The sequence below is a fragment of the Paroedura picta genome, chromosome 6 (assembly GCF_049243985.1).
Source record: "Paroedura picta isolate Pp20150507F chromosome 6, Ppicta_v3.0, whole genome shotgun sequence".
Lineage (NCBI taxonomy): Eukaryota > Metazoa > Chordata > Lepidosauria > Squamata > Gekkonidae > Paroedura > Paroedura picta.
Window position 1 is genome coordinate 91,139,417 of NC_135374.1, and position 229,534 is coordinate 91,368,950.

General features: G+C 41.9%; 4 protein-coding genes across 9 annotated transcripts; 3 read left to right on the forward strand and 1 right to left on the reverse strand.

Moving 5' to 3' along the window:
• Positions 1-1,159: 1,159 nt before the first annotated feature.
• On the forward strand, positions 1,160-38,699 carry LOC143840831 (E3 SUMO-protein ligase RanBP2-like). Its single transcript, XM_077344302.1, has 26 exons — positions 1,160-1,234; positions 2,926-2,993; positions 3,349-3,460; positions 5,868-6,020; positions 7,400-7,630; positions 8,435-8,580; positions 9,473-9,665; positions 10,685-10,775; positions 11,968-12,177; positions 12,647-12,792; positions 13,430-13,611; positions 13,995-14,118; positions 15,499-15,660; positions 16,459-16,596; positions 16,675-16,821; positions 17,262-17,444; positions 17,625-17,708; positions 19,105-19,240; positions 19,996-20,093; positions 20,527-25,273; positions 30,608-30,760; positions 30,938-30,998; positions 36,006-36,151; positions 36,289-36,456; positions 37,636-37,728; positions 38,593-38,699. The coding sequence occupies exons 1-26, from the start codon at positions 1,160-1,162 to the stop codon at positions 38,697-38,699; spliced, it is 8,154 nt and encodes a 2,717-aa protein (XP_077200417.1).
• LOC143840296 (E3 SUMO-protein ligase RanBP2-like) lies at positions 36,333-44,427 on the forward strand. The gene is made up of 9 exons (XM_077343632.1): positions 36,333-36,456; positions 37,636-37,728; positions 39,201-39,400; positions 40,347-40,557; positions 41,417-41,515; positions 41,686-41,831; positions 42,695-42,968; positions 43,087-43,421; positions 43,929-44,427. Exons 3-9 carry the CDS (start codon positions 39,296-39,298, stop codon positions 44,232-44,234), a joined length of 1,476 nt encoding a protein of 491 aa, XP_077199747.1. The 5' UTR covers positions 36,333-36,456; positions 37,636-37,728; positions 39,201-39,295; the 3' UTR covers positions 44,235-44,427.
• Positions 44,428-47,052: 2,625 nt separating this feature from the next.
• CCDC138 (coiled-coil domain containing 138) lies at positions 47,053-100,097 on the forward strand. Of its 3 annotated transcripts, XR_013232112.1 has the most exons (18): positions 47,053-47,201; positions 48,016-48,076; positions 48,457-48,595; positions 49,100-49,212; positions 51,981-52,144; positions 53,127-53,285; positions 53,900-54,019; positions 54,697-54,774; positions 54,862-54,972; positions 55,621-55,785; positions 57,083-57,199; positions 58,855-59,047; positions 64,442-64,618; positions 76,109-76,247; positions 87,830-88,019; positions 89,243-89,338; positions 95,664-95,905; positions 99,969-100,097. XR_013232112.1 is itself a non-coding variant. In XM_077343630.1 (15 exons), the coding sequence occupies exons 1-15, from the start codon at positions 47,136-47,138 to the stop codon at positions 78,514-78,516; spliced, it is 1,974 nt and encodes a 657-aa protein (XP_077199745.1). In that variant the 5' UTR covers positions 47,053-47,135; the 3' UTR covers positions 78,517-80,124. The 3 variants fall into 3 exon arrangements, 2 of the variants coding, with proteins under 2 accessions (XP_077199745.1, XP_077199746.1); XM_077343630.1 differs by lacking the exons at positions 87,830-88,019; positions 89,243-89,338; positions 95,664-95,905; positions 99,969-100,097 and adding an exon at positions 78,345-80,124; XM_077343631.1 differs by lacking the exons at positions 87,830-88,019; positions 89,243-89,338; positions 95,664-95,905; positions 99,969-100,097 and adding an exon at positions 78,345-80,124 and having other exon boundaries at positions 47,098-47,119.
• EDAR (ectodysplasin A receptor) lies at positions 96,173-193,682 on the reverse strand. Of its 4 annotated transcripts, none has more exons than XM_077343634.1 (12): positions 193,400-193,682; positions 119,560-119,628; positions 119,003-119,125; positions 117,467-117,648; positions 112,033-112,118; positions 107,626-107,712; positions 106,412-106,540; positions 106,176-106,250; positions 105,812-105,884; positions 104,923-105,082; positions 101,251-101,311; positions 96,173-100,517 (listed from the first exon to the last, which is right to left on the reverse strand). In XM_077343634.1, exons 2-12 carry the CDS (start codon positions 119,608-119,610, stop codon positions 100,198-100,200), a joined length of 1,347 nt encoding a protein of 448 aa, XP_077199749.1. In that variant the 5' UTR covers positions 119,611-119,628; positions 193,400-193,682; the 3' UTR covers positions 96,173-100,197. The 4 variants fall into 4 exon arrangements, with proteins under 4 accessions (XP_077199749.1, XP_077199748.1, XP_077199750.1 ...); XM_077343633.1 differs by lacking the exon at positions 193,400-193,682 and adding an exon at positions 164,844-165,069; XM_077343635.1 differs by lacking the exon at positions 193,400-193,682 and adding an exon at positions 127,745-127,912.
• Between the last annotated feature and the right edge of the window lie 35,852 nt (positions 193,683-229,534).

Genomic DNA, 229,534 nt, shown 5'->3' on the forward strand with positions numbered 1-229,534 from the left:
GGTCTGTCCTATATGTGCTTAGAAATACGCAGCTAATGCTATTACTGAATAAAATTTGAGTCCAGTGGAAACTTTAAGACCAACAAAGTTTCATTCAAGGTGTGATGTCAGGATTTACAATATTGAATCTAACATCTTAAAGTTCCTATGATGTCAGACCTTTAAAATTTTTTATAGTATTACTAATGTTTTCTCTCTTTTAAATTGTTTTAGTTTTCAATTGCATGCATTTGAATGTTGGTCTGAATGACCGTAAATAAATATTGATTGATTCAAGGTGTGAGCTCTTGCATGCTTGCACACTTCCTGAGACAATGTAATAGGAGTCCTCAGAATAACTATATAAGGAGTAAATTATCAGTAAATTAGGAAACAGCATCATGAAGATATTCAACAAATACGGAGCATAAAATGAAAAACAAATAGCGCCTTGGTAGAATAACAAACTGAGTTCATCTTTGGGCTCAGTTGCCGTTCACAAAAACATAAGGGGAATAAAAATGTCAGGGTTAGTGATTAGTGGCAGACACTTTCCCAATTGTGAGCAGAAGTAATTAAAAGAGCAGAAGTAATTAAGAGACATATTTCCACCCAATTAAAAGAGACGTGTTTCCATCCGTCTCCACCCAATCTAAGGCTATTACCGTTCGATTCCCAGCCACTGCGTTTACAAATAAAGCCAAATTGCTGAATCTATATATCTATAAGCTAACGGTGGCAAAACTGTGACTTTCCAGATATCCGTAGACCACAATTCCCATGAAACCCTGCCAATTGAGCATGTTGGCAGGGGCTCCTGGGAGTTGTAGTCCATCGACATCTCGAGGGCCACAGCTTCACCACCCCTGGAGGCCCCAGGGAGCGGGACTCCCAAGGAAGTACGCAGAAGAATTTCTGACGCGAGGTTTCCATGGCGCGCGTGTGTGGGGATAGGCCTCCTTCCTCGGACACACCTCACTTCCGCCTTCTGCGCACCACTTCCGGCGCGTAGACGCTTACGTCACCGTCACCTTTTTAGCCGCGCCATCTGTCGCGCGCGGGGTGGCGTCACGGCTCTCCCCAACGGCGCGTTTCGACGGCCCGGCTGCAGCGCTTCTCTGTGACGACGCTCGCTCGGGAGGCAGCGGCGGGCCAGGCTCGGCCTTCCTCGGCCGCCACCATGATGAGGCGCAGCAAGGCGGAGGTGGATCGCTACGTCGCTTCCTTGCTGGCCTCGGCCCCGTCGCCCAGAGAGGTGAGCGCCCGCGCCCTCCCGTCCCACTGGCGCCTTCGCCGGGCAGCAGCGGCCGCGCGCCCCTCCTCTCCCGCCCTCTCCCCACGCCTCCCGGGGTGCCGAGCCCGGCGGTGGAGGGAGCCCCTTAAGAGGCTGAGCAGTGCCCAGCGGGCCAAAGGAACACTTCCCGGCTGGGACCACTGTGGCTGGCGACAGCTGATGCTGAGCTGGTGGGTGGGTGGGGTGGGCGCTTGTTTCATTTCGGCTGCTGCAGGCTCACGCGACTCTTCCTCCGGGGGGGGGGAGGGTTGCTGGTCGCTTCGCGCCGTGGCTGCCGAGGAGGGGAGCGATTGATGCAGATGTGCCGGCTGGGGCTGGCGGAACCCGACAGAGCGTGTTTAAAATGTCCCGGTGTTTTTGCTGCACCCCAGTCTTCTCCCACACCTGGGGAGTCAGAATGCAAATAATTCCTAAGTTAGCTCAAGGGTATGTCGCGAGCGCTGAATGAGAGTCGCTGCTGATAGTGGGAGATGGTTTGGTGATGCGTGTGTGTGTGAGCAAGCCAGAACTGTTTGCAGCTATTTAATAATAGAATAAAGAGCACTGCCCAAGAATGCAGATGAGTGACAGTCAGCCCCACCGTAAGCTAGTTTACTTCCTGATCAGCAGCTCCCTTGTTTGAATTCCATGGAATAGTTGCCCTGTCCGTGTGAACGTTTTTGGACATAGGCAAAAAGAAGAACCTATTGGTACAGAAGGAAAAGAATCTGTAGCAATGCATTTTGCATGTATCTTCATTGGGGGAGATTTACTTTCAGATTGGTTTTTGTTTCATTCCCATTCATATACTTAAATAGATTCTAGACTCGATTTAAGTGTAGATATGGGAGCAATACCAAAAATAATCTAAAAGTAACCCCACCCCCGACCAGGCTGCGCATGAAACACATGGTAGTGGTTCAATTATTAAAGTTTTTTTTTCCCTTCTGCACCTGTTGTTCCCCCTTCAAATATGGCTGAATGCCAGAAAGCAAGAACAGTGGTCTGGATTTGTTATTGTTTGTAATATTTCTGGTAGAGAAAAGCAGCATATAAGAACCAACTCTTCTTTTTCTTCAAATGTTAGAGATTTTTTAAAAAAAAGCTACTCTGACTTCCAGTATATTTCAGTGTGCTAGTTTTACTCTTAAAGTGCTAAGTCCTGAGCCTTCGGGGAGGGCGGTATATAAATTAAAAACTAAATAAATAAAATAAGTAAGTAATCTGAGGCCAGCATTTTCAAGTTACGCCTCTTTGTATAACTCATATACTTGGGTCTTTTTTTCTTTTTCTTTATTTTTTTTTTGTTGATAGCCAGATTTGATTGTGGGCTCCCCCACATGCAGCCAGCTGGGTGACCTTGGGCTCGCCATGGCACTGATAAAACTTCTGACCGAGCAGTGATATCAGGGCTCTCTCAGCCTCACCTACCTCACAGGGTGTCTGTTGTGGGGGGAGGAAAGGGAAGGTGACTGTAAGCCGCTTTGAGCCTCCTTCGGATAGAGAAAAGCGGCATATAAGAACCAACTCTTCTTCTTCTAACTGCTGTAGCAGTACTGCACAGGCAACTGTAAATTTGCATTGCTGGTCCTTTTAGGTTAGGGGTATTTTGATGGAATTTCAGCTATTCATTGATCTGTTCGTTAACTTTAAAAATGTCTCTTTTCCCATAGAAATCCATGAAGGGATTCTTTTTTGCTAAGCTATACTATGAAGCAAAGGAATATGACACTGCTAAAAGGTAACTTCTGTTATTAACTGTCTTTTATCCTTCTAAAACCCTAACTGCTGCAGCAGCCAGTATTTTGCGAAGTTTTTGGGTCATTTCTTGTTCTTTGAAATGCTAAAGGGAAGAAAAAGACTATAGTTAAAATATTTCTGAAACTTCGGTCTCTAGTAAGTTTTCTGGATATGTATCAGGGTTTATATATAATACCTAAGACTAATATTGCTTAATTATGGAGAAAATATAGAATTTATTAACAATACACAGAAGTTGTACCTTGAATTAATCTTTGTTGGTATTAAAGGTGCTACCAGACTCAGTGCTTCATTACAGATTAATTGTAATAACTTATTGTGCTATTTTTATGAAGGTACATATCTTCATATCTCAGTGTCCAAGAAAGAGACCCCAAGGCACATAGATTCTTGGGCCAACTCTGTGAAGCTGAAGATAATATAGAAAAAGCTGTTGGGTGTTACAAGGTAAGAATTGAGTGACCCTGAATTTTGCCTAAAGCATGACTGTTCCTAAAGGAACTTCTTCAGAAAGGACTAGTAAGCTTGTTTAAGACACTTTAACTGGCCTTTGACAATGTACTATAATAGTCAATCTAGTTGAACCAGAGTATCTCTGTGATGAGTTTCCAAGCATGAACTGGTGATATAATTGAATATAATACTGAACTTTTTGTTTAGAAACATAACTGCAGCCATTTAGAAATCTGTTGTGCTGTATCTTGTGGCCCACCAAGCTCCATTCAGCCAACCACCAATATATAAGTGCTGCCGTGATGTTTGTAATTTTGACCAGAAACAAAGTGCTATTGTGCAGGATACGGCTTGATGGGTCACAAGTTGTGTGAGCCTGCCCCAGTCCTGGGCAATGACATGCTTATCTAAAGATGTCAGGGCTGTTATGCTACAGATGGATCTCCTCAGATGGGCTAAATGTGGGATAAGATGCAGTGGACAGACCCCAGTGTTTGTATATGATGTCTTTGGCTTTTTTGTTAGAGTTTTTTCCCCCTAATATAAATTATGCATTTAAATTTTATTCTGAAATTTTTCATATTCATTTTTTTCTGTAAAGGCCGCTTCACTGGGAGTAGCAACTCTTTTCATAGTCTCAGTTCCGCCTAGCTTTCTGTGGGTATCTCTCTTTCCACTGCCGGCAAGCATCAAGGCAGTCTCAGAAAAAAGAGAAAATACTTAGAAATACTGAGTCAAAGAACCAAAAAGGTTAAATAAGTATTTTACATGTGAGGCTAATATTGAGGCTTTTTAGTGTTTTTAAAGGTAAAGGTATCCCCTGGGCAAGCATGGGGTCATGTCTGACCCTTGGGATGACGCCCTCTAGCGTTTTCATGGCAGACTCAATATGGGGTGATTTGCCAGTGCCTTCCCCAGTCATTACCGTTAGTGTTTTTAACCATCAATAATAAATACATGTAATTTCATATATTCCTAATCCTTCTATGTAGTATACTATTAATGTCAAGCCAGTCAACACTATTATCAACTACCAAGGCAATCTAATTCAGTTGGATGTAGCATTGTTCCTGTTATTCAAGCTTTAATTTGGATACATAGTTTTACATTTATTGTGCTTCTCCCCCCCCCCAGTTCCTAATACACAGTCATGAAGTGCAAGAATGCATGCCCCTTAATTTTGCTGTGATATTATTACCCTCTGCGCCAATTTCCTTAAGATTTTGGGTTTATATTTTTGAAAAACTAGATTTCTTTGCATTTTCTTTCCGCTCCCCCCCTGCAAAAAAAACTCCCTCATATAGACGCGTGGAAAAAATATTCTGTGCTGTCAGATAATTACTTGAAAATAAAACAAAATTACTGTGCAAGTTTTCCTGGCACTTGCTAAAAGATTACTGTTGACTTTCTGAAAAAGTGATTATTTGATTCTGGTGTTTAATATATATATATTAACTGTAAGCTGCCTGGAATGCCCTTGGTTTGGAGAGAGCATTAAAAAATGGTACAAAATTTTAAGGGACGAACTGGCATAGTCTTCTGGAGAGAGGTTGAGGAATAGCGGCATGCCTAAAACCAGGGGTAGTCAAATTGCGGCCCTCCAGATGTCCATGGACTACAATTCCCAGAAGCCCCTGCCAGCATTCGCTGGCAGGGGCTCTTGGGAATTGTAGTCCATGGACATCTGGAGGGCCGCAGTTTGACTACCCCTGCCTAAAACCATCCAAGGAACTTCATTTAAGCTAGACTGTAATCCCAAACCTGAGGCAGTACATCAGGTGCATCAAAGAAGACTTCAGTATATCTATCTTTAGCTGCTAATATCTGTTCTGCCATAAATTGGTAATTGCAACTGGTTGAACCATGTTCAATTTTTATATAATGTTGAGAATTATGACTAGGTTTTAGGTAAAATAAAATAGATGAAGAGATTTGTTCTTTTCAGTCTAATTGATGGGGTGGCAGTAACATAATAATTATGGCCTAATTATGTTAAGGTGTAGGCTACCTTTTGTATGCATACATAACTTCCCTGTGAACTCTGCAAAGTCCTGTGCATTTTGGGTCAGTTGTTACGCATAAAAATGCAGTCACTGCCAACTTTGTATTTATTTGTTTTATAGAGTTTATAGTTTAATCATGACTCCCATGTAGTAGACTGTTCTTGGCTCTTTAAAATTCCTGGTGAAGCCTGAATGAATTAGTGTAAACATTACCACAAAATCGCCACCTGTTGTTTATGCACCTTGTCCACTATTTACATGCATCTGTTGCAAATAAAGCAATGGAATATTTTTCTTAAACTCTTAGTGCTTTTTAGTTTGTACTGATTTGTTTTAATAATTCTGCTTATTTATACATTGTAAAGACTTGATTTTGTGTTTCTTCCTTGGGACTGTAGCGCTCAGTGGAACTGAATCCAACACAGAAAGATCTCGTATTGAAGATTGCAGAGCTGTTATGCAGTACTGATGTTGTTGATGGAAGAGGAAAATACTGGGTTGAGAGAGCAGCTAAATTGTTTCCTGGAAGCCCTTCGGTTTTCCGATTGAAGGTAAAACAATATATATTTTTTTACTTGTAACTTCAGCGAGGCATCCTGGTTGTTGGCAAATTTGCTGTTTTCTCTGAGCCAGCAATGTGTAATTTTGGCTCTCGGCTCCAAACCAAAACTGCAAATAGCAGTTTGAAAATAGTTTGTAATTCTGGTTGTTAAGGCAACCATAAATCACAGTTTGCCAGTTCAGATGAAATGATAAACTGAGATTTATTTATTTATATTTGGAATTATCCCCGCTATTCCCAAAGTCAGTCTGGCTTGTGGTGGCTTACAGTAAAAGAATAAAAATACAATAGAATATGATAAAAATACAATATAACCCCCTAGACAAAATGGCAATAAACCACAGTGGCAGGAAAACCGCCTAAGAACCCAACCCCTCCCCTGACCAATCCCCAATAGCCACCATCATCCTTGAGAGAGAAACTATGCCCAGATATGAAAGGCAGGGCTTCCACAGGGTCTAGATAGGGAGGGGCCCAATCTTCCTGACCCTGCCTCAACCAAATGCCTACTGGAAGAGTTCCATCTTGCAGACCCTTTAGAATGTTGACACCCTTGTCAGGGTCCCTCAGCTCTTCTGGGAGCTCATTCTACCAGGTTGGGGCCAGGACTGAAAAGGTCCCGGCCCTGGTCAAGGCCAGTCGAGCCTCCTGGGGCCGGGGACCACCAGAAAATTCATACCCACAGAGTGGAGAGCACTGTGGGGGCATAAGGAGCCAAGCGGACCCTCAGATAAGCAGAGACCAGGCTGTGGGTGGCCTTGAAGGTAAGAACCAGAACCTTGAACCTGATCGAGAAGCCAATTGGTAGCCAATGCAGCTGCCTCAGCGTACGCTGGACATGCACCCCCCAAGATGATCTCGTGAGGAACCTAGCGGCTGCAGTTTGTACCAACTGTAATTTCAAGGACAAGGGAAAATCTGCCTAGAGTGAGTTACCGAAGTCTAATCTGGAAGTGACTGTTGCATGGATCACTGTGGCCCAATGTTCAGGGGGCAGGTAGGGCACTAGTACCCTGGCCTGGTGAAGATGGTGAAACGCCGTTTGGGATCTGAGCCTCCATAGATCAAAGATCACCCTCAAATTCCTGGCCGCAGGTTGAGCCATAATCTGCACCCCATCCAGGCAGGAGAGGCACACTTCCTGATCCTGATTCCTGGCAATTTTTTAAAAAATGTCCTTGTGTGTGTGTTAACTTTTTAAAAATCGTTTTAATTGTGTGTATTTCGGGCAAGTTTGATTTTAATGGCTTTAAAATGTGATTTTATCATGTATTGTTTATTGTTAGCTGCCCTTGTAAGGACAGAAAGGCAGGATACAATTGTTATGTAGATAAAATAAAAGGTAATTGTTTTACTGTTTTATTTCAGGAGCGCCTGTTGGATTGCGGAGGTGAAGATGGCTGGAATCAACTTTTTGATTTGATTCAGTCTGAATTGTATGCCAGACCAGATGATGTATATGTTAACATCAGATTAGTAAAGCTGTATATGTCAAACAAAAGACTAAGAGATGCTGTGATACATTGTCGAGAAGCAGAGAGAAATATCTCTTTACAGTCAAGCTTGGAATGGTGCTTGTGTGTTGTACAGACTCTTAAGGTTTGTTCAGTTATTCAGAGGGATTTTACTTTGTATTTCTTCGATGCTGGCATATTTCTTTAGGGCAGGTGTTCTGAAGTATTGTAGCAAGCCTTCCGTGAAGATTAAACAAGTTTCCCAGCCTCTTTATCCATGGTTTGGGCCTAGCTGTTTGTAAAGAAGAGATCATGTTCATGTGTGCTTACATCGTGTCATGCCTTCATGACGTTGGCTCCAAAAGCTGCCTTTCTGTATGCGGAAGGCTGCTCTACACTTCAGTAGTAGCTTAATGCAAGAGAGGTAAGCTGTATACAGTTTTTCTGTATGCATAAGTGGAGACGTAAGAGCCACTATAGAACTTGTCTACTGTAGGGCAAACTTTATGAAACAGCATTCGTATCTATTTTATAATCATGCTACTTTGTGTCCAACCCAAGCTGCCAGCCTAAAACAATTTGGTTAGAGAGCATGTACCAAGATTGCGCTTGTTAACAGCATCTTGGGATTTGTTAGGAAAGCAGTTGTCTCGCCTTCATATGATTTTACCTTTCAAATATTAGCTTATATAAACTCACAGACTAAAATATATTCAGCCTCGTAATATTTTCAAGTCCCTTAATTTGCATGTACAGCAAGCTTTATACTTGGTTGCATACGCTGGCAGGGGCTCATGGGAATTGTAGTCCATGGGCATCTGGAGGACCACAGGTTGACTACCCCTGCCTTAGAGAATGAATGTATTTGTATTTGACTATCTGCTATGCAGAAAAGTATAGTGGGAGTTTAATAGCTTAGCTAACATAGTCTTTGAATTATGTCTTCTAGGAATATCTGAAATCCATACAGGATTCTGAGTCTGGAAAAGCTAATTGGAAAAGAACTCACCGGGACCTATTGTTGGCTTACTCTAATCTCGTCGTAATGATGCTTTCAAACAGAGATGTAAAAGAGAGTAGAGAATCCCTTGAAAGGTGTTTAAATCTTATTGTCACTTCTTTTAATAGTGAACTTGACATCCCCCTGCCTGTCACTAAAATGGGACCATTCATAAAGTGCCGTTTTCCACATAATATAGAAAAATCGGTTGTAGATAGATTTATAATAAAACAATGGCCCAGCAAGCACAGGGTATGATTCTTGCCTTCCAGGAGCCATAAAGTGTTGAAACAGTCTAGTTTATGGAGAAGAGAAATTGATCTGCTCAAGCTTTATAATATGCCAGAGAAAAAAATAGAGTTGTAATTACTTTGTCTGCCTTGAAGTTCAAAGATCTCTGGGAGTGGAATTGATGAGGATTGAAGATCATATACCCAGGAATGCATGTGGGATAGAAAAAATAGAGCCCATAACTATTTCTGTCATCCTGCAATGAAGTATGATCTATGATTGGGGAATATGTGTAACGAGTCATGCATTACCCAAAGTCTAGCATTATATCACTCAAGTGCCTACACACCTAGGCTTGAATCTCTGCAATCAGAATGATTTTTCTCTAGTACTAGTCTGGAACTAGGTGAATAAAAGCGGCTCATCTAGCCATGGAGCTTTTGGGGAGGGGGGAAAGAAATGACAGAATTTCCTCTTTGTCAAGGCAGAACTCTTCTAATGATGCCTGTATGGGCAAGAAAATGTGCACATGTTTCCATCAAAGCCTCTGCATTCCTTTGATGCCTTAGGTCTGCCCACCCCCACCCCCTTTTTCTCCTCTTCTATCCCTGGAAATCATGGCAAAGGAGTGCCAAAAAGCAAAGTAAACAAAATATAAGCATTAACTTTAATATATGTACCAGCATGCTGTGTTTTTAGTAATGAGTACTGATCCTCAAATCTGGTATTGATGCTAATCAACACCTTGTCTTGTAGCTTTGATCATGCACTTTATTCAGTGAAGCAGCATGTAACTAGAGATGATGAGTTGTCTATAACCTTCCTGGAAATGAGAGGCCACTTCTACATGCATGCTGGAACTCTGCTTTTAAAAATGGCCCAGCAAAGTGAGGTGCAGTGGAGAGCTGTTTATGAATTGGCAGCGTTGTGTTACCTTATAGCTTTCCAGGTAAGCTACTTTAACAGCATGCCGTGCTTTTAACATGCTGCTCTGTTTGGTTGACACCAACTGTGTTGTGGTTTTGTGCTAAATACAAATGGGGTGCTCCCAGAGGGTGCGATGTATCCCTACACTCCTGAAAGGTCTTCAAGTTGTAACCACACTTTTGAATATTAAAATCCTTATAAACTGGAAGTCTGATCTGGTGGGGAATGCAAACTTCACAAATGTAGCCAAGATTCAATTGCCTGTGGATAAATAATAATTTCACCTATGAAATTTGCCACTCACCTTAGCAGACAGTCCTTGCACAGAATGGCATTCCGGCAGTACTGTTCCCTCCTGGGGGCCATACTGATGCTTTATGGCTGCTGCCTTTGTGTGCTGTTGCTCACAGGCATGGGTTTCCTTGCCTTCTGTCAGCTCTCCCGTTGAAGCTAGGAGAATCCTGGTCATTTATTTGTGTCAGTTTTCTTTTTAGGCCAACGGATTTGTGCTAACGGATTAGACAAGTTGAAACACTCAGCTTGCTTCTTTTGACCATGCAACCAATTTGCCCATGCCTAGGTTTTCAAATTTCTTATTATTATCCTCATGATTGCTCTTGGAAAGACTGAAAGCTCCAATGCTAGTCCGTCCGTCCGTCCGTCCGTCCTTCCTTCCTTCCTTCCTTCCTTCCTTCCTTCCTTCCTTCCTTCCTTCCTTCCTTCCTTCCTTCCTTCCTTCCTTCCTTCCTTCCTTCCTTCCTTCCTTCCTTCCTTCCTTCCTTCCTTCCTTCCTTCAAGATTGTTTATCCATTACAATCCTTTTGCATCATGCCCACGTTAAATAAACATCCAGGTTTTTAATTTAGCATTGCCGGTGTTTAGTGTTGTATGAAGCCGTAATGGATGCAGTTATTTTGCATAACCTTTTCACAACATGTAACGCCACCAGCAGAAAAATTAATTTCGTTCTTAGTAAGCGCGGTAATATTGGAGTATCTTTCAGTGAGAAGAGACTTCTTTATTTTTGTATATGTTTGCCAGGTTCCTAGACCAAAGTCAAAACTAATAAAAGGAGATCAAGCTGAGCAAGAGAAGCTGGAAATGTTAGCCTGTGACCGACAGAGCCAATCTGGTAATAAGAATAACGATGTTTTTTAAAAAATTAAAACTTGTCTGGCATTAAGTAGATATGCCCTAAACAGTTTTATAGTAGCTCAGTGAATTGAAATTGCACATCCTGAACTACATCCACACAGATAGTTCCCTTTGTAGTTCTTATTGCTTGAATGGAGCACCGCATGGTAGTTTTGTCTGCACCTATCCTTGCCTCAGCCCTTCATGGCTGCTGTTTGGCCCCAAACCCTAGGGAGTTTTTCCCAGGCATTTTTTAAAAGAATGGTAATATCTGTATCATTGTAACACTGTTATATGTTACAACAATACACTAGTTTTAAGATTCTAGCCCTTTTGCTTTTAAAGGTATTATATGCAACCAATACCTGTCCTTTTAGGGCTCTGTAACCTAATCGGCTAGGTATTTCATTTAAAGTTGGGAACTAGTGCATTGTAATAAATCATAATGTGTTAACGCTATAGCTTTTACTGTTTTTTTAAATTAAAAAGTCTTTTAAAACATCTCCAATGCAGGGGGCAAATGGCTGCCACAGCAGTATGGAAAATGTGAGCAGGATCTGAAAAAATGTGTACTTTACTTATCAACACAATGTCCAAGATTCTTTGATAGTTATCTGTCTCCCCCCCCCCCCCCAATTGTATCATAGCAGGTTTGGGTATTTTGAGCATGAGAAATATTGGTGTTTGATGATATTCTTGAATCCTAATGCTAGTATCCAGGACTGGGGGGGTGGGGTGTTTTTTGAGCTAAAAGGTACCAAATGTGTAGTATAGCTGCTGGTTCTTCTCAACCCAACTCCCAAGTTTTTTAAAAATAGGAGCAGGGTGTCCAATTCTACGGACCTCCAGAGGAAGTGCCCCCATCCTCCATTGTTTCAAATGGAGGGAGGGAAGCATTTAAAGTGATTTTTCTCCATTCCAAGCTGTGACTTTGATTTTGAATAAACTTGCGTCTGAAGGCATTTAAGGGGACTGCAATCTCTCTAAATGCCTTTTAATTCTGGCTGTCCAGCGATTCTGAAAAGGCTAATTTGGTAGCCAGAAAAAGTAATCAAAATTGGTATCTAGTTGAATTAATACCAGAATAATACTGATAAGATTTGGAAGGGGGGCTCAGATTATCTTGTATCTACAGTTCAAACAGTAACTTTGTCCTGTTACCTCTGTTAATATTGCATTTTCTGTTTCAGGCCACATGCTGCTAAACCTTAGTCACAGCAAGCATGACTTCTTCAAGGAGATTGTTGAATCGTTTGCAAACAAGAGTGGGCAATCTGCTTTATTTGATGCACTATTTGGGACTGATTCTTGTAGAAAGAGTTCCTTCCTTGGCACTGATGATATCCGAAATGTTGGTGTACAGGCACCAGAAACCATGGAGCTAACTAGATATGATATTGGTAAGAGGTTTGAGAATCCTAAATTCCTGCACATATATTGTGAGTACATTGTATATTACATGAGACATTCATAGAATTCAAGACTACTCAGGTCCTCAGAGCTACAAACAAAACTGGATGAACAGGCAGAGAAGACATGAATTAAATCACCTTTTATTAGAATGAAACACAGGGAGGGCTTGAACAGATTAACATGATCAATATATTCTTTCCGGCTGACACTCTTCAACACTGGGAAATACTGACTGACACGAGGCATAGAGCATGCATAAGCAAGAAGGAATCCTCTTGCTGTTGGTGCCTGTTGCTCTAGGAACTTCTTCCTATCGTTTCTGTCTTGGGCAGAGATTCCAGGCATAAATTCAGAATTATCTGAGCATCCTAAAAATGTGTCTGATGCCAGCTGGTAAAGGGTTTCATATTGAAATGTAAATTATTTTGTTGGACAATTTGACATGTACTCTGATAGCAGATGATGACTGTGTGCGAGTCATCACCTATGGGTTACATCCAAAGCCCCACCAAGAGAGGGAAGCTGAATATCGTGGTCTGATACACCCAGGCTTTAAGAACCTGCAACAGGAAGGAGAGAACAACATAGACTGGATCTTAAGCGTCAGACAGCCATCTTCCCACAGTGTCCTTTCCTGTGTTTGGAGTACCTGCAGATTCTGCTCTTGAGTGTCAGGGAACTCGGGGATTACAGGGCAAAGGGGGATTGTCAACAACCTCCTTCTGTATTGTCCACAGAAGTGCCATTGTGCCAGTGCAGCTGCTGCTTAGCCAGAGGAATGGCACCTTTGGGTCCCGCTCAGTGTTTCAACTTGGCTTGTTTTGCTTTCACTTACATGATTTGTGGATGACAGCTTTTGTGGGCAAAAATTTGGTAACCAAAATCCAAATTTGGCCACTGCCTCTTAATACAGTATTTAGGGACTTTATATTTTTGGAAGTGAATCAGTTTGTGCTTGCGTTTAGGTGCCATTAAATTGCACAGCGGCAGTCTCCAGCACCTTACGTGGCTCGGTCTACAGTGGAGGTCTGCATCAGCTCTACAAGCCATTCGCAAGTGGCTAAAGCAGATTTTCCATTTGCCTCAGGAAACATCAAGGCTTGAAACCAATGCCCCCGAGTCAATTTGCATATTGGACCTTGAAGTAAGGAAACAATTCAAATGGAACTTTCAAGCACTGAGGTTTTGCTTTGATGTAGTTCAGCAGGACTTAACATATTTCTATTTTGTGTAAAACAGGTATTTCTACTCGGAGTGATCTTTACCAGTCACTTGCAGTCCCAGGAAACAGAGAAGTTTCATACTCTGTACACTGTCCATCAGCCTCGGTTTCTGCCATTGCCAATATGCAAGCAGCTTTGTACTGAAAGGCAAAGAGAGTGGTGGGATGCCGCTTATAATCTTGTTCACAAACGGGCCGTGTAAGTGTGACTGTTACTCTTGTTGCATGCTTTGTGGGAGGTGTGTGATTACAAACTCTGTCTTAACCACTTGCCATCTTTTAGTCTTATTCCCTGAACATTTTCCGTGTTAAAGGATCAGATAAAGGAAATCTTTAGCATTGTTCTTTACATTTTACTGGGCTGGGTTTGAAAAGTAGGTAGGGCTATCAGAGCTTTCTTTATGTGCATATTCTGCGTGCTTGGTAGAACTTCTCTGGGCAACATTTTTCACCTGCTGTGGGTGTTTTCTTTATAGTATAATTTTCTCAAACTCTTTGTATTACTTTTCAGGTGATGATTAGTCAGAAGCACTGAATACTGTTGTACAGCTGACCTTTTCCTACATAAATGTTCTCTTTCAGACCGGGGACAGCAGCAAAAGTGAGACTTCGAGTTCAGCATGAAATAAACAGCTTAAGAGCCTTGGGAAACCATGGGCTTCAACCAGCTCTAATTATACACTGGGCAAAAAGTCTTCTTAAAACAGTATGTGATGCTTCTTTATCAACTTTACATGTGTTTATTAAAACATCTGATCATAAGCCTCTAATGCTGGCTGCGGGAGAGAGAGTTATTGAATGTTGATTGGCAAAATATTTAAATGAAATCCACAGTAGTAAAACTTGAGTTTGTAACAGTTATTCTAAGTGGTTTATGTTTTGTCTTAATTTTGTTTTGTTTTGAGAGCCAGTTTGGTGTAGCGGTTAGGAGTGTGGACTTCTAATCTGGCATGCCAGGTTCGATACTGTCAAGTGCTGACAAAACTCACAACCAAAACTTCTATAAGAAAAAAGCTTTAATTGGCAGTAGATCAGATCACTATAACGTTCGAAGTCAAATCTGTTCGATACAAGAACAGCAGGCACTTATCAATACTTTTCTCCCGCCCAAAACTTGAGCGTTCCCAAGGGAGGGGGAACCCCTCACCCAGGTGCCATCCCAGGCTTCCTGCCAAGGTGTTGAAGTTAGCACGGCCGTGGTCAGGCCGGCACCTCAGGCTAGCTGATAAGCTGTTCACAGGAACTGGGCAACATTGTTTCACAGTAGAGGGAATATGCAGTGTAAAAATGCAAGGATCAAAGCAATGGGGAATCAAAGGAAAACTACAAGCAGGGGTTTTACATGGGAACATTTTGGTTACATGGGAACGTCCCAGCAAAGGCACAGCACAGACACAGCATACAAGATGGAGTCAGACAGGTTCACTGAACAGTAATCATGGCAGAGAGCAGGGACTGATCCTGACAGATTCTGCGCTCCCCCACATGCAACCAGCTGGGAGACCTTGGGCTCCCCACGGCACTGAGAAAGCTGTTCTGACCAAGCAGTGATATCAGGGCTCTCTCAGCCTCACCCACCCCACAGGGTGTCTGTTGTGGGGAGAGGAATGGGAAGGTGACTGTAAGCCGTTTTGAGCCTCCTTTGGGTAGGGGAAAGTGGGGGGTTTCTGTAATGTATGGTTGTATATTGTGTAAGTTGGCAAATGCCTCTACTACATAGAAGGCCGAGTTTGACCATTTGGCTGTAAGAATTTATAGCTTGTGGGGAGACTCAGCTGATATCTAGGGAGACTATGTGGAAGCTCATTTGGCTTATATACAGTAACAATGAACCATGTCTGACTTTCAGTTAGATTCTGAATGTTTAAATCTCTTTGTTCACTTAAAAATGAGTATGTTAGCTTTCTGTGAGATGGCTTACTTTAATTAAATACTTACAGCTGTTAAAATATTATTAAAACATCAATATGCACAAAAATCTCAAGATTGGAGTACAACTAGTAACAGTGGCATAATGATAAAAAGAAAAATGTGAAATGATACCAGACTAACATAAAAAGTTAATCCCCACTGTGTAACTTTGCAGGGCTGTGGCCTTAATTCTTTCTATGACCAAAGGGAATACATTGGACGCAGTGTTTATTATTGGAAAAAAGTTTTGCCAATGCTTGAGACAATCAAGAAAAAGAAAAGTATTCCTGAGCCAATTAATCCTTTGTTCAAGCATTTTCACATTGAAGATATTCAGGTAATAAAGATGATGACGATTAATAATAATCAGAGCTTGAGAAATATTGAACTGCCAAAGGAAAATTTTGTTTCTCTATACATTGAATCTTCTTACCAACAGCTTTTCATAGAATCATAGAGTTGGAAGGGGCCATACAGACCATCTAGTCCAACCCCCTGCTCAATGCAGGATCAGCCCAAAGCATCCTAAAGCATGCTTTGTTTTGTTGTGATTATTTTCTCTTATCCATAAAGTTAGCTCATTCCTAGTAAGGGGGACAGGCAAGGAGCTCCCAAAAGGTGTATGTGGTGGAGGAACAGCTAGGTGGGGTAGGTAGGTGCAGATGAAGGAACACAGAAGTACCTGGCAGATGAGTAAAGGAGAGGGGAAATCAGAAGAAAAGAAAGGTGGGAGGTCCCCTTCCCTACATATCTCTCATCTACTAAGTGGAGCATGTAAGCCCATTATATTTTTAATAAGCAATTTTATGTTAAACCATCTGTTAATTGTTGGTTTCACTAGCAATGAGTGAAAACATTCACAAACTTAAGGAATAAACGTTTAAAAAGGAGCCTTATAAATGGAGTAGGAATAACATATGTAGACAATGGGCAGAAAGTGAAGAGATACTCTGTTCATTGGTGATGGCTACTTTTTGCCATGTTGAAGCTAACTTCCCCAACGTCAGCAACAAGTCTCCTTTAATAAAGGACATTTTACTTGCTAGGACTTGTAAAATATTCTGTATTAAGAAATATCCTGTATTAACAAAATATCCTGTATTCACAAAAATGAGCACTATTTGTGTTTTCTTAGGCTTCCCAGGTTGAAGGATATCGAGAGGAAGCACACATAGCATTTGCTATATTGGATGCTGTTGATGGGAAGACAGATGATGCTATGCAAGCATTTGAAGCTATTAAAAACGTTGTCTCATACTGGAATCTTGCTCTGGTAAGTACTGGGTTTCTTCAGATGTCTGTCCGTATAATTTGAAAGTTGCCTTCTGAAGCCTTTTGTTCTTTTTGCTAGATTTTCCAGAGGAAGGCAGAAGAGATGGAGAATGATGCTCTGTCACCAGAAGAACAAGAAGAATGCAGGAATTATCTAAAGAAAAGCAGAGACTGTCTCATCAAGATAATTGATGAAAGTTGCACAGATGCGACAATAATAGAAAAGGTTCATAATTTGGATTCTATTTTTCCAAGTAAACCCTAGATAACAAAGTGCACTTTACTCTGTGGTTGATCACTAAAGTTAAAACAGATCAGGGTATATGATTAAACATTTTAGAAAATCCATATAATTTAGTTATTCTAAACTGCCTGTGTTTGTTCTAAAGCCTTCACTTGTGAACCAATTCAAATTTCATTCCCAAGAAACTCAGACTTTAATATTGAGTGCGTTGGGACAAACTTGAATCCGTCCACATACAACTTTTTTTTTTTTAACTTTCTGGTTTAACCATCACTTCAATTTAATTTTTTAATGAAACAAAGTAGTTGATGAAATTCCAGCAGCTGAAACATATAGTTGCCCAGTTTAGGAATTCAGAACGTGTTGTTGTTCAGTATAAACTGATTCTCTAAAATCCCATATACTTTGTAATTTTCTTCCAGCTGCCTGTATCTGTAGAAACGGTTAAGGAGATGTTGGAAGGTGTATTGCAAGAACTTGGAGACAACGGTGAAGAAAGGAGTTGTGCTTTGAACAATGACATGAGCCAACCAGCTGACATGGAAAATAAGCATTCTACTCCATCACCCACAAAATTCTCACTGTCTCCAAGTAAAAGCTACAAGGTAAATTGCCACCTTGGTCTTCTTTTCTGACAGATTATGGAAAGAGCATTGTTACAAATACTGGCAGCCCACTAATTAAGCACTGCATGAGAATTGATAATACAAAACAAGAAATTATAAGAATCACCAAAGGTAGCACCTTCCATTACATGGTCTAAACCTCTAACAATTTTTTTTCAGTTCTCTCCCAAAACTCCTCCTCGCTGGGCAGAGGATCAAAAATCTCTCCTTCAGATGCTGTGCCAGCAAGTAGAATCTATCAAGGTAAATATAATGGAATCTCACATTGCTGTGTATTTTGTGAGCCCATACTTTGCAAGCCAGAGGTTTAGTGCTGTTTTATGCTTATCAGATGGTCAAGAAGTTTATACTCAGCTGATTATTCCAGAGTAGAGATTGGAGCATTGCTGCTACCAGCCTGGTTAAATTATATGAAATGGCTTTTTTTTAAATGTGGTTCCAAATTTTCCCAATCTTCATCCTCTAATAGTTCTAGAGCATTTAGATAAGGTCTGAAATGTTTTATATAAACATTTAGGTAGGGCAAGATTTTTTAGTGCTGAAAATATTGCTGCTTCATTAATACCCCAAATATATATTAACTGCTTAACTTCAGTTTTATAGATTCTCTTCATAATAATATTACATACAGTGCTGGAATCTTATTGATGGATTGATTGATTTAATTAATGACTTATTTGCATTAATTAATTAGATGTTTAGCCCACCTCTCTCCAAGGTCTCGAGGTGGTTATATCAGACATTAAAACCCACTAAAACCCCAGCTCATAAAACCAAGCATAACCCAACACAAAAGATGGCTAAATCCGTCTTCCCACTCACAGCCATCAACCAAAGACCTGGTGGAAGAGCTTTTGTAGCAAGGCAATCCTGTCTCAGAGAAGGGAATACAAGTTCATAATGCCTCTTTTTTTTCTGTTGAGAGTAGAAGATTTGTACAGAATCTAAAGCACAAATTAGATGTGAAACATCAAACTTCTGCTAGTCTTTTAAAGGGAAATTACCACACTGATAGAGTGGCTGTTATAGAGACAATTTGATTATTCCAACACCTACAACAGTTTAAAGCCCCTCAAAAGAGAAATATTTAACGTGCCAATTGCCAGTCCTTTTTCTCTACCGGGCTAAAACAGGAGGGATTCAGATGGCAATGTGGGGTTTAAACTGCTTCCCTCTCACGTTGTCTCAGTCCAAATTGGGCTTCCCTTGTTGCTTTAATTAAGCTTTAAATAAGATCAGTCATCAGATTTCTCATCTGTGTTGACCTTATAAAACACAATCTAACATTGTTATGTTCTAAAATATTTTTTTAAGTTTATAATATATAAGTTTTCTCATTCTATTAAAGGATGAAAAGAAAATGTAGAATCTGGCTTACATAGAAAAGTGATCTGAGTGTTTTTATTATTAAAGGCGATTCAAGCTCCATCTGAGGGTGTTATAGTTTTGTAATGATCCAGAGCATATACCTAGCAGTAGCAGAGATTTAGAAACTTTTCAGAGTAGTTAAGGTTCCTGTAGTCATAAAATCTTAGTGTAAATTGCCTTTTTTGGCTTCCATTTCTCTTTAGTGCTGTTGAGGAGAGAGTGATTTATGCCAGTGGCTTCCAGTTTTCCTTATTGACACTCTCTTTGACAGCATGAGATGCAAGAGTTGAAACTTAACAGTTCAAACACAAACATATCTCAGCGGTGGCCTTCTGAAAGTTATGCAACGGAAGCAATGCCAGATGGCTATCAAGGAGCACAGAACTTTCATGGAGCACCACTAACAGGTAACTAGGTTGTGGAATGTAAAGTTATAGATGTTGGTAAACTTTTATCAAAAAATACTAAAGCTTGAAGGGAGGTTTGGTATATAAATACCATTCAAAATATAAGAATTGTTTGCCTTAGGTGTTGAGGATGAGACCACCAGCACGTTTGTGCAAGACATGATTGCACAGTAGAATTGACAGGTGTCAAGTGCTAGAAGAACTCACAACGTACTTCTGTAATAAGAAAGCTTTATTGGAAAGTTACTTCAGTCACCATAACTAGCAAAGTCAAATCTGCCAAACCTTACAATTGCAAATCCTTTTCAAGAGAATTCTCCCGCCCAAAACTTGAAGGTTCCGAAGGGGAGGGGGGAAGAGCTCCAGGTGCCCGGCTGGGCAATTAACCAAGGAGTGTTACTTCTAGCACGTCCTTGGACCACTTGGTGCCCACTGACAAGATAACTGCTTTTGTTACAAAGAGCAGGCCTCGCCGGCCGGTTCAAAAAACAAATAGTTCACAGCAAATCATGATAACGAAGGCATAGCAGACAAGTTTCGTTTTCAGGCAGACAGCTAAATATATTGGGTCGAGGTTACATAGAGACCCAAAAAGCAAAAGGTAACACTAAGGCTAAACAAACATGGAGATGCTCAGGTTAACATAAAAATCATGGCAGAGAACAGGCACTGATCCTGACAACAGGAAGCAGGGTAGCACAAATAATTAGGTTTGGGGTAGCAGTCAATTTACCCTTGATTTCTTGTGTGTTCAGTTGCTACAACAGGTCCCTCTGTCTACTACAACCCATCTCCAGCTTATAATTCTCAATATCTTCTACGAACAGCTGCTACCAACGTGACTCCCACAAAGGTACCCTCTAAATATTATTTATGATGATAACATAGTATTTTTGTACACAAAGACAGGAAAATGCAACTTGCAATAGCAAAGTTATTTTGTTAACGTTTTCAAACCCTTTCTTACCATGGGAAGAAGGATAGAAAAAAACAAAAGCTGCTGGAAATGGGCTAGAATTACACTTTTTTGTGGGAGGGGCGGGCATCCCCACCATGTTTCTAGATGCAGCTAGTGGCACAACATTTTTGCTAGTTCCTGCTGAAAATCCCTCCCATCCCACTTTTAGCACAGCGTGGCGGGGAGGGGGGGAGACAGAGGTACCCATAACTTAATGTAATGTGGTGTTCCATCCTAAAATGTAAACTGAAAACTATATTGGTTACTGAGGCTTTATAGCTAAAACTAAATATCTTGGCTTCTGTGTTTTTTGTTTGCTTGTTCTTAGGCTCCTGTCTACGCTGTGAATAGACTTACCCCTCAGCAACATATATATACTTATCAACAGCCGATGCATACTCCTCCACTACCAAATACCTCTTGTATGTTTCCACAAGAAATGTATAATACTCCGCTGCGTTTTGACTCTCCTGCAGCTGGAATTCTGTCACCTCGTGGTAGTGAAGACTATTACAATTACAGTGTTCCACCCACAAACACAAATCCGCCACTCCCTGAGCCAGGCTATTTCACCAAACCTTCAGCCACACCTCCTGTTCCAAGATCCACAGAGCCAGAGGTGACAGAACTTGGGAAGCCTAATTTTGGACAGCCTAGGCCAGCAGAGGGAGCCAAGCCGCCTTCATTGATGACCCCTGCTCATTCTAGTCAATCGACTACATTCAAATTCAATTCTAATTTCAAATCTAACGATGGGGATTTTACTTTTTCGTCACCTCAAGTTGTAACGCAACCCCACAGTGCAGCTTATAGTAACAGCGAAAGCCTTTTGGGCCTTCTGACATCAGATAAACCTATAAAAGATGATCGCTATATAGGGAAAAAGTTTGCCGATGAACCTACCACTGGGCCGCGCAGCACCTTCAGCTTCAGCATCAAGAATGCTTCAGTCGTTTCATTCACAGAAAAAATGGGCCAGAACCAACCCAAGCACTGTAGTTTCACTAAGGGGGATGGATTCAGCTTCCAGGATCTAGGCAAGCCTATGTTCAGTACTCCAAATTCAGACATAGCGAACAGAAGTCATGAAACAGATGGCAGCAGTCCCCGTGGTGGTGATGAAGATGATGATGGGCCACATTTTGAACCTGTCGTCCCACTGCCTGACAAGATCGAGGTAAAAACGGGTGAGGAGGATGAAGAAGAAATCTTTTGCAACAGGGCAAAGCTCTTCCGTTTTGATGCTGAATGCAGAGAGTGGAAAGAAAGGGGTGTTGGTAATGTGAAAATTCTAAGGCATAAGATAACTGGCAAAATCAGACTACTGATGAGGCGAGAGCAGGTATTGAAAATCTGTGCAAATCATTATATAAGTCCTGAAATGACTTTGATGCCAAATGCTGGGTCAGACAAATCATTCGTTTGGCATGCCTTAGACTATGCAGATGAATTGCCAAAACCTGAACAACTGGCCATCAGATTTAAAACACCAGAAGAAGCGATGCTGTTCAAGAGCAAATTTCAAGAGGCTCAGAAAAGCTTGAAAGACTCTGGACCAAATGTTAGTGAACAGACCACTCAAAATAGTGGTTCCTCAAGAGAAATAACTCGAGGTGCAAAGGATTCCAATAAGCCTGAGCCTGGATTCCATTTCAAGAGTAGTACATCTTCTGTCAGTGGTGGCAGCCAAGGTTCAGACTCGAACATGAACAGTACAGCAAAAAATGCTAATACCAAAAGTACATTTACAGTTACATCAACAGGGTCTATACCTGCATCTTTTTCCTTTGATAAGGGCGCTCTGGCAACACATGCTGGGCATGGATTTGGCGAGCAGTTTACGTTGAAGAAAGATCAGTGGTACTGTAATGTATGCCTGGTTAGAAATAAAGAAGGTGCACAGAAATGCATAGCATGCCAGAGCCCAAAGCCACTTCAAACAGCAGCAGTGGCTGTGACTTCTCAGACAGAACCTGGGCATGGATTTGGCGAGCAGTTCACATTGAATAAAGATCAGTGGTACTGTAATGTATGCCTGGTTAGAAATAAAGAAAGTGCACAGAAATGCATAGCATGCCAGAGCCCAAAGCCACTTCAAACAGCAGCAGTGGCTGTGACTTCTCAGACAGAACCTGGGCATGGATTTGGCGAGCAGTTCACATTGAAGAAAGATCAGTGGTACTGTAATGTATGCCTGGTTAGAAATAAAGAAAGTGCACAGAAATGCATAGCATGCCAGAGCCCAAAGCCACTTCAAACAGCAGCAGTGGCTGTGAATTCTCAGACAGAACCTGTCGCTTTCAAACCAAACAGTGAAAGCGCACAGAATACCTTTGGACCCATTTCTGCTCAAACAGAAAACCAGTGGGAATGCAGGTTCTGTTCTGTAAGAAACGAAGCCGATGTGTCTCATTGTACTAGCTGCAAGAATCCCAAGGGAACTAGTGCACCAGTATTTAGTCCTGAAGCCCCATTCAAATTTGGCCAAACAGATAAACCAAAGGTCCAACAAGGTGACTTTGGGGCTGCTTTTTTGAAAAAGGAAGGTGAATGGGACTGCAATACATGCTTAGTACGAAATAAAGCTTCTTTGGCAACTTGTGCAGCGTGTCAGACTCCAAATCCATGTAGTAGTGCTCTGTGCCTACCTGATAATAGTGTGCCTCCTCCGGTTGGCTTCAAGAGCAAGTTATCAGAACCCACCAAAGGACCTCTGGGGACAGGTTTTAAGAGTAACATTTCAGAACAAAGTTTTAAATTTGGCCACCCTGCAGATACAGAGAAGTCTTCTTCCTTCATGTTTCAGATTCCTTCTGGTACAGAAGCTAAGCCTATAAAGAGTGGATTTAGTTTTTCAATGCCTGTCCCCCCAGGTGGATTTAAATTTGGTATACAGGAGCCTAGCAAAAGTGTTGCAAAAGATGAACACAATAAAGAAGGTAGCCTTGTTGAAAAGAAGGACTCCGAGGGAGAAGGTGGAGAGAAACCTCAGGATCCATCCAGCAAACCGAGCAGCAGTTTAGTTTTTGGTCAGCAAAGTAGCACTTTCACTTTTGCAGATCTTGCGAAAACAACAGATGGCGAAGGATTTAAGTTTGGTAAAAAGGATCCCAATTTTAAGGGATTTACAGGTGCCGGTGAAAAGCTCTTTTCTTCTCAAGGTAAAACTCCAGCCAAAGCAAATACTTCTGCTGATCTTGACAAGGATGATGATTCCTATAGAACGGAAGACAATGACGACATTCACTTTGAACCTGTCGTCCAGATGCCCGAGAAAGTGGAGCTTGTCACCGGTGAAGAGGACGAGACAGTGTTGTACTCACAAAGGGTAAAATTGTTCCGGTTTGATGCAGAGACTAGCCAGTGGAAAGAACGGGGTGTGGGCAACTTAAAAATTCTCAAGAATGAAGTTAACGGCAAGTTGCGGATGCTGATGCGACGTGAGCAGGTACTAAAAGTGTGTGCAAACCACTGGATCACAACCACCATGAACCTGAAGCCCCTGTCTGGCTCAGACAAAGCATGGATGTGGCTGGCCAGTGACTTTTCTGATGGTGATGCAAAGCTGGAGCAGTTGGCAGCTAAATTCAAAACCCCAGAGCAGGCTGGGGATTTCAAGCAGAAATTTGAAGAATGTCAAAGGCTGCTGCTGGACATACCACTCCAAACGCCACACAAACTTGTGGATACGGGGAAAACGGCTGAGCTCATACAGAAAGCAGAAGAAATGAAAAGTGGGTTGAAAGATCTCAAAACCTTCCTGACGGACGATAAAACTAAGCTTGCCGATGAAGAACATAGAAGCTCTGTCTCTGCTGCTGGCACTTCTGATTTGATTATAAAACCACATGCTGAGAGCACTGGACCTACATTAGAATGGGACAACTATGACTTGCAGGGGGAAGCACTGGAAGGTGGTTCCAATAGTTCTGCTGCGTATGCATTCCCTCGGGCCAGTAGCCCTGTGAGGAAAAACCTGTTCCGGTTTGGAGAATCTACAGCAGGGTTTAATTTTAGTTTCAAATCTGCCCTGAGTCCCTCAAAGTCTCCTTCCAAGCTCAACCAGAGCAGGACTTCCGTAGGCACAGATGAGGAGTCAGACGTCACCCAAGAAGATGAAAGAGATGCTCAGTACTTTGAGCCAGTGGTGCCTTTACCGGATCTTGTAGAGGTAACAAGTGGTGAAGAAAATGAGCAAGTGGTCTTCAGCCACCGAGCCAAGCTCTACAGATACGATAAAGATGCCAATCAGTGGAAGGAAAGAGGTATTGGGGATATCAAGATCTTGCAGAATTATGACACTAAGCAAGTTCGTATAGTCATGAGAAGGGATCAGGTGCTAAAGCTCTGTGCCAATCACAGAATAACCCACGATATGAACATCCAGCAGATGAAGGGATCGGAGAGGGCATGGGTGTGGACTGCATGCGACTTTGCTGACGGGGAAAGAAAAGTAGAGCTCTTGGCTGTGCGATTTAAGTTGCAAGATGTTGCTGACTCCTTTAAGCAAATTTTTGAGGAAGCAAGATGCGCTCAAGAAAAAGATGCCTTAATCACGCCACTCTGCTCACGGGCTAGTACTCCAAAAGAATCTCTGTGTGGAAAAATTGCTGTTGCCGTCCTGGAAGAAACCACCAGGGAGAGAACTGATCTAAAGCAAAAAGAAGAACAAAACGAAACGGTTGACGAAACAGTAGAAACTTCAGCAGTGCTAAGTACATCTGAGACACCGACAAAAGCAGTGGTTTCACCACCTAAATTTGTGTTTGGCTCAGAATCTGTCAAAAGTATCTTCAGCAATGAGAAATCAAAGCCTTTCACATTTGGAAACACATCGGCAACAGGAACTTTGTTTGGTTTCAGTTTTTATGCTCCTCCCAAGAGCCAGAATGATAGTTCAGTATGTCAAACCGTGGCACAGAAAGAAGCAGGGGACGTGTTTGGCACCGTAAACTGCAAAGCTGCTGGACATGAGGACGCTGGGGGCTGGAAATCCTCTGATGGCAAGGAAGCTCAAGTGGCTACCTCCAAAGTGGAAGGACCTTCGAACTTTTCATTCAAAATACCAGAAAAAGGTGAGCATTCCTTGAAGATTCAACTTGTAAGCTATAATTGTTTGCAGTGTATCTGTGCTTCCACCCACACCCATTTTGGTAGGTTAAAATAAAGTCTTGTATTTCAGTTATATCAGCAAATATATCGGCAAATTTCTGAATCTATAAAGCTGCAAACTCAAGAGTAGTTCCCAGGAAAAGATGGGGGGAGAAATTCATTAAAACCCTCCTCAGGCTCAGCTGTATTATATCTACACCTCCATGGAGGTCTGCTTGGGGAGGGGGATTTTTTAGGCTGCCAATCTTTTGTGGTCATAGGGGGCTTAGAGCCCTGGGTATAATGGGTTTTATATAAGGATTTTTTTGGGAGAGGGGCTATGTTGTAAGCCACCACGAATCTTTGGAAAGCGGTGGGATATAAGACTAATAAATAATAATATCCCTATGTAAACTTAATTATTGGAGGATGAAGCAAGGTGCAATCCTTACCCTATGTTGTTCCTCTATATATTTGTGAAACAGCCTAGGGCGTGGGGCGTATTTGGCTGTTCAAGTTAGAATAGGGCCAATCGGTGCAGCCAGCTTTGCCCTGATTGGCCCTGTTCCAGTAGCTCCCGCCCTCTGTCCCTGGACTCTAGCCTCTTTGCTCTCAGACACCTCAATGCCTGGAGCCAGTAGCAGGTAACGGGAGAGGGCCCTGGGCAAAGGGTTGTGGTGAAGGGTTTGCTAATGAGGGCCTCTTGGCCTGCTGACGAGGGCCACCCGGCCTGCTGACTGCCTGCTAAGGAGCTCTGTCCCGGTCTTCATTTCTCTGGCAGCATGGACTACAGCGTTAGCTGAAACTTCTGAATGTTCATTACCAGCAACATGGACTAGGCCTCATTGATAAAATCAACCCTTGAGGTTAAAAAGTCTCAATCTGAATCTTACAGGTGCTTGATCAATAGAAATATTGAACCAGTAAACTGGTCAAATAAGGCTTTAAAGTTTGGTTGCTGTTTTGTTCCTTGTTTCTTAATGAACATGGCTTCTGATGTTAAACATTCCTAATTGGGATGTTTTCCTTAATGAAGAGGCAAATCTGGTAAGCTCCAGTAAATTATTATTTTTATTTTTATTTTTTGACTAAAGCACGTATTCTTGGCATGAGGGAATAGCTCTGTAGTTCAAATAATATTCCAATTATCACAGTGCTTTGCTTGTTAGATTTTGGGGGATTAGATATTTTAACAGGTATCTAGGTTGCATTGATCAATGTAAGAACAAAAGCTATGTAATTGTTTTTATGAAGACCAAGCAAAATGGCATGAAATAACATGCAAAATTCAGTTGGGCTGAAAGACAAAAGGAAGGGGCAAGAAAAAAAAATATGGCTTCAGGTCATAAAGTTAAGGCATGTTTTACGGAATCTGCTGCAGCCTTGATTGAATTTTGTTGAATTTATCAAGCTGCAGTTTAACCTTCAAGAATAAAGGAAAAGTCAGCTGCATTTGAATAGAGGAAAACTGGTACTTGGTCACATGTCTGTCCTGCCATTAAAAAATGCAACTTTCTTAAAAAGCTGAGGGCAAAGAAATAACTCTGGTAGAGGAATTTATCATCTTACTTATTAATGTCAATAACACCGCTAATATGACAAATAAGTAAGATGATATGAATATATTGTTTCAGTGAAAGGCAGCATTAATCCTAATAGAATCTTTAATCTTGTCCTCAATGTTTTGACTCAATTTAGGTTAAACTGTAGGATTTTGCTTTGTGTACTGCTAGCATTTTAAAAGCTGTACGATAGTTATGCTTTAAGTGCTTTTTTGGCTATACCCCTTGCCCTCTAAGGAGTGTCAATTGAATATTTAAATCGCACCATTTATTTTCTAGGATTAAATTTTAGCCTTTTTAAATCTAACCCAAGGGCCTTTTGGACCAGCACATCTTCCTCTCCACCTCGTAGTAAAGGTATTTACACACTGCACTGAATGTGGTGTTACATCACTTATTGGAAGCTCCTCAACTTGGGCAAAGTAACTGGCTGCTTAATGGGATGAAAGTGTAGACTAATTAACAAGCATGCTTTAGAGGAGTAGTAGTGACATTATAGTTGTTTTGGTGATAAACTGGGTCTTGAGTCCCTTTAAACTTGTGGATTGCTAAATTCTTTGTTGCAGTGCTTAGCCATTGACTTTGAAGCTTAGCTTGATTCAATGTTCAGAGGAGCTGAAGATCTTAACTTCCGTAAGCTGCCCCTTAGATCCCTTTTATAGAAAGGCAGGGTCAAAATAACTTGAATAAGTAATAGTTCTGCTTGCTGGATTCAGTGAGGGCAGGATAGTGTCAGAGACTTTTAGGTGTTTGTGAAACCAGTATAGATGCTGGGTTTGTTCTTCATGCTGTATGAGGTCCAAACTAGATACTATATCTGACACAAGTTGAGCTGTTGCAACCCGACTCTGTGTGGTCTTTTTTTATTGTCAGATGTCATGTCAAGGAACTAATGTTCCCAAGCAGCCAGGGTCAGGAAGAATGAAAGCTGTTCCCTTCTTCCTAAGCTGAAACTGCTCTGTGTATGTCGGGGGTGTTATGTCCCCTTCTGTGAGGCTGCAGTGGTGGTGATATGTCCTCCTCTGTGAGGCTGAACAAGTTTCAGCAAGTGCATGTACAGCCCCACAGCAGGGAAAGTAGGCTCACAGATAGGGTTGGGTGCCTTGGCGCCCAAAGTGGCCGGTCTCTCCCGGCGCAGCCAGCGCTGCGGGGGTGAGGGGAGGCGCGGGTGTCAGTGTGCTGGTGGGTGCACACACGCAGGCATGGAGGGCGTGTGCGCTTGCCGGCACACTGACCCCCGCACCTCCCCCCCCGTGGCGTGGCACTGGCTGCGCCAGGAGAGACTGCCCGCTTCGGGCGCCAAAGCACCCAACCCTACTCACAGCAGCGTTTTCAGCAGGGAAATGGCACTGGATCAAAAGCTGAAGCTACTCCTCTTTTCATGAGTGAAATCACACTTGTGAATGTTTGACCCTGACATCATATCTGACTCTTAAAAGAGCAGAGTTGTGTCAGTGAAATCCCGATCAGACGCATGTCAAAAGTAACACCTAGTTTAGGCCTCACGATACAAGGAAAACGGTTCTTTGAAATCGCCCATAATCCTAGTTCATAGTTCCTTAGTAGCTTTTTTGGAGTGTTATGCTAACTTCTGGATCTTTCCGGAACTGGTGCTTTCGTGTCTTTGCTAACAGTTGTCTTCATAATTGGTTTCTTTGTATGCATCAGACTCTTAAAAATTCCCTTGTAAATTATTTTTCTGCACCTCAGGGATAATTATAGATGTTACTGTCAGACTGAGTGATCCAAATATAACTGGAAATGTGGCAAGACTAGTGTCCTCTAGTGCAGAGGAAGGTTTCCTACATCTTGACTCGGCTTCTACTAACTTTTTTACAAGTGTTCATTTTCAGTTGTTCAGAAATCGACCCCCCCCCCCCGCATATTAGCAAAGATGCCCCAAAAAGCTGGCTTAAATTGGAAACTACCCTCCCCTTTCCCCAAGCTTAATAGTAGGGCTGTGGGGAGCCCAACCAACCCCCACCCCATTCACACATTGCACAGCTGCAGTCTATAAGAAGCCAAAACGCCCTGCTGCTGTTTATATCTGCAGCACTTTCATCTGCATGTATAGTTGTGGGGAGATTTGCCACTGTTGTCTGGGTTTACGTGAGGAAGGCCACTTTGATAATGACAAGTGTCAGAGATGCTGCTTCTCCCAGCTTCCCTACTGTGAACCCCTTGGCAATCTTGGATTCATCTTGGAGTCTAAACTCACATTTTCAAGTTGGAATCTGCATTTCAAGATTTCCTCAAAATAAACTTTATAAGTATCTCTGCTTGTTTTCATTACAGTTATAAAGCAGTCTGGGAGCTGGAATGGGGGGTTTGTTTGTTTTTTTGCTCGTTCCTGTTCAGTTTTCTTCCATTTTTTAAAGTCAGTTGTACATATATCATAGTGCTTTATGTTTTTTGAGAACTTATCACATACCTCTAATAAGTTCTGACTACCCTTTCAAGATCGTATAAGAAAAAACCTTACAAAATTGGAAATCTTCATCTTATGTCCCGCCTAAAGGCTTAATTTAAGGTCCTTCATGAAATTAGTGGTTCTGTGAAATCTGTCATGGTTTCAATTTTTTAAGATGGAAAGCATAGCAACCAAGGCAAGTTTCATTCCCATTTCAGGCATGGTTGAGCAGGTTTATGTAAAATGCTCACTGAGTCCTCTTCTCCTTAATTTCACCTGAAGCCTATATTCTAAAGAGATAGTAAGTATATAAGTTCACAGGAGTTCATTTCTGACCGCTACTCACTCCGAGTCAAGGAAATCTGAATTGATTCATCATTGGGGATTGATCTTTTAGATCAATATAGATGTGCTTATAAGCAACAGCAGTAGTTCTGAAGCACACTTGTAGATAATAATGCATGGATGTTAGCAGGCAGCAACTCAAGAAGAAGAGTTGGTTCTTATATGCCGCTTTTCTCTACCCACATTCGGCTTACATTCGCCTCCCCTTTCCTCTCCCCACAACAGACACCCTGTGAGGTGGGTGAGGCTGAGAGCCCTGATATCACTGCTCGGTCAGAACAGCTTTATCAGTGCTGTGGCGACTCGTAGGGTTGTGTGCGGCTGTGTGCAAAGGCAGTGTGGGAAGCAGCTACTTGCGCTTCAGTTTCATATTACCATAATATACCAGGATTTAACAAGTGGAACTGAGTATGATGTCTTAATATACGATGTGACATTTGCAGCATGATCTTAAGCATGTTTGTTGAGAAGTTTCACTGAGCAAAGTGGGGCTTGCTCCTAATTTGGTGTATGGCAGGTTGGCAGCCTTAAAACCAGAGTGCCATGCTTTTGGTCTGGGAAAATATGCTGTTGTCATTGCATAGCTGACCTCCAGGACAGTGCTTTAGGCATAACTTAGAACAGCAAAATCTGGTTTGGGCTAGTTGGATTTTTCATATTATGGCTTATGAAATGTGCTTACTTTTGTTAGTTGCTTTTGTTAGTGTTTGCTTTTGTTAAACTAACTTTCTGGTTTTGTTCTCAGAACAGTGCAATTTGTGGAATACTAGAACACATAAATTCTAACACTCCTTTAGTAAATTGTCGTTGGTTCTTACGTGAAACAAGTGCATATAATACAGTTAAATGCGCATGAAAACATGTTATGCACTTTGCATGCTTAAATGGTAACTTCATGCTCTAAAGCGCATGGCATTGATTAATTCCGAGCATTACCTAATTACTGCCAACTGACCTGAAAAGTCAATCATTTGAATTCAACAAAGTGGCGTATTTTCCAGGAACACTGGAATTTCGTGGCTTTGTTCTGAAGTTAAAAGTATTTAATGCTGAAGGGTTTGGAGGAAGCACTGTAAAAATTTTGAAAACAATTTCACCCAAGAATATGCTTATGCTTAGCGGTGTTTGTATTGTCTTGGTAGAATATACTTGCAGTAAAATTTAAAACTCAAAAATATCACATCACAGCAGTAATATTCTGAATTTTCAGCATAGGGTTTTGAAGGTGACTGGAAAAAATGTACAGTGATTCAGTTCTTCAGCCTACTGTTTCTGGTAAAACTTAATGAGCCTTATGCAAATATAGTTAAAGTAGCTAATTTGTTTTTCAGAATTAGTAGGCTTGATGAAGACTTCTGATACAGGAAATCAGTGTATACGAAGTGGCAATGTGTATGTTCAGGAGATCTTGTATTTTCAAACTTCAAATGGGGATTCAAAGTGGCTTGCATTTTTTTCCCCTTAATTTTATCGTCACAACGATCCTGTGAGGTAGATTTGGCTGAGACTGTGTGATTGGCCCAAGGTCAACCAGGGAGCTTCCATGGCAGAGCAGGGATTCAAACCTGGGTCTCCCAGATCCTAGTCCCCCCAACACCACATAGCCACTACACCCCACTGGCTCTCAAAACAGTTAAGAAGTTGTGCAGGTGTGGTTGTTCTCTGAGTAGCATAAATGGGGATTTTAATGTCTCTATAAAAACTGAACATTTGGAAAAGTAAGAACATTTGGTGACTGGTATCAATAGAGAATACTAATTATCTATCTTCATCAAGCCTACTAGTACGTATATTAATAACAAATCAAATAAATCTTGTAGTTTAGGATAGTGTGGTCCCCAACCACCGGGCAGCGGTCCCCTCTCCCCGCCCCCCTGCAGTAAGAAACTTCCCAGGCCGCAAGCTTGCAGCCCGGCAAGCTTCTTACTGTGGGAGGGGGGGGAGAGGGAAACAGGGCCACGCAATGCGCATGCACAATGTGCGGTCAAAAACGTGCATGCACGGCACTTTCGCGCATGTGCATTGCAAGTGCACGGCCAGGCAATCGCCCTCCCTGCTGCTGCCGGTCCGCAGCCGGTAAAAGGTTGCGGACCACTAGTTTAGGATTGTTGTTGTTATGTGCGAAGTCGTGTCCGACCCATCGCGACCCCATGGACAATGATCCTCCAGGCCTTCCTGTCCTCTACCATTCCCTGGAGTCCTTTTAAGTTTGCACCTACTGCTTCAGTGACTCCATCCATCCACCTCATTCTCTGTCGTCCCCTTCTTCTTTTGCCCTCGATCACTCCCAGCATTAGGCTCTTCTCCAGGGAGTCCTTCCTTCTCATGAGGTGGCCAAAGTATTTGAGTTTCATCTTCAGGATCTGGCCTTCTAAAGAGCAGTCAGGGCTGATTTCCTCTAGGACTGACCGGTTTGTTCGCCTTGCAGTCCAAGGGACTCGCAAGAGTCTTCTCCAGCACCAGAGTTCAAAAGCCTCAATTCTTTGACGCTCGGCCTTCCTTATGGTCCAACTTTCGCAGCCATACATTGCAACTGGGAATACCATAGCCTTGACTAAACGCACTTTTGTTGGTAGGGTGATGTCTCTGCTTTTTAGGATGCTGTCTAGATTTGCCATAGCTTTCCTCCCTAGGAGCAAGCGTCTTTTAATTTCTTTGCTGCAGTCCCCATCTGCAGTGATCTTGGAACCGAGGAAAATAAAATCTGTCACTATCTCCATTTCTTCCCCATCTATTTGCCAGGAATTGAGAGGGCCGGATGCCATGATCTTTGTTTTCTTGATGTTGAGTTTCAAGCCAACTTTTGCACTCTCCTCCTTCACCCGCATCAACAGGCTCTTTAGTTCCTCTTCACTTTCTGCCATTAGAGTGGTATCATCTGCATATCTGAGGTTGTTGATATTTCTCCCTGCAATCTTGATCCCAATTTGTGACTCCTCTAATCCCGCCTTTCTCATGATGTGCTCCGCATACAAGTTAAATAGGCAAGGCGACAGTATACAGCCTTGCCGAACTCCTTTCTCAATTTTGAACCAATCCGTGATTCCATGTTCAGTTCTCACTGTTGCTTCTTGACCTGCATATAAATTTCTCAAGAGACAAATAAGATGCTCTGGTATTCCCATCTCTTTAAGAACTTGCCACAATTTGTTGTGCTCCACACAATCAAAGGCTTTAGCATAGTCAATGAAGCAGAAGTAGATGTTCTTCTGGAACTCCCTAGCTTTTTCCATGATCCAGCGTATGTTGGCAATTTGATCTCTAGTTCCTCTGCCTCTTCGAAATCCTGCCTGTACTTCTGGAAGTTCTCGGTCCACATATTGCTGGAGCCTAGCTTGTAGGATTTTGAGCATAACTTTGCTAGCATGAGAAATGAGTGCAATGGTGCGGTAGTTTGAACATTCTTTGGCATTGCCCTTCTTTGGGATTGGAATGTAAACTGACCTTTTCCAATCCTGTGGCCATTGCTGAGTTTTCCAAATTTGCTGGCATATTGAGTGTAGCACTTTTACTGCATCGTCCTTTAAGATTTTGAATAGTTCAACTGGAATGCTGTCACCACCACTAGCTTTATTGTTGCTCAGACTTCCTAAGGCCCATTTGACTTCACATTCCAGGATGTCTGGCTCCAGGTCAGTAACTACCCCACTGTGGTCATCAGGGATGTTAAGCTCGCTCTTGTATAGTTCTTCTGTATAATTTTGCCACCTTTGCTTAATCTCTTCTGCTTCTGTGAGGTCCCTACCATTTTGGTCCCTTATCATACCCATCTTTGCATGAAACGTTCTCTTCATATCTCCAATTTTCTTGAAAAGATCTCTGGTCCTCCCCATTCTATTGTTTTCTTCTATTTGTTTGCACTGTTCATTTAAGAAGGCATTCTTATCTCTTCTAGCTTTTCTCTGGAATCCTGCATTCAATTGGGTGTATCTTTCTCTTTCTCCCTTGCCTTTCACTTCCCTTCTCTTCTTAGCTATTTGTAAAGCTTCCTCAGACAGCCATTTTGATTTCTTGCATTTCTTTTTCTTTGGGATGGTTTTAGTTGCTACCTCTTGTACAATGTCGCGAACCTCCGTCCATAGTTCTTCAGGCACTCTGTCTATCAGATCTAATTCCTTAAATCTATTTGTCACCTCTACTGTATATTCGTCGGGGATATGATTTAGTTCGTACCTGAGTGGCCTAGTGCTTTTCCCTACTTTCTTCAATTTAAGCCTAAATTTTGCAACAAGAAGCTCATGATCTGAACCACAATCAGCTCCTGGTCTTGTTTTTATTGCCTGTATAGAACTTTTCCATCTTTGGCTGCAGAGTACATAGTCAATCTGATTTCTGTGTTGACCGTCTGGTGATGTCCATGTGTAGAGTCGTCTCTTGGGTTGTTGGAAAAGAGTGTTTGCTATGACCATTGTATTCTCTTGACAAAATTCTACCAGCCTGTGCCCTGCTTCATTTTGTACTCCAAGGCCAAACTTGCCTGTTATCCCAGTTATCTTTTGGCTTCCTACTTTAGCATTCCAATCCCCCATGATGATAAGCACATCATTTTTTGGCGTTGCTTCTATAAGGTGTTGTAGGGCTTCATAGAACTGATCAACTTCATCCTCTTCAGCAGCAGTGGTTGGGGCATAGACCTGGATCACTGTGATGTTGAATGGTTTGCCTTGGATTCGAACTGAGATCATTCTGTCATTTTGGGGATTGTATCCCAAGACTGCTTTTCCTACTCTCTTATTGATTATGAAGGCTACTCCATTTCTTCTGCGAGATTCTTGTCCACAGTAGTATACCTGATGGTCATCTGAATTAAATTCACCCATTCCTGTCCATTTTAGTTCACTGATTCCTAAAATATCGATGTTCAGTCTTGTCATTTCTTGTTTAACCACGTCCAGCTTGCCTTGATTCATGGATCTGACGTTCCAGGTTCCTATGGAATAAAAATCTTTACAGCATCGGACTGTCTTTTCGCCACCAGTTACTTCCACAACTGAGCGTCCTTTCGGCTTTGGCCCAGCCGCTTCATTCATTCTGGCGCTACTCGTACTAGCCGTCTGCTCATCCCCAGTAGCATATTGGACACCTTCCGACCTGAGGGGCTCATCTTCCAGCGTCATATCGTTATGCCTATTGGAACTGTCCATAGAGTTTTCATGGCAAAGATACTGGAGTGGTTTGCCATTTCCTTCTCCAGTGGATCACCTTTTGTCAGAGCTCTCAGCTATGACCTGTCCGTCTTGGGTGGCCCTGCACGGCATAGCTCATAGCTTCACTGAGCTACGCAAGCCCCCTTGCCACAACAAGGCAGCGATCCTTGAAGGGGGCTAGTTTAGGATACCATTCTGCAAAAGGTCAATGAGTAAAATAGCTGGTTATAGGGACCATTGTCACTTCAGTTTTGTATAATTTATACTGGCTCTGATGTTGCTTCTGGGCTCAATTAAGGGTGATGGGATTGATCTTCAGAGCCTTATATAGCTTGGGTTTCCCATAGATTAAGGACTGTCAGATCCCACACGGTCCTGCCTGACCATTGCAGACATTTTTGCGGGCCCTGGATCAGGAGTCCCTGTCACTTAGGCAAGAAGGGTGGTAACCTAAGAAAGGGCATTTTGGGTCATTGTCCAGCATTGTCTTCTACCACCAGGTGAAGGCTTGTTTCTTTCATTTGATATTAGCTTTACTGTCTGTCCTTCCTGCTGACATTTTAATTGCTGATTTATATGTGTGTATTGTTTTAAAAGTTCACTTTCAATGTCTTTTCAAAAGTTTACCACCCTGAGGATAAAAGGCAGTATAAAAATGTTTTAAAGGAACAACTAGGGCTTACAAAAATTAGCTGAATTTTTACCTCTGATTTTTTGTTCTCTTTGATCATCAGTATATAACAGTTAATATAAATATTAGTGCCATAACTTTCCTCTTGATTCATGTGGTTTACACATGATAATTAAAGCACTGCAGGTTAAAATAAAATCTCCCAAATAACTCCCTCTCCCCCAAAAGATACCTGGCATGCTTGTCAAAAGCTCAGGTAAACAAATAAGCCTTCTAAAATGCTGCTTAATTAATATAACTGATTTTGAAAGTTAGAATGTAAGCCTTCCTGGGAAGTTTTTATTATAACAGAAATATATCCAGATTCTGGGGTTTCAGTTTACATCTGATGAGTAAAATCTGATTTATAATACTAAAGGAAGAGTAGCAGATGAGTTTCAAAACTTACTACCTCTTTTCATATTTGTATCCAACTCCTAATTGTTAAATCGCTGTTTCAGTCAAGTTATACTTCAGAACATTAAGAGGGGAGCGGGTTGCAATTCTTGGAAGAAATGATCAGAGGTAAAATAATGGGTGTGTTGTGTAAATCAGTCTTCAGCTTTTGATTTCTGCTTATAGCCATTGTGTTGGATCCCAAGGTGCTCTTCAGTGGAACGAAATGTGCTGTGACAACAAGCTGCTGTCTAACAAAGCATGGTGTGACTTTGGTCAATTGGCCTTTGTTGGAAGTATACTCACTTCAACCTATGTTGTCCATCTTACTGGTTTGATTTAAATGTTACTGCTTTATGTCTTCTACTTGAATATACTTACAACATGACTGTTTTCTAAATACTTGTGTGTCAAAAGTAAACTGAGGTTTTAAATTTGCTTAGACAATTGGTGTTTTTTTTTTCAATAGCTGAAGTTAAGAAGGAGCCAGAGACTGTTACTTCAGATGATGTATTAATTGTCTATGAATTAACACCCACTCCTGAACAAAGAGTTCTTGCAGACTCCCTGAGATTGCCACCAACATTCTTCTGCTACAAAAACAGACCGGGTTATCTGAGTAGTGATGACGATGATGGTAAGAAAATCTGTCCCTGTAAATTCAAATGGCTCTTTCTTCTTTTACTTCCACTGTGTAATAATTCCGTCCTGGGCGATCACAAGGTCTTCTGTTTCTGACCCCCAGCTTGGTCTTGGAAAGCAGCATAAAACATGGTAAAAGAAGCTTGAATGGTTGCTGATGTTGATTTGAATTACTGTTCCCTAACCATGCCCCTGTTCTAGGCTGGGCCAGTATTCTTTCCTTCCTCAGTTAAGGAAGATAGCAGTATTCCATGTCCCTACCTTTGCTTAATGTCATTACTGTTCGATAGCTTTGTCTCCTGGTCTGTGTAAATGTAACAGGCTAGCTCTTCTAGCTAGTGGAATGACCATCAGATTTGAAGAATAGCTTTGTATATACAAGTTAAAGCTATGCTATTTGCTAAATCCCTTTACTGTTACTTCTTTTGCATTGATCCTGAAATAATAATCTTTTCAGAAATTGATAATACTATCTGTCTTACCATTCTGTATATGAAATATGAGACCTCTCCTTCATCCTTCCCTTTTCCTGCAGCACCTTCCAATTCCTAGAAAGATCATTGCCACAATCACAGAACTCATGTAGAAAAATAGCTACCTGGGGGAGGAGGCAGGGAGGCTGGAGTGAGGTATTTTTCTTCATTCCTATTCCAAAAGTGCAGCTCTACTGAGGAAAGGGGCTGATTTAATCCCATTACCTATCTTCATTACAGCCTGTCAACCCACGTGGCTTGTTCCCTTGCACGAATCCCTCAGCCCTAAAAATTATCTTTCTGAAGGTCAGAAGGAAGTTGCAGGAACAGAGAGGAACTCTAAATGCCTTCTGTTCATGGGTGGTTGAATATATCCCATTGTCTGCTTCTGAAAAAGATTTTTAAAATATGAATCCATTGATTTTACATTAAGCCTGACTGGGAGCCCCCTGTCCTCAGTTCTGTCAGCTGGTCTACTACATAACAAGCTCTGAGTTGGAACTGGCATTCACAGTGATTATTGCTGTGTCTTAAGTTTTGAAGCCTTGGGACATAAGTGGAGCGGGAGAGTCCCCAGTATTGCTAGTGGATTCTTGAAATGCATTTGGCTGTAGCTCTTCCTTTAATTCGTAGCAATAAGCTTGAATTTGTGCAGGTCACTCAGTAGTAATGCCACAGTATACACTTTTGTCATATTTCAGATGAGGACTATGAAACAGCAGTGAAGAACCTTAATGGAAAGTTGTATCCTGATGAGCCTAAAGAACCAGCAACGTCAAAGGAAACTGATGGAGGTACAACACATTGAATGGGAAGAGTTTTGTAACATCAGGCAGCGTCGTTCTGGATTCCAAATTTACAGTCATTTACAATAATGTGCATATTGTATTTACTTTATAATATGCAGTGTATAATCTGTTCCATTTAATATTTTTGGTAAGGCCTAGGAGGAGGAGCTGGTCTCATGGCTTTAAGTGCCACTCAGCGCTGAACACCCACTCAGGGTGGCTGTCCCTCCCCTGAGTGTCTCCTCCTCCAACCAGCTTGCCTGTCTGTCAGTGGCCAACCAATTACCTTCCATCCCCCACCCCTGACCACCCCCTCTAAAGCTCAGAGGTTGCTCAGAGGTCCCTGCTGCATGAAACCTGCCCCTCCGTGAGTTCCCTGTCCAGGGACCTCCAGCCTGCATCCTTTACAGATCCTGGGAGGAGAGAGAGGCCATCTGCAGAGTTCTTTCACATACACCCCCAGATCTAGCACCTGTTGTATTCCTGAATGTAGTGGGCTTTGTCCCTAGTTAAATAATAAGAAACCAAATAATTAGTGAAAGAAGATCCAAGTTTGTTATAACTTTTGTTACAGAAGTGTGCAGAAAGCTAACAGCATTACAGTCTTAAGCATTTATTAGGAAAAAAATTATCCACAATTTGCAGTTATCTATTACATGTTTATCCCACACTTCAGTGAGCTTGGGGGTGGGACACAGGGTTCTCCTTTTATCTTTACAAAGTATATTAGGCTTAGAGGCAGTGACTAGCTCAAAATGGGCAAGTGAGCTTGATGGCAGAATGGGGATTTGAACCTGACTCTCCTAGTTTGCAGTTTGACAATGACAACTATACCATATTGTCACTGAAGGTGCTGGTTAACAACTAAAGACGAAGATGGTGCAATAGAACAATTGGGTGCAATAGAACACAGTGAGATCTTAACGATTTTGAAATATCTTCAATCCATTTTCAAGTTCCTGATTCATTCGACTTAATGATCTGGCAAACTTTTTTTTCTCTGTCGTGCTTTATCACAGTCCCTATCCCACATGACTTGGGTAGTCACAGAAATCTCCCTTTTTTTCAGTGGAAAACTGATTGAATCCAACCCACTATCTCTGGGTATGCTAATGCTTACATTCTCTATATTGTGGCCATTTCTGCTGAGCTTTTTCCTGCTTGCAGAGTTCCTGTGTAGGTATTTCTCCCAGCTTATTAAAGCCCTTTAACTTCTGACGGCAGACAACTGAATCAAATGTTGACATTTCACATCTGTGAAAGAAAATGTGTTAATGTTCTGTAACATTACAGCAACTCAAGCCACTGAGTTAGGAACGTCAGTAAATTTCATCCAAATTAAGCCTGCAATTGTTACAGGAACAGTTTTTAAGTAAAAGAGCTGCCTATCCTTTTCATAAACAATATAGAAGATGCTTCCCTGCAGTCTACTTTACTGTTCATGCATTTTGGTAAAATCCAAGGTGTTCTATGTTTAGGTATCGCCGAAAATGAGGCAGAAAGTGGAAGTGAGTGTGTTCTAGTCTGGGAAAAGAAACCGACTCCTGAAGAAAAGGCTAAAGCAGAGACGCTGATGCTTCCTCCAACATTTCTTTGTGGTATAGGCAGTGATACTGAAGAAGACAATGATAATGCGGAAGACTTTCAAACAGAGCTTCGAAAAATTCAAGAAACTAAGGTTGGTACCAAGGTCTGATCTTAACTATCCCTGCAAATTAATTTACTTACAAGGTTAGATCCCACCACAGTTTTCCATTAATGGAAAGCAGGGCAATTTTTTAATAATTAATTCCCTCCTGCTGAACACCTCCAATTCCTGCTTATGCTGTTCCTTAGAACTCCCTGTATATTTTGGGCAGCAGCAGGAGGGTAAGGAGGTCAGCGGCACCGATAAATCTCTCCTGTCAGCAGAAATGTTCTGCAGGGTCCAGTAAACTTGGCAAATAATCCTTTTTTGTCCCTGGTCTTCCCTCTTCATCCTTTATCTCTGGGTTTGGTTTGTAAGCTACAAAATACAGGGCTTATATACATCTGTATAAAATGCTACATAGAAAGGTGCAAATGATCTTGAATTTCCCCCCTCTTTTCTGACTCATCAGGAATTGTCACAGCTGGTAATGGGCTGTTGAATAAATAGAGAGGCACAGAATAACATTTCTCTTGATGAGACTTTCATATGTAACCTCAGGAAGGTATGTTGGTTCAGACCATACTGGCAGTGATCCTGGAATCTTTTGTCTACACATATGCCTAGGGTTCATTTGCATGGGCTATGTTATTTCAAACTATTTGGCCTGTGGGTTTGTTTTTTTGTCTGGCACTGCATTTACTGCCATGTCTGGCACACTATAATTGTTCATGAAATAGTTTGAAAGGGAAGTTGGACCACAAGGTTTTGTTTCCATTGAACTGTGATTCTAGTATTAGTATATGCTAATGTGATACGAAACCGTCTTGATAATTAATTCCTGTAGTTCTTTTAACTTCTACTGCCTGGAATGTATCTGGCTACATAACCTGTGTTTTTTAGCACTATCTAATACTTTTCATGTGAATTCACCTGAGATCTCTGGATTCTTGGATCTAGAAGAACAAAAAGGTTTTACAGTGAACTCCTCTTTCAGGAACTTCAAACAGGTGAAGTCACAAGTTCAGTTGATGTGAGGACCATAGTGGAAGATGCACCTGTTGCAGCAGCCAGTAGAAATGAAGAATTGCACTCTGCTACAGAATCTATAGAAACGACACAGACTTTACTGGGAACAGATGATAAACCTGTTGATTTGTCAACTAAAAAAGAAAATGATTCAGATTCTACAGCATCTACCATCAAGGGTACACTCTCCTGCTTGGAATAGATTTAAAAGTCATGTACTAGTTCCAGGAGGGAACCAACTAGTTTTTCTGCTAGTGTCCTGGGGGGGGGGGGGGAGGCTTTCCAGAATTCCTTCGGCCACAAAGGCAGCAACAGGGCTTTCCGGCCAAAGGGACGCTGCTGCTGGGTAGGAGTCAGGGGGAGGGAGGCTTTCCAGTGTCCCTTCGGCCACAAAGCCCTGTGGCTGCCTCGCAGAAGCGGCGACAGGGCTTTGCGCCCTGAACGGACGCTGGTTCTGAGACGGAGCGGGGGGGGGGGGTCAGGTGTCCATTCGGGCCGCAAACCCGTTGCCAGCTCTGCAAGGCAGCGACAGGGCATTGCGACCCAAAGGGACGCCTGAACCCCCCCCCCCCCCCGGCTCCCTCTCAGTGGCAGTATCCCTTCGGGGTGCAAAGCCCTGTTGCCACCTCACGGAGCCAGCAAGAGGGCTTTGCACCCCAAAACGAAGCTGCCGCTGGGAGGGCACCGGGAGGGGGGTGCTTTCCAGCATCCCTTCCGCCCACTAAGCTGGCTTTGCAGGCAGATGGGACGCTGCCACTGGGAGGGAGCAGCCGGGAGGGGCCTTCCCCTGCCACTTTCAAAGCCCATTTTTAAAATGGGTTTTGCTACTAGTTGAGCTAATAAAAGCTTTATTATGGTGTGTGTAAATGCCTTAGCGTGCCTGGGTCAACACATTGGATATGTTTGGGTACAGAGTTTTAAAAATGACCCTCATGTCCTCTGTAGAAAAGGGGACAGATCTTTAGAGCTTGTACTGGTGGAAAGGGAGGGGGAGAGTAGTACCAGTGAAATGATATTTTTCATTGTTTCTGCATACAGAAAACCAACCTTTCTCATTTGACCTTGGCAACATACATGGCTTGTCTTTTGCTGATCTGGCTTCAAATAATTCTGGGGATTTTGCTTTTGGTTCTAAAGGTAAGGCACTCCTTTAAAAGCTGCATGGACAGAATACACTGAGGGGTTTTGACTTTGGAGGGCCTTGGTGTTGGAATGAAGTTCTTTATTGAGGCAGGATATTCTGCTGTGTACAGGATACTTTTTCTTCAATGCTAAGATTCTTTCTACACCTTCCCTTATTTAAACAGACAAAAACTTCAAGTGGGCAGATACAGGCGCAACTGTATTTGGAGCCCAACCAGCTTCCAAAGGAGAGAATGAAGATGATGGGAGTGATGAAGAAGTCATACATAATGATGATATTCATTTTGAGCCAATAGTATCTCTGCCAGAGGTAAGACCTTGCTCAGAGATGAAAAGGGAGGAAAAGGTTATTTGTAAGGTTCCTGCAGCAGCTCCTGCACCACATGACTGTTGTGTGGCAAATCTTTACGGTATAACAAGTTGCATTGTGGAAACCCCATGGAAGATTCAGAGTTTAAGAGAAGTATTAACAATAAAGATGTTTGGATAAGGTGTACATTCATGCCTTTATTCCAGGCTGTCAGTCTTGGCTTCTCCTCTTCATCAGTTGATGATGACAGCTTGCTACTTCACCTTAGGTTTCAGAGTAATAGATAGCTGTTGCTATCGATAATGAGAAATAGGGCTACAGGTAAAAAGAAATGTAAGAGGAACACCCTGGGAAAAAGAATACCTGCTCACATGCATGGAGGCGGTAATATATTATGGGGATACCACTCCATTATAATGGGAGCTCAGGCAAAGACTCCTGATAAAGTTTTAGAAATTTACCTTTTAGGACAGGTGAGAATATCTTAAATGATGTGGATAAAAGAAGGAACTGTGTCCTGCAATTTGAGGGTTTCCAAGAGGCAGTGGTGCATAGTGCTTTATACCTGAGAAAGCAATCAGATTTTGTTTTGGGGGCTGTATATCTCCCCTCCATACATGTGCATATGCAGTACATCTCCCCTCCATACATGTGCATATGCAGGGTGGGAACCAATGAACAGAATTTTCCTACTCTTGTGTCTTTCTAAAACAAAAGTAGTACACAAAATAACATTCAGTGGAATAGTTTGTCCAAACTGTTAGTTTGTCCAAACTATTCATGCCTTTAATGCATGAATGAACTATGTTAAGTTATAATGGTAATAATGGTTTGAATAAGACGATGACTTCTGTATCTGCCAGGTTGAGGTGAAGTCAGGAGAAGAAGATGAAGAAATTATTTTCAAAGAAAGGTCCAAACTCTACAGATGGGACAGAGAAGTCAATCAGTGGAAGGAACGTGGTGTGGGAGAAATAAAAATCCTGTTCCATACACAGAAGAAATGCTATAGAGTTTTAATGAGAAGGGACCAAGTTCTTAAAGTATGTGCAAACCATATAATCACAAAAGCGATGGAATTAAAACCCTTGAATACCTCAAACAATGCTATGGTGTGGACTGCTACAGATTACACGGGTGAGTACGCGTGTGTGTGTGTGTGTGTGTGTGTGTGGGGGGGTATTTCATAATTCCCTTAATGTCATAGCTAATCTAATCACGACACCTGGAATAACGTTTGGGATTTTAATTTCAGATGGTGAAGCTAAAGTAGAACAACTTGCAGTCCGATTTAAAAACCAAGAACTGGCTGATTCCTTCAAGAGGAGATTTGAAGAGTGTCAACAAAGCTTATCAGAGCTACAGAAAGGCCATGTATCTCTAGCAGCAGAACTATCAAAGGAAACTAACCCTGTGGTATATCTTGACATTTCTGCTGACAATGAACTTCTAGGTCGCATAACCTTGGAATTGTTTTCAAATATTGTTCCTCGAACAGCAGAGAACTTCAGAGCACTGTGCACAGGGGAAAAAGGATTTGGTTTCAGAAACTCTATATTTCACAGAGTAATTCCAGGTTTTATGTGCCAGGTAAGTGTAAACATTAATGTTGTATATACATACAGAGGGGTTTGCATTTTAGACCAGGGATTTATTATAAGGATTAATTTTAAACAGTCTTTAAAATTAAAAAAAAGCCCCACAAAACCCAGTCCCTTTTCAGTTTCTATTCAGTAGGAAGGTAGAAAAAGAGAAAAAGAAATATCACTTCTCTGAATTAGAACCCCTATATGTGTTCCTTCACCTAAGTATATCTCTAGAAACAGCCATTCAGTGCATTGAATATAAGCCCAAATAAAAAGAGAATCCTTAAATAAAGAGAGTGTATTTTGAGCTCCTTGATTCACCTTTTTCTTTCATTGGTTAGATTAAATATTTCTGACAGTATTATATAGGAATGTGGTGATATACAGATATAAATAAATAAAATGTCTGAGTCTGCTGGCACTTAACATCCAGGTAAGGAACCTGTGAAAATAAGTGATCATATTTCAAACTGTGTTTAAGGCTTCACTTAATTTTCTTGGGTTGTTCTAGGGAGGCGACATCACTAAACAGGATGGTACCGGGGGACGATCTATTTATGGAGATACGTTTGAGGATGAAAACTTCGAAGTAAAACACACTGGCCCTGGCTTACTGTCCATGGCAAATCGTGGCAGAGACACCAACAATTCCCAGTTTTTTATTACTCTAAAAAAGGCAGAACATTTGGACTTTAAACATGTTGTCTTTGGGTTTGTGAGGGATGGCATGGATATTGTGAAGCAAATCGAATCTTTTGGAAGTCCTAAAGGAACAGTGTCCAAAGGAATTGTGATTTCAGACTGTGGACAAATATAAAAATCATCATGACATGTATGTTGATGGAAAGAAATCAGCATTCAACAGATCTAGACAAAATTATGTTCAGTTTTTGAAAAATTGAACCCTTTAGATGTATAAATGTAAAGTTACAGCTTATAGCTGAGTACTTTTTTAAAGTGTTCTAATGGAGTTTGCATGTTATTAAATAAAAATTTAAACTCTTATTTCAGATGTGATGTTTCTTTGTTTTCATTGGACAGTTTAAACTTAAATTCCAAGAGCTCCTTTGTTCAAGGGAGTCAAATAAGGTTACAACCTACTGGTACTTTATTCATAGGCAATGTGAACCAAGTCCTTGCCCATGTTTTGTTTGCAGGACTAAGCTGGGTAAGACTCTTTTAAGTTCGTATTCAAGAGACGTATTTTGTTTTTATCAGCAAACTGCAGCCATAGTGTTGACCACAGTAATGATGAGTCCCCTTATAGATGGAAAGAAGGAATTCCGCCTCTTCTGATCTTTAGAGATTGATTGCAAGAGATCGTGCAGTCTTATTGGATGATGCTGTTGAGAAAAAGATCAGTGCTTTACTCTGCTTTAAGGTCATTCATATCTGAACATGCCCAAAGAGTTCTTGTAGAGCTGAATCAGACCACAATGTGGCATCTTTTCTGCAGGCCCCACAAAGAGTCTCGCTGTAGAGTTGCACTTACTAGACCATGAAATGATGAGCAAAAATATTTTAATTTAATGTTATCAAATATAAAAACATATATAGAAGCAGCTTTCTGTGCACTTGGAAGGTACTAGTAGCTGTGGTCAAATAGCTGAGGGAAAACAATAAAATTGAATAAGGTACTGTTGAATAAGGTACTTTCTGCTGTGGGGGATACTTAGAGCCCTCTAAGGAGTATTTTAGTTTGTGCTGGGGCTATATGTACTTGTTTCTTATGCTAGGGTTCTTTGATATTATAACAAATATTAAACAGGAATTTTGGCAGTCTTCAGAGGGGAAAATATGGGCCAGGAAAATATGTGTATTCAGCACCATGTTTAAAACACTGACTTGGTGATACATTATAGGTACCTTTTCATAGAATAATAGAGTTGGAAGGGACCTCATAGGTCATCTAGTCTAACCCCCTGCACTATGCAGGACACTCACATCCCAATCGCTCATCTACTGTAACCTGCCACCCCTTTGCCTTCACAGAATCAGCCTCTCCATCAGATGGCTATCTAGCCTCTGATTAAAATTTTCCAAAGATTGGAGAACCCACCACCTCCCGAGGAAGCCTTTTAAGGAATTGGAGTTCTTGGCTAGGTCAGGAATAATAACAGCCAGTCTGAAACCAATATAATAACTAAAACCTTTTTTTTGTATTCTGCTTTTACTGGATAGCTCAGGGCAGCTAACATGGTTTAAGATATCAAATTCATAATAAAACATAACATTAAAGCATTAAAATTTGCAGGAGCTTGCTGCCTAAAGGGTACTTTATGTATGTCCTACGCTGGTTGGAGGGTGATACATGTTATATTTGGCTGGGAGAAGCAGTCTAGCCTCATATTGTTTTAAAATGAGTTCTCAAACCTGCAAGTAAAATATAAAACTGACATGGAAATCTGAAAGCACTTTCCTAGGAGTAATCCCCATTCTATGTCAAACTGGGCTCTTCTTAGCAATGCTTATTAAAATAATTGAGCTCTTAGTAAGTACAATAAAGAATGGTAGTGTGCTCAAGAACCATGGCCTACGGAGCTGCTCCATAGATGGCCATGTTGCACATTTCAGAGGGAAGCTGCGTTGGTTTGCAGTTGAAAAGTTGGGTTGGAGTCCATCTTCACCTTCGAGGTGATCAAGATTTTGGGGGGAAGGGGGATTAAACTTTCCACATTCCCATTGTCATGGATAGACAGTAGTCTGCTTTGAATGAGAAGCTGGTGGTGAAATATTCTGGGGATTTTCATACCTTTCAGTATGTATCAGGCTGTAGAGCAAACTTGTGCCATCTACTTTTGCTGTATATTTAAACTGTCCATCTATCCTAGAACTAGGAGCTTGTGTCACAGAGGTAGGCTGAGCCAGAGGAGTTCTGGGTTTACATTTCTGCCTGCAGAGGACCACTTGTGTTCCTTTCTGTAAAAAGAGAACTCTCTGGAAACACAACACAGCCGGCCTCCACTGCCATCAAGATAGGTGAGGCTGTAAGCCATGGCAACTTGAAGAGACCCCAAAACATTCACCCCTCCTTTCTTTTTTGTTAATTTACAGCCCCAACCTGCTGATAAATCGAGTTCTTGCTAGATTGGAACTTTGCTCTTTGGCGTGTATGAATGTACAGGTTAGTGCTATTTCGACAGATAATTCTTTGCACAGTAACTCAATGGGGACCTCACCCCCCTCTTATCTGGACCAGCACGCTCTATGGGGCTGCAGGGGGAATACCACCTGAAAAAGTTATGCTGTGATTATTGTTCAAATCGATGTTGAAACTGTTGACAATTGCCGAACTTACTTGTACTTCGTTACCCAGCTAAAGTTCTCTGTAAACCGCCCTCAGCCGTAAGGCAGGGCGGTATATAAATGCAAATAAATATAATAATGCCTATTCACGCTTCCTCATATATACAAAGGACATTCCCCACCACACCCCACGCAGTGGGTAAGTCCATTCTGTTCCGTCCTACAGCTGCCTGCGTGAACCCGGCTCGCAACCGGGCAGTAATAGACTTGGGCGGCCGCCCAGACGCCGCGGGGATTTTTAAACACCCACCCGCATGCGTAGCCTTGGCAACAGCGCTGAAGCCGGAGAGGAGCGGCTGAGCATCCTCGCGCAAGCGCCTTGAGGCCTCGCCATTTCCGCCTGTTTGGCCGTTGCGAGTGGAGGGGTCGTGCGCACGCGCCAGTCCGCTTCCATCGGTCCGTTTTTCCTCTCATGGCGACCCCCACGGAGCTGAGTCGTTCGGTCGAGCGTTGGAGACGGCGCTACTTGGCTGGGGAGGTGGGGCCTTCCGGGGGGGGGGCGTTACTTTACGCGCTTGGTGGCCCCTTCGCACGAGACCGACTGTCGGGTGCCCTGTGATTTTCCCGCTCATCGAGTAGTTCGGTTGCGGGGCTCAGGGGCTAAGTTCCGAAACAGAACAAAATGCTTTTTCCTGACACCTTTCATTGTGCTCTCCGGCACCCAACCCCTTGGGGAAGGCAGGCATTCTGCACGTGCTCAGATGCCCATTGACCCTTTGTTATTAATTCCTTTGTACTACGAACCAAATTCAGGACTCAACTAAACCCCTATTCTGTAGTGAGGAAGTGCATCAGTTTAATGCACATCTTCTAGGATTAATGGCTAAAGATAGGGGATTTCATAATAGCTTTAATTTGGCCATTTTGTTGCTGACATTGGGGAAGCCACTGTTCCTATCACCCCCCACTGTAAAAACTCAACTGAAGCAGTTTTCCCATTGTGGAGAGATGAGGGAAACAACTGCATCTGTTGAACGTTCGCATTGTGTACAATTGTTAACAAAGTACAAAAACTCCCTGACCCGCGCTGCCAACCCCTGTGTGCAAGTGGATGAATTACTTGTCCTTTTTATTGAGAACAGCATTTGAAGCATCATTTCTTGTTCCTGCTGTGGTGTCTTCTACTTATTTTTTTCTAACACTGTTTATCTAATAATATCTCCAGGACAACGGCTTTGATTAATTTTAGTCAGAGAGCCCACTTAAAATCCTGTTAAAGAAGAAAATATAGTAATTTGTATACAAGTGAGACATGTGATATTAATAACAGCAAAGCAAATTTCCTCTTTTAGGATTGTTCTTTGGACACAATACAAACCAAATCTAAAAGTAGAAGAGAACTCTTTTCTCCAGGTAATCCCTTTATGAAGGGCTTCATTTGTTTTCAGTTGGATTTAAAAATTAGGATGATAATGCTAGCCTTTTTGTTGTTTTTTTAAAGCAGTTTATTATTATTATTATTATTATTATTATATTTATATTTATACCCCGCCTCCCCCCGAAGGCTCGAGGGAGAGAGAGAGTGGTTGGCCAGAAGCTTCTGGTATATTTGGCTATTGTTTATATTTTGTATTTCATGTGCCAGTCTTTCAAAATTCATTTTAAGCTCAGTTGAGTTTAGAGAAGCTCCTTCTGCATGGCGTGTGTTTGCTTTTCTATCTTTGGCCTCACCTGTTATGCTTTAACTTGATTGTTGGCCTTCCTCAACACAATGAAATTTGATTTTCTTATAGGTAAAATGGACAGCTCATTGGATGACACAATTTCATCTTTACTCATAAATTCCTCATGCTCAAAGAATACCTTCAGTGGTAGAAAGCATAATAGAAAACATTTTTCTGACTCATCAAAGAATTTTATAAACGTGGGTTGGTAAGAAACACTGCTTTTTATGCCATTTTATACAAATTTTAATTTCTCCCCCTCCCCAATACAAGATTATGCTTCAAACTATTTTTGGATTAGAAAATAGTATTGAACATTGTTCTCGCTATATACATTTGTAAAATGCCTGGTGGGTGGAGCGGCCCGCTGAGACTGTCCAGACTCAAATTGCTGGCTGCACTCTGATTGGGCTGGCCCCTCCTACAGTGACCGCCCTCCCTAGGTGGCCGCTCACCTCTCCGGCAGCCTGGCTGCAGACGAGCCTTGCAGCCAGGGCTGACGCATGTGCGGTGCTCTGCCACTTCACCCGAACATCAGGGGGAGGTGGGCGGGGAGATGCCAGCCCTCTCCACCCCTCGACATCGCTGCCTCCCCCCAGCCTCTGTCCCACTAGTGCCCGCTGCATTTCAGCCTGCAGCAGGCTTTCTACTAGTTGTATGTATTCTACATTGTATGTTGCTTAATGCAGTCCTTTATTTTTGTTATGCTCAGTGAAGAGTTGGGTTCCCAGTATGATTCAAACCAATCTAACATACAGCCAGAGTTTGACAGAGATTCTCTTGACAATAATGAAGTTCAAAGGACAGGTATATATACTGAAACAGGTAACTGAATGTTTACTACTCAAATATAACTAAGGAAATTAGACTTTTTTTCAAAAATAAAACAAAATAACTCAATTTTACTAACCAGGTCAGAGTCTGCACTTACTTTGTTTATTCCATTGTCAATCCTGTTTAATTCAGATCAATTTGAACACAGGTCTTCCTCTCCCCCCACCCCCACTGAAACAGAAAAGTCTTCTGCATGTGGTTAGGGAGGCTCGTAAGGGGGGGAGGCAAACGGAGCCTCTTTCCTTGTTTTCTTGAAGGGGGGGGGAGAAGATCAAAGAATGCAGAGGAGGGAGAAAAAAATCCAAGACCGACAGAAGTTGAGAGAAATTAGGGGTTTCTCCTTTAAGGCAAGCTTCATGTTTCATATTCATATAAATATGAATAAATAAATTAAATAAATAAATAAAGCTTGTCACATGGGTACCTTTGGCCAATCAGGCCAACGGAGGAGATTCAAAACAGCCTGCTTTCTCAATCCAAATCTTAAAATATTGAGGTTTAATCTTAAAATATTGAGGTTTAATCTTAAAATATTGAGGTTTAATCTTAAAATATTGAGGTTTAATCTTAAAATATTGAGGTTTAAAAGCACTTTAAGATATTGCACAATAAAGGTAGGGTCACTCCAGATCAATCCTTCTTGCTGCAGAAGGAAAATTTAAATCGCCCCAAATCAAAACAGAAATTGCATTCAGCAGGGACTGGATCGACCTGGGATTGGAATAAAAGCTCCATGCAGTTTACACCCAACTCTTCAGTGCTTAGATCAGCATTTCTCAACTTTTTTATTGTTGAGAAACACTCCCACCTCTTCTAGGCCCGTCATTAAACATTGGAAGGAGGTCAACATGACCAGACCTTTAAGGCCATTCACAGTCTGGGCCCCACATATCTGCAGGACCATCTATTTCCCTGTGCCCCTCACAGGGCTCTTCAATCTGCAGGCATGAACTTGTTGGTGATCCCCGGCCAACGAGAAGCAAGCCTGGTCTTGGCCAGGGCCAGGGCCTTTTCAGTCCTGGCCGAGACCTGGTGGAGAGAGCTCCTTGGAGAGCTGACGGTCCTGTCAGAACTTTCCCAGTTCTGTAGCACCTGCAAGACTCAGTTCTTCCTCCAGGTCTTTGATTGAGGCCAGGGTGATTAAGATCGAGGGCCCCTCCCCTGAAATGGCCAAGACAGCAGCCTACTCTCCTGCCATATCTACCCCAAGGCACATGCAGTTGGAATTTGTTGAGCGGGGAGGAGGGGGTATTAGTTATTCAATTCCGGGGAAGGATAAGTTTCTTACTGTGTTTTATTGATGGTTCTATTGTGGGAATTTTTATGATGTTACCAGCTTGTCTGGGAGTGGCAGGCTATAAATTGAATAAATAAATAAAATAATATATGGTCATATCACCCAATAAATATTTGACACGTTTTAAAAATATATTAAAACTTAATTAGCTCCCATCCATTTGAGAAACCCTTCCAGGGCTGTCAAGAAATCCCAGAGTTTAAACTCTGATGAACATAGTTTTAAAATTCCAGAGGTAAATAGGAAAACCCAGCAATTTGGATTTGTTTGCATTTACTTGAGATTGAATTGCTTGGGGAATATTTTGGATTAAATAGAAGTATGTACATAGGAGAATAATGAACAAATCAGTTGCTGACAGCAGTTAGCTGAGACCTTGCCCTTGTGTCCCCTTCTTCTCCTCTCAAACATGGAAGCATCTTAGGGTATTATCTTCTTTGAAGTATAGCATTTGGCTGTTTCCTCTGTTCACAAACCAGAGAAAAATAGACAGAATTACTCAAATACTCATTTGCCTTTCATGCCTCCAAATTTGTACAATTATGAACAAGTCATAGAAAATCTTGTCCTCCATCTTCATCTGCTCTCACTAACCATAGTTTTCTGATTCCCAGTTGAAGCTAACTATGGTTACTGCTACGTGGAAAACTGATAAAACTACATACAAGGAGGGAGTTCTTGAACTCACAGCTCATTTTTTATCTTCTTGCACCATTTGTCTCCTGCAGCTTTTGCTTCCTGCTCTGTGTGCTAGATCTCTCTTCTGTCAAAATGCTCAGGATAGATGCAGTGGAACTTGCATCAGAGAGAGAATAAAATTGCATCTCAGTGGATGCTCACATAGAACTTTTCAGCCATGATCTTTCTTTTATCCTGTGTAGGTCAACACACCATGACTTTTCTGTGGCATTTCAAGTGTGCAACATAGTTAGGATCAATATGGCCTCTCTTGTCAATTCAGCTCATCTATCTATTAAAGCTTCATTGGCTGTTTTGGACTCTTGGATGTTGCTGTCCTTGTAATTGAATCATATGTTCAGTCATCCTGCTTCCTGTCTATTTTGGTTTCACTACTTAAGGTGTTATGCTTGCCTATTATGAGACAATGGCTTAAAATTCCAAGATTCGGAATAACATTTCGCGAAGCTTAACAGCAGTGCTAATTTATTCCATGTGTTTTCAGGTGACTTTCTGCAGACATAATTCAGTTTCTTAGCCTCTCACCCCAGATTTTTGCTAGTAACTGACTATGCTATCCCTGTGAGATGTTACAGTCATTAGCATCCTAACTACTGCAGAACTGTACACTGCCTCTAGATTGTTTTAATGTCTAGCTGTACAATCTTTTGGCAACTTTTAACTTTTATGAGTTAACAAAATGTATTTTATGTTGACCTTTCTAAAAATATATACATATAGGGGTAGTATATTCAAAATGTGTGATTAACTTCTTGCCTACTAGACGTTACTCTGCCATCTGGCTTGACAGTGGCCACATGCACTGAGTGTGGGGGTAGTGGAGTGGTAAGAGAGACTGGAAACCAAGCACTGAATAGACAAAGCCCAATGCCATCTCACTTCAGTCAAATTTATCACGAATTGTCTGTCATATATCAGAAACTACAGGTAAATTTACATTTATTTGAATATGGTAGAACACTGTGTGTGATGTTCTTTCTTTGCTATAGATTCTGGTGGGTAGATGTATTGGTCTGGAACAGCAGAACAACATTTGAGATCAGTGGCTCCTTTAAGACCAACAGTTTTATTCAAGGTATATTCAAGGTATGTGCAAAAAACCTAATTGGTCTTAAAAGTGCCACTGAACTCAAACTTTGTCTTCCTTGCTATAGAAATTGTTATTTTGGATGTAACTCTTAGGACTGTTTTGACCTCCATTCGTGAAAGGTGCATCTGTATTGTTAATATTTCACACGTGTTTTCTGAGTGGCATGGGGAGGTGGAAATACAAAGGAAAATGATTTTTTACAGAGACATCCTCTGTTGATTTAGAAGTATTATACCTTTTGAATTACACTGAACTTTTCATTATGTTCCATTAATACTGGATGTGGATGTCATGAACAAACTAAAAATGCACCATGAATTCCTCAGGGTTGGGCATTCTTTCCCTCCTTTTGTGTAAAGAATGGAGATTAAAGACTTCCTGATTTGGAACAGTATGCTTTGTTTTGATGTCTGAGTTTGGCATAATGTCAAGCCTGGATTGTCCGAAAAAGATGGTTCAAAATCCATAACTGTTGGCAAAAGAACAAGCTGCTGTTTGTCATTTTGCACATAATGCACGTGTTTTAAGTTGGGTTTCTATTCGAATTTAAAGAATTGCTGTTAAGTCATAATAAGAATGATTGTAGAGAAAACAATGTTGATAAATAATCTTGATTCCCTGTGGATAGTAAAATGCATTCCTCAATTTCATTCTACCTTGTAATTTACCTAACATAGGTATATGAGGAAAAGAAATATTTTGCAGGCTCTTCATATTTTAGAGCTTATTTACAAAGGTTGGCTTACATTCAAAATACTGTATTTCATACAAGGATGTTATCGCAAGTACAATTTTTTTGTTTTGTCTGCTCCAATTCAGCAAGAAAATCTAACTCAGCAAGAATATTCTTTAAAACTTGAACAACGAGAACGCTTCTTAGCTGAACGAGAAGCCTTGCTTTGGAAACATGAAGCTGCTTTGACTAAAATACGAGGAGTTGAGGAGGAAGTCCATGCAAAACTTCAAATTATAAAGGAGGTATCATGGTTGTAAAAAAAAAATTTCTTGGGCAAATATTTTTGGCCTAAGAAGAAACATTCCAAATCCAAACTCAAAGAGAAACAGCATTCTTGGCAATAGCGATTGATTGCTTAAAGGGCACCCATCTGGTATTGCTCTGTGTTACTGAAGTGAACCAAAGCTGCATGGAAGGTGAGGATGAAGGATAGACAGAATGAGTGCCTGGCCTGCAGTCACTTAGCAAGCTTTATCACTGAGAGGGGCCTGAACTTGGATATATTTAGTTATAGTACCACACTCTTAAGTAGAGAATGGAGCTTTTGCTTTACTTTGCTCTCATTAAGTCTGAGTGAGTTCAGCTATCTAGGCAACTAATTGTTCAGGATAGCAGTGTACTTGTGTGAGCAGGATGAAGAATCACACTCCAGGACATGCTGCTGGCATGTCGCTTTAGAAAATCTTTCACCTCACATATCTTAAATGTCAGACATGCATTATTTAATGGTTACAATAGAACAGCATGCAAGCACTTGGTCAGAGAACCTGAAATTTAAATGAAAAACTTTTGAGTGTTCTTGAAATGTAGAGCTCACAGTTTACATTAATCCTATTTTTTTACTTTAATTTTGCAGCAACATGAAGCAGCAATTCAACAGTTGTCTGAAGCCTTGAAGGAAAAAACAAAGGAAAACAAGAGGCTCAAATCATCATTTGACACTTTAAAGGAATTGAATGACTCTTTAAAAAAACAGGCAAGTACAGTTGTTTTGCACTGCAACTTGAGCATACATATGCTGTGGGTATGGTATTCCACCCATATGTTTCAAAAGAATTTAGCATTGGTCTATGAAAGATCCCCAAGACACCTCATCATTAGTGTTACTGCTAGCTCCACAACAGATTGATGCTTACAGTCTCCTTTCCACAACGTGGAAGGAGACATGAGAATAAGAACTTTAGCTTTGATTTCAATTTGGCCTGCTCAGCCAGTTGAGTGAAACTGTAAGTTAATTTTTCATCTACATTGTTATATGTGTTTGTGGTTTTATTACCCCATTCCTGCCCTTGTTTACAAATCCATAAAATGGGCATGAACTATTAAAGTTCCTAGGAATATTCTCTTGAAAAACAATAATTGCTGCATTGCATCCACCAAGCTTTCCTCATATGATACTGGCAATGGTGGCATCTTTTGGTTGTATACATTTTATGAAAAAGTGAATCTTTAAAACTTGAAAGAAACTTTCCCACAGAAAAATAGTAAGCATTGGAAGAGCTTCTGTCCCACCTTTCTGATTAGGTTCTGATTCTCGACATGTTTAAAGAAATGCATAATAATACACATGGCATTAATTGATGTTCACATCAAGGAAAGGTCACCATTAATTTTATCTTGGGCTGCTTGTTGAAAATGTTTTCTGTTCTTTAGTTAAGTGATGTAAGTGACCAAAATAAGAAGATAGAAGCCCAGTCTCGCAAAGTTCAAGCTCGTTTGGAGAATATGCAGGTAGGATCTAATGATTTTCCTTGCTGTTAGTCATATTGATCAGTAAAAGGGTCTCATGCAAATTGTTCATCATTTATACTTTTACAGAGAAAGCATGAATTTTTAATAATACAGAAGTCTAAAGAAACTTCTCATGCAGCCCAGGAACATAAACCTACCAGGCCAGAAAAAGTGACAGCAATGTCAAAAAATTGTAAGGTAAGGCACATGATGAGCAGAAATGGTAAACCTGAGAATGATCTTCAGAGAATTTACTATTTACAGCATCTGGGCTGGCTTCCTCACTTTTGAAGTCAGCCTCATGTTAAGTGAATGGAATACTCCCTTTGCCCTTATTGACTATTGAAGCCCTTGTATGCACAACACTAAGCTGGTGGTTTAGAGACTTTTATTTTGAGTTGGATGAATAAGAATAAGCATCACCAATCTTAAGTAATGTTCTCAAAGATTGATGCTGAAAGAAGAGAGAGGAAAAGCTCAGAAACCTGGAATACAAATCTTTAGGTTCTTCCAGAAAACATTTCAGATGTGGTTGCAAAAGAAAATCCAAGATTATGCTTATAACAAAGAAAAGTAAAAACATCATCGAAGTCCAGCTTTTAGGTTAGAAGAAACGGACGGCCACTGGAGCTAGATTCTGGGTGTCAACTGTGTAGGACTTTCATCTGTGAAGAAATAGAGAAAGTTTTCTCTTTCTCTTCAGCACCACCTCTTCCTCTGCAGGCAGATTTCCATATGCGGTCAGTGTAGCTGATCTAAACCAGATACGACTGCAAAAGTTAGTGCATGTTATATCTTGACGTAAATAACAAATATGCTCTGAGAGATGCCATTGTATGTTTGCAGGTGCCACTTAATGTACACATCTACGATCTTTTGAGTGTGTTAATGGACTGGATCTCAGATCAACACCTCAGTAAGCTGATCTATGAAGATGAGAAAGAAAACATTTGTAAGCCAGCAGGCACACTTCCTTCCAACAGAAGCTACACACAGGAAAAATGCATCAAGGTAGTTCTATGATAAAGCTATTTATCATATCTGTATCCTTATTTACATATTCAACCTAATTAATTGTTGTTAAAATGACAAATAATTCCAGGACTCCCAATTACCGAAAACACCTTGTTATCCAAATACACCATGTATTTCCAGTGTAATATTTGGTATGGGGGTATATTTAATTAGTATTTCCATTTATATGCTTATATCCTGGAAATTTTTGGTGGTGTTCTATGGCAACAGACTAACATGGCTGATTGCCCACCTGAAACTGAATTCATATTTTATATAGACTTCACTCCATATTTTACTGCTCTTATTCTTTTAATTGAACACTGTGAAATAACGTTTTCTAAAATACTTGATCTAGTTTCTGTTCTTCCAGATCTTCTTAGGAAAATCTTATGCCTTACTTTAAGCATTGATAATAGTTCTAAAATGTTTTAAAATTAGACAACATAAGATAATGGGGGGCACCTTGCTCATAATATGTGTAATCATCTATATTACGGTTCTCAAATAAATGTATACTCTTCTACGGAGCAGAATGTATACTCATCCACAACATTGACTTAAAGTCACAATCACAGAAATGACAATAAAAATAAAAACAATTGCAGACAGGACACTAAGAGTTGATAGCACATACTGAATCTGCTAGTGATTCTTCATCTCTTAATATGGTTTAAAAACTTCACTCAAGAGAGCCACAGTTGGCTGATTATTACCTTTGATGATGGCACATAAGAATATTGCATGTGACCCATATATAGGATTGCTTGTGAAGAAATTCTGAGTCTTGTTGCTGTTTTTTGGATCCAGCAGCAATAATAAGAATAGCCAGTGCTATAGTGGGAACAATAACCAGTGCCTATAACCAGTGTTTCTGTTCACAAAGTCTCACATGCTTTGTTGAGGGAGGGGAGCATGTTGTATGTTAGAATTTCATTAATAGAATTTCCTAAAAACAATGCATGTAGGTTATGTAACCTTCCATTTTGTGGCATTGATAACAAGCATAATGTAGTGGTTAGAGTGACTGGGTCAGAGCTGGCAGACCTGGTTAAAATCCCCATTGAGCCACGAAGCTCTTTGAGTGACTGTTCCCACTATCTCAGCCTAAGCTACTCTACAGGATTGTTGTGAGGACAGAATGGGGAAAGGGGAAGAACTTCAGCTTCTTGGAGAAAAAGGGACGGAAATATGAATGGAGATGAAAGATATCCACAAGAATGAACTTGTGCACATCTGTTGGCTGGATCCAGTTCGTTCCAAATTAATGACCATGATTTCTCGTGTGTTACAGATCTTACCTCTAGTTGCTGAGCAGCTTCAGTGGATGCCCTTTGTGAATCCTAACTTGCACATGCATGTAGTTAAATTTATTTATTGGGCTATCAGGCAATTAGATGGTGGGACACAGGTGAGAAATATTTATGTAAAGTGGTTCATTAGCATTTAGATAAGATTGTTTTTCTTCCAGAGGGTTTCAGTTATTATACTGTAAGCTGGATGTGCATTTGAAGCTGAGTTTTTATTCATTATTCTTTCTGTAATAGCTAAATCATTTCCATGATTAATATAGTTATCATACAAAGAGTATTGTGAAAGGGAATTGTGACTGTTTTCATGTGAATAGAGGACTGAGATCAAGAACTTGATTTAGCCAAGAAGGCTAGAATCCTAATTCCAAAGACATTATTAGAAAGGAAGCATCATTGTTTCCAAATCTACCATTTAATGCATTCCAGGTCAAGCTGCACTCTATTGAAGTCATTTACAAAATGTAATTAATTCTTGATACATTGTGGAACAGACACCTAGCTTCCTTCTGACTGGAATTCCATAAGAGCTGTAAAAATGAACTCAGTTGATAAGGTGGGTAGCCAGGTCATCGGGTCACAAAGCTCATACCCTGCCACAAATGTTAATCTTTTCCGCTGACAAGGGACTGTGATGTCATCCCTCCTTTAGGGGACTCTAAATATTCTTTTCAAGCTTCTTTCCAGTTGAATACAATATAAATATTTAACACAATTCCATTTGTTAATAGAATATGTCCCTATAAAAACCGTAATTCACACTGTGCCTGTAGGTTACATTGCGATGCAATCTTATCAGCACTTCATTAACAAACCCTTTGTTAGGATTCTAGCAGAATATCTTGACTTAGAGGAAATCAGGTTTAAATATGGTAGTTATCTCAACACAAGCCTCTCCCATGAAGAAATTTTCTGCTGATGCATATGCACATATAATTAGGAATGGGACAGTCATGTGCAGGTCAATTTAGAATCATAGAGTTGGAAGGGGCCATACAGGCCATCTAGTCCAACCCCCTGTTCAACGCAGGATCAGCCCAAAGCATCCTAAAGCAAGAAAAGTGTATATCCAACCTTTGCTTGAAGACTGCTAGTAAAGGTTGGATACACACTTTTCTAGTTTTAAAGCTGTTAACTGGAGGAAAAATTATAAAGTGTATTTACTGTTTTATTATTGTGAACCATACTGAGCCCATATGGGAAGGAGTGGTATAGAAATTAAATATTATTATTATTATTAGATTATTCATGATGTGTTTTCACTTGTTGACTGTTACTATGATTGATTATTAAGTTTCAACATCTTTAGCTTCTTTTACTTTAATACAAGTTTGTATAATGTGTGAAAATGTCTAAATTCATAAATTCAAAAAAGGTTCATGAATATAGATAGTATTTGTTTAGGGCAGCAGGATTTAGCAGGATCATTCCTCAATATTTTCATCTGAAATGCCTGCTTATTGCATCAGAAGAGCAGCATCAACCCAGACATCTGAATTTGCATCAGCATATGAGCAAATAAATACACTTTAGTGCAGGGGAAGTCAAACTGCGGCCTTCCAGATGTCCATGGACTACAATTCCCATGAGCCCCTGCCAACATTTGCTGGCAGGGGCTCATGGGAATTGTAGTCCATGGACATCTAGAGGGTCGCAGTTTGACTACCTCTGCTTTAGTGTGTTGTAAGGTAAATTACTAAAACCAATAGTACTTTGCTCATTAAAATCCTGTTGTCTTCATGTACTTGCATAACAGTATACAACAATGATATCAACAATGAGAAGATTGGGTGAGGACTTGTTCAAAGGCATTTCACCAAAAGGAAGTCAATATGTTTCTTCTGAACATGCTGCTGATCTTAAACTTAAAACAGCAACTTTCTTTAAGAGTGGAAGTTTACCATTAAGAGTTGTGTCAACTTTTATTATAATCAAAACAGTGACGCAGGGTAAGTTCAGCAAATATTTTGAATTTAAGTATCTTGTTTGTAGTATCTTCAAATGTGTTTAAAAATAATGGAAGTACAAGAATGTACTTTACCTCAACTGAATTATTGTCATGGTGAAGAAGAAAGGGGTGTGCTGAAGTATATTAAGATTCATTCTAAAGAATAAATAATAAACATCTGCTTTACAGTGCTATCATGCACAGAATAGGCATAACTATTTATGGATTGACTCCAAGATGCTATTCTGCCAGAATAACAGTGCTTAGGCTGGCACAGCTGTGGTGCTATTGGTGGGGGAGGTGGATGGCTTTTACCAGTTCCCCACTCGCACTGCTCTCCCTTGCTTTGCTCTCCCCATTGCTCTTCACAGATCCTGGGAGCAGAATTTTGTGGAGCTTAGTGGGAAGGGGGAGACAGAAAAATATGCCATGCCATGAGTTTTGCTCTGTTTCTGGTCCTTGGATGCAGTCCTAGTGTTAACTGTAATTGGGAGTTTTGAATGGCTGTAATTTGGAAGACATAGAGTGAAAGGTGAGAGAGAGAAAAAGAAAGACTGGGTAAGTGGCAAGCAGTATGGTAGCTGAGGCAAGAGACTTTGAATAGTGTGTAAATGTGCAGAAAATGATACATTACTAGAGGCAAAGCCCATTGCACACAGGAAGGCTATGGGTGTTAGCATGCATGCCTGCACTGTGGCCTTCCTGAGTGCTGGTCCACTTTTCCTTGCTCGATTTTGAGATCCAGCATGGTGTAGTGACTAAAGAGTGGCAAACTAATCTTAAGAACCAGTTTTCAATCCCCATTCCTCCATGTGCAGCCAGCTGGGTTGCCAACTTCCAGGTGAGGGCCTGGGAATCTTGAGGAATTTCAGTTGATCTCCAGGCATCAGTTCCCTGGAGAAAACAGCTGCTATGGAGGGCAACCGGCCTCCCCTCCCGACTGCTGTCTGGAGGCAGGGAGGGTGAGCAAAAGCAGTTGCCCAGCCGCAGAAAGCAGGAGGAGGACAGAGAAGCCCCATGATGGGCTTTCAGTGGAGGAGTGCCCTCACCCTATTGACAGCATAATCCCCTCTGAGGGCCAATCAGAGTGAGTCTTAGTTTGTGTGTCATCCACACACAACCACAGCATTATTAGAGCTAAAGATAATTGTAGACATTTAAGAAGCACATATGAGCCTCTTGTGGCGCAGAGTGGTAAGGCAGCCGTCTGAAAGCTTTGCCCATGAGGCTGGGAGTTCAATCCCAGCAGCCGGCTCAAGGTTGACTCAGCCTTCCATCCTTCCGAGGTCGGTAAAATGAGTACCCAGCTTGCTGGGGGATAAACGGTCATGACTGGGGAAGGCACTGGCAAACCACCCTGTATTGAGTCTGCCATGAAAACGCTAGAGGGCGTCACCCCAAGGGTCAGACATGACTCGGTGCTTGCACAGGGGATACCTTTACCTTTAAGAAGCACATGAAAATCTGTAGATTGCTAGCCAAACCTGTGTTCATCAGACCATTTCTGTGTATTTATTTTTCAAACAGCCTCCTACATCTATACTAAAATCAGCAGTATTAGTCTACAGAAGGCCTAAAATCTCTATTTTCAGGGATGCATTTAAAAGGCTTACAACAGCAATACTTTGCTTAAGTAACTCCCCTGCCTCAAAATGATACATTTTAATACATGTAATAGGTTCAAGTCAAATCTAACTATACAAAAAGCCAATTCAAAAGAATCAGCCAAAGAAGTCTGTTGGCTCTGCGGTATGAAATGCAAAATAACATCAGCTGTTACTGAAATAATGAAACAATTTTCTGTAAATTTTCAGAGGTGCCTCTGAAACCCAATTCTTAATCTTACTTTGATGTACAGAAATCCTTGTTTTAAAAAGATGCGTGGTTTTGACCACATACAAAAACTGATATGGACATATCAGAACATAAATGACCTATGTGGAGCTGCATTTGGGGAAAATTGCCCCAGTTTAAAAGATCTGCCAGTTACAGGGTGCATAGCAGTGTGGAACTGAACTGTTTGAGAGCCACACCTAAAATGTACAAATGCCCCAGAATTTGGGAAAAGATGTTTCAGGGCTCTTGACCTTGAAACTCTTGTCTGTTTCCTATATATAAACTGTCTTCAAGAAATTCTGTAAATTTTAAGAAGAAAGAATATAATGGGACCATGAAATATAAAAAAATATGCCAGATAGTCCAGATTGATACGTAATTTCAAATAACATGAAGGCAGTGTTCTGCTATAAAGTTACGGTACAGTAGGGGGCACTCTAACTAAGACTTTGCAACTTCAAAATTCAGTATTCAGTACAGTTTATATAATACTTGAACTAAGCTATTTGACAATGCTCATCTCCCGTTCTGCTTGTTGAAAGATATTCATAATAAGGGGTAAAGTATTTGAGAATTTTGTTAAAACAAGCATTTTCCTGAGAATACTGTTGAGCAATAGGCACACACAAAAATATTGAAGGAAATTTTAATATAAGGTCATATGAAGTTAAATGTGGATTGAAGAACTAGAAATGTATCTCTAGTTAAAAAAAATTTCTGCAGTGCACACATTGATTGTCAAAGATAGATGATTGACTTGAGACATTAGGGCAATCTTATGCAAAGTTACTCCAATCTAAACCTATTTGTGGCAGTGGTCTTAGGCTGGATTAACTCTGCACAAGTTTGTAGTAATTAGTCTGCTTGTGGGGGTACCTTTGGTTTTGTTTCATTGATATGTAAAGCTGTTGTAGGGTATACAAACAACACTTCTCAAAATAAATATAATTCTCAACATATCCAAATCTGTGGATACTTAAATCTAGAGACGGGAGCCATAGACAGACAAGGCAGTTCTACAAACCTGAGGAAAATTTTAGATTCTGTCAGTAAAACATGAGTGGAGGTGGAAGGTCCTTTTCTAGGATTGTTTTGGTTTTAGAGGGAGGACTCTCTGGGGCCAAGCCTGGCAGCAGCTATAGAACAACCTAATAGAATGCAATTTAAACAGCTTGCCCAGGAGCAACTGCTTGCTACTGTTCAATAGCAGCCATCCCATGAAAGCCAGTGTGATACAGCAGTTAGAGGTTTAGACTGGGAAACTCAGGGTCAAATCACCATTCTGTCATGGAGCCTCTCTGGGTGACATTGGACCAGTTACACTTTCTTAGCCTAAAACCCACAACTTTGTTGTAAGGACAAAATAGGGGAGAGGAGAATGATGTAATGTTTTGGGTCCCCATTGTGGAGAAAGGCAGGGTAGAGATGAAGTTAAAATTACAGCTGAAAATGGAGAAGCCAATACGAGGTGGGTAGGAAGGAGAGAATGAAGCTTGGAAGGGTGAGGATATGGGAGTTGCTAGGATGAGGGCAAAAGGAATGTAGGGATGTGGAGATAGAGGAAAGTGAGGTTCCCCACGACACAACTGGGCCTAGTGTAGCCCAGTCGCTGGGATCATGCACGGGGGGGGGGGGGGGTTGCCAGGGAAAGGGATTGAGGAAAAAACTGAATGTATGGGGGTGGCTGATAAAGGTAGGTTGACTTGATGAGTGGGAAGGAGATACATGAGAAGGGAATGGGGAGATACTACAGGGGGTTTCAGGGAAGGGTAAGAAGAAATAGAAGAGAAGGGGGAGATGAGATGCTCCCCACAAATCCTCTGGGACCTCGCTCATAAATATATCTTAATTCTGAACCTGGCTCATCTGTGAATACTTAAGTTTGGAAATTGGGACCATGAGCAGACAAGCTAGATCTTTCTACAACCCATAGAAAGCCCCAGGTTGCAGAAAATATTGAAATCTTCTCTTGAAGGCAACTTGCTTATCGTGCAGTTTACTACACCCAGCTGACACAGTGACTACCAGATCCAACTTGCCTTGAGCCAGTGGCATACAACTTGTGTGACTGGGCTGGACCTAGCATTGGCCACCACACATCTTACCTGGGCAACTTGTCACCTCGTGACATTTGTAATCTGACCAGACCTTTCCCAGGGAGAGACTGCCAGGAAGAAGAAAGGAGGGAAAACTGATAGCCAGTATGATTTAATGGTTAAAATGTCAGGTTAGAATCAGGGTGACCCAGATTCAAATTCCCACTCTTGCTTGGTGACCTTGGGCCAGTCACTTTCTGTCTAAATTTGTTGTGAAAATAAACTGGAGGAGAATGATGCAAGCTGCTTATGGTCCCCATTTGGGAGAAAGACAGGCTATAAATGGAGTAAATAAATCTGAATACGGGAAGGAGAGCAGATAAAAGAATGGTTGGTTAATGAGTGGGAAGGAGAGAAGGAAGCAGAGAAAGGGGGAGAAAATATGGGAGGCTGTCAGTAGGAAAGAGAGGAAATGGCATAGGGGAAAGCAATAACAAGGGGAATTGAAGTGACCTTCTGAAGTCCTTTCAGGTTCTCCTGAATAAACAAATGGTAGCACCTTATTTATTACTTTAATAAGATGTCCCAAGTATTAGCATTTAGACTTTTATAACTGCAGAGATTAAGAGTATCTTGCGGTGCAGAGTGGTAAGGCAGCAGACATGCAGTCTGAAAGCTCTACCCATGAGGTAGGGAGTTCAATCCCAGCAGCCGGCTCAAGGTTGAGGTCGGTAAAATGAGTACCCAGCTTGCTGGGGGGTAAACGGTAATGACTGGGGGAAGGCACTGGCAAACCACCCCGTATTGAGTCTGCCATGAAAACGCTAGAGGGCGTCACCCCAAGGGTCAGACATGACCCGGTGCTTGCACAGGGGATACCTTTACCTTTACCTTTTAACTGCAGAGATTAAAGGTTAGACTGATCTTAAACCACCCAGAGCTGCAAAGAAATGGGTGATATAGAAATCTAAATAAATAAATAAACTCCACACTTAGGAGGAGTCTTTGATTGTGAGCCGTGACTTCTTCGGGGAGGAGTCTTTCAAGTCTGGGGCACAACAAAAATGCCAAGAATGTTCTAGATTTTAATTTACCTTCGTACAAAATGGATGAGTTCTATTTAATAATCCTGAGTATGAGTCTAATGTTTCAAATGCTTTTTGGCAAACTGACAATTGGAAAATAGTTTTAAACAATTTATACTTAATTTCTCAAACTCATTTTAAACATCAGTTCTGCAGTTATACTTTGTAGAAGCAAACACAACGGATGCCTTATAATGCCTTAAGGACAAGCACATATTGTGGTTTTTATGGAGTGAAGAAAAAAATGTAAACAGCAAAAGTAGTCAATGGCTGCCACTGGATCGCTTGCATTTTAATAGCCTTTATGTTTGACTGCCCCCCCCACTGCGCAAGTGCCATGAATATGCCATAAATAGCTCTCGTTTTGTTGCTTGTTTGATATGTGATTACAAACAGCATTGTGCATTTTTAATATCTACATTATAATATACTTTCTAGCTGATTACTTGGCTCAAGCCTTTGACACACTTTGCATGGATCTGAAGACAGATGAAGGAAAGGCCTTGTTTCTGGACTATCAAGCAGTACCTATTATACTGAGCCACATAAAAATATCAAGTAAAGGTCTGCTCTCCAATGCCATTGACAGTTTACTGCAGATGACAACAGAATCCAGTAAGTGTATTAAATTGCAATCAGAATTGTATTACATTGTTAGATTCTGGTTCCTTGTGATTATGAAACTTGAGGGATCGCCTGACGCCTTATGCCCCCTTTTCGGTCCTGGCCCCCACCTGGTAGAATAAGCTCCCGAAGGAGCTGCGGGCCCTGCGGGATTTGCCATCCTTCCTCAGGGCCTGCAAAACGGAGCTCTTCCGCCAGGCCTGTGGTTGAAGCCGGTGCCCCCCCTCCCTTTTAGATCAGGCCTCCCTTTACATCTACATCAGCAGTGACCCCTGGTTTTTCGGATAGTTCCGCCGCCATCAGGTAAGGTGGGTCGGCTGGGTTGGGGATTGTTTTAGGTGTTTTATGTACTAGGGGTTTTATGGGGGTTTTACATGTGGTTACCTGCCGCGAGCCTCAGGGGAGCGGCGGGCTAGAGAGCTAATAATAATAATAATAATTTGTAAAATAGAGACTCGCTTGGTCACCTGTTACAAGTTTCACTTCCATAAAACAAGCTGGAACTGTATACTAAAACCTCTTTGTTATTTTTTAGTTTAACATGCTTATTTTACAGAAGGCATGTCGGAGGGAGGAAGTACCTGTAACCTTTTTAGACTTTCAAAACTTGTTTCGAAAAGGCTGAATGCTCTTTAATTCTATAATATTCTTGGTGAGGAAGGAGACAAAGTGGGGAAGAAATAGCATGCCCACACCTCTTTAAACTAAAAGTAATATCCTGATTATTGCATTGGTGTATTGGGCTAAATGTAACATGAGTGGAATATGGCCCATAATCCCCTTCTTTAAGTCCAGAATTAGAGTTAATTCAAACTTGCACTCTAAGAAACAGAAATAAGACCTGCTGCTTCTAGATATTCTCACATGATTCCATGAATGTGATTTGGGAAGGATGGGGTCAGGGAACCAGAATATTTCCATAGGAGCCTTAAGTATATAGGATCCAGTTCCTAGAACTGCAAAACTGAAGTACCTGATATCATACTAATGGGAGACTTCTCCCACATCCACCCCCAATATAATTAGAATGTCTGCATTGCTTTTGTTAATTTAACCTGCGGACATTTGGATGTCAATCACTGATCCTTGTGTGTGATCTCCCTATTATTAACATATTAACAGTAAACTTGCTGGCATACATAAACCTACAAGGAGAAGTGCTTTTGCACAGAAAATATCACAGTGCGCTGCATCTTGCACAGCAGTTAAACTGGTGAGATAATTATTTTGTTAATTTATCTGGAATAATCAGTGTTATTTTTCCTTAGTTTTAGAGACTGTGTGTTTTTGGCTGCCATCTATTAGAAGAAAATTTCTTCTGACTCTAAGCTACCGTCTTTTGCTTGTAAAGTTGCGCAGAACTTAGCAACATCTTCAGATATGCCTCCAGCCAGATATAATAATCATTCTGCATTAAAGGCTTGCAGTTAGTCAAACTAAAAGAACGGCACACATTCCTATGCAAACCATCCAGCTTGATCTTCCACTGAGATAAAGCAGTACTAAGCACTCATCCCACGCTTTGTGCCTAAGGTGATTATGCTATTTCATCTTAACAAGGAAATATGGCTCCCTTTTATCTTAAGCCCCCTACACACCAGTGTCAGGAGAACAGTTTTGCGCACATCATACGTTGTTGGGAATGTTTTTTTTTTTAATCATATAAAATGTCCAGAAGACGAGGCAGTTGCTTTAGAACCTTTAGCCAAAAAGCTCATTAACAAGGATACCTGCAAGCAACCGGACATTACATGTTTTTTTGCTTCACATATTACCTGGGTTGGCTGGTGAATGTAAAAAACAGAAGCCAATTGCAGATTTCTGATAATATATTCATGGCATGATTTTGAGAGCCATCTTGGTGTAGTGGTTAGGAGTGCAGACTTCTAATCTGGCATGCCGGGTTCGATTCTGCACTCCCCCACATGCAGCCAACTGGGTGACCTTGGGCTCGCCACAGCACTGATAAACCTGTTCTGACCAAGCAATAATATCAAGGCTTTCTCAGCCTCACCCACCTCACAGGGTGTCTGTTGTGGGGAGAGGAAAGGGAAGGCGACTGTAAGCCACTTTGAGCCTCCTTTGGGTAGAGAAAAGCGGCATATAAGAACCAACTCCTCTTCTTCTTCTTATTCTGAACCATAGACAAGAGACATTCAGAAATAGATGCCATTACCTGCATGTGCATATCACCCGTGGTGATTGCTTGGTAGTTTCCCATCCAAATATTAACCGAGTTTGTATTGTCAATGGATAGATAGTACAGGACGGGCTTAAGAAGGAATGTTACATGGTATGAATGCCCAGGTCTGTTGAATGATCTTTATAGAAAGCTCTAGAAGAAGTGAGAGGGAAGAATCAATAGAAGAAGAAAGAAAAGACCACACTGTTGAAGTGGAAACAAAAGACCAGAGAGATGGCAGCAATCAAGGGAGAATGAAATAGAATGCTTATGGGATGGACAGAGATGAATGACTGGTTTGTTTATTTTTTATAACATTTACATAAAATTAAAATGACATGACTTGGCAACTGATGAATGTGAACACCAAAGCAAAGGGAGGATCATCAGCATATGACCACAGGACTGGATCGAGTCAAAAGGTTGGGTGGACAGAGAGAAACCAGTTGTCCCTGTGGAAATAGTACATGAGACAGAGGAAAAACAGCCTGAGGATAAAACCCAGGACATAGAGATAGTTGTGAGCTGTATTCAATGTAGAAGCTAGGGCTAGTAGGACAAAGATTTGAATATACACTTGAATAGACATTGCAAGACAGAAGCCTGGGTCCAGGTGAGGACGGTTGGTGGTTTGATGACAGCATTTCTTTGGAGAGCAGAGGACAAAAGCCAGCTTGTTGGGGGTTCAAGAGGAGGTCGTATAAAAGTTGAAAGTGAATGTAACCAGCACCCTGAAGGACTTTGAAGACAAGGCTAGAAGGGGAATTGGATAGTAGTAGTAGGGGCACTTTGTAGACAGGTGAAGAAATTACACAGTGCAGGTTTATATACTTTTTGTAAAGCAGACTGAGAACTGGAGGAGGAGGAGGAGAATACATTTGTAATGAGCAAGGTCAGCTAGTTTTCATCAGAGCAAGAGCATGAAAAGAAATGTTAATGAAAGTGGGCAAGTCATGGCTCAGATATTATAAACAGTGCTGCAAGGGTTCATCCATCATATCCTGTAAGACAGCTGTAAGGATGCCCTGTCCCAGTACCTCCTTTCTCATGTTATAGGCCTGTGTGATCTATTAGGTTCTGTGTCTTCCATTTAGACTGAAGGGGTTAGTGGAAAGAGCAGAGCAGAGCTGCCTTGTGTTAACAGAGAGCAGAACTGGCATAGCACTATCTGTGGCTTGACTTCTCACACCCTCCTGGGTTAGTGTGGCTTTAATTTACAAACTTTTGTCCAGCATAGTGGCAGAGGCTGGCTGGGGGGGGGGGGATAAGCCTTTACATGTGTTTAAAAGGTAAAGGTATCCCCTGTGCAAGCACCGAGTCATGTCTGACCCTTGGGGTGACGCCCTCCAGCGTTTTCATGGCAGACTCAATACGGGGTGGTTTGCCAGTGCCTTCCCCAGTCATGACCGTTTACCCCCCAGCAAGCTGGGTACTCATTTTACCGACCTCGGAAGGATGGAAGGCTGAGTCAACCTTGAGCCGGCTGCTGGGATTGAACTCCCAGCCTTATGGGCAAAGCTTTCAGACGGCTGCCTTACCACTCTGCGCCACAAGAGGCTCTTACATGTGTTTAGTCTTGTCCAATAGTGATGGAGCAACATGACAAGATTGATATCTTGTAGTGATGGAGCAATCTATTCTTTTTTTTAATAATTTTATTATTTATTATTATATGAAGCATTTACAGAAAAATTAAGAAAAAAGTGACCAGCTGATATGGTTTGCCATCCTCTTTTAACATACATATTCAGTTCCCATCACATATTATTCCTAATCTAGAAGTTTTTACCATTTTTCTTAGCAAAGTGATTGTTAATACATATGAGAATATGATCTATTATAAGAATATATTCTGTTATTATCTTAAATGATATAAGGTCAGTCCCCTTCATAAATTGGCCCTGACCTAAGAGTTACTGCTGCCGTCTTGTTAATACCTATGAAGTATAGTTTGTCATCCTCTTTTAGCATACATATTGGCATACATATTCAGTTCCCATCACATATTGATCCTGATCTAGAAGTTATTACCATCTTTCTTAGCAGAGTAGTTGTTGATACATATGAGAGTATAATCTATTATAAGGATATATTCTATTATTGCCTTAGATGATATAAAGTCAGTTCCCTTCATATATTGGTCCTGTCCTAAAAGTTACTGCTGCTGTCTTCCCCACAGGAAATCAGGAGAATACTCCACTGTTGTACTCATCCTTCAGGTGGTCGCATAAAATGAAATTGTGTTTTTTTCCATAGTAGAGTGTTTCTGATTGTCCTTCTGTCAGGGCCAAAGAAGTTTCTTACTTGATTCTTGCTTGCAGTCGCCTTTGAGTAGGCTCTGTATACTTTATCTATCTGGATCTCTTCCTCTGGTCGCTCAGAAATATCTCCTGATAGCTTCCTGGGTGCTGTCGCTTTTGAATAGACTCTTTTTATTTTGCTGATCCAAATCACTTCCTGCTCTAAATAGACTTCCAGGTTTTCGGTGCTTTCCTTCCTTAAATCTGTTTTCCCAAGTTCTTCAAAGGTACTTTGAGTTTTTACATCTCTAGCTCTCTCCCCCTCCTGTTGATTAACTTCCAAACATTGAAGTTTCATTTGATTTATTGTTGGCTGAGCTGCGTCATCAGCTGGTCTCTCCAGACCATGGGCTCCGTCCAAAAGCTCCCCCTTAATCCCACGGATTTCCTTTTCCAGCTTATTGACTGCTTTCAGTATCTTTGAGTTTCCTTCGCATAACAAATGGAAAAGCTGTGCTTTAGTTAATTCTTCCATAGTTCTAGGCAGTCACAAACTATAAACAGAAAGTCTCGTGAGGTCTCGCGGGAGCACGAGCGATCCCAAATTATCAGTTTGTCGATCTACGTATCAAGTCAGCTTCCCCCACTGAACTTTCACCAACAAATCTTCAAAGCTCTCTCTTTGTTTGGTTAGTGGGTATAATTAGCTGGGAGTCTCTCACTCGACAAAAGAGGGAATTCACTTGTAAATTGGTTGAGGAGGGGGGGGGAGAGCTTGTGGGAAAAGAAAAGGATAAGCCAGAAAGCTTTCAATCCTTACTGTTGTAAACTTCAGCTCCTGTCAGTCTGGTAAAAGATGGTCTGGGAAGAATGTAGGGTCAGCTGGTCGTTTCAAGCTTAGAGAGTTGTTTGCGACAAGGGCGCCATCGTGACCTTGAGCACACGCCGCTGTTGATCTGGAGTTCGGTCTCCCTACCTCCCCACGGATCTGTAGGACCCTCAGGATGCCGTTCCCGGTTCCTGGGGCGACCGGCGAGCAGATTTGCGTATCTGCTCAGGTCTGCCAGGTGCAGATGCTCCTGACCCTCGGCATGGCTTAAGAGCTGGATAGAAGTCCAGCAATTACGGCGCCATCTTCAGTCGACTCCTGCCAAGCAATCTATTCTTAAGATGGAGAACCCGTGTTTTGTTTTGTTTTTTAACCAGTGATTTGGGTTTTCTGGAAGAATTTGGATCAGCCTCTTGTTAAAATTAAGACATCTATGATTTGTGAAATTATCTAGAACAAAAATCAGTTTCACTGTTTCTACCCTTAAGGTGGAGGCAGTGGGGAGAGGGCCGGCTGGGGTCCTCCCAGTTTGTGTGCCAGGATTAATGACATCAGTGGGAGCCTTGTGTCACTACGTCACCAGACTTTCTTAAGTGTGCCCCGAGCTGGCCCTCAGCCTCTTTGTTCGGACACTTGAATCCCTTCGCGGATTATTTTTAGGATTAATGGGTTTTGTGCTCCGTTGTGTTTCCTACTGCCACAGCTAGGCATTTGGGGAATTGGGATGGATCCCCCTTTGGAGGCAGGCGGTGCATGTATGCATGCCTCCCCCGATTCAGAGGCTCCAGGACCATGGGGGTGCAGAGACACAGAGGCGCACACCTGGGGGAGTGGGGGCTGCCAGCTAATTTACACCACCAGGTGGCAAGGAGACCATGGAGAGTCTAGCACCCACTTGCCACTCCACAGCTATCCCAGCAGGTGGGCTGGGAAGGAATTCATTAGGTGGCAGGTGGGACTCCTGAGGCAGGAATCCTCATGCTGTACCATCACTCCTTCATTCTGTATTAATAAATGAGCCGTGGCCTTCTTGTTGCCCTCCCCCCCCCCCAAATGGTTGTGTGTGTCATTACTCCTTGTTGCCTCACCCTTATACTCCTTGGCCCGCAAACAGAAAAATATGAGTGTAGCTGTACTGGAGATCAGTAGAGAAGGAAGGACAAGCAAGGCCTGGTCTTTGGAACACTTCTAGTATTGGGTATAGTAGTTGCCTTGATCTTTTTTTCCCTTCATGAATATATAATTTTTCAAAATTCTAATAATAAAATTTTCCTAGTATCTGATTAATTCAAACCTGTGAAAGTTTAAAGTAAAAATGTAATTAAGCTTCTGTTACAAGCGAACAGGGTAAAACTACTGAGTAGAATTCAGATGGATCCTGTGGATCCCTTTCTCTGGGAACCGGCATGGTGGAGTAGTTAAGAGCAGCGGCTTCTAATCTAGCAAGACGGGTTTGATTCCCTGTTCCTCCACATGCAGCCAGCTGGGCTCGTCACAGCCATGATAGTGCTGTTCTGACCATGCAGTCCTATCAGGGCTCTTCAGGCCCACCTACCTCACAGGGTGTCTGTTGTGGAGAGAGGAAGGCAAGGTGATTGTCACCCGCTTTGGGATGCCTTTAGGTAGCAAAAAGCAGCGTATGAAAACTGACTCTTCTGATTTCTCAGCAGCATCTCTTGCAGTATTGTCATCTACCCATGTATAAATTCTGCTCTTCAAAGGAGATTCCCATTTTAATTACTTTGTTCTTTCTATTGCAACTTTGATTAAAACAACTACTTTGGAGTATGGCATTTCTTACAATGCCATGTAACTTGTGGGAACTATGGGTTCTCTCCAGTCTCTTCTCTCATAGCTTCTTGCTCAATGACTCCAAAGACTGAGTGAAGGTGGTTAAGGAGGATACCAGTTGGGTTTTCCACTTTCTGCATGTGGCATGTTTGCCCCCCCCCCCCAGGTCCAAAGCCAGGCATTTGCTTCTGTGGAGCGATGCTTCTGCATCATAAATGTACTTATTTGGAGGACTAGTAGAGTTCAGCAGATACTGAATCTTAAGCTGGATGTCCTAGTAAAATAAGAGATAGAGGGACAATCTTATCTTATACCTGATATTATCTGAGCAAAGTTGCAGGCAAGTCAGTTGTTCCCCAAAAAATGCAAAGTATGGAAATTCCGACCAAGGAGGAGCAAGTATACCCAGTCTTAACTGCTATTATGAAGACTATCAGCTGGAACAGTTTATACTTATAGGAAAGAGCACTGGTTATCAATCTAGGGCTTGTATTGAGTTATTACTCTCCAGTAAAGGTTGTACCTTCCTGCCACACATCACTAAAAAACAAAAACCCTTCCATCTGATCCAGTGTCTCTTTATGAAAGACGTGCTCTAGGTTTGGAGAGCATAGATGAACAAATTGGTTCCTACATAACCCCTTTAATCTTCTTCTTAGGCCACCCACATAGACCACCCCTTGTTTTTATAAGTACCAGCAATTCCGGAATGGAGAGACAAGGTGGTCTTTTTTATTTTTTATCAAAGACAAAGTAATAACAGGGGAGCTTATTATGACCTAACTCCACAATATAGAAACTGACTGGTTCCAGATTCACCTAGTTAGCCATTTCCTTTCAAACTCTGTGGTTGCCCAGCAAGTTCCAAGGCCTCTAAACAACTTTGAAGTATTGATTTGTCCAAGATCCTGCAAACTCAATACAAGTGTTATAGTTTCTCTCCCTCATCTATGATGTACTTAACATATGAGTTCTGAGGCAGATATTGGCAATATTCTCCAACTTGAAACTTAGTCTTCTGCTAGGTCTAAGCAACCATTTCAAGCAGATTCTTCCACTTTTACAAGCTATGAAATTTGTATATGGGTGATTGCCCCCCACATCAAAGTTTCATCATATTTACCAGACAACTTTCCTTTTATTCTGATGGGTCTGTAAAATCTTTCATAATATAATAACATTCCCAAGCCTCTTAACCTTTCCTCATAGGGTTTGGTCTCCAGGCCCCTGATCATCCTCTTTACTCTCTTCTGCACCCATTCCAGTCTGTCCACATCCTTCTTGAACCAAAGCTTCCAGCACTGCACACTACTCCAGGTGTGCCCTGACCAATGCAGTATACAGCAGAACTGTGATAATCTTGTGATTTGGATTTGGTCTCTGTTGATACACCTCAAGTCTGCATTAGCCGTTTTTGCCACTGCATCACATTGACTGCTCATATTTGACTTACAGTCCACCCATACCCCAAGATCTCATTCACACACGCTACTGCTCAGATGTGTATCCCCTATCCAGTATGCATGCTTATCATTTTTGTTATCCAGAAGTGGAATTTTGCACTTATCCTTGTTGAATTGCATCTTGTTCATATCCATCAACTTTTCCAGTGTGTTTCATAGAATCATAGAGTTGGAAGGGACCTCCTGGGTCATCTAGTCCAACCCCCTGCACTTTGCGGGACACTCACAACCCTATCGCTCATCCACTGTAAGATGCCACCCCCTTGAGCTTTTGTTTCAATCTCGTTTAATTCTGTCTACATATTCTGGGCTGTTCACTACTTTTCCCAGTTTGATCTTGCAGCTTGCCTGGCCACAGCACACTTCCAAAGATCCATTCTTGCACCTACCTGTAATCCATCTGTGGTGTTAGAAGGCCACATACCCCAAGAGCCTATTTACCACATGTTTAGAGAGCATATAGTCCTCATGATGCACTGATGTATGTTCAGTAGGGTCCCAATTCAAATGGATGTAGTGTCTGAAAAGGGCTATAGTGTATGGTGAATTTGATTGCCTTACTAACAGACCTTAATACACCAAGATCCTCAGGTGTGTTGCAGTCCCCTATAGAGTTACTATTTGATTGTTCTTTGGAAGGTTCTAGACAAATACATAGAAAGCAAGGATGTTGCACCCTCCAGTTGAGGTTACACAATGTTGTAGAAGATTCTTTCATATTACAGGAAGTGGTCTGCCCCCTCTTGTGTGACTGTCACATAACTAATACATTAATTCCTGTCTCGTGTTTGCAACTCAATAGAGAGCCAGCTTGGTGTAGTGGTTTAGTTTGATTACTCACTCCTCCACATGCAGCCAGCTGGATGACCTTGGGCTACTCACAGTCCTGTTAGAGCTGTTCTCACAGCATTTCTGTCAGAGCTCTCTCAACCCCACCTACCTCACATTCTGTATGTTGTGGGGAGAAGAAGGGAAAGTAGGCAGCTTTGAGACTTCTTTGGGTAATGAAAAGTGGGGTATAAAAACCAATTCTCCTATAACCCATTCTTTTGTATGGAGACTCTAAATAAGTCCCAGGCTGAAATCAACTGCCTTAGGGGCCAAACAATCTCAAGAACACTTCATACAGTTTGGTACCCTTTCATTTCTTGTTAAATCAGCCAAGGTGCTTTAATGTCTGTGAAATATTTTAGCAATTAAAGCTATCCGCAAGCTTACCATTATTATCCACCCACTTGATCATAGTCTACTTATGTTGTGTGAAAGAACATTTTTCAGAAGTTTGCAAAAAAAAAAAAGAATCCTTAAGTTCCATTGAGGGTAAGCTTTCGAATCCCAGTTTGTATTGCGACTTCTGCCTACGAGAGCAATACTCTTTGGAACAACAACTACTGTTAACTTGATGAGAGTGTGTGCTGGTCTAATCTCCAGATTAATACCTAGATTTTTTTTTGTTAACTTTGAAGTGTAGAGTTTCAGCATTTTTAAAATCTTTGTTCCCCAACTCATAATTTATAGTATTTTTTAAAATCAAACTTGTAGTTGCAAAGTTCTGAATGTTTTGTCACACGATAGAAACAGAGCAATGGCTTTGATATACCTGACATGGTTGGGAAATTACAGGATATGGTGGAGCGGCAGAATGAGCCCCAATTTGCCCTTAAACTGTTGTGCTCCAGAATTCTGTAATCAAAATAGAAACCAGATCTATGTTTTACATTGAGGGTTGGGTATGGGAGCAGGCATTGAGATAATTAAGGCATAAGACCACCTAGAAACCAAGAGTTTTTTGTCAAGGCATTCCGTTGCTTCCCTATCACTAGAAAAGCAAAGTAATTGAAAGTCATAATTCTTAACATGCATAGGTTCTTATTATACCATGTCAAATGTTTCATTTAATATTTGTTTTAGATTCTAGTGGTTGCATTTAAGCATGACTTAGAAGTGGATCTGCTGCCAATTAGGGAAGTGCATTTTTTTTTCTTTTCAGAAAGCTTAATTTATTTTCCATTGGTTTCAGTGTAAGCAAATTTCTGCCACCTTCCACCACTACTCCTTAATTTGGGATAAGGGTCTATGAATTGTACTCTCTTCCCCAAGGAATTGAATATATGACAGATAAGAAAAAAAATGGACTCATTTTATGGACAGAGGAAAAGTCGTTAGCAGATCGTATGGCAGAATGGGCATAATTGAAAATTAGAAATAATCATAGGTGGTCATGTTTTGCGGGCATCTTTGTACTGGATGTGTAGAAATTTGGTAATGTTGCAGCTGGTGGAATCACTACCCAGCCCTTCTGTCTACTGGATAACATTGTTGTACAAATTTCTCTACCTTTTCCATAGTGTCTAGTTTATTAAATAGTAGAACTATGTATTTCATGTTGTTCCACATTGCCATTAACTGACATTTTGTTAAAAGCAGCTGCTGAGACTACTGTTCCAAATAGTGAGATCGTACAGGGAAACCCCGCCCCCTTTTTCTGCTGCATTGTGGTTGGTGTAAACACATTAGTTAAGACAGACCAATTTTTGCACTTAGAAATTATACTTCTTTAAAAACAAAAACTTGATGAGTTAGTAACCTACTGCATATGCCTAAGGCTAACAGAGTGGGACACCTGGCTAGGGCACTCTTGCTCGCTGCAGCTGATCCAGTTCTCTAAACCCAACCCTAGCACTTTGAGCAATTCAAAAGGGAAGGGGGTGTCTGTTGACCCTCTCTCCTACTATAAAATCATACTCAAATTTGTGCCAAATGCACAGGACAGCTAAAAACACAGGGATACAAAAACACAGGCAAGTAGTCTTGGACAGGTTAATATGGCAGCAGAGCATACCTCTAAATGCGGAGGCAGGCAGCCACTGAAGAAGAGAAAGGCTTGTGACTATTCTGTTTGTTTTTAAATTTGACTTGAAGACTGGGATTATCACATATAATTTGTTAATCATAATCAATTACTTCTTTTTACAGGGTTTCTGCACCTGTTCCTAGAAGCGTGCAGCAATGAGTCCTTTTTCCGTACTTGTTCAGTGCTACTTCGAAACTCTAAATTAGATATACAGGTTCTGGAAAAACTCAGCATTCTCCTGCAAAAGCTCTCAAAAATTAAGTAAGTCTTATATTCTTCAATGAAATGTAGGCTTTTTCTTTTAATGTCTAAAGTTGTTCTTCTGTCATTGTTTTAGACCTCCAGTCAATATGTAGAAAAAATAGGAGTAGGCAAATTCAGGGAAGGCGCAGGCAAGCAGAGGCCAGTGTTGCAGCTGGAAGGAGCCAACAACAACCCCCCTTTACACTCTGATACACAGATATGCTGTCCCTTTGTGAGGATAGTTATTAGTTTCCCAGGGAATCTCAAGTTAGATTTTATTCCAGGACAGGGTATGGATGAGGAGATGCAGCTTTTATCCAACCACAGAGTACTGGGAGCATTTTTGTTTTCAAATCAGGGAGCTTCTATTTCTGCCAGTTCTCTTGACCCACTGCAGGTCCCTGCCTTGCTCTGTGGTACCGTTCTTAAGAGTTCACAGGAATACAATGAGTGGTGGTGGGGCTTAGTTGTGCTGAAGTGATGGAATCCTGCTCTGCAAGGTCCAGTTCTTTAGCAGGTCTCTCATAATTCAAGCCAATATTGGACAAAGGAGTGCAGTTTCCTGAAAGCTTCAGTTAAATCCTAAGCACTTCTGTTGAAATGAGGTAATTTTTTTAAAAGTCAAGCCAGACAGCACTGCCTTTAGTGTTTTCTTTATTAAATAAATAAATAAAATCAAAGAAATAGAAGCTCCCTGATTTGATAAGGTTTCCCATGATGTTCTGATGGATAAATTGAAGGACTGCAATCTGGATTTTCAGATAGTTAGGTGGATAGGGAATTGGTTAGAGAACCGCACTCAAAGAGTTGTTGTCAATGGTGTTTCATCAGACTGGAGGTGAGTAATGGGGTACTTCAGGGCTCGGTGCTCGGTCCGGTACTTTTTAACATATTTATTAATGATCTAGATGAGGGGGTGGAGGGACTAATCAAGTTTGCAGATGACACCAAATTGGGAGGACTGGCAAATACTCCAGAAGATAGACATAGAGTTCAACGAGATCTGAACACAATGGAAAAATGGGCAAATGAGAACAAGATGCAATTTAATAAAGATAAGTGTAAAGTTCTGCATCTGGGTCAAAAAAATAAAAAGCATACCTACTGGATGGGGAATACACTTCTAGGTAACACGGTGTGTGAACGAGACCTTGGGGTACTTAAGGATTGTAAACTAAACATGAGCAGGCAGTGTGATACAGCGGTAAAAAGGCAAATGCCACTTTGGGCTGTATCAACAGGGGCATCATATCAAAATCACAAGATGTCATAGTCCCATTGTATACGGCACTGGTCAGACCACACCTGGAGTACTGTGTGCAGTTCTGGAGGCCTCACTTCAAGAAGGACGTAGATAAAATTGAAAGGGTACAGAGGAGAGCAATGAGGATGATCTGGGGCCAAGGGACCAAGCCCTATGAAGATAGGTTGAGGGACTTGGGAATGTTCAGCCTGGAGAAACGAAGGTTGAGAGGGGACATGATAGCCCTCTTTAAGTGTTTGAAAGGTTATCATTTGGAGGAGGGCAGGATGCTGTTCCCATTGGCTGCAGAGGAAAGGACACGCAGTAATGGGTTTAAACTACAAGTACAACAATATAGGCTAGATATCAGAAAAAAATTCCGCAGTCAGAGTAGTTCAGCAGTGGAATAGGCTGCCTAGGGAGATGGTGAGCTCCCCCTCACTGGCAGTCTTCAAGCAAAGGTTGGATACACACTTTTCTTGGATGCTTTAGGATGCTTTGGGCTGATCCTGCATTGAGCAGGGGGTTGGACTAGATGGCCTGTATGGCCCCTTCCAACTCTATGATTCTATGAAAGTCTTTACCTGTTACTAGCCTACTGAACATACAACATTGTCTCCTTAAGGGCTTCATTGTTCTTTTGTTGATATCCAGCCTGGTTTTTTCCCTACTCTGTTGCCTCTCTTGTTCGTCATCCATTCATTTATATTTCAACCATATCTTTTACATGAATTTTTAAAATGAAAAAGACAAATATTTTAATTTCAAGCAGTTGTTCACCTCTCCCGTCCCACAGAAATTCTTGCTGTTCTTTACTGTACTCCAATTGATATTCTTAACTTTACAAATATTTCTTGGGAAATATTTTACAGGAGGAATAAGAAGATGTTTGAACTGTTTACTATTCACCTGATGATTCAAGAACTACAGAGGACAGCCCATCCCAAGCATGCTTTTTTATGCATTAACCTCAACTCTATTCTCTTTAATTTGGGTTTGACAAAAGGCAACCCTCTTGCCAACAGTCTAAATACAAGTCAGTAACAAGCAGTGTGTTATTTGAGGTTTTTTAAAAAACAATTTCCTGTAGGTTGCATGTAGTTCATGAATTGATGATATGGACAAAACATTTGTCACATTGGGTGCTCCAATAGATTTGGAGTGTTCAGGAGGGGAAAGCTCGCCATTGAATTAAACTGACTAATGGATTTCTCCCCCCTTTTGTAAACATTTTATAAGTGTAAGTTGTCTTGATCCAGAGGAATGAACACTCAGCAGTATCCAAAAGTGGCTGCTGTCAGCAGCTACTGTACAGGTGACTGCTTAGAGCTAATTCATATTCCCATTCTTGCCTTGTAAAAATTGATCAGTGCTTCCAAATCTGACTGGGAAACTTATCTGCGACTCTGAGCTCAACAGCATGTAATTTCCTTTTATGGAACGAATTTCTGATTCAGTATGGCAAGATTTTTGAGCCCCCTTGTGCACAATCGCGTCACTTGCAGGGTAATTAATGCATTTGTACATGTGCCCATGTGGGTGCACATGTTGGCTGGAAGAGTTCTTTCACCCCAGCCTGATGAATAGTCATGCCTCTCTCTACAGCATAATCCAGTCAGTACTGCAGAAGCACCCTCTAATTTAGAGCTCCAAGGAGTGCTGGGCAGCTATGAGGCAGCCTAAAAGTGCTTCTGTATTCTGTCTAGTCGGCATGGCTCTCCAGCTCCCCCACCCAGCTTAGCAGCGCCTGTTTCTGCAGTGGGAAGACTTTCCAGACAGCAACCCTCCATTGTATGGCCAAGTGGGTTATTGGCAAGCTGGGGGGAAACCCGGAAGATTCTAAAAGGCAGCATTGCTTTCCTGGTCCTTTTTTCAAATGTGGAGAGGAGTACAAAAATCCTGGGTATGTGTTTCTAGCTGGCTAGTACTGTAGTGAGGGATGCATACTCAGAAGCCTGGTTTCTGCAGTTCAAACGGCAAGGCCTTAAGCCCCCTGTTCTTTAGAGAGTAAGATCATCAAAGCTGTATAAGCAGGGTGGATTTTTACTCGTCACATTTATACTTACATTTCTTAGTGTTTGTTATGCCTTTTAGAAATAACTCCAATTAGTGAAGCCAAACAAGAAAGATTGGTTGCCGTTTCCTCCTGTCAAGTGGATGTGTATGCTGGGTTTTATTGATTCATGGTGATTTACGGAATGTCTTGGTTCTCGTGTTGGATGCATTTGAGCATGCAAGTTGTTCAAATAGGACTGGGATGGCCAGATTCTTTAGCCTGGAGAGTTGGATTCTCCTAGGTCATAACACTCCATGCATACATGCCTTGTCTAGAAAGTGTCCATCTCCTGTTCCCCCAAGCCATTTTTATGTAAAGCTAAAACAAAATTAAAACTTCTTAATTATATGATGAATATAATCATTTGTCAATTTCCCCTACTGTTATTCTGTGTTAACTGAATCTTTAAAAAGCCCTTATTCTTGTTAGATTCACAACTTTTGGTGTGTGTTGCTTTTTCACATAACCAGTTGTTATGTACAGTTGTGGTACTTCAGCGACTCATTTTTGAAACAGCTATATTTATTGCTTATTATAAACTCTTATTGCCAGATTATATATTTTAAAATGTAATAAGCCATATGAGTAAGCTTAGCCCAGTCCTACTTGACAGCAGATTAGTGAATCAATCTGAAAAAAAGATTTTGGGATGATTCCCCCCTCCCATAATGCTTAAATGAGGTGAACTGTGAAAATTTAGATGTTTCCACTACCAACTATTCTGTACGTGGGTGTTGGAGAGTCTGTGTTTGGTACAGTCTTGTTGCCTCACAGAAAGTGGCATGTAAACTTGTCAGTGGTTATGAACTCAGGTGCCATTTGTATTAGTTAGCATGGCTGCTTACCTTTTTGAACCCCACAGTGTGCTCCCCCCCCCCCCCCCGCCTTCCCCTGGGAACGCCAAGAAAAATATGAAGGCAAGGCCTAATTTGTTCCTGTAATTTTATAAACAGGCTTCTGCAGAACAGACACACCGGTTCACCTTGTTCCTAGAAAACATTTGCCACTTGTAACTCGGAGATGCTAACAAAGGGTTGGAGGACTGTGGTAATTGCCGGACTTGCCTTTTGGCAAGAGAAGAGGCAGATAGAGAGCTGATGTAGTAATAAGAATGTTGGACTAGGAGGCAAGAGACCCAGGTTTGAATCCCCACTCTGCCATAGGTGACCCTCATCCAGTTAGCCTCAGCTACCTCACAGGGTGGTTGTGAGGATGAAGTGGAGGAGTGGAGAGAACGATCGGGGCTATACATGGAGTAAGTGAAGAAAGATGCTTGCCTTTATACAGTGTTGTTTTTCACCTCTGGGGCCCGTCCTGCAGTGTCCCTGTCCAGCAAAGCGGTCTGGGATCATTAGTTTCCTTCAGACCCTTCTGACAAAAAGCAAAAGATGACATCCTAAGTTTTTCATCCGTGTGTGTCGTTATGACAAGGCTGGATGACTGCCATTTTTCCACTGAAAAGTTAGCAGCCCTTCTCCACAAACTTGGCTCATCAGCCTACCACACATAGGTCCTGGATTCACATCATTAAACCAAACCTGCTTGAGGCTGGGACTTACAATGCAAGCCTGTGGGTGGGAAACTATGGGTGCATACTTCAGTGGTTTATTTTTTCCATTTTGTGAGCTTGCGGGTAACTTTTTCTGGGGTAACTTTTTATTTTAGCCACACAGTTACATTTTTTCCAAAGCCTTAAATGTTATGAGACCGATGGACCTAATTACAAGCACAAGTTAATCATGCCACCCAGCCTGTGGAAAAGAGATGCACTTCTGTATTGTAGACATACTATTTCGGACAAAGAACAATAGCACACTTAAAACTGTAAACAAATTCTGAATACATTTGAAATGTAGTGTTTAATTTCCAAAGTGGTGACAGTATATTAGAATGCCAGTTTAACAGCTTGTCAACCTTTTGTGTTTATTGTATATGGAATTGAAGTCTCATCAGGGTTGAGAAGCTTCTTCCATGTACTATTCTGTGGAAGTAGATAAATAGTTTCCTGTTCATTAAGGCAGTTTTTCTGTAGCATTGACAGATACGATGTGAAGGCAAGTAGGCAGACTACCATTCTAGGCTCAAGCCTGAGCAATACAGAACAAGAAGAGCGGTCATGTGACCACTGAATCAGACTATTGGTCCATCAAGGTCAGTATTGTCCCCTCAGACTGACAGTGACTTTCCAGTAGAGAGAAGTCATTTCACTTACTGCAAGATCCTTTTAAATGGAGATGTCAGGAATTGAACCTGAGAACTTCTGCACACCATTCCAAGCAGACATTTTACCACTGAGCCTTGCCCCCTTCCTGATATTTTATCCTAAATCCTTCTTGCTGTGGAAGAGCACACCTTATGTTGCTTTTTTTTCCCTTTTTTTCCCCTACCCATTCCAGGTCCACTTTAAGGTAAGCAAAGGCTTTGTAATATCCACAAATGAAAGAACTCTTGGCAGCAGTATTTAGAATGTGTTCTCCTCTGATCCTAAGGAACATTTCCACCACCACCAGCAGCACACTTAATTTCAGGGTCACCAGAGGCCTTAAAAGTTTGTGCTTTAAACAGGAGGGAGATGAGAGTTGGGCATCCCCAACTGTGTTTCCTCCCTCTGGGGTACCAGCAAGTTAAGCACCCCCATGTGCTCAATTTTTTCTTCTCCCCCCCCCCCAAACTGATGTTTGACTGCCCTCAACATTCTGTGCCTTCTAGAAGGAGTTAAGCATCTTAGTTCTGATCAGGGAGAACTAGAGGATTATAATTACAGTAATTTCTGTTCAGTTGGGCAGTTGTCTGAACACGCAATATTTTTTTTACTGGCTGTGGTTAAACCTATTTCACTGCTCTACCCATAAGCCTGAGGCTTCCGAGCTCACTGTGAGATCCTGTAAATCCTTATTTGCCTGTGCATAAATTAAAAATTTTGTTTCAGGGAAGAGGCCCCTCTGCCACCAATATTTAGTGAAAAATAATCAGTGTGAGTAAAAACTTACGGCTAAAATGTCCCTGTATGTCTTCAGTGTTTGTCCATGAGTAACCAATGTTGCCATTCGATCTCAGTTATATGATGCTTAGTGCACAGGTACTAAAAGCAGGTAATACAGCATATTTAATAGAAAGGCCGGTAGTATACTCCAGTTGTGGTTTGGCTTCTCCAAGTTGGAGGCTATGTTTGATAGCCAGTCATAAGAGCATAATACACCAGTATATGAATGCTGAGGTGGGAAGTGGGCCATTCGTATGACAGAACCAGGGGAGAAGACTTTTACAATACTTTTTTAAAAGTCTGCCATGTGTGCTCCTGTTATGTCTCAGTGTTTTATTGTGTGTCTCTATACACACACACACACATACACAGACTATAATACTATTTCTCAAAAGGATGCAGCCAATGTGTTCTTCATATTAAGAGGCTGTGGTTTAGGAAGGAACTGCTGTATTGTTCAGTACAAATCAGTCACCTTGTGGCCATTTGTGAACCCGTAACAATTTCAGAAAGGATGGGAAAATGCTTTTTAAAATGTTCATTAATGGTATTTCTAAATCTATAGAGCATATAATCTTGAATGTTGATATGGCTTACTGAGAGGGAAGTGTGCTCTGCAGGACTGTTGCTTTTTGCAGTGAGGTTTTAAAGTATCACCTATAGTTTTAAACTACTTGCAAATAGAATTTGAAACAACTTCTTTTCACTGAGTTGGATCCAGCATGACAGTTTCACTAGCACTAGAGCTCTAGCACAAATAGATATATTATAGTCTTTTTTTGTAATTGTTTGTGCTAAGCCAAACTTCCTGTATCCCAACTTGCATTATTGCTTGTGCAAGTATTGTGCAACCAAAGCCCAACAAATCCTCCAGGTTTTCAGTGCTAGAGACCAAGGTAGAAGTTTATGGAGAGGAAACAAAAGAGTCAGTTTGTATACCCTGCTTTTTACCACCCAAAGGAGACTCAAAGTGGCTTACAATTGCCTACCCTTCATTTCCAAAGATTACCCTGCGAGGTAGGTAGAAAAAAAGCCCGAAAAAGCTCTGACAGGACAACTCTAACAGGATTGTTATTGGCCCAAGGTCACCCAGCTGGCTGCACGTGGAGGAGCAGGAAATCAAACCCGCCTTACCAGATTGGAATCTGCTGCACTACACCAAGAGAGTGGCATAGGGGCAGCTCTGTGAAGGAGATGGAAGAGCAACTAATGACTCTTCACCCCGTCTTAAACCCTGAATCATTGTTATGCCATTGGCACTAGTTTCATAGCCGGCATCCTATATATTCCTAACAGAGAAGACCCAATACAAAGGAACTGAAAGCATAGCTACAGCTCTGGAGTGCATAGTTGACCTTGTTATTAATATATTTATATTTCACCTGCGCATGTGATTCAGGATGGCTCTTACAATTCTAAATGAAAAGGTTTTTTCGCTCAATAAAGGCTGCAGTTGGCTGAAGAGTCAAAACTGGTAAAAGTTATTCCTGGTCAAATTTGCCACTTGCTAATCCAGTAGTAGTCCTGGAACATCCTAAACAACAGATGTGTTCTTTCAAGAGAAGGGCAGTCTCATTCAGAATGGGTGACCCCTTATGTTCTGCATCAGACTTTCTGCTCACTAGTAGCACTTCTGATTCATAAGGATTAAGCTTCAACTCCAACAACTCCAAAATTGCCTCCAGGCACCAATTCAGTCTCTACAGCCTTCCTGGGATCAGCTAGAAGTGCAAAATGGAGCTGAGTGGCCAAGTGCCATCTACATATTGGTGATAACTCAGCCCAAATTTCTGGATTATCTTATACAGTGGTTTCATGTAGACTTTGAAAAGTATAAGAGACAAGACGAAGCTTGACAGGACCCAAAGACATAAAGGGCTGAGCAGCAGCTCTTCAGCTCCACTTTCTGAAACCCATCTTCCTGAGAGAACTGGAACCATCTGAACCAGTGCCTCCCAGTCCCAGCACATCCAGGCAGTCCAGAAGAATGCCGTAATCAATGGTATAGAAATCTGCTAAGAGGTGCTCTCTTGGTGCAGGTCATCCACCAGGCCAATCAAGGCTGTTTTAATCCAACAGCAAAGCTTGAAAGGATCCAAACAATTAACTTCATTCAGGAATGCTTGAAGTTATCCTACCACCTGTTCAATAACTTAAGAATGGAACATTTAAGAATGGTCTTTAGTAGCAGATAAACTACAGTTTCTTTTAAGCCTGGAGGGACCACCCCCTTGCTGAAGGAGGCATTAACTACTTAGACTCAGCCAGTTCTTTGCCTACGGCAGATTTAACTAGCAGGAAGGGCAAGGGTCATATAAGACTTCCAAGGATCCTATCCACATGCTCAGACTGAATGAACTGAAAATCAACCCTGTGCAGAAATGCATTTTATTTCATAGCTTGGACTCTGGTACAAATCCCATACTTGATTTTGAAGGGTTTTTCTGTCAAAGGAAGACAGGCATGAGGGGAGAAGTTAATTTCTCCATATTGTCACATTCTAGCACAGCCTTTTTCAACTTTTTTGACCATGAAAGAACCCCTAAAATAATTTCTCAGACTTCAAGGAGTCCTAGTGTCAGCTGGCCACGTCCCCGTGTCATGCCCCCAGAAGTGACATCACTACCCATACCCTTAGCCCTCCTTTGCTTCCTCCCCACACCCTTACTACTACTATGCCTGTTCTGCCTCATGTAGGCTGGAAAGAAGGCCACCTGTTATTTCTGGAAAGGAGACTGTACTGGGAATGGGGCTGAGAGCTACACCCGGTACTGCCTCTCAATTCCAACATTAGTTGGACAACCTCAAATTCTTTCACTTTGGCTGAGCAGACTTAAAACACTGTGTTGGTGTTAATAGAGGTTATGTCTGAATTTCTCTTGGCTATAAGATGTGGTGATTCCATTCACCACAAATTAGATAGCCCAGGGAAACTTGATCCCATTAGATCTTGGATGCCAAGCAGGGCCAGCCATGGCTTGTATTTGGATGGAATTCCTCCAAGAAACACATGATGCGGTCATGATGCAAAGGCAAGCAATGGTGAATCACCTCTGAACATCCCTTGCATGGCTGACACACAATCCTTGGATCTCCTGGCTAACACTACACTTCCCGTATGATAAATAAATATCACTAGTTGTGGTTCTGAACTGTGCAAGTTATTGTTTATGAAGAAATTACCTTTGATGGCCATTAAATCTTTTCATGAGATTTGGAGAGGGAAAATCTGCATTCTCTTCCAACTCATTTTTTTTTTGCATTCTTTATTATGTCCTTATTTTTAAAATTATTTTATTTTACTGGCAAGCTTTACATTTTACACCATTTCTTCCTAGGTGAAATACTCATCCTTTCATCCCTTTTTCTTGGACTTTTCTATACCATCCTGACCACCATTTTGTGACCTTAACACAAAGAATAATCATTAAAAAATAAGCTAGCACATAATTGTGTGTGTGTGTTTGTTTGTTTGATCAATCGATTGATTGATTTTTAGCCCCACCACTCTCCGGAGACTTGTGGTGGAGTAAAATATTTTAAAAATCTATAAAACATGATAAAACCCCATCCCATAATAACAGAACAATAAGACACAGTTAAAAGGATAAAACAAGATTGGCAGTATAATCCCTCTCCCTATACCTGCAGCTGTGTACCCCCCCCCTGCCAGTAGGGTACGCTGGATGTTACTGCAAAGCCTGAGGAGGGTCCCCTGTTGTTCCTGGCTCAGACCCTAGCAGCTGCATTCTGAACCAGCTGGGGATTCCAGGACAAGGACAAGGGTAAGCCTGCATAGAGTGAGTTGCAGAAATCCAGCCTAGACGTAATTGTTGCCTGGATCACTGTGGCTAGACAGTCTGGGGGAAGTTAAGGTGCTAGTAGCTTTGCCTGGTGAAGGTGGTAAAATGCCATGCAGGCTACCTTTGTGACCTGGGCCTCCATACAGAGGGAGGTATCCAGAATCACCCTCAGATTCCTGACTAAGAATGAGATGTTGAGTTGCACCCCAGCCAGAGTGGGTAGGTGTGCTTCCTGCTCTGTCGCCTTTTTGCCCAGTCACAAGATCTCCGTCGTGGAGAGGTTGAGTTTCAGGTGACCCTGCTCTAACCATCCAGCAATGGCTTCCAAACAACTGGCAAATGTATCTGGGGGGAAGTCCGGGCAGCCGTCCATGAGGAGATAGAGCTGGGTGTTATCTGCATACTCGTGACACTCCAGCCTATAACACCAGTCCAGCTATGCCAGAGGGCACATAAAGATGTTAACTAATGCAGGGGAGAGTACTGCCCTCTGTGGGACCCCGCAAGGGAGTTGGTAAGGGCACAATAATTCCTCCCCCACTGCCACTCTCTGTATCCAGTTTCAGAGAAAGGAACACAGCCATTGAAGAGCCATCCCCCAAATCCCTGCCCCAGCAAGGTTGTGGATCAACAACTCATGGTCGACCACATCAAACGCGGCTGACAGATCAAGCATCACAAGGATGGCCGAAGCACCCCAATTCAGCTGGTGCCGGAGCTCATCCACCAAGGCAACGGACACCATCTCCCACCCCATGGCGAGGACAGAAGCCTGACTGGCATGGCCAGATCCTGGTATGGCAGGTTCAGCGATGGATTTTTCAGTAAGAGATGAACCACCGCCTCCTCCAGCACCTCTGGGAACTGCCCTGTTTAGAGTTCGCTCTAAATCACATTGACAATCCTATATTCTCATTAGTAGGAACTAAAAACCATATGATGAAAACTTTCTTTTGCTGTTCGTTCCAGTACATACTTTCCTTTCTGGTGTATTTTTTAAAAGACTTATCTCTAATACATGGCTGTTCTGTTTAAAGCATTTACCAAAGTTTAATTTTGTTCTTATTGTCACCTTAGCAGAAATATAGGTCAATAAATTTCTTGTTGGGATTGAAAGAGTTTATTCAAGAGCACAGTTCGTTCTGGAACCTACATCCTCAATATATTCACCAGCTATTCAACTGCATCCTTTCATAATTCATAGTTGCTTAGCAATTCCACTTTTAGGTACGATTTAGTTTCATATTTAAATTTTTTTATAGAATGCGTTTAACAATAAATTAATGGAAAAAGTTTAAGCAGGTACATTTAACTGAAAGTTAAGAAATATCCCCTTGGCAATGTTTCCCTTCCCGCTCTGGTCTTTTAGAACTTTCATTCACAATGTGTGTCAGTGTTCCGGTATGGTTGAATTTATCAGATCAAATTAAAGAAGACTGTGAACAAAACTTGTAATTTATTTCTGTCACACTGGAGCCTTTATAAGCCAAGTTGTGTTTTTTTTCCACCCTTAAGATTTGATTTGTTCAGGAAACTGACAGTCTAATGTGGAGCCTTTCATCTTGAGCCTTCTGCGGAAGAGTTTGCCTGGGCAGGTTGATTCCAGCATTTTTGGTGTGTTTGTGGACCCTCTTGATGATTTCATGTCCTTTGTCTGTGGCCCTGAAGAAAACAAAATATTTGGAATTCTCAACTGATGATGGTGGTAAGGAACCATTAAGCTGATGCTTAAAACTTGTACATCCAAACACTAAAAAATCTTGGAGCGACCACATTTCCCCCACTTTTATTTATTAAAACTTTTAAATCTCACCTTTCCTCTTGTCTTAAGGTGAGTTAGAAATAATATTTAAAATGCTACAGATGAACACCAAATAGACTCCCCAATATCTTAGAAGACACTTGTCCTTACCTCCTCAAAAACCCCAGCAAATAAGGAAGACTTATTGGACTTCCTAAAGATCTCCAGCAAAGGGGCTGCCCCTAGTGTCTTTGAGCAGACCCTCCCACAGTGTGGGAGCCATAATGGAGAAGGCCCTAGTCTATGGCAAGAGGGCCACCCTGAGTCAAGGGATAACCAGCAAGTGATAGCCTGATGACCATAGTTAGCTCACAGGAAAATATATGGGTAGAGGAAATCCTTCAAATTACTTGAGTCCCGTGCCTTAAAGGGCTTTAAATGTTAAAGTCAGCACCTGTTTCAGAAGTAGCAGATATGCTGTCACTCACTGGACCCTAACAGCAATCAGGCAGCCACATTCTAGCCCAACAGTAGTTCATTCGTGAGGTTGCAAAAGCATGGAACATTGTCACCAGATCAACTGAGTCTAGGAAAATAAAGAATCGGTGAACCAGATGTGGGTGCTATAAGATGCTCCTGACAGCTCTGCTAACCTGCTTTTCAAACAGGTTAGGTGCATGAACACTCCCAGGCTTTTACCTGCTCTGGAAAAGTCAAATCCACTCCATCCAGAACAAGTAGCTCCAATCCCTACAGAACTTCAACCTTTCAGAATTATGACCAGCATTATCTCTTGTATTGTCTGGATTCTGCCTTAGGCACCCGGACATTGCCATAAAGCACTGGTTCAGACTCAGACTGACATCTGCAGACTTCAATAAGAAAATATAGAGCTGGGTATCATCTGCATATTGATGTTACCTAACCTCTGGGTGATCTCATTCAGTTACCTATTATAGAATAGATCCCTGTGACATTCCATAGGACAAGTTCCATGAGTTGATTCTGCTCCTATAGGAGAAAATTTGCATCTGATTAGACAGAAAGAAATGAAATGAAGGGCTGATTCTGTAGCAATTACTCCATATTCCAACCAATGAATAAGAATGGAACAAATAGTGTCAGGGATCACATAAAGATCTAATGGCATCAACATTATTTACTGATACTTTTTCTTATTTTGGAAGGAAAGAAATTCCAGAAAAAAAGAAGTAGTACTATTTCTCAGCAATTGTAGATATCTTCTGAAATGGCTGTGCATAAGCAGCTGATCCAGAAATGTGGTAAGTGCTGCTTGTCTGAAGGCAGTGGGAATATGGTGTTTTTGTGAAAGAAACTGAAAACTGAAGCAACTGGGCTGGGAGAAAGAACCCAGACAAGAGCTGATGGGAAGATTTTTTTTTTGTCTTTCCTAAAACACGAAACTACTGGGGAGCTTTAATTGAGGTTGCTTTGTGAGAGGACAGAGTTTGAATGTGAGTGGGTGCTTGTAACCTGCTAGCATTTGTCTCGATCTGTTTGGTTCTTTTGTCTAGTCTGTTGCTAACTAAGCAAGGTCACTTTAACTGGGGCTGATGGTAGGCCCCACGTTCTGCTATTGCTGCTAGGAGGCAGGGCCGTGGAACTCTGAACTACAAGTCTCCTCCTATACAGAGGCACAAGCCAAAAGACATGATCAGGCGTGGGGATCCAACATTGCTCTTGATACCTTTAACCGCTAACCACTTATGCAGGTAGACATCCAGCGGGAGAGCAGAGGCTATCCAGTGTTTTCCAGAGAGTGCCACATGTACACTTATCTATCCACCGGTGGAAACTGTGGGCATGTGCTCATGGTTCTCAGGGAGCAGGTTTGTTCTCTTGAGGCTAGAATTAAGTCTGTGGGTTCAGCAAGACACAGTCACAGTTGCTTCAGAAACAACAGCTCTTTATTAAACACCAAATCCAACTAGGAACACCAAACAGCCAACACAAGGACCCAACAACTTATATACATTTCAGGCTGCCCGCTAAGTTATCTGATTGGTTCTTAATGGGGCCTTGTGACTGGTCCATCACTGAGGTACATGATTGGATGCAGCAGACCGCAGTACAGGTTTTTCATTAGTTACTCTATCATCCCTGCATTTGAGTAGAGACTATTGTTGATTACACAACAGCTAGGGTTGCTGACTTGGAGAAGCTGAGGCAAAGAGAGAGCATCAGGGACTAACCAGAACAGTCCCTCTCCAGTGCTGACAGCTCTTCTGTTGTTGTGGAGACTCAGAGCATCAAGGGAGGAGGGATGTGATCCCTTAGAAGGGACCTCTTCTTTGGGTGACATATTGATATCCACTCACACTGATAGCTCTGGGGCTGGGGGAGAGGTAGAATTTTGGTAATGGGTGATTTGATCATTAGGAATATGGGAGGGGGGTGTAACAGGCATTTTGACCTCACAGTGACTCGCCTGCCTGTTGCAAAGGTTGCAGGCATCATACCCTGTCTAGGAAGGTTGACAGCTAGTGCTGGGGAGGAACCATGGTGCAGTTTTCTCCCATGACATTGGGAAATATAGGACCTGGAGGAAAAATTTATGTTATTAGGTAAAAAGTTAAAGGCGAGCTGGCAGCCAGCCAGATGTGCAGCCTAGCGGTGGCGGCCTAACCAATGTTGGTGGCAGGCAGCCAGGCCATTGCATGAGCTGCCGTGTGGCCAGCTGGCTGGATCAGCGCCCTAACCAGGGTGCATTGACCAGGGCGGCATGGGAGCACTCTCCCCCACAGCCAAGGAGTGACTGGCAGCAAGGCTGCGAGCGTGCCTTGCGGCTGGCTCCTTGGGGTGGGCGCTCCATGGGCCGGCCCAATCCGAGTGAGCTGGGCGCACCCGGATTAGCCTGTGCAGCTGGAAGCGTGTCCAGACACCTGGACATGTCCCAGACACCTGGACATGTCCAAGACACCACTCAGCCCATAGTGATTAACAAAATATTAAAGCCACTAATGGTTAAGATTAGGAAATGCCCATGTAAGTTTAAAGGTTAAGTGTTAATAAATCCAACAGTAGCAAGCAGTTGGGTCTGAGTGAATCATGGAACTTTATAAAGAAACTTGCACAGGTACAATCTGATATTTATTTTATTACCAAATGCAAATACCTGGACATTATACCAGCATACTGTCACTGCTGAGAAAAACCTGGAAGTAGTATCTCACCCTTCTAGGAATCGCCTAGGCTTTCCCTGGAAGAGACGTCAGTCTGACAGTGGTATCATGTAGCTGTTGCTCCGAGCAGCAATGACGGGAAGGCTGCCAGGAAGAAGTTTCCCACCGTGAAGGCCTAGCAACCCTATCCAGTGATGGTATGGGGTAGGACCTTGTGATCATATTGAAGAACAATATTAATTATACTACTTTCACGCACCAGCAAGAATGTACCACATGGTATCCCTTTATATAATCATAGCCATGTAGCTTGGAAGATACATTAAGCAGACCAATGTGATTTGCTTATGATCATAGGAGTCCTTGGTTGATTTAATAAGAGTGCCTATATTTTTATCTCGAGATTCTTCAAGGCCTAGGTCAGGGGACAGAGCTCAGAATTGCTGAGAAAGCTGCAGGGGAGGTGAGGGTGATGGCAATTAATAATGGGGACATTTGGTTAATAAACCAGAATGTTGCCCAGTGATAGAAGCATGATACTGAGTGCGGTAAATAAACCTCCCGAGAAGAGTACATTTTCATTTATTGAAGTAAATCCAGTTCTACTCCTGTGAAGTTTGTCCAAACAGAGGAAACAGCTTTTAAAATAGCATAAATCTCACACCAGTTTTCTTGACTGTTTTCACTTGTTCCTGTGGATATTCAAGAGGTGAAAAATAAACACTTAAGGTAAAGGGACCAGAGAGATAAAGTTATGGGACAGAGCAGAAGAGAATTAATTTGATTAGAAGAGCTTAATCAATTCAGTTCCATCCACCTCAGAGCTTCTCCACCTCGCTCCTTCGCAGACAAAATAATATATTAATTTCTCCTTATCACCACAATAAAAAGAGACTTCCTCTTTTTTAAAAAGCTGGGAATTCAGTCAGAGGACACGGTATATTATGGACTGGACATTGCATCTGTGTTGTTCCTGAGGCCTGAAAATGCTTTTAGCTCATAGCCAGCATGTTTTCTTGTATCCAAAAGATAAAAAGAAGTCCATTGCATTACATGCTTGGGTGTTTCTCCTTCCCAGCAGGTGAACTGTGGTATTCAGCCCCAGTTAAGGTTATTAAGGGCCACCTCCTGGAGAAAGCATTTATTTTATGTATTCTCTCTGCAAGATGCCTTAATTACATTTCCGTAGAAAAGAGAAGTATACTTTTTCAATGCAAATGAATGAAAGAGCAGTGACCATAGCCTAGCCATAAGGCTTCAGAGGCCATCTCGTTTTTAGAACTATTGTCTTTTCAAAGGCTCAGGTATATCTGGCTAACACATGACTTGGATCACAGGAGGGCAGATTTATCTTGGGAGAAAACATTAACTTGTCAGTTTAAAGGTTCGGGGGGGGGGGCGTTTCTTTAAAAAAGGTAAGCCTGATAAATGTTTCAGTGGGGGAGCAAAAAAACCACACATAAGACACAAAGCTTATGAATAATATTCAACGTTGCCTTGGGATGAAGTTTAATCTAGTAAGAGCAGATGTGCCTGAATCAAGGATGTTATGTCTACCAATATATGTATTCCCACATTGTGTGTGGGCTCCGATTTTGGGGGCAGGGGGAGGGAACCCAGTCAGAGGCATGGGAAACAAAAGCCATTTTGCTGGATGGAATTCATTCAAAGAAAACTGTGTTTGTTTCAAGCCAATGAAAGCTAATTATGCTTCCTCCTTGTATCACAAGAGTTTTGTGATTAGAGATAAGTACTTAATGGGACATACCACCGCTCAGGTAGAGGCAGCCGCAGAGGATGTGGGCACAGCTCCCGCAAGTTATTTCCTCAGTCAGATAACAAGGTCTCTTTAATGATGCCAGCATGGCAACTTATTGACGGGCAAAAGAGCAGTTTGATTTAATTGGTACGCTCTCTCTCTTTTCAGTCACCCCCTAGGAATAGAACAATGGCAATGAATTACATTAAACTGTTGAAAACCTTTGGTGCCTGACAGGGTGCTTATCCATTTCTCATTATATCAGGAAACCACACACATCTAGGATGGCACCGCAAGTGAGCATTTCCACTCTTGAGACAAAGGGAGTCTGTTAGGGGATGCCAGAGGAACTAGGGAGGCAAAGCTTGCACATAGCTTTGGTTTCGGTTAATACACGAGGGAGGAAGTAATCTCCTAGACTGTCAAAAACTAACTTCCTTGACAGAATAGGATGGGAATGTGCAGGAAAGGAAAGACCTCTGCAGCTAGCCTATGCGTTCTTTTGATTATGTGACATCTTCGATGTATGCAGTGTTTTTTAAAGCAGACTTTTCCCCTTAGAAATCAAGCCTTTGCCCTAAATAAATAAATATAAAATGATCAGGCATGATCTGTCTCCCTCAAATTTTTATCTGACACTCTGTGCAGGCGAGACTTGAGACAGCAGCATGCCTTGAATGCCACAAATAAGGGACACAAATCAAAGAAAATAGAGTGTGAGTGTGTGTGTGGCGGGGGGGATCTCTCAATAAAACAGGAAGGGCTGTCACCATCTGTCTCTGCACCATGCCCTGTGTAGCCACCCAATTTGTACTGCTGGGGAACAGAAAGTTGGAGGAACATCCCCGCTCTGATTGCTGGCCTGCCAGATGCACAGAGAAATGAGCACAGCCTGTCCTCTCACATTCTGTGTTGCAGACACAAGGCTGGCTTCCTTTGGACTATCTCAGATAGAGGAGGTGGCAGACTGGATGTTACGGTTCCCATACTCTTAATTCTGGGAGACTTTAATGTCCATGCTGAGCTACCACCCTCTAGAAATGTACTCTAGAAATGACACTAGAGCTCTCACAATTAGTTATTGGCTTGACCAATCAAGAAGGCCACACCCTGGACCACATTTTCAGCATGGGGTTGGACGTGGATCTAGTCTTGGCTAATGCTGTGTCATGATCAGACCACTATGACCTGAAGGCCTGGCTAAGGCTGCCACCCCTTCCTCAGTTGGGCGCCAAAAAGATTTTAGCTCGCCTGCGGAGACTTATGGATCTGATTGGATTCCTGAATGCACCACAGGACCCAGTTCCTCCTGGCATTTCTGTAAGTGGTCTGGTCGGTGACTGGCATGACAGAATGCTGGCTGCCACTGAGGAGATAGCTCCCCGATGTCCTCTCCGCCCCTATCTCAAGCGGTCCCCTTGGTACACTGAGGAGTTCCGTGAGAAGAAACGGGAACTGAGATGACTAGAGTGAGTCTGGAGGAAGACTCATGACAAAGATTCGCGAACATTATAGAGTGCAGTTGAGAGCCAATGAGATGGTGGTAAAGTCAGTAAAACACAATTTTTACTTGACCACCATTGTTTCTGCTAACTCATGCCCAGTGCAATTATTTAGGATATATTTCATACTCTCAGTGCTCTGGAGGAAGGGCGCCAAAATAATAACCAACTGGATATCAGCTGTGAGGCATTTGTGAGTCATTTAGCAGACAAAATCTTGACACACCACCACAACCTCCCTCCAACCTTGGATACAGAAGGAGCCATAGTGCATGCGTAGCAATAGGAGAGAGTTCATCAAGCCACTACCAGCTTGCATGTGGAGTCCCTCAGGGAGCAGTTCTCTCTTCTATCCTATTTAACATCTTTATGCGCCCTCTTGCTCAAGTGGTGCAGAAGTTTGGGCTGGGTTGTCACCAATATGCTGATGACACTGATATGGATCAAGTGCTGAAGTTTCATCCAGGAACACCAGGAGCTGGTCTGCTGCAGCCCTTTCCACCACTTTCCCCAGAAATACTAAATGCGCAACTGGTCGGTAGGTAGCAGGGTTTCATGGGTCCAATTATGGTTTCTTAAGGAGAGGAGAAACCACTGCCTTCTTGAGCAGCTCAGGGAACTCCCCAGTTTTCAGGGAGCAGTTGATAATATCCCTGAGCTGATCACCTATCCAGCCACCGCCCCCCTTGAGGAGCCAAGATGGACAGGGATCAAGAGGGCAAGTGGTCGCCCTAACCTTCCCCAGCAGCCTGTTCACTTTGCGCAAAGAGAGCCATCTGAAGCCATCAAATGTCACCTCCAAATATGGCCAATTGGCCTCCAATCATTTACTGTATCAACTGTAGCAGGAAGCTTGTGGCAGAGCAACCAGAGGGGGGACATTTAAAGAGAGTGCCACATTTTTTCTGCCTATGAACAAGTCATTTGAGATACTCAGGAGAAAGGGTGGACATATAAATATTTAAAATAAAAGTTTCCAGGGTAGGATGCAATATGAGTGGAATAGGTGGAATATTTCTTTTAATGTGTTCAGGTTTCTTCCCGAGAAGTAAGAATGTAGGAGGTATCATGTGCTGCCTAAGTGTCAACTACATTCAGTGATTTCTGGAAAAGTTCCTTAAGCACCCATGGAGAGTAAGAGGCTGGCACTTATATGTGTGCCCTTAAGCATATTGCTTGACTTGCTCGTTTTTGTTTTCCTCAGGTTCATTTGAGAATGTGTTAACATACAATGAAGCATATCCTGATGGTGACATATATAGTTTCTCAGCATGTCATTATTGTTGGAGGCCAGGACGACTTTAGCAAGAAGCAGAACCTTTTCAGTGGTAGCACCAAAGGAGTGGCATTATCATTTGGAGGAAATCTTTCAGATTACATCTCTGATTGCTTGTTGCAGGACTTATCTCTTTCGAAGGAAATTTGAGTGGTGTCCAGAGAAACTAGGTAGGAATGTGTTACTGGTTAGGAATGTGTTGATATTTGTTGTGAGCTCAGAGAAGAATGGATTTAAACTTAAATAAATAAAATAATAAAACAAGGTAGAAAACTACCCCCCCCCCGAGTTTGTGAAAGAGCTTTAGTTTCTAGAAAATGCAGTGAAGAATTTGAGCTCAACTTATGATATGGAGAAGAGATGGAGTTAGTGCCAGGAGATTAATATACAAAATGAGTCTAAACTTTAGAATGAAATTAACACCGTGCGTATTGTATTGCTGTATCTTATTAGCTTATTTATTCATAATGTACAATAATAATAAGTTATATATACAAAATTACACAAAATTGTTACAATAAAAGCATTTTAACAAGAGATTTAGAATTAGCTTGTTTTCCTACTCTTTGTGGATGCTTTTGTTTGTTTGACAACACAATGAAAGCCTCATTAAATGCTAAATGAAACAGAATTTATAGTCCTCTGTTCACAGTAGTAACAGTGATTTCAATGTCCTGATATTTTTTTTCAGGGCTCAATAAACACATTTTGTGTTTTGTTTGTTTGTTTTAGTAAAGTGGGTAGTTAATGTTGTTACAAAAACAAAAACAAGTAGGCAAGCACTCTTTTAATTGCAAAATAACACTGTCAATACATACAAACTAGAATAAAGGATTTCTGTTTGGGGATGCAAAATGGGGAAACCCAAACTGTTTTCTATTTACCACAATTCAGTAATACTGCTCTGCAAGCAGAAACAAATTTGTGATTGCGAATTTTTCCCTATCGGTAGCACCAAACAAGGGAAAGGATAGAGCCCAGCCTGCAGGAAGGGGCATTGAGTGTCTCCAACAGCTGTTTCCTTCCTCTGCATAATTATAAATTTAGGATTAAGGGAAGGCTCTACCATGAATACAGCAATAGGAACACAAGGGTTCTGCTACATGAACCATGTCTTTAATTGAAAATCCTACATTGGATCCAAAATAAGAAAAGGCTGACACTATTCACCCTAATGCTGAGGAGAGGATTACCAATTTTCAGGTGGGAGCTGGAGATCTCCTGCTATTACAACTGATCTCCAGGTGACAGAGCTCAGGTCCCCGGGAGAAAAATGGCTGGTTTGGAGGGGGGGAATCTATGGCCTTATACTCCACTGAGGCCATTCCCCTCTCCCAAACCCTCACACCCCAGGCCCCATCCCCAAAAGGTCCAGATATTTCCCAAACGAGCTGAGAACTGCCTCATCTAGACAACAGAACACAAGCCACTGGATAATAACTTTAGAGTGTGTCCCTCCCCCCCTCCCGTGTCCTGTGGCTTGGGTTACTCTCAGAAATAGTGTACAATAAGGTGCAATGAAGTGGGAGAAATGGAAGGAAATCACTTGCTCCTGTTATATGAGCAGTAGATTATTTTTGCTGGTACAGTGCAGACTAGGATCCAGCCCAGTGACCTACTGTGGAATCTTCCTATGGAACAGGGGGAGTCAACCTGTGGTCCTCCAGATGTTCATGGACTTCAATTCCCATGAGCCCCTGTAACATGCTAATTAATGACGTGAAGTTCTTCATAATTATTCAGAGGGAAGAGGACACTTAGAGATATTAAGAGCTATAGAACTCATTGGCTATGCAAACTGTGTACCGAAAGCAGAGATGCTAACTGGCAATATTAAATATTCATCACATTGACCCTATTAGAAAAGAATGTTTGCTGTTGTCTTTCTTTTATTATTTGGGGCCAAGGAGGTAAGGGGGGTGGGTAGGACTTGCTTATATTTTCGAAGAACATGAGTTACAGTTTTATATCACGTTTGCTCAGTTGTGCAACTTGTAATTAAAAATATATTGCTTTTGAAGTTATGGCATTTCTTTTAATTTAATAATAACTTACCGAGATCTGTCATCACAGCATTTTTGTGATGAACTGAACTGTAAATTAAGTAACATGCTCATTAAAACTACTGCTGACTCCTGGGTCTCTGCAATTAAAAGCTTACAAGAACTTCCTGCCAATAAAATGAAATAAGGATTTCTTTTTTAAACCGAGGGCACGAGACATCCTACCACAGGCACAGGGCAAGAGCTTTCCCAAGTCTCAGTGGAGGGTCTCCTTTTACTCCTATTATCATAGTGCACCAGGCCTTTATGAGCTTCTGGGTACATTCTGTTTTCTTTCAACCAATACATGATGTAAGCTCTGCTGCTGGAGAGAGCACTATGTCAGTTCCCTTGCTCATAGGCTATCAGTAGTCTGGTGGTCCTAAAATAAAGCTTTGATAGTATGACGCATAGAAGCAACTGCTTTATATTAGTTATGAAGAACTGAAATGTTGCATTAACATACTTCTTTTAAATATAGAAATACAATCAATAGTTTTCATAGGCCAGGATGCTAGAACTTTAAACCAATGAGATATTTGTGAATGCCATCATTGAATCAAGGTTACTTATAAAGCAATTTTCCAGCTTTCTGCTCTAGAGAACATTTAGGGTTACCAGGCCCAGTTAGAAACCAGTTGAAAACCAGCAGGGGGATGAGGGGTGGCTGTAGGCAATATCACACCTCTCTGGGAACTGCTGGGAACTGTGGTAAAATCACAGATTTTTGGTGATTCTTAGAGAAGACGGACCACTTCTAGAGAAAACCATGGCCATTTCTGGTCCCAATGGCCATTTCTGTTTAATTTTTTCCCCATTGCCAAATAGAGTGGTAGTGGGAAATGGGGGAATTCCCTGCCCCAACTGGTAACCCTAGGAACACTTGCCACAGTAATGGAACTTCTAATTATCTGCCATTAAACATTTTTACTGAAATTATGGTATGTTTTTGGACATACCTTCAGGTGGAATGTTTTCCAACTTCTGAGTCTTATTCTTTCTGCATGTAAAATGTGAATGCATTCAAGAACATTCTCAAAATTCATGTTTGTTTTTACACTGTGGAGAAGAGTTATAATGGTGAACAAGCTGTTTTTCAATTATGTGTGTCAGCTATTATTTATCTTCTCAGTAACTACTGCCTGAGAAATTCTTATAGCAGTTATTTATGAAAAAAAAGCTTTTTTGGCTAAATTAAATCAGAAATGCAAGGAACGAAATTCATATGTGCCTTTGGCTTCTCTTTCAGTTGGTATCTTTAGGTAGAAGAAGAGAAGAGTTGGTTCTTATATGCCGCTTTTCCCTACCCGAAGGAGGCTCAAAGCGGCTTACCATTCCTCTCCCCACAACAGACACCCTGTGAGGTGGGTGAGGCTGAGAGAGCGCTGATATCACTACTCAGTCAGAACAGTTTTATCAGTGCTGTGGCGAGCCCAAGGTCACCCAGCTGGTTGCATGTGGGGGAGCGCAGAATCGAACCTGGCATGCCAGATTAGAAGTCCGCACTCCTAACCACTACACCAAAACTGGCTCTCCAGGTAACTACCAAATGTTGAAATACTGTCCATAAAAAGAGCTCTGATTCTTTTTAAAAAATTTAAATGTAATAAACTTAACTGTACAAACTTATGAACAGCACCGCATCTCCTTCCTGTGTCCTGTGTGACCTTTCCACCTTTAAGACTGAGTTATTCTCTTCTGAAGCATCAAAGATGGCCACATAATTATTTTTACTTAATGAAGCACCATATCCATAAATAATGTCTGCTAACTTTATGATTAGCATATATTTTCATTAGTAAGTATTAATTCTGTGCAGACCACACATGCCCAAGACATGTTTGTTGAAATCGGAAGACTTGGACTCAAATGTGATAACATTGAAATTCAACTAATCTAAGTCAAATACAACTTCATTCTCATACTTGCTGACTTTTAAAAAGCCTGTGGGTTACACAGAAAAAGAAAGTGATAATCAGGTAGATGCTAGGTATAGGAAAACTGGCAAGCTTCTTATCTTCCATACCCTGCAGTACAAGATCTGATGTTGGTAGCAACTGTTGTAGATTGAAGCAAATCAAGTCACAGCAATTAAATTGGATTTCTTCAAAGCCAGCACTGACATTGGCAGCCGATCAGTATCAGTGCTTGTGAGTTGTGCTGGAAATTAATATAAATCTCTCTTTTTCAGGCCAAGTGATTCCAATTCAAGAAGTCTTCAAGCTGAGGTCCTTCAGTGTGGTTGACAGCAACCCAGTAACAAGCCTTGGCTCACTTTGTTCTCAGAGCAACAGAAAAGCTCCCGAAACCTGAAAGCCATCTATGCTGTCACGAGTCTGTCCCCTCTGGGGACCCGGGGCTCCAAGTTTCTGTATTTTCCACAAGTCCTTTTGGAAATGAAGATCGCCAATATGCGCCCGTCAAGAGGCTACAACCGGATCAGGCTTGGGCATCACTTGTGCCCACTCCAAGATATCTGCACAGAGAGACTCTACAGCATCTAACCGCTCGATCTGCACGAGTTTTGTCAGCAGTTCTGGAATACTGTAGCCGGCTGTACTAATGCGGTCAAAGAGTTGCATGCCATCCGTCATGCCTCCTATTTCATCGCGCTTCAGTCCAAAGCTCTCGGCAAGGTGGCGCCATGTCTTCACAATGGCCTTCTCCGTATTATATGTAGAGCTTAGCATCCTGCTGGTCTTCTCTAGGCAATCAAACGGAAGCTCTGTGGGACTGAGACCTGGAAAGATAATTCAGTATCAGATTCAGTACCTGTTCTTCCAACCTGAACCTTATATACAGGTGTGTTCAGTTGTGTCCATGCAGTACTTTAGTTAGCAACTTGCCTGGCCCAGACTAGCCTGAGCTTTTCAGAGCTTGGAAGCCAAGGAGAGTTGGCCATCATTAGCACTTAGACTACCAAGGAAAACCAGGGCTGCTATGCAGAAGCAAGCAGTCATAGACCATCTCTTGCCCTGAAAACCCTATAAGGTTTCCATGTTGGTTACAGCTTGATGACACTTCTTTTTATTAGTAGTGTTCTAGTTATCTTTACAATAACCCCATAATATTCAACATCAGCATTTTTCCAGTAGTGATTATTTTTCTGGTGTAGTTTAACAAACATTTGTTCATGACTGGGTTTTCCCCCCTTTCTATTTCACCTTTCAATGGTACAATCTTATAGAAGTCAGTAAACAATTTTGACACAGCTACAGGACTGTGCAAGATTTCAGAAAACTCTAGGCCAGTCATGGCTCTAGAATATATTTTATTTCCTTAGTAATTCAGCCAAATTGCTCCCAAAATTAACTTTAAAAATCTCCCCTCAGAGTGGAATGTATCTAAATATATTGCTTGTGACATATTAGCTGTTTTGAAACGACAGCCTTTTGCATAAGAATGCAAATGACAGAGAAATGACAGAGTTATAAATTAATATTTTTGCTTTATGCTCTCTTTCTTTCACCCACCTTCTGCAACACTGCATACGTTAGCATACAGATCCAGAATCTTTTTCCTCCGGCTTTGAATCTAAGGAAAATAAAACACACAAAAAAGTTTATTTTAAAAGTGGACTTAGTTATTTCCTCAGAGATGTGTAAAGAGATAAGCAGAGACATGTCAAGTCAGTTAAATGTATTCTTCAAATATAGAAAAAGGGCAGAGATTTGATGTTAGAAGCAGAATCCAGCTCCCTGGGCATCTCAGGGTTTGTTTGTATGTTTTCAAAGGAATTGTCTGGCATTTGCAGCTCTAAATGTAATAGCAATGCTTGTGACGTCTGAGGAGTGGCTTCACGTAATTTCTAGTGGCAAGGGAGCACAAGAAACTTCAGTGACCTGAGGTATTCCCTGCATTTTCACATTACTAGTAGAACCAGAGCAACATAAACAAAATAAATAAATACAAGGCCTTTGTTCAGATGGTTGCAGGAATCCAGTTGCCTTGAGAACATTGTATTTATTCTTTTTTAATTGAATATAATCCTGGATTAATTAATTAATAGAAAAGTTCAAGAGAGGAGTGAATTAACTGAAAGAGTAGCATTAGGCTACATAAATGTACTTGTATTCAGTCATATTTGTGGGGATTTCACATGAAGTTAGTTATACCAAAAGAACAAGAATTTCTGTTCTGGAAGCCTCCCTCCATGTTGTAGACTTTGGAGGCCCAGAAAAGTCAACATGGTGGCCTTGGGACCATTAGACATTCTAGGAAAAGTTCCCATTTCTCTCCCACAAGATTATCTTCTAACTTGGCTCAGTGGCACTGCTGGTTATATATTACAGTATTTAATTGTTCCTTGAGTAGCCCCTGCTCCCAAATGCTAGCAGAAAAAATACACAAAACAATATTAGTGCAGAAAATCTCTGGGTTGCAACAGGGCTGAAGCAGCTGTGGCAAATCAAACAGTTCTACTTACACCTTCTAAAAGAGGGTTCTCATCTAAGCTATTGGCCTTACTGAGAATCTACTTTGCCAATAAACACTTTAGAAGAACTTCTGGCTGCAGTAAGATCAAGCTTTAATGAAGCTGTTTTTGACTAAGTGCATTTAAAAATTAGTATTGTGGACTGATGCCAACCCCTGGCCTTTACCTAAATCTTCAGCTTCATTCTCACAAATAATGCAATGATTCCAACCTGGGCTCTGTAGTCTCCTGTGTTGCAATCACCTGCTGCTAACCACTTATTGACTGATAAGTTGAGGATTTAGAAGTTTTTATTGGAGGGGTTGGGGTTTTAGAAGTTTTTATTGTTTTACTCTAAACTATCTGTTGTAAGCCACCATGAGCTGGAGGGGCCGGGAGCACCGGCCTAGAAATGGAACAATAAATAAATACATAAGTACCACTGTCCCAGTTGCTTTACCAGGGAAGGGCATCTGTTTGATGTCTACCTGTCATGCAGTGGCTTAAAGACAGAGCACAGCTGCAAGAAACAGACCAGGCTAAGAATAGGTGTAGGAAAGAAGGATGGATGCTGAAGCGTAGTGGAACAAATGTCTGTTGTTGTTAGCATAAAATCTATTTGGGGTCAGTCCTCTCATATTAACTTTTAAAAATTAATTTGCAGTTGGGGTGAATGGGGAGGTTTCTGTTATTGAAAAGAGTGAATTGAATGAAAATAAGATGAATTTCTAGAACTTTCAGATTGGAGATCCAAACTTCCGTTTTATTTTTGTGGTGGCACATATTGAAAATGTCTTTAATCTCACTCATTTTATAGGCTAATAGGCGGCTATAATTTGCAATTCAGCTTCTCCTCCAAAGAGTAGCTGAGATGTTCCTCTAGATCTCACTGAATATTCACAATGAAAGGAAGGGTTGGAGATGGGGTGGGGGGGGGGAACTGATGAACACTATGAGGTTTGATGAGGAACACATAAAGACACTCTCATCCATATAACACCTTGGAATTTTGACAGGAAGTAAGGAACAAAAACTGATAATTGGAAAACAGAGTCTTGAGGGTTAAGAAGCTGAGAGGAGTCTCCAGATTTTCAACTGGCCCTTGTGAACAACTAGAGAGACAAAAGGTAAGATTTTTCCTTCATGCTGGAGAAAGCTTTGCTTTCAATTTCTAACAATTAAAACTGCTCTTAAATATACAGAACTAGAACTGGTCTTCAGTTATCAATGCAGGAACTTAATAATAATAATATTTTTTTATATCCAGTCTTTTCCGGTTGGCTCAGGGCATTATGGATCAAAAGGATTGACAGGATAAGGAACAAGCTCAACAGTAGGAACCAGTGGGATGGATGTGAATGTAGCAAAACACTGAAGGAAGGAATATGCCAATAAGAATAATGGCCTAGGAAGAGCTATTATGGAGGTATTTGGAAGATTTGAAGTCAGGACTAGGCAGAGCAGAATTAGAGCCATGGAAGTTCTGATGGAAAAAACTAGATAGTTAAGGAGATGAGAAATTAGGACTTGAGGGGAAGAAAACAGTATACAAAGCTCCTGGGAATGGCCTAGCAACATGTGGGAAATAGGGGAAGTAGGAAGAGACATGGGGGGATGATTTACACCTTCTGGCATGATGATGCTACTTCCAGCATGATCTGGAAGGGACATCATCATATGCTATAGCATCAACCCCAAACTCTATGGTATAACCATAGCACTGGGCAATGCTCTAGCATTTACCCACAACTCACTGATGTCACAGGTCACACCATTCTGGAATTGATTGCCTGCCACCTATGTTTTCTACCCTTTTCTGCCTGCTGCTCAGCAGAGCAGTGGGGCAGGATGTCTCCTTTCACCAGCAGACAACTGGCAACCCTACTGGTATAAGAGACTGCTTAGGCTATTTGTGCCCAAGCCTTTCTCTTACATGTTCTCCCATCCTCTTTCCCCTTGGACTATTGGATTCCTTTCTACTTTTTCAATAAAGCCTAGCTGACCATGCCGTGTAAAAAAGGAAAACCACGAGTTGTAATGAAAACAGGATTACAAATGACAGCTTGGCGTTCTAGTTTCCAGGCCAAACTATACTTTGTACAAACAATCATTTGGCCATGGTTTAGAGGACTGCGAATGCTCCATCTGGGTTGACCCCTAGGCCTGTTCACTTTACAATGAACATCTACATGTGCATCTATTTGAAAGAAAGAGCCAATGTGCATTCATTTTAAAAAATGGGGACCAGTTCCTAGATAAACACATGGTTTCCATCACATGTTTACCTCTACATGCACTGAATGTGAAATGAGATACACTCAGTGCATGTAAAAAAGAAAAATCAAGTGTACACTGTACACTGGTTGTACATGTGTTTACCGTAACTTGTGAACACAGCTCCCAAGTGTGCTGAAAGGACAGAACAAGCAGGGAATTTTGGTAAGAGGAGCCAGTGCAAAAAGAGGATTGGGTAGAAGTTTGCTAGTGGTGCTGAGTGCTGTTGAAAGGTAAGGCAGGCGGCACAGCATGAAAATGGTAGGACTTTGGCCAAATACATTTTTTAATACTTTTATCCATCACTCTTCAAGTGCCTCTGAGCTGAAATTATATTCTCAAAATCATCTAATGTGTCGACTGATAGAACTGAGCTTTACACTTGTCGTACAAAGTCAGAAGTTCCCCAAAGGGGCTTGTAATGTCAAGTTGCATTGTAAATTGAGATGGGACTTACGCCGGTTGATTTGTTGCTTGCGTAAGATTTATCTCTAGCCAAATGCACGAGAGACAACAAGCACAGCTCTGGAGTCCCTTGCTTGTCAATCGCAGCTTCTTCGTCACTATCCATGCTACGACTTAATAGCCGCTCGTTTTCTGAAGATGCATCATTTTCACTGAGAAGGAAAACATAAGGAAGAATTGCTTTTCTAAATGATCACATACTGATCTCCAGATATGCCTTTGTCTGAAAGCTTATTCTACTGTGATATATGCAAGAGTTCTACTGAGCCCTTAGTAAACAAAAAACAACAGCAACGTTACAAGGCAATAACTGTGTCACAACAGTGCTTTTTTGCAAGAAAGATAACTCTGCAGTAACTGGAAAAAAGAAGTAGTACAAGCTTTCCACTTCAACAATCACGCCTTGTATCATGTCCCACTTTGGAAATTGAAGACAAACAAGAATAACATTTGGTACTATTCTAGTGACCTGCCTTTATCCTGGAATCTATTCTAGGTATAGTCTGCAGTTGGAACGTTTTTCCTATTTGCGTGCTGTGCCCATTAATTCCCTTTCAAATCAAGTTTCTGTTCCTTGGCAGATATAGATTGTTTCCTTCTGCTTAATTTAATAGAGCTTCAGAGATTCTTCTCTGTATCTAGTCTATATCTAGTCATGTACAAATCTGTACCGAAAGCTGGTTTTAAAGCACGCAAGCAATGGAATTTAACTTCTTTTTAAGAATGATACGATGTTCACATCTATAGATTCTGATTAGATACAGTAAGCTTATTTCTCTTACTGTGTCAACCACTTAACCCAAGAAAATATTTCTTTCAGATCCCAGAAGACAATTATGTTTTCCCCCTGTTTTCGACACGTTTGCTCGAATATTGCATACCTTTTGACAACCTTAGCTGGTGTTGCTGTCAACTTTCCAAACTCATCTTTCTCAGAGAAAATCACAACGTTTTCTGCAAATGTTAAAAAAAAGGAGAGTTAGAACTGGCAAAAACATTTTTTAATACCGCGGCTTCTCTTGCTCCTCAGTACAAAGCATTTCACTACAAATTCATCAGTACATTGGGCTGTTTTAATTATTCTGAGGGAATTGAGTTAAATTCTGGCCTTTCAAGTTATTCTTCCACTAAATGGAATTTGTGTTCAAGCAATTAAAATAATAGATTTGTGCAGAGCATTGCATTTGAACAATTTAAGCCTCGTGGGATCTGGTGTGTAAAAAAGAATGAGAAAACAGCTCAAACCTTGCACTTCTTTCGTTTCTTCCTGCATATTGGCCTGGGCTTCGACCGTCTTCACTGAATGGCTGGTGCAGCAGGCTGGAAGGCAAAGATGTGTCCCAGTTTAATGCCCATTCTCGGCAGCAGGATAACAGTGCGACCCTCAACAAAGTAACCCTCTTTTTAAATCCTCCGCAGTTAGGATTGTGCTGTAAATATAGCATCTCAAAACCAGAATTCAATTCTTGATGGGAAGTTACCTTGAGCTGAAGTTCTGGTTTTCACAATGTAAAACATGATGATCAGGACAATTGCAATTGCCATGATGAAAATTGTAGACATGGCTATGATAAGCGCAGTAGCAAGATGGCCTTGTCCAGAAAGATCTCCTGGAGTCACAGAAAAGGAGGAATCATTAATACACACACACACACGAGAAATCTGGAATGGATTGTATAAAATGAAGCCAGCACTAAAGTAACTGCCCTGTCTCATTCACACCTCATTGGAAGAATAAACTCTCCTGGACTCAGTGTAGCTTACTTCCAAGCAGGGTTGTAGTTTAAGGCTTTAATCTGTTGAATGCTGGGCAGCACAGCTCCCAACTAAATGCCTGTAGAATTTATAACTTTATATATCTCCGTCTCCAACACATGCATATACCTTCCCTAGACCACACTCCCATGGGTAAATTGCTCATTCAGAAAATGATCTCCCCAGTTTGGTATAGTGATTAGGAATGTGGACTTCTAATCTTGCGAGCCAGGTTTGATTCTGCCCTCCCCCACATGCAGCCAGCTGGGTGACCTTGGGCTTCCCATAGCACTGATAAAACTGTTCTGACCGAGTAGTAATATCAGGGCTCTCTCAGCCTCACCCACCCCACAGGGTGTCTGTTGTGGGAAGAGGAAAAGAAAAGAGACATGCCATGTGCAGTAAGAATGTGTCATGCATCTTGGAGGGTATCTGCAGCTTTAACCTGGGGACAGGGACTGTTGCTAAGTTAGGTCCTCAGATGGTGGTGGGATGATTTTCAGCCATTTGTTCTTATGATAGCATGTTCTAGCGCACTCATGCAAAAGCTAGCTCCCATGGTTACAATACATTTCTACCTTCCAAATAAATCCCACTGGATGCAAGAGATAAAGGAAGCAAAATTAACTTCCAGTCTGAAGATATTCATCTCATTTGCAAAGTTCATCCCAAATTCACCCCCGCTGAAGCACCAGCGCTCATGGCTAAAGAAATCATTTGCATCCTCATCTAAATGCTCACATCCAGTTACAGGGCCGATGTTAAGCCTGCTAGTGGCAGACACAGAGATCAAAGCAGTCTTCTGAGGCTGCCTTGAACTGTGCTTCCCCCCACAGATTTCCAAGTCAGCACCCCCCCACACTATATGTTAAAATTCCTTCCACTAGCCAGGATATGGAGATTTGCTAAAGGTAAAGGTGAGACAGACAGGTTTTCTTACCTTTGTGCACATGTTGGAAAGGCGAACGAGTGCTTGTTCCAGAAGTGCTTGGAAAACTGACTGACACCCCAGAAGTAAGTCCTGTACCTGCAACAATACATTTTCCTAGTTAACTTTGTAAAATCTCAGACACTTATTGACATATAGATAAAGTAGCAAGAACTTCCTTGAATGTCCTCATTTTTTTAAAGGTAATCTTACAACTGAAACCTCACCAACTTCTGTGCAGATCTATGGTGCTGTATAGCGAAACAAGCATTTGACCTACATTTCTTTCTGCCCACTGAATGCTGGATTGGGAGAACAACAGTGCGGTTCTAAGCATGCCTGATTTAAATGAGACAGTTCTAGAAAGTGCACATTGGATTCTAAGAAGTGTGTAGGGCTGCCAGGTATCTCCTGCCCACCAGCAGGGGATGGGAGGAAGGTTTGCCAGATCCTGGCTGGGAAACTCCTGGAGATTTAGGAATGGAGCATGGGAGGGCAGGGACTTCAGTGGGGTATAATGCCATATATCTTTGCATATGTTATGGTTCTATTTAATAGGCTTAATGATTTGAGCAAAAGACACGGCTGTCCTCCTGGCACAGTTAGCTTTAGAGAGGGATTGAGAGATATTCATGGATGACTATGTCCATCTAAGGTTATTAGCCATTTAATGTAAAGCTACCTTCCAAGTCAAGAGGCAGGAAACCTCTAGCTATCAGTGCTGGGATAAGGCCTTGGCTTTTATGTCCAATGTGCTGGCCCTGAAAGGCAACTGCTTGACATCTGTGTGTCCTTAAATAGTTACAAAACTGACTTGTCTTTAGAGCCACTGCGCTTAGCTCTTGTGTTTCTTACATATGCCAGTGTGAATAGGAGAAGCAAATAGGATAATAGGAGATGTACATTTCCAAGCACTTGGAAATACAGACTGCTAGTGCCCCAAGGAACTGATGGCTGGCAAGATCTCAGAGGAGTCTGTTGTTGTTTTTGGTAGAAGCACATGAACTTTCACACTTGATTTGTTTACTGTGGCAAGGACAGGTATGCTACTTTTGTAGTGGAACGCTGTCTTCAGTGCCTGTGGCAAAAGAGTTGTGGCACATGAATACTCCAGTCCAGAAATGAACATGGAGCTGTTTGTTGAATTCACAACAAGATTTATCTTGATTTCCCCAGCCTTGCAGCCTGAAGTGGGGGTGAACAAACCCACATAAACCCTCTTGGGACTCTCTTTCTCTATGACTTCCTTCAACAGAAAAAGGCTTCCTCCAACAGAGAATGATTTATTGTAATGGAGAAAAGCTTCCTCTGCTGAAGGGAAGCCAGTCTTTATTGAAGGAAAAGTGGGTAGAAAGAAGTCATGGGATTGAACATAGTACATTTTTGGATTGGGATCTAAAAGTATGGAGTTGTACGTAGTTAAATGGGTGCCATTCTCATTGGGAGCACAGCATATTTTTAAAAAAACCTAACAGATTGTTTGATATTGTATAAAATAGGTAAATTATTAGTTATTTTAACATCATTTATGACTTTGAATCCTTGGCAAAGATAGAACAATAGTTGGAGGTGTTTAGGATTGAAGAATTTATTTGGATAAATTTGTGCCATATTTTCTTAAAGACAAAACTGTTTTATAGTTCTGGAAAGTGTAGAATTTTCTTGGCCCAGCTCCATCTGACAAATTTGACAGGAAATTAAGTTCTCTGGTAGTGCGTGAAAAAATGTCTCATGAGTTATGAAGCAGAGAAATGTGCTTGTTCTGAATAAAATGTGTTTTTTTTTTAACAAAATGAAAAACTATTACACAATATATAATATCCCCAGACAATGACAGAAACAAATACACATTTTTAAACCTGGCCAACAAAGTACATAGCTCATTGACTTTGAATGATTTTCCCCCTATAACTTTGGTAAGAGTTCCATCTGAGCACTGCTAGTTCTTTAGTACAGGAAAAAGTGTATGTTTTTTTAAATTACACACACTTTTCATTTAAAACTCAAATTGTTCCTGTTTTTATGAAATGTTTTTCCAAGTGGTTTATTTAGCTATCCCTTTTCAATATATACATAACTGACTTTGGTCTTTAAATTATATAATTTTGGAAGAATGGCATGTCTGATATCTCCAGGTTCCTGCAATCTTTCATCATCCTCTATGGATTATGGGTTATAAAGAGATGGCATTTAAAGAGATGGCTGTCTTATGTTTTTGACGGCAGAAGATACACATTGCTGTAGTACTTCCTCTTGCAAAATAATATCTTACATCTCACTGTGCTACCTTTGTCTCTTATTCTCATCCAACTACCCTAGATTAGATTCGAATGAGTAGCCGTGTTGGTCTAAAGTAGCACAATAAAATCAGAGTCTAGTAGCACTTTTAAGACCAACAAAGATTTATTCAAGGCATGAGTTTTCGAGTGCAAGCACCCTTCGTCAGACACTCTGACAAAGGGTGCTTGCACTCGAAAGCTTACACCTTGAATAAATCTTTGTTGGTCTTAAAGGTGCTACTGGACTCTGATTTTATTGTACCCTAGATTAGTTCCTGCTTTTTGGCTTTGGGTCATTCCTTGTGGCATGCTTAACTGTACAAGAAATCGGTGATGCTCTGAGTTATTAGTGTGTGATGTAAAATGTCATACAATTATCTGATCTTTTCAACATACCAGCAAGCAAGGCCAAGCTGTTTATTGATGCTTATGCTCCTGTACTTGTCATGAGCATTTCACCCACTGAGGTTTTGATCTTCATTGTTCCTATCCATTGGGTTTTTTAGCCTCATTTCTTTGACAGGCAACCAGGTTTGTGAAATTCCCTAAAGTGCACTGGCAATGTGACTCACGATAGTGGGGGAATCACACAGTTGTTACAAGTCGTAACAGATCAACAACAGTCCCTGTCCTTGTTCCATTGCGTTTCAGTTAGCGCAGGCCAATCATGTGCTACCTTGTCTCCTTCTAGAATATCCAACAGGCTGCAGCTTGTATCGTTTTCAAGCAAGCTACACTATACTTTTGTTTTTTAATTCAAGCATCTGAGTTCAAGCATATATTAATGGAACCACCTTCAGCTTTGCTCAGGTTAACATTCACTGATGCATCAATACACACATCTGGGAAATCCAGTAATGCAGCAAAACTGAAATAGGGATCTAATCCAGGGAGAAATACTTTTAATACAACCTTGAGTAGCAGTTAACCCTTCAGAGCAGGCTTTCTCAACAAGGGCTTTGTCAAACTCTGGAGTTTCTTGATGGCCCCAGAAGAGTTTCCTAAGGAGTGGGAAAGGGAAGGACCCTAAGTGGACATGTACCCAGCTATGCTTTCTAACCACATTCTACATGATTGCGCCACTCTTGGGGTTTCCCAAAGCCTGAAGAATATTTCATGGGTTTCTCAACAGTAAAAAAGTTTGAGAAAGGCTGCTCTAGAGTCTCAAGAAATCTATACTTTTGTTTCTTTAATTGGGAATGTAAAAGACTGAACATGGGACTTGTGCCCCATTACTAATCCATGGCTCCTCTTAGCAGCCCTAATATCACTCATTCCTACATCAGGGTCTTTTTTGTGGAGTATTTCCAATTTTCTTCATATATTCAAATTGGTGCAAATTTGTGTGCTGGGATGTCACAGGAGTTGGTGAGACCCTATATATATATTGCCCTGGAATACACATATCCCCTGAATTTCCATAATGTTCTTCCAAAATAAATTCAAATCAGCACAACAAATGCATGCAAACATTTCCCCCCTTGCACATTAAAAAAAATAACCCTCAAAGACCGATTATGCACGGGCCGGAATGCCCGCACTGGTGGTGGCAGGGCATCGGGGAAAATCCCTGATTATGCCTGCCGCCGCCACCAGCGTGGGCGTGTCCCAGCCCAGGCCCTTGGAAGACCCATGTTAATCGAACGTGGGTTCTTCCGGAGTCCTGGGACTCGCGAGTGCCAGCCCAATGAAGCCCTGGGCATAATCTTCCCCTCGACCTATGGAGCCAACAGGGGTGACCCCCCACCCCCGCCATGGTGGGAGAGCAGCATGCTGCTCCCCACCATCCTGCAGTGAGGGCTCCCTACCCTCAATCCCCCCCCAGCTGCTGCCACTGCTTACCTGTGCAACCGGTGTTTCCGGCCCCGCATTGTGTGCGTGGGGCTGTTGTACCGGCACAGTTGGCGGAGCTCCGCCCCATGTGTACATGGGGAGTGCGTGGCTTTTGGCCCCGACGCAATGGCATGGCAGCAGTGCGGTGTAGCTGCCGCCATGCACATTCAGTCAAAGTGACTAAATTTTAACTAAGTTTTAGTGCCTAAACCTTCCACTTTCATCTGGTTTATCACTTACGGGAGCTTTCAGCAGTATTTTAGAATTTTCTAACCCTTTGAATAGAAATAAAGTCAAGTGCACTTACATTCTTTTGTTTTGGCAGGCGCCAGCGAGCATGAGTAGCAAACCATGCCATAGATATTCCTTGGCCTGTTCTCCAGCATATAGTAACTATAATGCAAGAACAAGACGAGACAAAGCAATATAATTGAGTTCCTTACTTTTAAGCATGGTTGAGAAGTAATCAATTACTCTGCAAGGTGAAATCACTACTTTAAATTTTGTATACTTCATTTAATGTCATTATCTACTTTTCTCTTGCTTGGATAGAAACAAGCCTCTTTCTTATCCTTCACCGCCATCATAAATGAGGTCAACCAAACATTAAAGATGCATGACATGAAGCGATATTACTGCCTGAAACAACATACTAATTTGTCCGCTGAATTTGCAACTCAGCTCCCTGAATGCCCCTGCAGTGAGTCTTTCCGTACAAGGATAAAGCTCGAACCTACCTAACTAATGGAAAGGGGGCGATTTCCCCAGTTTTCCCCAGGGCAACCCTCTGAATCACTTTAAACAATTTTAATATGAACAGCCTTGTGACCTGAGGGGCATGATTTGGGGTTGGGGTGGCTAAGTTTGCAGATGATGCTGTTGTTCAGGGTGGTGAGAAGCAGGGAGGACTGTGAGTAGCTTCAGGGGGATCTCTTGGCTGGGTGACCTTCCTGATGCCATTTGGGTTTTGGCCACTGTATGACATAGAGAGTTGGCCTTATCCAACACGCCTTTTGTACTATTTTCCTAACACTTACATATAAGGGAATGGATTAAAATTATAAATTATATCACTACACATGTGAAAGCACCTTACTATGACATTTCCCATGCTTCTGATAATGCAAAAGGAAGAACCTCTTTGGATTTTGCTTTCCGTTCTTGCCCTTCTATATGGAAAAGATATCTTCTCCAGGCAAAAGAACAAATTAGAACCAATACTCTAGAGTTAGTTCTAAGAATCCATATTGTTGTTAAGTATTTGCTTCAAAAGTATGGCAGCAACCAGGCTAAACATGAAGAATAATAAATATAAAATAAACCCCAAAGTCACTATATTCTTCACAGGGCAAACATGGCCATCTCACAGTCAAAAGTCAATAGTTTAGCATGTATCCATCTTTCCCATTCCAAGATAATGCACAAAGGAATGTCAAAATAGTATTTTGTAGTAGTGTGATCCCAAATTCCTGACAATGTTGAGTCTTCAGCTGCTGGATAGCCCTGCAAAACCCAGATGGCCTTTACAATGCTTTCTCTCTTATACTTTGTAATCCTGGCTTCATTCAGTCACACCTTCCTACCTTCCATATTGGCCCTAGAACCCGAGGCTTTATGCAAGTAACCAATATTCTGCTACTGGAAAGTGGCTGATAAAACCAGGTATCAAGGGTTACCTGGAAGTAGGGCAGTTGACTTCCAAGTGGTATCTGGAGATCTTCTGCTCTTAAAATTGATCTACAGATAACCTTGGCTGCTCTGTGGCACTATACCTGGCTTAGGTCCCTCCCATCCTCAAACCCGCTGCATCTCAGGCTCCACCCCCCAAATCTTCAGGCATTTCTCAACCCACAGCTGACAGACTTACAAGGAAGGGTTAACTAGCCAGTGTGCCGTGAAATAACAGCTGATTACTTGATTAAGGTTGTGTTTGTTTTTACTACTAGACAGGTAACAAGGTAGTTTCTTGGAATATCATGCTGTTGGCATTTCATAATTATTTGCAATTATGCAACATGAAGAAGTGAGTTATCACTAGTCCTGGTTGGCCAATTATATATATAATAATAATATGTGTGTGTGTATATACATACATACATACATACATACATACATACATACATACATACATACATACATACATAAATGAAAATGTGGGTAGTTTTAAGCCACAGGTTTTTAATCTATTCAAACAGTCACACCAAGCAGAAGAAATATTTGATTTGTCATCATAATACAGTGTGACAAATTGTTCTTTTGTTCGTACAAAAGAGATTCAGGACAGCGCTAGAGGCCATGCCACTGTGCTTTCTGTTTTTCAATAGACCTCTTCAATACACATTTAATTCAGATGAACTTTAAAACCTAGCTTTCAACATGTTACCTGAGGCGGCACCTGACATGGAAAAATGTTGAGATATGGTTTAAGAAATCAAAGTATGAATTTAAGAGAAGAAACTATGAAATAAAAGTTGGGATGCATGACATTTTTATCAGGCACTCTTCCTAACATCTGCCTTTTCTTTGAGACAATACTAGAAGATAGTGATTAGAACAAAGATTCTCAGCCTTGAGTATCTTGTGTCCTACCTAGGATTGTCAAACTCCAGGTAGGGCCTGGAGAATTCTAGAAAGGACCTCTAGAAGACAGGAGATGAGTTCCCCTGGAAAAATGGCTGTTTTGAAGCACAGACTTAATGGTATCATAAAGGCCAAAGCTGAGAGTGAGCTAAGATTGGCCAGGGAAGTCCACTGTAACAAAAAATAGTTTTCAGTTATGTGAGGAGCAAACGTAAAGTAAAGGAGGCAATAGGCCCACTGTTGGGTGCAGATGGACAAACTCTAATGGAGGATGCAAAGAAAGCAGAAAGGCTCAGCACCTATTTTACACCTATTTTACATCTGTTCCCATAGGTCATCTAGAGATGGCAGTAGCCAAGAGATATTCTCTGGGTGGCAAGTTGACATGGACAGAGAGGTTGTTGAGAGGCATTTAGCTGCACTGGATGAATTCAAATCCCCTGGGCCTTTCTCCCCAGCTCCTCTCCCAAAACCTCCAGATATTTCCCCAACCCAGAGCTGGCAATCCTGCATCCCAATCACAATACAGTAACAAAAAACATATGTTTTTTACAGGCATTCTGATACTAAATATATAATTGCAGGTAGCATGGGGATTGAGGGTGAATGAGTTCTTAGCAATTATTATGAAAATCCTGTGTCCCAGAGGTGGTAGACTTATCACAAGTTGAGAAGCGCTGCTTTCATGGGTGTACATTGAAGATATTATATCATAGTGATTTTACAGGACAGTTTTGCAACTTTAATGCTGTGAGCAAAGTCATTCTGAAATGGCTAGCCTTAAGAAGGTGAGATAAAAACAATGGGACAGGACTTCTATTTCTAATGATGGAATGACATACTATGAAGCAAATGTATGATGGAGGTCAACACAATGTTTGTTTTGTTATCTTACTGTACGTGTAGAAAGTATCAGTGAATAGGAGAGATATATGCTTATTTCTTCCTGAGCTTCCAACTCATATCATCCCTGCTTTTTTATTGTAAAGGTTGACTAATGCTTGGCTGGCATTTGGCAAATCACCTAGCACAAGAATCTCATTCATACCCCTGAGTATCGAATGTATACACCATACCTATAAAAAATAAAGTTGTCTGGAAGGTCATTTATAATTTCCTAATTTTTAACTTCTGGCTTGGGGGGGTCTTCAGTGGTTGTGGATTAAAGGTTAAGAACTACAGAATTAAATGGAACAAATTGTTCAGTGGTCAAAATGTTTCTTACAACTAAAGTTGGAGATACATGGAATAGATATCATGCTGCAGAAGCAAATTAATGTTTTGTTTTAAAAGCCCCATGCTTTTAAAGTTTGTGAAGGATTATTTTGGGCAATGTTCAGAGGCATCTGGTTGACTCTTGCTGGAAACAAAATACTTGATTCGATGGACTACAGACTTGTCCAGCGGTCTAACTCATGTCCAAATTTCCTCTTCATATCAGATTGGCTAGTGGCCTATGGAATTTTTATTGCCTTTCTTGATGGCTGATCTGTGCCATCTGGTTATCTTTGTCCTTCTAGCAGCAAAGCTGACAGTGATTATCATTAGGCTAGGAAAACAGGACCAATCTCAAAGCCAGGTAAGGGTCTATGTGCTAAGGAGATTCTTCAGAAAACTAGTACTCTGTAATTAAAAAGAAAAAACTAAAATGTGCTGTGGAATGCACACTGTGGGGTCTCACACTTCCCCTCCCCAGGCTCCTGGAAGCTCTTTGTCTCCTTTGAAGCAGGCTTGGGTAATATTACCATATGCCTTTGACTGCCTTGAGACTCATTTCTTCTGCTACTAGTACTTATGTTTGAACAAGGCTATATGAAAACTATCAGTCTTGGGCAAATGGAAGCAACAGTGGCTGAGGAAGTGTTGTAGCCAGAACAAAGTACATGCAGAACACGATCATGGTATCTAAGCCTAGGGGCAAGAAGGGTATAACATCTTCCCTGACTCCAATTTTCTCCATCCCAAACTTTTTCATGATGCATAGGGAAGGGGGGAGGGAAAACATGCCTCATTGTGTACCATATGCCCAGGTTTGGAGTAAATGCACTACTCATTGTTGTAGGCCAGTTAGCTAGGTAAGCTCAAAAACATCCCTTGGATTCTTCAGCATTGTGTTTATGAGCTACCAATGTTTGTATTTATGGCTGTTCTTTATCCTGCCTTATGGAATGTCAAACTGTAGAATGCCAATGATATATATGTGCATGAGTTTCCCATATACTGTAGGCAAGAAGATGATGTTTGGTTTTCTTCCAAGACTATAATTCTGTGATGCTGTTTTGGAATGAAAAAAGTATATGAAATGAAAAAACACCACAGAACTGTGCTCTCAAACCATTTTTTTCTGTTCTTCCTTCCTCACCTATTGGTCTCTGTCACCGAAAAGCAAAATCAGTACTAATGTCAAACCCTTTATATAACCTTCTCAAAGAGTAGTTTTTGTTAATCTAGTGGACAAATAGTGCTATTAAAATGTGTTTCTTGTACAGAAAGGTCACGGTTCTTTGGAGCTCCAGAATTCTCCAATACAAAAATAAAAAGCCAACCTTGTTAAACAAAAAAATAGAGACGTGTTTTGTCTCTGCTTGGTCATATTTATTTATTTGAAACATTTCTATCCTGTTGTGTCTCCACAGACTCAAGGCAGTAAACAGCAGTACTCTGAAATGATGCCGTGCATTTCTTCAAATGCCATTGATGTGTGTAATGCCCCTGCTGAAACAGACCAGGTAGTACTATAGAGTTTTGTACAAAAAAAGAAGTGAAAATCATACTGTGGACATGTTGATTTCTTTTGTCAGTCATTTAAGTCTCCTCTGTTAGCCCAGAAACAATGTTGATTTCATTTGGTGATTTTTATTACCAATATATACAGTATTTCTGCAATGTGTTCTAATACTGTGCACAGCTACCCTTTCTATTCGTGGCTAAAGTTTCACCCCCTCTGTTTCCTTCCATAAGATGCTGGTTTTATATTTAATTCACTTTAATAGCATCTGTTATTTTCTTTGCTTTAAAACATTGTTTGTACAGAGTTTTTATTATGTACCGAGAGTGATTATCATGTACTGAATCAGATGCAGATGGTAGCATGGCTAAGAGCATGAACAAATATGCTTATTACTGAGAGAGAGACCAAAGGCTTGTAATTCAGTCCTTACCCAGGCAGACAAGGTCCACATTCTGCATCGTTCTCTTGATCTCCAGGGGTCATTACTGTTGCCCTAAAGAACCCCTCGCAGTCCTTGTAACGCCTGCATATCTGGTACCCGCCTTTGGAAAATTTTTCAGATGGGCAAGGAACACAACCGTAATCTTCATCTCTGGTTCCATATCCACATGTCTGTAGGAATAGGAAAGTCACCACATTAAAATGCCTCTTATACGTTTTTAAAGAAAATAATATACTAGCCACTTCCTTCCTTCCCTACCCCCCCCATTGCTGTAGTTTCTTAATTTGATGGCTAATTTTGTGATTCATTCTCTGTTTTAATGATTATTTTAAAGGTAAAGGTATCCCCTGTGCAAGCACCGAGTCATGTCAGACCCTTGGGGTGACGCCCTCCAGCATTTTCATGGCAGACTCAATAAAGGGTGACCTTGCCAGCGCCTTCCCCAGTCATTACCGTTTTACATCTCAGTAAGCTGGGTACTCATTTTACCGACCTCGGAAGGATGGAAAGTTGAGTCAATCTTGAGCCGGCTGCTGGGATCGAACTGTCAACTAATGGGCAGACAACTTCAGACAGCATTTCTGCCGCTTACCACTCTGCGCCACAAGAGGCTCTAATGCTTATTTTAATAAGATTAAATAAATGGGAACACCATGTTGGGGTAAGGGGAGAAAGAGAATGCCTTGCATTTCTAAGGCCTCCCTCAGACCTTTCTGCTGTATTGTTTCCAAACTCAGTAGTGAACAAAATGTGAAACTGAGGCTCTGTCAAAAGTTTTCCCCTTAAATACTTAGCTGCTGCTTCTCATATGCAAACCAAGACAAAGACAAACAGGAGTGAACAACTGAGATATGTAAAGCAAAAAAAAAAAAAAGGGGCAGAGTGTCTGCATCCAATAAGACTGGGAAGAAAATGTTAAGAAGCCTCCATCTTGGCTTCCGTAGATATCGGTGGACCTGAATTGTTGTTGGCCTTTCAACTTTGCTCAATACAAAATATGGCTCCTCTTAAAATAGAAGGGTAGCCCTAGGTTACAGAGAATAGGCCAAATGATAGTTCTGATGCAATATGATTATCTGAAAGTCCCTCAGAGGGAATCACGGCTTGCTTGGCTGCTTCTGCCAGCTGGCTTAAAGATTTCACTTGGAACACAATGGCATTTTTAAATCTTGTGACTGGAATACAGCAGCCATTTTCCTAAGGACTTGGAGGCTTAGAAGCCTGAGAAATGAAATAATTTTCTTCACTGACATTGTAGAGCTGGAATGTATGTGCACGTGTGTGTCGGCCTGATCTATGAATCATGTTTAAACAAATGTGATTCACATTTGTGTGGCATAGTACCCAAATTTGCCCCACTCAAATTTGGTATATAGGAAAGGGAAAGGGAAACAGTAGTTTTTAAACTAAATTTCAATAAGCAAATGCCATACTGTTTGGAATTTAGTTAATAATGTCTTGGGCAGCATGAATTTTCAGATTAGCATCCTTAGAATAAGGTGTCCTAAGAATATTTTACTTTACCATGTACGGTTCTTCTCCAGGTTCACATTGTGGACATTCATGACATGTTCCAGTTGTCTGGTTGTAGTATTCATTTTCACCACAGTTTGAATACTCAGCATGAGCAGAATACACAAGTGACACCTGTTACCAGAGGTAAATATTGGTTATTTTCACAATGCAGTTATGCCATGATGCATATAACATATCTGCAAAATCAAGATATCCTGGAAAGTAGAATCACTCGTTTTTATTGGACAGATGCTCATGGGAAGAATTATACACAAAACTGCATGTACATTTCAATAATACAAGACTGCAGTAAAAGTAGAAAATATGTTACTGGACACACAAATTGGCTTAAAGGAATAGGAAGAATAACAGGCAAATTAGTTTCCAGAGACTCTCCACTTCTTCAAAATGGTAAGTGGATGGATGCAAATATTTTTATAAAAGTGTGTGAATCTCAATCAGGCTTACTCTGAAACAGTTGGGTAACGAATTTTAGCACAGGTTAAGTAGATTATGAATTTTATTTTTAAAAATAACAGCCCTATTTAATTTAGGTAAATACCTACCATGAGAAAAGGGAACATTTGAGTCCATTTACATTCTCCCAGGCGTACCATATTATCCTGGTGATTTATCTGAAACGGAAAGATGAGTTAGTACAAGAAAAATACCACATTCAGCCACCTTACTAAACTTTGATACTTTGATTCCTGTTTGTCTGCCACTTCAGATTTCACAGGCATGCACTGCCCAAGCACATATCCCTGTTCAATTATCCACCTCCATTTCTTAATCCAATGGGATTTTCATTCATTAATTTCCGTGCTCACTTTTAGCTGCTCTGTGCACAGCTTCCAGTTCTAAGAGTCTTACTCCCTCTTTGTTTTGGTTTTTCTTGCATACTCCTTATGTAAAATTATGTCAAATTATGTCTCTAACATCTCTCCTCTAGCTTGCCACAGTTGTGTTATGCCTGTGGAGTTCTTAGCCGATCGCTGTTTCTTTTTCTAAAGCCTTAAACGTATTTGGGAGGAACATGAGAAGGTGTACCAACATTGTTTTGGAGTTTGTAGGAGCTATGCATACCTGGTTGCAAATCCTTTTACATTTTTAATCTGCATTCAAATCAATTTGGGATTTTGTGTGTGTGGCAATGAGTCTATTAATTTCCGGTTAAAAACTTATAGTCTCAAGGTTCTTTATTGGTTGCTGAAAGGATTGGCAAGGAGAAGAAAATGAATTAATGTATATTACTGTTAATTATTTGTATTTAATTTTGTCTGAAGGAGAGCTAGCAATTGCAGAAGGGGTGGTGAGTCACCAGCAAAGAAAAGAAAATGATAACCAGTGGTTGGGCAGATAACTCTGAAACAAAAAAATAGGGAACAAAGTAACCCAAACTGTATACACAAGCTAGGAACCTGAAAGGTTGAGCAGCAGCAGAATATATATTCAATATTAAAATGCAAATATTTATTTCAATATATGTGCACTTTTAAAACTTAAAAACATCAACATATACCACGCACCATTGCACAAATCCAAAACATTTTGACACATGGATAAATTACAAGAAACCACAAAACCAAACACATTTCAACCCCCCTTGGTGCCTTCTTCAGTGGTCTAATATTTGAATCCACTCATGTGATGTAACAATGGGGACTATAAGGTGGTAAACAATATGAATGAAGAGACTCCCACACTAATAAAATGTATCCAAATATATCTCTTTGAGCCCCCCCAACTAGAATATTCTCCAAAGTGCCACCCTTACTGAAGCCCTCTCTCAGCCTGTATATATTCTCATGCATCTCACAGAATGTAGTGAGATCCTCACATCTCTTGTATGAACTATGATTCAGTAATAAAGTGCAATTAAGAGTGAGATAAGCATTTCTGAAGTATCCCTTTAGTTTACAAACAACTATCTGATGCTATGGAAAAGTGAAGAGAATACACCTCTGCTGTTCTGTGTGGTGTCCAGAAGATAATATACACACTTACCATATATACTCGCATATAAGCCAAGGCACCCAATTACACCACAAAATGCTGGAAAAACTTTTTGACTCACATATAAGCTGTGGGTAGTGTTTGGATAGTGGTTTTTTCTCCTTTCTTCCCCTCCCCCCTGTTTTGGGCAGGATTTCCACCCCCCCTTTTCTTCCGATCCTCCTCCTCCCTCCTCTTTCCCTCTGACCCCTCTTGCCTTTATTCCTTCCTCTAGGAGCGTTTCCTCCTTCTGCTTTCTGTTCTCCATCTGAGACAGAGGCTGCAGAGCTTCCTGCAATACGTGTTAGCCTTGTGCTGACCTCGTTAAGGCAGTGAGGGGGGGGGAAGGTGGAGATTGCTCTTTCCCTCCCAGGCTTGCTGTGTCTCTGCTGTTCCTGCCTCTGCTTCTTCAGGCAATTATACTTGTCTCCCACCCCCACCCTCCAGTCTTGTCTGGAAGATGTTTTTTAATACCCGCATATAAGCCCCGGCGGGGGGGGGGGCTATTTCAGCTTTAAAAAAGGGCTGAAAAACTCGGCTTATATGCGAATATATATGGTAAATTGTATCTGAAGATGCATGGAACTGAACAAAACTACTCAATGTAGAAAAATACTCATCTACTTTGTGATACAATTTGATTTGCTTAGTCTCATACTTTAGCCAGGCTTAATAGCCATAAGAGATACATCAAGGAGCAATTAAGGATTGGAAATAACGACAAAGCTGAATTTAGCTACGTCAGTTGTGCAAGTTTTGCTGTAATTACTTAAATAATCTTAATTTATGAACATCTGAAGGGTTCAAATATATTCTGTTACCAGAAACACATATACATGTCCCAAGACATGTGTATATTGAGCAGTGGGGAATTGCTTTGCGAGAGGTTTGGTAACATAGCATTAAGGATCATTTGCTAATGTTTACGAGGTAATTACACCCTTTAAAACTCAAGGCAGACAACAGATAGTTATAGTAAAATAATAACAATCTTTATTGGAAGGATAATAACAAAAAGGAATAGGCAACAATGTATCTAGCATGCTGACATTCGAGCAGATAGGAAAATAAAGGGGGAAGAGAGTTGCAGTAGGTATATTTACCAGTCCTGGATAGCAGAGAGGTCAGAGAGCAACATCACCAGCTAGCAACATGTCAGGTGTTCTGAATGGATCCGAATCAGAAGACACTTTGGCTTGACATAGTTATATAGGTTTTTGGGGGGGGGGGGGTTGTGTTGAGCTTGTGGTGGAGGCATGATAGGGGCATGGTAGATGCATAATGGAATTTTCCATGGGTTGGAAGTTGTGAAATGGTCTAGCCAGGTCCAGAGATGGGCATTAATGGGTCTATACAAAAGGAACCATCATGTTAATGGGTCTATCTATGGAGGTGGGGGAAGCGATTTTCCCTGGCCTAGGGTGAGTCATAGGTGTAAGACAAAGGAGATTACCTAGAGTGGGAACATCTTCTTCTAGCATCTTAACATAAAACGTCCCAGTCCTTTTTGAGAAGTTTTTCTGAAAGTAATGATCTTTTCTTCTCTGTTAAGTGATTCATAGGCCTCTGTGACCTCAACAGAGTGTTTTTGTAATCCACAACTCTGTTCCACAAAGACCAGCAAGGAAACGTGTAACGTAAAGCTTGTTCCATAAATGAGCCTGGGACACAGAATAAAAAACAGTTCTTAAATCAATAAATCCTGAATCCAAAAGTCCATGGGTAGTGAACGAGTATTTTTTTATCGAAGAGGCCAATGGTTTATATAAGTATGGCCTCTTTTAAAACCCACTTGCTCATAATCTTTGTCTTTCTCTTGATCCATTCAGCTAAACAGTTTCCTTTGTAGAAAGGTTGCATAAGGATTGCTGACCACTGCCAGACACTAATTGTTCAGTGATTTTTTTAATCCATCTTATCACCTTTTTAATATATAGGTGTGATCAGCACTATTTTCCATAAATCTGTATGATCCCTTCATGATTTATGCTAGTACTTTCAAAAGATCAGAAAGGAAAGCATCAAGTCCAAGGGGATTTTCCAGGTTTTAGTGCATCGATTAGTTCAAGTACCTCCTGACAGGTTACAGGTTCCCAGTGTGAGAGCTGTTGACAGTTGATCACCTAAGTTGGATTCAACATCCTGTTTCTCGTAGAGATTTCCAAAGTAGTTTTACCAGATAACTGCTGGAATAGGGGTTATGATAGCACCTCTGGGCTTTAGTAAGGGAGTGATAAGATGCCAAAGAGATATATCTAATTTTTCTTCAGCAGCTGCAATTATTTTCCCCTGTAAGGATGTCATAGCCTGATCCTTCTTTTTAAACATATTTTTATTTTCCTTTTAGATTGAGGAAGCAAGCATCTCACCGTAAGGCTTTTTTTTCTTTTTCTAAAAAGCCTATATCTGAACTTAACTTGGATTTTGGCCTTTCTGCAGTCTTAATCAAACCAGTCCTTATGACGATGGAGAGTATAAGATATTTTTACAGGTCTGATGTTTTTACAGGTCCTCCCCCCCGATTGTTTGAAGAAAGAGTTAAAAATCTTGCCCTGTAGCATAACGGAAAAACTTGTGTTTCTGCTGCAACACGGAACACGCTGCAGGGATTGAGAAAATTAAATATCTCAGATGAATGAGGCGTGGCTGTAACCGTGTGGTTCCTGTAGAACACATTAAGTACCTTCCTTTAAAAAATCAGTTTTCAAGTCCGTGTAACACTAAGAGCTTTTCCTGAATCTCCAGTTCAAATGCCGTCATTGTGTACATGTAATACAATGCTCAACCAAATAAAGCCTCTCTCGTTTCTCCCTCACCAATTTTAAAGTTCTAAATTGTTTAGGCAATGATTATGCTTTACTATCAAGCAGTGAACTAATATATTCCTTCTAGCAAGAAGGCTAGCTCAGACAAGTTGCTATATGGAAAGTGGAAAGGCAAGAAAGCAACTTTGTTTCTTTAGAACACAGGCCAACTGATGTTTCAGCCCCATTCATTTGGGAGGGGGGGGTGGATTTACAATATTTGTGGTGTTTCCCTTTGGCTGGACTGGACCTTAGAGGATCGTGCCTCCAAAGACTGGGTCTTGCAGAAATAAAAATGGGAAATAAATTGCCCAGACCTATTAAGGTTGCCAGCACTCAGATGGGGCCTGGGGAATGTCCCAGAATTACAATTAACCTCCAGCTGAGAGGGACCAGTTCCCTTGGAAGAAATGTTTGCTTTGGGAGATGGACTTTCTGCATTATACCAACCTGAGTTTCCTCCCCAGCCCACCCTCAAAATGTCCAGGACTTTCCCAACCTAGAGCTGGCAGCCGTCCCACAAACAGAGAGGAGAAATGGGAGCCCTTTCCACAATTATCTGAAAGCAGAATTCTTATTCTGGTTCCACATCACATTTAATATAATGCCGTATTCTCATTACAATCTGTCCATACTCTGGCAATTCTAAGCAAAAGTGTATCTTATTTAATTTCTTTTAAAAGTTTTATTCCCCCCCCCCGAATGTCTCTGACACATTTGCATGTAAAAATAAAATGAAAACAAGCTCCCTTTCTTTCCCTGCAGGCAAGTGGAAGAGCAGCAGCTATGTGGTGTCTCGGGTGTTTCCCGCAGGCATTCCTGAGCTGCTTCTACTCACCCTGCAGATCCTCCACAGCCAGACTCTCTCCCTTCTTGGCAGTGCCAGACATACTTTGCTGCAGCTGTGCTCCAAGCCTGTTCCTCAAGGGCTCCTGCCTCCTTCTCTACTGCTCAGGGCTCTGCATTTCTTCAGTTAATATGCAGGCAGAACTTCTCATGTAGGAGGTTCTTGTTTGTTGAAGAACCATCACACACCCACTTGTAGTGTTTAGTCCTGATTATTAATCTCCATGTAATCAGCTGGAGTAGGCTTGAGGCTACTCTTCTGTGCATCCCTCCTGTTGGTTTCAGGGAGGGGCCCATGGATTTCCATGACACTTGCCATCCGTGAAGAACAAATAGGGCCACAGCTGTCAACTCTAACCCAGATCTTGTGCAATAGGGCTAACGTCCAAACATTTCTGCCTAGCATTGCAGCCTTACCTATGTCAAATATCTCCCGACAACAGACAATAATATTGATCTTGGAACTTAACACGACAAAGTTACTCATTCTGATTTTGTTTTAAACATGCATCCGGAACAGCGAGCACCACAATGATTTTCTGCTTATGGAAAGAACCAAGGAAGACACTGATAAATACGGCCCATCTATATTTCTAACATGCAAAAGCTACATTAATTTGAAAATAATAATTAAGTATATTTTTCCTTAAAATTATTAGTAATTTAAGTGGTAGAGTTGCCAGGTCTCTGGCTGCAGTGGGTGGCCACCCACTGGCATCTTTTGTTGCCTACTGCCACAGCATCACCCGTGGCATGATGTCATTTTTGAAGAAAATCTGGACGTGTCATCACATAGCCCTTTTGCTATAGAGTTTTTGGCAATTCCTAAAGTGGCATGATGTCAGTTCCAGTTTGTGCGTTCTCCCAGAAGTGATGCCATGGCACACATAATACCATGCACTCTCTTGGCCCCACCCCTAAGCTGCCTCCAGGCAGTCAGGCAGCCCTATTTAGTAGCCAATTAAAGCCTAAGAAGCTGAAAACATAAATGAATCTATTAACAGCTGGCGATCCTTAACTCAGGCAAGATCAGGTGGTGGCCTATATGTCAATCAAAGCTAATATTTCCCTCACCTTGAGTAGAATATGAATGCACAATTGCCTAGTTTCCTCTGTATACGTTAGGCAGAACATACTGCCTATACAATTTGCCTTTTGCAGCCAGCCCTAAGGTCTGTATATATTATTATTATTTTTTAAGGAAGCTGAGAATCTAGACCAGCTAATGGGCTAAATGGTCTGGGGTGTTGTGAAAATTTTGTATGAAGTCCAATTGACCAGGTAACATGGCAATCCTATGTGTAAAGCATCTTTCTAGTAGTAGCTTGGTATATTTATCTAGGAGAGTTAGCACATAGAGCAGACTTTATGTTAATAAAAACTCTGATAGTGATAGATCTACTTCAAAGATAAATTCTTTTTGGCCAAACACAGTCATTAATTATTTGAAAATATCAATTGCTTTGAAGATTTTTTTCTTCTTGTAAATTTAGATTATGGTTTTATGCTTAATGCATTCTGTGTGATTTACTTAGCAATGCTTTAAAGCTTTTGTTGGCTTAACATGCATAACTTTCTTTGTGAAAAACTGTATTAATTATTAAGATTTTTTTCTTTTTAAAACATTGTTGAAATACTGCCGTTATAGTGTCTAGAAGAAGAGCAGGGTTTTATGTCCTGCTTTTCTCTACCCTAAGGGGTCTCAAGAGCAGTTTACAGTAGTCTTTCTTTCCTCTCCCCACAACAGGCCCTTTGTGAGGTAGGTGGGGCTGAGAGAGCTCTGAGAGAGCTGTGATTGGCCCAAGGTCACCCAGCAGGCTTCATGTGGAGGGGTGGAGAATCAGTCTTGGCTCTCTAGATTAGCTTTGGCTGCTGTTAACCACTATTACACCACACTGGTCTATTCTTCATTCATATAATCAGTAGGAAAAATTAGTTGTGAATAGCAAAACCCAGTGGTTTAAATGAAATTTCAGAATACATACATACATATGCATGGTTCTTTGAGCATAAGGCCAGGCTCTGTTTGGAGGCATAAGAGGTTTCTGGAATAAGGAGAATAACTCTCCTCCTTCTATCTCACTCTCTCAATTAGCTTGTGATGAGTTGTTGGTTGGTTCCCTCAATATGACCATTTACGCACTGGAGGCTTCATGACGGGCTGCAGGCTGGAATTTTAGTCATAGCAGGTTGCCCCACCTCTTCCTGCACCCACATGGGGGAGCATTTGGCCCGGTGCACCTCATCCGCCCCGTTTTTTGCTCCTGCACGAGAGCTGGGGCAGTAAAGTTCCCAGTGCAAAAACGGTCAATGGCAAGCAGCTAGAGCACAAATTCATTTGCTCTTAATTTTCATTTCCTATTCCATTATGACCAGAATTACAGCACACTTTGCTCTTTCTCTGGTCTTTGTTTAGCTCTTATCTTATCCTTCTCTTGCTTTTTCTCTCCCCTACTCCTCTGTGTTGTCAGAAAATCAGTACGAAGGGAAAGACTTCTTGTTTCTATTATATGTATGTGCTTTTGTTGTTCAAATGATTTATGACCTCTCTCTCTCTCTCTTTTGCCCCCACAAAACCTCTGTTGAATAATATTAGGTCTATTTTTCATTCTAGGGAGCCAAGGCTGTCTGGTAGGTATGTTAAAGCTATGCACAAAAGTGATATGTTTGGTGCCTGAATTTCATTGCCACCTTTGTCAAGATTTGAATGGGTGACTATTTACAAGTTTCAGATTGCTAATTCTCTCCAAAGGGTGTCTTCTTCTCTCTGCAAGCCTGGTGCACCTTTCCAAAAGAGCTGATAGGCAGTGCATTTCTCAACAACTGAATAAACCTATATTTACAAGACAAGCTATCTACAGCTAATTGTAGTTTCAGAAATTAAAGAAAATGTTTTTGGAGTAGCATCAGATGAAGCTGTCTAGAAGCAGAGCCATGCCAAACCCCCAATCCCCCAAGAGGAAGACCTGCTTTGTATTCAGAAGCCTTCCTTTCCACTACTTCTATTAAATGGTTTTGTATTGTAAGCTACTTTGGGCCCTACACTGGGGGGAAAATGCCTGCCTACCTACCTACCTACCTACCTAAATGCAATGTATAAACTTACCTTCTATAGAGAAGGCTGCTTTGCAGATATGGAAGTCTGGTGCTGAATGTAGAGGGGAGGAAATGCACTGTGTGCTGTGAAATTGCTCCAAGTGCTTATTTTGCACATATCAGCTTCCCATATGGTGGAGAGACTTATCACAGTTCAAGGAGTACACTCAGCCCTTGCCTGGTGCTCTGATAAACAAGAAACCTCACCAAATCATCTGAGAGTCTGCAAAAGCCTTCTTCTCACTGAACACATGTCCCAGCTAGCATACTCAGCACTTGCCCTTCCAGGCTACTGGGAGGAAGTGGGTCTGGCGCTACGGATGTCTGCAGTTGTGAATATTCCAGGAGAGTTGACACAGCTCTCTTCAAGAAGCTTAATCGGACAGTGCTAGGCGGAAGCTGCAGCTGTATCCAGAAAAGAAGGAAGGTGCTATTGGATAGAGCAATGTTTCTCAACTTTTTTGTACCCCTGAAGTCCCTGAAACATTCTTCAGGGTACAAAATCCCCCAGAAGTGGCATGATCATACAGAATATGTTTGGGAAGCATAGCAGTGTACATGTCCACTTGGGGACCCTCCCTTTCCAGGCACATCATTGGCCATTGAGGGGGAGTAGGCCAACATGACCGTATATGGTCAAATCACCCAATAAAGAAGAAGAAGAAGAAGAGTTGGTTCTTATATGCCGCTTTTCCCTACCCGAAGAAGGCTCAAAGCGGCTTACAGTTGCCTTCCCATTCCTCTCCCCACAACAGACACCCTGTGGGGTGGGTAAGGCTGAGAGAGCGCTGATATCACTGCCCGGTCAGAACAGTTTTTATCAGTGCCATGACGAGCCCAAGGTCACCCAGCTGGTTGCATGTGGGGGAGCGCAGAATCGAACCCGGCATGCCAGATTAGAAGTCCGCGCTCCTAACCACTACACCAAACTGGCTCTCAGGTTTAACAATTTTTAAAAAATAATGTAAAAAATGAATTAACTCCTACCCATTCAGGCACCCTTTCCAGGGCTATCAAGAAACCCTAGAGCCATCACGAAAGTCTGAGTTAGAGGGTCAGCTGTCATGGCTTGGGGTCATGGAGAGGCTGGTACTCCTTGACAGAATTAGGTTCACAACTTGTGGCCTTTGATCCTGAATGGAAAAATGGCTGCTGAGACTAGGAGTGTCTTTTGTCATTTTAGGATACACCAGTTGTAACCTTCCTTGGAGGGCTGCTCCAACCATTGTTACACATGTTGTGGTGATGTTCAGATCTGTCTAATAGAATAGGCCAGGGGTAGTCAACCTGTGGTCCTCCAGATGTACATGGACTACAATTCCCATGAGCCCCTGCCAGCAATTGCTGGCAGGGGCTCATGGGAATTGTAGTCCATGGACATCTGGAGGACCACAGGTTGACTACCCCTGGAATAGGCCATACATGAGGCTGACTTAGAAATGTTATTGGAAACTCCAATTGGTTCAAAATTCTGCTGCCCAGTTATTGTTCGGGATGAGACACTTTCACCACAATACACCATTCCTGGTTAAAATCCATTGGCTGTCAATTTGTTTCTGGGCATAGCTTGAAGTAATATTTTTGATCTTGTAAAACCCTGAGCCCGCTTGTCAGGAGGGTAGTCTAAAAATCTAATAAAAATCAACGCCCTTCTCCGTACAAGCCTCATTGTACACTTAGGTATTCTGTGCACTGCACAGGCTTTGCCATACAGGACATTTTTATGATGGCATCGAAGGGATATAATTCCATCTCCTGTCCCTTTTGGCCTCTAGGAGAGAGGGGATTATCAAGCATTTCTTGAAATGATGGTTTGGGGGTTTTTTGTCCTGTAACTTGAGTTGTATATTTGATACTTCATTATCCTATTCTAGTTTACATTATTCTTGCACTGTCCCTGGTTGCTCAACTACATTGCTCTTGTTTTCTAATTGTTCTAATATTCATTTTGGAGAAGAACAGATTTTGTTCTTACTGTAAAATGCTTTGGTGGCTCGTTATTGTCTTTTCCCACGAGCCCTACAATGCTATGCTGTTCTCTAGGCGGAAGCTCTATTCTTTTCCATCCTGAAGATAACTCTGACTGTGGACAATGCTACCATGTGCTGGATGTGCCCACATGAAACACCCCTATAATAATAGAAAAAATATGGTAAATTAACTGAAAGGCTGCACCACAATGCCAAGAGCTTCAAAGCTGAGTCATTATCAGATTCCAGAAATGCAAGGTTTTCTCATCATAAGAGCCATTATGATTCATATACTTCCAGCTGAAACACTGCTTTTTACAACTATTACTTTTTCCCCGTTTTTGGCAGGGACGTTTTGAATGAAGGCAGTACTGACATTGCCAAGATTCTATCCATGCTGTATTGTTTTATTCAGAAGTACCAGTGAGGGATTTCTATATACAGGTGTAGCTTGAAAAGCATTGGCACTTTCTATACCCAGCGGACTGGTTTTCTGTATTTCATTCCTAGGTATGAAACATTCTGTATCATTTCTGAATCAGATGAACTCATCTATCTGATCCAGTTGGTTGGAATTCTGCTTCCAATGAAAAATCTGGTGATTTTCATTCTGGAGAGAACCACCATGAGAAACAGATGTGGAAAAAATACTTTCTCACTAAATCATAAATATTATGAAATATTTTGACTACAGTCTCTTAAAATGAGCTGACAAATCTTACAGCAACTTAGCAACTTTGCGTCTTGAGATGGAAAATATTTGGCTTGTATGTGTTTGTGTGTGTGTGTGTGTGTTTTCTTCTTCTTCTTTTTTTTTTTTTGAGAATGCAGAATATGCAGGCTTTCATCTTCATCACTTAATTCCTTAGGGAGACCTAACATTTTTATTATCAGTATACCATGTATACATGAGTACAAGACATAAGACACCTCTTGTTTCTTTCTGAGTATTCTTTACCTGCTGTCTATTTTCAAACTACCTTGGAAGTCTTTTACTTGTTCTTCCAGGCCTATGGGAGCCACTTACCCTTCAGTAACTCCTGAGTCACGGAGAGAACCTTGGAGTGACTCACAGGAATGGGCAGCAGTGATTGGGTTGGGTTTCTATGGAAGTTGCTCCAGCTGTGCAGGAGCTGCTCAGGTGTGATTAGTAGGCAAATATTCTTTTACTGATGAAGCAACCAGTGCTTCACAGAGTCCCAGATGATGCAGATATGTTGATGATATGATTCAGTGTCAAAAAGCAACACTATTGCTTGAGGGGAAGTTTGAAAAAAGTCTAGGAGCTTCCTTTGAAAGATGTGATGAAGAGGGCTCTGGATTTTTTTTTAAATTAGATTTAAGGTGTTCAGAGCAATGTTTCCCAACCTGTGAGTCCAGACCTAAAAGTGGGTCAAGGGCTATCTCTCTGTAATGCCTGGCTCTCCCCTTTCCATGGCAGTCTTTTGTATTTTGGAAACCAAGATCTGATCCTGGAAATAGTATCATATATCATATCTGTATCATATATTATTCGTGTTTTTTCTTCACTGAATATACATGTTGATCAAGTGCCAGGTGATTTGATGACCAGCAGAGGCTGTATTGTCTACTCTAGACAGTTGAGAGCCTTCTGTGCATATAAGTTGACTTGTCCAACTTGCTGCATTTGAGCCCTTGTGAAGAATCATAGCTGCATGGATGTGTCCTTTGACTTAAAAGTATTCACAGCTTTGGACTGTTTTTGTTGACATTTGTGGGACATGTTGATTGGAAAATGTGGCTAGTATCTCCATTTAAATCGGAATGTTTCAGTTTAACAAGTTTGAATTGTTCCAGATTTACACACAATATAGTACTTTTTAAAATTTATTTATTCCCTGCTTTCTTCTCTAATAGGCAAATCCTCTCCTCTCCTAAATTTTTATCCTCCCAACAGCAACCATTTGAATTAGACTGGGCTGGGAGGGAGGGGGAGAGAGAGAGAGAGAGAGAGAGAGAGACAGAGGTGTCTCTCTGATCTTAATCTGATAATCTAACCACTGCACCGTACTTAAATCTATTGCATAAAACTAGAATTCTACAGTCAGAAGGTACAAGGACATGCTCGTTCATGTTGTGGCCAGTGGATGGTGCACCAAAGAGATCACTTTTTAACAAGCTGCACTTGCAAGAGATGCAAAAAAAGATAGCATAGGCTTGCAGTGGTAGTGAAAGCACTTAATCCCGTTCCTGTGCCAGCTCACAGGCCTGAGCAGGATCTTGAGGAATCCGAAGCCACACAGACTGCAGGCAGAATCCACGTAGGAGCTCTGCAAGCAATTGGCTGTGCTAAGAAGAGTCACGTGCCCCCCTAATTGCACAAGTCAGGCAATACCCTCTCAGGCAATACTAGGCTGCTGTTAAACAGGTAGTAAATCACGGCTGGTAAAGACTGGAGACACAGACCCGCAGAAGGGAAAACTCAAGCCATAGCGGCAAACAAGGAATGTAGAGAGCAGGCACACCTGGCTGCTCATCAATCATGTTTTTAAAAAGCCAACAACTAATGCAAGGATCCTGAATGCCACTTTTATGGGTAGATATATAACCTTTAAAGACTAACTCCAGGGCAGCTTAATAAATTTCTCCCAGATACTCAGAACATAATTATTCCCAGGTAGTACGGCAAAGCTAGAGCTGATTTCACTGCTAGGTGTCTGTAGGCAGCCTCCTAGCATGGCAGGGGATAGTGGGGGGTCTCCAGATGGAGGAACTGGATTGGAGAGAGGCCACTGCACCTGAGCCATATTTGCATTTATATCACTCCCAAGCAAATGATCTAAAACGAAGTGGTTGGATCCATGGGGAGAATTAGTCCAGAGATTAAAATAATTTCAGCTCCCTTCAAGGCCCAGGAAATATGTTAGTGTCATATACAATCTCCCACAATGAACAACCACAAGTCTCTAAATGCAGTTTGTAGGTGCAGTTGTGATAACCAGTTTTGCTAGCCAAACAAGAGATGCTAATTTGATAGCAAAAACATCCCCCCCCCCCAAGTAGGGCTGATGCATTGGCACAAGGATCAATAGATTCTAAATTAGCTACAAAGCTGAAAGGAGTAATGAAGCTGGGAGGGTATTTCCCCCCTTCTTAATATTAAATTTGTTGAGGGTCTCCTCCCCCCCCCCCCATCCTGAGCCCTGGAGGAACTGTGAGAAGGTTTGATGTTCATCTGGAGAGCTGTCAAGATTGCTATAGCAATTTAATAGGCTGCCAACATGGGTGGTTGTTGCTTGGAGGCATTGTGATGTGGCGCGGTATCTTTTTTTCTCTTTCTTTTTTGTCTGCAAACCAAAGATGTCTGTCAATCAAATTTGGTGTAGGACTAAATAAAAAGTGGAAATGCATACTTGTCAGTACAACAAATGTTTAGAAAATCCAATACATGCTCCTTTTGCTAAATATTAAAATGCTTGGCATGTTCTGACTGGTGAATCTATTTACGGTAATGTGACTTGTAAGAATGGGATTCATTTGTAAGAAATTGTGCATTGCTTAAAATTGTGCATTCCTCGGTAGAAAGGGGACCATTTTTCGGGGCCTTGGGGCTCAACTAAATGTGGAGGTGGTAGGACTCAGCCCAGTTGAAAATGATTCCCTGTAGTCACCACAATCCTTAGTAGAGCTACACCATTTTAACTGAGTAGCCTTTAATGGATTTAGAAGGGCATAACTCTGTTTAGGATTGTGCTGAAAGTGTGGCATAGCAGCAGTAACAGTAAGGAGCTAAATTCTCACCTGTATATATGTACCCAAAGATTCTGTCTATTCAAGTTTTTTTTTCCTTCCAGCAAAGTAGGGTTACCAGCAAATAGCTGTCAATCAGCAAGAGTTTGGGAGGCATCAGTTAATAGCATTATGCCACTTTCAGGGAAAACACAGAAGAGATGTCAGTCCATTCTAGGAATTTGGAGCATTTCAGAGATTTCTAGAGAGGACTGATTCACTAGGTTTTTCCAAGAAGTGAAAAAATACCATTAGTCAATGGCTATTTTAAAAGCTAACTGGAGCTAAAGCTAAATGGCTATTTTAAAAGCTAACCCTTCCAGCTGTTGTAGTGGCTGTGGAAACTGGGAAACAGGGTTGGGGCATCCATTCCCAGCTGGAAACTGGCAGCCCTACAACAAAGGATTACTTTTGATCTTACAGCCTCACTTTGTGAAGGGGGGCAGAGTGGCTTCCACAGGCCTTGTGAAGGGAGGAAGGGGAAAATGTTTATATCTTGGAACAAACCAGTTCCCAGCCTTATCACAGTTAAAAATCTGAACGATAGACTTTCATCAATAATGTGGATAAGCCAGTCTCACACTCTGGGATATATATAATTCACAGATATTTATTATCATTTTATGGATGTAGAAATCATTTTGTCACCAATTTGGAGAGGTGTGCAGGCTAGTGGTCACATGAGGACTTGGTGGTGGGCAAAGGAAGGGAAGGTGAACATGAGAACAGTCTGTCCAAGGCCCCCAAAACCTGGAACCAGCTCTGGAGAGTCAATATGCACATTATTTCTTTTGCAGAATATGGCCCATGCATGCTCCATTTTTTTTACATTATTTGATTTTTTGTTGTTGTAGTTGCCAAGTGTATTTCAGTGGAATAAACATGTGGATCTCATGTCAAGCGCCTTTTAACTGATGAAACTATGCAGGAACAAGAATGAATTCTCTTCCCCCATGCAACCAACATAGGAACTGGAGCTTCTAATTATATTTTTGAAATATTAGGAGGAACCTACTGCAGCTTTCCCAGTTATTCTTCGAGTTAGATCCTCTGCCGAGTTTCTGCTGTTGGGAGGGCCTAGAATAGATTAGCTAGTTTTCAGTATGCTGTGATAATTAACTATGAGCTAGCCATTTTCTTTATGATGATTCACACCTGTATGTATGTTCCTTTTAGGACAGCTGCAACTCGGAGGGAAGACTTGCATGCATGAATGTGCCAAGGAGCCACTGCAGTCAACATTCCTCTCTAACCTCAGGTTAGTTTACACTGGCAGGCAGCCCCACAGGAGTGCCATGGGAGTGTGCAGGGCCTCTGATGGGCTCACAACCAACCCCACTCACGTGACATTAGTCTGAACCTATGCCATCATCAGAACAACACAGGCCATCCCTGTGCTTTGAGTTGCCATGGCAGCTGCAGTGTACACTGTCAACTCACACAAATAGTAGTTTTATCTGAGCTTAACATGTTGGTGTCCCAACACACTCCCAAGCACTTATATGGATACTGCTGGCAGGTATCTCCAGACTTTTGAATGCTTACCAATTTGAAAGTGAGATTTGTTTATCAACCTGTGGCATCTGATTGCTTTATTTCTATCCCTGGGTCTTAACTTTGAGCTCAAGAGTTTGTGTTGGAGTTCCATTTAAACTCTGGTGTCAAGTGAATTGATTAACAATCTTGTTTCTGGGGGTTTTGGTTTTATTCAGGGGGGAGGGTGTTCCTGGAAGACAGGATGTGTGGCGGCAGAAATTTGTGAGACCTTAGGGCTTAACTAGAAGACTCACTGGGAGAACTAGATAGGATCTTTCCAGTGTTTTAAATATATAATTAGAAGCCATTCAGGACCTTGACTACATGAGTGGAGAGAAAGTTTCTTGTTCACTACTGCCCAGCTCCACCAGTTGAACCCTACATTATTCCATGCTGTTTTGGGCTAACTTTGCATATGTGGAAAGGTCAGCAAAACAGATGGGAATGGAAGTGTTCATCTGTCCCCATATTGGACAAAGCCCTGATCTACTTTGTTGCCTCGCAGGGAAGATCTATTTTTTAAAAGACAAAAGCTGAGAAGAAAAAATCACTAATCTCCCAAAATCTTATGCCACTGGATCCCAAAAGACCAACAAAGGCATGGTACAAAGTCAGTTATCCAAATTACTGACATATTGAGATAACCATGGGGAAAAGGAATACATAGGATTAGACAGAATTCTTATGGAGTTAATCAAGGTCACTTGAAAATGTGAAAAACTAATAATATACTTAAGTAGTGGGTCAACATAAATAGTGTTCTTTGAGTTAAATTATGATGCTTAGTCAAGCTTGTGGCTTTGAAGTATTTTTAAACTTCTAAAGCAGTGGTCCACAACCTTTTTTAGGCTGCAGACCGGTGGGGGGGGAAGGGCGATCCGGGCGCCGTGCATGCACAGCTGCTCATTTGCAAACGCGCATGTGTGGCAGGTCTGTGCATGCGCAACCACAAGTGCACATGTGCGGATTTGCCACGCATGCGTGAAACTGCCACACATGCGCTCATGCATGAAATTGCTGCACATGCACGTTTGTGGCTGCGCATGGCGCAAACGCACATGCGCGGACCTGCTGTGCACGCGCATTTGCATCGGCGACCGCGCTTCCCTCTCTCCCCTCCTCCCGCAAAAAGAAGCTTGCTGGGCTGCAAGCTAATCAGCGGCTTTGGCGGCCGATTTGTTTGTGGCTTGGGAAGTTTCTCACTACAGGGGGGGTGCAGGGAGAGGGAGCAGCAGCCCGCCCGGCAGTTGGGGACCACTGTTCTAAAGGACTTGGTACCTGCTGAACTAATTAATAAATTAGCTCTGCAGCTGCCTTTTCCCCTCATTGGGATTAAGGACACTTCTGTTTCTGTGTGCACGGATCCTGAACTCACCTAATTGCAAGCAATATTTGATTATAGATGACTGGGGTGCTCAGAACTTGTAGATAACCATGTCCTGTCTTGAAGAATTTTGAAAAATTCATGTCTAAACTTGAATCTACTAATATGACATATATTTGAGTCTTTCCTGTAAAGCATGATGCCTTGTTCTGCTGGTTTGGTTAAAAAGAAATAGTGTTGTCTTCCCTTTCCTTCCCTAAATAGTGTTGTCAGAGTTCTCTTCCCTCTCCCCTAAGAATCCTGAGAAGTGCAAAATTATTTGTGGTTTCTGCATATATGAAATTCTCTGTGAACATTCGAGACATCTTTTTGCCACTCTGACATGAGCTGGCGAAACTCACTGTTACTGTTTACAGAAGAATAGCGGCTAAAGAAACATTTGGGAATTACTGGGATTCAAAGTTAATCCTTTTATTTGGGTCTTAATTTCAAAAGTAAGGATTACTGCTATTGAAACACAAGATAAAAAGAGATAGAAGAACATTAATTGATTCAAAGGTCTTTGATAATACCATTTTAAAAAATTTTGGAAGATGCTGCCAAGATCTCTAGTTTAGTTAAGAAACCTTGTAAGTAATATTCCTGAGTGCTGTTTTGTCTCTCACTTGTGTTTATATTGGATATCTTTTGTATTGTTTCTGATACATTCCTGGCAACGGAGACCATATATTTCTGCATGCCCTGGACAGAAACAGTATTTTCATACACATCTCTTTTGCAGACTTGATATTGGTTTTCACTGATTATTGTACACTTTGATTGGAAACTGGGTATAGATTCTGTGCATGGATAGAAACTTGTATTCACTTTGGGAATGCCAGCTTTCTGCAGCTGCTCAGGCTTCAGCTTTTATTGTATAACATTTAATATTTCACCTAGTGTATGTGAAAGTGTATTTTCATCTTCAAGTCTTCTGTGCAGTCCCACATGGGTTCTAACAGCGTGAGTTCTAACAGAGAACATGCAGGGCCTTGCATGCCAGAAGTCCACCCAGACCAGGGCCTATCCTGCACAAAATAGAGAATTCATTTTCAGTGCACTTTAGAAGTAGATTTTCATGTTCTGTACAGGAAAATCCAGCTGCCAAAGCACATTGAAAATGCATTATCCTATGTGTGTGGAATGGGCCCAGGACTCAAATAATGGCTTGGACTGTACCTCTCTGCCAATTCCACATTACACTGTTGAGTGCCAAACCCCAGTGTGCCTCACAGAGGATCTTAAGCTCTACACCCTGAATGGGAAATACCTAACATTCACAATTTCAGTGTAGACCTAGTCCATCACATTTTAATGGCACCTCTTTGGCCCAAGGAGACAACATGGTTCCTGGTTCTTCCACCTCTTCCTGGGGCAAGAAGAATCACACTGCCTTTGGCCCCAGATCTCCTCTCCTGTGGCCAGGCTCACTTTCACAATGTGGAACTATTCCAGTTGAACACATGGTTAATTTAGTCATAGACAGATACGCTGACCATGTCACACAGGTCCTCACTGCTGACATTTATCAAATATTATTTTATTGATGTCAGCTCAAAGAGTGCTGCTGCTGTGAGAAAAACTGCTCTACAGTTGTTGGGCTATGCCCACTTCCATGGTAAGTGAGCTTGCTAATCTCCTATGTGGGACTGCACAGAAGACATGGAGATGAAAACATGGTTACACTTATTAGTAACTTAAATTTATTAAGTGTCAATGGGCAGGCACACATCCCTTCCTCCTTCCCTGCTGTGGGCCACAGAGCATCTCTTTGACCTTCGTGGTGGTGGAAAGAGGAGTAAGGGAAAATTGCTTCCCCTTCTGCTTATCACATGACCATTTGGGCAGGAACAGAGCTTGAAGCTCCTCTGAAAAGGGGAGAGGGGGCAGTCAGGTTTGCTTTCTAGAAGTTTGTAGTGAACTTCTCCACAGCAGGCCTGCTTTCAGGCAGTCCCATGTGTGCCTGCACTGAAGACATCAATGAACAGCACTTACAGGGAAGTGTAACCATGTTTTCTTTCTAACAGTATATGATAGTTAATGATATCTGACATTTGAGTCACAGATTATAGTATTTTAAATAAATAAATTGTCTTTCATACTCTCTCTATAACATTTAAATAATTTGATATTCATTATTTGATAACTGGTATTCATTGTTTGTGTTTTTTAATGCTCAATCTGGTTTGAAGCCACAGAAGGGGAAGAAGAGTTGGTTCTTATATGCCGCTTTTCTCTACTCGAAGGAGTCTCAAAGGGGCTTACAGTCGCCTTCCCTTTCCTTACCCCACAACAGACACCCTGTGAGGTGGGTGAGGCTGAGAGAGCCCTGATATTGCCGCTCGGTCAGAACAGCTTTATCAGTGCTGTGGAGAGCCCAAGGTCACCCAGCTGATTGCCAGTGGGGGAGTGCGGAATCAAACCTGGCTCGCCAGATTAGAAGTCAGCAATCCTAACCACTACACCAAGCTGATATTCATTCATATTGAAAATTCATTCCTTCATTGAAGTGTCAACTTTGTTTAGAAATTCTTCCTTGAATAGTTTTGTTTCCTTTGCTTTTATAGGTTTGCTAGATCTCTTTCTGTCTGTCTCTCACCCTCCCTCTCTGGCCACATCAGTAGGTCTCTGTAGCGGCATGCTTCTAATTTCAGTGATGAAAGAGCAGTGAGAATTAGTGTGTGTGTGTGGGGGGGGGGAACTATGTGAAATGATGAGTAAACCACATGGCAAAAAGCATGTGTAGTTCTTCCACCCAGCAAGTAGGTCCTGTCCAGTTTTAAAGATTGCTTTCTAGTCTGTTTTGAATTTTTGCAGTTAATAAACATGTGACCTACATAATAAGGATAAATGGAAGGAAGGAAAGAGATCCAGTTATACCTATTGATCTGGCCCAACACCTGAGACCAAGACATTTTGATCCCAGATGATTTGATACTTTTGGCATGACTGCAGTAGTTTTGAGTAATGATCATCTGGGTCCATTTATGAACTCTCTCCAGCTCGTTTTGTTCCATTGTTAAAAACATACTTTTTAAAATCAATGTTCTAGAAATACAGAATAGCAGGAACTCTCCAGCCACCACCCAGAGCTTGGCAACCCTATGGCATGAGTGTGGGCTGGGCAGAGACTTAGTGGGGTACCATCAGCACAAAGTTGTTGTGTCACTTCCAGGGAAATCCGGAGGCCACACTCCATAAATCTGTTATATATCAGTGTGCTTTAGAGTTGCCAACTTCCAGGTGGTGGCTGGGGTTCTATTATTACAACTGATCTCCAGGTGACAGAGATCAGTTCTCCTGGAGGAAATGGTCACTTTGGTAAACTCCATGGTTTTGTATTCCATTGAAGTTCTTCCCATTCCAAAACCCACACTCCTCATGCTCCACCTCCAAAATCTCCAGATACTTCCTGGAGCAGAATTGGCAAGCCTAGTGTATTTTTTTTTAAAGTCATATATGCTAGTTGCCATCACCTTAACTATAAATAAAATGTCTAGACATAAACTTTAGGAGGGATGAAAAAATTCTCACTGTGCATTTTTTCTATGCCATACATAATTTTACAACTTTTAATGAGAGGACATAACAGAAGTCACTTCATATTCCAGCTTCATTTAATGTACACCAGAAGTGCAGAAGCAGTATACCAAAGAAATGCAAAAAAGCAGTATATCAGGGCAGTTAAGATCTGGACTCCCCCCCCCCCCCGGGTGTTTAACATCTACACCACCCCCTATAAACTCCCTGCAGCATTATGCATCTCCTGGAAGTGAAGGGGATTTTAGTCCATCACCCCTGTTGTATTGATTTTCATTGTATGGGGTTTTTATTGGAAGATTCTTTTATTGTTAATTGCCATGAGTCTTCTCGGAGTGGTGGGATATAAATACAGGTATAAATAAATAAAATAAATAAAAATATACACAAGAAGTGCAGAAAGCAGTATACCAAAATACAGTACTGAGATGAGCTGGTATCATGCTGTACATCTTTTGGTTTAGTGGGCAGGAAAACCAACATGGAACAACCATCACCAGAATTAGTCAGATAAAATATATATTAGATACCCCACAAATGTCCCATGAAGGTACATCTTAAAACTGAAATAGATCCCGAATACAAGATACTCCAACTTTGCCAAACTATACCAAAATAACCAAGGAAATTCAAGCCTTTATTGCAAAATGTCCAAATGTAAGCCAAAACACACTGTTGGCATGCCTTGCCCAGCTGTATTACTTTTGTTGCACAGCTCCAACTAGAAGCCTTAGAGGAAAGTGTAGGGGAACTATCATAGTCCATTAAAAAGCAGCTTGCCACAATAAGAATATGAGAAATAAAAGTGGTTTCTTAAAGTATGGCAATAGGATAAATGCTATAGGAAAATGCAAGCCCTGGCAGAATAACAGAAGGAATCAATATTCTGTAGTTACTGTATCACCAATCAGTTTCAAGACTAAAGAAGATTATCAACACAGAAGATGGAGCTCCAAGAGAAATGACTGAGTTCGAACAGCTAATTACAAAACAAAAAGTTTGTTTGCCACAATGGATACATAAGCTATTACTCCAATAAGAAACAGAAGAACAAGTGAAAAAATATATGATTAAATGGATGCAGGACTTTAGAGAGTGAATACCTATATGAATGGTTATGGGAAAAAGAAATTAAATTCTCAGCCAGCCGGGCATTAAGAGAAAATTGGTATAAAATGTTTTTCAGATGGTATCTTACTCCAAAGGTTATTGAGAAAGTCGGCAAAAACTACAAAGGAAGTGTTGGAAATGTCAAGATATAGATGGAACCTTTTACCATATGTAGTGGACTTGTAAAAAAACCCAAAAGATACTGGTAGGAAACACATGGGGAAATGCAGGATATATTAAAATTTAAATTCCCAATGGAAGCTAAGAATATGCTTTCAGGGATATTGACTAAAGCACTACTAAAAGTTTTGGAAGAGATATTTGAATATATGGTGACAGTGGCTAGAATCTATGCAGCAAAATGCAAATCCTATTGTATTTTCATCCATTTGATGGTCAAGCATCAAGTTATGAGATCATACTTGAATTGCTATGCCTGACTTTTAACCTCTGAGTTCTGGTCCTTCTCTTCCTTGTCAGTATCTTCCTTTTTGTTCTCTTTGTTCTTGGGTGTTACCTTTGTTTCAGGTCTCTACCTTTTTTCTCTTGGTGTCTGTTTTTGTCTGGAACTCACTGCCTCCTTTGGACATCCACCCCTATCTTCCTTGCAACCGCATCTGAACATGGGCCTCTTCTCTTGAGTTTCTGACCGCTAATCTGTCTCTTCTCTCTTCTTCCTTCTACAATTCCTTCTGGTCTTTTATTTTGCAGAAGCCTGCAGGCAGGGTTGGTTTGTTTTGACTCAATCCTTGTATGGCGCCTAGCTGGTGATGTGGTTTATATAAATAACAAATAACATCACTATTGTTTGTTATTAAAATGAAAATAATCTTTTAATAAAAATCTTTTAATAAGTGGTGTATATGCATGTGTGAACCGGCCCTTCAGATTTTTCACCTCACAAAAAACAGATGTTGCCCAAAGGCCTATGTCAAACAGGGAAATCTGTGAAAAGAGTGTTCCCTAAGCTTTGGATGTCTAATATTTTATTTTGCAAAATAAAGTTGGATTAACCTCCTCCTTTCTCAGTGCCCTTACTTTTACACCAAAATATAGGTTTCCTAGAATAGTTCCTAGGAAATGGGCCTTTTTGATACAGAATAGTTGTTAACATTAATTCTGCCCTCTTTTTGGCACAGCAACTGTAGACTATGAAGAAGTAAAAAATCTGTTGGTTGTGATGTTTTTAGGATTCCCTGTTTAAACAGGTTTAGGGCTGCCAGGTCCCTATTGGTCACTGGTGGCAGATAGGGGGACTAGAGTTACCAGATCCCTTTTAGGAAGATAGGCACTTGAGATAGGCATAGAACCCACCCACCGAAGCATCGATTTCTGCAGTCTGGAGATAAGCTGTAATTCTGGGTGATCCCCAAGTCCCACCTGGAGGCTGGTATCTGTAAACAGGCTGTCTCAGAGACCTCGTGAGCACCATGCCAAAGAGTATAAAGTTGATGAATGTAGTGGCACAATCTTTCTAGGCATTCTTATGGCACATTAGCATGCTCGGTACACAATTTGGAAATTAATGTTGTGGAAAGCAGCCACAGGGACTCTTGGCCTTTAAGTAACCATTTCAATCTTTACCAAACCATAGCAAGCATTTGAATCTTATTGCATCCTTTCCTTTTTAAAGGGTTTAAACCAGCAAAATTGGAAATAGGATTTTAAAGTGTTCAACGGCAGAGCAAAGTGCAGTAAGTAATCAAGTGGGTATTTGCAATCTTTTTAATGTGCATGATTTAATTAAGAATGCTAGGCTTCTCCGGTACACAAATATAAAATGCTCCCATTATGATAGCTTATCAAATAAAGATGTAAATCCAATGGAATGGTTCTGTGGATGGAAGGATCCTCACCTTGGGGGTTTGATCAGGTGAAAACCCTCCTGCCACTGGATACTCTCCACTGGATCCCGGCCCAGAACACAGTGAACACCCATAGGGATGTCAATCCCCAGGTGGGTCCTGGTTTTATAGCTCATCTCCAAGGGACAGATCAGTTGCTCTGGAGAAAATGGCAGCTTTGGAGGGTGAGCTCCTTAGTGTTATATCTCACTAAGTTCCCCACCCCAAATCCCACCCACTCCTAGCTCCAATCCCAAAATCTCCAGGTATTTTCTCAGAGCTGGCAACCCTACATACACATTACTAAGAACTGCTTCAACAGCATCATTGTTCATTGTTGAGAAAATGTATTTTCTCACATTTTCTATGTCTCACATCCCAATATAAGCAAATTGTTGATATGTCTGATACCACAAACCTCTGGCCAGTCCCTGACAATTATGAAATAGTTGTATGGTTCTTTAAAGTTGTGATAGGGGAGGGAGGTATGTTTATCACCCTAGATCAGGATAGAGATAAATAAAAGTCAGTGGCCTCTATGCTACCACTTCACTAAACCAAGTATGAAGTACTCCTTCAACAGAAGAGCCCCTTAAGTTAGAGGAAGTCTCCTTAAACTAGAGAAACCTCTAGCCTAAGAATGCAGGAACTTCCTCCAAACAAAGGCAAAATACTGGCCAATTTACTCAACCCAGCAAAGAAAAATAACCCAATATAAGGCTATGCAGATGAAAAGCAGGCCTATGTAAGTAAAACCTGGCTTCCTTCTCACCCGAGGAAGAGATCAGCCCCCTTCCTGCTGTGCCCCAAGTGCAATTATCTCCACATTACTAAAATATTACCTTTCACTGTCATAGTGGAAAGCACACTGCTGTTCTGGAGGACAATTGTGCCCATAATATCAGTGATCCCGCTCTCCTTGACTTGGACCCTGTGAATGGGTGCAACATCTCTTTACGCACTGAGTTTACAAAATGCAAAATATAAGCCTTTCCTTCCCAAGACTCTCGTCCTCATAAAGAGAAATGTTTTATCAAACAAGCATCTGATTAGATTTCATTCCCAGTAAGTCCTAGGACACCTGTAATATGCAAGATCTGTAGTGTGCATGGTTCAACAGGTATGAAGAATGTCCTACAGGGGGGCACCAGAGAAGATATCTAGGAACTTCCTGGCATTTTTCAAATGATCTCCTTTGTGTCCTCATTGACTCATTTTGAGAGTTCCTGCTCCTTTGAGTACACTTCCTCCCTGGTTGCTTTCAGATGAAGGACTGTTAGACATTTAGGACTCTTTTTCTCCTCTCTTATTTATAAAGTTGTTTCATTTCTTAATACAGCTATTTGTTCTTTAAGCCATCGGTGCTTTACGCCTTTGCATATTTAAACTCTGACAACAAGGATAAAACACCTGTCAAGATGAATGCAAGTCTCCATTTCATGAGAAATTTATTTTAGTATAGATTTTTTTTAACCAGCTTATGTTTATTGAGTATTATAGCCTTTGGGAACACTACCATAGAAATAATATCCTAGAGCCATGATAGATGTGAGCAAAGGTACTTTTTAAAATCTGTAAGACCTATAATTAACTTAGCATTATGGCATCTTGGAAAACTCCTGAAGTTTTCTGTTTCTCCCTGGAAAACAGACTCTATATTCATGCAGTAAGTAAATGGTATGTGAAGGGGGGAATACTTTCTATTGGACTTAAACATTTTTTAGAGGAAGAAGAGTTGGTTTTTGTACCCCACTTTTCTATACCTGAAGGAATCTCAAAGCAGCTTACAATTACAAGTACCCTTCCTCTCCCCACAACAGACACCCTGTTAGGTAAGTGGGGCTAAGACAGCTGAGATATTACTATTCGATCAGAACAACACTATCAGTGCTGTGACCAGCCCAAGATCACCCAGCTGGCTGCATGGGGGAGCAGGGAATCAAAACCTGCCCGCCAGATTAGAAGCCACGACTCTTAACCACTACACCACGCTGGTGTAGATGAGAACTGCATTCACAACAAACTCTAATTGGCTGGAGGTTTGTTGGTGTCATCACGAATGACTGATTTCGTTTTCTCACCTCCCTTCTTTCTTATGAAGAACACCATTAAAACAAGTTGTGATTGTGTCAGATGATGACAAATCTCTGTTGAATTAGGAATCTCTTTGTGACATAAAAATGCTCCTTAAGATTTCAAGCATGCCTAATTAAATTGCTTAATTGCCATGGACTTCAGGGGTATTTAAGCAGCTGGAGTATGTGTATGCTAAAATTGTTCCAGCAGTGTGTGTATGTGTCTGTGTGGGTCAGACAGGCTTCTAGAAAATGGTCTAGCTTCAAATAGTCCGAGGTGTAGACTGTGTATGTGAAGAACTGAAAGCCACTGGAAGAACATACAACACTGGTTGCCTTCAAGAGAACTGCTATAGTACCAGTTTTTACAAAGGAGCACAGTGGAATGCAGTACATGACTGATGGGAAGACTGATAGGGTTGTGAGTGTCCTGCATAGTGCAGGGGGTTGGACTAGATGACCCATGAGGTCCCTTCCAATTCTATGATTCTGACTGTGCAGTTTTCTATTGTTGGATTCTTTGGACTAATCATTGTACAACTAATTTTGGATTATTATTTCACTGGGCACTGCATGTATAAAGATGGTATCCTGCTTTAGGTTGGAGGAAGTTCATGCAGCCTGAGGAACATTCTTCCAACTTAAATGGTTCTTCTTTGTAGGAAGAACTTAAACTTTGAACTGCGGAGTGGTGGGATATAAACCAAACTTTCCCATAATTAGTTTTGTCTGCGTATTTTCCCTTTGAGAATTCCTGGAGGTCCAAAATTTACCCTTTTGTCATACACACCCACTTATCTTTGCTAGGCTTCAAAAGTTGCAATGATGCACATGTCTTCCAAAAATTACCTTTGAGAATGAAAATGAAAATGAAAAATCATGTCTTACTCAAGCCAGGCTTCCACAGGGTGTTTGGTGGTTACTGCCAGACAGCAGGTGAAGGAGGAATCTTCCACAAATTCACCTACACTGTCAAGATATGCTTATGAGTGAACCTTGCAAGACATGAAAGAGAGACTGCATAATATCTCACTGAGGAGTCTTTGGCATCTTTTAAGTTCTTCTTTACTTGTCTGATCTTTTTTCACAGGGGAAAGTAACAAGGTGTTACTAAGGTTGAGATCTGACCACATTTGGTCTTCAACTTTTGCTTCCTCTGTTCGTGTTGTATCTCCTGGCAGCACCTGCAGAGAGCCATAACTCTTTCCAGCACCTGTCCTCAGCCATGTCAAATGGCTGTGCCTTCTAGGATTTACTAACCACATGTTTTCCATTATCATGTCCTTATTGAAATCAGATGGTTTGAGTAGCATGGAACAGGAACATGTACCACTCTGCATTTGACACACAGACCATCAAATTTTAACAAGGTGTCATGTTTTGGCCAGGCTAGTAGATTTGTTCATATCTGTTCTCTACAAATAACTGAGTATGTCATTCCCAGGAACCTGTCAGGAGGACAAACAGATGTTCTCTGCCATGCCTCTTTGGCAACATACCTCAAATTATCATTGCTGGACATGGCAGGCCACAAAGCACAAATATGCAAAGGGTTAGATCTGACACAACAGTTCTGCTCACTCTACATCTTTTGTGCAAGAAGTTCAAGAAAAAGTAACCACTTGTGCAGTAGCCACTAGTGGTCAGTCAAACTTATTGCGTGCTCTACTTGCATTTAGTCTTGTACAAGACATTGTGCAACCAGTTTCCCGGCACTGCAGTATATAGGGAAGAAAGCACTATGTTTTTAGAAGTTCTTGTGCAAGCAGAAGTGCAAGAAGTCTGCAAGTCCCCTTGCACATCACTGGGTTCAAACCAAATATTGATCAATGACAAAGCAAGGATTAAAGGAAGTTGTTTCTTCTTCACGTGAAATGAACTTTCATTTGTCTCTAGACAAACATGAAAACATTCAGAACTGAAAAACAAGGGTCTACATTCTAGTTAAAAATAAAGTTTAAGACTTTATCTTACTGTAAAAAAAAACTATTGCTCCAGAGGAAGAACCTTTGACTGTAATTCTAAGAACACTACAAGTTAGGTGCATTGAATAAAATAGAATGGTTAAGGATTGCTCCTTTCATGGGATTCCTTACTTGGGTTGGATAGAAACCCTGACAGTTAATTGCCCAACTTTGGCCAGTCATTTTGATATGAATGGAAGAAGAAACATGGTGGAGTTGCCATGACAAATGAGCTGCTACCTTTGGGCACCATGTTCCCTGATGTCAATGAAGCACGGCAGGAAGAGAGGAAGCATGTGCAGTTTGCTGCGCTCCATGTACTCTCCAGCTAAAGCCAAGGGGGATGGACTTGAGCAGGAAGCATGCAGCCAGACTATCTCCTGGTAGAAATCCTCACATGAACCACAAGAAGCTGTTTTTGCAAGGTTAGTGCAACATTCAAAAAAGATTTGCACACATTTCAGTTTCAGAAGTGACATGCAATCCCCAGGATTATGCCGGGCAACTCAGATAGAAAGTGCAGTTCACTCATGCTTCTTCTATTACTGCAACCAGGTGAAGTCCAGAGCCAACTAATCCATTAGGCTCAGCAGGCACAATGCCTACGGACTACAATATTTTAGGGGCCCCTGAAAACGTTTCAATTTCTTTTAAAATCAGTAGACAAAATGAACTGTTTAGAACCTGTGACAATTTATTAAATTTTGCCAAAATAATGTTTACAATTGAAATATTTAAAGTTATATCAAAAGTAATGTTTAATGCTGATATTGTTATGGTCCATGAAAGCAAAAGTGACTAGATCCCATGAAAGCCATAATGCAACCCTGGTAATTAGGGATGGGCATAAATTCTTGTTCAGTTCGAGGTTCGGGGTAGCCCCTGAACCAAACAGAGCTGGAATTCTCCTGAATTAAACTGGCCAGTTCAGACCCCCTTTCTCTTGGCCATGGCTTGATACAGCTGGGGAAAAGGGAGGATTGCCTGGGAAGGGCTAATGGCTGGCAGCCATTCAACCCATCTACTTCACTTCCCCTGCTTCAAAGCCTGGGGGGGGGGAGTAAAATGGATGAGTTAAATGGCTCACAGCCATTTAAACCTAACAGCAGATGAGCAGACTCACTAGGCAGTTAGGTTTAAATGCCGGCCAGCCATTTCACCAGTTTTTGTTTTTGTTTTACTTCCTCCTGCTCCCATCCGCTGCTAGGCTCTAATGGCTGTAAGGCATTTCCGCCTGCTTAGAAGTGGGTGGTGCTAGTGAAACAGATCAGTTAAATGGCTCACAGCCATTTCAACCTGATAGCTGATGGCAACCTGATAGCTCAGCTGTTAGGTTTAAGTAATCCAAACAGTAAAACTGGACAAAAGCAGTGAACTGGGCCGACTTCCTGCTGAATTTTGGCTCGTGAACCAGTTTGAGTCAGTCCCTACTGGTAATGTCCGAAGCTGCTGTATTGTATTTAAACTGTTAATGCGATCAACTGCACTGTTGGTGGTTTTCTCCACTAGCTCGTTCTTTGAAATTCTGCCAGTACTGAAAGACAGGGGTTACAAAAGCATTGGGGTAGCCTGGTGTTAACGTTTAAAATTATGTATAATCTTGTAAGCTGCCTTCAATCAACAGTGTATCTTTGCTGAAAATGAAGCAACCTTTCTCAAACATGCCTGCTGGGAGTGCTGTCTAGAAAAACTGCCACGTGGCATTTTGAAAACCGTATTTTTAAAAATACCATGCTTGTTTCTTACTGATTTTAATTATGAAAGTGCTTCAGGGTAATGGAAAAACAAAAGATTGAAGGGAAATGGCAAAAGATGAATATGTTTAAAAATACATATTGCTTTGCAAATATGAGTTCGTCTCTTGCAGATATCATTGGTAAAGGTTTTTTTTTCTTTCAGATACAGCATTTATTTTTTCCTACCATAATTATATGGCCTCCTACAACTAATGAAGGCAATGCCTAAACAGAACATCATGGTCATTGGGCCTTTGCTGACGCTTGTTTTCATATTAGAGCAGATGAATATTACAGACTTCAGGCAGTTGAGTTTGTCTTCATCCTCTTGCTTGATATTATATAGTGAATTTACCTGTCTGTAGAGATTCATAATTTTCTTTGGATTTTCCGATTGGTTTGATGCAGAAATACACCGAAAAGCTTTTTTGTTTGTTTTTAAATGAATGGTCTTTTCCTTAGATGGCTAAAAACTTGCACCATATATATTATGTTTCATTCAGTTCGGCACCAAGGAAAACAAGGTCAGCCCACAGAATAGCACCATCCATTTGTCTGTATCTTATTGATTGATTGATTAGTATCCTGTCCTTCCTACATTTAAAGAGCAATCTTAATCAGGTCTACTGAGAATCCGACTCAGGGCTATTAACTCCAGAGAAAATTTCCATTGGGTGGAATTGTAAGTGTAGCTTGCGCACAAACACACCTGCCTGCACACACACAGACCAAACCCATAAGCCAACCATTCCCAGTCATTAAAACCAAATAAATGGCACAACAGTCATTTACAATGTTATAAACAATGAATAATAAATAGGAAGCTAAGTCTGAAAACACCTCTTCACCATTCTAATTAAAAGTTAAGAGCTTTAAAAGGCAGGTTTTACCGCCTCAACAAAAACTACCCAGGGAGGCTGATTTCCTTACCGCTACAGGTAGATGCCTTTGCTTTGCAAGACTTGAGCAAGGCTGTTAACGACAGGACATTTTGGAAGTCATTCATTCAAACACCTTTAAATAAGTATCAAAAGTTATATAGTGAATTTACCTGTCTGTAGAGATTCATAATTTTCTTTGGATTTTCCAATTGGTTTGATGCAGAAATACACCGAAAAGCTTTTTTGTTTGTTTTTAAATGAATGGTCTTTTCCTTAGATGGCTAAAAACTTGCACCATATATATTATGTTTCATTCAGTTCAGCACCAAGGAAAACAAGGTCAGCCCAAAGAATAGCACCATCCATTTGTCTGTATCTTACTGATTGATTAGTATCCTGTCCTTCCTACATTCAGAGCGCAATCTTAATCAGGTCTGCCATGAGTCAGAAGTGAATTGACAGCACAAAACATGGGGACACCCGGGTAGATAATTCCACCAGTAGTGAAAATGTTGAATAGTGCTTCATTTTACCATCTTGGATTAGATTTGACAGTGTGAGTAGACCATCAGTAATAACTACTGGTGTTAACGGTGTGGGATATCTCAACAAAGGAGACCTGACCTTTTTGATAAATTCCGGAAACCATGCACACACTTTTTTGTGTGTAAGAAGACGGTGAAGACCAAGGCTGACTGTGAAGAACTCCAAGAGGACCTCCACAAACTGGGTGAATGAACAAAAAATCCCAGCTGCATGTGTAGGGTATTGAAGTTTGCCAAGACTAAGAGGGAGAAAGATCTTGGGGTCAGAGTGGATAGCTCAATGAAAGTGTCAATCCAGTGTACTGCAGGTTGGAGGGCTGCACAGAAAGAGATTGGGGGCTGCATGTGGCCCACAGGTCTCAGGTTGTGGACCCTTGCTCTAAAGCACCCATTTTCTCCAGTGGGACTGAGCTCTGAAGTCTAGAGATAAACTGTAATTCTGGGAGATCCCCAGGTGTCACCTAGACAACTTAATCCCTACATAAATAACTACTGGTAAATTGATTTGAACTGATACTGAAAACCTGTAATGTTCAGAAATCAGTGGGTGAACATTTTGATCTTCCAGGGCTGCTCTGAAAGTAATCTTTAACTCTACAAAAGAACTTCAAAGGGATAGTCAGACATGAAACTTCTGGATTAGAATTCATTAATAAATTTAGTAATACTTTGCCCCTCCCCACAGGTCTCAACAGATTCTTTTCACTCCTTATTGGTGCTAAAATACTGCATACTGATGCTAATTAATTCAGTTGTATCTCTGTAACTTCCCATTGGATCTGCTTCCTTCAGATACAGGGTGTTATTTTAGCAGTGGAAGAAACAAATTAAGCTGTGCCCTGATAAAACAGTTGCATCCGATCCATGTCATAAGGTAACATGTACAGTGACACCAGTGTATTCTCACTGATGTTTACTGGGCACGTTGTCTTGTGAATTATACTGTCAGTTCAAAGTCAAAAGGATCAAGGGAACTTTGATTCTGTTGCCCCAGTGAAACAGAAGAAGCAGAGTTGCATATTCTGAATCCATCATATTTTGAAAAACCTTTTATCTACCATGAACTTAAGAAGCAGCTGGCCTCGTATCTGAGCCACTGGTTCGCAGAAAAGTGAAACTCTTCCCCCTGTTCTCTGAACCAACAAACGTCATCAATCAAAATCATCATAGATCTTTTTTTTCACATTCTCTTTTGGATTCCTCCCACCCCCTCCCCCGAGTTACTGATTCTGTTGCAATGTACAGGAAAACAAAGACGTGGTCCAACACTGGCAAAAATGTAACTCTGCTGCTTGGAGACTGTGCTCTGCGTGCATAGGCTGCAGGGCTGTTCTTTGCTAATTGTTACCTACAATCAAATGTCCTGTTGGTGATGCCAATCTAATACTTTCATTAAGAGTGTGTGTGTGTGTGTGTGTGTGTGTGAGAGAGAGAGAGAGAGAGAGAGTCTTCTCCACAAATTTCCCAGTGGCAAAGGCATTCAGGATTTTGAAACATGTAACATCATGAAACGGCTGCCTTCCTTTTGAAGTTGTGATCGACGCATGAGTTTTGCCTGAGAATTTCTCCTAAGGGGATAAACCTGTTTGTAGGCTCAGTCCTGCAAAGCGATGGGTGCTGTCATTTCCCTGCTTAAGCCGATCCGTTATGGTGCCACCTTGCAGATGATAACCTTTGAAACTGCAGTCGTAAAATAGGTGTTTCATTTCCATAGCGATGATGAAACAGCCAGAACAGCCTGATTCTCTTTTTTCTCCTGCTGTCTCCACACAAAGCCCTTTGGTTTAAAGCCTAAGTTTTATGTTTGTAGAACAGAATCCCTGAAGAGACAGGCATGAGACATGTGCAAAGAAGGGTATGAACGCTGGGATCTGTGGAATGGTCCGCTAATAGGAAAAGACAATCAGCCACTTCCCCTTCCCCACACCCTGCGCTAAGCAAAAACTGAAGGCAGCATCTGGAGAAAGAAACTGCTCCCTTCCTGACTGAGAGTCAAAACATCAAGCAAGTTAAGATTGTACAGGTGAAAGGTGACCAGGGTGAAGACAAGGGGAACACTCCAGCCCAATTAATCTTTACTGGCCAATCACCCTGAACTAACATTGTCCCAAATGTGAATTAAGATTACCAGGTCTCTCAGCCACTAGCAGGGAATTGGGGGGGGGGGGTGGCCAGGTCCATGTTCATGTTGGGAAACTCCTAGAGATTTTGAAGTGGAGCCTGGGGAGGACGGGGACCTCGGTGGGGTGCAGTGTCACAGCCCACTCTCCAAAGCATCCATTTTCTCCAGGGGAACTGATCCCTGTAGTCTGAGATGTGATGTCATTCCAGGAGATCCCCAGGTCCCACCTGGAGGTTGGCATCCCTTATGTGAATCTCTGCCATGTCATCAGCCTCACAAGTCCAGGAACAGGCATAGAGTTGGCTTTGTGGTCCCAGACGTAGAATATGCTGTGAATTTAGACTGTTCAACATCCAGTGATTTAGATCCGACTCTTAAAAACATTTAAGATGCCATCATCATGCTTTTTTGCACATCGGGCTCAAGCTAGCTTGTGCTTGAAAACACGTTATGCAAATCAGAATTAAAGTAAATGGAAAAGTTCTCTCTAGATACAATATATAATTTTCTCTTTCAGCTGAGTTATACCTTAATGCATGTGGTTACAAATAGCACCAGGTCGTTTTCGCATCCCTTTAATCAAAGACACATTCAATGTTAGGTGTGATAACCGTCCCTGGTAAATCCATTTTTCTAATATAAGTTCTAAAACAAGTACACCAGTAGAGACTCCCACTCAAATGAATGGAGATGGGGTTTCATGCCCATATTTCCAACCAGAAAATGGGTTTTTTGAACATGTGGAGCTGCCTTTTACTAGCCCTGTTCACAAATTTCAGTGAACATGCATATTTATGTTGTTTATTATTGTATTCATATACTGGCCTCCCCAGAGGCTCAGGGTGGTTTACATGAAACAGGAACAATACAGATAATTCAGTTTGTAATAATAATGTTTTGATAACAATAAACAACAGTATAGTGATAGCAATAAACAACATTATGGAATGGTAGAACACTGGGGAGAACATTAGATCAACTCGTACTGAAGGCCCAGTGGGTTGAGCGGATCTGTAGTGATTGTCATAGGAGGAAGGCTCAGTGGCCAATGGGAAGTGGTGGTTCAGGTCAACTTCTACCAAATGCATAGCAGAGGTGCTCCCTTTTGCAGGCCCTTCAGACTGTTCTAATTCCACCAGGGACCTGATCTCCCCTGGGAGCTCATTCCATCAGGTGGGGGCCAGGATGGAGAAAGCTCTGACCCTGGTTGAGGTCAAGCAGGCTTCCTTGGGCCCAGGGACCACCAGGAGGTTGATCTGGGTACAGGGTCTGCTCAGTTTTTCTTTGTGCTGGATAATTCTCATGTCATATTCAATGCATATATCCCCTAAACATGGGATTTAAACCCCACAACCAAGCATGGTGGCTGGTCTCATAAGTGAACATGCATTGTCTCTTCCCAAAAGAAGTACTCAAGTACATGCTGGGCATACAATGTCTACTGTAACTTGTGAGTCAGGAAGTTAATTCATTGGCATCAGTACTTGTCTAAGTGAATTGGCAGCAGATCTCCAGGGTCTTTCCTATCGCCTGCCATCTGATTCTTTCAACAAGAGATGCCAGAGATGGAACTTGGGACCTTGTACATGCCAAGCAGATGCTCTCCCACTGAGCCACAGCCCCTCCCTAAAATCTCCCGATGAAAGAGATCCATATGTGCTGCAGTGTTATGACTGATTTAGCCCACATCTGAACTGTAGGACCACACAAAAACTTAATAACTTTTGTGTGCACCGATGGCATGAACGTGCATGGAAGAAGGATTCGCTCAACAAGCTTCAAGAATGGCTGTGCATTGATCTCCAGCTGAACGTGACAGCGGAAAAAGTAATTGGGACGAGGTGATGAGCAACCACCATGAAACTGGCACCCAAACTCCAGGTAGATCAAAGTTTGCAGCAACAACAAAAGGAGCCCAGTGAAGGCTTTCGCTTCAGGCACTTCCAGAGTGTTCATCCACCAAGTTGTTTTCACATCCCTTTAATCAAAGAGGACAATGCAGGAAAAGAATATGAGGTGAAACTCAATCTGAGGGAAGAGCAGAATTACTTTTCTTCCTCTGTGCGATGTAGAGCCTGCCTGGGTTGTTAAATGTTAAATCTTTATAACAGTTTTGATCTTCCTTAATTATAGGTCAGGGGAGCTTATAGAGGCAACCTGTCTTTTTTAATACAAACAAGATTAATCGCATGGTTCCTACATGCAGTGAACCACCAACAGCAGTCTAACAACACACACACACACAAATTTCTTTGAGAAGCCCCAAGATTTAAAAAAAAGAGAAGTTTTAACTGTTACAGGAAGTGGAATGGCTGCCAAATTACTATGCCTGTGAGCTTTGCCCTCATTATGAGTCTAAATGAACGCACACACCCCTCCCCTTTCATCCTTTTCCAGGCACAAGGCAAAGAAAAGGAGAAAGAGAGGAGGGAAAAATCACTTTGCACAAAGAAGTGTCTCTGAAGATTGGAATGCACCCCGCTTGTTTGAAGACGTGATTTATACCTGACACCTCTCTTTAAGCTCATTGTTGAGACTCGCCTGTTTTTAAATCAACCGCAGACTGACTGCTTGAGGTACTTCATCTCATGACAACCACATAAGCGAAGATAAAATGCACAAGGAGTGGATAACGTTTTCAGGTTTGGAAAGGGGGGAGGGCGTGAGGAATCGAATCCCTAACGGAGTACATTAGCTTGTATGTTTTGGAGTCAAGATGAGAAGATAAAATATACAAGGGGAAAACTTGCCACGGGAAGGCAAAGATAGAAGGAAGAAAGGAAGGAGAGGGATGTTCTACAAGTCGGGCTGATCTGAAATGGGTTTGGCTACAGAAATTACCTATGCAGCCAAATCAGTTTTGTTGAAGTACTACATTTAAAAGTAAAGCTGTCTACATTAGGCATACTTGGAACTGAAAGGAATAATGACGTATCATACTGTCATTCATATTTTTATTATGAATGGTCACAGCCAGATGTTTGGTAAATGTGTCCTGTAATTTGAGATCTAGTCAAGTTCTTGGGAACTGCACATCTATCTTTGCAGGATTCTTGCTGTCCAAGCAACACTGTCTTCTGGAGATAAGCTGGTGTTGGCTCCTCAGTGCCCAGAATGGCCAGGTGTTTTTTGAGACTTCCAGGCCCTGCTCCAAGGGCCCCAATGACAACTGGCACAATGGTCACTTTCTTCTCCCAAAGGTGCTCTAACTCTATACATTAGTCATGATAGCTTGTGATTTTCTCCTTTCTTACTGTTTCTTGGGATTGCAGTGCCAATAATCCAACCCTCTTTCTCATTTCTTTCCCTACACTTGTGATATCGGGGGATGTTATGCTCAAGGTGTTTGTTTGTTGCTGATTGGAAATCCCAAGGTATTTTTTGTTGCATTGTTTTCCATGGTCTTGTCTGGTTTGTGCTCCCATGGATTTCTGGCTGATGGTAAGCCATACTCCTTGCGAAGCTTCCAGTGCAATGTATTGTGAGGTTCTGAGCAGTTTTACTGCTGACACTGACTGTGGTTGGGTGCTTCATCCTTTGTCTTGCAAAGTTTGCTTTCATTGATGGTCTTCTGAATCTTGGCCTTCATGCTATCATCATCACCATTGTTGAGGAAACTGTTTCACTGTATTTGAAGAAGCATGCATGCACATGAAGGTTTATACCTCGAAGCTTATGCCTTCATTGATCTTGAAGGTGCCACTGGATTCAAACTTTGTTCTGTCATCATCACCACCACCACCACCACCACCGTGCAGGGCTACCTCATGTCTGAACCAACTGACAAATTCTCTACAGCGTCACCAATGAGCTTTAATGCGGTTTACACTTCAGACCTTGGATTTTCTCAAACTTGTATCAGTAGTCCGAACCAAGAACACCAATCATAAAACTAAACATGAATACCAGCCGTTATGGGAGCACCTGGAAACTTCTCTTTCCGCCAGCTTGGTTAAGAGCGGTGGCCTCTAGTCTGGTGAGCTGGGTTTGATTCCTCACTCCTCCACATGCAGCCATGTGGGTGATCTTGGCCTAGGCACAATCCTGTCAAGAGTTGTTTACACAGAGCAGTCCTGTCAGGGTTCTCTAAGCTCCACCTACTTCACAGGCTGTGTTGTTATGGGTGGGGGGTGGGATGGTAAACTGCTTTGAGACTCCTTTGGGTAGTGAAAAGTGGGATATAAAAACCAGCTCTTCTTTTGCTTTGAATAGGCATTGGCTCCTGTAGAGTGATAGAGCCCAGATCTACATTTGTGTTCTCATTAAGGGCTTTTGACATTATTAACTCTTTCTGTTTTGTTAAAGGGTATTTTTTTAAAAAGCTGGATAGGCGTCCAGATACCTGTCCCGTAGATATTTGGAATTCATTGTTATAATTTTAATCCATCTGCTGGAGAACATTTTCTACTGCTTGCATCATTATGAATGGCATACCAACTTCCCACTAATTTAATGTGTCTTTGTGCTGTCCTCCTGACCTGGCCATCCCCTGAGCAACAATTTAGCAAAAAACAATTAGCTGACTAAGCATGTCATTATTTTCTTTCAAAAAGAATCTGCTATCATCAAACCACAGGACAGCCGTTAAGTCTTAGACAATCTTATCAGGACACTGGTAGCCCTCTCACATTTTCATCTGTCTTTCAGAACATGTTTGCCCAGCAGTTCCCAAGCAGGCCAGACGCTGTGGAACGGATAATTATCAAAGAGAGCAATTGCTATGACACAGAACAAGGCCAGAGGACGCCTGATTCTTTCTTTCTTTCTTTCTTTCTTTCTTTCTTTCTTTCTTTCTTTCTTTCTTTCTTTCTTTCTTTCTTTCTTGCTTGCTTGCTTGCTTGCTTGCTTGCTTGCTTGCTTGCTTGCTTGCTTGCTTGCTTGCTTTCTTGCTTGCTTGCTTGCTTGCTTGCTTGCTTGCTTGCTTGCTTGCTTTCTTTCTTGCTTTCTTTCTTGCTTGCTTGCTTGCTTGCTTGCTTGCTTGCTTTCTTTCTTTCTTGCTTTCTTGCTTGCTTGCTTGCTTGCTTGCTTGCTTGCTTGCTTGCTTGCTTGCTTGCTTGCTTGCTTGCTTGCTTGCTTGCTTGTTTGGATCTTTTCTTCCCAGCAGATCCAAAGTGGCTTGCACCATTCACCTCTCCTCAATTTTATCTGCACAACAACCCTGTAAGGGAGCTTAGAGTGAGCATGTGTGACTGGCCCTGGCAAGGCTCTTTGTCAATATGATTGGTGCTGAAGGCCGTACATTTATTTACCGATTAAATAAAAACTAGAGCCCTCTAGGGCCAGGAAGTATTTCAAACGTAGTAGGAACCACATTACAAATCCCAATTAAAACAACAGTCGCCTAATACAAGCACTCCAACACTCTAATCATGTTGCAGATGTCAAGTCATCTTCTCCTCGTTCTGTTGTTTCCAACTTGCATAATAGGACTGACAGCTTCTGTTTGGGAAACACCTGGAGATTTGGGAGTGGAGCCTGGGGAGGACAGGGTTTGGAGACAGGAAGTGTAATGCCATAGGCTCCACCCTCCAAAGCAGCCATTTTCTCCAGGGGACCTGATCTCCAATCTCTGGAGATCAGTTGTAATCTCAGGAGACCTCCAGCCCTTCCCTAGAGGTTGGCAGAGGAGACAGTTTTATCTAATTCTTCCCCTGTCACTGCAGCATCCTGCCTTGTGGTGGGCCTAATTTTGTGAAGGCAAAGGGGTAGCAGGTTACAGTAGATGAGCGATTGGGATGTGAGTGTCCTGCATAGTGCAGGGGGTTGGACTAGATGACCCATGAGGTCCCTTCCAACTCTATGATTCTATGTGAGGCGATCCTTCAAGAGGCTTTTCAAAGCTGTTTAGGGAAAGATAAGCTCTGAACATCCCTGCCCAGAAATGTCCTGGGTCACCCATTTGCTTCTCTTCCTGGCAAAAACCTGCTGGAACTTAGCAAAGCTGAAGGAAATCGTTCCGTGCACTTAATGGCCTGGATAATTCAGTTACAGTCAGTAGTGAAGATAATAGAATTTCCATTGAGGGCACAATAACCATGGGTCAGGCATCCATTTCCATGGGAATGCAGAGAAGCAAACACTAATTAGGTCTCTAGAAGACTGGGCTAAGAAGATGCTAATAGGCAGCAGCCCTGATAATGGGTAAGCACCACCTGGTCTCAGAATCTTACCCTGTATATCAAATCGGGATGCCAATCTTCAGATGGGGCCTGGAGTACTCCCAGAATTCTCTCTAAGCTCCAGATTACATTGATAAGTTTCCCTGGAGAAAATGGTGGCTATAGAGGGTGAGCTTTATGCATCTTTCTTGCTTTATGCATCTTTTTCTTTCTTTCTTTCTTTCTTTCTTTCTTTCTTTCTTTCTTTCTTTCTTTCTTTCTTTCTTTCTTTCTTCCTTCCTTCCTTCCTTCCTTCCTTCCTTCCTTCCTTCCTTCCTTCCTTCCTTCCTTTCTTGCATTGCCAGCTTGGGCCAGCGTACAACATGATCATAAAAGCATATATAATACATGGGAAGACTTAAACAAGGAGCATCTTCCGAGGGAGTATATAGGGAGGGGGTATATAGGAGCCCAATGATGTTTAGTTAAGTTGTCTGGATGTTCATTGGCCCCAACCAAATGTCTGGCGGAAGAGCTCTGCTTTACAGGCCCTGCGAAACTGGACCAGTTCTGTCAGGGCCCTCAGTTCTTCCGGGAGCTCATTCAACCAAGTTGGAGCCAGGACAGAAAAAGCCCTGGCCCTGGTTGAGTCTAGACATACTTCTTTTGAGCTACTGAGGTACCTCTCAACCCAAAACCCTGCCCTCCCCCCAGATACCCAGGAACTTCCCAACCTAGAATTGGCAATCCAACACAGGATGAGAGAGAGAGAGAGCACAAAGCCACCCAAATCCAGAATGATCAAATGATAGCAGCCTTTCTCTATCTGATGCTTCTGGCCCTCCTAACAGAATTCCAAATTAGAGAGACCCGACCTGTACTTCTCTGCACACCACCCCTAACCCTCCAGCAGAATTTCAGGTAGTTTCAGCAAGCACCAGAGAGCTGCTAATAAGATCATGTTGCACAATGCTATTTACTAGTGGGTAATACTTTGGGGAACATCTTCTCCATGTGTGACGGCACACCCCTCTTTCCTCAAGGCAAGAGAAGAGGCACCGTTTATCAAGCTGCATCCTGCAAATGGTGTCCATTGTTTTCTTGTTATTTATGCACATGTGTGGCTGTGTCTTTTCCTAGGAATCACATAAGAGCAGATTAATAAGAAAACTACTATAGAATTTAAAACATGATGGAGAAGAAGACGAAGAAGAGTTGGTTCTTATATGCCGCTTTTCTCTCCCCAAAGGAGTCTCAAAGCAGCTTACAATCAATCGCCTTCTCTTTCCTCTCCCCACAACAGACACCCTGTGAGGTGGGTGAGGCTGAGAGAGCCCTGATATTACTGCTCGGTCAGAACAGCTTTATCAGGGCTGTGAGGAGCCCAAGGTCACCCAGCTTGTTGCATGTGGGGGAGCAGAGTGAGTGAGTGAGTAAGTATAAATGTAGAGTTTTTGAAATACACCTGTTTAAGAACTTCCAATTTGACATTCATCACCAACAAAATGAATCAAGATTTTGGCTTCAACTCTACAAGCTATGTGTAAAGCCAATGTCTGGAAGAATACTTGCTAGGCCATTTTGCATGTTTGCGGCCCCTGCTCAAAATTTTCCTGTACATGGGTACTTTGTACAAAACACTGGCGGTCCCTATCCACCTGCTGGAATTTGGCTTGTATGTCTTTTATGTATTGGAAAAGACTTATCACAGAAAGAGGATTATATCAGTCCATTTCTACATCCCTCCGTGCATGCTCAAATAGCAAACTTTGTTGCTTTTAAATCATTTCCTGGTATCAGCTCCTATTGCAAGTGACATTAAAATGATAAATACTAAAGTTTTTAAAAATAATCTACAGCAAACATTTTGACAATTGGACTATTGTTCTGCTCAGCTAATCACACCAAAGCCACCTTGGGGTTCCTTGACAGCTTTCGAAGGGTTTCCCAAATGGGTGGGAGTTACATTTTAATATATTTTTAAAGTATGTTAAACATTTATCAGATGATATGGCCATATATGGTCCAGTTGACCTGCCCCCTTCCAAAATGGTCAACGATGGGCATAGAGGGGGTGGGAAGGAAAGGGGTTATGCTTACTAACCGCATTCACCATACAAAATGGCCATTTTCTCCAGGTAGTTTGATCTATGTTGCCTGAGGATCAGGTGTAATTCCAGGAGATCTGCAGCTAACACCTGGATGATGGCAAGCAGAAGCTGAAGCCATAACATGGAAATTGCACAAACATTTCTCTGTGTGGGAACCACCAATGCCTATCCTAAACAGCACTATACTTTTCTAAGTCCATTGGCTACAATAGACATAGAAGGTGCTTAAAATGGTACTGTACGTCTTACTTCCCCTTCATCTGAGTGCAAAGGATGGAACGATGTCGCATGTCCCCCCTGCTCTCGTAATAACCTGTCATTGTCATGCTCAAGAGGAGTTGCACCAAAGACATCCCCGCAGCAACCTACTTCTTGCAGGGGTCTCTGCTTTACTCCATCATCCAGGATTCTCAGAGGAGTTTTCTACTGGTCATTGCAAGCTGTTCGCCGCATTCCATTCTAGAGCCCATGTTTGGCTCCAGCCCCATGCCCCGCAGCCCTTGATGCCCCTGTGATTTCTCTCCTGCTTTTTCTCTAAAACAACAGTCATTCCATCCTTCTTGTTGAACAAAAGAAGGCCATTGATCTAAAGTAATGCTGGGAAGATAAATCTTTTTTGTATGTTGTAACAACAAACATTTCCCCTCTTACAAAGTGTCCAAAGGGACAGTTCCTAAGTTACATATTATACTACACCTTGAACATGCATGTCTGTAAATTTGGGTATATGGCTACAAAAAATTCAAGAGCCTGTATTTTTTCACTTGAGATTCTGAGTCTGAAAAGAAGACATAACCATGAAGATCAGTCCCCAAAGTGTTTGTGCTAAGGTAAACATTTTAGAATGTTTTCCAGTTTTCTTCCCAAATTCTTCATGCATAGCTATTGGGTTCAAGGTTCTGTATGTGCATGAATGTATTCCTGATATGGCATAAATGCTTCCTATAAATGTGTTGGTGGTACACAGGCTCTTTTAATGCCCCCCCTCCCCTCAGTCTTTCAAAGCGGAAAGGCTATGTGATATATACAAAAAAATTACTTTGTTTCATAATAAATCTTGCCCCTTCAGGGTACAAGTCTTCCGCTGCTATGATGCAATGCTTGAAGAATAAGATCATTTGACCCGAGGCAGTTGGGGAGCACACTTCTTCCTGAAAGACCTTGGGATATATCTTCAGGGGGGTAACCTTAATCCGCGGAAGTCGGTAAGTGTTTGGCAGTGACTTCAGTGAATCTAGCCATTTTACAATTGCGAATTATACCCTCCAGAGAAGCCTACATTCCTGCAAGCACGAGCACAAAAGACTCGCTTGCATTTGCTAGATTTGCCAAGTAACACTAGAATCTCAAGTTCTTAAATATATATGTGGCATTTTAAAAATTGTAGTAGCTTGGAATATGCCCATTACTGCCTCAGTCAGAAATCCACAGCTTTGAGGACATCCCTCAATCTGGCTACATATGCAACACTCAGGAGACTCCAGAATTGTAGTTTACACACTCTTTGTATGGCATGAACAGGCTGTGAAAATCGAACAAGTTGTTGTATGTAGTAGTCTATTCCATGGGTCCCCAACCCCCGGTCTGCGGCCCGGTACCGGGCCGCAAAGGCCATCGTACTGGGCCGCCAGCGGCCGCGCCTGCCTCCCCCCCCTGCAGCGAGAGGCGGCATGGCAGCCGGCGCAGCAGCAACGCTAACGCGCACGTGCGGAACTGCCGTGCATGCACGTTTGCGCCCCCTGGTGGCCAAAATGCACATGCGCGGCAACTCTGTGCGTGCGTGTTAGCACCACCTGTTGGCCAAAACGCGCATGCGCGGCAGTTCATCGCATGCACGTTTGAGCAACTGCGGCAGCCGGGCTGCTGGCTCTCCCCCACCTCCGGAGGCGGTCCCCGACCAGATGAAGGTTGGGGACCGCTGGTCTATTCTATCAGAAGAAAAGAAAGAAAATCATATTCTGGGAACAAATTAGGGTTGCCAAACTCGAGGTCTCTGGAATTCCAAGGAATCTCCAGATGACAGAGAAAATGGCTTTGGAATGTGGACTTTATGGGGCCTTGCTGAGGTCCCTCCCCTCTATAAACCCTGTTCTCCCAGGATTTCTCCCTAGTTCTCTAGGAATTTTCCAACCCAGAATTGGCAACTCTAGAACAGGGGTCCCCAACCTGAGGCCTGCAGGCCACATGTGGCTCCCCACCTCTGTCTGTATGGCCCTCTAACCTGCTTGTCTGGTGCTATCACCCTCAGGGCATTTCCCCTCAGACCCATACTAAAGAAATTTGCTGTAGGCATGTTCACAGTCTTTGGCACCACATACATCTGTGAACACACCTTTTCCAAGATAAAAATTGTGAAATTGGAGTGTAGGTCAAGGCTTACAGATGAATATTGACAGGACATTTTAAGAGTGTCAGTCACAAACCTTGACTTGGACATCAATGCCTTGGCTAACAGAAAACAGCCACAAAAATCACACTGACCAGGTAAGTATGTATAGCTAAATAAAAGGATTCCACAGTAAAATATTGTTTCAAAATGGATTGCATTAAAGTATCGAAATAAATTATGCACAGTTCTCAAACTGTATGTGGGAGGGGTGTTCCCCTCTGATTGTGTGGAGTACCTGGTTGGGGGGGCATGAAGTTGCAGAGGAGGGTAGGATATCAGAGTGGGTAGGATCTTCCTCTCCATTCAAGATATGATTGGACTGAACCCCCCCCCCCCGGCTGAGTACCATACTGATTTACACAAGATGTAATGATTGTGCTTTCACTACTCCCATCATCACAATTTGAGTTGAGAAAAAGGAAGCTCACCATTATCCTATTTTGCTTTCTTTCTTACAATGGTTTAGGGAAGGTGATCAGAGATCCCCTATACCTGTTCTCTCCTATTGCCTGTACTGAGACTAGTATTCTGACTGGCAGCCCGTTGCATGCCACAGCAGGCTATCTATACATAACTATAAATAAGGATTTCTAGATACTTATCTGTGAAGCAGATTGTTTGTGATGGTTCATCCAGAAAGTGAGTTTTGAAAGGAGGGGGAGGCACTGAGCCAGTGCAAACTCTTTCCTGCTTTTTCCATAGTACACAATCAGTTTAAATTCATATTTCTATATCTAGAAAAGAGAGGGATTGACAGTACATGCACACTGTCATTTCCCATCTGCCTTCTTCTGATTTATTAAACTGAAAACCGTCTTTGGGCAGGACCACAGCACCCTGCCCACTTGTTAGCCCCACTAGCTCGAATGGAATCTTTAAGCTCATCGTTCGCAGATTCTTAGGAAAAAAGGGTTCCACGTGTTGAAGACAGACTAGGTATTATATTCAAAGTCTTCCCATCTGAATTAACATATATAGTAATAGTAGATCAGTTTGGCCAATCAGTAGATCAGTTTGGCCAAGGGCCTTCACAATGAGGTTAAAATATATATACATGTACATGTAACTTGGCTATAAAGACAATAACAGATAAAACTCCATTTGCGGTTTAGGTACAGTATTTAGAGTTTAAATGTTTTACGATACCATATTTTCCTTCCTCATTATGGCTCTAATTTTCCTGGCCGCAAGGGCATAGAGAGCTAATCTGCTGGAAATGTACGGAGCAGTACCAAACCAAAACATCAATTTATCCTACTCAGATGTGGTGGGCACATCAGGAATTAACCTTAAAATAAACTTTTTCCTTAGCTCATCATATAGTGGACAAAATAAGATGTAATGGGTGGGATCCTCAGCTCTCAGGTTCCCAAATATGCATAGACACTGGGATCTTGGTACACATGAGAATTGACCAAATCGTAAGGCTATGGGCATAGCTTGAAACCTTAAATAGGTAAGAGCTACACATAAATTAACATATATATATACCCTTCATCATGGGAACAAGTACCCTTTAATGTAAGGTGACCAGATTTTAACATTGGTAAAGCGGGACACCATTGACCGGGGGGGGGGGGTTCTTGATTAAAAATTTGGTCTATATGGAGCAACAAAAAAGTTTCATAGAATGCAAAAATAGTATTGCAATATATATATTTCAATTTCAACATAAGTACAATTTGCCAGGTACCCCCAGATGTCCCACCAAAAGTGGGACAATCTGGTCACCTTACTTTAACGTCAACACAAGAAGACAGGTTCCTCATAATCTCTTGCAATTTATGGAACCGTTGGAGAGATTTCATTTGATAAGTGCTTTAAGAAATTAAAATAATCCTAACAGATTCCTATCCACCAAAATCAACTATTTCTACCAGATTTGTTACACCACAAATACACATATCTTCACCTGCAATGGAAACCGTGCCTTGTTCACTATTCATGGATTAGTCATCCTTGGCTGCTGCTTGTAAGAAGATTAAATCAGTTTTATTTCTGGCAAAATATCCATTTTTTCCCTGAGAACTATTAGCAAGTATCTCAAGATATATTAAGGTATAGCTTTCTCTTACCGTTGTGCTACTTTGCTCTCTTTGCTGTTCCATCGCAACAGGTAAACAACTTGCTTTTGCCCCCTTGAAGATCCTACCTACGGATAGTGTTTGATGTTATGAAGGCGGAGCAGATCTGTAGGCTGGGAGAAGGCTGAAAGAAGCAAATCAGCTTCTTAATTTATGCCAAACTTTTTTTAAAAGGAAGCCAGCCAGGATCTAAGTTAAAAAGCCTTGCAGTCTAACCCTGAGACAGACGATTTATTTGGTGCTGGGACATAGTAAAAAGCACATCACAGCCTGGAGGGCAGTACTAGTATAATGTTTTAGATACATCTAATTACAAAATTTGCATAGTTTTTCGTTAACTCCATGAATGCCAAGCCACAGCTAATGGGTATGTATGCTGTCATCTGTGATTTTTTTATTTTAGAGCTCTTATCTCCAAATATGAAAAACCACAAATCACTGCCTCAAGAATTAGAAAATAACAAGCATGAATTGGAACATTGTTATACACACAGTGCAATTTTAAGTAAAGCTACTCCCTTCCAAACGCATTGACTTCAGTGAACTTTAAAAGGTTTAACTCTGGTTGGGATTGCATGGCAGGCACCATGAGTACCTTGACAGAAAGGGAGAATAATTTTTTTACTCCAATAAGTGATCAACCTGTCTTTCTGAGTTAGTAGCATGTTTGTATTCTTATCTTGGCTGTCAGGAGAGTTGACAACCTGATAAATGAAGATTCTAATAAGAACCACCCAAAAAGGATTATGGATACGAGATATCCTGAGCGTGTGTTTGCTGTTTTTCATTGTTAAAAATGCTGACATTTGCTATGTCTTTCTGCACATTGAATGTGGATTGTTATCTGTTTGTCATGCTGTTGGTATAATTCAAGCATGTCATACCTCCCACATCCAAACTGATTTTCAGCTAGGGGCCTGTTGGCTTTTTCAAGTCTGTTTTGTATCTAGGAAAATAAACTCCTTCCTTTTCTAGAGATGTACAATTTCTAGAAATTGTCAAGGCATGAGAAAAACTTTTTTCCTGATGGAAAACAGAAGTTTGGGGATAAATTGAAATATCTGGAATACTTACTTTTCTTTAAAGCCTAATATTTATGTATCCTTTATAAGTTAGCATATAAAATGATGCTACCTGGCATATTCAAATAATAGTATAACTATGAGAAAAATTGCAATTATAATCACCACGTAAATGAAGCAGGGATACATTCCCCTTAGTCATTGGAATATGCCTATCACCTGCCAGTGCCCCTGAGTCAGCCTCTGTCCAAAGCCAGGCTGAAATCCTCATAAAAAAGGGACAAGGGGACATGCATCATCTAAATAAAGATGTTGATGTACTACCATCCAATTAATGTCCTGCGGTCCCCCCCCCAAAAAAAAGAAAAGAAAAGATTTGACACATATTTCTAGATCAGGCTTTCTCAATGAGGGTTTTTTGACAGCCTTGAAAGGGTTTCCTGAATGGGCAGGAGTTAATTAATTTTTAACATATTTTAAAAATTGTTAAACATTTATTGGGTGATATGACCATATATGATCATATCAGCGCATATCCTCCCCTCCCAAAATGGCCAATGGACCTGGAGGGGGTGGGAAGAGGAAGGCCCTAAGGGGGGGGGCATGTACACAGCTATGCTTCCCAACTATATTGTTGTTAATTGCGAAGTCGTGTCTGACCCATCGGACCCCATACCTTCCTGTCCTCTACCATTCCCTGGAGTCCATTTAAGTTTGCACCTAAAGCTTCAGTGACTCCATCCAGCCACCTCATTCTCTGTCGTCCCCTTCTTCTTTTGCCCTCAATCGCTCCCAGCATTAGGCTCTTCTCCAGGGAGTCCTTCCTTCTCATGAGGTGGCCAAAGTATTTCAGTTTCATCTTCAGGATCTGGCCTTCTAAGGAGCAGTCAGGGCTAATCTCCTCTACAACTGACTGGTTTGTTCGTCTTGCAGTCCAAGGGACTCGCAACCATATTCTGCCCAATTGTACAACTTCTGGGGCTTCTTGAAGTCTGAAGATTGTTTCAGGGGTTTCTCAATGGTTAAAAAGTTGAGAAAGGCCGTTCTAGATGGTTAATACATTTCTGAAGAAAGTTTTTAAAATAAAGGACTAATAGTAATGGGAGGAGGTGTCCAGTGATGACACATTCACAGTTTTTTGAATTTTTCTGCATTGTTGCAGCAAGGAATCAAGAAAAGGCAAACAATTTAGTAACCTCACCCCAATTTCATACAAACCTCTTTCTGGCTTGGAACCCCCCCTCTCCCGATTACTTTCAATATCTCAGAATTTATAGAGTGTGATATATCAAGTTCTGAACATGGGTCTATGGTTGTTGAATCTTGAGAACAGAGTTATGCACAGAGGATGGAGATCTTTCTAACAACTTTGGGGGATTTACAGGTTTGCAGAAAAATCTTAACATTGTAAAACAATAAAGGGGAATAAAATATTTGTAAAGGACTGAGATTACACAAGATTTCTTCAGAAGATCTTTGCAGCCATTTTGGACTGGCTGTTAACGGCTGTTGCAGCTTAATTTCAACACTGGAGGTAAATTGGGGAAAGGAGTAGGAAGACCTCTTGACTTTTCATTGATGCATGAACACACACATAGCAATGGCCAAGGACAGAATGATTGTATAATGCTACCATCTTTGATGGTGTGGGCTCCTCAGTATATGAAGGCCTGATTGACATCCAAACTTTATAACTATTATTTGGAGCAATACTATTTTGTTGAGTTATGTTGTTACTATTTACTGAAGAAGGCCTTAGGGCCAGAACATGTTTGATCTAGTAGTAGTAGTAGTAGTAGTAGTAGTAGTAGTAGTAGTGGAGGAGGAGGTTACAATTGCCTTCCCTTCCTCTCCTTTCTAGTAATATATGTTGCAAATATTTTGGCCTTAGTTTTGTACATTTGTTGCTGCATGCTCTGGGAGTAGATGTAATGTGATATCCAATCCCTCTTCTGTTTTTATCTACGTTTGATACATGTTTTTAATTTGTAGTTACTGTACATTTTTTAATAAATAGGTGTATTTTGTTATGTGTTTTAGCTGTCCAACCTTCTAAGTTCCTGACTTGCTTTTGGGGATGGCCCCCCCTTGCTGTTTCCTAGCCTTGAAATTGACACCATTGAGGTCACAACTCCTACTCTTTCTTCTACTATATGACTCTGACATCCCGGGACTTTCTGTCATGTGTTTGCGGCTCACGGCTGTCCCATACTCAGTGAGATCTGGGTCTGGAAAGGCCTGCACAGTGTTATAATTAAGCTAGGCAAACGAAATAAAGGAAAGTGCCTATTTTGTGGTCTAAAGTACTCAACTTTTTCAAAAGCTAGTTTTTATTTTACTGTTTATTTGTAGAGACCAATGCCCTGGGCAACGCAGGCATCCTCCTTTGCACACCTTCAAAGCTTTCATTAACATTGTGTTGCTTTTAATCTTTTTCTCCCTTCTATCAATGAACAGGTTTACAGTGATCTGGGTCTGCTACAGATGGTTTCCTGTTCCTTCTGCCAAATGTGGGATAGCTATAAAACTTGAAAAGACATCACAGCTGTCACTGCATGAAAAACTACATTTGGGGGAGAAAATTAAATATCAGCTTTATCCTTTAATTGCTGAACTTTAATCTTGTTTTATATATGAACTGTTTTACTCCAAACTTCATCTCAGAGTTTGCACTAGCATGACCTGAAGGACTGTGTTACAGATACGGATGCAGGCTGGTATGTGATCATGAACAATCACAACAGAAAGAGCTGGTTCCGGTTCAGCTACAACCAAAATGCCGGCATTGCTAAGTAAGAAGTGTTGTTCCTTTGGCTCATCTGTATTTAGGACATTTTTTACTCAGTTTTCTCTAGAAACAGAATCAAGGTGGTTATAAAGATAATAAAAAGTGATATATAGGTTTCAACCATAAAAACAAGAAAATCTACCAGTCACTTCAGAAACAATTAGAAGTTAGTGCTTAAAAGCCTCCTGACAAACTCAAGATGAGCGGCAGGATCTCAGTCATGGGGAGCCTTTTGACTTTCAGAAAGGCTATTACCATGGAATAAGAGAGGCCAGTGAAAGGACTTAGCTGACCCAACAACCCAACAAAAGGTGTTAGTCAAAAGGGCAAAGCTGCAGGGGTCGATACTGGGTGAGGAAGGCCCTACAGGTACATGTGTTCTGGGGCATGATGGTATGGAAGTCATCTCTGCTAGGAAAGTTCAGAAAGCTAGCTTTGTATTAGACTTATATGTTAGCTGTATATGTTGGTAAATGTCTTTTGATTTGGATTTATTTGAGTGAGCTGTGATCCAGCAGGGTGTATGGATATTTGCAGAGTGCAACCAAGTATTTCACAAAAGTGGAATACACATTGAGATTCTGGAACTTTGTGGAGTAGAATAATGTTTTAAGCAAATAACCTGTGAACAAAACACATCTAAAAAGCATTTATTATCTATAAGCCTTTGGATTTGTGTTCCTTGCTTAATGTATATGGATTTTCCATACAAATCAAAGATGTACATGTATGGTATGACCTCTCCTGATGAATTTACTGGAAAGAATTCACTAAAACAAATCATGGTCTTGATCTAAGTGCCAGTTAAGTACATCATTAGGGATTAGATCATAATTTCCCCTTTCATTTTGGTCAATTAGCTATGTTGATTGTGCTTCTAAGATTTAGTCAAATAACACAAGCAAATTTTGAAGATCCCCCCCACACACACACACAAACACACACACAAATGTTGTATATATACAAATGTTGTATATAATAAAACTGTTGAATATAACATTTCCAGCATCACAGTAGGCAGCATAGCCAAGTGGGGTCTTCGCTGCTCAATAAGATCATTGCCCCCCTCTTGCTCCGGATTCCAGGTGACTCCGAGGAAGGCAAAATTAAGAGCCTCCTTTCCGGAGGAAACATCGAGGCTTCCAAACAAATATTGTGCCATTACATGGACAATATACCAAAAGCACGTTAATGGAAATCTATCATGCTTTCGGTATACTAACCCTGATACGTTTTTTAGTTTAATTCTGTTTTAAACAGTCAATTCATAAGGATTAATTTACTGTTAAGCATTTATTCTTTGTCACAATTTATTAGATTACAATTTTAAAAGTTTTGCAAGGTTTATACGGGCTTGGAGCTGTATTACAAATACATTTTAGCCAATTGGGGTCTGTATCCTACCACCCTACTCAGCAGAGTTCAAAGCATTTCCCCACTCTAAGACCCTTCCTCCAACTTATGTAACTCTTAGGGCAATTTGACAAAATCCTTTTAGGTTAGAAGAAGGCTTCAAACTTGGCTGAGCAAGCTATTGTCACTTTACAGCAAGCTGCAGGTTTTAAAGGAACTGAATGGCTATTTCTGCACAGAGGGGTATAACATGAGTGGCTTCCTGCTTGCAAACGCAGGATGGTAAATTTCGCGTTTGCAGCCCTCCTCGCGGGAAAACCCTTCCTGCGTTTTCCCATTTTTTGCCTCCTGACAAGGCTGCAAGGGAAAACAACCTGAACTTCTCCCTCCACTCCTTGGCTTGTTATTTCACAGCAAGCCACCAATCATAGCACAGCAGTTCTCTCGTGGACTGAAACTCCCCCCCCCAAAAAAAACCATTTTTTAAAGCACTTCCGCATTGCTTTGCGGTAATGCCATAACACAGGTGCATCTTTAATAAAATCAGCACTGCCCCATTGCTATGGATGAACGCCACAATGATACAGCATCCCCCCCTTTTGGAATTCTAGTGTTTTTTGCAGTTTATTTCTGTCTGGGTGGATTTCTGCAATGCTGAACAATATTTCTGGCGCCCAAGAAGACATTTTGTATTAATGGTTGGCTTTAAATCAAGCTGTATTTGTTTAGTACATATATTGAGCAGAAAGTTGGGATAAGCGTTGACTCTGCGTTACAATCAGTGGCAAGCCCTGGTTGATTGCTGTGGGATCTGTACCTTGTGGATTAGTTGCATGCAAATGGCCACCAGAATTTTCTGGCTCTATAGTACACCACTGTGCTCCGTTACCCTTCATCTACATTACCCATAGTGCCAACTACCTTTGTCTGTCAGTTTAAGAAGAACATGCCTGAATGACCAGTAGAATGGCTAAGTAACTCTGGGGCCATTTCATATCCTGAGGTCTAGCTGTATGCTTCTAGGTAGACCTTCTCTTGTGCCTCATCTTGCTAAGACAATAAATTGAAAGGGAATTGTGTGACTGTATCCCCAATCCTTTTAAGACTTCCCACATTAAAAGGAAAACTGATTCTGGTCTAATTAAGGGAGTGTGAAGGGCAATGAATCGAAGAAGCCACGTACATCCCACAAGGATCAGATCTTTCCTTTTAACATTACTGATTACAAGAATAAGCAAGTATTTAGCAAGAACTCGTCATTACAGGGTAACACGTTTCCCACCACATCAAAGCATAAACTTCATTTCTATAAGTAGAACTGTGTGTTTAAAATAGGGAAGGGGCTTTTTTTAGTGATGAATGGCAATCTGGTGACCACAATTATTACTTGCTTCATTATCACAGAACCAGGTAGTTTCCATGTGCAGTTCTCTCTGTCCTTAAGTGATCCAGTATTTCTACAAAATGCTTATAATCTCATAACATGACCTCTCATGTCTATATGTGTATGAGAGCTGTTCCCAGGAACCTCCTGTTATCTCTTTCTTATGCAGTAATAGCTTGATGGGCAACGGTAGACCACCTTCTTTTCCCCTAAATAAATGTCTACGTTGCAGATGGTGGGGGGGGGGGAATTGCTAGCATAGAATGTTTAATATAGGAAATGTTTTTTTCTTTTAAAATTGCAATTCTGTTTTAATGGGAAACAGGCAGGATTTCTTTAAATGCTTCTGCCAATCCAGCTGTCCTGTAAAAAAGGCCCTGTCCCTTTAACAGAGGCATAATCGCCGGCCATTGACCAGGTGATATTATTTACTTCCATGGCCTGCAAGGCTTTGACTGCAATTTCCACCTGACAGATCTCTATTAATGGGACAGGACATCTTTCTGCAGGGTACTTGACTAACCTGTACATGAAATACATCCAATTTAAGGAAGTTACATGAGTAACTTATGGGGGTAAGTTAAAAACCTTAAATGTCTAGGGTTTGGAGCCAGCATGGTGTAGTGGCTAAGAGTGGCAGCTTCTAATCTGCAGAGCCAGGTTTTATTCCCCGCTCCTCCACAAGCAGTAAGGTGGGTGACCTTGAGCTAGTCGAAGTCCTGATAGAGCTGTTCTTACAAAGTAGTCCTGACAGAGCTCTCTCAGCTCCACCTACTTCACAGGGTGTCTGACATGGGGAGACGAAAGCAAAGATGTTTGTAAGCCACACTGACCGTTTATGCACTGGAGGTTTCATGCTATGCTGCAGGCTGGAGTTTTAGTTGTGGCAGGTTGCCCCCCTCTTCCTGCACCCACACGGGGGAGCATTTGGCCTGGTGCACCTCATCCGCCTCCTATTTGTGCTCCTGCATGGGAGCTGGGGCAGTGACATTCCCAGTGCATCAACGGTCACTGACACACCTTTCGGCAGTGAAAAGCAAAGCTCTTCTTCTTCTAAGTTAAAGGTGGCCTGCTTTTATATATTCAGCGGCACTTCTTAGAGTCCTGCCTAAAAACTTGCAGGAGACTAATCTAGAGCAAGGCCTGCCCCATAAAGATGCTGCCTCACATCTTACCTGTTAGTATTTGCGGATGTAGCTAAGGGAGTTCTTTTTCTAAGAGCTTTAGAAATGACCTATCTTGTTTTAATGGCTGCTGATTGAGGGGGGAGGGGTTGACCCGATTCAACTCTGATAGCCCGTTTTCATAGTTCTGTATGAGTCTAGCTGGTAGATGAACTTTTTGTTAGCTGTTTAACATTTCTAATCAAAATGTTTTTTTTTTAATACATTTTATTCCTAAACACGCTGTGTGTTTTGAGCTCTTAGATCAGCAGTTCTCAACCTTTTAGGTGCCGCGACCCCATCTTCGGTGGCAGCGGTGTGTGCATGGATGCAGGCGCACAACAATCGAGGTGACATGCAGGCGGTCAGTACTATGGCTCCGCTGGCCATCAGCCCCCGCCTCCGCCCGCCTCCACCTGCTATTGCCGCTTGCCAATGCGATCAGTTCAGTTGTAGCCAAGGTGGCTGGCTCTGAATGGGAAAATACCTGGGGATTGGAGGCGGGGAGGGACGTCAACAAGGTAAAATGCCGTCAACCTTCAAAATCTGCCACTGACCTGTGGCCTGTATCTGACAGTACATGCATGCGCACAAAAGCTGTGACTGAAAACTTCCTTGGTCTTCACAATGCTGAAGGACTCAAACTTATTTCTGCTATCCTTCCAAAATAAACTTTGCTACCAATGAAACCCATTTTCAGGAGGAAAGAGGCGGGCAGAAGCAGGTGTTGGTGTTAGCGGCGGGTGCACACGCCAATCGAGGCAGCGTGGAGGTGGCCAGTGCATGGCTCCACCACCTCTGTCCACCTCTGCTCGCCTCTGCCGCCTCCACCCACCGCCACTAAAACCTGCCACCGCCCGCTTCTGCCTGCCTCCGCCTGCTGCCACCACCCACCTCCACCCACCACCACCACCGCAGCAGCCAGCAATTGGGCGACCCTGTGGAAGGGGCCAAGCATCCCCAAGATTGAGAACCACTGTCTTAGACCATTGCTCATAGATATTTTCTTTCTTTTGTACCCTTAAAAGAGAATAGGGGATACCAGATCTTTCTAGCAAGAGACAGCATGCAACTAGCATAACCTTTATAGGACTTTGAAAGAAAGAAAACCAAAAAAAGAAAACATTACTGTAAGAGCCTAAATATAAATGTGCTAAATAGTGATTCTAGTTTAGGTTATACTTCATATCGGTTTGGGGCCATTGTCAGACCTCTTGAGAAAATGGAAATCACAGTCAACCTCACCTAACAACATGTATATGTATGTGCTTTGGTTCCAAAAATATTGTAGTTTAGTGGCTACGAGTGGAAGGTGCTAACTTGGAAGCTAGTGGTTCAAATGTTATCTCAGCCACAAGCTCCCTGTTATATCAGGCATGGAAACAAGACTATAACAAAAAGCACTGTGCACAAAATTTTTTTGCTTAGCCCTGGATCATTTTTGGAACAAGGATTTTCCTAAAGAATATGTCAAGAAGTATTGAACTTGAGGCAGTGCTTTGTATGGAAAGCTGAGGAAGTGTTGCATAGCTGTAGGTGTATTAATTTTGGTGTTTTGTATTGCATCTGTGAATTATATTTGTTTGTAAATTTATATAAAACTAGAAGGTAAGCCCACTGTAAGAAAAATACAGCGGGGGCTAGCGGGCAGTGGGTGGGTGTGGGAGGGCCCCTCCCCTTGGAGGGAGGGAGGGAAGGAAGGAGGGAAGGTAGGCAGTCAGGCATAGGGAGAGGGAGAGGGAGAGGAAGGAAGGAAGGAGGGAGGGAGGGAGGGAGGAAAGGAAGGAAGCAGAGGGTGAAGGAGGGCAGAGGGGGAAGGAGGGGGTAGAAGGAGGGGGGAGGGGTCCGCGGGTCAGGTGTGGGGGGAGCTGGAGGGTTCCCCCTGGGAAGGGTTTCCTGCCTGCCCCTCCCGGACCGCAAGCTTTCCCTGCTGCCCGGGCAACGCGGTCGCCAGGTCTTTGAGCCGGTGGCCGCAATGGCTGGGTGGTGGGGAAGGGTGCTCCCCCCAAGTCCTCCCCCCCCACCAGAGGCTGCGGCTTGGGGGTCGGGAAAGAAGCAGGGCCGGCTCGTCTTCGAAGGCGATTGTAAGCCGCTTTGAGACTCCTTCGGGTAGAGAAAAGCAGCATTTAAGAATCAACTCTTCTTCTAAAAACCACAGAAGTGGATCCCAGCATTCTGTAAGGACACTTCCTCCAACATATGTGGCTCTTCATTCAACAAAAGAGTGAGTTAAATTGGAGAAAGGCTCATTAGGCTGATCACTGGAACAGCAGGATTCACCTCCCTATGGTATGAACTGATTGGCATTCCTATTCTATAATTTGTGAAAGATCTCCAGATCCCCCAAGTAATGATTCTAAAACTCTGATAATCTAGCTTGGTCACTATGACATGGTGTTTTCCATGGGTTCATCTGTGTTAATCTTGTTCATGGCTGGCTTCTTTCCAAATGTTGAGATTCCCAGTTTCTAAATTTGATCCAGAATGAATGAGATAAAGATCAAAAGTTGCATGAGGATCAGCACATCAAAGAACCAGTCGCCACAGATATATTGCTTTTCATCAGAACAGGTGTCTTTTTTAACCCTCACTGCATATGCCAAGAAATATATGTTAAAATGAAAAACATCAACATTATATTATATATTGTGGAAGCAGTATAAAAATAGAAGATGTATTAATAATGGCTTAGTTAAAAGGGTGAGAAAACAATTAATTGCCATAGAACGTTTTGGATAAGCTGTCAGGGTACTTATCAGCATCATGAACATGAATGTATTAAAACAAGGCTGATATTTTGCAGTAAAATAGTGGATTTTCCTGCATGTGCGTGTGTCAAGTAAAATAACAACTGTGACAATTTGAATCCTTAGGATTATGTGGGCAGTTGCAAACATTTCTTGGTATGTGACTAACAAAAAGAGGTCAACATAACATAGTTTAGTTAAGAGATCGTTTCTGCCTTCTTCAGTAAAGCAAAGCTGTCATGCACTGGGTATCAAAGTGATAGTTCTTAGACGGTTTAGGATGGAGACAATCCCCATGACAGTAACATCTTTCATGTTGTCATACCATTTGTATTTATTAAAGTATATACCATGCCTTGCAATTGAAGCAATATACTAGGTATATAATTAAAATGAAGCAGTCAGTGCAAACTTAAATGGACTCCGGGGTATGGCAGAGGACAGGAAGGCCTGGAGGATGGTCCATGGGGTCGCAATGGGTTTGAGACAACTTCGCACCTAACAACAACAACAATAATTAAAATATAACAACCTATATACAAAACCTGAAAAATAAACATTAACAGAATTTGCCATCAATAATACCAGAAATAATAATCCCAATAGGTTTGAAAAACCAGAAATATAATGAACCGATAAAAACTAGATATGGGGTCCATGGGGTCACTCAGAAAGCCCTGGTCTGTAGGCTGGAGTGTCATGAAAGGACGGGCATGATGAATGTTCCAAGGTAAGACTTGCATGAGAACTTCATTGAGAAGGCCCTGCTTGTGGCCACTAGTTAAATCTCAGGACACATGGGAGAAGAGTCTCCAGAGATGATTTAATCATGGGGGTAGATTCATACATAATTCCTTAAGATTGGTGATCTCAGCCTAAAGGGGAAAATCATCACTTTTTCTTGGGCCTGTAAGGTACTTGGCAACCAATGAAGTAGACAAAGTATTGTGTAAGATGCAATTATGCGTCTACTTTCAGTTATTGCTGCTACGTTTTGAACCAGTTGTAGATTCCAGACACTTCAAAGACAGCCCCACAAAGAACACTTAATAATGATCCAATCTGGAGAAACCAATGCATCCATCTAGGTCATTCTTTTCCAAGAAAGAACAGAGTTGGTAAATCTACCTAAATTGGAAAATCTCTTTCCTGACCACCACCACCTGTGTATCCAGGTGTAGGAGCAGATCAAAGGCTGCTAGCAAGCCTGAGGGGAAGTGCAGTGTCTAAATTTAGCACAGACAGAATGTTTATTCCCATATCAGACACATTCTCAGTCAACAGGATCTCCATCTTGGATGGATCAAGCATCCACTCTGTCACTGACCCCTGATTTGAGACCTTCTACCTCCTCCTCTACCTCCTCCCTAAAATCAATTGGCAAGGAGAAAGTCAGATGTAATCAGTGCATTGACACTACCACAGCTCAGCTCTCCAGACAACCTTGTCTATTATATTCACTGTAAGAGGCAATATCGAGTATGTGGCATTCCATAATCCAAAGGTGATATAAGAGGTATATATAAGGCACAAAATCTAAATGAAATTAAAAGAAAATAAATAGTGTATGCGTTGCCTTCCAAGCTGAAGCCATGGAATGTTGTTTTTTAATCTGCATTTATCACATACTCTAAAACTGGAGAGAAAATCCTGAGGTGAACACAAGCTGCAGAGTTTAAAGCTACCCTTTCTCAACTTTCTTTTAGAGTTGAGGAACCCCTGAAACATTCTTCAGGCTTCGAGAAACCCCAGAAGTAGCACAATTGTGCAGAATATAGTTGGGAATTATAGCTGTTTACATGCCCACCTGGGGCTCCTCCCCTCTCCACCCAATCCAGGCCCATCGTTGGCCATTTTGGGAGAGGGGGCAGGTCAATATGACCATATATGGTTGTAGCATTCAATAATTTAACAATTTTTAAATCTCTCTCTCTCATCAACTCCCACCCCTTCAGGAAACCCTTCCAGGGCCATCAATAAATCCCAGGATTTCATGTAACCCTTGTTAAGAAAGCCTGGTTTAAAGCACTTCCAGGCTATTGCATCCAAGTGTTCCCGATTCCATGTACCGAAATTAAAAGCCTTACTTTCCCCACTGCCACTAACTGAGTTTTTCTGGTGGTGTGGAATGTTCATGAACAGTTCAATTGCTAAAGAGTAAAAGTGACATGGGAGGTTAGAGGGATTTAGACTGCATTAGTGTGAGTGATGTGTGCACCAATGAGATGTGGGTACAGAAGAAGAAGAGTTGGTTTTATACTCTGCTTTTCTCTACCTTGTTGAGTCTCAAAGTGATTTGCAATCACCATCCCTTCCTCTCCCAACAACAGGCCCCTTGTGAGGTAGGTAGGGCTGAGAGAGTTTGGAGAGAGCTATGACTGGCCTAAGGTTACCCAGCAGGCTTCATATGGAGGAGAGGGGAATCAACCCCAGTTTCCTAGACAAGAGTGTGCGGCAGCTATTGGCACTACACTATGCTGTCTCTCAGAAATGGCATTACAAACAAAAAACAGTCCGAATACACATGAGCCTCTTACTAACATAACTGTAAACAATGTTATGTGCTGTGAATAATGAAAAGCTCAGCCTTTTGTTTTACTTTTCTTTACATTTGAACTCATACCTGACATGTTTTAGAACTATTTGTCCCAATTACTAATTGTGATAATAGGTCAATAGACAGATCTAATGATGTACAATGGACAAATTATGAAAGTATGTCTGAAAACTTTCCCCTTTGCAGTCCAAGACAAAGAAATAATAATCCTTTTGTTAATAATTACTGGTATATTTTTAATATATTGAACAGTAGAAGTGGGCACCAGTGGATAACAGGAAGGCATCTAGAATATTTGTGGAAGCTAAACAACCTAATAATTTCAAGACTGTTTGGCAAATAGATTAAGCTGTATGTCATTAGACTGTCATCTACAAAGACAGGGAAACTGAAATTATGCACGTAAACAAGATTATTCCAAGAAAGTATCATAAATCAAAACCAGCAACTATGCAAAAAATTTAGTTGCTGAGAGTAATCAGGACACTGGACAAGTATAAAAGTGTAGAGATGCAAAATAAGATAAAAAACAACAACTACTGTCTCTTCAAATAGTCTTGTGTTTGTTTTTTGCATAGTGTACCCGAAATGTTATATGTATATGATCCTGAATTCCTAATGCTAACAATAAGAAAAAATTGTCATACCATGGACGAGAATGCTGGAAGGGAAGGGAGCTTGTGAAGGGTGGGCGCTACTCAAACAGGAGCTATTGCATGCTCAATCAATGACTATCCCAGAAAGACGAAAACACTGCAGGAGCTCTAAGAAGCCTATTTGGATGAACACAGAACTTCAAGAGGAACTAAGAAAGAAAAGGAAAATGTTCAGGAAATGGAGGGAAGGACAGAGCTCTAAAGAAGAGTACCTACAGGTTACTAGGCACTGTAGATCAATCATCAGAAAGGCCAAAGCTGAGAGTGAGCTAAGATTGGCCAGGGAAGCCCATTGTAACAAGAAAAGATTTTTCAGTTATGTGAGGAGCAAACGTAAAGTAAAGGAGGCAATAGGCCCACTGTTGGGTGCGGATGGACAAACTCTAACGGAAGATGCAGAGAAAGCAGAAAGGCTTAGTGCCTATTTTACATCTGTTTTTTCCCACAGGTCAAAGTGTTTAGGCACATCTAGAGATGGCCATAGCCAAAGGACAGTGTCTGGGTGGCAGGTTAACATGGATAGAGAGGTTGTCGAGAGGCATTTAGCTGCACTGGATGAGTTCAAATTCCCTGGTCCGGATGAAATGCACCCGAGAGTACTCAAAGAACTTTCCAGAGAACTTGCACAGCCCTTGTCCATCATCTTCGGAACCTCTTTAAGGACTGGAGATGTCCCGGAGGACTGGAAGAGAGCAAATGTTATTCCGATCTTCAAAAAAGGGAGGAAGGATGACCCGGGAAACTACAGACCAGTGAGTATGACCTCTGTTGTGGGGAAGATAATGGAGCAGATATTAAAGGGAGTGATCTGCAAACATCTGGAGGACAATTTGGTGATCCAAGGAAGTCAGCATGGATTTGTCTCCAACAGGTCCTGCCAGACCAACCTGGTTTCCTTTTTTGACCAAGTAACAGGTTTGCTGGATCGGGGAAATTCGGTTGATGTCATTTACTTGGATTTTAGTAAAGCTTTTGACAAGGTTCCCCATGATGTTCTGATGGATAAATTGAAGGACTGCAATCTGGATTTTCAGATAGTCAGGTGGATAGGGAATTGGTTAGAGAACCGCACTCAAAGAGTTGTTGTCAATGGTGTTTCATCAGACTGGAGAGAGGTGAGTAGCGGGGTACCTCAGGGCTCGGTGCTTGGCCCGGTACTTTTTAACATATTTATTAATGATCTAGATGAGGGGGCGGAAGGACTACTCATCAAGTTTGCAGATGACACCAAATTGGGAGGACTGGCAAATACTCCGGAAGATAGAGACAGAGAGTTCAACGAGATCTGAACACAATGGAAAAATGGGCAAATGAGAACAAGATGCAATTTAATAAAGATAAGTGTAACGTTCTGCATCTGGGTCAGAAAAATGAAAAGCATGCCTACTGGATGGGGGATACGCTTCTAGGTAACACTGTGGGGCTTTACGCACCGGGATCTTTGTAGCAAATTGGTCACTGAATGAAAAATCGCCATTTAAAATAGTGGAATTCGTCGTTATGCATACCTGCCTTTGTAGTGGAATCCAGTTGCGTTTTGTAGCGTTTCCCACAGGCTTCCGGTCTCGGCAAAAATCGCTAGAAAGGAAGCGCTATTGCCAAGCGCGTCCCACCCCTGGCCGTCAAGCAGCCAATGGGCAGCCGTTAGCATGCTCCCAAACAGCCCCTTTCCCTTTAAGAAAGGTTTTTTTTTTTAAAAAAAACAGACCCATTGCAACGAATCTGTGTTAATTCGTTGCAACGGAGAGACCCATCTAGCTGCCTAGTGTGTTTGAGCTGTCGTTTGATCGTTGCCACGCTCCCTCCGAGTGAAAAAAAAAAATCCCCCCCCCTCTCACAGGCCCGATTTTTGGCTGAATGAATGTGTAAAAAATAAAGTGAAGATACATCAGCAAACGGGCTTCTCTGTTCTTTGTGCTTAGTGACTGAAGGGGAGGGACTGAAGCCGGGGAAGCCTCTAAACAGAAAGAGGCTCGCTGGTGCGTTTATCCCCGCTCGCTCGGAGAAAAAAAAATGGCGATCGCTTCGCCGGAAGATCAGAGAAGAGAGCCAGGGGGAGGGACTTTGTAGAAACCGCAACAATGTTAACGCACAGGTCTTTTTCGCTAGTGTTGCAGATTGGTATCGCTTTCCGGAGGGTGAATCCACTTTTGGGGATTTCCCTGAAAGCGCTACAAGGAAGCGCTTTTTGCAGATTGGTTTCAGGTTGTGGCAGATTGTCGACGACGTTGTGCATAACAGCAAATCAGTAGCGTTTTCAATTGGCAACCATTGTGCTATTTTGAAGGCGTGCAAAAAGCCCCTGTGTGTGAACGAGACCTTGGGGTACTTGTGGATTGTAAACTAAACATGAGCAGGCAGTGTGATGCAGCGGTAAAAAAGGCAAATGCCATTTTGGGCTGTATCAACAGAGGCATCACATCAAAATCACAAGATGTCATAGTCCCATTGTATACGGCACTGGTCAGACCACACTTGGAGTACTGTGTGCAGTTCTGGAGGCCTCACTTCAAGAAGGACGTAGATAAAATTGAAAGGGTACAGAGGAGAGCGGCGAAGATGATCTGGGGCCAAGGGACCAAGCCCTATGAAGATAGGTTGAGGGACTTGGGAATGTTCAGCTTGGAGAAAAGGAGGTTGAGAGGGGACATGATATCCCTCTTTAACTATTTGAAAGGTTGTCACTTGGAGGAGGGCAGGATGCTGTTTCTGTTGGCTGCAGAGGAGAGGATACGCAGTAATGGGTTTAAACTTCAAGTACAACGATATAGGCTAGATGTCAGGAAAAAGTTTTTCACAGTCAGAGTAGTTCAGCAGTGGAATAGGCTGCCTAAGGAGGTGGTGAGCTCCCCCTCACTGGCAGTCTTCAAGCAAAGGTTGGATACACACTTTTCTTGGATGCTTTAGGATGCTTAGGGCTAATCGTGCGTTGAGCAGGGGGTTGGACTAGATGGCCTGTATGTCACCTTCCAACTCTATGATTCTATGATTCTATGATTCTAACTTGGGAATTTCTATTTGCCTATGAAGTGAGTGAATCTGCAACTCTGCTGTTATACACACACAGCTCCTGTTTATTTCAAGATCATGATGAGCTAAGACTACTTTATTTTAATGTTTGCAAAGATCACCAATAGTTATAATATTTTATATAGTAGTTGAATGTCTGTATGATAGTTTGCTTCCACACTTAACAGTATAATCCTGAACAGTTACTTCTTTGTCCATCCTCATCTAATCTGGATCGTCTAGGCTAGTCTAATCTTGTCAGATCTCATACGGTAAAGCAGAATTGGCCCTGGTTAGTATTTGGGTGGGAGACCATAAGGGGCTTCAGGATTACAATGCAGAGACAGGCAATGGCAAACCACCTCTATTTATCTCTTGCCATGACCATTTCCATATGAGGAATTTGCTCCTGCACAGCCTCTCATTGCTCACAGGTTTTAGAGTTGCTTCCACATTACGTCAGCAGCAACCTGTAGGTGTACAGAAGTTGGCATGAGTTTTCATCTGGTTTGCTCTGCAATGAGGGAAATTGCAAAAAAAAAAAAAAAAAAAAACCAATCCCTTTCTTATCGGGGTGCAAATTGGGGTGCAGACAGGGGCAAGCCCGTCTGAAGGGAGAAATGTGCAACAGTCTCAGTAGCATTCTGCCCGCCCTCGCACCCGCTCTCCCCTCTCTATTTCTAGATTGAATTTTTTTTTTTAAATGTTGTGGCCCGTGTTGCTATGGGACTGCAAAGTGACATGTACTCAGTTCAAATAAAATGTTCTCTTCATTGTGAATAGTAATATTGGGATCGGGCAGCTAAATACATTCCTGTTTGTGTTTTCTAGTGGTGGGGAATGAACAGGGAAAGAAGGTGTGTGCATGTCTGATGAAACAGTCCTCTCACTATTAGCTTGGCATCCATTTTCTGTGTTTTAAATCTTTATTGCGAACACACAATCATCAGGGTCCAGCCTATCACAAATCTATCCAAGAGACCATTATACAAAATATCTCAAAAAGGATCTAAGGAAATGTGTTATTGTTGTTGTGTGATCCCGTAGCAATGCGGAAGTGAAAAGGGTTTTTTAACAAAATGTTTTACTGGTATGGCATTTCCACATAGCAATACAGAAATATTTTTTAAATTAATTTTCAGAATCGGGGATGGAAATTTGAATCCCCGAAACAACCACTGTGAAGGGACTGTTGGTTTGAATTGATTGACAGCCCGAGGAGCAGGGGGAAAAGTGCAAATTGTCCATGCTTTAGGCTTCTCTGCCACCTTGTTGGGAAGGGACGAACTCTGATCAGGTGATGGAATAATGCGGGAAGCATCTCCCATTAGGAAGCATGCAAACGTACCGTTTCTTATCTTGCGTTTGCAAGTAGGAGGCAGTGTGCGTTCTACATCTACATGTGGAAATAGTCCATAAATTGGCTGTCCATTGAAATCAGCCTTACTTCAGATTGCAATACCACAATCATCCAGTACATCCAACTGTGATTCTCTGATCCTAGAACATTTTGATGACTATAACATAATATTAGGTGGTGACATATAGCCCTACTGGAAAGTGTTTTGGAAGTTAAATAGATTTGAATAGCCACCATTGTAGTTGGTGTAATTGCTGTTATCTATTTCCAGGGGTCTTGCTCCTAATTGTAAGTGAAGGATACTCTGAGCAGTGATGGGAGAATATTTCTTATGAAAAATGGCAAAGAGTAGCAATTCCTAGAGATTTCCTTGTCACATCTTGTCACATCTGGGGTACTTGCTGGAATTGCTGGGGACTCTATAGTTTTACTAGAAATTCTATGGTAAAACCATAGTGACCCTACAGGGTTTTCAGGGTAAGAGATGAACAGAGGTTGTTTGCCATTGCCTGCCTCTGCATAACAACCCTAGATCTCCCTGGTGGTATCCCATCCAAGTGCTAACTATGGCCAACCCTGCTTTGCTTCTGAGTTCTCACTCCATAGTAAAACTATAGTAAAACTCTATAGTAAAATACAACCAGGGAGGTCTAGGGTTGTTATGCAGAGGCAGGCAATGGCAAACAACCTCTGTTCATCTCTTACTCTGAAAACCCTGTAGGGTCACTATGGTTTTACCATAGAATTTCTAGGGATTCCTAGAGTTACCCTTTGTAACTTGGGGGGAGGGGTGGTATTCAAAATGTTGAAGTACCACACACAAAGCTGTGTCCTGCCACCAGGGCCCCATCAGGTACTTTCTGGGAATAATAGGATGGGTACAGTCCATACTCCACAGAATTAATACAATTAACTGAAACAAATGCAAACAAGTTAAGCAATTTTTTCTAGTCAATATGTTAAATCGTAATTATAATATACAAAACAAAATTAAAATTTTAATTCTGAGTGAGAACTTTTATCTCGTCATGGAAATGTTAATGCTTTAGACTTATTGCCATCTTTTTATTGTTTTGGTATTGGCAGGCTTAAGGTATGCTGTTTTGCATGTTGGCTGTCAAATGCTGTCAGATTCTGAAAATACCATTACTTATTGTTTATCAAACATGATACAATAAAAACGCATTGCATGTTAACTATCAAATACTATTAAATACATTCATATCAGCAATAAAGTAACATAGAATACCAGTGGTTTCCTGAAGAACCTTGTTTAGACACTTATCAGAGATTCTTACATAGTTACTGTATAAAACAGCTGAGCTATTCTTGCCTGTCATATTCTAAACAATGTGCAACCACAAGAGATTACTTGGGTGTCTTTTAAGATAGACTCTGAATCTACAATGGATGGTGGTGAATTGCCATGTGTGAATGTTAAACATGTCACAGCACTCTGACAGCATGCAGTTGTTGGCACACAAAGGATTTCCTCAGGACAGAAATCATTAGTATTTACTGTTATGTGTCTGTTGTCACGTTAAACAGAAAATACCACAGCTTGTCAAAGACTAATATAAGTTGTCAGACAGTAAATTCTAAAATGAAATATCATTGGTTTGTCAGTATGGATATCCAGTATTCTGAAATTATTTGAGAATCCAAGGAACACATGAAGATGATGATGATGATGATGATGATTCAGTTTATTTCCCGCTACTCCCTACAGGCTCGTGGTGGGTAACAATAGTCTTAAAATCCCCCCTTAAAACCCCTGTTAAAAGAGTATAAAAATACCCAACACGGTGGAAAATACCACTCTCCCCTACCTGAACAAGGGCATTGGGGGATGGAAGGTAATGATGACTGCTTCAAACCCCCCAGGGGGGCAATGTTCTTCCTCGCCAATCCCAGCCTCAACCATAGACCTGGTGGAAGAGCTCCATTTTACAGGCCCTGCGGAACACTGACAGCTCCCGCAGGGCCCGCAGCTCACCCGGGAGCTCATTCCACCAGGTAGGGGCCAGGAAAGAGAAAGCCCTGGCCCTGATTGAGGCTAGGCGCACTTCTCTGGGGCCAGGAACGATCAGTAGGTTTTCTCCCGCAGAGCGTAGAGCCCTGCAGGGCACATTTGATGGCAAGATTTGTAAAGGAGAACATCCAAGACATATGGAAACATCCTATACTGCGCCCTAGGGGAAAACTGCAATGGAAGTTGCTATGGAAGTGACGTTGCATTCCCTCCTGCTGCGGCTGAGTGACAGCGCAGCACTCACCCAGTATGGCCAAGCCCCGTGAGGAGTACAAGGAAGAGGACTGTGGCCTTAGCAGTGGGTCCCTGTTGAGGCTTGGTGGAACCTCCTTTGATCTGCCATCACCACCCCACAGCCAAGCCTGGCCTCTGGGGAGGAGGAAGCAGGCTGCCTCAGTCCCCCACACAGGCCAGACAACTGGCTCAGCAGGCCCTCCAGCCCAGTGGAAGAGCAGTGGAAGTGGGCCCCTGCAAAGCCTGCATGGAGCCTCCTTTCTTCTCCAACTACTGTTGCTGCCCCATGGCCAGGCCCAGAGTCCAGGGTGGAGAGAAATAGGCCATACCAGTGCCCCACAAAGGCGAGCCAGTAGGCCTGGCAGACCCTTTTCAAGCACTCTGTAAATATGTTTGATGTTTCCCGCATAATCTTTCATGACAGTCCAGTTAATGCACTGTTTGTATTTTTAAGGAAGCAGATTCATTTTAGCTCCTCTCCACTGATGTCCAGCATGGACAGGATCTGAATAATTTAATAACCTTAGTATTTTGGTACTCCCAATTGACAGCAAAAACAATAGTTTAGTGACCCACAATACATGGCTGATAGACTATTCAGTTTTGGTGATCGCAAGTTTGCATGAGCACTTTTGTACAAATGATGAATGAAGGTAGTATGGTACCAGATGTTTTCCATAGGACATTTACTTAAATGATTGTAAGAAACAGGAAAGGGGGGATATTTAAAGCTAGAAAATTCCTCTGGAACCATGCCACTGGTATCAATGGCACCACTTTGGGATAAGTATTTCAAGATCTGAAAATAAAAGACTGCCATTAAAATATTAAACTGCATTCCATCTGGACCAGGTCTCTAGAAAGAGGATTGGGGTAAATGAGCACTTAGAGAAATCACCAATTGTGTACTCAGAAAGCAAGTATGAGCACCTGAGCCTAAAGTTATGTGAAAATGTTTTGTAGAACATCTATAGTTTATCCCTTGCTCTCTCAATGCTTAATAACTCTCCACCATATGAGTGAACCCTCTCAATTAAAAGGCACCATGAAAGAAGATAAAATTAAAGTTCTTTAGGATGAGGTTCATTCACAAGTGCAAGTCAAACCCGTGATGACTAGTAGAATGTAGTAGATGACTAGTAGAGAATATGAGTGTTACAAATAGACCCAGGCATTAACTATCCTATGCTATCGCAACAATAAAAGTTCATGCCAAAGAACCTCAGCTAAATGTACTGAAAGGAATCAGAAATAATTACCACTAATAAAGTAAACTTGTGTGGATTCAGGTCACAGAAAATATCGGAAAGCTCCAAACCATTTGCCCATCTTGGTGCTGACAAAAGATGTTTGCTCTACACTTTCTATTGTTGTTGTTGTTTTTGTTGTTGTTGTTGTTGTTCTCTGTATGTGGTGAATTCATTGCGCACTGCTGTATATGAAAAATGCACTCGTATCCCAACCAGAAGCACATATACCATTTCCAGCCTGTGAGTGTGTCTACTTCTCTATGGCTGGTCATTTCTTTTTTTTTAAGCAGAGGATATGATGTGGAGAGTCAGCCAAAACTAGCATTTCTGAGGGTCTCCTTTTCCATTTACCCTCTTATTCTACTTGATAATTCTTGTCAATGAAAAGTTCCTTATGATCTGAGCTTAATAATGATGTCAAGGCCAGCAGGTGGTCTGGCTCACATAATCAATGATATGTTGTGTATCCATTCTCCATTTGGCTGCACTAGCCCATTCATGGCACATGGGGAACATTTCGGCACCTTGGAAAGCTCACTTATCAACTATTTATTGATGGACTATGATTTCAGATTCTGTCCGTTTCCAGGGTGGCATGCACAAGCAGTAGCTCAGTAAAAGCAAAGAGATCTAACCAATACAGAACTTCTTCCACAGACCTTGGGAATGGGCATCTTGACATGTGCATCTTTAAGAAAAGTGAGCCACTGAGTTCTCATAAGTATTGGTTGTGAGAGGTTGCTAGCCAGTCTTCAGCTAGCATGGCTGAGGATTGTGTAGAGGAACAAGAGACTAAAAAAGATAAAGGTAGGAAGAATGGAAGGTAAATCTGGATGGGGGAGGAACACAAAAGGGAAAAAAAGAAAGGAAAAGATGACACAGGTGTAACAAAAAGTTGTGTGGGAGAGAAGGCAAAGTGCTATAGGCACTGCCAGGGAGGTACACAAAGAAAAATCACGAGTAGTAGGGGAGTGGGGATATGAGATTCCCCCCTTGTAACTACTCATGGTTCCCCCACTTATGTAGAATATTTTGCACTTCACCTCTATGAATAATTATTTATGGCTGCTTTGTAACAGTACTGAATTCCTGTATGAAGGGTCCAGTGTATACAGAAGCATGCACTACATTGAACATTATATAATACAAATTACAACTTACATGGAACGATGTATAATACCAACAGTATGTAACATAAACTTTCATAAACAGTATGTAACATAAACCACATTATAAATAACAACAGTAACATTGGGGGTTGATTCTTTCATGGGTTGGTTCTTTCAGTCTGGGGGTTCAGCAGCTGTTCTACGTCAGTCAGCCTCAAGTGAAAGTCTGGTGGAAGAGCTCCCTCTTGCAGGCCCTGCAGAACTGTGGAAGTTTGGCCAGGGCTCTGATCTCCTCAGGGAGCTCGTTCCACCAGGTGGGGGCCAGGACCGAGAAGGCTCTGTCCCTTGTTGACTGATGTGCTTCTCTGGGGCCAGGGATTTGCAGCCAGTTGGAGGTGGTGGAGCTTAGGGCTCTTTTGGGGGTACAGGCAGGGAGGCGGTCTCTCAAATACACTGGGCCCAATACTAGGTCCCTATCAGATCCATGAAGATGCAGGTCTTGTCTGTGGCATGTTTTGGTGGGTGCACCAGCTTTTCTTGAGATGTATGATCTGATTACATCCAGATTGGACTATTGCAATATACTCTTCTTGGGCTTATTTTTGAACCACATATATTAGCTTGAATTAGTACAAAATGCAATAATGCCATTGCTGGCTCTCAAGCCACTAAACATATCATGCTAGACTGAGGGACCTTCACTGGCTACCTATTCACTTCCAAATACAGGTTGAAGTGCTGCTTATCACCTTTAAGGTCCAACACCTTAGAGAATCTTGGTGTTTAGAATCTTGTCCTATAATTAAGGACCACTTCCTTTTATCAGCCTGTTATGGTGATCTGCAGAGGCACATCTCAGCGTTCCTCCTTCCTCAGAGATGAGATGGCTGGTAACTAGCAAGAGGTCTTTTCTACGATGTTGCCTCATATACAGAATGCCTTCCCCACAATTGCTTGCCTGATGCCTAGCCTCTGTAGTTTTATATGCCAAGTTAAAACCTTGTTTTTCGTCCAGGCATTTGAGTGACTCCTTTATGTTGCTTTTGTTGGTTATGTGTTGTGAGCCACTGTAGGTGGTGACAGTTGATTATTTTATTGGGATTTATTCTGATTTTTGCCATTTGTATACTACCTTATAAATCTTAAATAGGAGCACTTATGTGGGATATGAATCCTTTGTATCAGAAAATAGAACAGAGTTCCCTATCTCTACTCTTTGACTGCCACCACCCTGTGGCAGTGTCTTATAATAATGTGTGTGTTTCTGTCACCAGCCCCACCCCCTGTGGCAGTGTCTTACAATTATCTCTGTTTTAAGTGCCATCAAGTTGCTTCCAACTCATGGGTCCCCTATGAATTAATGATCTCCAAAACATCCTATCATTAACAGCTTAACTCGCGTCTTGCAAACTGAGGGGCGTGGCTTCCTTTATAAAGTCAATTAATATTTCATTTTGGTTCTTCTTCTTTTCCTGCTGCTTTCAACTTTTCCTTGCATTATTATCTTTTCCAGTGACTCCTGTCTTCTCATTATGTGACTAAAGTATGACAGCCTCAGTTTTATAATTAGCTTCCAAGCCTGTTCTTAAGATTGGGTCTTGAAAGGGTCCCCTCCCCTGACCCCCAGCCAGGCAGCTTAAGGTGGCTTTGGGCCACTCAGAATCCATAGCAGCTTGCAGCTGGATCAAGTGGGGCGGGTGGGGGCTGGCCAGCTCGTTAGCAGGCCCGGGACAGAGCTCCTTAGCAGGCAGTCAGCAGGCCAGGAGGCCCTCATTAGCAGGCCCTGCTTAGCAGGCCAGGAGGCTCTTGTTAGCAGGCCCTCCACCCAGGGCCCTCTCCCCTTACCTGCTGCTGGCTCCGGGCACTGAGGCACCTCTGAGAGCAAAGAGGCTAGAGTCCAGGGATGGAGGGCAGGAGCTGCAGGGGCAGGGCCAATCAGGGTGCAGCCAGATTGGCCCTATTCCAACTTGGACAGGCGGACACGTTCCACCCCCCAGGCTGTTTCACAAATATATAGAGGAACGATGGATGGATATTTTCTTGGTTTGATGGATAGTGGGCAAGCAATTGCTGGTGCTGTGTTTCTGGTACAGGCTATTGAACCAACATAGTTAGGGGCCCTCTTCGGTGTTGGTACAAAAGGCTGAAGGATTGTACCATTAGGCTCATTGATTTCACTGGAAGAGAAAGTGGGTGTGTCTTCAGCTGCCTGAGTTTGAAGAAGGTCCAACTTTGGCACAGGGAATCTAATTTGAAGCCAAAAAGACTGCCGCCAGAGGTAGTTCAGCTCCTTTGCTTAGTGTTTTTGCCTGTGTATTCAAAGTTGGGGAAATATATGTCTCGGGGGAATAATTATAAACACTAACATTTAATAATTATTTTCTCCTTGGTGGTGTTCTTAAATTAAGTATTTCAGAATTTCTCAGCCAAGGAGGATTAAATTAAACGCTCCTCATCTTAGTCATTTAGCTGACTTCCTTTTGCCCATTTGAGCCAATTAACTACTTCATTTTCATGAGCTCACAGTTTGGCTGTTTAAAAATGTCATTGTAGCATTTATGTGCTTATAATTTACCTCATCATTACAGCTGCCTTTCCCTATTAAGAGTAAAAATAGTGTGGAACAGCTATCATATCTAGTTAGGGTTGCCAGTATGAGGTTGGTAACCACTGGGAGAATCACCAGTAAGCTGAGGTTACTGTAGCTACTGGAAGTGACATCATGACATCCCTGGAAATGTTCTAGCATTTGGCGAGGACTCTATGGTTAGCACTGAATGACAGTGCGAACCATTAACAAGAGGGAAGCAGACGTCTTTTGTTGAAGTGGAAGTCTTGGCATCCAGTCCCGTTACTTGGTAAATGTTAAGCAATGAACCTTGTAAATGTTCACAGTTCCCCTTTGCATATCAACAGCATGTCTCCTAAACTGTGCAGTCCTAGTCAATTTGTTTCAGATGCTTTACTGTAAAACTAGAAATAAAAGCGATAAAGCAACAACAAGAACAAGGTTTACATACACTGAGTGACTATACAGCTGGAATTCCCCTTCTACAAGACCAAGACAAGAACAAATAACCGAATGGAAAATCACAGGGGCATAGATTTGTACAGCACCCAGCATATTGTGGGTACCCCAGCATATTATGGGTGTTTTGATAAATAAAGTAGTAGGATGCTAGCAGCACTAGTAGCAACAACAGTAGAAACTATTTGCCACATCAGTATTAAGAAACTAGGGGTAAATAATTTCAAGAAAAATAATGATGTGGGCTGAATAGAAAGGGCTTGTCCCTCTCACATTAAATTCCTGGGGGGGGGGGGTTAAGAGCCTGGCCTTGTTAACGTTTCATCTCAGTTGACTTCAGGGTGGAAAGGGGAGGTTGCTTTTTGTCAGGACCTGACTGGTCATGATTTCTAGGGTCAAGAAGGGGCTTTCCCTTGTGTTACATTCACTGATTACTCTAAGATTGATGCCTATCATGTTTGGCTGGTTTGATGGCTTTTGCAGCTTCTCGGTTTGCAAGCTATACCCTCCAACAGATAGATACTGGAACATATTTGTAACATTCCTGGCTCTCGTAGTTACTGACAGAATCCCCCCCTCTTTATTCGGGGCTGCACTCTGTTGTATTCATTTATTCTGTTACAGGGCAACATCCTACCTTTGGCTGGAGGATATTATTCCAGCCTAAGCAGCCCCTTCCCAACTTTAAGAGCTTCTTCCACTGGAGAAAGGCTCCAGGAAGGCTTCAGAATTTGCATAGTGGACACAGGTTTCAATTGCCCTATAATCTTCAATCACCAATTTAACATTAGCCTCGCTAGCATGGCCCCTTAAAAGGCCTGTGCCTGCATTGATTATGTATATATGCAAGAGGGATACAGTGCCTACAACTTTCCTCTGAACTATGAGTTGCAAAGATCTGAAAAAGAAGAACGGGACCATAACCATCTGAATTACTCTCACAAATCTTTAATAAAGCATTCCCTAAAGGCAAAAATGGGAACAGCGATTTATCGGGGGAGGGGGGCATAGTCTCCAGATCTCATAAACTAAGCCGGGTTGGTGCGTGAATTGGAGACCACCAAGGGAGGCACTGGGAAATTATCTCTGCTTCTCCCTTGCTTTGGAAACCGCTTGCTGAGGTTGCCATAAGTTGGCTACAACTTGATCGTACTGGTTACATACACATGTATCCAGGATTGGGACTAGAAAGCAGGGATTGTCCATAATAAGTAAGGGTGGCCTTCATGTCATTGCACCATCTTCTCTGCATCTGGTCTTGATTGTATTAGTTGACTGCAGTAAAAGTGAGACTGGGTTCGAACAGTGGTGGGGAACATTGTTTTTCTCCCCAGTGTGGACCTTACATGGCTTAACACAGATGTACTCCAGAATTATTGATTCTTCTCTCAACTCTATGAGCTAAATTAAGACTGAAAGAGAGTGACTGGCCAAAAGTCACCCAATGATCTTTTACCCAGGGGCTTTGAACGGGTGGCTCCCAGATCCTAGTCCAGTATCCGACCCTTATTTTATAGGCTGTGAAACTATATTCCTTTGAGCATTTCCAACCAACTGCACAGCATGTGAAATTGCACTGTCACCCCACATCCTTAAAACCAGTCGTAAAATTGGATATAAACGGAGGCAGGAAATGTCAGTTATATTGTCAGGCATGTATCCAGGAACCGATTTCAGGACCTGAAGGATGCAAAGCCTGAGCTCCACTATACTCAGGCACCTCATATTCCATCGCCGTTTGAATCAGGATGTCCTTATAACTTAAAACACAAACAACTTGTTTTTCCCTAATCCACTCATAGATTTCATCTGGAGCACCAAATTTGCCCTCGGTAGATCACTGCTGAGTTAACCTAGTCTTGATTGCCTAATCGACCCTTTATGACCTTCCACCAAAAAGTGTATGTATTTCACCTCTCCTTCAGTTAAGCATTTGATGAATTATCCTTCATAGTTGCACAGGTAACAATAATAGTTCCATTTACAATCTGTGTGAAGTTACTCTGAACTAAAATCATTGGGTTAGATTATGGGTAACTCTGCATAGGAATGCACTGTAGATACCCGGATAGCTGCAAAAATAGCACTCCATTTACATGAATTCAGGAATATTCCCTTGTACTTCTCTGCTGTCCACCAGCTAGGCTAAACATAACACTTAAAATAATGTGATTGTTGCCTCTTGTCTACAGTACTCAGATTCCCCGTGGCTCTTGCCTAGCCAGATTGAGGAAGCTTTCTGCTGGAAACAAAACCATGCACGCTCTAAAACTTGTATTTACAGGTATGTAATTCTCCACATTCAATCAACCTCATCCCAGCGGGTGCCGAATTGCCTTGTAATAATATTCTTTGTTCCAGGCAACATACAAGGCATTGTAAATGGTAGGCTTTCTAGCTGTGTCCCATATAGTCTAAATAGCAAAACTACAATTTCGCCAGGCAGACAGTTCTTCCTCCAAAGATGCCAAAAAAATATAAATTTGTTTGCACATTGTTGCAAATATCTGTCCCGGAAAAATACCCCTAGTTTGTTTGATAACACTTCCATGCTTAATGCCATGGTTGTTGCAAAGAAACACGAGGACACCTCCTGCTTCCCTCAGATTTGAGAACCGCACATGGTTGTTTTAGATGAACGTGGAAGGAGAGGAAGGGAGGGACAAAGAGAAAAGTGGAACGTGCTGCTTTTAACACCAACATCATCTCCAGTGTGGCATATTCTCAGACAAATGTATGAAAAATTAAATAAGATATATATTTTAAATGCTCTCTCGCTGTTATGCGACCACACTACCATAACTGTCCCAGAGCAAACGTCTTATGTAACAAACAAGCAAACCCCCAAACCTTACCTTGCGCAGAATTAAATATTAAAGGTGATCTCCAGCCAGGGAATCAGTATGTCAATATCCAGTTGCCAGCAGCGGCCCCGTGCTTCAGAGGTGCCAAGGGTCGTCACATACACAGATGCCGCTAGCCATTGGGAGGGTGCGCTATCATGGATGTTCCCGGCCCCACTCCAAGCGAGGGCCAGCGTGTGCCCGTACTTTGCCGGTCCTAAACTTACTTTGCAGTCTCAAAGGATTTCTCGGCAACTTTTTTTCTGAGTTGCCTTCCGTCTAGTTTGAAAACATCTGAAAACTAGAGAATGCATAAGGGGCTTGGCTTCTACGGAAACTCACCTGCACCACCTAGAGGTGTACCACAGGACTAGAAAAGCCACCGGGATAGGACATGTGCTCTTTTTTTTTTAATGCCAGCTCATCCGATGGATGAATCCGGTTCACTTTGCTCCACTTAAGTGCCACTTACTTGGACTTAACTTACTTCCACAGAAAGCGAAAACAGAAGAACCGCTTTGTGTATTAACACAGGCGACTGAAGCCTTTGCATACTCAGAAAAAGGTCGAGTTCTCTCCTAGTGGCCAGAGTACTGAGAAATTGCTATACTTGAGCAAACAAAATCCAGTGCCCCTATCATAACAGAATCTCATAATCTGCACAGCTTGTGATGTTTTAGTTCTTTAAAAAAAATCTGATAAGGTTCTAGAGGCTATTTCGCACCTCAATTTTCAGTGGCACAGGTGATGCCTCCACGTGTCTGCTGAGCTTTGGCAGTGCTGCCTGTCCTTTCACCTGTTCAGCTGCAGGCAATTGGCTCAGAGTGTCTTTCTGCTGCCAAACTGAATTTCAGCATAAAGCTGCTGCTCCACGAGGAAGCAGCTAGGCGCCACCACTGGGGGAGAGGAAGCCCACAGGGAACCACCAAAGAGGTAACTTGGGAACAACATTCTTGTAAGCATACCAGATTACATTTAAGGGAAGGGAAATCCAGAGCAATTATTTCCTTACTGTGTGATATGGTGATAATCTGAGACTTTCTGACATTCCTGACCAGGAAGGAGAAACCCTGGGTCTTTTCCATGGCTGTTGTATTAGGAGCTCTGTCTCTTGCATTGCCACAGACACTCAAGTGATTGGCAGTATTGGACCATGGACCACTAAACACACAGGGTGTTGCAAGGATGCGTTCTAGTGGAGCAAGAACAGAACTCACAGGGAATGGTAGTGGCCCAACTCTAGGCAGGATGGAACTAACCAGGAATTCTGAGGGTACTTCGCTAGACAGCCAACCCGCCAATACTAGGATCTGGCTCTTGCTCAAGTAAAGATGAAGTATTCTTCACTTAGCCACAACAATTGAACCAACAGCCTTCAGCAGTGGATGGTGGGTAATCAAAACAGGGAAGGTATTATAACAGTTTCAGCCTCATTTCCATTGTCTTCAGCCGCTCGCAACAACAGAGCCCTTTTCTCCATGAACAGCTTACTGCAGATTTTCCAAGCTGTTAAGGCTTGAAGCTTGACTTCAGATTCTGTGCCTGTCTTTATGTACCATTGTTCTTTTTCCTGGAGTATTATTCTGCAGCTAAAACAATTTTCTGAATTTGGGTGGGAATGTCACTTATGGTGTGTGTGGGATGGCATCCAAGTTTTTTTCTTCTTTTTTAAAGAGAGAAACATTTTAATAACTCAATTTCTTTAAAATTTGTTTTTGGGAATAAGTTCTGTTTAAAAGTAGTATACTGCATATTACAAAACTATAATTTCTTAAAGACATTGAACTATTGTTTTATAATACAAAACATAGGTTAAAAATAACCCAAATCTTTTTCTAGAATACAACTTTTAAGTAGAGAAGAGAGGGAAGAAAAGACTCATACTATTACAATTTACAATTTATAACTCAGTTATTAATTTGATTGATCTATATAGGCAATATAAGAGCCTCTTGTGACGCAGGGTGGTAAGGCAGCCAACATGCTGTCTGAAGCTCTGATCATGAGGTGGGAAGTTCGATCCCAGCAGCCGGTTCAAGGTTGACTCAGCCTTCCATCCTTCCGAGGTCGATAAAATGAGTAGCCAGTTTGCTGGGGGGTAAAATGGTAATGACTGGGGAAGGCACTGGCAAGGCCACCCTGTGTTGAGTCTGCTAAGAAAACGCTAGAGGGCGTCACCCCAAGGGTCAGACATGACTCGGTGCTTGCACAGGGGATACCTTTACCTTTATAGTCAATACAGTCTAAGATAGGACTCCATTTTCTTCTGAAGTCTGATGTTAGACTGTTGTGCATCAAGTATGTAAGTTTTACCAGTCACATATTCAGCCATTTTGTTTGACCAGTCAATAAAATCTGGTGGAGTTTCTTTTTTCCATCTTAATGTATATAGAATCCTTGCAGCTGTTGCCATAAACTTAACAAGTTCATTATACATTCCAGTGTTATTTGGTATCGTATTTAATCATATAAATTTTGGCTCTAATACATAATTAATTATCTTTTGCATCTCATTATGAATCATAATACAATATTTCCTTGTTTTTTTATGTCCCACTGCATATGATAAAATGATGTATTTATATCCTGACATTCTGAACATTTCTCCTTATAACCCTTAGTTGTTCTTACTATGTCTTTAGGAGGAATATACCAACACTAGTGGCAAAGTCTGTTGTACCCCAAAATACAACAGCTGCTAGGACCTCCAGGTAGGGAAAGGAAGGAAGGAGGGAGGGAGGGAAGGAAGGAAGGAAAGGTGGTAAAGGGTGGAGGGAGGGAGGAGGAGGAAAGGAGAGACAGAGAGAAAGAGGAAAAAAAGAGAAAATGACAGGAAGAACAAAACAGAAAAGATAGGAAGGAAGTGAGAGAGAAAGAGAAAGGTGTAAGGGAGAAAGGGAGAGAGCGCCCCAAGTGCCCTATGAGTCCCTTGAGCAGCATTGCCCCCCCCCCCCACTGGGGCGGGAAGTGGAGAGCCTGCCGTGGCAGAACCTGGTCCTACACACGAGGTGGTAGGAGTCCCTGGCTGGCTGGGAAGTGGAGGCAGGCCACTGTGGATGTCTGGGGCTGGGAAGTACACTCATTCCTAGTGGCGCGGCAGCGGCACTCCTCAACTCAGGTGGATGGGGAAAGGGTGGCCCTGGCTCTGTGATTGACTGGGAGCCTAGGGGAAAGACCCCCTCCCACCCCTGCAGAGCTACTCATATCCTGGGGCTGTAAGACACCTTGGGACATGGTAAGGTAGGTGGGTGGATGCAAGGCATCTTGCCCCCCCCCCCCACTGATAGGCTGTGGCTCCAGCTGGGAGTACCTGCAGAATCAGCCTCATCCCTGGCTGGCATGGCAGTGAAGGCCATCAGCTGAAAGGGAGACAGGTGAGCGGGTGGGCAAGATGCCTCTGCTGAGATAGGCCCTGCGAATGACTGGGAGTCCTGGGGAAGGCCCTCCCAACCCTGCAGCCGCTTATATCCTGGGCTGGGATGTGGCCTGGTACTATGAGGAGGCGGGTGGGCTCATGGCGGAGAGGCCTCTGCCAGGGTGCAGCCTCTGTGGGACCTTTTGCCTCCCCCCAACAGGCAGCAGATGCAGGGGGCACCGTCATTGTGGGTCGAGGAAGTGGCCATATCCCCAGCTGACATATCAGCTGTGCCCATCAGCCAATGGGGAGACAGGTTGGCAGGTGCCTGGGAGGGCTGTGGTAGCCCCAGCCCAGCACGGGATTGGAAGGGTGCAGTGAAGGGGATGGCTGAGTTCTGCAGCTGGTCTGAGCATGTGACTAGGAGGTAGCCTTGACCCACACGCAGAGGGGCAGGTGGTGTTGAGGGTTCAGGGTATGGTGTTTGTGTGGCCCTCCCCTCCCCATATGGGAGCTATGCCAGGGCTGACCAGCAATGCAGGCCCTCCTGCCTTTCCCTCCCTCACAGCTCCTGGCATTTGGCCAGCTGACCTAGAGGCAGGGCCTTGGTGGTGCATGCAGGCACTCCTAGGCTGCAGCTAGAAGGTGTCTTGTGACTACATGGAGGCAGATGGGTAGGCGGTAGTGTGATGAAGTTTCAGACTGCAGCATTAGTCGGTCCTCCCCTTTCCCCACAGGTGGCACCATGGCAGGGACCGACTGGCATCCCAGGCCCTCCCTCCCTCCCAGCTCCCATTCGCTGGCTGGCCCAAATTCTGGAGTCAGCCAGCAGAGTGGGGTCACACTTCTGCTGGAAGAAATTGTAGAGGGAGGCAGGCAGGGGTGGGACAGCCTACCTAATTGGCCTTTCATTGGATGGACGGCCAAAGGCAAATGGGATTTTGGGCTGTATCAAATGGAGTATTGTGTCCAGATCATAGGAGGTGATGATACCGCTTTGCTCTGGTTTGGCCTCACTTGGAGTACTGTGTTCAGTTTTGGTCACCCCAATTGAAGAGGGATGTTGACAAACTAGAACGTGTCCAGAAGAGGGCAGCGAAGATGGTGAGGGGTTTGGAGACCAACATGTATGAAGAAAGGTTGGGGGAGCTTGGTCTGTTTAGCCTAGAGAGGAGACGACTGAGAGGGGATCTGATAACCATCTTCAAGTATTTAAAAGGGTGCCATATAGAGGATGGAGCAGAATTGTTCTCTCTTGCCCCGGAGGGACAGACCAGGGATGAAATTAATTCAAAAGAAATTCCATCTAAACATCCAGAAGAAGTTCCTGACAGTTCAAGCGGTTTCTCAGTGAAACAGGCTTCCTTGGGAGGTGGTGGGTTCTCCATCTTTGGAAATTTTTAAAGAGAGGCTAGATAGCCATCTGACGGAGAGGCTGATTCTGTGAAGGCAAAGGGGTGGCAGGTTACAGTAGATGAGCGATTGGCATGTGAATGTCCTGCATAGTGCAGAGGGTTGGACTTGATGACCCATGAAGTCCCTTCTAATTCTATGATTCTATGTATGTGATGAGTAACAACTCCTCCCACCACCCCAGTCACATTTTATTTATGTTACAGATAGTATTGGTTTTTAACTTATTTTGTAAAACTGAGACCACGAGGAGAGGGATGGCCTATAAATAGAAATATAAATGAATAACATTTTATACCAATTTTCTTTTAAGATTTGGCATTCAGTAAATTTCAGTTCATTGATCCATAACACTTCCTATTGTTCCATATTTATATTCCCTCCAAAATTCTGAGCCCATTTAGTTATGCGATCTTTAACTTGTTCTATCTCACAATCTTACTGCAATAATAGTTTATAGATTTTACCTGACACATGTTTTATCACCCATTATTAATTTTTTGTAAGCAGTTGTTTCGCTTAACTGACCACCTTCTTTTGTAAATTGCTTTGTTTTGAAATTATTTGATGATAGATTAGCCATGTTATTTTCCCCCTTCTTTCTTAACAATTTGCCATTCTTTTATTTTCCCTTATTTATTCACATATTTTCAAATATTAGGTTATCTATTCTTTTTCTTGAACTTAAATCATAGTGAGAGATCAGAGGCAAAATTAATGGATGCTTTTTCTCTGCATATTTAAACCATACCTTTAATAATTGGTCTCTTATGACATGTTTTCCATCTTGCTTTTGTATAATTCTCAGTTATTTTTTGTCCCATAAATAATTATGCATTCCTTCTCTAGTGTCCATTGTCTCAAATTTGTCTTTCCTTCCTTGTGGATCAATAATCCAATCAGTTATCCCAACCAAAGCCACTGCTTGTCTATATTTGAAACTACAAGGCCACTGCATTTTATCATGTTATAACACCTTAAATCTTATCCTTGATCTTTTCCCATTCCATATGAATTTGTTTAATACTCTTTACCATAATCTTAAGAGCCTCTTGTGGCTCAGAGTGGTAAGGCAGCAGTCATGTAGTCTGAAAGCTCTGCCCATGAGGCTGGGAGTTCGATCCCAGCAGCCGGCTCAGGGTTGACTCAGCCTTCCATCCTTCCGAGGTCGGCAAAATGAGTACCCAGCTTGCTGGGGGGTAAACGGTAATGACTGGGGAAGGCACTGGCAAACCACCCCGTATTGAGTCTGCCATGAAAACGCTAGAGGGCGTCACCCCAAGGGTCAGACATGACTCGGTGCTTGCACAGGGCATACCTTTACCTTTACCTTACCATAATCTTATATTTGCTTCTTCTATATCTATTGATAACATCTGAAATTTAAAAAATAGTTTTAACAATATATTCATTTTGACTGTTAATATTTGTCCTAGCCAAGAGAGCAAAATCCACCCCACAATAGTTGAAAGAGAAGCAATGATTCAATGCATTTTTTCCAGTGATAGAAGACTAGTGATAAATTGTTATCACTTGACCTATCCCACTTGTAAAAACAAAAAAAAACCCTAATGATGGGGAAAGTAAGCGATAGTGTAGCAGATGAATGGGTGGTATAAGGTGCCGAGTGGGAAGAATGACCTCAATGTGGGCAGTGCGGTGGCCTCTAAGGGCCAAGTAAAGGTCAGGGGGGAATCCAAAGGAATCTATGATTTTGAATTACCTTTGGTTTGGAAGCAAAGTAAGGGGGAAAACCACCACAAAACCATTTTCAGAAAACACGGGGAAACAGCAATTGGAAAGTAAACTGAGCACTGAAGGGAGGAAAATTAGTGCAGAACAAAAAAGAAAAGCCGCAAGGGAGTGGCGGGCTATAAATCTAATAATAATAATAATAATAATAATAATAATAATAATAAAAACTGATGGGTATGCACAGTGAAAGCATAGGAAAGCACTTGTGCATAAAAGGCCAGCTAAAAGACTCTGACCGCAGGTCTGGATACTCCTAGTTTTGTCCCACTTGCTCCTGAAAAGGCAATTCTTTCTTGGTCTTAAAAAAAAAGAAAAGAAAAAAAGACTGCTTGTACTCAGAAAAATAATATATTGGACCTCACTGTACATATATCAAAAGAACTATATCTTTTCTTTATAATCCCCTTTTTAGTAAATTATTTGTCTGGGTGACTACAGATATTTCACAGTTTTGATTAATATTTGAACACAGTGTCATGTCTCTTATAATGTATATGAACCTCATGTGCTAGAAACCTGTAAGATGTGTTATAAATTCAGTCCACCAACACAGCAAAAAGATATAAACCTCACCTTTGAAATGAGAACAGAATGTGAAGAATATAGTACTCTTCAATGGTTTAGATTCCAAATATGTTCCATTCCCCCCATTTTCTTTTACCTAAAAATGAGGTTTACTTTAAAGTGCATGAAAAGATTTCCAATAGCCTCTAGTTTCATTTTAAAGGCTTCTGATAGTATTATTAAATAATAACATTAAAACCAGAAACTATGGGTTGGAGTTGACCAGATTTTCCAGTCAATCACTTCTCCTTACTCCATCTCTTGTACTTGTTTTTTGTCACCTCAGGCTCCTGTGATTGTAAGCACTGAGTTGAATCCCACACAAAAAACTCCCAATTGCACTAGAGTTCTTGCACAAACAGAAAGGTAAGGAAAAGTCCATGGTAGCTGTTTGCATCAAGTAAAAAAGTCTTCCATTTGCGGAAGGAGCTTTCCACTCACCAGTAAAGAGTCTTATAAACAGAAGACTCCTGCCATGAATGGAAGAATCCTCCTTAAGTGGAAGAACATCTTTAGCTCCCACTCTGTGTACAGGAATACTTCATAATTCTAACTAAAATGAATGAAAATGGTAAGCGTGTCGGTCTGTCTTTAACACCTTAAAGACTAATTTTGGAGGGATACGAGCTGTTGTGAGTTACTGCTCACTTCACAGAAGTTCATATCCTGCCACAAATTGTGTTAGTCTTTAATGTGTTACTGGACTCATTTTTTTCTACTGAAATAAATGTGCATCTTGAAAATATAGATGTGAGAATTTTGCAGCTCCTAAATTGTGCTGATAATATATAATGGAATGAGCTGCAAATTGAATATTGAAATAAAGTGAGGAAAGGTTTTTTCAGTAGAATTTTATTGCAGTTAGCATTATGTGTTAATTATGTTTCTATATAGCATGGAACGAATATTATTTGAAATGTATTGCCCTTTAATTTCATTAGAAATACAATTTAAAGTTCAGTTGATATGAAATGTCTGATCATTAAAATTACAAGCATTTTAACCTCAGCCGGTTCAGCATACCACCCAGATTTTTAAAGATTTGAAAGCTGCATTTTGCTTAGTATTATGATATGGGATGCTTGGACATTATTATTGTTGTTGTTGTTGTTATTATTATTATTAAATTTATAGCCCAAGGTGGGTTACATAAAAATATAAAGTCCATAAAATCCCGTAAAACCTCCTAACCCATATAACTCCCAATGTACCAAGATGTCCCTCCTACCTCTCACAGTCATCTAACAAGGTGTGCTAAAGGTTATCTAGCAGAGCATGAAGGGGCTCCATTGCTCTTGCTGGCCTGGCCTCAACCATGGACCTGGCGGAAGAGCTCCGTTTTGCAGACCCTGCGGAACTTTGTCAGCTCTGTCAGGGCCCTCAGCTCTCCCGGGAGTTCATTCCACCAGGTCGGGGCCAGGACCGAAAAGGTCAAAGCCTGGCATATCTCTCTGGGGCCAGGGACCACTAGCAGATTAGTACCCGCAGAGCGAAGGTCCCTGTGGGGGGCATAAGCAAACAAGCGGTCCCCTCAGATAGCATCTGAACACCTCAGATCCGTATTTAACATCAGTTGATATTTTATTTGAATATTTTATAATTGACGGTTGACTTTGAGCCATATTTTTAGCTGATAAGTTGTGGCATTTCATACATGAGAGCTGACAGCTTATAAAATGTCCTGCTGATTACATCTCTTGCTTTGTTTGACTGGTGAGCAACAAGATTAAAGTACCCAAAAAGTTCAGTAGGGAGGGAATATTTAGCATTCCAAATGTGTATTCAAATTTCATTTTTATTGGAAAATGTGATTGTTTTTGTTTTGCTTCTTAGATAGAACGGCCTTCCTTTGTCCTTAAAAATACTGAACTGTCATCAACCTCAAGGGCCATTTCGCACGGCTTCAAAGTAGCAGAATGGTTGCTATTTGGAAACGCTACTAATTTGCCATAACCCACGACGTCGTAGACAATCTGCAACAATCCTGAAACCAATCAGCAAAAAGCGCTTCGTTGTGGCGCTTTCAGGGGAATCCAGAAAAGTGGATTCACCCTCCGGATAGCGATACACTCCTGCAACCAATCTGCAACAGTAGCGCTAAAGACCTGTGCGTTACCATTGTTGCTGGTTCTTCAAAGTCCCTCCCCCTGGCTCTCTCCTCCAAACTTCCGGCGAAGCGATCGCCATTTTTTTTTCTCCGAGCGAGCGGGGATAAACGCACCGGCGAGCCTCTTTCTGTTTAGAGGCTTCCCTGGCTTCAGTCCTTCACCTTTAGTCACTAAGCACAAACCACTGAAAAGCCCGTTTGCTGAAATAAAGCCCCTTTATTTTTTACAAATAAATTCAGCCGAAAATCGGGCCCGTGAGAGGGGGGGGGATTTTTTTTTTATCACTCGAGGCAGCGTGCAAACGATCATACAATCAAACGACAGCTCACATTAGGCAGCTGGATGGGTCTCTCCGTAGCAACGAATCTACCTAGATTCGTTGCTATGGGTCGTTTTTTTTTTTTAAACCTTTCTTAAAGGGAAAGGGGCTGTTTGGGAGCATGCTAACGGCTGCCCATTGGCTGCTTGACGGCCAGGGGCGGGACGAGCTTGGCAATAGCGCTTCCTTTCTAGCGATTTCTGCCGAGACCAGAAGCCTGTGGGAAACGCTAAAAAACGCAACTGATTCCACTACAAAGGCAGGTATGCATAACGACGAATTCCACTATTTTAAATGGCGATTTTTCATTCCGCAAACAATTTGCAACAAAGATCCCTGTGCGAAAAGGCCCCAAGTATCCTCAGTATCAAAAAACTAGGATAAATGTATTTGATTCTAAATCTTGTTTCATATGCTGTTCTAAGCATTTAAAGTTTGAAAAAACTGCTATGGCCCATTGTGTATACACATCTCTCTGCAAATTTCAGAGCAGTAAGCGTTTGATCTTAACTTCAGATTCTATGCCCACCTTACAAACCATTCTTTTTCTGCCGGTGTGTTTATTCTGCAGATACAATTTTCAAAAGGCATTTTTCTAAACTGGGGTGGATTGTCACTTGTGGTGTACAGGGGGTACTTGCCCTATCACAACTGTGCAGTAGTGTCCAACAGGCACCTTCAGTTTAAATCCTCATGGTTCAGGTTTTGCACATGCATTTTAGCATTAGTCCATGGAGTGAAAGGGAACAGAAAGGAATATAGGCAAAGGGGAGAAAACCAATGTTAAAACTGATAAGCAGCTGCAAATTTCCCGATTTCCCACATGGTAGAGCTCTACGGGACTCACTGTTACAGTGAAAAATGGGAGTCACATAATAAATTCATAATATGGGGAAAACAGGCTGAGTGTACAGAATACACAGAATACCCACTGGCATTGCAAGCTGTGATCACTGGCAATGTGTGTGTGCACGTGCATGCTACAACTCCGCCATGCTTTGCACAGGGAAAGGAGTCCTCTGGGAAATTTTGTAGTCTTGTGCCACTAAAGTGAAAAATGAATTGGGAGTATGTTCACTGCTGCCCTAGGGCAGCTACACAGTAATGCTTCCTTGCAAGTGTGTGTGGTTTTTTTTCTTTGTGATTCTCTAATTTGATCCTGCACACTGGTCACTGCCTGTCCTGTGTCCTCTAAATCAGGGGTACTCAACCTGTGTTGACTACCCCTGCTCTAAATGGATCGATCAACAAGCGATTCATAAATGCATTGGTTTTCAGAAGGTTCATGTGACTCAGAGGCCATTTTAAGCCAATTTGATGTAGTGGTTAAGAGCGGCAGCCTCCGTTCTGGAGAACCAAGTTTAATTCCCCATTCCTCCTTCACATGCAGCCAGGTGGGTGACTTTGGGCCAAACTCAGTTCTCTCAGCCTCACCTGAGTTTATACAGAAGTAGAAGAGAAGGAAAATACGTAGTTATTTACTTATAAACCAGGCAGCACAATGTTCATTACTGTTTACAATATCAGATTCTATTAAGGACTGGGCTCAACCCACTCGAAGAGAGAACAGAGCATCTTTTATTTATTTATTTAGAATGTTTTAATGTCACCCTTCCTCCAAGAAGTTCAAGATGGCATATATTGGTCTGTTTTCTTCCACTTTGTTTTCACAATAGCTCTGTGAGACACAGGACAGGCCTGGCCATAGAAGTAGCATAGGCAGTTGTTTAAGGGACCAGATTTTGAGGGATGCCATACTGAGATGCCCTCACATGTGGACCCAGTGGAGCAGGTGGAGGTATGAGGGAGAAAGAAAGGGGGTGCTTCCACTGTACCTGTGCCTGCCAGCCAGGACTGCCAAGATGCCAGCCGTGTGAGTGTACCTGAAGCCAGCAGAAGCATTAGGGGCAGAGGCAGCGTTGCACCTGTCAGCAGAGACTGCAGGGGCAAGAGAAACCTGCAGCCTGCTCCCACACACACATTTCCTGGGTCTCTAGCAGTCAGAGCTGGCACCAGCATACCCTGAGGTGGAGCATCTGCCAAGTCTCAGAGCTTCCTGAAGGAGCCGCTGCCACTGTCCCCTGCCTGCTCACTTCCTCTGCCCACTTACCTGCACCAGTGTTCCCTCTAAGCAGAACAGTTCTCATCCTGAGCAGAACATGCCTGCTGCAATTTTAAAAGGGGCCATGGGCAGTGCAAGACCCTGTGTGGCTCTTGACTGCCACTGAGCAGAGCTTCCTGTGTTAATGAGCAGCCACTCACTCACACCGCTTAGAGGGGAAAGTGTCCTGTGCACCTTTTCCCTGCCCAGTTGTTTGCAAACACCCCCCTCTCCTATGTTCACTCAGATTGCTGCATATGGAGGAGCAGGGAATCAAACCCGACTCGCCAGCTTAGAAGCCACCTCTCCTAACCACTACATGACACTGGCTCTCTTGGGGAGGGGGTAAACAGAAGACGATGGGCAGTTGCAGTTACTAGGGTAATACTCTCCCATGAAGAAACCACCAGTAGCTCACTGTCTCTCTTTGTGTGGGACCACACTGGCTCTCTCACTGAACATTCCCTTTCTTTCTTACATGTATATGAACGCAAGTTTTATGCAGACAACCCTGTGGTGAGTGCAGGGGGACTGAAAAGCTAATGCTCAGTGCCTGTATCCCACCCCATCATCCTTGTGCTCAGTGCAAGTTACATGTGCTCTGGATCACAAGTACCTTATCCTTCCTGCATTGCTGCTGCATGTGGCCCATCAATCTTTGCCATAAAACGTGCCTGTTGCATTGTGGGTATTCTGTCTTTTCCAGTTTAGGATGATATATCTTTGTCCTTCCATAGAGCTTAATCAGATCTTTGCTCTTACATAATGGGCTGCAATTCTCCCCTTGTAGACACAACCTATAAAATCTGGGGACATAAAACTTAATAATCTTTGATATAATTTCACAATGGTACTCTTTTACATTAGGTTAGAGCAGCTGCAAAACATGTGGAATAACTAGCTTTATCTACATTACAGAAATAATGAAATAATGTGGAGACCTAATATATTTTATTGACCATCTTTGGAGTACTCGAGTAATAGATTCTGTGCCATGACTATATCCTAGTAATTGAATTCTAGCATATCCCTGAGAAGGCTGAATAGGAAAAAATATCTGTTCCCCAGTGCCCTTTCTTTTAATAAAACCTAAATCGCCCCCCACCCCCCATTTCTCATTTTAGATAAGGCAAAAATGTTATAAATTATTTCATATGACATAGGGATTTTATTGCAAGGCCTGGCTGAAGCTGAAAGTCAATGAACAATGTACATAGTATTTAGTAACTTTTCTTCATGCTGGGAAATTAGATGGGAAAATTAGTTGTGAAGAAAACGAAAAATGTTGCCTTTAGAAATTCAAGATTTACAGAGCCCGGTCCCAACATGGTCCCAACCCACTTTCAGGAAATGCATTTAAAACCCAAGAAGTTCTCTTCCCACCCCCACCCACCCCGAGCATGCCGCTCAACAGAAAAGTGAGAACAGATTCCAGTGTATATTGTTGAGGACACACTTAAAAGGTCATCTACACATAAGGGAAACTTATTCCTTATAAGGCATACTTATTCAAAAGTAAATTGCACAATACCCTGTGGGGCTTACTTTCAGATTATTTTTGAAAAAGAGAAGTTTAATTTGTAGCTCTGTCAGAAATGGTCTAAATGTGGCTGCACCACCTGTGTGGGTTTTTTATTATATTTTTTTGCTGGGGTAGATTGACCTTAATGTCACAAGCTTTCTCCAGAGTTCTCTGGAAAGTTAGAATCCGAGCATTTCAGCAGTATAAGTGGTAGGCAAAGCTCACCGGCTACTGCCTAAAGCTATTATGCGGACAAATGTGATAAGAAGGATGACTTCAAAATCTTGTCAAAATTATTAATATAAATTGTGTTGATTATTCTGATTATTACACATTTATCCCTGGAAATCAGTGGAGTATAAAGAGTGCCTCAGGTACATCGATCATTTCATCCATTACCTGTTATACAGGTAGGTTCTGGGTGGTCCTCCCGTGTCTGGCGTAACAGTCAGATCATGTGACTTGCAGGTTCCAACTGGTTCTTGTGCATGCAGTGCCCAATTCGGATCGTGACTCCAATGTATGTGGAGAAGGGGCTTCAGCTTCCCTCACATGAAATCAGGGAGGCGATGGCATTTGGCCTGGAGAACAACTGTACAGGTGAGTTTCTTCAGTGGGCCTCAAAATGGTGCAGAAAGAAGGTTAAAGCTCTTTCTCCCTGCACACCGTATTCTAATTTCCGTTATTAGCATTGGCTTAATTTTACCTTCTAAACTGAGACGTAAACAATGTAGAAGGATCTCACACCGAGTGTTTTAATGACATAACTGTTTAGGGTGTCCATCCAAACAAGCCAGATAGATAGATCAGAAGATTCTGGTTAACTTTGGAGTTCAGAGTATTCCTGAAGTAAAACCAGAACCCAACCAAAAACAGAAGCCATGAAATGAACTGGCCGGTTCATTTCACTTTCTCCCCACTTAGAAGGGGGGCAGGTGGAAGCAAAAGGGACTGCAGAGAGGACAGGTGCATATGCCCCGCTGTAAGGCTGCAATGACTGTGAGCCATTTCAGTAATCAATTTTGCTGTCTCCCACTTCTAAGCAGGAGAAAGCGAAATGGGTCGCTTAATTGGTTGTCAGCCATTTAAGCCCACCATTTTGCTTCCTCCACTTCCAGATGGAGGGAAGGGAAATGAAGGTTTTAAATGGCTGACAGCCATTTAAAATATCTGTTTAGCATCCCTCCACTTGGAGGGAGAAGCAAAATGGTGGTTTTAAATGGTTGCCCACCATTTTAGCAATCAATTTTGCTTACTTCCACTTGGAAGCAGGAGGTGCGCACACCTGTCTGCTGTGAGGCTGCAATGGCTGCCAGCTTTGGTTCATGGTTCGGGCCATTTAAACCCTCCATTTGGAAGTGGGAAAGCAAAATGGAGGGTTTCAAAGGCCCGAACTGTGAACCAAAGCCAGATAATTTGATTAGAGAGTCTGAAGCAGGTTTAGAGAGCTGCCAGAGCAGGAGCAAATACACAGAAACCTTCCTTCCTTCCTGTCCTTTTAAGATCATTCTTTTCTAAAATACATTTATAGTACATAAGAGGGGACATGATAGCCCTCTTTAAGTATTTGAAAGGTTGTCATTTGGAGGAGGGCAGGATGCTGTTCCCATTGGCTGCAGAAGAAAGGACGCGCAGTAATGGGTTTAAACTACAAGTACAACGATATAGGCTAGATATCAGAGGGAAATTTTTCACAGTCAGAGTAGTTCAGCAGTAGAATAGGCTGCCTAAGGAGGTGGTGAGCTCCCCCTCACTGGCAGTCTTCAAGCATAGGTTGGATACACACTTCTCTTGGATGCTTTAGGATGCTTAGGGCTGATCCTGCGTAGAGCAGGGGGTTGGACTAGATGGCCTGTATGGCCCCTTCCAACTCTATGATTCTGTGATTCTATGATTCTATGATTCTACATTTACATACATGTATTATAGTTGTGCTTGTTTGCATGTAGCCATGAAGGTCTGCTATGTAAAGAAATGGTGACTATCACTGAAGGCTGAATTCTAAAATTGATTAAATCAGGATAGGCCCTCTCAGCAGTGATGAGCCAGATGCACAAGTTACAGCTAAGGATTTCCTGCATTCTGCAGGGGTTGGACTAGATGATCTAGGAGGTTCCTTCCAACTCTATGATTCTAAGTCACAGCAATGTTGGGGATTTCTGACCAGGGAAAACCCAGAAAGAGCATTATGCCTTTTCATTAGTTTTGGATGACCACATGAAAATGTTTGCCAAAAGATTCTTGGAAAGACAACGAATTGGTAGAAATCCAAGATGGGTTGAAGCAACCTGGTTGGTTTAGACGAATCACCAGTTAATCTGATTAAAGTATAAAAATGAGGGATCACCAGCAGGGAATCAGGGAGAGAGGATACAAACCGCTCTCCCTCATTCTCTCTTTCAGGTACCCTCTGGGATTGTCAACCTTCCTGAAGGCATATTCTCCTTTACCATTTTGTGTACACTTTGCTGCCCTCTTCTGGTGGATTTGTGAGATTACCGTTGCTTTTCTACCAGTGCTGTTTTATGCTAGACTCTGCTGGGTTGCCATGTTGGTCTGAAGCAGCAGAACAGATAAGAAGTGTATGAAGTGTGCATGCAAACAAAAGCTTATACCTTGAATAAAATTTTGCTGGTCTTTAAAATGCCATGGGACTTTGTTCTGTTAGATTAAGTTGTATTCTCAGGGAATTGCTCTGTGCTGGAGTACATTCTGGAAAAGTTCTCATGTAATTAAAGGGAGATACAATTTTTGTACTAAGAAAATTCTGCAGAAGTATATAACCTTAGTGTCCAAACTTCTATTTCCTTGAAATGCTATTTCCTGCAAAAGATTTAGACGATCTCTCTTGCAATGCAGGTTAACGTATTCCTGACATAACTCAATATAATGGGTGTAGCCAGAAGTGGCTGCTGAGCTAATACTGGAGATGGTATCCCAATCAGATTGGAAGTTTTCGAATTGAAAGATTTCCCACTACCACTTCTAAATTCTACATCTCCTAGGCATGTATTTATAGCCTGCTCCCTGTCTGAATCTAGGCTGGCAATTTGGATTCTTCTCAAGTACATAATTCACACTTAAATTCAACAGATAAATAAAAGAATCCTCATTCCCAGAAAACAAAATCCACATTTCTTTCTCCCTGGTGGGCTTGTTTTCTGACAAAGATGTTTGTTATTGTGCAGGTGATTGCTAGGTACTGTGAATCATCAACAGAGTCCCATTAAAGTATGTGAGGTGTCTTGAATCCCCCAAACCTAGCATTTCCTTTTTATGGGTCGTACAAAAGCTTTGTCAGTACACATGCACACACACACACACACACCAGAATCAGAATCAGAATCACACAGAGCTGGAAAAGACTATGGAGGGACATCCAGTCCTGCTCCCCGACTTCTTGGGGACTTTAAAACCACACACTCCTGACAGGTGGTCATCCAATCTCCTTCTAAAAACTTCCAATGAAGGAGACTTCACCACCCTCTGAAGCAGCATGTTCCATCTACGAATAGCCCTCACCATAAGAAAATGCTTTCTAATATTTAAACAGAACCTCCTTTTCCATAACTTCAATGCATTGCTCCTAGTCCTTGCAGTAAACAAGCTGGCCTCCCCTTCAGTATGTCTGCCTTGTATGTCGTTAAATATCTATCATATCATCCCTTGCCCACCTCTTCTCCAAGCTATACATACCCAGCTCTCTCAACCTCTCCTTACGAGGCCTGGATTCCAACCCCTCAACCATCCTAGTTGCACTTCTCTGAACATGTTCCAACTTGTCAATATCCTTCTTGAACTGTGATGCCCACTATATTCCAAATAAGGCCTAACCAATGTGGAATAGAGTGGTATAATAGCTTCCCTTTTCTAGATCGGCGGTTCTCAACCTTTTCTTTGCTGTGACCTCAACTTCGGTGGCGGCTGGTATGGAGGCAGCGTCAGCGTGTGCGCACACAGGGACACAACAATCGAGGTAGCATGGAGGCGGCCATTGCCATGGCTCCACCACCTCCGCTGGCTGCCGGCTGCCGATGCCCACCTCCACATGCCACCACCACATGCCTCCATCGCCGCCTTCCGCCACTGCAGTGGCAGCGGGCAAACTGGTTACCCCAGGGAAGAGGCCAAGTGACCCCAAATGGGGTTGCGACTCCAAGGTTGAGAACCACTGCTCTAGATTCTATGTTCCTAGCAATGCACCCTAATATCACATTAACCTTCTTAGATGTCGCATCGCACTGTTGGCTCATATTCAACTTATTGCACTACTATCAAACCAGGTATCACCCATCTTATATTTATGCATCATATTTTTTATGACCCAAATGTAATACCTTTGTTGGCTAAGGCCCAATTTTCCAATCTATCCAGATCTCTTTGAATAGTATCCCTTTCCTCAGGGATATTAGTAGCCCCACCCAAATTTAATCAATGTACCCTCTATTGCTTCATCCAGATCGTTAGGGGAAATGTTAAACAATGCCAGCCCCTGCACAGAACCCTGCAGTACACCACTGGCCACCTCTCTCCAAGGTGAAAATGAACTATTGATGAGCACCTTTTGGGTTCTATCAGTCAGCCAATTACAAATCCATTGTGACTTTATTCATCCCTTTTTTTACTAACTTTCTCAAAAAAAAAATCGTGAGGGACCTTTTCAAAAAAATAAATACATCTAAATGAAAATAAAGATATACTGTATCCACTGCATTTCCTGCATGTACTAGTCATTCTATAAATAAAAGAAAAAGAAGAAATAAGATTAGTCTGGCATATAGTAATCACAAACTGGATTAAACACAGAAAACGCTTATAATCATATTGTAAATTTTCATTTCATGTTCAAAATACCTTTAATCCCAAAGGTATTTTTTTTCTCCTTGATAGACAAGCTGACACTATTGTCGCATGCCTGTTCAACTGACAGGGAAATGGTTTCTTTTTATATTTTTATATAGACTGGAACTTAATGGAGGACTGCAGAGATCTAATGGGCAATGATGGGTTTGAATCTGAGAGTGGGGAGACTGGGTGCCTTGGAGTTATACTAGGCCCTGTCTTTAAATGTGCAGTTTTCATTTTTTTTTTTGGTATGTCTCTGTCCATGTTATTTACAAAAATGCAAGGGAAGATGTCAAAGCCATTTATTCCACTCAGTTGTTATTCACAGGATGGGAAAGGTGCAAAACACTGTGGGGGTTGGCTTGTGTTCTAAATGAATCCCTTATTAGCTGGGGTGAGACAGCCATGTAGTGAGTAGCAGATCAAGACCGTTTACACACTGGAGGTTTCATGCCAGGCTGCAGGCTGGAGTTTTAGTCGTGGCAGGTTGCCACACCTCTTCCTGCACTCACACGGGGAAGCATTTGGCCTGGTGTACCTCATCTGCCCCCGATTTGTGCTCCTGCATGGGAGCTGGGGCAGTGAAGTTCCCAGTGCATAAACGGTTCAAGAAGGGGATTGTGGAGACCTGGGTTCATATCCCACCCGCAGCTCTGAAGTTCACTGAATGGTGTTTGAGCCAGCCATTCTCTCTCAGCCAAACATTTCTTACAGGACTGTTGTGAGGATAAACTCTGTGCTGATTTCCTTGGAGGGAGGGGGCAGGGCAAAAGTGTGAATGTCAACTAATTATACCCCACACAGACATTTCTGCACTGGAGGCTCCATGCTAGGCTGCAGGCTGGAGTTTGAGCCAGGGCAGGTTGCTCCACCTATTCCTAGTCCCGCATGAGGGAGCATTTGGCCCAGTGTACCTAGTCATCCCTGGAGTTGTGCTCAGCAAGTTCCCAGTGCAGAAACAGTCACAGTGTTTTCCTTCCATTGAATGATTTATCCAGCTTTTAAAAAATGATCCTCTGTTATCTTCTCCCATGGCAAGAGAACTCGTGGTGTTGTGGTTTTGTATCTATGAAGTGCAAAAATGGTTTGAGCAGGCACTTAGTGAACACACAAAACTGCCTTGTAACTGATCAGGCCATGGCCTTCAGCAAAGTCAGTACTGTCTACTACAGGGGTAGTCGAACTACAGCCGTCCAGATGTCCATGGACTACAATTCCCATGAGCCCCTGCCAGCGAATGCTGGAGGGACGCAGTTTGACTACCCCTAGAAATGGGCAGCAGCTCTCCAGGGTCTCAGATGGAAGTCTTTCACATCACCTCCTGCCAGATCCGTCAACAATTATTTCATGGGCACCTGGCACTTACAAACCAATTGAAGTCAATCAAGTAAAGCAATGTAAAGCGCACTGAGATTTTAAAAAGATGTTTCATATTGACCTCTGCCATTTCCCTTCCCCATCAGAGGTCTGTTATGTTCCCTCTCTGAGAAGTGTCTGGATATGCATTGACTTTTGGAACCTGGCAAGAAAGATTGCAAAAAGGATGCTTGGTTGGTAGAAGGTGGGGGTTCCAGATACCCCTGGGCCACTGGCAGGGGATGGGGGGTGTTGGGCTACCCGATTCAAGATGGGAAACTCCTAGAGAATTCAGAGTGGACCTCAGTGGGGTACAGTGCCATAGAGTCCACCCTCCAGAGCATCCATTTTCCCTAGGGGAACTGATCTCTGTAGTCTGGGGATGAACTGTAATTCTGGGTGATCTTCAGGTCCCAGCTGAAGGCTGGCATTCCTAGCAGAAGGTACTTTGGGGTATCTTGAAGTGATGGTTGTTTGGGGTCTAATAATACCTATATAAGTGTGCTCTGTTCAACCTTTGCATTTGCAACAAAACAGGTTGTTCTTTTTTTTGTCCCCAATGTTCTCTCACCCAAAATGAAGCTGACCCCGTAAAAGGTTATCCTGAAATGCTCCGTGGCTCTGAGACGCAGACGCTACAAAATGCTGCTCTCAGCTGGAGGGGAATTCAGAACATTACCAGTGACCTCCTATCTTGTGGCGGATGCTGCTAAATCCCAAGCTGCAGGGGGTTTAAAATGTAACCCATTGCAAACAAAGAACAGGGGGAGCTACACTCCAAAACAACAGATAAGTACACCTCAGCAGGAGCCCTACTAGTCTGTAGCTTACTTTATAATAAAGTTTCACTTTGGCTCTAGCACAGGAACAAATCCACACATTTGCTTAAACACTGACAACCCCGCTGAGATTACCAGTTGCCTTTTAGTTCTGCACACTGTGGGGTGTTTTTTTCCTCCTGATAATATATTTCTCTTGCATTACTTACATCTTCTAAGTCATAAATAGCGCAAAACGGTTTATAGCCAACGTACTGGCTATAATTGTAACATGGAATTAGAACATTCAAAGAATGGTCTGAGAGCACCAACCGCTGACATGCCTAGGCAGCACTGCCGCCAGGGCGCCCTACGTGAATTGGATGACAAGATGAAATCTGTCTCTCTAGGTGTGTGTGGGGGTGGGGGGGGCAGGAAGGCTGTTTTGGAAAGATCTTTGCCGTGTTCAAAACAAAGATAACCTTTTCCTCCTCTGAGGGGAAAAACTGGTTCTGCCAATTTGCTGTAAGAGCCTGCTATGGGCATCACCAAGACACCTCCCACTGCAGTCTCTGGAGTAGTTTTTGTTAGCAGGGCGGATAAGTCATAGATATGCACACGCTGTGATTTAGGTTAAAGGAGGAAAAGGTTTATTTATAGAAGGAATATTGTGATAGTGCAGAGAGAGATAGAATAGGTCTGCCTACATGGCTACCTAAAGGAGAAGTGAGAGAGAAGCTTCCGAGAAGAAAGAGGAAATGGCCCTGAGAGTAGCAATCTAGGGACAGACAAAAGGCACACTGAAAAGATAGAAAGGTCCTGAACTCTCTGACCTATCTGACCTTCTTGTTGCCCCCTTCAGGGTCTTCTTCTCTTAACTTTGTACAGCAGACATTGCCTACTCCAACAGTTTTGCCATTTATTTTTGCTTTTGAAAAGGCAAAGGATAAATACCTGAGCCTCTAAATGCACATGGATTCAGGTGGGTAGCCATGCTGGTCGGAAGCAGCAGAACAGATTTAGAGCCCAGTGGCACCTTAAAGACCGACAAAGTTTTATTCAAGGCATGAGCTGTCGTGTGCATGCACCCTCCCTCAGATACAATTTCTCAATGCACAGTTGATGTTTTAAAAAATAGGCATGTGACCCACCTTTTGAATGGGGCAAAGAGTGAATGTTTTGATGCAGTCTAAGTCAAATCATGCGAACGGCATTGGCTAGAAGGGCCTGCGACTCACCAATCGGAGAGCCGCCTTCATTCAAGGTGCTTGAAATAGTCTTGGTCATCCAGTCAAGTACTGCTGGAAAAGCTACTTGAAACGTCTTGTCATAACCATTCCTGACATGCACTGCCCTTGGCTTGTTTGTTTGCATATTTATTTATACCGCACATTTTCTTCCAGCTGGGATTCAGAGTAGCTCACAATGTCATTTTTCACATTCTCCTCACAATACGAGGCAGGTTAGGTGGAGAGGTGTGTCTAGCTCAAAATCACCCAGAGGGCTTCTGTGGCAGAATGGGGATTTGAACCCGGGTGTTCCCCATCCCAGTCTGACTCCCTAACCCAGCCTTTTTCAACCTTTTGACCAGGGAGGAATCCCTAAAATAATTGTTCAGGCTTTGAGGAGCCCCAGAAGTGATGTCATCTGGCCACGCCTCCCCGCCATGCCCCTTGGAAGTGACATGTCATTGGGAGTGACATCACCACCCGTGTTAACAGGCAGGCGTGAGGAGGACTGAGGGGTGAGAAACAGGAGGTGATTTAAGCAAGGGGTAAGCGTGCAGGCTCCACCCCCTTCCACGTGCAAAAACCATGAGAGAACACACTCATGCCCAGGAGGGGGAGCAATGGAAATAGCCATTTCCATAGCTCAATGGGCTGAATCCATTAAGGCAGGGGAAAGACCGTGGACCCCCTCAGGAGACCCCACGGAAACCTGGGGGTCTGCAGTCCTCTGGTGGGAAATCCCTGCTCTGACCACTATACAGTACTTCTTTCTGGGCCAAACCATATCAGGCTGCAAGAGGAAGCTAACATGACTGAATGCTCCCCCCATACAAAAATGTTCTCCCCATGGAAATTTAGACAGAACGTCCTTAGATTCCTTCTGGTAAAGAAAAGTAGCATATAAGAATAAACTCTTCTTCTTCACCTCTGTCTGTCTGTCTGACATCCAGTTTTCTATGTGCAAAGATTTTTTTTCTTATACAGGCACATTCTCATAAGCTTCCCATGTATGTTCTGAAGTGGCACAGCTCCAACAAAAGGTTACTAATTCGCCTGCTGTTTGTCGCCTCTAAATAAGTAAATACATTGGGTGAAACTTGAAACAGTAAGCATCTATTAGTTTTCTTCCTTCAGGGATTGAGTTTTGCATTTTTGTCTGTTGGGAACAAATTGCATTGCTATAAAAAGATTTGCGTATTTTTTCAAATACATGCGTTAATGAGACTGGGGGTAGCTGCTCAGTATTCAGCTAATGGCCCATAAGAATGCTTGCTTTGCCTCTGGCTCTAAGACTAGTAAATACCTTCCAATGGGGGCACAGATAAATGTTTCAATCTCACCCAGAACAAGGAATCTAACAACAATCACAAGTAAATAAGCTCACATTCTCTGGCGCAATGGTATGGCTCTGGCCGTTTCTTCATTGTATGCTTTACCTTTCAGCTCTCCACTCTCAATGAAAATTAAAATCAGCTAAAAACATCTATATTTTATACTCTATCTTCTGAGAGCTGAACACAAGGCCTTCCCCAAGGAGCCTTTGCAATGCGGCTCTTAACTTGGTATGACAGTCTCTTAATTTGATGACCTCCAAAATCTCTTTTAAGTTTTTAAATTAGAAATTAGTTGCATGTTATATCCATTAGCTGTGAATCAAACTGCATAGAACAGCCTTTCTCAGCTTTTTTAGCATCAAGAAACCCCTGGAACATTCTTCAGGCTACAAGAAAACCCAGAAGTGGTGTTGGGAAGCATAGCTGTGCATACACCCACCTGGAGCCCCTCCCCTTCCACCCCCTCCAGGCCTATAATTGGCCATTGGGGTCAACATGACCATATATGGTCATAAAGGTAAAGGTATCCCCTGTGCAAGCACCGAGTCATGTCTGACCCTTGGGGTGACGCCCTCTAGCGTTTTTGTGGCAATACAAGGTGGTTTGCCATTCCCTTCTCCAGTCATTACCGTTTACCCCCCAGCAAGCTGGGTCCTCATTTTACCAACCTTGGAAGGATGGAAGGCTGAGTCGACCTTGAGCTGGCTGCTGGGATCGAACTCCCAGCCTCATGGTCAGAGCTTCAGACAGCATGTCAGTTGCCTTACCACCCTGCGCCACAAGAGGCTCTATATATGGTCATATCACCCAACAAATTTAAATATCTATCTATATAAAAGTTAATTAACTCCTTCCCATTTGGGAAACCCTTCATGGTTTCGTGAACCCCTAGTTGAGAAACCCTGATATAGATCATTAAGTATCCTGAGGCTGACCTGCATTTTTCTCTGAATCAGGGATGACTGTTCACAAGCAATAGTTGTTCTCTTATGTTAATCACAGTAGTGCTGTTCCGATTGTTTGTGAGGTTCGGTTTTTGCTAAATAGTAATTATTTAGGAGATGTGGGGAAGATGTTTAAAATATTTCCCATGCAAAACCAAAAAAGGGAATGAAAAAAGTCAGGAACTCAAAAGTTGAGCTATAAAACAATATAAAATTGTAATAATTATTTATCAAAGTGCACCAATTTTAATTTTAGCAGGAATGTTAAATATGAATAGCTATATTGTGCCATAACTTCTGGTGGCGCAAAATTTGGTAGGCAGAACCTACTTCACCGGATGTATTGAGTCCTCATTTGGCAAAAAACGGATCAGTTTGAGGGCTCAAAAGGCAATGAAATGCAAGAGGTAATATTTTTAATGCAAGACTCAATTGTCTATAAGCTAAGAACAATAAAGGTTTCCCGACAGCAATAATATAGATGCGATAACAACCTTCTCAGGCATGCTAAGTTAATTTAACACCTGTCGTGTGGTGGAAATCTATTGTGTTTATTGAGGCCTAATGAGATAGCATTAAGCTTCCTGATTACTTCGAATTCATCAGTTTTGCACTGGGATCTCCAAATGCTATTGCTAAAGAATGATTTTTATTTTAATGTGTTCATTAAAATGTTTTCCCTTTCCTTCCCAGTGCAGCTAATAAACCAATGTGGCTCCCTCATATATCTAACATAGTCAATAAAAATAAATAGAAAAATGTATAACCACAAGGTAGTGAACTAAATATATCCTGTTTTTCTCCTCTGTTACCTGACTTGCCATCCACAAAATGCAAACAATTCAGAAGCCTTAAACGAGAGGCCCACACAAATGGAATAGACTTTCAAGCCTTCCAGTGAAACCTCTTAAAAATAAAATCAATACAGTGACTGAAAAGAAGAAGAGCTGGGTTTTATAACTCACTCTTCTCTAGCCAGAGGAGTTGCAATCACTTTCTTTTCCTCTCCCCAGAACAGGTACCTTGTGAGGTAAACGGGGCTAAGAGAGTTCTGAGAGAACTGTGACTGGCTTCCTGTGGAGGAGGAGTGGGGAAATCAAACCTGGTTCTCCAGATTAGAGTCCATTATCACTACTCCGCACTGGCCCTTTGAACCCCACTGGCCCTTTGAGACAGAGCCAAAAGACAGTATGCGGCTCTACCATGTGCATGATCCAACTAGACTTTGGTTCATACAAGGAAGATGTTGCCTTCAGATGGTGAAGAACTATATGCCTCAATAACGACTTCCGGGTAATCAATGAAGGCATTCTCTTCAAATCTTGTCCAGGAGGATTCTGAGTGTTGTCACTTCTGATCCTGAACTGACATTCCTTTTGTGTGGAGACAGACCTATGTGTCCTCTGTAAGCAAACAGAAAGGCAGGGGATTTCTTACATTTCATGAAACAATGCATGTATATACAAGCAGACAACTTTGCAATAGTTGTGTTACAAATAATGATTTTCATACTGAGAAGCATGACTAAACTCTATAATCTTATGCGTCTGAAGAATCTGAACCTATTCCTCTGTAAATATGTGTTAGGAAAATAACTCTGCCCAATTATTATAGGAGAAGGACGGTTATTTGGCATTCAAGCAGGGTATAACATGTGTGGCGCACAATGCATTAAATGCTAAAAGAGAAGGAGATAGTTAATGTCTTAATATATACAGTTCAAACCCCTCTGCTATAGCTTTTCATTAAAACAGGACCTGTTTATTACTCTAATGAATTGAATTGCACAAAGTGATAAGTATCTTATTGTACAAGCAACAAAAGGGGGGAATTATCAAGATTAAGCATCTTTTTATAATCTAAATATAATCTATGCTTGTAAAATTGTCTCTTGCTGCCCATGGTATTGACTTAAAATAAGTTTTCAGAGAAAAAAGGAAATAAAAATGATGACCTCTTTTTTCTCCATGGGAAAGAAATCTGTTCTACTTGGTAAGTGACATTGTTCTGCCATGAGAAATTCATAAAAATCCATCCAAAGTCCAGTTAAGTCACCAAACAAGGGTTACTATAGACATAATGGACCAAATTGCAAACAGTCCTAAACTGGTTTTAATATGAATCTGGAGAGAGCTTCACCCTTCTCTCCATGGCTACTGATCTCCTTCACATATTTTATATTGGTATTCTCATATCATTCCGCTAGACACCTCACTCATGATGAAGGACAAAGCTGGCATAAAGTCAATTAAACAAACACACATACATGCCTATTAATCTCCTTTCGCATAACTCATAATATCAATAATTCCACTGACATTCTTTACTAGGTTGGCTGTAGCATTCTTGAGCCCTAAAGATTTTTTTTAAATTGTGCTCTAGTAAGGCAGAATCCTGGGTATAAAACTCAATTCCCTTGCCAGCTACACAAACCATGCGCCGTATATGTGAGGATTTCACTATGCAGCTTGCCAGTCTAGTGCAACAGAAACAAACAAATGAAAAAGAATGTTAAAGTTATAGATTATGATTGCAATTGTATTGTGTTTGCAGTTGTATTGGTTGAGGACCAAGAATCTTGTGTCGTCTTCTAAAGAGGAACAGATTTATTAGGGCAAAGGCTTTCATGGACTAGAGCTGGTTCAATGTTGGCTCTGGAGGCTTATGGGACCTTTGGCAATATTGTTTATGGATGGATGGATGGAGTGGATGGGAGGCAATAGCAGGCACAAACAGAGCTAAGCCTAAGCAACCCAAAGTAAACATCAGCATGACACAGTTGCAGCCAGGCAGTATCCCAGGCTCCCTCAGCAGAGAGGACAAAATAAGAAAAGCTACCCTAAGGTACTGAGAACGTAGACAGAGCACTGAAGCCAGTGTTGTCAGCTTCTTAAGGTAGCATTGACATGGAAAGCAACCAATCACTGCATGATGTGGCATGGCATCAGTACCTCCATGATGGACGTCTAAGGATGTTGTCAACCAAGAACACAGACGACAGCACAACTCCATGATCTCACCATGCCTCCACTTGGCCTACCCCCCCCAAAAAAACCCCCCACAACAAACCCCCAAACAAGACAAGGGAAGAACTCAAGGCAACAGACTGTATGAGAAACAGTGGCTTAGCCTTAGAACATTCTTGGTATGGAGGGGTCAGATCCCCTTCCACAAACAGTTTTGTAATAGGCTAACACACAGGATAGGAAATGTGAGCAAATGCAGTTACCTCTAAAACTCACTTAGAGGAGGAAACCACCAGGGAAAACCCCTGACTTGTCACAAATAATTTTGGTCTGTGGAAACAATGCCCCTAGGAGGAGCTTTTTGTAAGGTAAAGGGAACAGAGATGCTAAAACCTCTCATGTCTTTCAAACTTGACTGTAGTGCTCCTTATACATTAGTATGAGCTCCCTTTCTTGGCACAACATGAATGACAAGGAATCTCTGTGTTCCCAGTAAACTGACTCCACTGACTCAACCCACCCTGGAAGCACTCCAATGTTCATCTTTGGATACAGGCTAGACCTATAATTGATTTGGGGGGGGGGGCGCCCCCATTGATATATGCCTCTTCACCCTGGTTCTGTTTTCTGCTGGAATTCTGCTCCAGGTTCTGAGCTGTGTAGGCTCTCCTGAAAGCTGCCCTTATGAAGAAGAGGAGGAGGAGCTGTTGTTTTATATCCTGCTTTTCACACCTGAAGTAGTCTCAGGTACAGTTGCCTAACTTTCCTGTCCCCACAAGAGACACTTTGTGAGGTAGGTGGTGCTGAGAGAGCTCTGAGAACTGTAACTAGCCCAAGGTCAATCAGCTGGCTGTATGTGAAGGTGTTGGGAATCAAACCTGATTTTCCAGATTAGAGATCACCGTGCTTAACCACTGCACCACACTGGCTCTCTACTGTAACATAAGGATGGTGGGCAAGTCCACATCTGCAGATTGTGTTGACAGTGATGTGTGGGACTAGCACATATTTATCTTTCTTATTATTGAAAAACATAACTGAGCACGCCAGGTGGTGATCTTACATGTACCCTTATGGTATCTTCTGTCAAACCTTCCATGCATTCTCACTCCCCTTGTGATGGAAAAGGCCCTACGATGGATGAACTATATTAGAAAATCCATACAAAACATGTTATGTATTCAGCTCCTCCCTGCTTTCTTCCAAGGACCTCAAGGCAAATTATATCCATACTGTATTGTTTGCATCCCACTCAAACGATTATTTCCTGATAGGAGTTTATTTACTCATAGAATTAAAGGATCTCTGCTCTGGATGTACGATTTCACCAAGCTAATGATACTACATATCATTCCCTGATTTAGCCACTGCTTCTACTCATGCCCATAAGGATATGAACTCTAAACCCGAGCATAGGTTTGGTTGAAAAGATTTATGTCTAAGCAATCTGCTGTTCCTTGTGCTACACCTAAGTTTTTCAGTTTTCTAACATTTGCAAATTAATTGCAACCCAGTGAGGAAATGCGCCTCAAAAAGTTTTGTGTCTGAAATCCACTGGACCTTGGGAAATTGCTGACTTGGGCTAAAGGAAATTGGATTTGTGATGTCAGCGCACCTATATTATCAGGCTGTGGGAACATAAAAGGTCTTATGAGTAATGCTTTTTCCATTCTAATACAGAGTTCTGCATTTGGGGCACCTTTTGAGCTTTTGCAGAAGATGAACAAGAGAACACTGGCAGGAAGTGTATTGCTATTGTTTCTTGAAAGATTCTTATCATGCTATTTGATCCACAGATGGCGTTTCATCTTATCATGTGCTCTTATGTGGAAGGAAGCCACAGAACACAATGGGATTTGACTTCTGAGGAACAGAATGCATAGGCCAGGCTTTTTTCAGCCAGGGTTTCATGAAACCCTTGGATTTCTTGATGGCCTTGGGCTTCCTGAATGGGTGGGAGTTAATTATATTTGTTAATTTGTTAAACCTTTATCAGATGATATGACCATGTTAACCCCCCCCCCAAAAAAAAGTGTCCAAACATGGACCTAGAGGGGATGGGGCAGGGCCCCAGGTAGGCATGCACACAGCTATGCTTCCCAACCATATTATGCATGAAGGCGCCACTTCTGGGGTTTCTTGAAGCCTGCAGAATGTTTAAGGGGTTTCTCAATGGTAAAAAAGTTGAGAAAGGCTGGCATGGGATCAGGGTACCTGGGTCCTGTTTTTCCAGCGGAAGACAGGATGGCCATGATAATGGGCTGGTAGCAATTTCTGCTACATAGTGAGTGGCTGGCTATACCAATCCTTCGTCAGTCTTCCTTATTAGCTCAGTATATTGCATAAAGCCAGTGCAACCCTCATTCTGCAAGACATGAGCAGGGCTGCTATATTTACTTATTTATTTACCACCCTCCCCAAAGGTTAATGATAGGCTGTTTTGCAGCACATTAATTTGTAATTAATAGGGTCTCCATAAATCAGAAGTGAATTGATGGCACTCCACACACACACACTGTGGTATATTGGTTATGTGTATCATACTCATACCCAGGTTCAAATCGCCACTTGTGTCATGGAAGCTCACTGGTTGACCTTGTTCCAGTTCAGAACTTGAAGTCTGAGCATACAATAAATAAAATAAAATATCACAATTCTGTAGGGATTTTAATACCAGGTATTTGGTTGAGGCCAGGACAAGGAAGATCTGTTGGGCCCCTTGTCTGAGCACCCCCCCCCCCAACACATGTGGCTGGAGGGGCACAATGAGTCTGGCAGAAAGGTAGAAGGGTTAGGGGGTTAGGGTTTTACAGGTACTATGAGGTTTGTATTTTAATCTGCTGTAAACGACCGAGAGCAATGGTCAACAAATATGATAAATAGTTTATTGCCTACTGTGCATAAAGAGGATGTACATCGACATTAAAAATGACATTCATAGATATCATCATAAACTCAAATACAAGTTTACAGAAACCAAGATGTTGCATGTCCAGTCACAAAGAATCACATGAATGGTTACATATATTGCATCAAAAGATCTAACACGTTTCAACCCTGAGGACTTTCTTCAGTTGTCACAATTCTATTACACATACAATAATAATAATAATCCTTATCCATGGTTCCTCTATATAGTTGTGCAACAGCTTGGGGGTGGGATTTGTCCAGCTGTCCAAGTTGGAATAGGGCCAATCAGGGTGTAGCCAGCAAAGCAAATCTGGCTGCACCCTGATTGGCTCTGCCCCTGCAGCTTCCGCCCTCCATCCCTGGACTCTAGCCTCTTTGCTCTCAGACACGCCTCAGTGCCTGGAGCCAGCAGCAGGTAAGGGAAGAGGCCCTGGGCAAAGGGTTGTGGTAGAGGGCCTGCTAATGAGGGCCTCTTGGCCTGCTAATGAGTGCCTCTTGGCCTGCTGACTGCCTGCTAAGGAGCCCTGTCCCCAGCCTGCTAATGAGCTGGCCAGCCCCCGCCCACACCACTTGATCCGGCTGCGAGCTGCATCCAAAGCCACCTTAAGCTTCCTGGCCGGGAGGGCCAGGGAGGGGACCCTTTCAAGGCCTGTTCTTAGGAATGAGCTTTGAAGCTAACAACAACAACAACAACAATAATATTTACTTTCTATATTACCCCTCCCCATATGGGCTCAGACAGTTCACAACAATGAAACATTAAGATCAGTTACAATAATAAAATTACAGCAAAATAAAATACAATATACAAATTTAAACCCCATACCTACCCCATTTGCACCTTCTGCCAGCTACCCCCAACTGGAGATGACATCAAAATAGACGGAGCCAAGAAAGAGGAGGTTGAGGGAGGCTGACATAACTTCAGACTACCCCGATCTAAGCCATAGGTCTGGTGGAAGAGTGCCATCTTGCAGGCCCTGTGGAACTTTGAGAGTTCCATCAGGGACAAGATCGCAACAGGTAACTCCATCAGATTGGAGCCAGGGTCAAAATAACCCTGGCTGTGGCTGAGATCAGGCATACATATTTGGGACTAAAGATCACCAGAAGATTGCCGTTTGATGGGGGTAGTGCCCTCTGGGGGACATATTGGGAGAGATGGTCCTTCAGATACATAGGGTCCAGACTGCATAGTCCATACCAAAACCTTGCACCTAATCCAGAACGCCACTAACAGGCTATGCAGCTTTTGGAGGGCAGGTCGTATATGAACTATAACTATTTCAACATAAAATGTTGTAAGCCCGTGCAGGTTGTATATGAGTTCTGAAATGGATTTAAAAAAATACTTATGTAAGTATTTCAAAACGTACTGACTTTTTCAGGAAATATTAGTATAATATAGTATAGAATATATGTAAAAAATGGTAGCTGACACAAAAATTAAGCACCAAATAATAGTTATTAACCAATTTTCATAAACTAAAGAGCTCACATTCACCAAGTTTAGTAGCGAAGAATCGCTATTCTGCAAATGAAATCAATGGCATATCATCAATGTAAAATTAAAACCAAAAAGCATTAAATATGCCTTAATCAAAGCCAGAGCTTGACCTGTCCAGGTGTCAGAACCTGTAAAGAGCCAGTCACATGCTGTCAGCCTAATCTACCTCACAGGATTGTTGTGAGGATAAAACGGAGAATTATGTATGCTACTTTGGGTGCCCATTGGGAAGCAAGATAGGGTATAGATGAAATAATATAATATGTTTTAATGATTACTTTAATGGACTTGATACAAGCATTACAACAAGACCTATGAAAAGCAGGTAAGCAAAAAAATTCTAAATCTGAGTTCAGGTGTATAGTGGAAATTTGAAAAAATATCAATATTTAAGTTGGATTCGTTGCTTAAAAGCAATTTAGCATAGGGAAATAAGACCATTATAGTGGGTTTGTTTTTAAGAGCAGCTGTTTATTCCTGTGGACGTCTAATTGTTTTTTCTGCTTTGAGGAATACTAATCAAGCTTAGTGCCTTTATAGCACTTTACAGTTTTTGGAGAGCAGTAGGAATTTTAATTGGACATTAATCATTGCTCTGTAGTAAAATAGTCTTCTAATTGTGCACTGTGGTTATTGTCCTACAAGCCTTTATATGGGAAGAAAAATAACACAATATTTCGTACTTAACAGAGATACAGTAGAGGTGCTGGATATGTCTAATTGAACTGCTATAACTTTACATCTTTTCCTTTCTAAAACTAATGACCTATCAGGCTACAAATACTTTTAAAAGATGAAAATCTGACTGCTTATATTCTCGTATCACCCACTGGGACATTATTCCAGTGCACGAGAGCTGGAAACTTCCCCTGTAGGGTGGGCTATAAAGATAATGAACCTGAGCAAGCTATGCCTATGGAACTGGACTGTTCATAGAAAAATCAGAAACCAAACAGTAGAACAAGTTAAATAATATGCTGTGATACAGTTGAGGTGAAGCAAGGTATTTAATATCTTGTCATATCAATTAAAAAATGCAATTTGAAGAAAAGACAACTTTTAATAGACTTTTGTATCTTTGTTATATAATTGTGTTTGTCAGCTAGGCCAGTGTTTTTGTTATATTGTTGATACAATAGGCAATGCGTACGTAGATTTTTTTTAAAGAGCCTCTTGTGGTGCAGGGTGATAAGGCAGCCAACATGCTGTCTGAAGCTCTGACAGTGAGGTTGGGCGTTTAATCCCAGCAGCCGGCTCAAAGTTGACTCAGCCTTCCATTCTTCCGAGGTCGGTAAAATGTGTACTCAGCTTGCTGGGGGGGTAAAACGGTCATGACTGGGGAAGGCACTGGCAAACCACCCCGTATTGAGTCTGCCATGAAAACGCTAGAGAGCGTCACTCCAAGAGTCAGACATGACTCTGTGCTTGCACGGGGGATACCTTTACCTTTTACCTATGTAGATTTTTATTATAATATTTTTATTTTTAAAAACAAGATAATATAAAAGGGACACAAAAGAAAAAGAAGGATTATATAACAGATTGCATCTATCAAAATTATTGTCTATTATTATTGAGTGTATGGAACAGAAAATATTTCCCCCCCGCATTCCCTTCATTATAAATTTTAAAACATTTTCTATAAAATACTACAGTCCTTACTTCAGACATTTTAAATTTCATAACTGCTCTTTTTTGCAACTATGTTACTAATTTCATAATTATGACATTCTGTGTTATTAATTAGTTATTAGATTTTTTTCCTGCCATTTCTGAGGAGTTGTAGCGGGTTACATTAAAAAGCCATTGATGGCAAAACCCCTACAGCAGATCATCCTGTGGATGGGGTACAAGATATGAACACATAGCCTGAGGAGAGACCCTGTAGATCTTAGTCCTGGCCTCAACCAAAGACCTGGCAGAAGAGCTCCATCTTACAGACCCTGAGGAGCTGTGATAGCTCCATCAGGGCCCTCAGCTCTCCCAAGAGCTCATTCCACCAGGTCACACTTCCTTAGGGCCAGGGCTCTATATATTTGTCAGGGCCCTAACAGAACTGGCCCGGTTCCATAGGGCCTGCAAGATGTAAACCGCCAGGTTTACAGTTGAGGCCAGTTTGGACAATCAAATAAACTGAACATCACTGGGCCTCCTCCACTCTCTACTCTCGCTCACCCTCCTTCAAGTGAGAAGTCTAATAAACATCTAAAATCAAGCCCATCGACTGGTCTAGCCAATGAGACTGGCATACAGTTTTATTGTACTGTTAATAATACACGGTTGATTTCAACTTTTAATTGGATTTATATGAATGGTTGTAAACCACCCTAAGATGACAGTTTTCAATAGAATGTATAAATGTAAATAATAAACTAGTTAATCAGTTAATTGCAATCCCTGACAAAAGCTATCCCTTTTTTGAGGGGGAGGGGGAAATCTATCTTTTTGGCTGTTCTGAACTGCCAGAAGATGACTGACCACGGGGTAATAGAAAGGAAGATGTCAGAACAGCACACAAGCCTCAGGAAACTCCTTTTTAACTGACGCTGCAGAGCAGGGAAATCTGGGGTTCCAGATCCCCCCCCCCCACACACACACACGCACACACACACAACTGCTGGGCCAGCCACATGGAGGCAGGCTACAGAAAGCTGCTTGAGAGCTACCTGGTGGACAGGAAAACAGGACCCATCCCCCCCCCAGTCATCTTTGCCCCACCCCCTTCACCAAGGCACCAATGGCCCTTCTGGCAACATGGCTGGGAGCCTGTCTTCTCTTCCACCTGGAAAGTTTTCTGCTCTGCTGCCCTAAAAGTGATTTGTGCTGCCTGTGACTGTCATAATAAAGACTGATAAAATCTCATTAAGTATCATTAGTGGGCTCAGCTAAAGGCCCCATGACATGATGTGTGAAATGGGAATTGGACTGGTGGTTTCCTCCACCCAACTCACATTTCACCTTGGACCTGGACTCACCTTCAAATTAGTTGTGAGGTGGGTGGGTTGGACATTGGCTAGATTTATTTGTGAAGTAAAATTGAAATTAGATGTCTGTCTAGGCTTAGAAGAATGGTTAAATAAACTTGCCAACTAGGCAGTAAGGGCAAAATTAATAACCTATTTGAGAAACACATTAATTATGAAATTTGAGGAGAGATGGAAGCATGAGACCAATTCAGACTGAGGAGGAGACAAATTCAGAATCAGAAGCAGTTTAAAAATTGTATATATGTATTGCCACGCAGAAGCAAAATGAGAACAAGTTTTAAATGTAACATCTTGAATATAAATATATAAGGAAGTGGATAGATTTTCCTTTGCAGTTTGATATATTACCTCTGAAAAGTTAAAGAAAGTATGTAGAAGTGATGAAATATGTAATATTGAACATGCCGCAATAACGAAATTAACAATGTAGTTGCAAAATAGATCAGTTATGAAATTTGAGATCTTGAATATAAAAGTGCCTCTACAAGAGTAAAGACCATTGCATTTTATAGATAATGTCTTGAAAATTATGAAGGGGATGTTGGGGAGTAATGCTTTATATACCCTGTAATGTATAATTATCCTTGATATATGCAGTTATGTTATATAATCCCTGTTTTCCTTTTTGCATTCCCACTATACAATTACTTTGTTTTCTAAAATAATAAACATATATACAAAATAGATGGGGATGGATCAGCTGCAGATCATGGGGAAGGAGGCAGGAGTGTCTTTAGCCTTCCATCCCAGGATACTTTCAACAGCAAAAAATTGAGGGGGGGGGGCTGTTGGTCCTACTGCCTGTCTATGGGAAGGTCCAGGGTTCAGTGGCAGAGCATCTGCTTAGTATGCAGAAGGTCCCAGTTTCAATATAAGGCAGCTTCTGTGTGTGCATGTTATGAGCAAATCATAGTTTTATTATTTATTTTATTACAGTTCTGTATCACCCTCCCTTGCGGCTCAGGGCAGTTTACAATATAAATTCAGTTTAAAACTCCATCCATTTTTTTGGTCCGTTATATATAACGGTCAAGCTGATTAACTTGTAATTTATAAACTTGCAACTTGTAACATTGTAATTATTCAACTATTAACATATAACCGTATAACTGTCACTTGTTGAGGTGGCCAGACTTGGGTTGCTTTGTGTTGTGTCAGGTAGCGTATATGGTGGGGGAGGATTCTAGGGGGCCCCAGTTGATGGTATTGGCTCATTAGCCTCAACCGAAAGCTAGGAGGAAGAGCTGTGTTTTGCAGGCCCGGCGGAATTGTGCTAACTCCTGCAGGGCCTGATCTCCTCTGGGAGCTAACACCACTAAGCGAGGGCCAGGATGGAGAAAGCCTCAGCCCTGGTTGTGGCCAGACATGTTTCCTTGGGCCCGGGGATCACCAGCTTGTTGGAATGAGTTGAGCGTAGAAGATCAGTAGCTTTGCTGTTGTTGCCAGCCATTCAGTCCAGTTCAAATCTTGGCGATCCCAGGGCACAGCTGTCACCACAACCACCAACACCACTTCCCTTAGCCGTGCAATGTTCTGGCCGGTGTCAATCCCAATCACATCCAATCACTGTGCCTTTTGTTGGCCTGGTTTCCTTTTTCCACTGACCAGCCCTAGCATAACTGCTTTCTCCATTGAGTTGGATCACATGATATGGCCAAAGTAAGTGAGCTGGAGTTTTATGATTTTGCCTACCAGTGATATATCAGACTTTATGTGCTGTAGTGTTTCCTTGTTTGTGACTTTTGCTGTCTATGGAATCTACAGAAGCCTTATGTAGAGTTCAAATGAATAGATTCTTGTCCAATTATTTCATTGTCTCACTTTCACAGCAATAAGTGGCTATGGGAAATATGATAGATCTAACTAATCTACATTTGGTAGTCAGGCTTACGTCCTTGCTTTTCTATGTTCGGTTCATGCTCGTCATTGCTGAGCGACCCAGAGCATTCAATGCTTTATTTTCATACTGCAATCACCACCCACATAAACTTGTGATCCTAGAAAAATGAAATCTTGAATGCATTCTGTCTCTTCACCATCAATTGTTATTGTGACATTTCTGGGTTTTGTAGTGGTTATTATTTTTGTCTTTTTAGTATTTGACAGGGGTAGTCAAACTGCGGCCCTCCAGATGTCCATGGACTACAAGTCCCATGAGCCCTTGCCAGTGAACG

Bases quoted from the DNA above. Each gene is read 5' to 3' on its own strand.
- LOC143840831 (XM_077344302.1), top strand. From the start codon at position 1,160: ATGATGAGGCGCAGCAAGGCGGAGGTGGATCGCTACGTCGCTTCCTTG. The intron at 15,661-16,458 runs GTAATAAAGATG...GTGTTTTCTTAG, and splicing joins TTCACATTGAAGATATTCAG to GCTTCCCAGGTTGAAGGATA. The intron at 30,999-36,005 runs GTATGTTCAGGA...TTCTGCTTATAG, and splicing joins TGTATACGAAGTGGCAATGT to CCATTGTGTTGGATCCCAAG.
- LOC143840296 (XM_077343632.1), top strand. From the start codon at position 39,296: ATGCTTCCTCCAACATTTCTTTGTGGTATAGGCAGTGATACTGAAGAA. The intron at 39,401-40,346 runs GTTGGTACCAAG...CTCCTCTTTCAG, and splicing joins GAAAAATTCAAGAAACTAAG to GAACTTCAAACAGGTGAAGT. The intron at 40,558-41,416 runs GTACACTCTCCT...TTCTGCATACAG, and splicing joins TACAGCATCTACCATCAAGG to AAAACCAACCTTTCTCATTT.
- CCDC138 (XM_077343630.1), top strand. From the start codon at position 47,136: ATGGCGACCCCCACGGAGCTGAGTCGTTCGGTCGAGCGTTGGAGACGG. The intron at 49,213-51,980 runs GTAACTGAATGT...CTTGCCTACTAG, and splicing joins AGGTATATATACTGAAACAG to ACGTTACTCTGCCATCTGGC. The intron at 59,048-64,441 runs GTAAGTTCAGCA...TATACTTTCTAG, and splicing joins AATCAAAACAGTGACGCAGG to CTGATTACTTGGCTCAAGCC.
- EDAR (XM_077343633.1), bottom strand. From the start codon at position 164,876: ATGGAACAGCAAAGAGAGCAAAGTAGCACAACG. The intron at 112,119-117,466 runs GTAAGGACTGAA...CTTGCATTATAG, and splicing joins TGTGGACCTTGTCTGCCTGG to TTACTATATGCTGGAGAACA. The intron at 100,518-101,250 runs GTGGGTGAAAGA...TTATCTTTCCAG, and splicing joins CGTATGCAGTGTTGCAGAAG to GTCTCAGTCCCACAGAGCTT.